At 47.7% G+C, this 221,592-nt stretch overlaps 66 protein-coding genes across 66 annotated transcripts; 29 read left to right on the forward strand and 37 right to left on the reverse strand.

Annotated features, from left to right (window-relative positions):
* Positions 1-308: 308 nt before the first annotated feature.
* On the reverse strand, positions 309-890 carry LHYA1_G003004 (uncharacterized protein; the record flags this gene model as incomplete). The annotated part of the gene is made up of 2 exons (XM_031147978.1): positions 309-770; positions 882-890. 2 exons carry the CDS (start codon positions 888-890, stop codon positions 309-311), a joined length of 471 nt encoding a protein of 156 aa, XP_031006676.1.
* A 399-nt stretch (positions 891-1,289) lies between these two features.
* LHYA1_G003005 (uncharacterized protein) lies at positions 1,290-2,625 on the forward strand (the record flags this gene model as incomplete). Its single annotated transcript, XM_031147979.1, has 6 exons — positions 1,290-1,323; positions 1,410-1,480; positions 1,549-1,760; positions 1,852-1,933; positions 2,003-2,288; positions 2,363-2,625. The coding sequence occupies 6 exons, from the start codon at positions 1,290-1,292 to the stop codon at positions 2,623-2,625; spliced, it is 948 nt and encodes a 315-aa protein (XP_031006675.1).
* Positions 2,626-2,777: 152 nt separating this feature from the next.
* LHYA1_G003006 (uncharacterized protein) lies at positions 2,778-4,031 on the reverse strand (the record flags this gene model as incomplete). The annotated part of the gene is made up of 4 exons (XM_031147980.1): positions 2,778-3,330; positions 3,383-3,393; positions 3,455-3,851; positions 3,904-4,031. The coding sequence occupies 4 exons, from the start codon at positions 4,029-4,031 to the stop codon at positions 2,778-2,780; spliced, it is 1,089 nt and encodes a 362-aa protein (XP_031006678.1).
* Positions 4,032-6,779: 2,748 nt separating this feature from the next.
* LHYA1_G003007 (uncharacterized protein) lies at positions 6,780-7,886 on the forward strand (the record flags this gene model as incomplete). Its single annotated transcript, XM_031147981.1, has 3 exons — positions 6,780-6,874; positions 6,924-7,445; positions 7,496-7,886. The coding sequence occupies 3 exons, from the start codon at positions 6,780-6,782 to the stop codon at positions 7,884-7,886; spliced, it is 1,008 nt and encodes a 335-aa protein (XP_031006677.1).
* Positions 7,887-12,219: 4,333 nt separating this feature from the next.
* ANKRD50_1 (Ankyrin repeat domain-containing protein) lies at positions 12,220-13,641 on the reverse strand (the record flags this gene model as incomplete). Its single annotated transcript, XM_031147982.1, has 2 exons — positions 12,220-12,378; positions 12,502-13,641. The coding sequence occupies 2 exons, from the start codon at positions 13,639-13,641 to the stop codon at positions 12,220-12,222; spliced, it is 1,299 nt and encodes a 432-aa protein (XP_031006680.1).
* A 1,962-nt stretch (positions 13,642-15,603) lies between these two features.
* Positions 15,604-16,827, forward strand: LHYA1_G003009 (uncharacterized protein; the record flags this gene model as incomplete). Its single annotated transcript, XM_031147983.1, has 1 exon — positions 15,604-16,827. The coding sequence occupies one exon, from the start codon at positions 15,604-15,606 to the stop codon at positions 16,825-16,827; it is 1,224 nt and encodes a 407-aa protein (XP_031006679.1).
* A 3,018-nt stretch (positions 16,828-19,845) lies between these two features.
* On the forward strand, positions 19,846-20,770 carry PGPEP1 (Pyroglutamyl-peptidase; the record flags this gene model as incomplete). The annotated part of the gene is made up of 3 exons (XM_031147984.1): positions 19,846-19,914; positions 20,049-20,486; positions 20,540-20,770. The coding sequence occupies 3 exons, from the start codon at positions 19,846-19,848 to the stop codon at positions 20,768-20,770; spliced, it is 738 nt and encodes a 245-aa protein (XP_031006703.1).
* A 1,480-nt stretch (positions 20,771-22,250) lies between these two features.
* LHYA1_G003011 (putative NADPH dehydrogenase) lies at positions 22,251-23,632 on the forward strand (the record flags this gene model as incomplete). Its single annotated transcript, XM_031147985.1, has 2 exons — positions 22,251-22,395; positions 22,503-23,632. The coding sequence occupies 2 exons, from the start codon at positions 22,251-22,253 to the stop codon at positions 23,630-23,632; spliced, it is 1,275 nt and encodes a 424-aa protein (XP_031006704.1).
* Positions 23,633-23,896: 264 nt separating this feature from the next.
* LHYA1_G003012 (uncharacterized protein) lies at positions 23,897-24,312 on the reverse strand (the record flags this gene model as incomplete). Its single annotated transcript, XM_031147986.1, has 3 exons — positions 23,897-23,950; positions 24,115-24,191; positions 24,282-24,312. Coding segments are annotated over 3 exons (162 nt in total), but the record flags the coding sequence as incomplete, so codon positions are not given.
* A 567-nt stretch (positions 24,313-24,879) lies between these two features.
* LHYA1_G003013 (uncharacterized protein) lies at positions 24,880-26,375 on the reverse strand (the record flags this gene model as incomplete). Its single annotated transcript, XM_031147987.1, has 2 exons — positions 24,880-26,003; positions 26,042-26,375. The coding sequence occupies 2 exons, from the start codon at positions 26,373-26,375 to the stop codon at positions 24,880-24,882; spliced, it is 1,458 nt and encodes a 485-aa protein (XP_031006702.1).
* A 6,202-nt stretch (positions 26,376-32,577) lies between these two features.
* Positions 32,578-35,076, reverse strand: cog4 (Conserved oligomeric Golgi complex subunit; the record flags this gene model as incomplete). The annotated part of the gene is made up of 2 exons (XM_031147988.1): positions 32,578-33,762; positions 33,814-35,076. The coding sequence occupies 2 exons, from the start codon at positions 35,074-35,076 to the stop codon at positions 32,578-32,580; spliced, it is 2,448 nt and encodes an 815-aa protein (XP_031006707.1).
* Positions 35,077-35,274: 198 nt separating this feature from the next.
* On the reverse strand, positions 35,275-38,674 carry PMR1 (Calcium-transporting ATPase; the record flags this gene model as incomplete). The annotated part of the gene is made up of 4 exons (XM_031147989.1): positions 35,275-35,816; positions 35,866-37,206; positions 37,251-38,448; positions 38,501-38,674. The coding sequence occupies 4 exons, from the start codon at positions 38,672-38,674 to the stop codon at positions 35,275-35,277; spliced, it is 3,255 nt and encodes a 1,084-aa protein (XP_031006708.1).
* Positions 38,675-39,750: 1,076 nt separating this feature from the next.
* On the forward strand, positions 39,751-41,778 carry rad21 (Cohesin subunit; the record flags this gene model as incomplete). The annotated part of the gene is made up of 2 exons (XM_031147990.1): positions 39,751-40,014; positions 40,066-41,778. The coding sequence occupies 2 exons, from the start codon at positions 39,751-39,753 to the stop codon at positions 41,776-41,778; spliced, it is 1,977 nt and encodes a 658-aa protein (XP_031006705.1).
* Positions 41,779-43,325: 1,547 nt separating this feature from the next.
* YPL264C_1 (putative transport protein) lies at positions 43,326-44,528 on the reverse strand (the record flags this gene model as incomplete). The annotated part of the gene is made up of 3 exons (XM_031147991.1): positions 43,326-44,029; positions 44,098-44,251; positions 44,316-44,528. 3 exons carry the CDS (start codon positions 44,526-44,528, stop codon positions 43,326-43,328), a joined length of 1,071 nt encoding a protein of 356 aa, XP_031006706.1.
* A 639-nt stretch (positions 44,529-45,167) lies between these two features.
* On the reverse strand, positions 45,168-47,506 carry SPAC521.02 (DNA-dependent metalloprotease WSS1-like protein; the record flags this gene model as incomplete). The annotated part of the gene is made up of 4 exons (XM_031147992.1): positions 45,168-46,240; positions 46,293-46,430; positions 46,478-46,709; positions 47,051-47,506. 4 exons carry the CDS (start codon positions 47,504-47,506, stop codon positions 45,168-45,170), a joined length of 1,899 nt encoding a protein of 632 aa, XP_031006709.1.
* Positions 47,507-48,453: 947 nt separating this feature from the next.
* atA_0 (6-methylsalicylic acid decarboxylase) lies at positions 48,454-49,906 on the forward strand (the record flags this gene model as incomplete). Its single annotated transcript, XM_031147993.1, has 3 exons — positions 48,454-48,505; positions 48,590-49,428; positions 49,481-49,906. The coding sequence occupies 3 exons, from the start codon at positions 48,454-48,456 to the stop codon at positions 49,904-49,906; spliced, it is 1,317 nt and encodes a 438-aa protein (XP_031006710.1).
* An 11-nt stretch (positions 49,907-49,917) lies between these two features.
* Positions 49,918-51,624, reverse strand: pip_3 (Proline iminopeptidase; the record flags this gene model as incomplete). Its single annotated transcript, XM_031147994.1, has 3 exons — positions 49,918-50,649; positions 50,736-51,352; positions 51,552-51,624. Coding segments are annotated over 3 exons (1,422 nt in total), but the record flags the coding sequence as incomplete, so codon positions are not given.
* A 542-nt stretch (positions 51,625-52,166) lies between these two features.
* KEL3 (Kelch repeat-containing protein) lies at positions 52,167-54,275 on the forward strand (the record flags this gene model as incomplete). Its single annotated transcript, XM_031147995.1, has 2 exons — positions 52,167-52,664; positions 52,719-54,275. 2 exons carry the CDS (start codon positions 52,167-52,169, stop codon positions 54,273-54,275), a joined length of 2,055 nt encoding a protein of 684 aa, XP_031006689.1.
* Positions 54,276-54,483: 208 nt separating this feature from the next.
* LHYA1_G003022 (uncharacterized protein) lies at positions 54,484-55,393 on the reverse strand (the record flags this gene model as incomplete). Its single annotated transcript, XM_031147996.1, has 3 exons — positions 54,484-54,491; positions 54,523-55,041; positions 55,129-55,393. The coding sequence occupies 3 exons, from the start codon at positions 55,391-55,393 to the stop codon at positions 54,484-54,486; spliced, it is 792 nt and encodes a 263-aa protein (XP_031006688.1).
* A 411-nt stretch (positions 55,394-55,804) lies between these two features.
* LHYA1_G003023 (uncharacterized protein) lies at positions 55,805-56,370 on the reverse strand (the record flags this gene model as incomplete). The annotated part of the gene is made up of 3 exons (XM_031147997.1): positions 55,805-55,891; positions 56,037-56,142; positions 56,210-56,370. 3 exons carry the CDS (start codon positions 56,368-56,370, stop codon positions 55,805-55,807), a joined length of 354 nt encoding a protein of 117 aa, XP_031006687.1.
* Positions 56,371-56,803: 433 nt separating this feature from the next.
* On the reverse strand, positions 56,804-58,625 carry PDI (Protein disulfide-isomerase; the record flags this gene model as incomplete). Its single annotated transcript, XM_031147998.1, has 3 exons — positions 56,804-58,040; positions 58,098-58,359; positions 58,496-58,625. 3 exons carry the CDS (start codon positions 58,623-58,625, stop codon positions 56,804-56,806), a joined length of 1,629 nt encoding a protein of 542 aa, XP_031006686.1.
* A 7,128-nt stretch (positions 58,626-65,753) lies between these two features.
* Positions 65,754-67,913, reverse strand: MON1 (Vacuolar fusion protein; the record flags this gene model as incomplete). The annotated part of the gene is made up of 3 exons (XM_031147999.1): positions 65,754-65,997; positions 66,081-67,140; positions 67,190-67,913. 3 exons carry the CDS (start codon positions 67,911-67,913, stop codon positions 65,754-65,756), a joined length of 2,028 nt encoding a protein of 675 aa, XP_031006685.1.
* Positions 67,914-68,144: 231 nt separating this feature from the next.
* dop1 (Protein dopey) lies at positions 68,145-74,065 on the forward strand (the record flags this gene model as incomplete). The annotated part of the gene is made up of 6 exons (XM_031148000.1): positions 68,145-68,241; positions 68,301-68,428; positions 68,482-70,904; positions 70,954-71,198; positions 71,250-72,730; positions 72,779-74,065. 6 exons carry the CDS (start codon positions 68,145-68,147, stop codon positions 74,063-74,065), a joined length of 5,661 nt encoding a protein of 1,886 aa, XP_031006684.1.
* Positions 74,066-74,663: 598 nt separating this feature from the next.
* On the reverse strand, positions 74,664-75,525 carry TGS1 (Trimethylguanosine synthase; the record flags this gene model as incomplete). The annotated part of the gene is made up of 3 exons (XM_031148001.1): positions 74,664-75,192; positions 75,244-75,342; positions 75,389-75,525. The coding sequence occupies 3 exons, from the start codon at positions 75,523-75,525 to the stop codon at positions 74,664-74,666; spliced, it is 765 nt and encodes a 254-aa protein (XP_031006683.1).
* A 1,268-nt stretch (positions 75,526-76,793) lies between these two features.
* On the forward strand, positions 76,794-77,951 carry LHYA1_G003028 (Uncharacterized protein; the record flags this gene model as incomplete). The annotated part of the gene is made up of 3 exons (XM_031148002.1): positions 76,794-76,958; positions 77,006-77,062; positions 77,148-77,951. 3 exons carry the CDS (start codon positions 76,794-76,796, stop codon positions 77,949-77,951), a joined length of 1,026 nt encoding a protein of 341 aa, XP_031006682.1.
* A 152-nt stretch (positions 77,952-78,103) lies between these two features.
* On the reverse strand, positions 78,104-78,816 carry DAD1_1 (Dolichyl-diphosphooligosaccharide--protein glycosyltransferase subunit; the record flags this gene model as incomplete). Its single annotated transcript, XM_031148003.1, has 4 exons — positions 78,104-78,170; positions 78,225-78,288; positions 78,344-78,401; positions 78,493-78,816. Coding segments are annotated over 4 exons (513 nt in total), but the record flags the coding sequence as incomplete, so codon positions are not given.
* Positions 78,817-79,121: 305 nt separating this feature from the next.
* Positions 79,122-79,497, forward strand: YJR085C (TMEM14-like protein; the record flags this gene model as incomplete). Its single annotated transcript, XM_031148004.1, has 2 exons — positions 79,122-79,238; positions 79,303-79,497. Coding segments are annotated over 2 exons (312 nt in total), but the record flags the coding sequence as incomplete, so codon positions are not given.
* A 404-nt stretch (positions 79,498-79,901) lies between these two features.
* CMC2 (COX assembly mitochondrial protein) lies at positions 79,902-80,196 on the reverse strand (the record flags this gene model as incomplete). Its single annotated transcript, XM_031148005.1, has 2 exons — positions 79,902-80,110; positions 80,163-80,196. 2 exons carry the CDS (start codon positions 80,194-80,196, stop codon positions 79,902-79,904), a joined length of 243 nt encoding a protein of 80 aa, XP_031006714.1.
* A 194-nt stretch (positions 80,197-80,390) lies between these two features.
* On the forward strand, positions 80,391-81,056 carry SPAC227.10 (putative prefoldin subunit; the record flags this gene model as incomplete). The annotated part of the gene is made up of 3 exons (XM_031148006.1): positions 80,391-80,424; positions 80,474-80,564; positions 80,594-81,056. 3 exons carry the CDS (start codon positions 80,391-80,393, stop codon positions 81,054-81,056), a joined length of 588 nt encoding a protein of 195 aa, XP_031006715.1.
* A 1,731-nt stretch (positions 81,057-82,787) lies between these two features.
* Positions 82,788-83,185, forward strand: LHYA1_G003033 (uncharacterized protein; the record flags this gene model as incomplete). Its single annotated transcript, XM_031148007.1, has 4 exons — positions 82,788-82,879; positions 82,938-82,975; positions 83,023-83,059; positions 83,110-83,185. The coding sequence occupies 4 exons, from the start codon at positions 82,788-82,790 to the stop codon at positions 83,183-83,185; spliced, it is 243 nt and encodes an 80-aa protein (XP_031006716.1).
* A 56-nt stretch (positions 83,186-83,241) lies between these two features.
* On the forward strand, positions 83,242-83,973 carry NFYB (Nuclear transcription factor Y subunit beta; the record flags this gene model as incomplete). The annotated part of the gene is made up of 3 exons (XM_031148008.1): positions 83,242-83,452; positions 83,513-83,640; positions 83,725-83,973. 3 exons carry the CDS (start codon positions 83,242-83,244, stop codon positions 83,971-83,973), a joined length of 588 nt encoding a protein of 195 aa, XP_031006717.1.
* A 1,713-nt stretch (positions 83,974-85,686) lies between these two features.
* rrn3 (RNA polymerase I-specific transcription initiation factor rrn3) lies at positions 85,687-87,764 on the forward strand (the record flags this gene model as incomplete). The annotated part of the gene is made up of 2 exons (XM_031148009.1): positions 85,687-86,275; positions 86,326-87,764. 2 exons carry the CDS (start codon positions 85,687-85,689, stop codon positions 87,762-87,764), a joined length of 2,028 nt encoding a protein of 675 aa, XP_031006718.1.
* A 1,093-nt stretch (positions 87,765-88,857) lies between these two features.
* LHYA1_G003036 (putative ankyrin repeat protein) lies at positions 88,858-89,718 on the reverse strand (the record flags this gene model as incomplete). The annotated part of the gene is given in 3 exon segments (XM_031148010.1): positions 88,858-88,902; positions 88,920-89,437; positions 89,616-89,718. The coding sequence occupies 3 exon segments, from the start codon at positions 89,716-89,718 to the stop codon at positions 88,858-88,860; spliced, it is 666 nt and encodes a 221-aa protein (XP_031006719.1).
* Positions 89,719-90,242: 524 nt separating this feature from the next.
* Positions 90,243-92,742, reverse strand: HET-E1_2 (Vegetative incompatibility protein HET-E-1; the record flags this gene model as incomplete). The annotated part of the gene is made up of 7 exons (XM_031148011.1): positions 90,243-90,282; positions 90,328-90,873; positions 91,016-91,465; positions 91,760-91,804; positions 91,859-92,131; positions 92,265-92,360; positions 92,435-92,742. 7 exons carry the CDS (start codon positions 92,740-92,742, stop codon positions 90,243-90,245), a joined length of 1,758 nt encoding a protein of 585 aa, XP_031006720.1.
* A 634-nt stretch (positions 92,743-93,376) lies between these two features.
* On the reverse strand, positions 93,377-96,260 carry BGL1_1 (Beta-glucosidase; the record flags this gene model as incomplete). The annotated part of the gene is made up of 7 exons (XM_031148012.1): positions 93,377-93,601; positions 93,657-94,952; positions 95,061-95,248; positions 95,296-95,432; positions 95,485-95,677; positions 95,731-95,910; positions 95,963-96,260. 7 exons carry the CDS (start codon positions 96,258-96,260, stop codon positions 93,377-93,379), a joined length of 2,517 nt encoding a protein of 838 aa, XP_031006711.1.
* Positions 96,261-98,619: 2,359 nt separating this feature from the next.
* On the reverse strand, positions 98,620-99,977 carry TYS1 (Tyrosine--tRNA ligase, cytoplasmic; the record flags this gene model as incomplete). The annotated part of the gene is made up of 2 exons (XM_031148013.1): positions 98,620-98,931; positions 98,982-99,977. The coding sequence occupies 2 exons, from the start codon at positions 99,975-99,977 to the stop codon at positions 98,620-98,622; spliced, it is 1,308 nt and encodes a 435-aa protein (XP_031006712.1).
* Positions 99,978-100,447: 470 nt separating this feature from the next.
* Positions 100,448-101,752, reverse strand: aco (1-aminocyclopropane-1-carboxylate oxidase; the record flags this gene model as incomplete). Its single annotated transcript, XM_031148014.1, has 5 exons — positions 100,448-101,050; positions 101,113-101,149; positions 101,223-101,269; positions 101,329-101,490; positions 101,591-101,752. 5 exons carry the CDS (start codon positions 101,750-101,752, stop codon positions 100,448-100,450), a joined length of 1,011 nt encoding a protein of 336 aa, XP_031006662.1.
* Positions 101,753-106,117: 4,365 nt separating this feature from the next.
* On the reverse strand, positions 106,118-113,205 carry tropA (3-methylorcinaldehyde synthase tropA; the record flags this gene model as incomplete). Its single annotated transcript, XM_031148015.1, has 3 exons — positions 106,118-109,668; positions 109,807-112,519; positions 112,582-113,205. The coding sequence occupies 3 exons, from the start codon at positions 113,203-113,205 to the stop codon at positions 106,118-106,120; spliced, it is 6,888 nt and encodes a 2,295-aa protein (XP_031006661.1).
* Positions 113,206-114,685: 1,480 nt separating this feature from the next.
* radP (Cytochrome P450 monooxygenase) lies at positions 114,686-116,358 on the forward strand (the record flags this gene model as incomplete). The annotated part of the gene is made up of 3 exons (XM_031148016.1): positions 114,686-114,778; positions 114,847-115,956; positions 116,011-116,358. 3 exons carry the CDS (start codon positions 114,686-114,688, stop codon positions 116,356-116,358), a joined length of 1,551 nt encoding a protein of 516 aa, XP_031006664.1.
* A 5,146-nt stretch (positions 116,359-121,504) lies between these two features.
* Positions 121,505-122,461, forward strand: LHYA1_G003043 (uncharacterized protein; the record flags this gene model as incomplete). Its single annotated transcript, XM_031148017.1, has 1 exon — positions 121,505-122,461. One exon carries the CDS (start codon positions 121,505-121,507, stop codon positions 122,459-122,461), a length of 957 nt encoding a protein of 318 aa, XP_031006663.1.
* Positions 122,462-125,524: 3,063 nt separating this feature from the next.
* Positions 125,525-126,684, reverse strand: LHYA1_G003044 (uncharacterized protein; the record flags this gene model as incomplete). Its single annotated transcript, XM_031148018.1, has 4 exons — positions 125,525-125,614; positions 125,747-125,944; positions 126,059-126,263; positions 126,449-126,684. Coding segments are annotated over 4 exons (729 nt in total), but the record flags the coding sequence as incomplete, so codon positions are not given.
* Positions 126,685-127,601: 917 nt separating this feature from the next.
* On the reverse strand, positions 127,602-129,262 carry Ache (Acetylcholinesterase; the record flags this gene model as incomplete). The annotated part of the gene is made up of 2 exons (XM_031148019.1): positions 127,602-129,209; positions 129,230-129,262. The coding sequence occupies 2 exons, from the start codon at positions 129,260-129,262 to the stop codon at positions 127,602-127,604; spliced, it is 1,641 nt and encodes a 546-aa protein (XP_031006657.1).
* Positions 129,263-131,209: 1,947 nt separating this feature from the next.
* On the reverse strand, positions 131,210-131,939 carry LHYA1_G003046 (uncharacterized protein; the record flags this gene model as incomplete). Its single annotated transcript, XM_031148020.1, has 2 exons — positions 131,210-131,631; positions 131,801-131,939. 2 exons carry the CDS (start codon positions 131,937-131,939, stop codon positions 131,210-131,212), a joined length of 561 nt encoding a protein of 186 aa, XP_031006660.1.
* A 3,628-nt stretch (positions 131,940-135,567) lies between these two features.
* Positions 135,568-136,660, forward strand: LHYA1_G003047 (uncharacterized protein; the record flags this gene model as incomplete). The annotated part of the gene is made up of 2 exons (XM_031148021.1): positions 135,568-135,641; positions 135,754-136,660. 2 exons carry the CDS (start codon positions 135,568-135,570, stop codon positions 136,658-136,660), a joined length of 981 nt encoding a protein of 326 aa, XP_031006659.1.
* A 303-nt stretch (positions 136,661-136,963) lies between these two features.
* Positions 136,964-139,339, reverse strand: oct1 (Mitochondrial intermediate peptidase; the record flags this gene model as incomplete). The annotated part of the gene is made up of 1 exon (XM_031148022.1): positions 136,964-139,339. The coding sequence occupies one exon, from the start codon at positions 139,337-139,339 to the stop codon at positions 136,964-136,966; it is 2,376 nt and encodes a 791-aa protein (XP_031006656.1).
* A 194-nt stretch (positions 139,340-139,533) lies between these two features.
* Positions 139,534-140,378, forward strand: MIC26 (MICOS subunit; the record flags this gene model as incomplete). The annotated part of the gene is made up of 3 exons (XM_031148023.1): positions 139,534-139,560; positions 139,613-139,705; positions 139,761-140,378. 3 exons carry the CDS (start codon positions 139,534-139,536, stop codon positions 140,376-140,378), a joined length of 738 nt encoding a protein of 245 aa, XP_031006655.1.
* Positions 140,379-142,292: 1,914 nt separating this feature from the next.
* LHYA1_G003050 (putative TLC domain-containing protein) lies at positions 142,293-143,254 on the forward strand (the record flags this gene model as incomplete). Its single annotated transcript, XM_031148024.1, has 2 exons — positions 142,293-142,772; positions 142,832-143,254. 2 exons carry the CDS (start codon positions 142,293-142,295, stop codon positions 143,252-143,254), a joined length of 903 nt encoding a protein of 300 aa, XP_031006699.1.
* Positions 143,255-150,027: 6,773 nt separating this feature from the next.
* patO (FAD-linked oxidoreductase) lies at positions 150,028-151,925 on the reverse strand (the record flags this gene model as incomplete). Its single annotated transcript, XM_031148025.1, has 3 exons — positions 150,028-150,313; positions 150,378-150,666; positions 150,731-151,925. Coding segments are annotated over 3 exons (1,770 nt in total), but the record flags the coding sequence as incomplete, so codon positions are not given.
* Positions 151,926-153,840: 1,915 nt separating this feature from the next.
* LHYA1_G003052 (Tryprostatin B 6-hydroxylase) lies at positions 153,841-155,841 on the forward strand (the record flags this gene model as incomplete). Its single annotated transcript, XM_031148026.1, has 6 exons — positions 153,841-154,267; positions 154,334-154,516; positions 154,573-155,038; positions 155,096-155,379; positions 155,448-155,549; positions 155,654-155,841. The coding sequence occupies 6 exons, from the start codon at positions 153,841-153,843 to the stop codon at positions 155,839-155,841; spliced, it is 1,650 nt and encodes a 549-aa protein (XP_031006697.1).
* Positions 155,842-160,446: 4,605 nt separating this feature from the next.
* sol5_0 (Bifunctional solanapyrone synthase) lies at positions 160,447-162,292 on the forward strand (the record flags this gene model as incomplete). Its single annotated transcript, XM_031148027.1, has 3 exons — positions 160,447-160,803; positions 161,151-161,728; positions 161,791-162,292. The coding sequence occupies 3 exons, from the start codon at positions 160,447-160,449 to the stop codon at positions 162,290-162,292; spliced, it is 1,437 nt and encodes a 478-aa protein (XP_031006698.1).
* Positions 162,293-163,780: 1,488 nt separating this feature from the next.
* Positions 163,781-165,548, reverse strand: mug161 (CWF19-like protein; the record flags this gene model as incomplete). The annotated part of the gene is made up of 3 exons (XM_031148028.1): positions 163,781-165,160; positions 165,221-165,458; positions 165,535-165,548. 3 exons carry the CDS (start codon positions 165,546-165,548, stop codon positions 163,781-163,783), a joined length of 1,632 nt encoding a protein of 543 aa, XP_031006695.1.
* A 280-nt stretch (positions 165,549-165,828) lies between these two features.
* Positions 165,829-173,792, forward strand: utp20 (U3 small nucleolar RNA-associated protein; the record flags this gene model as incomplete). Its single annotated transcript, XM_031148029.1, has 2 exons — positions 165,829-167,222; positions 167,273-173,792. The coding sequence occupies 2 exons, from the start codon at positions 165,829-165,831 to the stop codon at positions 173,790-173,792; spliced, it is 7,914 nt and encodes a 2,637-aa protein (XP_031006696.1).
* Positions 173,793-174,138: 346 nt separating this feature from the next.
* Positions 174,139-174,780, reverse strand: LHYA1_G003056 (Uncharacterized protein; the record flags this gene model as incomplete). Its single annotated transcript, XM_031148030.1, has 2 exons — positions 174,139-174,327; positions 174,421-174,780. The coding sequence occupies 2 exons, from the start codon at positions 174,778-174,780 to the stop codon at positions 174,139-174,141; spliced, it is 549 nt and encodes a 182-aa protein (XP_031006693.1).
* A 477-nt stretch (positions 174,781-175,257) lies between these two features.
* Positions 175,258-178,100, forward strand: cul3b (Cullin-3-B; the record flags this gene model as incomplete). Its single annotated transcript, XM_031148031.1, has 3 exons — positions 175,258-175,302; positions 175,573-177,869; positions 177,926-178,100. 3 exons carry the CDS (start codon positions 175,258-175,260, stop codon positions 178,098-178,100), a joined length of 2,517 nt encoding a protein of 838 aa, XP_031006694.1.
* Positions 178,101-180,794: 2,694 nt separating this feature from the next.
* On the reverse strand, positions 180,795-185,083 carry RAD5_1 (DNA repair protein RAD5; the record flags this gene model as incomplete). The annotated part of the gene is made up of 2 exons (XM_031148032.1): positions 180,795-184,964; positions 185,015-185,083. 2 exons carry the CDS (start codon positions 185,081-185,083, stop codon positions 180,795-180,797), a joined length of 4,239 nt encoding a protein of 1,412 aa, XP_031006691.1.
* A 3,224-nt stretch (positions 185,084-188,307) lies between these two features.
* On the reverse strand, positions 188,308-189,846 carry css1 (Inositol phosphosphingolipids phospholipase C; the record flags this gene model as incomplete). Its single annotated transcript, XM_031148033.1, has 2 exons — positions 188,308-189,372; positions 189,418-189,846. The coding sequence occupies 2 exons, from the start codon at positions 189,844-189,846 to the stop codon at positions 188,308-188,310; spliced, it is 1,494 nt and encodes a 497-aa protein (XP_031006692.1).
* Positions 189,847-190,353: 507 nt separating this feature from the next.
* Positions 190,354-191,857, forward strand: Wdr5 (WD repeat-containing protein; the record flags this gene model as incomplete). The annotated part of the gene is made up of 2 exons (XM_031148034.1): positions 190,354-191,180; positions 191,233-191,857. 2 exons carry the CDS (start codon positions 190,354-190,356, stop codon positions 191,855-191,857), a joined length of 1,452 nt encoding a protein of 483 aa, XP_031006670.1.
* Positions 191,858-192,770: 913 nt separating this feature from the next.
* Positions 192,771-194,179, forward strand: DFG5_1 (Mannan endo-1,6-alpha-mannosidase; the record flags this gene model as incomplete). The annotated part of the gene is made up of 2 exons (XM_031148035.1): positions 192,771-193,110; positions 193,233-194,179. The coding sequence occupies 2 exons, from the start codon at positions 192,771-192,773 to the stop codon at positions 194,177-194,179; spliced, it is 1,287 nt and encodes a 428-aa protein (XP_031006669.1).
* Positions 194,180-199,976: 5,797 nt separating this feature from the next.
* Positions 199,977-201,667, reverse strand: LHYA1_G003062 (uncharacterized protein; the record flags this gene model as incomplete). The annotated part of the gene is made up of 2 exons (XM_031148036.1): positions 199,977-201,450; positions 201,513-201,667. The coding sequence occupies 2 exons, from the start codon at positions 201,665-201,667 to the stop codon at positions 199,977-199,979; spliced, it is 1,629 nt and encodes a 542-aa protein (XP_031006668.1).
* A 475-nt stretch (positions 201,668-202,142) lies between these two features.
* Positions 202,143-203,872, reverse strand: URH1 (Uridine nucleosidase; the record flags this gene model as incomplete). The annotated part of the gene is given in 5 exon segments (XM_031148037.1): positions 202,143-202,421; positions 202,481-202,588; positions 202,605-203,591; positions 203,762-203,769; positions 203,827-203,872. The coding sequence occupies 5 exon segments, from the start codon at positions 203,870-203,872 to the stop codon at positions 202,143-202,145; spliced, it is 1,428 nt and encodes a 475-aa protein (XP_031006667.1).
* A 604-nt stretch (positions 203,873-204,476) lies between these two features.
* pym1 (Partner of Y14 and mago) lies at positions 204,477-205,052 on the reverse strand (the record flags this gene model as incomplete). Its single annotated transcript, XM_031148038.1, has 1 exon — positions 204,477-205,052. One exon carries the CDS (start codon positions 205,050-205,052, stop codon positions 204,477-204,479), a length of 576 nt encoding a protein of 191 aa, XP_031006674.1.
* A 577-nt stretch (positions 205,053-205,629) lies between these two features.
* LHYA1_G003065 (uncharacterized protein) lies at positions 205,630-205,843 on the forward strand (the record flags this gene model as incomplete). Its single annotated transcript, XM_031148039.1, has 2 exons — positions 205,630-205,734; positions 205,787-205,843. 2 exons carry the CDS (start codon positions 205,630-205,632, stop codon positions 205,841-205,843), a joined length of 162 nt encoding a protein of 53 aa, XP_031006673.1.
* A 597-nt stretch (positions 205,844-206,440) lies between these two features.
* On the forward strand, positions 206,441-212,981 carry ubr11 (E3 ubiquitin-protein ligase; the record flags this gene model as incomplete). Its single annotated transcript, XM_031148040.1, has 2 exons — positions 206,441-212,661; positions 212,714-212,981. 2 exons carry the CDS (start codon positions 206,441-206,443, stop codon positions 212,979-212,981), a joined length of 6,489 nt encoding a protein of 2,162 aa, XP_031006672.1.
* A 958-nt stretch (positions 212,982-213,939) lies between these two features.
* LHYA1_G003067 (Thiamine thiazole synthase) lies at positions 213,940-215,080 on the reverse strand (the record flags this gene model as incomplete). The annotated part of the gene is made up of 3 exons (XM_031148041.1): positions 213,940-214,035; positions 214,133-214,549; positions 214,604-215,080. 3 exons carry the CDS (start codon positions 215,078-215,080, stop codon positions 213,940-213,942), a joined length of 990 nt encoding a protein of 329 aa, XP_031006671.1.
* Positions 215,081-216,439: 1,359 nt separating this feature from the next.
* Positions 216,440-218,010, forward strand: APN1 (DNA-(apurinic or apyrimidinic site) lyase; the record flags this gene model as incomplete). Its single annotated transcript, XM_031148042.1, has 2 exons — positions 216,440-216,908; positions 216,962-218,010. The coding sequence occupies 2 exons, from the start codon at positions 216,440-216,442 to the stop codon at positions 218,008-218,010; spliced, it is 1,518 nt and encodes a 505-aa protein (XP_031006666.1).
* A 2,812-nt stretch (positions 218,011-220,822) lies between these two features.
* Positions 220,823-221,532, reverse strand: LHYA1_G003069 (uncharacterized protein; the record flags this gene model as incomplete). The annotated part of the gene is made up of 2 exons (XM_031148043.1): positions 220,823-220,933; positions 220,999-221,532. 2 exons carry the CDS (start codon positions 221,530-221,532, stop codon positions 220,823-220,825), a joined length of 645 nt encoding a protein of 214 aa, XP_031006665.1.
* Positions 221,533-221,592: the final 60 nt, after the last annotated feature.

Raw genomic sequence — 221,592 nt, forward strand, 5'->3', positions numbered from 1 at the left:
AGATGGGAGGTTTACTGGGAGGTGAGACGGGAGGAGAGGTGAGTGATGGATATGAGAAAGGATAAAATGTATAGTTGCAGAGGGGTGGAAGGGGAGGTAAGATCTTCTAACTAAGTGGTGTTGGTTTTCCTGTTTACAGCAAACCAGAGCTTTAATAGTTTATATTTCGTAACACGCTCCTTGGCCAAATGAATTTGAAGTCCAACGAGCTGAAACTCCAGTGGCAAATCATCAAATTTAGATATATAATTAGTCACGTGTCATTATTAGGAAGAAGATATAAGAATACACAGTTCGTGATACAAACTTCATTTCAAGCGCTTCTGATATGCTTCCACCGGCCAATTCTTCGGAAGTTTATCACCAAACCCCGCCCCAAAGAAACCCCAAACACAATGGGGCCCATCATCCACCAGCTCCTCCAAACCCACCTCAACTCTCCAATACACAGCTCTCCTACCCCCAAGCCAAGACTGCGCTTGTATCTCATCATAGTTTCCCGCAGCCGAGAGATCGTGTTCTTTATTGATGTGTTTCCGCACATCAGTGATATCCTGACGTATGAAAAGACACTTCTTGCATTGGAATGCTTCTACGATCCGCAACGCTTCCAGGGGAGCCGAGCCGTCGGGTCGGCGGGGTAAGTCCGAGGCGTCTAGTTGCGGTAATATTGATACTAGAGATCGGACGGCTGGCCGGAGCTCAACGGGCAACTGATGTTGTTTTCGAAGATGGTCCATGACGCTCCTAGGTAGGAGAGCGTTTTGGCACTGAAGACATATTGGGAGGCCTGCAGGGGTTCTGTCGAGTAAAGCGAGATATGGTTTTAATTGGCATGGGAGAAAATCAGATGCTACCTCAGCAGAACTAGTGTTGCTTACACTGGACATTTGGACTTGAATCTCATATGCTTTGCAATACAGTTGATGGAGTAAAGAGAGCGGAATTGTTTCTCGGAGATGGTTGAAGTCCTCGCTGGGTGGGATCCGCATGGTTTTAGTCCAAAAGAAGACAAAGCATGTTCCTTCGGCTATCTAGCCAATGACAAACCTGCTACAGCCCCTTGATCATGGACTAGAACCATGTTTGAGAACTATCAGGACGGAATTTACACCGAAGGGGAACTTTCTTACCAAGCTGTTAAATAAGCAAGTGGGTTATGAAATCTATTTACTTTGCTGGATGTTTGTATATAAAAAGGGCAAACTACTTTAGAGTTTGATACATTGATCAAGCTTTTCTAAAGATCTTATTCTATCACCCTACCACATAAAACAAATTTGCAAACAATGGTCAAAATCGCAATAGCTGGTGGTACAGGGAGTGAGTCATTCGATTCATACATAACTATAAATATATATCTGCCTCTCTCTCTATCCAAGATTCCAAGCTGACCTCAGAATCCATAGGTTTCGCCCGGACGATTATCGACGTGCTAGTAGCAACCAAAAAGCATGATATCCTCATCCTTTCCCGCAAGGTACTATTTCTGAAGATGACCTATCTGAATCACACCAAGACTTTGGTTGCTGATGAATTCAAATGCAGGATCCTGCTACCGTGGAAGATCGACCTAGAGTGACCTGGGCAAAGACTGATTACACCGACAAAGCCCAGCTCTCCAGCATTCTTCATGGTGTACACACCGTCTTCGCATTCAACAGTCCAGTTGGAGATCCAGATAGCATGGCCCAGAGAAATGTGATTGACGCATCAATCGCAGCAGGGGTAAAGCGTTTTGCTCCGAATGAGTGGTCGGGGTGAGCATTGAAACTTATCTAATAAAATACAGCGGTGCATAGCGCCGTCGCGAGAGATGAATTTTAAGCTTATAATTTTGAATTTTGATAGTTCGAAATTCGATGAGCTTCCCTGGTATGGAGAGAAGGCGAAAGTTAGGGCCTACCTCGAAGAGATCAATAAAGAAAATAAGGTACGTCACTGCATAATATGTCTCCCTTATAAAACTTGTTCCACCCTTCTTATCAAAACATTCATATAGGTCCTCGAGTACACGCTCTTCCAACCAGGATTGATAATTGACTATTTGGTACCGGAGGGAAATTTAAAATACCTCAAAGTCATGCCGCTATGGATCGACTTCCAAGGCCGCCGAGGCATAACCCTCGCCGATAAAGAATGCATATACACGTTTACGACTATTTCTGACATGGCTAACATTGTAGCACGAGCAATTGAGTACGAAGGCGAGTGGCCGGTCGTGGGTGGGATTCGCGGAACCACGATGTCGGATGCCAAGCTATTGGAAATCGGGGCCAAAGTTCGAGGTATGAATTCATTGAACAAGCTCAATCTTGTGAAGAAAAATCACGATAGCTAATCAACTATCGTCATATAATAGGTAGAAAGTTCGACATTAGTTCTCTGCGGGAGGGGGACGTCCGAGCCGACGATATTCGTTCCTCGTGGCTTCCACAGTTCAGAGATCCTAATATTCCAGCAGAGCAGGCCGAGCAATTCGCCAAGCTTGTTACGAAGGGTAGTCTTCTCAGTGGTGTTTCTGAATCCTGGGTTGTGTCGGATGTGTGGAATCGTCTGTTCCCCGACTATAAATTCAAAGATGCAGAGAAGTTTCTTGCGGAACAGTGGGCTGGACAAGCTTAAGAAGAAGACCGTCGGTTTTCAGTTGGGAAATAAAGCATTGTGGTAGCTAAATTAGTCTTGATCATTATTTCCCTTCACGTCCATGCTACATTTCGTGTGAAAAAAGCTTTTCCTGCTAGTCCTGTAAATACATATAATAAAGAATTCGAAGGCTACCAAGGAGTCAATCCTGCTGGTAGTAAAGGATATTCTACCCCATTGATGATCTCCGTTGCCACACCCAGTTCATCCGTTCCTTCTCCCTCGTCCCCTGTATTCCATCGTTTCCATTGATTGTTACAGTTCCCGGGAACATATTTTGCCGCATCCATTACCAACGTCATTTTCATCTCCGGGCAATACTTCCAAATGTGTTGTCTCTGAGCTGGAGTCCCCCAAATACCACTGTGGAGTGTATTCCCTGAGTCTCCTGTATGATATCCCATGGGTTCATAAAACCCATCCCTCCAATCATCAAGTCCCTTCATCAATTTTCCTGCTTTGGTGGAATCCGCATTGTCGGCCTCGCCATCCTCGTCCGCGGGTACTTGTTCAGGTTTTCCACGGTGCATTTCACCGGAAAATGTCAAAGATGCTGTTCCATTTGCTAATTTGGCCCCGGGTCGATGGCCAAGTCTCTCTGCGAGCCACACATCCTCAGGTTCGGAGTGAGGAGCACGGACTTGATTGCGGAGGACGTCGACGATAGCGCTGACACGACGCAGACTTAGCCCTCCGTTTCCCCAAATCGCCCATTAGGATTCCATGGTGCTCCTACCCAATCGTATTCTAGCCAGTCGTTTATAGATTGTCTGCTATTCGCACATAGCATACTATCAGTTTGAAAGACCAATAGCCATTCCGCGGGCTGCAAAACCGTTTCGTAAAGCCAGAGTGTGGTTAAGAATGTTGAAATCTCTTCTTGGCTTCCAGTTGTCATATTTTCTGGAATATAGGTAAGGTCTAGCTTCCCAGACTCGACGTGACCGCGTATTGAACTACTTTGCTTCAAGTAGTCGACGCTTTCATTACTGCCCATAAAGCGAAATCGCCAGTCCGGTGGGACTACAGACATGAAGTGGATAAGTAATGGCGTGAGGATCGGGTTCACTCTGTTCTCGATGAGGAGCGCGACTTTAGAGACGTTATAAGGCGAGTGGGAATCGACACCGTAATGGAGTGACACTTTGGGCATCGTGGGCATCAGAAAGGACCTCGAGTAACATAAAAGCGTTATTGATAGGACCCTGATACATATTAGTTAAGTATAATAAGATGGTGATGGCGGATTATAAGTACGAAAATAATATGAGGCCACCAGCTACACGAACTCGTTTTGTTGTATTAGACCAAAATGACATTGCAGTTTTCCTGGTAAAACCTAATGAATGCTCGATCGTATTCCCGTGCAATGATAAGTGATCCATGATGTTGGAAGTATACAACGCTGTCCGTCTAAACGTGTCGAGAGATGGTGTTGAAATGTCGCTTTGGTGAAAACAATACAAGAAAATGGTTTTTATCATAGCAAGAGTAATCTAGGCACATATCTGAGATCTGTACTATTTTTATCTTCTTACCGTCCTAAATCCAGCCCCTTCTGCGCCACTACACTCATTTCATTAGGAATCATGGATTTAGAACCATATGGGCTTAGAAATTAGCGTTGAAATCCTACGGAATGAGAGTGTTATATTACACGTTAGCTCGTAGGTAAATACCCCCGGCCATTTTACAGACTTGATAAGCAAAAGGGGTCTTTCAAAACTAGGATTCTCGTTAGTACCCCGCCATAGAAAAGATTGACAGCATCGTTTTAGTACGAAACTAGACCGGTGTGTTAACATATCAAACCCTTGCTTACTACCTATTCCCCAAACTCCCTTGTTATATTCAGAATGAAGTTATTCTAATCACCGCCTGGTTTTGTCAGGGCTTCTTATATCAATCTTTCGTCACCAATTTAGTTTATTCGGGGCAAATGCGGCTATATAAACTCGTTTATGTGTAGCTTATAAACCGGCAGTCTTTAGGTGTCTACTATATTAGATACTCATTTGTACTACATCCATGACTGCGAAACGGAGCTACTAGTAGGTAGATACTAATAAAGAAGGTTAAACAAACAAGGTATCTGTACAGCTTCATTCAAGCTTCTAGAGCAGCTGATTGAATTTACAATTTTAACATCTTTTATTGAATCCTAATAGCGTAGAAGTTAGGTGATTCGTAACGCCTCCAACATATGCGGGGCATACGGTGTCCCGTTGTGCGAGTCGAACTTTAGGGGGGTGAATACCATCCGTGCACCTATGGAGAACTTGGGCCTCCTTGAAGCTTAGTCTCTATAGTTTATCCGAAAGCAAAAATAGAACGTGCGGCATACCTTATCAAGCAATACGGTCCGTAAGAAGAAAACGGTAAAGTGGAGAGAAAAGTGGAGATTACGAAATCGATAGGTGTAGCTCGTACGATATTACTATATTTAATAGGGCTGGCTACCTTGAAAGTTTGGTACTAGGAACATCAGGGGAACTTTTTTGATTAGCAAGCAGATCCTAATAATAATTCCATTCTGTCTGCATATCTTACGAAGTACAACGAGCACACCTCGTGGCTTGTGTGAGACCTCCGAGACTAGGGGGGCGTGGTGTGTACTCATATACAGGGATTATTTTAAAGTTATGGAATCAATTGGCTTACGGAGGTAATCACGATCGCACACCTACCCTGTACGTCGTTCCTTCTACCAATCATCTTATGCTCCGCAGTAGCGTAAAGCTTTGATCCTCCTTTATTTTAGATGCGGCATAGAAACATCGTCACCTTTGCCCCGGTGCATACTAGCTTTAAGTAGGAATTACTCGTACCGCAATGCAATTGCAGCGAGAAAATTAGGCAACACTATTATCAACGACTTCAATTTTATTTACGATTGTTTTTAATTAGATCGAGTTACTCTTTTGGCGATCTAAATAAAACATGTTTTATCAATACCTATTGTCCTAATGTTTTAATTTGTAATAATTATACACTTGATGACTTTTGCTAGAGACAGAGGAAATGGCTGCAATTTAGTTCTAATTTATTAAGAAGTAAATATGCTTCATAGTATCAATTGATATAAGAATGATTATAAGGAAGAAAGGACGAAGGCAAAAGGTAGGGAGCGAAGTCGGAAGATACCAGGAACTCATAATCTAAGCCCTACTTTGACGCAGGTAATAGTACTAGTACTACTAATTACTCCACCTCCTCTATCTTAGTGTGCCTGTCGTTCAAGCGGCCAATCAAACAGAGCTGTATCGTACCCCTAGGGACGACATTTAGTGTAACACCTCCGTCCTTTCCTATCACTCGACATGAAACTATGAATATGAGATCTATAAGCTTTCATTTTGCTAATATTTTCTTTTTTACACATTGTAATATTCACTCGTAATACCTGCTTGTAGTTCTTTGAAATATGACACTAGAAATAATCTTCACTCTCAGCGCTGTTCACTCTAAAGTATTTGTTCTGGAGTATGCAAACAGCTCGAAATTAATAGAATTAAGCGTTACAATTAGTAGTACCGGAAGAACATCTTGGATATGATATTTCTCGCGGTTGTAAGAATTTATACAAGGGTAAACTACTAGTCGTATATGCTGATTCTATCTTTCTGTGGGAGATGGTCTCCACTATCAGACTTAAAACGCGAATGGAAATCAATCAATCTCGTCTTCAGGGCAATTGGATACACTGCTGCCTAATAATAGATCTAGGCTTTACATCCCATATCCCCCCCCCCCCCTGACGAATTTGAGCATTGCATCCTCTATCCTCCACTACCTGGTCAGTTGCATAGGCTGTGTTCTTCTATTTTTATGATTCGGACTAGCTAGTAAAGTGATAGGCTAGTCTAGCTGAGCTCTTGGCAAACATTCATACTGTATGCTTACTTTATGTTGAGCCAAATGGCTGTGTTTTATTCAAATCCTCCGTCTCGAAATCTAGCTAATATCAACTGTACCCCGTGAGCTCTGAACAGCCCTTTCTTTAAACATTCTTTCTGCTCTCGAACTTGGTCTCGGCTTGGTCTAGTCACGCTCACTACACACTCTGAAATTAGTGAAAGTTCGGCACACTTGTTTAGGAGTTACACAAGAACTCTCCTCGCTCTTTATTCAAAATGACATTCTCACATGCTGGGCCCGGCTCTAAGGGTAGTGGTTTCTTTGCCATAGACAGAACGAAGATACTTGTCCTCATATCTCTCCTCACAACGTAAGTCACCTCGGTAAGGGATAAAGGCACAAGCTAAATGGTACCACAGATGGTCGATCGCATATCTTCTACCGGTATACAGACCCGTGATAAAAGGACACATCAGAGGAGGATATAATGCGGCAATTCAAAGAGTACCTAGAATAAAGGTGGACTGGTTTCCCGATCGTGACCCTCGAGGCCAGTTCGACACGTCAAAGGTCGCTCTTATGATTGAAGGAAGACCGATTCCTCATCTCGTTCCACAACTACTACATATGATTACAGTTGTGCCGAATGATTGGCGATTCGTTTTTATTGGCACAAACGAAAGTGTTACGGAGGTTTCTCGGAGTTTTGCGACTCAATATCATATGGTCAATGGAAAGCTAGATTTGCTTGTATTGCCCGACCCTTGGAAGATCGATAGCAAGGAGGATGTGCATAGAGTGCTTACAGATATCCGTTTCTACGAGGAGTTTCTGCCAGGCGCAGAGTTTCTGTTCAAGTTTGAGTCCGACAGCATTTTATGCGCGAACTCGGCTGATAGTTTGAATGACTGGATATCTTACGATTGGGCTGGCGCGTCAAGGTAAGAACTTCCTACTAGTCCTCCATGTGCATTCTAATAAAAGTGTATAGATCTGAATATGACGGCTTTGCGGGAAATGGTGGTCTCTCGTTGAGAAGAGTTTCAACTGTGAAGAGAATCCTCAAGTTCCAAAAGCGGCTCAACGATACCGAGGCCGAAGACGAATGGTTTGGGAAACGAGTAACCTTAATACCCGAGACGAAAGTTGCCCAGGGCGGACAGGAAAGCCATTTCGCTGTCGAAGACTATTACTATGACAATCCATTGGGATTTCATGTGCGCAATGGCGGCCAAGATCTCGCAGATGGCGTCTGGAAAGATCCTACGCAGAGGAAGAAAATCTTCGATTACTGTCGCGAACTCAACATAATTATGCCGATGAAATTGGAGAGAGAGAGATGTGCTGGAGATAACTTGGAGGGAAAGATTGGTACTGTATGACCAACAGTAACAAAGAAGGAGAGCAGATGATAAGGCTTGAACATGGCTGAATACATATTTCTTATATTATCTTGGGGTTGCACTTAGAACGGGATAGGAGTTAGAGGTCGAGGAAAACCAAGACCAATGGTTGGCGTTCTAGGAATTGTGTCTGAGCGAGTCCACTGTATTAGAACAATGTAACATCAGGCATGCAAGAAAATTACCATATGAAGACGAGCTTCGGAAATAGAAAGAAGTTATATCCAAAAGAGAATACCCAAAGCCATGAATGAATTTATGTTGTGAAGCAAAAGCCCAGTAGGAGAAAGGAGCAGTTACATTGCTATACCCAGCAATAAAAATACCTCCTCGTTTGCTCCTACTCGGATTCATACCTATCTTCAACCCAACACTGCACTACACCTCACCACACCTAGTCCACGCCATTGCAATACCCCCAAAACGGCCCAATACAGACTCTAGTCCTTTAGAATCATCTAGCAAGCGTCGCGCCAATGGACAGTCGACAGAGAAGAAACCCGTTGGAGGAGAGCAGCTGAGCTCTTCGGTCTGCCACCAGGCAGACTTTTGCCCCTAGGGGTCACGGTCGATACGTCTAACAACAAGATGATCACCGACCAGTCCCTGTCTGGTCTCAGTACCAATTGCCGTGCGAGATTCTGTGCCAACTTCATCACAGTCATGCTATGCCTAATCTTCCTTGGCAGACCAGACTATCTCGGGGAAGTCATCAGAGCAGCAATGTGGTATCGGCTCGGTGTTGTCGTTCCCAAGCCACGGTTCAGATCAGAATCAGACCCGAATTTGCAGTTCCCGGAGCACAAGGGCTTTGTCAAGTAAGTAACCCGACCAAATGACGGCAATACTAACGTTTCAGGTTCCTTCCCAGTACAGCCAAGATGTTTGGATCCGATGATAGACGAGGTCTGGTCACCAGGGATCTCGTTGCGATGATCGATGCATGGAACGAGTATGCCGAAAAGGAGGATTTGAAAACCATGAAGGGGTACCAGAAGGAAACACGAAATAGTAGAATTAAACTGATTGAATAGCATTTCAATTTGTTTAGATACAGCCGTCACTGCTTAGATAGCAAAATTGACTTAACCAAATTCACCGCCGGCATTTTTAACCGAGTCAATTTATTCACCTTGACCATTTTATTCCTCCTCTTTGAATCCTCTTTGGGCTCTCAAACATCAAATCTATCTCTGGCTTCGCAGCCATCCGAATCAATACCCAATACCTCTCGACTCATACTACGTCCGAGCAACACGTCTCTTTCATCAACATGCACGATGTGAGACAAGTCACGGCCTCGAATACGAAGGCTTGACCTGGCGCTGTCGTGGTGGCCAGCATGCGGCTACCACTGTTGCTAGAATTTCCAAACGGCCTGCATACTAATGCCCACAATAAGCCTTACCCGATGCTGAAGAAGGCTTTCTGCGTCATGCTACTTGAAGTGGTGGGTTTGTCGAATGCGTACAGGTTAAGAAATTAGGAAAGCAACGCGAAGAGTGCCCCTATTTTAGGAGCGGTAGGTACGTGATGGTATATTTCTGTCTTTTTGAAGAAATTGATTCGAAAATCTGCTTACTGTTCTCTTCTCTCCAGTTCATTGTCCCGCATCCCAGGCCCCACGGCTTTTGCAGTAACACGCTGGCGTTTGGCCTACGAAGATTGGAAAGGTACTCGGACAAGACCAAAAGTTTGCAAGGCTCTAGACTGGCATAGCCTCTCTGCCTCGTCAATGAATTCGTTACCGCCATAATACCGTTTACAGTCTTACACCATTCCAGAGCAAGATGCGTCGGCGGCTTTAGGCGGTCATTTATCGTTCCCAAATGATGGGCGAAGGCGTTGAGATATCGACGCCACGCTTGCGTTTCTGACCTGCTTTACCACCGGCCTTTGATTTTGACAAATAGGGTAGAAGTCGGCGAAAGTACGTATCTTTGGGCTCTCCATCGTTCCATAAGACTCGTTAACTAATGTCTCGCCGTCCAAGTCCATAGCTCCAAGCCATTGTAAAAGGCAGGAATGAAATTTTTGAAGTTTCGGCGGGGTAGGATCTTCGAATCTGACTTGCTGCGCGATGAGGACGGCTTTCCTGTCGCGGAGAGGGCCATTCGTGAACACGAGTGGATAGACAATTTGGACTCGGATGATGACTGCCCGATTACAGGCGATGCTCAATCTACAGTGAGAAGCAATCTGCATGGATGGCTGTGGAAGACAATGACCAGATGGTCCAATTCGCTCTAATGGGTGATGGAGGAGTGCGAGGTGATAGTGGAGGACAGCACATGATGGTGGGGAGCGATGAAAGGGGCTGTTACAAAATGATTGAAGAGGGGCATTGTAGTATGAATAAGTGTATGGGTCAAGCAAGAACTCCGACCCCGTGAACCCCTCTGCAACTGGGTTGTTGTAGTTCTCGATGGTGTGCGAATTGAACAACTTGCCTGTATAGTAGGTGATATAACCTCGCTTCACAAACTTGGGATATCCACCTGGGGTTTCTAGCTGGCGCATAAAATGTTCTCATTGCAGGTCACTAACCATAGGGAGGCACGACGTCTGTAACATGAGTTGTGAGCCTGCATTCAAGAAGACCTACATTAGGCACAAACTCATAAGAAAAGGCGAAATTACCACAGAGGTAATTAACAACCTGGTCTCTACCGAGAAGTTCTAGCTGAAGTCGTATGTGCTGCCTCTCCTAGCCTTACTTGCTATCTCAGCAAAATTATCATCCTTTTCTTCTGGGGAAGCATCAGTTCAACCTAAAAGCCGAGTATAACGTACGCTCCTTAGGCAGGTCCTTGACCGTCATCTGCTCCGGAATTAATTGGTGAATGAAAGTGTTCCGAGATCGATAGCAGTTTGGACATAAGATTATACGTTACATCATCCTCAATCATGGTGCTTTTAAGGAAGCCTGAAAGGGGCTATTACTGATACTTAGCACTTCGTAGCTTCAGCCTGAGCATTGGCTTCGGAGATGAGGTCGTGAGTTGCTTTAGACTCAAGAAAGCTGGCCTGAATTTGTTTGAGATCGAGAAGACGGTTGGGCTGCTCAGAATTAGTATGCTTGAAGACCATGGCTAGTGTAGAAATTAAGAGTGAAATACCGCCATGTAGACATTCTCAGCGTAGTTCTCTAGTTTGTTGAGTCTATCGATGTAGAAATTAACTGTGGTAAGTGGTGTTTCTTGTTCCTGAATTTCTTCTGCTGGCTCATTGTTCATAGATGGGTTTGAACTGTCTGGAAGAAGTTGGATATAGTTGGGGTCCATTTTTGCCATAATCCCTAGAACCCTTTTCTGCGCTTGATAGACGAAGGACATGATGCTGAGTTCTTCTCTTATGTCTCTGATTTCAAGTGGAAGTTTTATTTCCTCTGTAATGAGCGAATCCTTTATAACAAGTTTCTCCAAAGACATTTTAAAAGCTTCAAAGCGTCTGATTTCTTTATCAGCCTATATTGTATTAGTTATCAGAGCAATTTCTCGAAAAATATTATACCGACATACGATAACGGTGATTGAAGAATGGTAGATTTCATAGAACTAAGTGGTGGGGGGCGATGACTGGCAGCCCTGAAGTAGATCCTGCTACACTCTCTAGATATAATCTCTGCCAAGTCGTAGCCGGTTGTAATAGGAGTTTTGCGACTCCGACAATTCCGAATAACATTCAGCACTAGTGCTGTGATGTTGAGTGACTTCCTTCTATTAGCTCGCTGTGGAAAACTTGTAACAACCAGAGGTGGCAAATCTCCAACTTGCGGAAGCACCCATAACCATAGTTGATCAACCATTGTTATGACTTCTTTGAAATCTTCGAATCCTTTGTCTTTCTCGTGTTTCTTATGGTATCTGCTTCCTGTTTGGAATCCATCTCTTTCTGTAGTGTCACAAAGAGTGTGATAGCGATACTGGTCCAGTGTCCGCCGAAGATGCAGGGGATGTGGTGTATGCAGGTATGCCCATACGAGGTTTGGGAGAGCGCTCCAGGCATTTTTGCATGGCGGATCTTCTGTGTGGGCCTCTTTTTTTCCCACGATGAATCTCATCTCCTCGAGTTCCGCCTTAAGTTCCCAGTGAAGATACGGCATCTTGTCTTGAATTTCAGAATAGCAAAAGTTAATTGGAGAGTAAATTACGTACAAATAAGACAAATCCTTTCTGAGGTGGTCCACTGCAATGAGCCATTGCAGCGTCTGATGTATTTTGGTTTGACTGAGGACCTGGCGATTCCCTGTCCAAGCTGGTGATAATCTTTGTATCTAGAAACCGTGAGTACAGTAAGCATCATTGGCTTTCTATCGCAGTGGAAGAATCTTGCAGGTTGGATTCATATATCTTGCGTGCGGCATCCCTTCTGGAGCATGATGCTGCAACAGTGTCCAATTGTCACTCTCAAGAATCACGTTGTCCTCTTCCGAATTGTTGTTGCCCTCATAAAGTTTTGCCATAAGAGTCTACCGTATAATGACACTTAGCAACCACTCGTACCGAAGAAGTTAGACAGAGACCCTACCTCAACCCAGGTCATCTTCAGCAATTAGTAATGTCTTCCATATGAGAAGGATACGATAACATACGTTATTTGCTGGGAGGTGAAACCATATGCACGAAGACCCCTTGCTAGATTTTGCTTTCCGAATTGGTCCCCCTTCCAGCATTGTCGTAATATGATACCTTTCAAGGGGTTTTATCCTCATCTTATCTTTAAGGCAGTGCATAATAATTGCTGAATATCCCCTATCGGCATAGTCAGTTTCCTTCTGCAACTCTTTTTGCAGTTTCGGATGCAGTTCATTGAAAAACAGTTTGATCTCCAGCAGTGCGCTAATCTTGTCTTCCCCTTCTTCCTCAATTTTTTGTTGTGCCGTATCTATGGCCTCATCTACGAAGTCCAATATCTTCGAGCCATCGTCGGTTTTGGCATTGTAATTGGCTCCTTTGTATACCAGAAGATGTACAACACTCAAACGGCCATTTCCTGCAGCCCATAAAAGAGAGCTTCTACCAGTATTATCCCTAGAGTCAACAAATACGGCCCGACCTGCTGATACCTTTGTACGCGGATCATCAGAAAGTAGAAACTCAGCCACACTTTCGTGCCCATTCCCCGCAGCCAAAGAAAGTGGAGTTCGACCCTGCTCGTTCTTGGTGTCCGGATCTAAGTCTTGACTTGTCAACAGAAAGCTCAATATGCTCCTTTGACCCGCTTCTGCTGCAACAAAGAGTGGCGTTTGGCCATTTGCATCCATCAAATTCGCGTTGGCAGTTTTGTCGATTAAAAGCTTGACCGCGTTTTTGTGTCCGTTCTTTGCTGCAAAAAAGAGTGGTGTTTGACGAGAAGAATCCATAGAATCAATTTCAGAATGATAGTCGAATAAAAGCTTCATGATGTCGCAATGGCCCTCCTGTGCAGCCAAAGAGAGTGGCGTTCTGTTGGTCTGATCTTTTGGCTCAGGTGCGTTGGCGCCTTTTTCAAGCAACCTTTTCACGATGACGGTGTGTCCATTTCTCGCAGCCCATGACAATGGAGTTCCGTCATAATTGTCCCGAATACGAATATCTGCAGAATGTTGAAGCAAAAGATCAAAAGTTTCGTCATATCCATACTCTGCAGCCCATGATACAGCCGTTTCGCCGTGCTCATCGTCCTTTTCGTTGACATCAGCATCCGGCAATAGAAGAAGCTTTTTCAACCCCTCAACATCCCCAATAGGCATAACCGACAATGGATTCGCTCATTCTGGTGTATTCGGATGTTTCTGAAATAATTTGAAGCCGCTTCGTCCTGGGTTTTGGAAACTATAAGATTACCGGACTATGGACGAGAAGTTCAACGCATCCCAAATACCAAGCTGACATGCAGTGAGATTAAATCCTGCCAATGTAGTATTTTGAATGCAACTGCAAACACTCAGCTGGCCGGTCGCACGCCATGCATATGAGCACCTCGCCTACATATGCCTGAAGTGGGTGCAGACCCTTCTCCTATTAGCTGAGCTGTCGATGAGAAGAGCTGATAAGTCGGGAATAAGATAAAATGCACGTCCATCAGATAAACCTTGCCATCGTTGGGTCATTTCACTGGCTTTCCTCCAGACCATTGATTATGCAGAGCGAAATTGTTAATTTATGAGACAGTTCATCCGAAGTATGGGACCTGGACGGGCCGAAATGATAAATTGAGGCTGATTCTGTCACTGGCTAAGAATACTGTCATATTGTGTTACAATATTGTTTTAGTTTGCCTATTGGAGGATATTATTTTGTCCAGATGTCCGAGAACTACCATCGTAGATCAATAGCTGTGTTTGGGTGGGCTTGTTATGCATTATCGTAATATTCTGAGAGGCTCAATCGATGGATCCGACATTTGATTAGCTTCGTGACAAGAGATAATTGATAGGTTCCACTGTAACTAGTCCTTGCAACTGGCTTGGAGCTTATTGACTAAGATAGAAGAAAGGGTAAAAGCAGGGAGTAAGGGCACCTGGTGGTGCGCTATAGCGATTTATGTGCATATAAAAGTTCAAATTTTATAAGCGCACTTCGAGCTTAGAGAATTAGAGTATAGCAGTTAAATAATAATAGGATACAGGGAACTTGATTAATTTTAGGGGGTAGAGGATATATATACACTTATCCTAATTTCTACTATTACAAACTTCTTAAATTTCTGGGGGCCATGACTAAATAAGGCAAGAAAGGCCTGAGAGGGAAATATCTAGAGGTCTCAGCGCCAAGCTGACTATGAGGAAGGTGTGGAGGGGGGGCAGGGAGTGGTAGTAAGGGAGGGGACCCATCAGACGAACCCTCTAATCGTGTCCCTCTGTCCTATAGGAGAGTGGTGGTTCAAGTACTCCCCGCACTCCCTCCGGGAGTGTCACTGTTCAAAAGAGAGAACACATAGCAGAACGGAACAGCTAACTAAGCACAAATCTGATGTCTAAGTAGTCAATTCCGCTCTAGAAAGTAGATTTCTTTGACCATGAGGGTAGGGGGGACACCCTTACAGGCAAATCATTCGTTGCTATAGGACGTTTTACAAGTACTCGTAAACCAGAAATCCATAAAGATCCACCTTTTACACTTGTAAGAGGTTCGTCCGATGCGTCAGCCGCCTCTACTTCTAGCGCCGCACTAAGTTCCCCGCATGTAACGGGTAGCTTTGTGGGATGAAACATACCTAGGTATGACATAGCGGGGTAAAAGGTGGGGGAGGCTGGATTCTAAACGCCTGAAAGAAGTTTTAACATAGACATGGATTTTGGACTTGCATTGTTCGTTTATACTAATGTATATAGATTTATACTACTTTGGAAAAGACTTGGCAGCGGGATGTTCGGAATGCGTAAGTCCCCGAGTATCCCTCTAGGAATCAATATACAACTTTCATTTTGAAAAAAAAAAAACGACAATTAGAACACGTAGTAAGTAGCAAGAAGGTTATAATAATGAAATATAAGATTGTAAGATGTAGGGTTTAACCCTCTACTTGTTCAATGATATATCTATAAACTTTTAAAGTGCAGGTATTCTACTCGATCAGTTAGTAGTGAAAACCCCTGCAGAGCGGGGTTGGGATGACGGTGAGGTGCATTTACACGTGGAAGTGAGGTTACAGTACAAGTACCTCGGACTAGACCCAGAAATTCCAAGATCAAACCTCAACAAACAAAATCATGCGCAAGGCATTTGCAAAATTCGCAGATAAAATTGACGGTCCCAAGAATGGGAACGGTGGTTCTCCCAGCAGCAGCTCCCAACCACCGCTCATCAATCACAGCACAAAACCAAGCCGCAAAGCCATATACCCCCAACCCGGGCACCGGGACCCAGGATCCGGCCAACTGCCTCCAAAAGTAGCATCCGCAAAACATCATGGCATTATGCACTTTTTCCTCCCCAATGGCCGGGAGCATATCGTCAGCAGAGATGTCGGCAATTCCGGTGTCCTGAATGGCAAAATTGTCTGGGGCTGGGGCGACACTTTGATGGGGGCTGGAGGACGAGGGTCGAAAGCCAATATCTGTGCCACGGATAGCACATCTATTGGAAACATGTCAAACCCCATGTATGCTACTGATACCGCACTGTGGGACAACAATGAATTCGTCGCCAATTTCATTCCGTGCCTGCCCAGCGAAGAAAAAGACGGCGGGCTCGTCTCCTATGCCTTTGGCGGCTCGAATGTCATCGAGTACGCTCCGAATGAAGGCCTCTTGTTCTTTCTGAAAATCCATCGCCCGGATGGGAAGAATCATATTAAAGGTGCTGGGGTAGCCAAGGTCACTATGGAAGGTAATGTGCCAAAATGCCACCGGGATATGGACACTCTGTGGACCAAAGAAGAGCCATGCTACGGCGACGTTGGGATTTCTTACGACTGCCGAGATGGTTTTCTGTATGCCTTTGGCAAAGGACCACAGCAAGATGATGAGCAGCTTATTCGGCGCACTTACTTGTGCAGAGCTCCCATCAAGCAGGCGTTTGACATCAACGCATACCAGTACTGGGATAACAGCAGCAAGACCTGGACACCGCGGCGTCTGACCACGCATGGCAATATGGGGACCTTGAAACTGACATATGAACAATCCATCTTCGATTACTTGCAAATGGACCGATCAGCGCCGTTCTGGAGCAACTACTTCAACAAGTGGATGTTTTTGTATGGGAATAGTTGGGGTTATTCGGATGTATATGTTATGACGGCGGATAGGTTGGAGGGGCCGTGGGATAATCATAATGGTATGATTGTGGCTAGCACGGGTGGGGAGCCGGTTGCGGGGGAGTTTAGGTATGCGATTAATGGACATCCTGAGTGGGATGAGAGTGGGAAGACGGTGTTTGTGACATGGACGAAATTGAATGAGATATATGGCACGACGATTACTTGGGAGTAGCAAGGCACTTGATATTTTATGAAGACGTGTAGCTGCATTGTTGGGTTTTCTTTGACTGAGAGATTGTTGAATCGAAGTCTAGTCCGATGTCTCAACATTTACGAGAGTACCCTCATGATCCATAGCATCCCCTGAGACTGATAGATTCCGGACCGCCATTTTGAAATCCCTCACTAACAGCGTATACTCAAGAAGAATCCGCCGTGCTGGATCGTAACCTGAATGGTGAACTACACTATTAAATAAATATTTTCTCCATGCCGCATGAAATCCACCGCATCGTTCTCAACAAGCTAATGGTAGCCTGCTCGCATTTGGCGACATCCAACTGACCATCATTTTTGAATTCGAGTCATGGACTGGGAAGCGTTGACCCTTTATCCTCGGAGCACTCTTGAACACATAAATTCCGAATACCAAAGCGGTCGTCAAAAAGCCCATTCGTGACATGAAGAGGATCCCATCAAAAGTGCAGCAATCGGACATCAACTTGAAGCTCTAAGCAGCATGATGCAAGTTTTTTGTGCGCCGGCTTCTTCGCCCCTACCGCGCTCTCACTCAAAGCATTTCGACCCGCGTCAGAGCCCACGTGCTATGGAAAATTCCTCGAGCAAAGTTAGTCCAAAGCTTCACGAACTGTTCAAAATATTCACTCCTCTCGCTCGATGCTAAATCCAAACGGTATGTCCTATGCATCATGTTCACCACTGATCTCCAGTTGTCGGGGATGTTCGCAACTCGGGATGCGGATGATTGATGCATTGCCTTTCTTGATGCGCGGAAAGAGCTTGATTTAAATTATCTGGTATCCTTAGTCGGATGATACACAAAATGGCGTCCATTGCGTGAACATGTAAATAAAGTCTTGCTAAGTTTTGCAGAACCAGCCGATCCAAGGACAGTAAACTGTGGGCATACTGATGCGGCTTTGTTGGACAATCAATTAATGTGATTTTGTGGCTGATCTTGCTTAGAAGAGGATGGTGTCTGTAGGTAAGCGCTGACGGCATGGAGCTCTTCATGCTGAGAGGAGGAATCTGGCCCCCAACCATGAAAATCATTAGCTGGTGCTATATGAGCACTGTCAGGTTCAGTCATTGCGGTATCAACAACAGTGCCATCTCCCCAGGGTCGTTTTGAAGCCAACAAGGCAAGATGGTCCAGGCCCGGAGACGCTGTATGAGCGCTGCTTTGGTCCACATAGTCTCCAAGCAAAGCCGGGTCGATTTTTGAGGGAGATGTAGGACTGGCTTGAATTTCCGGGTTGTCAGAAATGCTTGGGTCCATCATTTGCGTAGCATTTAGGGCGCTCGCCATGATACTTGTGCTGGGTTGTCTTCTGTGGGCATTGGTCTGCCCAGGGTCTCTATCTGATGGAGTAGGCTCAGCATCTCCGCCAACGATTTGGGGATGATTCTTTAAGTGCCTGACAAGGACGTCACTTTGATATTGTTAGCTGCAATTCGATAACAGACAATTCTGCACCGAGCTATGACATAATTGCTAGCAGCTGACCTTCGAGAAAAGCACTTTTGGCAACGTGGACATTTATATGGCCGCTCACCAGTATCTGAAAATAAGTAAGCTGTTTAGTCGTATCCAAGAGAGCATGGCGCGAGCGCGTTACATACGTGAGCGTTGATGGCGCTTTTGATGGTCTGCTTTGGAGAACCTGCGCTCGCAATACAGGCATTTTTTAGGCAAAACAGGCCTATGCTTACGGTCTTGCATTGAATCTGCGCTGGTAGACATTGTTTAGGAATTGTATGTGGGGCACATGGTGTCAAGACTGATGTATAAGAGTACCTAGGTACTAACAAGAGGTAGCGAGCGGTTGAGCATGGAGTGGAGTGTAGATGGACTTGAGAGGAGAGGAGGGAGGGGGAGGTTGAGGTCCCCGGTTATTGCAGGTGCGAAGAAGCGAAAAGCGGGGGTAGAGCGCTTACTAATCAGACATAGCGCTACCAACGGCTGCTGTGCTAGTTCTAGCGAGTTCGGTTAGATTCAGGGGTTAATGATTGACCAATCCGTGTTATTTAGCAGTATAACACGAATAAGGCAAGATAGGGAAACGTAATGGTTGCTGCCCAATAAAGTGTAAATCACTTTTTTTTGGATTCAAGGCAATTCAAGGCAATTCAAACCTTCTAACAAACTCCATTCCTTACCCAGCCTTTAATTTTGTCATCGTTTCCTCCCTCCAAACTCAATTTCCTATTAATCATCGCGTGATGAACACGCGCTGGAATGCACTCTTGTGCAACGGGTATGTCATCACTCATGCCACTTGGAACTTAGATAAGCTTAAAGATTGCTCCTTCACAACGGGCTTTATATCCGCTTTGTATCATGATTGCATTTTAATCATATCATATGGTATATTAAGTATACTTTTACCTCGCGGAGCCAGCAGTGGTGCACTGGTGTTAATCTCTAACACAGTTGCTTTGAGCCGCACATGGCTTTTATTTACGAAAGGAATACACTATGACAGGAAAATACTATACTAGCTTGTATGTAACGTATTATAATCCTCCGTTTCAAGTGAAGATCTTGAAAGAGCTTGGTGCCTCGTAAACGTAAGTTTTCAAGCAAGTTGGAACTTCTCTTCCACAATAAAAACCCACCTTACCCAGAAGACCTTTAACCCTGAGGAAATGGAAGTTGAAAAGTATTTTTTAGTACGCTAAAACATCTAGATTGGGATTACAGTAATGTATGAAAAGTATATGACATTGGCCGCCGGATTTTAGAAATAATTAATATAATAGAAGAAAAGCAGACGAGGAAGTAATTGTTATTTGTGCTCTGCCGGATTGGTGGAACTAATCCGAGTCTTGGCATTTCAACCCCTGACTTGCCTTAGCCTCGCTACCCCACGGTCACTCCATTTTTACCCGTCTGATATCGATAACGTCAATATCAACACCGACATATACAAACTGCCACACTACCACTGCATCTGCATCTGCCTCTAAATCTCACGCCTTGCTCTGTGTTCTCAGAACGATACTAGTCATGGGCTCACATGCGGCCGAGCTTCCCCCTCGAGAAGATGAAATAACAGTTCTTGTCACCGGCTTTGGGGTACGTATACCCCCACTTACCTCATGTTTCTGTGGTACCAACCACGACACAATACCCCAGCTACCCTAGGACCTTGTCTGTATAACCTTGCGAAACGGCTAGAGAACCAACTGCTAACACGATTGCTACTGTAGCCTTTCAGAGCACAATATCCTATCAATCCTTCATGGGAGATTGCAAAGTCTCTTCCACCCTTCCTACCTGCCGCAAAGCCGGCCTCGACACAATTATCTACACTTGCAGAGTTACCGCCTGTTCGAATACTTGTATACCCGGAACCCGTCAGGGTCTCATATAAGGTCGTTAGAGAGTTGGTCCCTACTCTATGGCAAGGTCGGAAAATAGACTACGCAATCCACATTGGCATGGCCTCGGGGCGTAAGTTTTACAGCGTAGAGAGGCGCGGACACCGAACTGGCTACATGATGAGAGATGTTGATAATGAATTTCTTGGTGACGCCGAAAGACGGAAAGAAGAACAGGAAAAATGGATCTGGCATGGACTACCAGAAGAGCTGCTGAGTTCTGTAGATGTCGATGATGTTTGGAGGAGGTGGAGAACTGCACTACCAGTATGTTCGGCTTCGTCCTATCGAATTCTAAGGGGTCTCTTAACATTTTATAGGACGTCGATGTTCGAGTGAGCGAAGACGCAGGCCGATATCTTTGCGACTTTATATATTACTCAAGTCTGGCGTATTTAACGAAAGAGGAAGAGGAAGAGCGGCGTGTGGTATTCTTGCACGTACCAGTCAACAGTGACGAAACGGCTGTTAATACCGGTACTGAAGTGGCGCTCGAGTTGATACGAGCATTGGTGCAGAGTGGGAGAATGAAGAAGTTGGTACAATCTTGAAAATATATAGCGCCAGCGCGATCAACTCTAAATGTTGAGAGAAATCCCGCCATTGGGACTCTCCCAAACCTTGGGATCATACTATGGTGGCTATCGAGGTTTCCTTGAAGATCGACATGTCTCCTCTTGGATCAAACCTTTTATCAGTGATAATCAGGCTACGAACAATTGATTCCGACAGTCCAAGTTGCAGATTTATTTCAAATTTCTGGATATTTTCTTATGCACAACATCTACACGGATATCATACTGTTCCTAACTTCTACCCCGCTCTTGGTCGTTCTCAATTCCGTCTCCTGGCCATAGACCAGTCAAATTCAGCTGGCGGCCCCAATCATTTTGACATGGCATGCTTTTTCTTCCAGTAACATACGCGACACCCCCTTCCGATGCCCCCACAGCCAGATTCTCATACCCCAAAACATACGGCAAAGCAGTCGACATCAAAGCATTAGGAATGGGTGGCTGTGCCGTACCTACCGCTGCACCTGCTGGTAACTGTAGATACCAAGGCAGGTAGACTTCGACTCTACCTATTTCTATGACAACCGCCCGAAGCATCCCAGCAGAAATATTCAGGCGGAAGAGGAAGCACAAATGTGATAACATCTGTTCGGCTATTATCAGATCAGTGCAGCTTTTGGGTTCTGAAGTTTACAAATCTGGCGCGAATGTCTATCACTGCGTGCTACATATTGTAGCTCTACACCAAGTGCTTCAAATTGAAGCGCTGAATGCAACCACCACACGATTTGCCATCTATCCTAGCTTACTACTATAAGAAATTAATGAGGATCAAACCGAAGTGTGAGCATGAAAGCATGCTTCGCAACTTAAGACTCGAGTGCTTCAAAACGAGCTCGAGCACTTCCATGAATCATCCATAAGAGGCAGGTGCCGTCAGCAAGGAATAAAATTATGTCAATAAGGCACCTGGGCCACTCCATAGAATGCTTGGAGATTACTCTCAAAATACCGCAATGTACGAGTCTTTACGAATATGGCTAAAATTAAATACGCCAAACAGAAGAGAGGAAATCGCAACGCGAACGCATCTTAGAACGTTAACGTTGGATCAAGCATTGCTTTTGGTTAGTTTTGCGAGCTTATTTTTGCACTAGACACAATGAAGCTCTTAAAGTTGCTGATAAATGCACTTGCTTGGTAATAACAGGCTGCGAGCAAGAGAGAATTAGCAGCAAACAAGATAAAGGAGAGAACAATAATACGTCGTCAGCTTAGCTTAGGCTCGGCATAGTGTTGACCGCCTTATGTTGCTTTGTAATCCGATAACACCATCGCGACAGATCGCTGGCAGAATAAATTATATCCGAACATAAATATCAACAATTCCCCTCCTTCGAGTTTTTATGTTGCTAAGCTCCCTTTGATAAGCTATTAACTTACAAGAGTCTCTCTCTTAAACAGCTAGTCTCTCTCTAAAGCTATTTAAAGCTTCTTCGCAGTTTTGGTTGCTACTATGGCGCCTAGAAATACCCCCGCGCTGAACGCGCCATTCTTTACACCAAAACAATCCCCCCCAGCTGGATCTGCTCTCTCTACCAACCCCCCAACGCTCTTTACTCCTTTGAAGATCCGTGATGTCGAGTTTCAAAACCGTATATGTTCGTATCCACTACTTCCGTTGTCCCTTCCCTTCAGAATCTAGCTCAATTCCCTTCTTCCCTTGACAGCGCATTGAACCAACCCCCCACTAAAAACCCAAATCCAGGGGTCGCCCCAATGTGCACATACTCGGCCTCCAAAGGCCACCTCACCGACTTCCACCTAGTCCACCTCTCCGCCTTCGCCTACCGCGGCGCCTCCCTCACCATCATCGAAGCGACCTCCGTGCTGCCCAACGGCCGCATATCGCCCGAAGACAGCGGTCTCTGGAGCGACTCGCAGATCGCTCCTATCCGGCGCATCGCCGACTTCCTGCATTCCCAGAACCAGAAGCTAGGCATACAGCTTGCGCACGCTGGGCGGAAAGCCAGTATGGTTGCGCCGTGGTTGGTGGAGCGGGGGACAGCGCAGACTGCGACGGCGGATGTGGGGGGCTGGCTAGGGGATGTTATGGGCGCGAGTGCGATTTCCTGGGGTGAGGGGTATCCGATGCCGAGGGAGATGAGCGCACGGGATGTGAGGGATGTTGTGGAGGGGTTTCGGGATAGTGCGAGGAGGGCTGTGGAGGCCGGTGTGGATGTTATTGAGATCCATGCTGCGCATGGCTATCTGCTGTGCTCGTTTCTGAGCCCGATCAGTAACCGCAGGACGGATACATATGGAGGGAGTTTTGAGAATAGGATACGGATCTTGGTGGAGGTCATTGAGGCTATCAGGGCTGTAATCCCGAGTGGGATGCCGTTGCTTGTCAGGATCAGTGCGACGGAGTGGATGGAGCAGCATGCGTCTGAGAGCTGGGACTTCGAGTCGACGATCAAGTTAGCGAAGCTGCTTCCTGGACTGGGAGTTGATCTTTTGGACGTAAGTTCCGGGGGCAACAACGAGGCCCAGGCTATTCAGCTGCACAACGGCTTCCAGGTCGGTATTGCGGGACGTATCAGGTCTGCTCTGTTCGAAGCTGGTATCAAAGACTTGCTAGTGGGAGCAGTGGGTCTGATCACCGAGGCCGAGGCAGCCAAGGAGATCGTGCAGAATGGCAAGCCAGGAAGCAAAGATCCTACTGTTGAGATCGAAGACGAGCACGGAGCGACTGCCAAGGCAGACATTGTACTGGTTGCAAGGCAGTTTTTGAGAGAGCCCGAGTGGGTACTTAGAGTTGCACATAGACTCGGTGTTGAGGTGAAATGGCCGCAACAATATCATCGAGGGCAGTTCCTAAAGGATAGTAAGATTTAGACATAATTTAGACATGTAGAGAGAAGTAAATAAACGTCAAAAGCTATTTCCCAGCAATTGCATTTCATTGGTCCAATTGCCTCATCATAAGATACGCTTTTAGGACTCAGCAGCCAGCCCAAACAACTCCAGCATTCACAACTCCATCTCTCATGAAGCCGTGAATCGACACCCCCACTCATCTCCCCCCTCCCAACCACCCACACCACTCCCCCCAACAACAGTCCCCACCGCCAAAACAGGAATCGCTTCGGCCAGTCACCCCTGCGTAGCCTTAGGCGGGTACGTCTTCCCATCCTTCTCAACTTTCGGCTCGCACTATACACCACATACTCATCAGCAGGCATTCATCCATTCACTCATCAATCACATGCCCAAAAACCACCTATCTCTCCTTCGAACTTTCACATAAGGGAGGGATAGGCAGGCAGGGTGGTCAATAGATGAGCAAAGGTGGGATGGAATGGAACGGGGAGGCGTACAATGCAGCGTTCATCCTCGGAAATGCTATCCATAACAGACGGCACGTGGCTGCCACAGCCAAACCATGTTGATTTTTCTACATAGGTGTTAGTCATCACTCTTAAGACCTAGTTACTTCTCTCTCCCCTTGACCACAAGTTTCCGAGAGAAAGAAGAGAGAACTTACGGCAGGTAGCACAGGTAGCTTTGCGACACATTTTTGCTTTTCTTTTTTTCAAGTGCGAGCTAGGGTGGGATATTGGCGTCTGTCTTTCGTATAAGGCCGTATAGGTACTTGGAGTTAAGGAGTCTTATGGTAGGTATTTTATGTTCATGAGATGTGCACAGAGGTAGTAGAGCAAAGGGGTAGAAGTTATAAAAATGTATGGGATTAGTCACTACGCTGATGACACTGATGAAGTGGGGCAAGCGATCTCGGGATCTTCTTGAGGCAGGCTAGAGCGCAGCCCGAGGGGCGGGGTGAGATAAGCGAGACGCCCCTGTTTCTTCTGTTGTTAAGTTCTTTACTTTTTACTTTCGGCGAGCGTTCGGGATCTAATACACTCTTTGGATTTGCTCTTCTACAAATATCATCATATTCTGGAGAAGGAAGTGCCTTTCATCCAAATTCTCAACCCAACTCTCTAAATTCGGCATGCAAATAGCCGTACTGCAAGCCCAAAAGGATACACGTTATTCTATTACAACGGCAATATATCCCAAAGTCCCCACAGAACTTGTAAAAATAGACTCCAAGCACGTTCTACTCTTACACATCAATAATCTCAGGGCCACATTCTCAACTCAAACATCTCCCCTTCTCCCGGAGGACCAAAAATGGTACTAAGATCTTCCTGGAAGCTCTGCCAGCTTCCGTGATCCTCATTTACCCTGGGTACCTCTTCCTCATCTCTCGCCCTAAGCCTCTTCTTCTCGTGTCCCTCTTCTTCATCCTGTTTATGAGACTCGGGTTCCTCAACAAACCCTCCAATCTGTGCCCACCTACCATTACCTACGACAACATGCCTTCTCATTGCAACACTCCAGTCAAAACTACTCTCATACGTACCTCCAAAGACACTACTCCGCAACAACACCTCATAGTCAATCAATCCCCTCTGGTCCCACGTCAGCAACTTCATCTCCTCCAACTCCCTTTCAAACTTCTTTCCACCTAGCAGTTCCTCCTTCGTCGTCACATCAATGCTTAAAGTTGCAGCCGTCTCAATAAATACTTTGGCATCTTCTTCGTTCCCAGTACTCAGATAAATAGTCGACAGTTGCTTGGCACGAGCATGATTGAGGTAGTTCTCAGCCTGCTGCGCAAACGGAGTCCAACCCGCCGCTTTCGCATCCGCAGCTGTCCTCAAATGCGCCCCATAAAACAGTCCCGGCTGCACACCCGCCAAGTTCGAATCAACACCCATCCCGAATTTCTTATCCATCGCATATAAAACCGTAGCTGCAAGCCGGCGCACGTCTTCTCGAACCCGCAGCATTCGCCCAAAGTTACCTACGAGGAGCGCGTCGTCGTAGGAGAGGGGAAATTGCAGGAGGAGTGACCTGAGGGAGACGAGGACAGGTATGCTTGCGGAGAAGGGGGCTGGGTGGATGGTGTTTAGGTACTTTTTGAAGGCGCCGGACCAGTCGCCGGGGGTTGCTAGCACGTCGCAGAGGTCATTTGGGGTTAGTAGGATGGCTTTGGCAGTAGAGGGTTGGTCCCAGAGGTCGTTGCGGTTGGGTACGATATGTATCTGGGGGCAGGCCTCGCTCAGGGAGGATGTGAAATGCTCGAGATCGAAGAAGTAGGTAAACGGAACGTTTGTATCTGTGTTGATGGTAGAGAGAGTTGTACCGCGAGATACCATTTCTGGTATTACGAATGATGTTGCTGTGGTAGTGAGCCAGACTGTCCAGATAATAGTAGGGAGCAGCAAGGAAACTTACCTCCGGCTTCAATGGCATATCGTACGCAGTTCAAAAATACGTTCCGCACGTTCGCAACCCCGCCCTTGGGTGACTCGCAATTGAAGATCAGGCCCGGTATCCATTCTTTGCTTTTGCACAGCTCAACCAAGGCACTATTGTCTATCGCACCACCAATCTCTGTCTCGAGAACCTTCTCGACAAATGCTACTTTCTTTCCCGAGACAGCGGCACGATAAATCTCGTGGTAGTCGGCTGGGGTGATCACTTGTCTTGAGAATAGCAGATATGCGACGGACAGAACTGCAAATACAATAACTGCAAGCTTGGAAGCATGAAATACGTGCGGCAACATTTTTACAATTGCACCAGAGATGTTGATTTTCTTGGTTTTAGAGGGAGAAGATGATAACTTTTACATTCCAGCAATATTAAGAGACAAAAGGGATGTCTCAGAGAACATCCCTTACTTGAGAAGCGATACGACAAGAGATAATACTGAATTCAAGCTGTCGTAAATAGTCGAAAATGCATTGGTCAAAATGGGAGACGCCGTACTACTTTGAAGTATAGATGTGACATTCTACCCCGAAAATTGAGGGGACAGATATAAACTTAATTAGGACCTAGTGAAAATGATATTTATTGAGAGAAGTTGAGGTTAAAGATGGAAACGTGATGTCAGTTACACAAAGCCTCGCATCCCTGTCGTATAACGAAAGCTTTAAAATAGACGCCGGCAATTGAATCCACCTTATGCTCGGTACGATTCAACATGAGTCTGAACAGGGGGCAAATACGTGAAGTTAGGCAGAAAACCATAAAAAAAGGCTTGATGTTGGGATAAGGGCAGTATCCCGATCTTTCCAGTCATGTGATTTAGCGTAGCTTAGTCAGCTAGAGGCCTTTACCTCTTCGCGTCTCCTCCCACTTCCACTTCTAGATGGACAACGCAACACAAACCGATTATGACCACCTTATACTAGCTAGTACTAGCTAGTACGAAGTGATTTACCCGGGTATTCTGTGATACCAACACTTGAAGAATATAAAGTTTTACTTTCTATACACTGTATGAAGAGATAAAACTTAGCATATTACTACTAGGTATATCCTTACATTACCTATTTTACTAGGGGGTTTAGAGGTAAGTTGCCTAGCTTTACAGTTTATTAGAGAAAACTGTATATTTTACGTTTTAAATTCGCTTCAATCGGACTTATGAGAAATCGCACCGAATATGACTGAGCGCATGTCAGCGTAACGGGCGCCGATTTCTCCGATATAATTTATATCCTAGGGAGTTCGCTCTTCGGAGGGTAGGGAGATTCCGCTCTACGTAAAATTGAAAGCGAAATCCTCTAAATACTACTCTGCGGTAGTTAGTGAGTCTTCCCGGCATACAACAGGAACTCATTCGCTTGTAAGCCTTCAGGATGAGTGCTTTCTAACGTTTTTCACTGTATATTGTGGAGGAAACAATATAACCGCGAGCTCTAGGCTAGGATCCGATTAAGTAATTATTATTATTTCGTTTTCTTCGCATCTTCGCATTCAACTCAGAAGTCGACACAGATGTCTCCCTTTAGCACAAAATGCCTTGCCGCCCTCTTGATATCGATTAGGGTTGTGCTGGTTCATTCATGTGGAGGACACCCATTGGTAGTGCGTCAAGAACCAGCACCAAATATCACAACGTACACCACCCCTCCGGGCAAGGTTGCCATCGTCAATGTCAGAGTATTTGACGGCACAACGCTACTTCCGCCTTCAGTTGTTGTGATTGAAAATGGTCTTATCGGTACGGACCCATTTGGAGCTGAAGAGATCGATGCCCATGGCGGTGTCCTGCTCCCTGGACTCATCGACTCACACCTCCATACTGGGTTTTTGGATAATGTGCTAGTGATGAGGAATTATGGTATTACCAGTGCTATGGATATGGCTTGCACGGGTGGTGCGGAGGCTTGCAATGCTTTGAACGTTGGTGTGGGATACCCAGAAATCAAGTTTTCATACGACGCGGGAATCTCTGCATATGGCCAGGTGGCATCTTTGGGATTAGCACCTGCCTCATCGCTCATACACAATCAGTCACAGGCCGTCCAGTTCGTCTCTGCTCGCCTGGCTGAGGATTCCTCATACATCAAAGTGATCACGGAGAGTCCCGGAATGGACGCAGCAACCCTGGCTGCGATTGTGAACGGCTCTCATGCTGGAGGTATAAAAGTTATGAGCCACGCACCACGCCATGACGCTATTTCCAATGCTCTAGCAGCCGGCATTGACTTCATTCACCATATTGCTGCGGATACGGCTATCGACTCCTCTCAGGTTGCCCAATTTGTCAAGCAAAGGGTCATCGCCGTTCCTACGCTCATCCAGATGCTCACGATCGCAAACACTCGTCTGTACAACTACTCTTACCCAATTGCCAATCTCGGCGCCAACGAGTTATTCAATGCGGGAGTTCCTATCCTGGCTGGGTCGGATGCTACTGGCTTGCACACCCCGCCAAATCTCTTGGTCCCGATGGGAATCAGCCTGCACCAAGAACTTGAATTGTTGGTTGGAGCTGGCTTGTCTTCAGTTCGTGCTTTACAGGCAGCGACAAGCCTCCCAGCTAAATATTTCAATCTGCAAGATCGTGGTGTGATTAAGCCAGGTTTCCGTGCCGACTTGGTGTTAGTCCGCGGGGATCCTATTGCCAACATTTCAGTAACACGGGAGATTGAACGTGTGTGGATTGGAGGGGTTGAATTTAACCCGTGGGATAGAACAATCGGTTGTTAATAAGGCATTGCGGACCAGTAGATCTTGATAATATTTTCACAAATGATTTTAAGTCGCTCGCAACTGTTTAAGTGGTGAATATTGCAAGAATTTGATCCCGGGATCCATTTAAGGAACTTAATCATGCCACAAATGTAGATACTTAGGCCCTGGTACCGTCCATATTCAATAGTTAAACAAAACGAGGTTAACTATTCGAGAGCTTCCCTGTAGACTTTCAGTACAATCCCGAGTTTCTACTCGCCTTTTCTTTAAGTCTGACAGCCCCTCTATAAACCCACTACTTAGCGTAAATTGCTAGAATCCTATAGATCTGACTGGCTCTTTTGCCCTAGTATAGATCCTTAGAACCACATAATGAACCAATCTTAAAGTGAGTTTGGACCTCTTAGAAGCCTGTGATCATTAGATCTAAGCTCTCTAATGGCGCGGAGGATATATTTATGGGCACAATTCAGGTGGGGCTGTCAGACTTAAAAAAGGGTGAGCAGACGCAGTTGAATTCACATAGTTGGAAAACTTCAAAATGTATTGTTAAGGAACCCCTTGCAGTGGTGAAGTCCAAAGACAATTCTGCTTGATTCCTCATTTTCCAAGCATTTTTAATTAGCTAACTAAGTCTCACAATGCTACGTTGAAGAGAAATGTTCTGCAACTATGAACGGATAATCGCTAACACCTGAATTGAAGAACTAGTAAGAGTTGTTGCAGTATACGTTGAATGAAAATACAGCCCTCGCTTTTGAAATAGGAACCACAATTCAATCGTCAGCCAGAGACACTGAGCTTAAAGATCCATCACTGTCATATTCATCGTCATTTTCTTCCTCGAGTTTGATGGCTTTTAACACTGCCCCACGATCTTCAATTCTGACTCCGTCGTATAGGGTCGAAAAGGAAGCCAGGAAGTCATTGATGACTTTCTCTGTCTCCTCTTGAGTGAGCTTGATTTGCGCTCCTGGTGTCGTATTTTTGTTACGGTAAGTGGAGCCACGGTTTTTGGACATGATCTGCAAGTGATGAGAAGGTTAGTATGAGTACTATCTAGATTTAAACACGCAGGATCGACGCTCAGAAAAGCTGAAAGCTGCAACACTAAGATGTCTGTAAGGGTTCTTGAATAAAAAGCTCTGGAGAACTCACAATAATTGGAGGTCCCCTGGGCGGTCCTCTAGGTCTTCCAATCCAGTTTTCAGGGGGTGGAGGTGGTGGTCCTGGTCGTCCTCCTCGGAAGATAATTTCACCTTTCAAGACGACAATGTATCCTGGGTTTTTCTTTGCCTTCCGATTCCAGAATTGACGGATTGGAGTCTTCTGTTCATCAATTGAAGTCATGTGCTCGAGCGACCATGTGTGAGCGTCGTATCTTTTGGGTTCGTTCTTGTTATTCACAAGGGTGTAAATGGCAGGGCTTATGTCTGGAGAGGCATTCATCAACGTTTCGAGATGAGACGATTGGGCAGATGTTTTGAGCTTTTTGCTTTCTGCAAGAAAGCTTCTTATCTCTTCCTGTGTTGCTGGAACTCTCTCCACCCAGTGCATCAGTTCCTTCTCGCGGCGACCAACTTTAAATGTTATTCCAAACAGTCGGAATAAAGTCTGCCTGGTAACTGAGCGGACATTGTAGCTTGCTCGATGCATTTCGAAGGTGTCGGTGTCTTTGTAGGGAGAGATGGGCTCTACCTCCATGACTGGAGATATTTCAATCGGAACAGCTTGTCTATCCGCTTGTCAACATCCAAATATCTTGTGCGGCGAAATTTATCATTCTTACTCTTTGTTGGGTGAGGCCGAAACTTCCTCAGAGGAATTACGTACTGTAATTGAGGCGGTTGTAGTTGATGCGGTATCTGCAGAACATTCGTCTTGGATACAAAATTTGGCTTCCTCAAGCATTTGTAAAGTGTTAGCGGCCTTTGATGTCTCGTTCAAGCTAAACGCCATGATAGAAGCGACTTTAGCGTCTCTGAGAGCCTCAAGTAATGACCCCATAGACTGTTTGAATTCCCGAAGACTTCTTTCCTCGCATGTTGTCAGAGTTCGCCTAGATAGGTTCATCAGTCACGAAGCAAACAGTAATATTTCAAGGGGCCGAAGAAACAAGATACTCACTTCTTTCCATAAATTTGAAGAATCAACAGCTTGACAATACATTGCAACAATACTGCTTGTTCCATCGATTCATCAAGGGAATTTTCCAAATCATCGAACTCTCTCTCATTCATGCCCAAGGCCCAAAGCAATTTCTTCCACGGCTTCTTAGGCGGCTTCTCAGAATCATCCCGAGCCTCATCTTTTGTCCACGAGTTGATCTTCTCAGCTGCCGCTCGGACTATTCGGTAGTCTTTCTCGCATCGCGAGGTGATACTCATAAACTTTGCTTGAAATGCCTCCGTGAAGTCATCTGCATTGCGATTGACTTCCCTTCCGACTTGGGTCAGAAGAGTAGCAGATAGAGAAATTTTTGAAGGAAGATCTTTGATTCTCTGGCGAGATTCGAAATGGATAAGAGAAGATGCAGCAAGTAAGCCTGAATCTGCGACTTCCAGTATGAAATCACCGGGTGCACGTCGTTCACCCATTATCTCCAATTCTGGGGTGATAATCATAATATAAAGTGAGCTGATATGTATCTCATCAAGGACTAGAAGTTGGATGTTAGTTACAGGTTCAAACGAAATTCATTTATAGTTTACCTATTAATTATCTTGATCTCTCAACAAGTTCACCGAGTAACTGCAAACAGTCCGGATTGTACTTTAGGATATTGGGAACTTGAGGTGAGGCGAAGTATAAGTAAAAGTTGCCTGACTCCCTAATAGTGCTCAAGTCGGTAGTACGTGGGGAATTTACCCTGAAAACAGTCGCATATGCGGGCCAACGTGTCAAGGCTGTTTGGCTGCCGGTTGTCTGCCAGCCAACATGATAAATGCAGTTTCTCGGCCTTGGAATCTGACCAGAAGAATCAATTGGTCCTTAACTTTGTTTCCTCGCCAATCGGATTTCAAACTCTATATTCAATTCCAATACTTACTTTGTTTTAGATTAACGTTCGTTGAACAGAATCGTACAACAAATGATGAGATTTACAGCAACACCCTACGGTGCATCACGGTATCTTTACTTCAAACTAAAAAGGGTTTTCCGCATATGGCGCCTTGCTTTCGATATTAAGATGTCAGCCACTGTGCAAAACTGCGAAGTGATGAGATAGGGGAGAGTAGTTGGTCACATGACTTTCGTTCGAGAGTTTCCCTAAGAGACCAGTGATCTATGGTCGTTGTCTATAAGATACTTCTTTCCCGATTAGATTTACATCTGAAGTATTTGAGGTTCCTATATTAACATCTTTAAGCATATTTCTACCTTACCCCTTTTGCACCTACACCAAATGCGCGCGAAGCGAAAGATCATTTGTAGCTATAGCGTTCTTAAAACCGTACTTGAAAGCTTTCAGGGGTTCTTTGTTCACCTTATATTCAAGGAAGGTATTCATGAACTGATTGCGTCTTTGCTTGTCTTTTGCCGCATTTGACTGCTAAAGACATTCTTTTGTGGGTATTGCGTTGACTTTATTATTGCTTAATCACTCGATCACCTGTTTCGCCATACTCTAGAAGCTCACAAATAGAACCACCACCAAAACCAGAATCACGTCTTACCAATGCATACTTATCTAGTAAGAAGTGATCACCCCTGTGATACCAACACATATGCATTCCAGCCAACTATGCTTAAAGATTCATGCACTTTTTCCGCGCTTTTTATCTGACAAGAGCCCTGGCCCTCTTCCGTTCATCTTCAGTTAGGACCCAAGCCATCTCCTCTTCTCCTTCCTCCTCAACCTCATTAATAGCCTCCCATTCCTCTTCTTCCATATTGACAAGCATACAGACTTGTGAGACTCTCGCAAACAGATCTCGAACGCCGTAGCGTCCGCCTCTCGCTACGACGCCGATGATACCAGAGAAGTCACGCTCCATGCGACTAGCGCCGTGTACGCTCATCTTACCAGCATAGCCCCAAATTCTTTTATCTAGTACCTTCGCGAGATCCTTCGCGGTCGAGTCTAAGAGGAGGGTGAAGCATTTAGGTGTTATGATCCGTTGTATAGGCTTCATGATTGAATCCCAGCCATGCTCAAAGCGTCGCGCTACTAAGTCATGCTGAATGTCCGCTTCGTCTTCATCGTCTTGCCTTGCTTGATCATCGAGCTCTTCTTCCGTGAGGGTGTAGTCCACGTCGCGGAACACGTCCCTGACGACAGGTCGTAGGCGTTGTTTCACAACTCTCTCGAACAGCACGGTCAGGCCGTCTGTAATGAGTTCTCCTGTTTTTGATGAGAAGGTGGCGTTTAATGATTCAAGAGAATTTTTGACGAATGTGGCGTCGTGTGCAAAGGGGTAGAGGTCTGCGAGTGAGGCGGCTGATGGATCATTTGGTGAGATCCGCGAAGTGACGATGCGGGCTATGTAATCGTTTGCGATATCAAGGGAGTTGATGAGGATTATGAAAGATAAAATTTTGTCTTCTGGAGGAAAACCGCCTTGTATCGCAGCTTTGGGATAGGACTCATCGCGCATTTTCCGTTGGATCATGCCGACGAAGTCAGAGCCTAGGACTCGGCCGATGGTGGGGATGACGGAAGCAATCACGTCTCTTTGGGAAGTCGATAGTGAGCGTTGGAGGACGGTATTGACGATGTACATTACATCGTCGACTGGTGATATAATAAATGGTGGATTTCCGTCTATTGGCTTTGATAGGTTGAGAGATAGTCCAGCTGGTGATTCGTCCAATTGAAAAGCTTTTTCCACGGATCTTCTGAAGAAGAATGTGGTCATGATATTAAAAGGTGTGGTGAGCCTTGCAGATATTTTCCGACTCAACGCTGATTTGATCAGCAGTTCTGGCATAACCAGAGGCTCGTCTGGATCAATTTCCGGATCCTGAGAAATCTTAGAAATGGCTTGCAAGAGAACTCCTTTTGGCGGACTTACCCTGCACTTGCTGGCTAAGAACCGGGAATACAATGACCATCTACCCAACATCATAGCCGTCTCATTCAGAAGCCCATCAACCTCCTTCATATCAACACCTTCGTCTTCACTAATACGGCCATTCGTGCCACCGCCAATCGCAGGTGAGTTCGTTCTCGATATTCCTGGACCTCTTTGGGCGGGCAAAAAGCTCGACACCAAGAACGAAAATGGGTAGCTCTTGACATCCGTCAACCTCCGATCAACACTCCTCTCATCCCCCCACGTATCCAAAATAATACCTCCCTGGACATCCGCCTCAATCTGCAGGCGCTCAATAACCTTCACCATACGTCCCTGCCCATAATGTCTCTCCACCAGCGTGCCATGATTCTCCACGATCTGCGCAATGTGCTCAAACAGCTTCGTAATAGCATTTGCGAAAAAGAACCCCTCCTTCCCATCCCTGCCCTTGGTCCCCTCCTTCAGATTGCCCCTCGCCCGCTGCGCAACACCTTGACAGACGTATCGTCCATAAACCTCCAGCCCTGTTTCCTCCCTCCCGATTAGTGGAAACAGCTTAAAGAACCTCGTAATCTTAGCATTATCCCCCTCCTCGGCAGCTTTCTCAAACTCTCTGAGGAAAAGCCCACAAAGACTCTCTTTCGCGCTCTCGATCGTCACTCCCGGCGCATCAGGCACTTCCACACTGGGAACAATCCGTGCTGCGAATTTGCCCTCTATGATATGTTTCGGGACCTTGGAAGCCCGCGCAATGTATCCAGCAGCAGCCTCCCAGTCCTGCGGTGCGCCCATGGAGCCCACAACACCTTGCACACATGCTTTTAGCTCCGCGACTTGTTCTACCACCCCCAGCGTCTCTTCCACACGCTTCTTCTCCAGATCTAATTGTTTCACTTTAGAAGACAGATGTGAAGCCGTCGAGGACGCGGAATCCAGCATGCCATTGCTGATATTGCGTGTATTGACGACCTGGGTCCCCAGGTGCGCGCGCAGGAGGTCGAGCCGTCCGAGTTCGCGAGAAAGGTCAGCTTGGGAGGTGATAAGGGTCTGCAGGCGCGAGGTGATGGCTGCGTCGCGGGAGTGAAGTGCGGAGAGGGAGGCGCGGATGGAGGCTAGGGAGGCTGATTCGGTGATGTTTGCGAGGGTGGAGGAGGGGGCCGCTGGCTGGGAGGAGAGGGCGCCATTTGGAGGGCCGGTGGGAGGCATTGGTTTGGGTTCGGCATGGGTATGGTGGGTTGGTGGATTGAGATGAGGTGTCATCACAGTATTTCGAGGTTCGTGTCGTTAAGCGAGGATTTATATCTCGGTCAATCACTTGTAAGATTTAAGCATTGAAGAGAATGAAAATTTAATTATGTAATTGCCGTTAATGTTTTCGCTGGCTATTTTTTCGCTGGGGAATCTATGCCGAATTCGACCTATGTATACAATGTGTTGCTCCCAAGCTCCTTTTTGTGCTTAAACAAGCTGACTATATCCACTTCCCAACCGCCTTCTTCCTCTCGATCTCCAGTATTTCCTTGCCTCATCCGCCCAAAACACGCTGCTTGTCAAAACTGTCAAGCCCACCAGGTCAAAGAATCCCAATGCTTCTGTTTGAAACACCTCTTGCAGCCATGGGAAATAGATAACCAATATCTGACCCACCAAGCTCAACGACACCGCCCAATTGAACAGGGTATTGCTAAACAATCCAACCTCCCCTCTCAAAACCGACTTTGATTCCGAACGGCAATTCAAGGCATTAAACATGTCAAAGAGAACGAAGCAAGTAAAAGTCATGGTAGTGTCTCGCTTTGTCACTTCTCCATCGGTGAGCATCTCGTGTGTATATACAGCCATCGTACCAATCATGATAATTGCTGCTGAAGTAAGGACTCGCGTGATGAGTGGCCAAGTCAAGACTGGAGCATTGCGCTTTCGTGGAGGTCTTGTCATGACATCTGGGTCAACAGGCTCAACACCTAGCGACTGAGCGGGTGGACCATCCATGATGATATCTGTGACTTGTTAATATAGTTAGAAAAGACGAAGGAGGTTGATACTTACTGATCCAAAGAATCTGCATCGCATTTAGAGGATTCTTAAATCCCAAACACGTGCAGAAAAATACCAAGCTCAATGCTGCAGCACTGGTACTCAATTGGAAAGTAAGGAAATTTTGGATGTTGTTAAAGATACCCTTGCCCTCTTCAATGGCATGGAGAATGGTTGAGAAGTCGTCGTCCGTCAAAATCATATCAGCAGCCTCCTTTGCCACGTCTGTCCCTTGCATTCCCATAGAAATACCGATATCAGCTTTCTTCAAAGCTGGCGCATCGTTGACGCCATCGCCAGTCATGGCGACAATATCTCCTCGAGCTTGGAGAGCTTTGATGATCTTTAACTTGTGATCAGGGCTTGTTCTAGCAAAGATTGACGTGTTGGCAATCGCGGCCTCCAATTCCTCATCAGTCATCTCCTCGATCTCCTCGCCTCGGAGTACTGGTCTGACTGCAACTGAACTTTGCGTATGTTCTCGTGGGCTGGCAATAGACATGCCTAGTTTCCGTCCAATCGCTACAGCTGTCGTCTCAGCATCACCAGTAATCATAATGACCTTGACACCTCCTCGCATGAGTCGCCTAATGGACTTCTCGACCCCAGTTCGAGGGGGATCACTCATACCGACAATCCCCGCAAATGTCAGTCCTTTGTACACATCTTCATTGTGAGAGATTGGAGCTTCATTTGTCGGGTATGTGGCAGTGACAGGGGTGCCATTTCGGCTCACGGCAGTAAGAGATCTGGTATGTCTCGCAGCAGCACCACTTGCGAAGCCAAGAACACGAAGTCCTTCCTCAGCGAGTTTCTCTGCAGCATCCAAAACTTCTTGTCTCCTAGCTGCATCCAAAACGACCTCGCGACCATCTCTAGTCAAATAGGTGTCACATCGTTTGAGGATACGGTCAACAGCGCCTTTAATGTACGCGACTTCTCTCGTATTAGAGCTCCCGTCAATGCTGACATCTCCTACCGTGACACCCATCCATTTTCTTTCCGAACTAAATGGAGTTTCCCCAATGCGGTGCCCCAGGCTATCTCGAACATCGTGTTCCTTGAATCGATCGAGCATATCAAGCATGGCAACATCCGTAGGCTGTCCGACCCACCTACTCATCCCAGCCTTTGGGCCTGTAGAAGATAAAACAGCCGTGGATGAACTGGATTGATGGGTATTTCGGCGACTCAGTCGCGCATTGTTTGCAATGTTACCAATGCGAAGAATGCGTAATGTGACTGCATCAGGCTTCATCTCCGCGCCCTCGTCGTCAGAATCGACTTCTACGGGGGATTTTGCATCTATGTACCACATTTTTGTCGTTGACATGTGGTTCATCGTTAATGTCCCTATACTTCTTAGCAATGATTCAGCCACGTGATGGTCAACCTACCAGTTTTGTCACTGCACACAACATTCACGGACCCAAGAGTCTCAACACTTGGCATCTTTCTTACAATAGCATTATGTCGCGCCATCCGGTGTACACCTAATGCTAGGGTCACCGTAACAATGATTGGAAGACCTTCGGGAATTGCTGCAACCGCAAGGGAGACGGAAATGGTGAAGATCTCCAAATACCCTTTGCCTTGAAGCCAACCAACAACAGAGATCACCCCAATGATGAAAAACGAAGCTTGACTTAGTTGTGATCCGAGGGAGTCCATTGACAGTTGAAGAGGGGTTCGAGGACTCTCTGTTTCTGTAACACTTGCTGCGATTGTTCCAAAGTGTGTTTTTCCTCCAGTCGCATATACAATTCCTTGGCCATGCCCAGATCTCACCAATGTTCCCATAAATGCAATATTCGTCGCGCTGTTCAATTGAGTGTCTACACCAACAGAACCACTTCCAGCAGAAGCATAATCGGGCGAGCCAGGAGGTTCCAGAGTACTTGAGACAGCCCTCCTAGCGAATACATTTCGGAGTTTCGCTTCCGCAGTAATTCTCACAGGCTCGTTCTCCCCTGTGAGGTTGGATTCGTCAATCGTCAAGTCCGATGCTTTCGTAACGCGAATATCGGCAGGTATGCGATCTCCCGTTGTGAACAGAACCAGATCTCCTGGAACCAATTGAGCAGCCATGACCTTGCTAGATGCAGACTCCAATTTTGCCTCCACATCGTCTCCAGAGGCAGAGTCCATCAGTGCTTCCGCCTCTGGAAGCGCGCCTTCAGTTGGTGGCCATGTCGGTGTGCGCTGGCCAGTCGTCCTCACCTCACCCCTAATCAAATGCGCATGGTTGGGGACCAAATGGCTGAGAGCCTCAATTGACTTTTCGGATCGATACTCCTGGATGAATCCTACTAGAACGACAATTGTAACCGCAACTGCAATGCTAAAAGCATCATCTCTGTTTCCCACCGCTATTGATGCTATGGCAGAACCAAGCAAAAGTAGAATTAGGGGCTCCTTGAACTGCTTCAGGAATCGAAGCCATAAGGGCTCAGGCTCTTCATGGGGGAGTTCGTTTGGACCTTGGGAATGTAATCGCGCGAGTGCTTCTGCGGGGGAGAGGCCGGTTACGAGTGAAGTTTGTAGTCTTTCGGCGGTTTCTGTGGGGGTGAGGCTGGAGTATTCATCTGCAACTGACTGGTAAAAGTTAGCTTAGATGTAAACAAGCAGCGAGAACTGTTCTGCCAACCTTGGCAATAGATGAAATTGATCGGGTATGTCCCCCTCTCGATAGTGAGCTATCCCTGGATCTGGTCCGCGACGAAGGTTCTGAATTTGCAGCTTCAATGGTTGGAAGATGTGACATTGGCAGGTAATTGCTTCCAGGACTTGCGGACCGGGAGATTCGAGGCCAGGAAGGCATCACGATGATGCCTCCTCCGAAATCTACACGGTACGAGCAGCAGTCTCAGCTGTCGCAAGCTCCTTCCTACCGCTGAGGCATGCGAGGTGAGAATTGGGGAGCAGAGAAGTAATCAACACGTTGGAAGTGGTAGGGCTTGGAACAAATAGAGCAGTGTCAGTCTCAAACTATGCAATTATTCTGAGCGGCTTGCATGGGGGCAAATATGCATATTGTTACAAAAGAATTTCTTTGGATGAATAATGAGTTACGTGTCTGTCGACGACTTCTTGGGCGTTTCAAGGTGGGTACAGTACAAGTTCGAACTCGTGCACCCCTGTACCTGCATCAGAACTCTAATCTGGATGTGGCCTTGCCTTGGGCTTGGACAGACTAAAGTTGGGACAAAGCTTCTCTAGTCATAGCCGGAAGCACTCTACGGGGTTTATGAAGAGGTGTTCAAATCCATGATACAAATACGCAAATGGAAATGGAAATCAAACAAACGACTAAAACTTCTTTGTTGTCCCCTTCCCCTTTTCTGCATTCCACGTGATGTAAGATATATTTGAACCTGAGGGGAAGGGAAGTTCTGGGTGACCAGTGAAAGCGGCACCACTTTCTATTGCGCCCAGCGGAGAGAAACATGATCATGAGTGCCGCTTTCCAGATCCTGCAGAAGCTATTCCATGTTAGGCCACTAGCGCGTGTACCCGCCCAGCCCAGCACCAGCACCAGCCCCAGCCATCTTTTCCTGTGACAGCTGCTCCCCACCACGATTCTGGTTCAATATCGCATCCACCGCCCTCCCCATTTGCTCTCCGTATTCACGACTCTTGCTTGCTTCACCTGGGAATCTCGCGACGCGATCATTCCAATCGCTCTCACCGCCTTGTACCGAGTAGCGTGTCCTTGAAAGCCACGACTGACTTTGCGACAAGCTGCTGGACGCGGGTGCAGTACACATCATAACAAACGCGCTCTCGGACTTCCATCAACAACCAACCACAAATTTGCTTTGAAACAACAAATTGCTCCCGCCATTAGGCGCAAACTTCGCATAACTCAACTATTCTTGCTTTCTCTTCGCCTTCACTATGTTCTACTCGGAGACTCTCCTCTCCAAGACCGGCCCTTTGGCCAGGGTCTGGCTGTCTGCCAATATTGAGCGCAAGCTCTCCAAGAACCATATCCTGCAAACCAATGTAAAGGATAGTGTCGAAGCTATTGTTACCCCCAATCAAGCGCCAATGGCTCTGCGACTCAGTGGGCAACTTCTGTTGGGGGTGGTCAGGATATATAGCCGGAAAGCGCGTTATTTACTCGATGATTGCAATGAGGCACTCATGAAAATCAAGATGGTACGCGCTACTTTCATTATTTGTTTGATCTATGCTGATTAGTCTAACCAGGCCTTCCGTCTCTCTGGCAATAACGATATTCCTGCTGGCCTCCACATGCCCTCTCGCGATGCTCTCATGCTCCCAGATGTTCTCACTGAGGGTGATAACCTCGAAATGCCACCAATGCCAGACGCGTCCTTCCTTCTCTCGCAGGTCGGTGATGAGTCGCACGTTGGACGCAAACGTCGAGCTGGAAGTCGCGACATCAATCTACAAGAAGACTTCAATGGTAGCCAATTTCTACAAAACAGCATTGAAAACCAGGACGAGGACCTTGTGATGGAACCGTTAGATGATATGGACTTGGGATTGGATTTCGGTCTCGATATTGATGATTTCAATCCCAAAGCTAACCAGAGTATTGAAATTGAAGTCAACCAAAGTATTGAAATTGGACGAGATGCTCCAGCTGCTCGTGCTACAGAGGATGATATATTTAGTGAACATGATGCTACAATACTCGCAAAGGACAACCTTGATGCAGGGGCAGAGAGAGACACGTCTTTGAACCTTGGTTTTGCGGACGATGACGGTGGCGCCATCCATATTGATGATGACGGTAACGTTGACATGTTCGATATTGGAGACCAACCCGACTTGACTGGTCTTCCTCCAGCCCCCCTTATCCGCCCGGAAAGAATCTCCGAGTCGCCGCTTTCAGATATCGATGACAACGTCGCCGCAGAGCTTGAGGCTGGCCACCATCAGGCCAATCGAAGCCTGTACGAGCCTGAAGATGTTGAAGAGGAGACAATTATTCGCAACCCCGCACAGCGTTCAAGAAAGCAAAAGCTACTTCACCCAGATTCCGAGACTACACAGCCAACCCGACAAATCAAAGAGCAGCAACAACATCACGACAAAATCCTGCGACCACAATCATTCCTCCCCCGTGATCCTGAGCTCCTTGCTTTAATGGAGATGCAAAAGAATGGTGGATTTGTCTCAAGTATTATGGGCGATGTTCGAAGTATGGGATGGGCACCAGAACTCAGAGGTATGCTTTCTCTCGACGCTGTCCGTAGCTCTGGTGAACTTAAGCGAAAGCGCGACAGCGGCATCGCCGATATGGAAAGTGGCGATGAAAACCGAAATAAGTCCCCACGTCTTGACCTAGGCGAGGAAGAGGAAGACATCGGTGCAGGACTAAATGATGCTGGTCTGGGCCGCCAAAGCATCTCGCTCGCTCCAGACGCTACAGTTATTGAGATGGCTGCCGACGAAGAGGGGTTCATGCAAAATATTGAGGATGACGAGCAGAACGCTGGCGCCGGCCTTGAAGCTGAATCACCTGGTCCAAACTTCGATGAGACTACCGCACCACTTGTTCACCCTGCTGATAGCGGACCTGTCTCGCTAGGTACCAAGCATGCAGTTCATCTATTACGGGACCGCTTCGGCGCTGAAGCTGCAAATAGCCCAGACAAGCGGAAGAAGGCCAGCATACTCTTCCAAGACCTTGTACCTGAAAAGACAACCAGCAGAGCCGAAGCCACAAAGATGTTTTTCGAGGTATTGGTCTTAGCTACAAAAGATGCCGTCAAGGTCGAGCAATCAGAATCGTTACTTGGTGGCCCGATCAGGGTACGCGGCAAGAGGGGTCTATGGGGTGATTGGGCAGAGACAGGAGCAGGTGGTGAAATTGCTGCTGAAGAAGAAGAGGTTATTGCTGGTCCTTCTCATGGTCTTGAGCGCTCTATGGCCGTTTCCGTTGCTGCATGAAAATATTAATTGGGGGTGGGGGTTTAGATGGTTGTATAAGTACGGCATTACATTGGATATGTTCAGGATACTTCAGATGCTGGTGCTGAAACTGGCGTTATATGAGGCGCCCTGGCTTCCTCGGGGTATCTGGATTCAAGGCGTTCTCGGCGTTCTCGATATCCTGCATCCCTGGTTTATTTTTAGATGTTATGACGCTTTAGTCGGTAACCAGTTACTTTATTTTGATGGGAAGGAAAATAGGATGAAATTATATGTCTACACCTCACCCCCCTCTGCCTAATATTCGCATCATTGCCTAAAGGTAATTATTTATTCCTCGGGGATACGCCATCTTTCTTCTCCCACCTCCAAATCCCGTTACCCCCAACCCAGACCTACTCCGTCCCTCTACCCACTTGCCCGCACTCACCACGTGCACCACCGTCCCATACCCCCTATAGTACAGTTCCGCTCACGAAATCCGCTCGAGGGACATGCTTCGATATCAATGGCACGGGCTTCTGCTGCATGCCTCCTTGACAGATGGGATGTTTTGGATTTGGATTTGCGGAGGGGAGATCGGAGGCGTTTGGGAGGCTGGCGCAGGGGAGGTGGGTGAAGTATGACATTTGGGTATTCGAGAAGGAAAGAAAATATGGATATGTTAAGGTGGTTGAATTATGTCATGCAGATAGATGGATGGATGGTGGGTTTATGGGGTTGAGTGCAGAAGAAGGTGAAGTTGAGGTTAAAATGGAAGGAGGGTGAGTTGAGAATTTGCTGGTTCGCTGGGTTCTAGAAAAGGGGGTTAAGGGGTTCTTGTGAAATGTATTTATGTACCTATGTGTGAGTCTTAAACATGACCGAGTTCCACATGTTTGCTATTGTGAGAAGATTGATCGTCACAAGATGTACTTTGATGCTGTGCATATATGTATGTGCATATGCGCTGTACTATCTTGCGAGAGCTGTTAAACTGTTATGTTGTTTGTTAAACGGGTAACGAGTCTCGGTAGTGACTGAGGCGTCATGATCACGGGGTATATTCACTGTTCGTTCTTCATGCCCGGTCGAGTGCGGGAAAATAGCTGGATGCTCTGTCTAGCTAAAGTACCTCGATGAGTATTTCTCAATCCATTTAGATGACTTTGTGGTTCGTCAATTTTCTTTCTCTTCTTCTAAATTCGAGCACGCTGTCTGCCATATAAACAGTATTGCAATGAGCGTTAGTTTTCATGCAGCATGCATATGTTTGACATTTCATAGACCAAGACAGTATGTGCAACTTCCGTGGATTTGCAGACTTGATGACCGCTATAGAATAATTGGGTGGAATGTTCGATCCATGTCTTCTGAAAGTCGTCATCCAGAATGTCTGCCCTTAACGTTGTAGTAACATAACAATCGCTCGATAATAACTCCAGTCCCATGCAAATGCTTCTTGCCTATTCCTCATGTATGTATTAATACTTGTCTCCCTTCTCTCCCCTCAAGCGCTCCCCCTCCTCACAACATCCACTTCCTCTACCCCCCCAGCCTGCGCTCCCAACAACGCACTCTCCTCATCACCACCCTCGCCCTTCCCCTCCACCTCCACCTCCTTCTTCTGCACCGCCGCCCAAAGCGTACTCCCCCACCACAATCGCACCTCCAAACCAACTCCAAGCACTAGGCAACACGCCCCAAATCGCCCAATCAAAGCCCAGCGCAAAGATAACCTGCGTATACATCATACTAGTCGCCTTACTACTCTTATCCATCTGCAGCCCCGCCGTCAGCAAAAACTGCAACACAAAGCCCAGCACTCCCAGCAAGAGCAGTAAAACCCATTCCCGCGCCCCGCGCGGCATGCTGAAGCCGATTCCAGGGATAACGAGCAGTGCGATGGTGGAGCCGATTGTCCCGAGAATAGCAAAATAGTTCACGGACATGAGAGCGTGTGCTCTGTTGCCGATGATTCGTATCGTCGTGTAAGCACCGGACGCACCGATGACTCCAAGCAGAGAGACTACGATGGCGATGAGGCGTTGCGTGGACGTTACATCGTCGACGTCACCTGCTTTATCAGCATCGATGGCATCGGTCACGCGGCCGAAGATAAACTCTGGGTGGGCGATGAAAATCACACCGATCAGAGCGATGATGCCGGCGAGGAATTCGGCGCGCCGGAAACGCTGGCCGAGGAAGAGGGAGCAGGCCCATGCTGTGACGACGGGGACGAGGAAGCGGAAGACTGTTGCTTCTGCTAATGGCAGATAATGGACGGAATCTGAAGAGGTGTTAATATAGTTCTTGGGCGGTGGAGGGGGGATGGAGAAGTAGAATCTTGAATCTTACAATATAAACAGAACAGTCCTCCGAATCCAAAACAAGCTCGGAGTATAAGCCAGCCTCTGACTTTAGCGTTCCCGAAAGGGTAATCCGGCACAGATGTATACCACATATAGAGGTTACTGAGGATGAATGTCATACTCATGCGTGCTACTATTACCTATATATGAATCTGGTTAACAAAGTGCCTACAAAGAAGGGGTGAAAAAAAAGGGGGAACGAACTTGGAATGGATGCATGCCATGCCCGCCTTGCTGCAGAAACCGCACCATGGCATCCATAGAAGACCCAACCCATTCCGCAAGAATCACTAGGAACATGCCTTTATTGTCATTCCATACCGATCTCCAACCGCTCTGACTAGACTCCGTTGAAAGACTCTCATTTTCCTCATGGGGTATCTCGCTCTCATTCTCGTGCTCGTTATTGAGGGACATTTTTCATAAGATACAAGTTTTTAGGACTCCAAAGCGACAGTTGTGGTAATATATTTAACCAGATATTGGTGATTGGTAGAAGGTAAGATGGGTCAATAACGGTACATGAAACTTTTGCCAGATTTTATACTAAGCTAAACCCCACTTTCGCGGGGTGAATAAGCCCAGTCCACCTTCTATAATTAGCGGAAGTCAGCTGTAAACTTCGCTGCACATGTTAGCTTAGTGGCATTCATATAAAAGAAGTCATGGTCTTTTCCAAAGCCACTTGCTCAAATACAGGAATGGGATTTTAGAGCAATCGATGCACGTGACTCAACGCCCTTTTCCATAATCCTGTTTTTGAGGCGATCTGGGGACTGGACTCTGGTTGTAATATATATTTATTCATATGTATATAGTGAAAACTACGCTCTATTAGTCGCAACACTAGCCTTGGAATTTTGTACATATTGTAACAATTTCATTCCAACCCTTAAATCAGATACGAGATCAAATCAGCAAGGCTAACGACATCTCGTGCCTCACTATTATATGTCCAAACTGCAAATGTATAGCACAGATCAGAAGAACACTTGACTAAAGCAAATTCCCACACGCCGTTTCCCCCGGTACCATTAGGAGCACTTCCTGGTACAATTAAGACTTTCTGTTTCCACAAACGCCACATAAACCCACATCGCCAGCGTTGATATATTCTCCACCCTTACACGTTGCGCTATTACACTTCCAGGCATTGGGTACAAAATCTGGCTTGAGAACATTTGAGCAGACGGTACAGGTCAAAGACATGGGGTTGTTGATAACAGAGCAGACAGGACATGAAGCCTCGACGGGCGAGACTGATATTTTTGACATTATAGTTGGAGGGACGTTCTCTGTCAATTTGGGCTTTGATGAACTGCTGCCGCTACCCTGTCCGGTGTCCTGTAAGATGCGTTTTCCTATGGTCTTTGATGGTTTAGATCCTCGAGAGTTTGTCGACAGATCCGATGACTTGGTTGGTTTCGATGACTGGGGTATAGATGAGACAGCGGCTTTTGGCTGGGAATCCACCTTCGTAGACTGAGAAAGCTGTGCTTGACTATGCATGCTCTGCAGCTCCCTCAACTCATTCTTCACATTATCATCGTCCTTATCTTCATCATCGCAGACCCTGACCATGCCATGACCCTTGCTATCAACCAGACGCGAGCCATCAATATCAACAGCGTCATCCGGCTCAGCTTTAATGTGCACCTCGTCCTCGCTCTCCGTTTCGCTATCGGTGACAAGCTCCTCATCCTTGATTTGAGGCTCCTCTTTCTTCACCTCAAATCTAGCCAATGCAGCAGCAGCTCGAAGCTCTCTTCCCCGAGCACTGCCAGCTATCCTCGGCTTTCCAACTGGTTTCTTGCCGTTCTCGAGCTTGACCTTTACCTTATCATCTGCACCTAGCGTCGTGCCATTGACGCCAAACTTCTTCCTGATTCTGCGCTCCTTTTGCTCTTTGTATGTTATCTTCGGCTTGGCCTTCCGTTTCTTCCTACCGCGTGATTTAAAGGTACCGCCGCACATATGTTCCGGCAGGATCTCGCCCTCGTCGAGAGTATCTCTGGTGAACATGCCGTTTTCCAGTAGGACTCCTTTGCCCCAGAGTCCATCCCCAGTATAGTCCTTCGCCCATAGTTCTTTCATCTCGCTCGCATATCCGTTTCGGACTTTCCAGAATCCTGCCACAGGTGTCAGTGGCAATTAGCAAATAGGGAGTAACTCCTGTGGTACCAGGCCCATGATTCATCTCTTTACAATGTGCCAATTCATGCATCATAACCATCTGTACAAACTTGAAAGGGAGCCATCGTCCAGTCGAGGGGGACTTCAGTACAAGCTGAATGATCTCGCCATTGTTGAAATTCCGCCCTGGCACTAATCAGCAACAAAATCGCGATCTGATTGAGGTCATGTACCCCAGAACTCCAGGTTAGGCTCGTATTCTTCCAGAGATGCCACCGCCAGGTAATTTCTGTTCATGATTGGAAGACATTGTGCTGCAATGCGCTCCAGGTAGTCTTTCGATATAGCTTCGTCCGGGCCTGCGCGGGGTTTGATGAAGACGATGTTTTTGTTCGGCGTCGACTTCTTGTTATTGATTCTTTCCCAGCCTAGAGGCATCTTGACGTTCGCATACGTGGCATGAGTCTAGAAACTTCTGCGCAGAGTGTTGTGTGGGATAGAATGCCCTGGGTAGTTGGATGAATGACGAGGGAAAGGTCCGAGAGAAGAACACGCTAAGAGACTGTGTCGCGAAACCACGTGCTGGTTTTAATCTTGTAAAAATCCTCCATTAGCTTTTTCTGTTCTATATCATCTTATTGTTCGCAGAAACTTAATTCTCAGTTCTATCTGTATCTTGATGGTTATAAGTCCGGCAAAGCAACGCTCAAAGAAACTTCACTTCCATCCATCTGCCCACTCACTCCCAAGTCTCCCATGATTCACCCTCATCTGAGACTAGGAACAACACCAGGACGCTGTCGTACCAGATTCAGAAGCGGTAGAAACAGCTTCCTCTCCAAAACCTCGTCCTCTTCAGCCTCGCTCTCGACCTTTACCCAATCCATCAATTCCTCCCAGCTCACCCAATCCCAGCCCTCGCACTTCTCAGGCTCCAGAACTTGCGGCTCATCACTATCCTTCTCTCGCACACAAATCGTGAACATTGTGATATAATGCTTATTCTCCGCCGGCATATAATCGTTTGTCGCAGTTAGGAATTGGGCCGGAGAGATTTTAAGACCTGTCTCTTCCAGCGTTTCACGCGCAGCGCACTCCTCGGGCGTCTCGCCGAATTCTAGATGGCCGCCTGGTAGGGCATATGTCCCAGCGCCGTGGGAATTCATGCGCTTGCCCACCAAGAAGCGTGGGTTGTTGGCGAGTTCATTTGAGGATGCGAGGATGAAGACTCCTACGCCTACTCTGACCTGTGGATTTGCCATGAGTTGAGGCTCGAACGAGGGCTGGGCTGGATAGCGAAGGGGTTGGATAGGTAGGAGCGCCAAGGAAAGTCGTGGACGGTGTATAAGAAGTAATCTCGACCAATCAGAGAGCTGGAAAACAGCTATACTGGTGACTTTCGAAAAGTCGTGCAGATAAAGGCAGAGTCGGTAACCTGAATTTCTCTTTCTTCTGCTAATTTAACCTTGGAACTCCAACTCCAGACTGAGTTGTGTAGAAGGCGAAAGTGGCTAAAACGTGTCTCAGATATGCAAACGTTGCAGAAAAGACAGGCTCATTAGTAATGACCGAATCTCACCTCCCAGGTCGGGCATGCTTGGTGTAGGTCGCAACTGATTGTGTGATGCAGATGGAATTCTCGCCTCAAGGTAGAGAGTCCTCGCATCAAATCTTCAAGGTCGAATTCAGTTGTTCCTGAAGAAGTCTTCCTGGAACTTCTTCGGAGAAAGCTAGCTAGCTACTTCCATGCCTTTCTTCAACTCTTTGGCGGTAACGATAAGCGAGAGCCACACCTGGGTTGGTTCTCACATGAGACTCCTGGTAAGAAACTATTGACATGTTTTGTGAAGTTGAGCGGCAGAATGTAGAAGAGGAATTCGGTTGAGGACAATGCCGAAATATTACTCTTAAATACAGAGACTTTGAAACCCCAGGAAAGTTCCCTTAGAAAACCTCTATAGCTTCATTCAAAGATCCTAAAACGGTATTTCATGAAGTGTTATATAAATGTCAAAGTCATATCAATACGCATTCCACCCCGCGATAGCTTCGAGCTATGTAACCCGTCCCCACATAGTAACGCTACCTATCAACCCCCCACCCATGACCTATTACCCCATGCTCGACTTCCTCAAATAAAGTAAATACACATTCCCCCTTCAAAACAATCACTTTCTCCTCCTTTCCTCCCCTCTCATTATCCCCAAAAATGCCACCACCATTAAACACCCCCAAAAAGCCCTTCCACATCGCCGTCTGCGGTACGTCCCTCTTCACCCCTCCCCACCCCACTTTACCCCACCATCCCCACAAACTACCCCGCAAATCAACTAACATCTCAACAGGCGGAGGCATCGGCGGGCTCTGCACGACAATCGGCCTCCTACACCAAGGAATCTCATGCACACTCTATGAATCGGCGCCGGCATTCGCAGAAATCGGCGCCGGCGTCTCCATCGGCCCCAACGCACTGCGCGCCCTGACGCTGCTGGACCCGGGGCTTAGCGCGGGGTACGAGGCGATTGCGACAGGTAATGCTGATGAGAGCAAGCGGAGGTTTTGGTTTGAGTTTAATCTGGGGATGAAAGAGGGAGCGTGGGCGGAAAGCGGAAGGGGGTTAAAGGCGCCGGGAAAAGAGGGAGAGAGGATAGCGGGTGTGGAGTGCGGGGATAGGGGGCAGGAGAGTGTGCACCGGGCGCATTTTCTGGATGTTCTTGTGAAGAGGGTGCCGGAGGGGCTGGCGCGGTTTGGGAAGAGGGTGGAGAGGGTGGAGAGGGTTGGGGGGAAGATGGTGCTGGGGTTTGAGGATGGGAGCAGCGAGGAGGCGGACGCGGTTATTGGGTGTGATGGGGTGAAGAGCGTGACGAGGAGGATTTTGTTGGGGGAGGATAGCGAGGTGTTGAACCCGACGTTTTCGCATAAGTATGCGTATAGAGGTTTGGTGCCTATGGAGAAAGCTGTGGAGGCAGTAGGAGATGCGTTGGCTAGGAATGCGCAGCAGTACTTGGGCCATCACGGACATGTTCTAACGTTTCCGATAGAGAAGGGGAAAACAATGAATGTAGTTGCGTTTCAAAATAAAGACGGTGATTGGGAGGACGAACGATGGGTATTGCCAATGAAGAGGGAAGACATGATTAATGATTTTGCAGGTTGGGGAGAATCCGTGCAGAAAATACTTTCAGTGCGTTCTTAATCCGTCAGCTTCCACCGCATAATCATGCTGACAACTCTAGCTTATGGAAAACCCTGATATCTGGGCGTTGTTCGATCATCCCCCTGCCCCCACTTACTATAAAGGTCGTCTTGCGATACTAGGAGATGCAGCACATGCTTCAACACCACATCAAGGCGCTGGCGCCGGTCAAGCTATCGAAGACGCTTATATTCTCACTCATCTGCTCGGAAAGATAAACTGCGTAGAAGATATCGAGGATGCTTTTAGAGCATATGACCACGTCCGTCGACTTAGAACCCAAAAAGTTGTGGTCACAAGCCGAGAAGCTGCAAGACTTTATGAGTTCGAAGATGAAACCATTGGGACTGATCTGGATCTTTTGAAGAAGAATTTGGAGACGCGATATAGTTGGATATGGGACGAGGACCTCTTGCAGCAGTTGAAAACGGCGCAAGATATGATGGGACTAAAGTCCAATCTGTAGCATAGACAGATTTAATCGATCGAGTCATCTCTGAGGGCGAAAAGCTCCTTCAAGACTAGGTCTGTCTTGCTTCTAATGGCGTCGTGATACATGGAATTTGTAATGAATTGTTTGCAGTTCTTCACGAGCTTCGCAGTATCTTGAGCCAGGTCGTAGTCAACATACATATCGTCAATATACGTTGCTGAATAGAGGGGGACTTCATTCCTAGCGAGTTGTGACTCATCGTACAAGTCCGGCCATCCTGCATAGTTGGCGATGATATCTGCTACTTGGGCCAGTTTCTCAAGTTCCGGGAAGATGTCGAATAAAAAGGGGTAGATCATCTCGCCCGAGAAGTACAGTGGCCCATCACGGACAACTGATGCAGACTGAGGCGACCCCGCAAGCCATTGGAAGTTGGCCAGCCTTTTCCCCACTCGTTCGGCGGACCACTTGGAAGCTATTCCTTGGCAGTAGCAAGCTTCGTGCAAGATGGCGTAGATGACATTGTCGTCAAAGGTAAGTGCACTTTCGAGGGCTGAAAGCGTTGGGCGGGTTATGAATTGAAATTGCGAAAGGTCTGTGTTGCAACGAAGTATCAAATCATGCACTACGTCTAGTCCTCCATGAGCTCCAAATGCTCTTCCGAGAGTCAAAAGCCCACGAACTGTCAAGAAACCTCCAGAAGGAAGAGCTAGTCCACCCTTGCTTTTGATGTGAAAACAAAGGTTTTGAACAATCTCAACATCCTCGGGATATTTCTACAATCTCGGAGTCAGCACTTATTCGCCAAACCATAAGTAACGGTTCCCATAGAGCGAGAACCCCTAGACAAGCTTCAACATACCGTATAATAAGCCTTGTTGCGTTCAATAACCTTCTGAAAGGTAGCTTTATAGATTTGATCAATAGGCTTTCCAACAGGTGCCAATCCACCAGATGTAAAGGCTTCACGGAGGCCCTGAGGATAGAAACTCAGATAGGTTAATACACAGAAGCCACCGAAGCTTTGACCAAACACCGACCATTTCTTTAGCTCAATCGGGTATTCAGCAGTCAGTGTCTTTCTAACAGCTTCACAGTCTCTGACGATGCTGTCTGCTCGAAATAGCTTCAAGTAGTCGGCTTGTCTGTGTTTGTCGCCTTGGAGCGCTAGGGTTGCTGCGGAAATCGGCGTACTGAGGCCAGTACCTCGTTGATCAAGATAGAGCATTTGGTATCCTCGGTCTAGAATGGCGTTCGTGATCCATGAGTTTTGGGGAGGCGGACAGCCGAAACCAGGCCCTCCTTGCAAATAGACAAAGTACGGCTTTTGGGATTTCTTTCGAATGTCTTCTTCCGAGGGAACGGTGGCTGGTTTTTCCTGTCTGATGACTGATCGAGCAAATAATTGGATGGTGCCTCTTTCAGGATTTGCGTGGTCTTTTGGAACCTCAAAAATAAGTTCAGAGACCTTGAGTTTACCTAGATGGGGAGTCAGCAAGGTCCTTCGTAATAGAGTGGGATGAGATGAGATGAGATGAGGAGCCGAAATGAGTAACCAGCATATCTACTCATCACATTGCGATATGAAGCAACCTGATAAGTGTTTCCTTCTGTAGCTTGCTTTAACCCAAGTAAAGTATAAAAAATGCATGTTTGCAAGAGACTGTGAAAGCCTTACCCGGGATCAGATGGGACTTTGAGTTAAGCAGCCTTGCCGACGCCATATTATCGATTGCTCTACCTGACCCGTACCTTGAAGATGAATTCTAAGAGTGGATGAGTAGGAAATGTTTGCCGTAGACTCTGCCTTGAATCTTGTTGCAAGACATGGAAGTGGAATGAGGAAGTCGTGACAGCGTGACAACCGAGAAAGTTTTAAGTTGTCTGGAGATTTGCTGCTGTGCGCACACTCTTCCAACCATACTGTTACATCAGCCTTGACGCCCGACTCTACACAAACCGTGGCCGGATCTGCAAGATCAGGGATAGCGAGTACGTGTGAATTATTATTTGAGCCTCTCGGGTTCACTGAAATGATCAATAGCCAGTGCAAATTCATTATTTCATAGATCGCAACTCGCGAAACTCACAAGCAGAAGAACCAGCAACCACGACTTTGCTTGAGTCAATACCTTCACTTGAGATCACAGCCCAAGCAGGGCTTAGAAGCTCATTCTTTCAACTCACTATCCCTCTCATTGCTTCTTTCACCAATATCCTCACAATCAAAACACGTGACTGACCTGTGAAAGTCTCTCAGGGTCATCATCACGCATTACCCTCATTCCTCACCATGGCAAAAGACAAGAAAGGAAAAAGCGACGGCAAGAAAGCCAAGCTAGCAGAAAAGAAAGCCAAGCAAGAGAAGAAAGGCGAGAAGAAGGAGAAAGTCAGAGCCTCCAAGTCAGCCGACAGCGATGCTGAAGACGTGGATCTCGATGCCGTTCTAGCTGAATACGCCAAGAAGCAAGAGCAGTTCCTCAAAGTTACGGAAGCTCCGTGTGATCCGCCGAGGGCTAGGGCTTCTGCGACTCTGATAGCTTCACCTGCGAATGAGAATGAGCTTTTCCTGTTCGGAGGAGAGTATTTTAATGGGGCTCTGGCTACTTTCTTTAACGATCTGTATGTTTATATGATCAATCGGGATGAGTGGCGTTTGGTTACTTCGCCGAACACGCCGTTGCCTAGATCGGGACATGCGTGGTGTAGAGGTGGGAATGCGGGTGGGATTTACTTGTTTGGAGGAGAGTTTTCCAGTCCCAAGCAAGGCACGTTTTATCATTACAATGATGTAAGTCTCATCTCAAGATTCTGTATATTGTAAAAAGGTCTAATATTCCTGCAGTTCTGGCGCTTGGAGCCCTCGAATCGAGAATGGACACGCATAGAATGCAAAGGCAAAACACCGCCAGCCCGTAGCGGCCACCGCATGACCTACTACAAGAACTACATAATCCTCTTCGGCGGTTTCCAAGATACATCTCAACAGACCAAATACCTAGCTGATCTCTGGATCTACGACACGCAAAGCTTCCTCTGGCACCAACCAACCCTACCGCTCGCAAACCAGAAGCCAGACGCGAGGTCATCATTCTCGTTCCTGCCGCACGAAGCAGGAGCTGTGTTGTATGGAGGCTACTCGCGAGTCAAAACGACAGTCACGGGAAAGCAAATGAAAGGAGGCGGACAGGCGCAACGAAATATCCTGAAGCCCATGGTCCATCAAGACTGTTTCTTCCTCCGCATCACCCAGCCCACCACCGATGCACCTCCCACCGTCCGCTGGGAACGCCGCAAAAGACCTGCCAACATTCCCAATCCCCCACGAGCAGGAGCTACCATGGCTTACCATAAAGGCCGCGGCATCATGTTCGGCGGTGTGCACGATGTAGAGGAAAGCGAGGAGGGTATTGATAGCGAGTTCTTTAATGCATTGTTTGCATGGAATATTGAACGGAATAGGTATTTCCCGCTTGCGTTGCGCAAAGCGAGAGCGAAGAAACAGGTTGACACGAGGGGTGGCCGCAGGGGACGTGGACAGGCGAACGAGGAGGAGCTTCTAAGGAATCTGGCTGCGTTGCAGACGGGAAAGTCGCTAGCGGATGCGGAGGATATGGAGATCGATAAGCCAAAGGGGGAGGATGCCAATGCAAGCGAGTTGCCGGCTAAGGAGGTGTTGATGGAGTTTCCGCATCCGAGGTTCAATGCGCAGCTTACGGTGCAGGATGATGTGCTGTATGTGTACGGTGGCACGTACGAGAAAGGTGATGTGGAGTTTACGTTTGACGAGATGTATGCTGTGGATCTGGGGAAGTTGGATGGCGTGAAGCAGATCTTCCGCCGGGAGCCGGAGAACTGGCTTGGCAGTGACGACGAGGATGATAGTGAGGATGACGAAGATGAGGAGGATAGCGAGGAAGATGAGGATGAAGAGGGAGATGTCAAGATGGTTGATGAGAAACCGTTGTATACTGAGAGTACGAGGAAGTCGAAGAGGAAGGATAAAGCTGCCGCCGTCGACGATGCTGCTTCTGAAGCTACTAGTACACCGGATTTGTCTATTTTCGATGATACGCCCGATGATGCTACGGACGCTACAGCCCCAGATGACAATCTTCCTCATCCTCGCCCGTTCGAGTCAAGACGGGACTTCTTCCAGAGGACAGGCAATGAGTGGCAAGAAGTGCTCATGCAGGCTTTGAGGTGGAAGAGCATCCAGCCTGAGACGCTGTCTGTGAAGGAGATCAAGACAAGGGCATTCGAAATGTCCGAGGAGAAATGGTGGGATTGCAGGGAGGAGATCACAGCGTTGGAAGAGGAACAAGAAGCTTCTGGTATCGGAGAAGTTGTTACGCTTGCTGATCGGGGTGAAGCAGCTGGTGGTGTAGGGAGAAGACGTTAAATGTCTCCTATCAATCAAAAGTATTATTTTACAGCATAAGTAAGGCCATTTTGCCTGCCTTGACGGTTTCCATACCACATAAACCGGTCCCAAACCCCATTTCCATAACGCCCCTGTAATCGTCGCGAGCATCAAGCACCATACCTAGTAAAACATTCCTCCTGATGCGTATTCAAACACTCCAACGCACACACCTTCCCTCCACACCTCATACACCTAACCCTCCCCCAGTACCCACAAACCTCACAGAAAACCCTCACCGGCTTCCTTCTATCCTCCGCCGTCCAGGATCCCCTCGCCTCCTCATAACTCAGCGGCGGAGCACTCAACAGCTTCTCCAGCTCTGCTTGAGACGGCAAGCGGGGCATCCGGGAGACCAAAAGCGGGGAGTCGTCTTCGGAGTGCGGGACAGGGGGTTTCGAGGAGCCTTGTGAGAGGACGACGGAGGGCGCGTCGGGCATAGGTGTATCGGGCTCTATTTTTATAGGCTGTGGTGCAGCTGCTGAGACGCGGCGTAAGGGCGTAGGTGTTGAGACCGCAGACGGGTCTTTCTTCTTGTGGGAGCGCGTGCCTTTCGATGTGAGATTCGTAGATGCTGTTCGAGGCGTGGCTGCTGCTCGAGGGGTTGCGACGGCGGGGGTGGGTGGAGGAGCACTGGGGAGGGGCGTTGGGCCTAGGGCTTGGAAGTCGGTGAGGTGGTTGGAGAATGTCTTTTGGGACTGCAGGATCTTGCGGACGGCGGGGGTGGTGCCTTTGCCATGGCTTGCTATTCACGTATATATATCAGCAAAGGTTCTTTCTTTCTTCATCTTGAGTCGTGTAGATAGCTTGAGGAGATGAGAAGAGAGCCTACCTCGTCCAGCATTATCTCGATGCCGCACCGGTATCGGAATCGAGACATCTTTGTGGTTCTCTCGGTCTAGAACGGCCAGCTCTCGTAGGATCTTCGTCTCTTGTCTCGCGGTCGTCTCGTGCAGACTCGAGGCTGCTTGGTTGCGCGCGCGTTTGCGGGGTTGTAAGGCTGTGGTTGAGCCTTTGGCTCCTGTGTCTGCTACATAGGCCCAGCCTGGAGCTGGTGCAACTGTCGAGTTTGCGACTTCTAGGACGCCGAAGTTCATTTTGGTGTCATAAAATCATAAAGTCGTTGTGAGGGAAAGTTGGTTGTAGGAGAGTCGCGGGTGGTTGGAAGAGGCGAGGCTACAAAATTTATGCGGTTCGGCAAGAAGGCTCTATGAGGCTTTTGATTTGGACATGGGAGTTGTGCAGTATCAAATAACAAGGGATTTGAAATATATTTTCAATACTACAGCGCGAATGAAGCGATTTGATATATTTTGTACAGCGTAACATCCTTCCTTCAACTGGAGATTTGCATTAACATGCCACCAAAACCAAAGCTGCCCTCCCCGAATTCCAGCCAATGTTTTCGAACAGATGCCATCATCCCATAGAAGCCCCATCCATATCCGTAATAGCATTATGTCCTGCCCGGTCAAGATCCTACTAAGACATATTCCTCATCCATCCCTTCATTTCTTCTTCCTCTCCAACTCAGCGAGCTTCTCCTCCAAGCTCTGCACGTACGAATGCACGCGCTGAACGGACGATTGTAGGGTCTGTAAACACATTGATTAGCCCTCTGTCCATAAGAACCCGTACATATCATCGCAGAGCCTAAGATCTCCGGGATCTCAGAATCCATCTCCAACCTTCCCCGCAGTAAGAGCACAGCGAGAAGGGCAAATAAACGTAGCAACGCACATAGATATCCTCTGTCAAGAGCTCATTCGACACCTTATACTCCTCCAAGACATAATAGTAGACACCCGCGCCTGCGAGCGTGCTTCCTAGAAGGAAGCCCATTAAGCTGTATTCACGTACAGTTAGTCTCTATCCATCAAATTACACAGAGAATAGTCGAGGGGGAAGCGCACCCTCCACGGAAAGCACCGTATGGTTTCCGGACAGGTAGTGGTGTTGCGACATCTGCCAGTCTTGCGGGGGAGCTGTGGAAGCTGCGGAGGGCCAGGGAAGGGGTGGATGTAGAGATGGCGCGGGTACTGCGGAGAGTTGGGGTAAGGATTCGTGATGCCATTGTTGAGGTTGATATATGGCGATTGGTTAAATTGAGTGCAATGGGAATATGGAAGCTGCGTGGTTCGAGGCGTGATCTGGGTTGCTCGGGTTTTGGTTTGTTGTTGCTCGGCACTTTATTGGAGGGATAGCTTCCCCGGATATTTCGAGGAGGCGAAATTTACTCAGACATGACAGGGGTTCGAAAATGGCTGCATCAATCGGAACATTCAATTACATATCAGTCAAAAGTGATACGATGGTTTTATTTAGGGACTGGTATCAATTTCAATTCCTCATGTTAGAAAGACGCCCAGAAAAACAGTAGCATTCATTATCCGTGGCAAATTCATGAACCTAGAATAACCTTTTGCAATATTGACATGCCCCAATGACCGTCAATTGCACGCATAGTAGATAGTACAGATGGAAAGGAAATATGCCAAAACGACTATCTAAAGCTCGTCATGAGTCTCCTCACCAGCAGCTGCCGAAGAAGCTTCACTGGCCGCGCTCTTGACAGCCTCCGTAGCCTCTTCACCAGCACTCTTCGCAGCCTCGGTAGCAGCCGCAGCTTGCTCAGCCATTGACTCGACAATTGGCTTCTGGGCCTCGGCGCTCTCATCGTAGGTAACCTCAGCCGCATGCTTGCCGTCCTCCTTGATGAACTTGATCAGATCCTCAATGCTACGGCTTCCGCTGTATGTCACTGGGTTCTTCTTGTCACCAGCCTTGTAGAGCTTGAGGGTTGGGAATCCTTGGATCTCATCTGGAACATCGTTGGCGGTGGCGTCAACTTTGGCAATGGTAACCTTATCGGCGAGACCAGCATCAACATATAGGCCAGCGAGGATATCATACTTGGGAGCAAGAGCCTTGCAATGTCCACACCATGGTGCATAAAACTCAACCAATACATCCTTGGTGTTATCCAAGACAATGTCATCGTAGTTCTTGGCAACAATGATTTGGACAGGGCCTTCCTGCTTCTCTGGGATTGGCTCAGACTTGATGCTTGGCTCGATCTTGCCGGCAGCATATTGGTCTACGAACTTAGCAATTGCTGCCTCGGTGATCTCAGCCTCCTGATCGTACGGGTACTTCTTGTTGCTAACGGTGTCTTGGATGGCGAAGGCGGGGAATTTATCGGCCTTGAGGTTCAAGTTGCCAGCGTGAGCACCGAACGACTTAGCATCGATGGTAGCAAAGCTGATGGCTCCACGGTGCTTCTCAGCAACGGTCTTCAGGAGAGCAGAGAGGGTACTACGCTCCTCCTCGGTTTCGGCGAAAATATAAGCCAATGGGATGCCAGTGGCCATGTATCCAGCGTAAGTCTCAGGGCCAACCTCGCCAATCAAGGGGATGGAGGCAGTCTTGGCGAATTGCTCGATAGCTTCTGCGTCGAAAGTCTTGGTGAAAATGCTCTTGCCCTCATCAAATGACTTGTAGAGAACGACTGATGGGAAGGTGACTTCCTCGGACTTGGCCAACGCAGCGTCGCTGCTAGCACCGAAGAGATAATTGTCACGGAGCTTCTCGGCAACCTCAGAAAATGTCTTATTTGACTCCTTGTCGGTAGGCTCGAAGTATGCAACCAAAACAACCTTATCTTGTGTCTTGAAGTCTTCCAGGGTGTCCTTGGATAGGACAGAAACGGCAGGGAGGGATTGCTTAGTCATGTACGAGACAATCCTGCAGATTACTGATTAACGCATGTTTCAATTGAAGTATGGAGAGCTTGGTGCTTACGCTGGTGCTTTTCTTTGACCTGCGTATGGGGTTATGTTCTCTGGGCCACGGAAGACCTTCAAGGTTGGGTAACCTTCAACACCATAGCTCTGGCAGAGGTCGGCCTCTTCTGTGCAATCAATCTTCGCGAGCTTGATGTTTTTCTCCTTTAATGTGGTGGCGGCTTCCTCGTACTCGGGGGCAAGAGCTTTGCAGTGTCCGCTATTGAATATTAGTAATCTGTAACTGAACAGGTGGCTTGGGGGCAAACTCACCACCATGGCTATAATGAAGAATCCGACATTAGTAAAGTGAAAAATATTTGCGGAATCAATAGAAACATACTGCGTAGACTAGAAACATAGTGTGTTAGCAGTAAGCTCTAGATTGAATTTGCGCTGAACTGGGGGGCGACTTACATTCTGCTAGAACCAAGTCATTGTCTGCGACAAAATCGGGGAAGGAATTCTTGGTGAGGATTTCGACGTCTGAAGCTGAGGCGACGGCAGCAAGGGCAGCGCCAAAGGCGAGAGTCTTGAATGTCCGCATTATACCGATGTTAGAATAAAGGGCCTGTATATCAAAGGGTTAGAGAGCTTTATTTTGCAAGAGCGCTGGTGTTTGTTTTTGACAGAATGTGGAAATAGAAGAAGCTGGAGGACATGCGAGAGATGTATATAATATAACGTACCTTGGGAATTGTTGGTGGAGGAAGAGGTGGGCTATGAAAGAAGGCGGATGTGGAAGAGGAGATGTGGTGTCTTTGTTGTATGGCGGCTTGGAGAGAATCCCTGTCGTCCGCCGCTAAATTTATCACTGATGCCCCCTGCAGGTGGCGCTGATTACCAGACCAGATTAGCCGTTTCGGGCATACGATAAGAGAGAACAGAGTGTCTTCAAAAGCTGGCGCTACCTTAAAGAGATGCGCCTTGTCGAGGCTCAGCTCATGGAATTATCGAATGTGTCACGTTTGCTTTGTAAACATAGATTATTTCCTCTTATAATTTTGCAAAACTATCGAGTACAACTTGCGCACCTTGGATTCTCAAACTCTTCCCCTAAATTCACATCCAAAAGGACAACATGCTCTTTTACAGCTCCCTTGTACGAAGTATCACAAGACCGTCGCCCAAAACGATCTTACCACCACCGGTAGAGGAATGTCCGATATCAATGTAGCACGCGGCTGATGTGATGCATGGGCATTTTATATCAAAACCCTCTATTCCTCACAGAGGCAATCGTGTCAACGCCAAGGCTCCGAGTCTCAATGACTGCTCCTGGCATCTGGATGAACTGGAAGGTTTTGGTAACACATAATCTGACAATCGCAGCCACCCTATAACCTTTTTCGTGTTCTGTACTTTTGCTCTCATAGTAATCAAGAAATCAAATTAACTGTCGGCGCTTATACTTGGGCCCTCTCTCATAATCCTTCAAGATGATGGATTACCCAGTGGCAATATCAAGTTGCTAAGCCACTGTGATCTATGTCTCAATACGTACAGTAAGAGAAATGGAAGCATGATGCTTCATATGTACCGCAGACCGTCTTTATACCATGGGAACATACAGCGTAAGGATTCGAGATGATGATTGAATCCAAGTGAGAAGGAGCACTGTTTTAGCTTCCTTCGTCCGGTTGTAAAGTTTCGAGGTTCATCCCCAGGTTTACAACTGAGTTCTCAGCTCTCATGGAAGTTTGTTCTAACAAGCTTAGTCCGGCCTCATTCAGGAGATGATTCTTTTGCCCAAATAATAAACAGCGAGAAACAGGTTCTCCACATTACAAATCAGAGTAGAAATCAGCGAAGAAAAGACACGAGCCAAAGCTTGCAGTTGAATAACGAAGCACTTGAAGTCATTCTGCTTCATTTCAAGTACTCTGAGGAATCTCAAGAGCAATGTATGGGGTATTTGCGCCCAAAGCAGAGAAGCAGACGAAAGCACGTGTAAGATGGTATTGTCTGGTGATATGCAGCAAAATCACAAAAGCAGTGAGACAAACGCTTCTCTATGCAAATCCAAATTCATCATTCACCTAGTTTCACAAAGACGAGTGTTAGAGCTATGTCGAAAATGAAGGGGTTTGGCGACGCGCCGAAGCGAGAGGTCGCGACTTCCCCATGGATATATACCTAGCCCAGGTAGGTACTTCTAAAGTGCGCCTGCCACCTTCACCTCAAAGGCTGCGACGTGCAGTCGTTCCTTCTTTCTCTGTTCTTCTCAGTCTCCAGATGACTTCCCAACATCTGACTGACTGACCGCACCCGCAACTACAACCGCATGGGACGAGTTGCTTCATTCTACCCCTTCAGACGGTCCTCATTTTCTATCCAAAATCTCTTGGCCTTGTCCAAGAGTCATAGCATGGATAATGGACGCTCTTGCGGGTCCTAACGCTTTGAGGAACCGCGATCGAGTGCCCAGCAGCAGCAATACTACCTCGACAGGCTCCACGGTCATTCGTCGACCCGCCAGTCAGCGAGATGTGCGTGATGGTGCTTCCATTGGACAGGCAGAGACTCAGTCTCCTGCCAATATTCCAAGGGCATTTGAGGGCATGCTGAGGAATTCAACCGAGACTGGAGATATCGGGATATTCTCCATCAAACCCTCACGCCTACCGCCATCTCTTAACACTTCACGTCGCGTCACGAGCTGCAACAAACCTGGAATGCCGCGTCAGAGCTTCCAGCCTTATGGAGTACCAGCTGGCATGGACGACAGGAGACGTCTGCCATCCTACAACCGAGATACCACATCAGAGTTGATCTCCATGTATGAAGGCCCCAGCCGAAATTCAAGTCGGCTCTTCGAGGAGCCCGACTATAGATCATATTCCATGACCCAAGCATCCTCACAGACTCTCTCCAATCACCGGTCATACACAAGCCTTCGGAGTCAGCCTGAGGGCAATGCCCTTCTGCAGCGGCCCAGATCCCCCTTTGCGTATCCAACGCGTCTTCGCAGGCCCGGATTTCGACCATCTTCCCCAGCATTAACAGACGGAGGCGGGGTTGATTACAAACGCCGTGCTGAGATCGATCGAACGCCATATGTAAGTGTTTCATAGACCAAGGTCATCTCTCACGTCTTGGTTGCCCTACCATAATATAGTCTGTCATATTTACAACCCCGATGAGTACGTGCTGCTAGCTTATGGTTGCTGACCTTCAATGTTAAGGGAAGCCACAATACATCTTCGCCATCGTCTCTATATGCCCACAAGCGAGTTCCTCCTCCTTTATCCACGCGCCCTGAATTTAACAGGTCGACACCTTCACTCTTGAACCAGGCATCGCCAACAAGACGTTCCTGCAGTCCACTTGTCCATCCAACCAATATAAATTCAAGTATTGATTACCCTCGGAGGAATGGCCCAGCATCTATTAATACATCTCCTGCGCGAAGCACCTTCAGTCTCACATCTACTGTAAATCTTCGCCCGGGAAATCAGCCCGCATCAACCACTACAACCCCAGGGAAAGTCTCGACTCCCCTGTACTATGATTATACCGAAGAATTCGATATTCAAGATTACAGTCCACCAAGGACAAGAGAGCCACCACCTCAATTTCAAATCGAGACAACAATTGACGAGGGCCGGCCCACGGCTATGGAACATCTAATATCTGCCAATTCTAATTCTAGCAAAGAAATACGAAGCTGCGGCGATGGCCATCGAACATCATCATCAGCAGAATCGAACCAGCAAAGACCTACTGAAGCTATTCCGGGGTTGGAACCAGGCTTTGTGAATAGCCAAAGTCAATGGCCGGTCAGAAAGGCGAGCCTTCCTTCGCCAAGCCCAAACAAGCAAGCCTCTGTCAAACAAGGTCAGTTTCAAGATGATAAGCTGATGAAGGAAAGTTTCCGGATTTCAAAGATGGGTTCTGGGGCCCAGGAACTAAACAGTCACGTTGCGGAAGTATTTGGCCTTCCACTATCCGAATCATTTGTGCTGATGGGCCCCAAGAAGACTGAACCCACTGAGTCAGGCGGTCAAGTTGATGGAGCTTCTACTACACGGCTGGATATAGGACGCTATATCCAGCAATCTTCGCAGAGCTCACATCTAGAGCCATCGATGTCCAGGGATTCTCATGAAGCCCAAGAGATTTCACCCTTCGATGATGTTGCTCATAGCAAAAGAGAAAGGGACATAGAACATAATAGCATGAACCAAGACAGCTCCGATAATCCAGCGAGGCTATCTACATCTCAGCCCTCCATAATTGACTCTGGACGACGTCGGCGGAATGACAAGGAAAAGAGGGCTTCGTCTCTTGATTTCACTTCTGCCCGTACAAAACGTCCAAGATCGAGTGGCTTTAACTCAGTCGATACAGGTCTCACTGAGCTTGCGGAACTCATATCGAATTTGGAAAACGCGGTTAGAACAGAAAGTCCCGAAAACAAAGTCGACGTTGCAGCTGGACCATCCTGGCAGAACACTGGGCCTTTACCAACTATTCCGGGCCCACGTATGTTGTTAAGAGCATCTTCTGGCCGTGATTCAGCATCTTCAACGTCAGCCCTCGATGAACAGCGACACGATAATTCTAGGGCGAATACTGAGCGTCAAGGATTAAAGCAAATTCCTCTAGAACGCGGGCGAAGACCAAACGTAGAGCAAGATTGCGAAATGGGAGATATGCCAAACTTCAGCCATCAGATCTCAAGGAGAGTTTCCCCCCGTACTAGATCTCCCATACTGGCACCAAAGCCTATTTCACCTGCGAGGCAAATGAAATTAAAGAACAGTGTTCCGCAGCTCATGAAAGCCCTTCCCCCGCTTCCACCATATCCGTCAATTCAAGCTGTCTCTCCATCTGAACGCATGACACCTGAGCACGGTCTACCTTTCCACCTCTGCACACCTCACACAGGACACGAAGGTGCACAGACTGGTGATCTTCCTTCTGTCCCAGAGCCAAATATGTCTTCAGAGTCTACACCTCAACAACGCGATTGGATGACGACTCTTGGAAGTGCGAAATCTCTCCCGACCATACCTTGCGAGAAGAAAAGGTCTGAGGAAAATTCGGCATTACCTCCATCGCCACCTAGAATGAAGCTTAAGGTTCGTAGCACTGCTTTAGGATCAGAGTCTGCGAGCTCAGAAGAGAATCCCCTCAAGCTAGACCAGAGCCACCGAGCGGATCAAGACGGGAAGCCAAGAGGCATCAATCTGCCAAAATTCAAGCTGAGAATCACCAGAGCTTCAAACTCATCGCAGGGGACAGTAAGAATCAATAGAGAATCCAGGGACTTGAAACGTCTCGCTGGCCTCCGGAACCCAAAAGACTTTTTCACTCCTCCTGCTGGAATCGACAACATTCTTCGTCAAGTTAGTCGGCAGATTCATACCCGGAAATCAAGTGGGAATAGTAGTCATGGCACAACAGGAAGTGATTCAGCAGCAATCTCAAACCAGAGTTCTGCAAATGAAGACGGGCCTGAAAGTGTCACATCGGCTCAGCTTCCAAAGACCAACCAATTAAATCCATCAGATGTGCGTAGCTTCTTCTCGGATGCAAGCTCAAATATGCAAGGTCGTCACTCTTTGCGGAAAAGGCTATCCAACTTCAGGGCTCGTATTGGAGTTCCATACTCATCAAGAGCTGTTGCTCAATCCCTTGAGGACATTTCTTTAAGGGGTCAAATCAGTCCAGAGGTCCCCAGATCCCCCGTTTCTCGTTCTGTCCCAGATTTGCGAGGCAGGCAGTCCAGCAGCGCGGAGGATCCACCTCTGCGAAACTCGACAGGTCGGCAAATGCGGCGGAATTTGAGGGAGAAGCTATTACGATGGCTCAAAGAGACACGATCGGCAATCGCCGCTCGTGTGAGACCACGAACATTCGCTGCGGAGGAAAGATGATGATAAAGTGTAGTTCAGTGAAGAATAAGGATGGCCCAGATGAGCAGATTGTGTTGCTGCACTATGTTGGCTTTGAGGTCATTGGTATTGCGATGAAGTGTTCTCTGATTTTTAATTCGCTATTTTGGTCATGTTAATAGAGCCTTAGCTTTGTGGGGTACATGGTGCTAGGAATTGATGGGTGGTAGATACAGTACCAGAGCTAACTTAGCGGGCGATGCGGTCCCAGGGTTCTAGATGGCTAGAACATAACAATCAAAATTTCTTTACATCATCGTCAGCTTTTGAATTGAGAAGCTTGGGGTTTGCTCATTTGAGCAGACGGTAAAGTTGAGTGCTAGCAAGCTGGAGGACCCCGAGCACATTGTGATTGCAGAAAACGGTAGGCATGCTTCACTTCTTCAAACGACTTCCGAGGCATTGTATCGACTCGAAAAAAATAGAATCTAACATTATTATCTGGATCTTGGAACTAATAGGTCCCAACATCCCTAGACCTCAGAGAAGCTACCACTATGTAAGCGTTTAGACCAATTGACAGCGGCATGAGCATGTACCCAAAGAGGTACTCGCTGTACGGAGTTTGCCAGCAAATAGTAGTGTATATGTAAATAATAATGGGGCTTATGATGGGGAAACACGGGTCCCCACATTCTGGAAGATGCCTGGAAGGACGGCGCTGGATCGATTTTCTGAAGTTAGGTAGGTGTTCAAGGAGATGGTGATGAATGATGGACGGATAGATGGATGGATGACGGGGTACATATAGTTTGATGGTATAGTGAGTAGTCATGGAACTAGGGGCGTGGAGGATTGTATGAGATGTAGAAGACCCATAGTGATCAATAAACTCTTATACAAAATACTGAAATTCGAATTGAAACTTCTTGTTACGCTCCAGACACTTACGTCCATTTGCATCGAACCTAGTGTTCCACCTGCAAAGTGTATTCTTCATTGAGTTCTCAGAATCTTGACATATTACCACCATACCAAGCTCGCCTTATACCGCAACCATGCGTACATCGACGTTGAAATGTTCTAAATCACCAAGACGCGACATCTTGGAAAAAGCAGTTGAAAATATCTCATGTGTAGATTTCGCCGATGCACCAGTAGCTTCGTCTGCTTATACAACAATGGTAGACGGGTACCCAAGACCAGCTGTGACCGTCAACGAGCTGTCACAGCTATCGATAACGGGCACGCCATCGAGAAGACCGTCAGTATTGAGATTCAGTCCGTCCAGGAATCGTTCTAGAGGGACTTCGTCTGGAAGCGATACGCAGGAACCGAGCACCGGTGAGGCTGCCGCCAGTCCCAAGACTATATTCCATGCTACGTCTTGGGGCACGAAGAGGATATCTGTGCAGGTTCCTGAAGATGCTATCGACGACGAGAACCAAGACAGTCCTCCTCCTTCGCCTGCTAGTGATGGCCCAGAGCGTCGAGCATCGCTGCTGAGACGGTGTTCGGATTGGTTTTTGAAGAGGGATACCTGTCAGGTCATGGAAGGTGTCGAAGGACTAGAGTGGACTTGTGAACGCAACGACCGGCCCGTTACAGATGTGAGTGCTCCTAACCTATAGAAGGTGTATAATTAAACAACAACCATACAAAGATGATACTAAAATCGCCATAGCAGTGCCAGAACACGAAAGCTCTCTACGAGGAGCAAGAATAAATCCGCGCAGACCACCTTCGAAGCATTGGTTTCACAAAGCCACTGAACTATTCGCAATAGTCGCAGAAAGTTCAACGAACTTGGCTTGGCTATTCGTTTTTCGTAGACTCTAGAATACAGCTCCCCCGATTATGAAGACTCTTTCTTCCTCGCGCTTTACCCATTGAATGACTTTGTTTGCGCCATGGGTGAGGCCTGCCCGCGATGTATTCGGGCCGGCTATGCAGTAGAATTCGAACAGGGGGGTTGTCCACACTAGAGAGTTACTGTCGCGGGCGACGCAGTGGAGGACTTTGACGTGAGAATGCTTTGCGTGTGTTGAGGCATGAAGGTTATGATATAAGCTCATCAGTCTGGTATCAATTGTTAGTGGATGGAGTTGTGTTATTTTATAGTATAATTGGACGATTTAAACGAAAAGATGATATGAACTTACTTCCGCCGCGCAAGAGGACTGCTGAAATCGGGGGAGAGCGATGGCATCATGAACTGAACATTTGCACGTGACTTGTAGAGGAAATGCCGTAACTGCGTCCCTGGCACAATGTCTGCTGTACTCGGTCGTCCCTGCCGCACAGCAGCTTTGATGATACCCATACTCCCATTGCTTTCCAATTGTGCGACTACGTCGTCTCGCATCTGCTTGAGCTCGTAAAAACTTTCCTTGTCGGTGCTGATCAGAAGGATTGCTATTTCATCTTCTGGGCTGCTTCCTGCGGTTGAAGGCCTTTGGTCGGATGACGATTCCTCGCCATCGTGAGCATTTATAAAGCTCACGTACATGTACAAATATCCTGTTTTGTTGAAACCAGGAAGGCATACGGGGATCCAATTTTCGCCTCCACCAGCCTTTACACTTCCAGCTTCAAACAACATGTTGAAGATCAGCGACAAATCACTGGGATGGAGTGAATGGCGCTTTGGTCTGATGACGCTGACGAGTCTCCCGCCAGCGACGACCAGGCCATAGAGAAGCTTCTCGGTTCGTGCTTTTAGAAGTGTATTGTTGATGGTGTGACGCTGTGATTTCCGGATCTTCAAGCATTCCAAAGCGGACAGGAGGGCTGATGGAGATCCTTTCGTGAAAGTATCTGCAAGAGATGATAGTAAAGTCTCGGTGCCTTCCAGAGGTCTGCGAAGATCAGTATTTGGCCGATTCGTGAACAGCTGGGTTAGAGTCGGTAAGGTCAATGTAGATAGAATTTGCATATACAAAGCCTCCAACTGAGCCCGAAGCTGGGAATCGCTTTCTCCAAGCTTGCTTATAGCTACGAAATAGAGAGGTCCTTCTATCAGTACCACAAATCTTGTACCGCCGGCAGTAAATCCCATCAAGGGATCCTTCGCGTCTTGGAAGAAAGAAATGATGGTCTGAATGATTCCAATATAGCCGTTGATGAGATTCTGGTCACCATGTCTGCTGTAAATAGGCTTGCCCGCTGATGACAGGATCAGATAATGCTTGAGCTTTGCTTTCCATAGTAGCAAGACTTGCTCTGAGATGAAATATCAGCATGCTAGTCTACGTATTAGGAAATAACCCACCTTCATTACCACCTTTACTATCCACAGCCTCTACTTCGTCGAATTCTTGGTCAAAATTAAGCAATGCATTATCTTCGTAGTCGATTGTCTCAAATAGGTTAACATTATCTGCTTGAGAACTGAGTAGCTTCCATGCTGGGCTTTGCGAATTGAGACCCTCATCTAACAGACTCGCAAGATCACCATTTGCCCTGAGTGTCGGCGTATAACTCATCAAACTTGTACTATCGTCGAATTCGCTCCCATTTTGGCTGACTTTCCTGCTTGATGGGGTGCTTGTTCCGCCAGATATCCCATGCCCCGCCTCTGATACCGATCGACTCCCTGGCGTTGGGAATGTCCCTCTCGATCCATCTGGGAAGGAGAGAGTCTGTATATCTACAGAGGAGACCGCAGTGGTAGGTTTCGATTGGAGAGCAGGTCGTTTTCTTGGAGATAGTGGGGTAGTTGGGCGGTCCCCGAGGAGTGAGGGTCTTGGAGGAAGAGCAGGCCGTTGTTCGTGCCCTTCAAGAGTTGTTCCATCGTCTTCCTGGGGTGTGATGGTTGCCATGGATTCGTCCGAGTCTGCATGTGTTCTATGCTTGGGAGCTTCGTTCTCGCCATCATATGTCATTGTTGCAGTAATTCCATCCTCCTTCGCAGCCGTCGCCGTTGGCGCTGTATCAATTGGCGCGTATAGTCGGTCATGAGAATGAGATTTGCGTTGATCCGAAGAGTGTCTCATGAAGTCCCAGCAGGGAGAGGAGAAGAATTCGGGGGCTGAAGATATTCTGCCCTTCTATATATTGTCGTCGACAGGGGGTGCTAGAGCTTGGCTTAGCGAACCTCAAAAGAAGTCCTACGCAAAGAGGCCACGCCATGCAAGACACCAACTACTTTCCTACAATTCTACAGAAATAAAAGTAGAGACTCGACATGCTTTGGATTTCTGCATCTGCGACGCCCTGCAAAAACCATGGCCCCCCTTGAGGCGAGCTCCAGGCGGCAATCTGTGTCCCCTACCAGCTCCGGGAGGGCATCCCCAATACCAACATCTAGAAAATGGACGACAGGTAGAGCTCTAAGCATTGCTTTGTAAGGTTCCTTTTAGAATACTAATGTCCAGTATTAGATGAACCTCTACATAAAGACAAAGCCTACCGCAGATATGCGTCTGGGGTCGACCGTTCCCTGTCGTTGTTCGACACGGCCCTTCAGGAATGGGCGGATTACATTTCATTTCTGGGCCGCTTATTGAAGGTTTGTCGCTTTAATATGTTTCTTGGAATGAAGTTATTGATTTTCCCTAATAGTCTCTCCAAGCACATCCTACAACCACTGTTGCAGTTCCGTCCAAAGCAATAGTCGCAAAGCGTCTGGCTCAGTGCTTGAATCCCTCCCTCCCCTCCGGCGTACACCAGAAGGCTCTCGAAGTTTACGCATACATATTCTCAATGATTGGAAATGATGCTCTTTCTAGAGATTTGCCCCTCTATCTTCCTGGGCTTTCATCTACGCTCTCGTTCGCATCCCTTTCCGTCCGAACCCCATTCCTGGACCTCCTCGAGAAATACCTCCTCAAACTCGATGGACGAGCGCTTCGTCCTGCCTTGAAAGCTATCATTCTTTCCTTGCTACCAGGACTAGAAGAAGAAACAAGTGAGGACTTTGAGCGGACCTTGAAGCTCCTAGACGGATTCAAGCACGCTGTCAGACCTGCAAACGGAGAGGAGCTCGAGGAAAACCATAACAGTGGTGATGGATACTTTTGGCAGTGCTTCTTTCTGGCAGCTATAACTAGCAATGGACGCCGTCTTGGTGCACTGGCATATATGGTTCGCAGTCTGCCGAAACTTGGTCAGCCTACCCCCTACAACGCATCAACCAATACTGCCAATGGATCGCATAACGGGGAAGGGGCTTCAAGTTCTGCACGCTTGTCTGAATTGGTAACGTCTCCTGAGCCAGGACTGCTTTTGAGATGTTTTGCTGCAGGCCTAGCCGACGAACAATTGTTGATTCAGCGAGGGTTTCTTGACCTGCTTGTAACGCATTTACCGCTACACGCTCACGTTCTACAAAATCGCGTCAAGACGGAAGATCTGGAACTTCTGATAATGGCTGCTGCTGGAGTAGTCGCCCGGAGAGAGATGAGCCTCAACAGACGACTGTGGACATGGCTTCTAGGCCCTGAGCCTGTTGGTAACGAGAACGAAGGTGGGCCAGACTCTCCGACATCTGTGACCGGAGATCCTTTGGAAGCACAGTCAGCATTGAGAACACGCTACTTTGAAGAATATGGATTGCGGCACTTGACAAAAGCCTTGCTAAAAATGATTGAACGAGAGGCTACAAATCCGGTCGACAGAGCGCGGCCTTTCCGAATCTGCCTTTCTCTCATGGATAGGTGGGAAATTGGGGGCCTTGTGGTCCCTACAATATTTTTGCCTATTGTGAATAGCGTTCGGACGTACAAAGCCCAGGCGCCTACAAAAAATGATTTTTCCGAAGTCCTTCGGAGTGCGAGCGTCTTCTTTGATGGGGTTGAGAGTGGTCTGATTTGGGGGGAGATTGTGGGATTAATCGCCCAAGCCATTGGGACCGGGAAAATTGCAGTCTCGGAGAGGATTGACAAGCTGACATTGGTCAATTTCACCATTGCCCATTTTAATGTGCGGGAAGAGGAAATGCTCGTGATACACGCCCCTTTAACAACTCTAACTATATTGGCTATGCTAGGGGACGCAAAGGCAAAGGCAGGGACCCAGCCAGGTGACGCCAATACCTCTGAGGACGTGTCGAGACTAGCTTTGAATACTGCGATGGATCTCATCGAACTGATTCCAGAGCGAGCTTTTCAAACACGGCCGTCGACGAGCCAGTCTGTCGCTACCACCCACGATGAGGAGGCGACGCGAAATTCAACTGATGTTGAGATGCTTCACACCATCAAGAACTTTTACACTCAAGATCAAGGAAACCTCGATGCTGTCTCGCCCCCTTTTTCTTCACGCGATGTTTGTGAGCTTCTCTTGAGGGAAGCCGGCAGCATTACAAGTCATAGCTTGTCTAGTCCAGTGTCAAGTGCTGATGCTGGAATGAAAACCAAGCTTTTAGTTTTGATGCTCGCAAAAGTCCCTAAAGTTGAAAGTCTAGATGTTGCACATATGCTTTCAGCCATGCACAGTAAATTAGCTGTGCCTTCTCAGCTCCAGTTCGTAGACTTCACTTCCATCACCTCTCTTGCAACTACCCTTTATTCAGCAGCATACATTTCGGCGGCAGACCTATCGAGCCTTGTAGGTCCTCTAGTGCGGTTAGCTTGGTCATACTTGTCGGCTTCGCAGCCAAAATATCATGTGGAGACAGTTCGAGGCCTTTGGCAACTACAAACCAGTCTGTCCCTCTCAAATCGAGAGGTTGAAGCTGCGATCTGCTCTCTAATGGTGGAAAATGATATCAATGGTACATTCGCAAATCGCAATGCAGACTCCGGCCGGATCTTTAGTATTCTTTGGACTCATACACTTCAAGATAACTCTGGCAATCTGGATCGCAGAGCATCAAAGCCGTCTAATGGCGAAACTAAGCGTCCAGCCCGTGTGTCTGGGATCGGAAATTATGAATTGATGCTCACCAGGCCTTTATTCATACTGTTGGACGCACTCCTTGACGAGCAGACGCAGCTCTTTATGACGGTAAGAACATGGCTCCAAAGCCTTGTTGGTATTGACAAGTGAGTCACCTTTTGAAATATTGAGATTCAATATGCTAACTAATCTGAGGCTGTTCCATATCTTCGTCTCAAAATTCTCTGGCTTTGACTTCCTTCAGACGATATCGGTACATGGTTCTCATTCCTTGGGGGAAGACGCACGCAGATACACCGACGACGACGATTTAGACCAGTGCCTGTACTACCTTCAAACTTTATCGAATATTTTGCGGTGGTCATCCGAGAATATGTGGGCGGCTCTGGCTGAAAACACAATTTCTACTGACCCAAGTGATGCTTCATTGCATCGTATAAGTGTGTTATCCCAATATTATTACTTATAAGCGTTTCTAATGACATATTTAGCTGGCAACGACGGGGAAATAACACTTCTCGAATTCTTTTTGCATGTCTGTCTCCGAGCAATATCTGGAACCTATGATCTAGAAAACGCCGAATTAAAACCTCGCGTTAGTCAACTCTATCGGACAGCCTTGACGACCCTCAATCGGATTCTCCTGAGCCCATATTCTCTGCAACTTGCCGAACTGCAATTGGAGCATGTTTTGATTGAGCGTTTGACTCAATCACTGGATTGGCCAGACCCTTACATTCAGGTTTTACTACTGGATGTGGTTTATGGTACTCTTAAAATTAGGAATGCATCGACACCCGTCGCGGCGCCGTTGTCCCCATCCACGGAGCACAAGCGATCCCTCACTCAAGATAGACCTCAAAGCTCCCGACTTTCATTGACTATGGATCGTGGGGAACAGATCCCTTCTTCGAGACTTCCTCCTCCTCCAGCGTCGCTGATAAATTGTCTCCTAGCAGGCTTTGCTGCTCCCAGTAGTCGGCCAGTCCTCGACAGCTGGGTCAGCTTCCTTACGGAATGTTTGCCCTTCTACTCCGAGACTATTTTCCAAATTATCATTCCTCTTGTGGAAACGCTTTGTTCCCAGATTGGGCACACGTTTGAGAATTTGCAGGTAACATTTAAAGAACCTGGTCTGCATGCCCAAGGCACTACTGCTCCTGAGACAACCCTTATTTCTCTATTGAACGGACTTGAACACGTTCTAGCCAGAGGCCATGACCGTTTGCTTCGGGATGAGCTCAGGGCTCCTGTGTTCAAGAGCCCAGAACAAGGTCAGGGCTTTTTCGGTAACATGGTGTCCAATGTATTCACATCCGAAGCTCCTCAAACGAGGAGCGCTACTGCCAACAACCGTCTCACAGTATTGCTCTCATTTCAGGATGCAGTGCGCATATGTTTTCTCATATGGACATGGGGAGGACATGATGGGACTCTTCAAGACGCAGACTCTTCCGCTTCTTTCACCTATACATCTTTACGGATGAGAAACCGTGCTCGAAGGTTGCTTGAGCATCTCTTTGCAGCCGAAGCTCTCGAATGTTTAGAGACTGTTGTGGAAGTGTGGCAGAAGTCGTCCAATAATGATGCTGATTCGCGATCGCCGGTCGTCTTCAATCTCCTCCATGTACTTGATGGTTCAAGACCCAAGCACACAATTCCCGCTATCTTCAACGCTATATACAGTCGTACGAATCCATCTGCTCTGGACCCAGCTCGAAAATCAACGTTGACTTCGTCCCTCAATGATACAGATCTGGTAATATTCTTAGTTGAATATGCTCGTTCCTTGGAGGACGATGCTATGGATGAAATCTGGACCGACTGTATGACATTTCTGAAGGATCTATTAACAAACCCGTTCCCTCATAGACAAACTTTACCTAGTCTGCTTGAATTTGCAGCCATACTTGGTGAAAAGGTTGACAATACCAACTTCGGTGAGCAGCGAAAGATGCGAAGAGATCTAGGTGTAAGTTGAAAGATGTCTGATCGGGACACACCAAGCTAATATTACTAGGACCTTTTTCTCCGACTGCTCACTGCAATATTCACAACAAGACCGATGGGATTCTTAGAGAGCGGCGCGGAAAACGATGATCCTGCTTCACCCCGACCAAGATCATTAGCAAGATCTAACGATGTTGTTGGTATCCTAGCATCCATAGCCCCCAACCTCCCTAAAATCCTTGTGGAGCCCGATCGTATTCTCTCGGCAGCAAACACAATCTCCAACAGTGTTATCGGTCCAACTTTCAAATCCAAATCGTTCCCTGATAACGTCTCGAAAAGCACGTTAGAATTATTGTATCAATTGACTAGACTTACAAATACCCAGAAGGCTTGGAGGAAAGACTTAGGCGATGCCTTCAACGATACGAGGTTCTTTGGCAACTCAGTCTCCCTCGTTGAGAGTGATTGGCTTCCATTACTGAAGCAATGGACCCTGAGTGACAAAGAAAGAATGCCGGAAATATTGTCGCGCATTGTGCCTCCTAGCACAGCGGGGATAGTTTTCGGTGTTGGTGCCACATCAGCCAGGCTTGAAGCCGATCGAAAGACGCAACTAAACCTGCGCCGGGTCGCAACCCTTGTTCTAGCCACTATGGACGATAATTTTGTGACGGATCTATCAACCATGCAAGAGAAAATCGTCGAACTTCTGGCCGCAACTACAACCACATCTCCATCTTCAAATACTCGAGCAGATATATATCTCCTGCTTCGTGCATTATGTCTCAAGACATCGGCTGTGCATCTGGCCACTCTATGGCCCATAGTCAATGCTGAGCTCCACGCAGCCATTGCTTCGGTCGTATCGCCAGATCACAGCGCCGCCTCCGAGACCTTCAACAACACCTGTGTTTTGCAGGCATGCAAGCTTTTGGATACATTAATATGCATCGCACCCGACGACTTCCAGCTTCACGAATGGCTCTTCATAACCGATACAATCGACGCTGTCTACCGACCAGCAAACTTTCACCCTGTCTCTCTCGTCGACGAACTATCTGAAGAACTAGGCTCCACAGCCTTAGCTTCCGCAATACAGACAGAAACCTCAGCTATGCAAGCATCGAAGAGCTCTACCCGACGACCACTGATAGGGCCAGGCGGTATCAGTGATGAGGGGCCTTGGGAGAGGAAAGATGAGCTGGTAGGGAAGGTGTTGAGGCCATTCTTTTCGCAGTTGAGCATTTTTGCGTTTGAGAGTACGTACTCAATGGGGGCACCGGATTTGGGGGCTTGTAAGTCGGCACTTTTGGCGGATTTGTTTGATGAGAGGAGCATTGTTAAGGCATTGTAGGTGGGGGATCAGGGATGGGGGATGGGGTTGGTAGGTAATGATTTGATATCCCATGTTTTGAGTGTACGATATGACGTGATTGCGTGTAAGACAAGGTAGAAGCGTGCGAGTGTAGAACGCGAAGCTTGTTCTCTGATATTTAGACCTATCATATGTATGGCATTCGAATTTATGCTTCTCACAGCTCATTAGAGTGAAGGTTACTTTGAAGAGAGCTGAAAATTCCGAATGCATTGGACTGCTTTGGAAAATGGTAACTTTACAGCTAAGCCTTTGCAATCGGCTCAAATCTAATCTGATCTGACTGAAAATACTTCATAGTCTCTTGTCCTTCAGTCCCAAACATGAAGACGTGGCAATGTGAATTTGCTTGTTAGGCTTTGTATTTCCCCGCTTATCATCGAAGCTCCTCAATTATGGTGTTCTGCCAATTTTGCAGCTAATGCTGGCCTGCCTCAGGACAAACAGACGATGTGCAACAAAAATGTTTCCCCTCGACTTTGTTTCCTCCTGAGGCTTCAAGGCATGATATATACCCACTTCCCGTCCACCTTTGCTAAAAGCCAATGTACTGTACCGCATTCGAATTGGGTCGTGCTCAAGCAACAGCGGGAACGTAAGCTACAAGAGCTTTACTAGCTCCCTCCATGCAGTACTGCACAACCTCGACTTTCTTTCCCTTAGGTGCTAATCGCGCGATCTGCTTCAGATTACTTGTCCTTGGTAGGAAGAGCGCAGAATCCATCCCCTCGCAAGCTGTGTGGATGTCTTTGATGGAATATGGCAACATTGTCTTCAGGTTGAAGACTCCATCTAATGAGTAATTTGGGCCGCCCCAGGGAGGCGAGGCGAAGATGACGGTTTTCGAGCGGTCGATTGAGGTTTGGTTTTGCTTGAGATATGAGAATGAGTCGTCGTTGATCCAGGTGATTTGGTCTGCAACGCCGTAGATGCGTGCATTATTTTGTGCGCAGGCTATTACCGAGGCCTCTTTCTCGATGGCTATGATAGCAGACCATCGGTTTGAGAGCGCGAATGCGATTGCATTTCCGCCTGCGCCAGCGAATATGTCTATTATCACGGTCTTTGACGAGGGTGTACTGGCCACGAGATCACTGGCTATCTGTCTAATGAAATGTTAGAAATAATTGACAGTCATTCCCAATGCCGGAACTTACCTCGCAACAGGCTCAGGAGTGACACCGAACCAGGCATCGTCTGTCATGTGTATTCCTTCATCATACAAAGAGAATATGCTGTACCGCTGCTCCCAATATCTAAATCGAGGTTAGCTTAGCTCGTTCATTTTAGACTTGTACGTACTTCTGAATGTCCCAGGGAACATCAGCTCGGCGCTGGTAATGATGGCAGTCGTCTGTCAGAGAAAAGCTCTTTGACTCTAGAGTGGGGCTAGAATCTACGCCGTTCATGTTGAAATCCTCTTCTGGCTGTCTCGCCATATTTGGATCTTCCGTTGGAGGCTGAATAGCCTCTCTAGGGGGTATATTGAGTTTTGGTATTGTACTCGTTTCTCCTCCGGCAGGAATCGAATCTTTGGGCAAACGCTCCGAGAAAGAGGGATGTATTTGTTGGTGGTGCTCTGGAGATGCTTCTGCTACTCTGGAAAGATTGCGATCTGATGAAAGGAGAGCTCCTGCACTGCTTCGGTGCGAGTTCTTAGAAAGCGCTTGAATCACACGCCGTGTGCTTTTCCCGCCCCTTGATCTTGTTTTAATCTTGCTTTGGTGACCTAAGAGCACGCCTTTCAACTTGGCTTGTCTTCTAAAGGCCTTGGGGGTAATCGCTTCTCCGGTGTATCTTAGCTGCCTTTCCTTTTGCCAATTTATAGGCAAGCTCCAATGAAGTACTTTCTTGGGTTTCTTTGATTTGGATCTTGGACTTGCGGTTGTTTCGCGTTTGGTCAAATTACTGTCCGTTAGCTCCGGGGCTTCGGTGCTGTCACAAGTCACGGGTATCTACGAGTGATCTTGTTTCGATATATCAACGTTCCCTCGCTTGCGAATTTCGATATCGGATACGACTTGAGTATCTTCTGGTCTTCTTATACGTGGTTCACTTGATCTGATGATGACTTGTACTTTCGAAGACTCAGATCGTAACGCTGAATTTTGACTAGCAGTCCGTGTTCTCTTGGCGACGGAGTCTTCAACGTTTCTGAATTCCGGTCGATCGATTCCAGCTGTTTCCAACGAAAGCTCTATTTCCCGTTCCTGATGGCTAATTTTTGGTTTGCGAGGCTGTTCCAAAAAGTTTGCATGTGATGATGACTGCGCTGTCATGAAACTATATGCTGGACAACTAAAATAAATAATCTGTCACAGACGGAAAGACTTGGGAAAGAAAGAGAAACACTCTTCTGTGACGGCGATGGACCAAACGCAGCTCCAGCCCGATCTTACACGGGTCGATCAGACTTGAAGATACTCTGCGTAGAAAAGTTAACAGGGACTCATGACTAGACCAAGAACGTTGAAAGAGATAAATTACATACCACACCCATTAAACAACTGTAGATCCCATCATCCCGCTTGCTTGTTAGATAGTAGAGGAAAAGGCTGAAGGGAAGATGGTTTAGTCCACTCGCTTGAAATTTGAAGCTTGGACCAACAAGGCTGACTTGCCAGATCGCTGCTCCAACAACAACAAACACTCCTACCCTTTAGAAAGCCAATCACGCATTTGATGATCTTGCGGATTTGCTGGAACTATGTTCAACGCACTCAACCGGTTTATTTCCCGCCTGGACTCGGATTCTCCAACCCAGAATTCCACCCATGGAGCTTTTGGTTTCCAAGTGCTACGCAACAAGTCTCCAGAGCTCGGAATTGAGCCTTGGTTTGACTTCATAGTTGGGATCAATGGGAGAATGATCGTATTTATGCCTATTCTATGTGCTGATTCAAGTTCTAACATGGTTAGGATGACTCGGACCCGACTTTGTTTGGTCAGGAAGTTCGCAACTGTGCTGGTAGTACAGTAACCCTTGGGATCTGGAGCGCGAAGGCAAGATGGAACTGATCTAAAGCTCTGAAATACACGCTAATCGTGTATGTGTATACAGGGCCAAAAGACAAGAACCCTTCACATTCCCATTTCTGCCAACCAACCATCACTTGGTCTCGCCCTGCAATGGACTTCGCTTTCCGCAGTAACCAACATTTGGCATATTCTCGACGTACCAGCCAACTCACCAGCCGATCTCGCAGGTCTTCTACCATATAGCGACTACATTCTAGGCACACCTGAAGGAGTCTTGCACGGCGAGAGTGGTCTTGGGGAGCTAGTCGAGGACCATATCGGACGACCTCTACGCCTATACGTGTACAATAACGAATACAATGTCACCCGAGAAGTTACAATCCATCCCAGCAGAGATTGGGGCGGAGAGGGGGCTTTGGGATGTGTATTGGGATATGGAGCTCTTCACAGACTACCTGCACCGCTCAGTGAGCCCCTTGCTGGGCCCGGAGAGACGCTGTTCGAGACAGAGAATGCACGATTCTCAAATGAAGAGCCTAGAACACTTTCTGGAATCGGGGGCGGTGACATTTTTGTCCCAGCAGCCACTTCTGATCCTTCAGAACTGCTAATTCCAGCACAGTTGGCCGCGGGTCCTCCAAGAGCTACGACTCCGGCTAAGAAAAAGGAGAGGAAGTATGGGCATAGTCCTAATAATGGGTTGGATGATTATTTCATGGAGGGGGAGAAGAAGAGTAGAGAGCTGGATCATGCGCCGGGCGCAAAGAGCACGCCTCCACCACCACCTCCCAAAGCTGGTGGTCCGCCCAAGGCTGGGGGACCCCCTAAGGCGGCAGTCGTGGAGGAGACAGCAACAGCAGATGCAAATGATAGTGGTGTAGATTAGGACATCCGATGTTTGAATACCTGGGGTTATTTGATTGGCTTGAATTACAGTTCCCAAAATGCTTGATTCCATTTGCGAACGCCATTTGTGACTTTTGTTATTTATACATTCTCTCGGTGGCCCAGATGCCACGCCCGTGATGTTATACATATCTAGTTGATGAAGTTGACACAGAAGAAATGTAGAATCAAACTGCCAAAAACGTAGTCTGCAAACGCCCTATTGAAAATCTGTCAGCGTAACATGCTCTCATCATTGGTATCATTTCCTTACCTCTCAGGAGAAACCTCCCCAAACTCCGCCTTATTCTCAGCATTTGTCTGTATCCGCAACGAGGCTATGACGGTTAGTCTCACTCCTTCCATCCTATCTCAAAACACAACCACACTCACCTGTCAAAACAAACTGTCCCACCGTCGCCGAGAAGCCAGAGAGGAAAGCATTGAACGGCTAAAAGGAAACATAGTCAGCACAACTACTTAATACCACATGTCTAATCCAAGACTAGAGTTTCGGACTAAGCAGAAGGAAGGGGACATACGTAATTCCCAGCAATAACACAATACACAAATTGCAGCACGCCGACTACAACCAAAAAGCTCATGAACACATCAATCAGCTTCGTCCGCTGCGGTGTCTTGTCCAGATAGTTCTCCCATATGCCTAGTGCGATTTCCTGCGGGCTCTGGTTGCCTGCTTTCTTGCTGGGGATGGGGACGGAGGGGCTGCTGAATTGTGTGGTTGTTGTGGTGGAGGAGGAAGGAGTGGACTCGCGGGCTGAGCGTTTCGGTGCCATTGTTGATTGTATAGAGGACTGACTTGGTTTGGAGTTTGGAATTGGAATTTGGTTTGGTATAGTACTTGGAGCTGTGAGGCCACGAAGCTTGATGCAGGGTATAGCGCCAAGGATTTCTAGGGCGGAGACAGCCCTTCCGCGCCGCCCGCCGAGGTTGAGGGGAGGGGGTGGTACAAGGCTAAGGAGCTTGCTTTAATCGAGGGAAGTACGGGGGCCATTCTGTCTTCAATTACCTAGGTACATTTACAGGTTCAACACTAAACTGAAATTTACCCGTGAAGCTTCTTCTCAATTGCAAAGATGGCAAGTCACTCTATGCACGCAGAACTATATTCGTGCTCTTATGGGATACTGAGCTAATGTCATCATTATAGGGCATCGAAACTTCAGCATATATCATCGGCGCTCTCACGGCAGGAGGTGGAACATTTGGATATGTCAAGACGGGTTCACTTCCCTCAGTTATCGCCGGCGTGACTGTTGGCACATTGGTATACCCATCCACCGCTCCTACTCAAGCTTCTAGGTACCGGTATGCTGACGATCAATTACCAGTATTTGCTTGGCGGTTACCGCATTCAAAATAAGCAGTCCTATGGTGTTGAGCTCGCGCTTCTTGCTTCGATTGTCCTGGCTGGTTCTTCGATCCCGAGAGCGCTTCGGAGCCGTAAACAATTGCCGACTGGATTGAGTGTTTTGGCGTTGTATGGACTTTATACGTATGGCAGGGCTTGGTATGCTAAGCTGTGAGGTTGTGGGGATTAGGAGGGGTGCGGTTTCTAGTAATGGATGGATTGGATGTTCGTATGGGACTGGAAGAAATAATGTAGGTGCGGTTGCTCTGACATAGCTTCTTGAGCTTCTGGGTGCTATAGCTTCTGGTCTTCCACATAAAAGCACAGGCGGGAATTACTATTTGATCGATTCGACCTTGCCTTGCAATTGCACTCCTTATTTAAGGTGATTTTCTCTTCGACGCAGGTGTGATAGCCATCAACTCCCTATTGTACATTCCAGGTACTCTCCCGGCTTTGTGGCGTGAGGTCTTGGTGAAATTCTGCCCAGTATCCCAACACCAGTATAACACCCTCCTATAACTCCTCAAAACATCGTCCACAGCTCTTCGTATACCACACACCAATGTCCTCCCTCACTCATGAGTTAGCGTCAATCTCAGCCCACTTCGCCCTCATCTCCTGGTTCTTGACCTTCGCAGCCTCCCGATTCTTCCTCGTTCGCTCGAGTCGTTGGGCTCGCAGACACAGGTTGACTTGTGTCTTTGCATCGTTGCACATTCCCACTGATTTCCAGAGGAAGCCTCGTGCGTGGCACTCGTCGAGGATTGTCATGACTTCCTCGCATGCTGTGGCGTGTTAGCTGCGGCTTTTGTAATCTATATTCGAGCAATTACTGACCCGTATTGTCTTTTGTATGCAAGTGGGGATGCATGTTGAAGAATTGAAGGTGTCTTCACTCTACAGCTTGATTGAGGTCGGTGGATGTTGTCTGAAGTTTTCTGATGTTTGGTGGAGTTGATCGATTTAGAGCGCGCACCATTATTCGGCAAGCGGAACTACCCGCTACATTTTCCAAAGCTCTACCAGCTCTCAAGACAACTTCACAACATCTTCCAGAACCCAACCATGACGCAACAAGTCTCCCAGAAGAAGCAACAAGGTCAGATCCTCTCTGAATGTACGATTGCATGCGCTAACTTCCTTGACAGAGCTGCAGCAGCAGTACGAGATCTACAAAAATGGCCTTCAACAGATAGCCTCGAAAATCGGCGACGTCGAGACGGAAGCAGAGGAACATAGGTTCGTCTCAGATCTCCCTCCTACTACAGTCTAAAAACCGTTGGCTCTGTTTTCAACGGCACAGATGTTAAGGTTTCCACTACGAAGAAAAAAGCTATAATAAGCTCCAAACTCACCGCCGGCAACGCCATGCTGACCGCTCTTGTACATAGACTTGTGCTGGATACTCTCGAACCCCTTCCTGTCGATAGAAAATGCTTCCGCATGATCAATGGAGTCTTGGTGGAGCGGACGGTGAAGGATGTTGTGCCGGCGCTGAAGACGAATTCGGAGGGGCTGAAGAAGGTGTTGGAGGAGCTGATGAAGCAATACCGGTCCAAGCAGAGTGAGATGGACACTTGGAAGAAGAAGCACAATATTCAGGGCAAGTTCTATCTTTTTCTTGAACATGTTTTGAGACTTGTCATGAGATCTGTCTTGAGAATTCCGCTCTCAGCTGCTCCACCATATCCTAGAACCCACACTAACCTGCGTATAGTTGTCTCTCAATAGAAGTTTTGATCACGGGGTTTGGGAAGCTATGGTTCCCATGCCATAGTGGGTTTATGACAAGCTGCATGGAAATCAACGGAGTCTTGGTGTTACGTCAATGGCATGTAGAAAAATGCGGAGTTTGGAGTGCAAGGCAGGTCAAATCAAACGTCATCTATCGTGTCGTGTTCTACTCTACTGCCGGGGAAGTGAAACTCAATATCCGGGAGGTAGTTGCAAGTACAGTTATCTTCCCTTCTAAAATAGATGGCAAGGCGAGGCAAGACAAGGCCATACTTCCGAATATTCTGGAATTGATGAGGTGTCACGTCCAGGAAGTGAGGCGGCTTTGACATGATTCGAGGGCGCTTCTTTGCGTCTGCAAAGCCCTATCAGCCTCGCTGCTGCCCAACATGACGTTGAAGGCCACCAGCTCCCGAAATCCGCAAACGCGGCAGTCTTCGCTGGCATAAATAGGGATAGGTAGGTACCAGGCTTGAACTTGCATGCAGGACACTAATTTCTGGAGGGGTTGCACGCCTTGGATTTCCTCGTGGGGGGAAGTTCGCCAACATCAGCCACCATGTATAAGTTCTCTGTTGTACAAGTAGATTGCACCTGGCCTTTCAGGGGGAGTGAAACGCCATTCGAGAACAGTATATCCAAATGCATGCATTGCCGTTAAACCTGTCCGCCAAGGACAGGGTCAAGAAGAAAAGAAAAGAAAACGAAGCGCGAATAATCCTTCGGACCATGTCATGGGATAGGGTGATCAAGATGCCATTATTTGAGCCGGAAAGGGTTTAGCGGGTGCTCTCGAGGCCATGTCGTGAGTTCATTGGCTGCCTAAAGCCATTTACCCGCCAGTGACAGCTTGCGACTTCTACTATTATTCCCTTCGCAGACTGCCAACCAGCCAGTCAACTCCCCACCTGACTTTGACGATTTCTCATTCGTTTGCCGTTGATAATAATCCAAACCAAAGCAAACCTTCCAAGCCAAGGTACGTACCTGGATTGGACTGACTGGCTGGACAGAGATACCTACCTACTCAGGGCATCGGCATCTATTCCCATCCCATTCCATCCCCATCCCATCACCCATTCCTCCACTCACACACCGCTGCTGCTCACCTTGCGCCGCGTGCCTGTCGCACGAGCCCGTTCAGCTGCAGACCGCCCGCCTAGCCTTACCTACTGCTCCGATTCTATTTGTTTTGACAAACACCGTCAAACCAATTACTGGCCGCCCGCAGTCGCAGTATTTGCATCCTCGGAACCTGTCGCGCAACTCAACAACGCGACCCCCAAAGCCTCGCCATCATAAACCCCACACGCAGCGTGTGCAGCCTCAGCCTCTCCTGCAGACTACGCCATCCAGATCCAGATATCCCAATTCCAGGGCTTCGTTGTGCTGCTTCAGCCCTGAAAATCTTCCGGTAGGTCGACAATCAAGCAATCAATGTACTCTTGATGGTTGTTTGGAATTGACCCGCATATGCAGGCCCGCGCCGCATCGCATCTACGGTCCCCCTCCCTCGAACACCACCCCCTCCCTTCACCCACCCCTACCCCCCCAGCGCAAACTCATCACCAGAGCTGCATTAGTTCGGCGTCATACTCTACCTCGAGGGATCTTCCACCGCCCGCAGCATTAACTCGTAAATCCGCCTTACTACTGCTGCGACGTGGCAAGTTGACCAAGCATTTTCCGCAAATCTGCCCCTCCTAGGTGCAAGAATCCGGACTTATAATGAGTTCGAGCCCGAAAGAAAATCAGGATGTTGTCCCACAAGGCGACGGGGCTCAATCGCCAGCCGACGAAAACATGGACATTCCTGGCGGGTTAGTGACGGCTACTTGCTGCAAAAGTACTTGAAGCTAATGTTTGTGTTCTCTCCAGATACGAATTCGAGGCGAGTACATCTCAAATCATCGCGGGTACTTGCTGTTCGTGTACAGCAAGCTAATTCTTCCTTCCCATACAGGTCAAAGAGCAGGACCGATGGCTTCCAATTGCGAATGGTTAGTCTTAAACCCCCTCCCCGAATTGCACGCAAATATATTCTCCGTAGGTTGAAGGTTGCCGTGAGTGGCATCGCTTCAACTTTCGTGCCCATTGCAAGCGCGTGTTCTACAGCCAGTCGTTGAGCTCGGAGCGCAAACGATTGATATCTTGTTGTACTACTATTGTCACACATTCTATCATGTCCCACGCTTCCTCGTCATCTTCTCCGGAGGCACCTCGCGCTTCTAAAGCTGGGAAACATGAGTACTCAGATGCTAACATAAGGAACTTCGCACCAGTTGCTAGAATTATGAAAACAGCCCTCCCAGAGAATGCGAAGATTGCAAAGGAAGCAAAAGAATGCATGCAAGAATGCGTCAGCGAGTTTATATCATTCATCACAAGCGAAGGTTCGTCCCGTCCCGAATTATAAGACAGCTGGTTTGCAATTGCTGATTGTCCAATCACAGCCTCCGAGAAATGCCACCAAGAAAAGCGGAAGACGGTCAACGGCGAGGACATTTTGTTTGCAATGACCTCCCTTGGATTTGAGAATTACGCCGAAGCACTAAAGATATACTTATCGAAGTACCGTGAAGTAAGTGCTATACATGCCATATCAGCTACTACCGAGCGTTCGGTCCCATGACGATAGCGAATCAGAGCTGACCTACTGAAACAGACCCAATCCACAAGAGGCGAGAATCGACCCGGCAGTCAAGGGTATGGATCAACAGCACCTGGTGCTCCTGGCGGGGCCCCCAATGCAACCCCATCGACAACGTTTCAAGGCGGCGCAGAGGGTACCAACAACATCCTCGGTGGTCCGACAGCCGAAGGTAGTGAACACGACACCGGCTTTCACGGAAGCCTGTATGGAGGCCCAGTCCCCAGCGGGCACAACGGCGCGACGGGTGGCGATGGCTATTGAGGATCTGGGAGTTGATTTGAGCAAAGGCATGGGCGTATGACGGTGTTACGGCGAAGGTAACGATGATTGGATGGGTATGATCACGGGGTATTGATATTTGGATTTATCTTCTTTGGGTGTATTGACTACCGGGTATGTTTCCAGGACTGGGCTTGGTCTTGGACGGGGAAAGCAGGCAGGGGCTGGCTCTGTACCTGGGGCCGTGCATGATTCATACACACAGGTTTAAAAGTATGGCGGAGCTTGTTGCTTTTAGATTTCTTTGCTCCTTTGTGCAGTATTCAGTCGCCTGAGACTCGCTCTCAAGATCTAAATGATCACATGATCAGCAGCAACAGATGTAGGAAGGATACAGTCCACAAAATACTTGTTAATAATAGGATTATACGTCGTAATTATATCCTATTGGGGCGTACGGAATGTGAGTTTTCAGCAATAAGAATCATTTCGGCATTGCAGGTGCATCATTTGTTGTCTTCGATGGCAATTAAATAATCATCGGTCTATAGAAAGGGCTTGGCGGTGTCTTTCTCGGTATTCAACATTTCAGCTAATTCGTCACTTCTTCACTCACTCGGACAAAAGTACTATGGGCATTTAACAGCAGGCAACTAGTTTTCACCCGGAGCATATAGTCTTCAAGAATTGGATGATATGTCAAGATTGTCAAAACTATTCATGTTTCTATCTATCAGAATCGCCTTTTATCAATTTCCATGACACTATCAACCTCCTTTCCCCGACTCTAAGTCTCTCTTATCCAGAGCTATACCTATTCCTATACCGCATATTTCTACGCCCATGTTAGCAGATGAAACGCTTATTCGAATCGCACTATTGAAAAAAAAGAGAAAAGAAGAAAAAGACTTACGGCTCAATACACTGGCATCCTACCAACCCAAAATATAAGCCCAATTGTTTATACAGAAAGACTTTCGATAAAACTTACCGGGTACCCGACACAGGTAGTGCAGCTTTTCTGTTCACAGCATTTGTAGACTGTAGCAATGGCAGAGGGGGGAAGGGGCCGATGAAGAGGACGGTGAGGGTTTGTAAACGCATTTTGAAGTTTTGTTGGAAGTTTTGTTAGGTTGCGAAGGGTGGTATGGGTTGAAGTCCTTGCTGGATGATACGAGTAGAAGACTTGGCGATTCACTCTTTATATATATGTGAATATTTCTTCGCTACAGACTCGTATCTAGGTCAATAACTATATAATCCTCCTAAATGAAAAGTCCCGTACAAGTAAAATCACAGTCTATTTTTGATACTGTTCTTGCGGGGGTATAGGATGCGCTATGAAGTAGAGGATATACTTCGTGGGAAGCGCTACCATATGATGTAGAATCCATATGTTTGAGGCTAAGTAATAGATTATAAGAAATAAGGTATAATATATTACAAAAAGATTATATCGTTAAATTGACTAGTTAAGAGAGTAATTAGGTAACTAGATGTTGAATACATAGTTAGGTAGTGCAGACCCACTTAAAACTTTCAAGGTTAGTGTTGGTGGGGGTAGGCACGTGCAGATATCCCCCAAAAATTTACTTTTATGATATGTTTCAAATCTTCGATAGCATCGCACACCACGGTGACGATCACTCGCATTTGTACCACTCTACACCACTCTTAGGAAGCTCCGACCTCAAGATCCATGATATATACACTTTTTGCCTAAGCTAGCGACATCTCGCCATCGCGGTCGCGTCCATGGTATCCCTCGTTCCCCTGGTTCAGGCCCAGCGCTCAGCGCCTACACCAACCTCGAAACCCAGCAAACCCCTCCTCCGCCGCACAACACTAGCGGGAACTATACGCAAACGCGATGATGCAGGTCTAGACGATGACTTTTTATTAGCACCTCCGAGTCCGAATAAGAGAGCTCGCGTCACCTTCAATCCGACAGTCGAGGAGAAGATCATGGATGAATACAGCGTGAAAGGGCGGAGTTTAGAGCTGATACGCTCGGAGACTAGGAGGGCGATAGAAGCACATAAGAGGGGCGATAGTGAGGCGTATGACACTATCAAGGAGGTGTTTGCGCCGAGGAAAGGGGGCGATGACGAGGAACCTGAGATGAGGGTCGAAATGAGGACGTACTTGCTGGCACTTAGCAGCTACGCTTCGGAGTTAGACAGAAGATGCTCGGGTTTGGTGAAAGGAGTCATCGCTTGTGAGTGGATGGGCAGAGATAAGGGGTTCGTCGAGGCTTATGTGCGGTTTCTGGGAAGTCTAGCCAGTGCGCAGGGTGCATATGTGGGGATGGTGCTTGGAATGCTGGTCGGGCATTTCCATGGAGGTAAGAAATCCCTCGGTATACCGCATCGTCAGTTTCTAACTCAAAATTAGTGAGGTTATCGAGTGGCCGTATAGAAGGCTGTCCTGACGTGAACCGAGATCAGTTGGCCTTGAGGATACACAAGGCGCTTGAATATCTTCTTAAACTTATCCCGTCTGCGAGCAACACTCTATCTGCGATTCTGAATGCCAAATTCCCCTTCCAAGACGAAACCAAGACGGTACATATCACATATATCAAGAATCTAACACAACTGATCGAATACGCGCCTGAGTTGAAGTCTGATATTTTCGCGCTCATCACGGATAGACTTGTCAAAGTCGATGTCCAGATGCAATTGGACCTTGACGATCTTGATGACGACGTTACAGCCGCCGTAGCTAAAACTGTCTTGACCCAAAGTTCCGAGGAAAATGATGGCGAGGATTCAGACAGCGATGTGGACTCAGTCACCAGCGATGAAGATATTCACAGCGATTCGAGACGAGTCAAAGAGATCTCAGGCAATATTGAGAAGATGGACGCCATCCTTGATCTGCTTTTTACTATATACAGTCCATATTTCACGGATCCAAATAGCGTCGAAGCCACTTCGATGTTCGAAACTCTACTTGCGCATTTTACAAATATCATACTTCCGATCCGCCACGCTCGACATACACAATTCCTACTATTTCACTTCGCCCAAACAGCCGACCATTTCGTGGATCGATTCGCTGGAACCTGTGTCGATCTAGCTTTCCGGCCCGGTCAGCCTGCCGTACTAAAGCAATCGGCAGCATCCTATTTGGCCAGCTTTGTCGCGCGAGGTGCCCACGTGGAACCCGAAGTCATCCGGACCGTCTTCGAACTCATCGGGAGTCATCTGGATAACATCCGCGTTGAGAATGAGCTCACCTGCCGAGGCCCAGACTTGAAGCGATACGGCACATTCTACGCCATGACACAGGCTCTCCTCTACATCTTTTGCTTCCGCTGGCGTGACCTCATCATCTCCACCGACGTACTAGAAGACGACGACCCCACGGGCTTCCTGGATCAAGACCTAGACTGGGCGCCAGGAATCAAAGAAACACTCTCCAGAGCCATCTACTCCAAGCTCAACCCCCTCAAAATCTGCACTCCACTCATTGTGTCCGAATTCGCAAAGATCGCTCACCACCTCCGCTTCTTGTACGTGTACCCGCGTCTAGAAAGCAATAAGCGGATACGACTCAGTCAATTCTCTTCCTCGCAAGCAAATGGTGCATTGAGGGAGACTGGGAATGGTGGTAATGATGAGAGTTGGCATCAGCTGGAATCGTATTTCCCGTTTGACCCGTACCAGTTACCCATGAGCAAGCGATGGGTCGAGGACGATTACGTGCAGTGGAAAGGCGTCCCTGGTCTCAATCAAGACGAGGAGTCTGATGATGATAGTGCATCGGAGGACGATGAAGAAGAGGTGGAAATCGAGGAAAATACCGCGACCGAGGACGATAACGAATGAGCGCCTGAATAGTTTTCACATTTGCATTTGAGCTGGAGTTTTATTTAGTTGTTTAACTTAGGTTTGCTTGGGTTGGAGTTTTGGGCATAGCGTGCATGCATGGCAAAGAGAAGGATTTACTTTGATTTGATAGGTGGCAAAAGTTTAGCGCTGAGGGTCAACGTGATCTCAGGACGGCATTGGAGGCGTTTGAATATTCTGGTCTTCATGATATATTCACAGGTTTGTGAAGACTGGCTGTTAAAGTTGAGAGGAGGATATGTGTCTGAATCCGCAATTGCTTCTTGCTCAAAGAGAGCTTTAGCTGCTAGCTTAGATATATATATGAAAGAAGACAATTCCCGAATCCTCTTTCCTTTGGTTTCCTTGAGGTTGAGTCCTAAGTATACTGCCGTTTTAGTGTCCTCAATTCTTCCACCTTCTCGTTTTGCATCGCACGAAATATACCTGCCGCCTATTGCCATTCATCTCTTAATTGACTCAGTCTCTTGGAACACACTTATCAGGGCAGCAAAAGCCGGCACATTTCTATTTGTAGAGCTTTCCATGAGCTATATTGTTCATTCCCGAATTTCGATGACTGGCTTCTATAGCTAGCTGGTCTTTCAGACCTCGTTCTGCACGGTTTTTTACTTTCGAAATGCCGAAGGTTCGGAAACATAGGTATGTTTTCTTGGTACATACGAGTGCCTTTTATAATATCTGAATTCGTATAGTGTTTTACGGCCTTCCCCCAGAAAGTCTCTGCTATTTGAAGGCAGGCATCGCGCTGGATAGGAGCAAACGGCACATATTTACAATGTGCCAGGTGGCGTGGGATATTAGAAGTCAATGGGAATAAGAGCTGCTTTCTATTCAAGTAACTTATGAAGTCGGGTCGGAAACGATCCCTCGAACAGTGAGTGCCATCGCCTCGGAATCTTCGGCCCCGTGTTCTGATTTCTCCTCCTCCTCCTCCTCCACTTCCACTTCCACTTTATTCTTGCTCTCTTGCTTCGCAAGCCACTGGTCCAACATCTTCGAGATTCTCCTTGTTCGTTCTAATCCATCGGAGCGGTCATTGCTTTCCAGCCACCAAATATGCTCCTTCATGTCATTGCACATGGTGTCCCATATATCTTGGTATCGATTTTCGACGCTAGCATTGAGAAGAACCTCGACAACATCGCCCTTCGCCTGATTGACAGCTACTTGCAGTGCGGGTTTCCCAGAGCTTCCTCGGGCATAGATATCAGCACCCTCTTGGAGCAATAGTCGAACAATCTCTATCTTCCCAGACGCAGCAGCTCCACCTAATGCAGTCCCGTAATCTCCTTGAGCGTTAATATCAGCACCCTCTTGGAGAAATAGTCGAACCATCTCTATACCCCCACGCGCAGCAGCTGCACATAATGCAGTCCCGTAATGTCGTCTTTGAGCGTTAATATCAGCACCGTTTTGAAGCAGCAATCGAACAATGTGTATATTCCTTCCCCTTGACGCTTGCATTAATGCGGTTTCCCCGTCTTCACTTTGTCCATTGACCTCAGCTCCGTGCCGCAAGAGCAAGATTACCATATCCAAGTCTTCGTTTCTGGCTGCTGCCTGCAGAGCGTACGCGCATGTGCCACACCTTTCATTTACATCTGCACCTCTAGCACAGAGAATTTCTGCAGCTTTTTTATTCCCAGTGCCTATAAATAAAACATGTATTAGCACATATCCCTTGAGATCCTAAACCTTAACGACGGTGGTTCTTGTCATTTGCCCCCAAGTTTGATGTGTCAAAACAGCGTCGTAGAGTTGTCTTGAGCTCTGTAATAATGGGTTTCAAGTGCAAATGGAAACCATATCATTTCAAACGGAACTTACAAACTGCAGCATAAAGCGGGCTCCCAAGCTGTCTTGTCTGAGGTATTGAAGCTAAGTCTGGCTTTTGGTCAAGTAACTTTTGCAACAAGAAATTCAGTCCCATGGCAGAGAGCCAAGTGATTGGATGTATCTGAGTTGTTTCTTTCTTACAGCAAATTCGAGGTCGGGAAGATGGAAGTCTCTTAACTTCACTTTTAAAGCTGTTCGCTTCATTGTTAAATGCGTTAAAAGAGGCCCATATATGCCAGGCACGAGAACCATATTTGAGAAACTCGAGGGCTGTTTTTTCGACTGGTGGCCTCCAACGATGCCCCTCCAGCTTCAACAAGTGGTACTGCCAGGAATTGGCGGTATAGTGAAGAAGTGGGAACTCCAGAAATATACGCTTTGTGATTGTTGGATGCTGGCTTGCCAGATACATGAGATATGAAATGCAAGATTGTCCAACAGATTCGTGAATAGAAAGTTCGTCGAGGTTGAACCTTGACACAGTACCATTTCCTAAGATTCGCGATGACATCAGATACTCCTTGACCGAGAAGTGGGCGAATTGAACCTAGCAAGGAGCGCCGCATTAGCAGATTTTTTCTTGATGTCTCAAGAATCTTTTGTAGCAGGTGCTTCAAATTATGCAACAAGCATGATGCAAATTGTATTTGGAATGGTCCTTCCAAAATGACTTACTATCAAATTAGTTCCACGGTCTGCATACCCCGCTGAGGTGAACGAATCATGAGACCTGGAATCATCCTCGGACTCTATACCACTACCACCCACGGACTCTGCATCATTACCATTCACGGATTCTACAACACTGCCATCTACAGACCCTACATGACCTCCGTCACTAGACTCGTTAGAATATCCTTCGCTTGTATCCTCTGATGGACCGTTGAAAAACTCCTCAATGGTGTTATCGACTTCGATTTCCACATGCACTGCACGGATGAGACCAGATGGTATAATATCGAGTAAACCCTTAGAATCCATAATTCTATCTTCATCGCGCAAGCACGGTTCGTTCTCGGGTGATATGATGACCGCCTCGGCCAATTCTTTCAAGGAAAGTGGCCTTGCCGCAAACGCGATCCATTGCAGTGCGCGGTTTGCATAATCTTGATCCTCCTCTGGAATTTCGAGGATGATTCTATCGTAGAATGCATCTAATGTCTGTGGGAGGTTTTCCATGGCTGATCGGATCTTTGACTCTGCTCGTAGTCTACTAAGTGCTTCGAGTTGTAACGCGACGAGGCGAAACCTAGTAATGTTAATAGGTATAAGAAGATACTGGGAAATAAGATAGAACGTTATAATGACTGGAATTGGACTAGTAGCTCCATAATACAGTGTCTCTGTCTTATCATCTCAAATTCGTCCTTGGAATTGAAATATTTACTTACATTCCATCCGCTTTTGAGGCAAGTGCTATTTCAACGTCCCTTCTTAAAGATTTCTTCCACTTCCTGAAAACGCTTGACTGAAGTTGTTGTTGAAGATACTTTTTAACGTCTTCTTCAACTTGAGGGCCAGCCGCAATAATGTTCGTAAAATGGTCTAGCTCATCAGCAAAGTTGGTAAAGGAATCAGCGATGTCAGTCTCCCTCCTGCTAGTTACCAGAACGTGTAATGATGATAAGTTCCAATTGCAGATATCACGTAACAAGTCCAAAAGCCTACGCCTTTTGTCTTCGATCTTTGGACATTCATCTAGAGCATCCAAGACAATGTAAACATTGTCAAATCCGGCCATGACTTCTTTTAGCATGGTAATGCAACTTTTCATGGTTGGCTTCTGTTGGCCAACATTGGCTCGTTCATATTCGTTCTGTAGGGACTGGGGTGTGTCCCGTCTATTGCTACAGATACTAGCAATTAGTGAGCGGAGGCAATTTGAAACATCCTGTTTTTCCACGTCTCTGAACGTGAAGTACCACTACAACGGATTAGTACTCTATTTCCTGTGAAGAGCAAGGGCTGAGAAGATGGCACGCGCTTCAGAAGCCCCAACATAGCAAATGCACAGAGGTTGCACAAAGAAAGGGGTCGGTTACGTAGACTACGGCTGAGGACGGCTCATCTCTGCAGCGGTTCTGGAGGTCATCAATGATGGTTGAGCCTGAAGATTTGAACTGTTAGTATCTCACGATGACAAAATTGCGGAGATTATCTTGAGAGCTGGAAGGTATTTACTAGAAAATGATTAGGGCTTCTTTGATCGTATACTAATGGGTGTGAAAACGAACCATAAGATAGATTTCCCCACCCCAGCACCTCCATTCAGCCACAAGAAGGAGTTCGGGGCTGTTAGCCAGCCCGAATAATCGTTGTTATCATGAATGAGCCAAGATCCAGTGGTTTCCTCATGCTTGTCTCTTGCAATGTTATGCTCCTGCGAAGGATTTGGGATGCCCCCGGAAAGCCAATCGATAATGCGTCGGCGCTCTTCCTGGATCTGGGCCTTGTTGATATCAGCTCTGATATCGGCAGTAATTTCGAATTGTTCAAATCCGAGGTGCCTTATAAGCAGTCAGTTAGTTAGACATATCGAAAGTATGCGAGAGATATACGACAGCCGGCATCGGCTGGATATCTAAAGTTCGCTAGATGTCGAGGTAGATAATTTCTCAGGGTCCCCACACGAGTACTTACAAACTTTCAACTCCAACCAGAAGACTCAAACTGGATTTATGTTTCTCGATCGCAACAACTAACTTCTCAGCGTCCTTCTTCTTGAAAGGCCACGTCCTAGAAACTCAAGTTAGTTTCATTCGGATTATCCATTGCAACATGGAACAGATCATGAACACTATAGTACTTACAACGACTGAAGAGCTCTTCGAGCACGAGTCTCACTCGCTTCCGAACCTTGAAGTTTCTTCATCAGGTCCTCCAAATCAGCTCTAACCCCCTCCAAAGGTTGGGTCAAAAGCGTCTCATCACTCATTCCTTTAGCTACATCCTTTAAACGTCCCAGTATCCCCTCAAGCCCTTTAATGGAGCCATATAGCTTCCGTATATCCTCCCTAGCATCGCGAACACCTTCGTAATAATCTTTGAGCGCTGAACCGACTGCAGTCGCCAGTTGCAACACAGCGATCACGCTCGCGGCACCGGAGAGGCCGTCCATCTTGATACTGCCAAGGTAGGAGATAACAACTCGGTGGGTTTAGATGGCGCTTGCTGTTGGATTTTCAGAGAAGGCTTTGCTGGCAAAAATGAACATGCAGAATGAGGCTGTGGCACAGATAGGACCAGCGTGTAGACTTGGAGCGTAGTAGTAGGATGGCGATCAGACTCGATGAACAGACGAGTTTCAACAGCGCACGGCTTTTCCCGGGTGTGAGGATCTTTGAACAGTGATGTTTGTAGAGAAATGGGACATCATTGCGACATTCTGAGGTTGCAGAGGAATATGCAGCCTCCATTGGCCCCCAGCTTGAATTACAGGAGCAGCTGACGACATCACGTGTCGCTAAATTGCTGCTCAGATTGAGGCTACACTTCTTGGGATCTTTGATGTAAATTGAAATGGTCAAAGGCACCTGTAAGTCTTTCACTCAACAGATATGTTGTGATATTATGACTACAATGCTCACCCCGTGGTTGGCCCCCTTCCAGACGCCCGGTCTGTTTCGATAGGCCTAGTCGGCAAGGAAAGAGCTCACCAAGAGAGGCTGGGACAGACAAAGTTTTTGTGCTTTTCAAAATTTAAATTAATCCATATATTTGAGTATTCTCCATTCATCCCCTCTTTCCAGGCTCTATTGCAAACCACCCTGCAATGGCAGATTCCTCGAACTACTGCCCACGTACACCGTCTTCGGAGAGTCACTAACAACCCAATTCTGAGTTGTTGTATCCCAGTTCGAAATATCTCTCCTTGTAACCTGGTACGTGAAGGTTTCTGATTCATATGGATCGAGGATCAGATCATCGAAACCTCGGAGCACGATTTTGGGGTCTGAGGGGCCACCAAGAGATATGTACTGTTGTTTATATCAGTTTCTAATTCTTCGAGTGAGGGAGACCGAGTGGACTTACAAGCTGTGGGATCTCCGTCCCTTTCACAAGGCCAGTATTTGTGACAGTGGCTGAGACAATGTACATAACATCCCAAAGTTGACGGTTACCACCTCCTGATCCTCCAGCAGGTAGTTTCGGTTGGGGCGAGCTATCTGATACGCCAGCAGGTAAGTCCAAGGTTTGGTTCCTGGGGATCGTGAAGTTGATGTAAGGGTATATGTATAGAGGGACCGCGTGGAACCCTGGTGGAAATGACGCATCGGTAGCATTGAGATTGATTGTTCCGAAAGTAGGAGCAGAACTTGTTTGGCCAGTTGTAGGCTCATATGGACCTGGGTTCTGCTTCTCAATTTTCAGGCCGGAGTAAGAGAAATTGGTATAGGAGAGACCAAAGCCGAATTCGTAGGAAGGCTCGATATTTTCAGCATCAAAGTGGCGATAGTCGATGAATACACCTTCGTTGTATGGCTGTTGGGGTGTATTTGACTCGGGTGTGTAGACAACATCTGTGCCCCAATCCTCGCGCTGCTTTCCCCAAGTAAACACGCTCTTGGCCGAAGGCACACGATCACCATAGAGGATGTCGGTGATAGCATTTCCGGATTCTTGACCTGGAATACCTGCCCACAGAAGGGCAGTGATATTGGGGTGGTTCTTAAACTCTTCTACGATGACTGCACCAACTGTGTGAAGGACAACAATTGTGTTGGGGTGGATCGATGCGACGTGGGCGATAAGTGCATCAGCATTTCCCCACAGTGTCAAATTGTTCCTGTCACCTGCGTTGCCGTCTACCGTGATGTAAGCCTCTCCAGAGTCAGCGTTTCCGAAGACTATTGCTGCATCAGTGCCAGTAACAGCCTTTGTTACCGCATCAAAGTCGTAGTTATCGCTAACGTTGGTAAATGTCGTCTGATCTCTGGCAGCTCTTGCTGAAAGTGCGGTGACCGGTGCAATCAAGTATGGGAAGTTTGCCGTCCCAGAACCCCATCCCATTGCTAAAGTTCCTTGATCACAGCCGCGATCCGAGCATGAGTTAATACCTCCGGGGTTATCATGAGCATCTTCTCCAATAACCGCAATGCTACTTGGTCTCTTGAGTGGAAGAGCGTTGTTCGTGTTCTTTAGAAGAACCGTCGACGCGCCACCAATTTCTCGAATGAGGTTTGCATGGTCGCCTTGAACATTGACGTGTTCATTGATTATTTGAAACCCCTCACTCGCCAGTGGGTGAATGTATCCTGTGGTGTTCAAAGACCACGAATTGAAATTGATGGGCACTCTTGCAGTGTCCCGGCCAACTTTGTAGTATGCCTAAGTTATCTTAGCGGATTTTCTGTAGAAAACTTTGCTCCCAAGATGATCATTCAAAAAATGAAATATCCAGACTGGGAAGAAAAATTCTGCGTCATCTTTACTTACGGACATAATTCTGACGACCATGTCATCAAGCCTCCATTGAGGAATTGTGCCATTTAGGACTGCAGCTGTAAGATTCGACCCCCAATAAGCATTTCCAGATGCAAGACCCTGATCTCCTGCCATGGTCATATCTAAGCCCGCGAAAACAGAAGATACGCCGGAATGTTGTGCCCACCAATCACTCACAACTAGATAATTTCAGTGTGCATTCAAAGTCCGATGGGAAAATCCATACCGAACCCTTGAAAGTCTAATTCATTCTTGAGCAGGTAGTTGAGAGTATATGAGTTCTGTGAACCGAAGCTGTTGTTGATGTTGTTGTAGGAGCACATCACAGAACCTACACCTGCGCGAACCGAATCCGCAAATGGCCTGTGTACCATTTAGAATATTGTAAGGAGGTTACTGGAAGGTGTGTATTTACCATAAGTACAGCTCATGCATTGTCTTGTCATCCACATTGGATGAGTACGCCAGGATGTCGCCTGAGTTTTCCCGATTATGCTCTTGCTCATTCATAATGTAATGTTTCGCCGTGGCTATCACACCCGCATCTTGAATTCCTTTGATGGTCTCTGCCATGGCCACTCCAGTCAAGACTGGATCAGGGCTGAAGCCTAGCCCAATATGTCAGCTCTATTATTTTGAACTTTGGTTATGCCAAATTTACCTTCCCAGTTCCTCCCTCCCGCGGGAGATCGCCCCAGCGGCCCAGCAACAGGCCCCAATTGTGCGTCGATGCCCTTGTCGCGGTGTTCTGATCCCATTGCATTGCCTCGGCTTTTAAAGAGTCGAGTGGTCCATGTCGCCGCTGTGTTCATTCCCGAAGGAAAGGCAGAATTGAAATCCGCTATTTAGGTTATCATCAATGAAAATGACCATTGACACGCTGTAGGACCTACTATCACGGATGCCAAGAGGGCTGTCTTGGAGGCAAAGTCCAGTAAAATTGAGGCGAGGAATTGATCCAGTGTTTCCTACGCACTGTTGACCTTCCCATCCCACACCAGTTGTAAGATTGACCTTTTCGAGCAGGGTAAGCTGAGAAACGAAGATCTGGGCTTTGGCATAGGCATCTTGCCAACCATTGCCTCCGCGCATCCATGGTGACGGATAGTGTGGAGGGGAGAGAGCATGCTCAAGTTGGGCATTGACAACAGCTGCCAATGCCGTAACAGTTGCTATCGAAGAAATCCACATCTTAAGGTACAAGATATCTCAATTGCTGAGGGAGAAAAAGAAATAAGAGACACGAGCAGAAAATGAGAAAAGTCTAGAGAGTTCGGCTCGGAACTTTATACTCCGCATTCCCAGACACCAATATAAATTACGTTTAATTGCATATGCACCTAGACGTCTTGTAATACCTGTAGCTCTGACAGGACACAGACCTGTAAGCAAACCACCCAGTCTTACTCAATGGGGAAGGTATGAAGCTTCCCCAGAGTTTATATAAAAAGGGCGGACACATCGGAGCGACCCCCTGCACGCAAATCATTTATTGCTCAGTGGTTGCTGGGTACATTTCACCATATAAAATCGACGTTTTTGAGTACGCACGGACCAGAAATCCATGAGAAAAATACACCTTTTACCCTTGTAGGGGGTTCGTCGGGAATGATTCCGGGGTAGGGGTCTGGGGTACAGTAGCTACTATACTCCGTATTGGAGATACTTCCCAGGGACCAACCAAAACTCAAAGCTCCACGATAATCGGTCCGAGCAATTTCCGGAAGATCATCATCAAAACATGAGATGAACAGAACATCCATGGTCATCCGATGTATAATAAGCTCCTGCTCCACGGTATGAGTTCTGCGGCGCCCTGCCTAGAGCTTCCCCTCACTTTAGAGGGAGGGGTTTGTGCAGCTGCTTAACATACCTGGCAGGACAAATTAATATATGCAGAGCTAGGGGTTTTGCGTTTACTGGTGGAACAGCCAATCGTGTAGGTTTCTTTTCAGACAAGACCCAGTCACGCACGCTCCATCGTACCTGAGTATCTTCTAGGATAAGGGTAACGTGGTATGGAAAATGGATGTGATGTCTAACCTGACATGTCGTCTGAGATGTGGCGTCAACGTAAAAGGCCCGAGGCTTTCAAGCCACACACGTGATGCGGGGTAAATAAAAAGGGGGAGGGGCTCATGATGATCGTGGTTCCAATTATTCGTTCGCAAACTAAACGTGGTGTCCTCGTGCGTAAGGAATAGGATAGTAGCTTCAGGAGACCAACAAGCATTCCAGATCCTTGGCTATAGACATATCATATTCCCAAGTACAAACTAAGGATTTGCAGACCGTGTTAGCACATAGTACCAGCAGTCATGTTATTCTGTTATGGCACTGAGCCACTAGAGTGCTGTGCCTCTGCATCCAGTGTACCTCAACACTAGCTTCATATGAGGAGAAATGGTCCACAAACGAAATTTCCCTCGGCGAACGGCGATTGAAATATTGCCGCTCAGCAACAGGCCCACTGATTTGAAGAATACTTGCGAAGCCATATTTTGTCTTTTCGAACCTAACCTCATGTTAGCAACAGGCTATCTCCAATTCATCATAGGGGGTTCGAAAGGATGGGGAAACCATCGTCTCGAAAGAGTGTTTCAGATTTACCAATTTTGGACCAGTTCTCCAATCATTTTTTTAAGGACATGTTTTTGCTCGACTCCCTATTCTCAGCCTCGTAATATGGTTAACAGAAAGTGTATTGCACATGTCTGGCCTACCTATTTGTGCTGCCGTCTCGCGTCTTATAAAGACCTCCTGTGCCCATGAGCTAAGGCTCTATCATGTCCTCCAAAACTATCTTACCACTCACCGCGGTGGTTCTGGAAGATGGGCTTATATATAGCTCCTCTATACACGCGTTTTCTAAGGACAAGGTTCACCATAGCTGAGTGAAGACGAAATATAACCATTTCAGCAGTCACTACTAGTCCACGACCTGTTCTCGCACAACGCCCATAAATAGTTCCGAAAATGAAAATTATAAAGAAAGTAAAAAGAGCACATTAATGAGACTAATGAAATTATTCTTTTCGCCTGAAGAGAAAGAGAAATCCAGCTTTGGATCTTCTTTACTAGAATTTGAAGGACATAGTGTTGATTTAGGAATCGCGAAACATTCTCAGAGTCAAAAACTCTTCTAGGGACATGACTTTAAACATCCGAAATATGCTGGAATGAGGAATACAATAATTGCGGAAGGTCTTACCAAGGTTTGAAATTTTTGTATTCCTGCCGAGCTTGAATATGAGCAGTCCCATCAGATCAACCTGAATGTGGTCAAGTGTAAATAGTCCATCACCTCGCACCTAGGCAAGCTATGTGTGGTAAGAGGATAGAAGGGGAGACAGAGTGGTTTCAATTAGAGGGCAGTTGAGAAGCTGTTGATAGATCCCCCCCCCCCCCCCCAAAAAAACATGCATGTGACAATGCCAATTTCTTGCAAGACGAATAGAGCTTTGTTGCATGGTGAGTACATTCTCTAGACTCACTACTGGGTATTTCATAACTTTTCTTCTAGTCTTTCATTCATGGAGCATCAATAACATCATTCGTCAACCTTTAGCTTCTGTAGTGTCTCCGCCACACTACCTCCCACATTGACCTTATCTGCGTCAGGGCCTTCAACATGCCCATCCGGCTGCGCCACAACTTTTTGTCTTGCCGCTGCTGCTGCCGCACGCTTCGCTGGATCGCCCTTGTCTTTTACTTTCTTGACTTTTACGGTGGCTTTTTCGGGTGGATAGGCTTGGACTTCGATTGCTTTCCACTCTTCGTCGGCGTCAAATTCAGCACGAATAGGGGCGAGGAGTTCGTTGAGGTGGTGGGCGAGAGCGGATTTGAGAAGTTGGGGAGTGAGCTGAACCAAAATGTTAGTATAGCTATGATGTGGGAAGAGACAGGACGTACAATGTCTGCAGCGTAGTCTTCCTTCAGCTTGTCTGCTGATTCGTAGATGAGAGGTTCTTGGTCCTTCCGTTGTACCACAAAGTTTGAGCCACCCTTCAGCGCAAGCGCTCTCATGATAACGTGCTCCACGAATGCAATGACACCGTTACCCTCCACTTGCTTCGGTACACACACTGCTTTCCGTAGTTTCTTCTCCACAGCCTCTGGCGCGTCAAGAAGATCTATCTTCGAATCAGCCTCGCTGGAGCTCATCTTCACTGCCTCTCCAAGCCCCGGTACCATTGCGTTCATCAGATGTGCCCTGCCCTTGTAGTTCAGCTTAGGAAGGTTCTCCATCGCAAACGTGAAGATCTTCCGTTGATCAATGCCTCCGAATTGGCAATCGACATCCAAGTACTGCTCATCCAGCGCCTGCATGAGAGGGTAGACCAGACCTCCCAGGAAGGGGTCATCACTTTGTTTCACGACCTCCGCCCCCGCCTTCTGCGCAACATTGATCCTCGTCATGCCCTCCAGCTTGAATCGATCCATAGTGTACTCCTTACTCAACTGGTAAGAGCTGCCTTGCACAAACTCCAGCCGCGTTATATCCACGCCCACAGCCTTCAACAGTGACCTTATTATCTTTCCGTAGTACTTGGCGCGGAACTCCACAAGCTCGAAAGGTGCCTTCATGTTGTCTAGATAGCCGTGTATGTCTGCTAGCAGGATTTTGATGTGGCATCCGGCTGCCAGTAGCTCTGCGACCTTCATCATCGGTACGAAGTAGCCGCAATGCGGTTTGCCTGTGGTTGCGGTGCCCCAGTAGACTTTGAGGGGTCGCTTTTCTTTGAGGATTACATCGTCGATGATTTCGGGGTTGAGGACTTCGGCAAGGTTCGCTTTTATGAGGGCAATTGAGTCCTCGGGGCTCAGTGGGGAGGCCATTTCAATTTGTCGTTGCGAGAGTGAGGAAGTAGTTGCGTTTGTATTACGCAAACGCACTGTTTGACTCATCGCGGGAAAATAAATTTGGCGGGGCAATAAATCCACGTGACTCGCTTCCTTGTTCGTCAACCCCCCTTTATTAGGGCGTTTGGCACTGAACCCATTTTGTGACCTACAACGCTATTTTTCTTGTTTCTTGAACCAAAGAATAAGAGAATTGCGTAGAAGCTCTTCCGATTTTCAAGAATAAAGTGTCTTCAAAAGAAAAAAAAAAAAGAAAGAAAGTGTAAAGGAGTAGCTGGGGGAAGTAATAAGTATATTAAGCCTAAAAATTCAAAGGCTATCAATTAGCAGACAATACCTTTCAAATGTCTTAATGAGCTAATTGTGTTGTATTTAAGAACAAATATTGGTTAATCAATATTCAAATATCACTTACCACGAAGGAATCCGCTATTCTAGTTCACAATAAAACAAACATTGTAGTCGAAATTCATGCGTATTTCTCTTCCTAAAGAATACACTGTTGCAGAAGAAGCTTATTGCCCTGCTAGTTGGGCATTAGAATAAACTTGATGCTGTCTCCTCAACTGAAAATCCAATGCCGTAATGCTATCATAAGCACTAGGTACTTGCGGCGTTACAAATTCCGGCAACGCCCCGACAAGGGCATCTCGTCTTGCTTTAAACAGGTACGGAACAGACCAGCGCTCTTGGATCAACGTCTTCTCTCCCAAATGTGTGCTCACAGGCTGCATCACCCGATGCATACCAGCCTTCAGTGTTCCATTTGTCCACCGTTCCAACGTATCAGCAACGTTGATTATCAACTCGTTCTTGGCTCCTTGAGGAATTGGTAAGAACTTTCCAGATTTATGACTTTCCTCAAATTCGAGCCCTCCAACATCGTCGGTCAAGAGCAAAGTGATGATGCCGAAGTCAGTGTGAGGCCAGATGCGGGCAGTAGATCCATCAGAAATCTCACTGGCGTGAATCGCCGGGTAGTGGTTGAGACGAACTTCACTTGCGGCCGGGTGGCAGAGATCCTGTATGGTTCCTTGAGGAACGTTGAGACCCATCTCAATGACAGAGATGACAGATAATGCCACATCTTGACACTTGTACCAGTAATCTTCCATGAACTATGTAATTTGGCTGTCAGTCTCTGCCAACAGGGTTATATAGTCAGTCGAGTGGGAGTTACCGATTGCCATCCTGGTAAAACATCATTGTTCAGCCATCTGCAAACTCTGAGGTCAGTACTTGTTGTGGGCGTGATTCTAAAGGTCTGGAAGTTATGACTGATGTGCGTACTGGTTCTGGAACTGGGTATCATCAGGTGGTCCAATGTCATAATGTTCCTAGATTCGGAGTGTATCAGTCACGCTCGGAAAACATAACCCTCCCAGTCGCAGCTTACCTTTGCATCTTTCAATTCATCCACCGGTCTTCCGGTTTCTCGACTGTAGAGGCCAGAGGTTTGTTCGACTCCAACTGCACTCCATCCTCGTTGAGGATTGTCAGACGCTAAGTGCTCTACTTCTTGCTGACGGTGACGAGGGAGAGCAAAGAACTGTTGCATCTGTATACAGTTAGCCCATGAACAAGAGATAGGTCAGGGTGGTTTCAGCATCACTTGACAAAAAATGGAGAAGAGGTGTGAGACTCCAAAGGACACATACCCGTGTGAAAAGCGCCTCGATAGTCGGATCATCAAGACCATGATTGACTATCTTCACAAAACTATGAGCTTTCAAAGCTTGAATAAGCTCTGCGGCGTATGCTTGTTGCTCTTTAGGAGTACCCCGCGTAAAGCGATAGTGATCTAATGCTGGAGCGTGCATGGTAAGAGGTAGTAATAAAGTTTTCAGGTGGTATTTAGAGTAGAGGAAAGAAGTTAGACTTTTTGGTTGGGAGAGATGGATATTTAGGGGTGGTGTATAAGCTTGAGAGTGGCTATACCGTGGTATACTTATAGATCTCTTTTGATGAGTTAAATCGAAACCATGATTCAACTAGATCCGAGTTTGTAATTCGTCGCCCCTAAATATATAATTCATAGCTAGACCGTCAAGTTTATCACATATTACTAACTATTTCATAGCGTTTTATTAGTAAAATAATATTAGCTTCACCTATATAGCTATCTCTTCTATTCGAATCAAAGAAAACGTCATACCGGGGGACCCTAGCAAGAAGAGAAACAAGAAGCCTCGGGTTATAGCGACAAGTACATAGGTAAATCCTATTAGTTGCGCAAATGCCTGCCGAATCGGGCTTTGTTCTAGGGATTGCTATATAGCCACTTTTCTGAGGATTATATGCTCTTCAAACCTTAGTGAAACCTCATATTTAGCGTAATACTCTACCTATAGGCATCAAGTTTTACAACTAATAGCAGAAACTATATCCACTGTTTATAGTCAAGTTAGACCAAAGTCTCAATCTAGTGATTAAGAGCGCCTTAGCGGGCGGCTCAGACCCACTATTATTTACAACGGTGGCGCCACCCAGCCGATCTTCAATAGAGGTTCCATATACGTTACGATGGGGAACATATGATTAGCATTTTATTATAGAAATAAGGATCGGGGCGTCGTACCTTAAAAAGAGGCTCCATTTTATTTACTGGATTCAACGTGAATGATTTTATGGAGTAGTATTCCTTCACAACCCTTCCTTCCTCTAGCCTTCTTTAGCGACTATTTTTCGCGTAATCATTCCCCTGATAATTCGCCTTCATTCTGCTAGAGCTTTTGCTTTGTCAATAAAACATCCCGAGATCATTATACTAAAAACAGTCTAAAGTTTAATAACTTCCGATTAAACTATAAAGCAGGGATATTAACTTAATAGGTAGTCATATCACTCTACTAATAAATGTTTACACCTTTTACGAATTATTGTTGCAAATAAGTTTATTATAATTACGTCAAGTAAAAACCTTCGAATGGTATTTTATACCATAAACAATAACGAATGTTTATATCTCAACTTTTTGATTTTCTTCTTATACTCTTCTCCTTTAAACGCATGGATTTCGCGGGGATTAGAGACTCTCCCCTTACAAGCTCGAGTCAAACCTTGCAAAACATTTAAATACCGCGATCCTTCCCGAGAAGCCTCAGATCCTCGGAGGTACCGAGATCCTGCCCAAGGATAAATGATAGGCGGTTCCGACTAAGATTTATTCTTACTTATGTTAACCTCGTACTCGAACGAGTTGAATTGCAGAAACCCTATTCAGTGGAAATCTACGAATAAGTAAAAGGTGGGTGCTCAAGTACGACTATGACTTCGACCTGCTTAATCGAGCAAGACTAGAGATATTTTATATTTATAATAGGAATGCTATTTTGAAGTCATACTTCTTTTCAGTATAAGATATTTTGGTCATTGTCATTTAGTATTTCTGTCAAGCCTCTTTTACGAAAGTAGAATTCAGCCCCCAAAAGTGTTCACTTTATGTGCAAATATGTCTCCTTCAATAGAGCTCCAAAGCTGGCATCAAGTCACAACAGAATCACAAACGGAACTAGTCTCCGAGCCGTCATATATCCAGCACGAAAGAAACTCAACACAGGCGCGAGAAGAAACACCAACAACTCCACATCTCAAACGCACCGATGGAGGCCCCGCAGCTTGGGGCCTCCTTGCCGCAGCTTTTGTATTTGAAGCTTGTTTCTGGGGTTTGAAAGACTCCTACCTCTTTCCCTTTACCCTCAAACTAATCAACACATCTAGGTTTTCCCATATCCTACGGCGTGTTTCAAAACTACTATTCCACGCTGCCCGCCTTTGCCGGCAGTTCCAAGATCGCGTTGATCGGTACGATAGCGCAAGGATTCTGCTATCTCGGAGCTCCTCTATCCACCGCGATTGCCAAGCGGTTCCCCAAGTTCCAACGCCTGCAGATCTGGATCGGATGGCCGCTGTGCATCCTGAGTCTGGTGGCTGGTTCGTTTGCAGAGACGTTGGACGGATTAATCGCTACTCAAGGGGTTACGTACGGATTGGGCTTCGTCATGTTGACGTATCCGATCTACAGCTTTGTGGACGAGTGGTTCGTGGTGCGCAAGGGCATGGCGTTTGGGATTGTCAGTGCTGCGTCTGGGTTCGCCGGCATATTCGTTCCCTTTATTGTCGAGGTCTTGTTGCATAAATATGGATACAAGACGACGTTGAGGGCCATCGCTATAGCAATGGCTGTACTTACTGCGCCCCTTATTCCGTTCCTTAAGGGTAGACTACCGCCGCCTGACCAAAGCACAAGGACGAAGACAAACTAGGGGTTTGTGAGAAAACCGCTGTTCTGGATATATGGCGCCTCCACCCTGATTCAAAACTTCGGGTTCTTCTTCCCCGCATTGTATCTTCCTTTATATGCTACTGCGATCGGGTTGAGTGCAACAAAGGGTGCTTTGATCCTGGCAGTCATGGCCGGAGCCCAAGTCCTTGGACAATTCTCCTTCGGCTACCTGTCTGACAAACGCGTGTCGGTGAATGCCCTAGCAATAACTTCATCTGTCATCTCGACCTTTACGACCTTTGTGCTATGGGGGATGGCGAAATCGCTGGGCATGCTCGTGGCATTCGCTATAATGTACGGCTTCTTTGGGTACGGCTTTAGTACAATGCGTGTGGCGATGGCTAGGAAAGTGAGTGATGATCCTTCAGCGATTGTGGCCATTTTTGCCATTCTGGTGTTCCTACAAGGCATTGGCAATATCCTAGCGGGGCCTATCTCGACAGCGTTGTTGTCACAGAGAACCAGGCTTGGAGCTTATGGAATCTTGAAGTACCAGTTTCTGGTCGTTTTTACAGGGGTTTGTATGGCTATAAGTGCGCTGACCATTGTATCATGGTATCTTCGGCCAAGAAAAACGAAACTGTTGGACGAGACAAAAGTTTAAAGTATTATTTGGTTCAAGAATGTACATATATAGATTCAATTTCAAGATATTTTACCCATTTGTACTACTCGAGCGCCCCTCTGGAGAGACCAATCACATCGTAGAATTTAATTGTTGGCGCGGATAAATCACGAGGATATATGAGCAATGATATATGGAACAAGCAAATCTAGCAGCTTAAATTCAACGCCTAATATACATATCTTTCCTAGCAGAAATTCTGTGGTCAAGCGTGGCCCCTCACGACATCAAATAAGAACTGATATCCCGGCCCTACTTGTGTATTCCACTTTTCACTCTCAGGTCTCAATCTCAAGTCATGGATATGATCCAAGCCCTCTAGAGGCAAAAAGCCATGCCGAACCCCCCGCTCCCGCAACTCGACCACAAAACTTTCAGCGCCAGCGAATGGTGCTATCTGGTCACCAGTTCCGTGAATGATGAAAGTAGGTGTGTCATAGGCGCCTTGGCGGATTTGGGCAAGTGGGCTGATGGAAGCGGCTTGTGCAGGTGAGGGTCGCGAGAACCATTCGGATGGTGGCGTTGTGGTGTCTGGCAACCCATTCAGAAGGAGCGGGAGCCCAATCCCCTCTTTGAAAAGGGCCATAACAAGCTCAGAGCGTGGGTCACCCGGACGTACCCAACCGAGACCAGTACTGTCAGCTTTCGCAGAGCTGTAGTTTGTGATCTGTGAGATTGCATGTTAGAATTATTTTCTCTAACTCTGGCGTCGACGATGAAAGAGAATGGAATGGGTGTGACAAAACGCCAAATGAAACCTACAGGTGTGGTTGGTAGAGTAGCCATAATGCGCTCCATGCTCATGCTACGATCCGGTAGCTCCGATAGGCGATTTGCATCAAGGTCTATGAAACGGCATTAGAAGGACTTCCGATTTTTCGTCACGAGCAACATACCTCCAGATTCAAAGTCTACAGGAGCGTAAAAGCTCAGCACTGCCATTGGAGGTTGCAAACCAGCCATCTTTGCTGTCCAGCCAAGTGACATAGCCAAATGACCTCCTGTCGACCATCCGACGACAACAACTTTGGTTTGATCTACTGTGATTCCATGCTGAGAAGCTATCTCCGGCAGCGAGGTTTGAGCCCACTTGAAAGCATCGCATACATCGGCCATAGGCCCATCAATGATATTGATTTCCGGGCAGAGGCGGTAGTCAATACTGACTGGGAGGAACCCATTGGCAAGAAGGTGTTGCGTTTGAATTGGACGGATGGCTTTCCGGGAGAGTGTCATGAAGCCTCCACCGTGGATCATAAGAGCTTGAGCAAAGCGTCAGCCAGCGAACTTCATGATATAAGTGGGGTAGTTAAACGTACCAATAGGCATAGGGGATGGCGGAGTCCTCAAAGGGAAGTAAACGTCTGCGTGAATTTGGACACCACTAACCTCTTTATACGTCATTGTTTCCATGCTATGAGCTCCATTTTGTCCATGGGGAGTGTCTGGTATGATTTCCATGATCGCCGAAGTGTTCCAAGGTTTCTTGGAAGCCACGAGAAGTTGTTGACTATTAGCCTCGAGAGTTGGACCATGCGAGTAGCCGGTAGAGACAAACCCTGCAGCTTCAAAGGTTGACATCCAAGCCTCTGCTGGCTGTAGGGGATAAGCATTACGACCCTCTGCCAACCACCAACCGTCGAGGAGACCGAAACAAATGTCATACCAATCCATAACTCTAGTAACTTCAGAAAGTACTATGAACCCATCTTCGTTCAGCACCTCTCTGAGTCTGCGGCAAGACGAGGTACGATTTGTCGTTGCGTGGACGCAGTTGGCGCTTACGACAACATCAAACCGATTTTGAAAAGCTGCAGGAACTTCCTTCTCTAGATTGAAGGTAGCAAATTCGATCCACGGGTATTGCTTGAACTTATTCTTCGCCTTGGCCACGAGACTCGGAGAGATATCAGTAAATGTATATTGAGCTTTGATGCCAGCGGCATCTAATGCCTCTGCAAGTCTCTTCGTGGTACCCCCAGTACCTGCACCTACTTCGAGAATCCTTACGGGTTGGTTGGAATGTTGATTTTGTAGCAAGGTCGTCATGAAGATGACTAGTTGTTCCGTCAACGTTGACATCATCGGAGATTGGCCATAGAAGTTCTCCATAATCTTCAAAGACGACGGGCTTCCAAACATAATCGACACGGGATCCGCTTTGCCACACAGGCAATCTGCGAGTCTAGGGCCAGTCAGACTGATGAGATTGGTTTCATGTTCATAGCCCGGAAACTGAGCCTGAAATGATTCAGCTAGCTGAGAAGATGACCTTGAATCGATTGGACAGCTGCCGCGTATTACGTCTCCTTCCTCATCGATAAAGACAATATGATGCTTCTGCAGAATTTCCCAAAGCCTTTTCATCAACTTGTCATATTTCTGTACCATGTGTGGCACTTGAGGGACGTAGTTGCCAGGTAGAATACGTGAGAAGTCTACCCCTAAAGTGCAAAATCCTTCCACTATGTAAGCAAGCAGTAACTCGTCCTGGAGAGGAGCGACATCTGACCAATATCGAAGGAAACCTTGTTGGTTGGCTGAGGCATTGAAGTATGTATCGGATTGCTTCAAAGCGTCGAAAGGATTTGGCAAGACGGCACTCTCTTTCTGCTGCGGAGCAGAACTTGGAACGGCCGCATCTGTCCTAGGAAGGTTCAAACTTGAATCTAGGGCTCGCAGTTTTGACTCATTGATTTTCAGCCGTGTCGAGAGTTCGCTCACTGTGCAGTCCAGATCAAAGTCGTCGAGGCGTACAGAGAATGCATCTTCGAGCTCTTGCTTCAAGTCAACCGAAGATAGCGAATCGATACCAAGATCAGCCAATGCATTAGGGGGTTCAATGTCCTCAAGCTTGGCACCAGATATTTCGGCCAGAATTTGCAAAAGCTGTTGGCGTCGTCCATCAGACTCTTGCTTCGGCAAGTCGTACGATGGACTAGCGATGCTGTTAGGACTTACATAATCCCCTGTCCTAGGCTTGTTCGACTCGATATTGACTGGGCGAGAGCCTGAAATACCGAGAGCCTGGTTGAGACTATGCAAAGTACTTGTGACTAGATCGTCCGAAGTGATTACCAACCCAAACTTGGACAGGAGCTCCGAAACAAGTTCAACAGATGCCAAAGAATCCAACCCTAAATCTGCGAAGATGGTATCTTGAGAAATATCCAGTTTATTGACCCCGGTATACTCGGCGATCAAGTCACGCAATACAGAATCATTGCTATCTTGGGCTGGCGTACTTGTGGCTGGCGTAATGAAACCGTCAGACGTTGTGATCGATCCAGCAGAGAGCTCATTCCTGGGGGTCTCCTTCCTGGGCGTCACCTCTAAGGGCACTTTTGAATTCGCCGAATCTAAAGCTTTTTCGAGCTTCGAGATCAGAATTTTGGTGAAGCGACAACCGCAAAGCATCGCTACTAGCTCACCCTCAGGAGAGGACACGAAAACGTCACCGATTGGTTGCCCCTGGTTGAACGAAAACTTTGCGTATACTTGCCAACCCTTTTTCTCATTCATCTTACACGCCGGTGAGATGACAGCACGTTCGATGCCAACCATCACCATGACTTCTCCTCGCGACACAGCATCACTACTATTCATGAGGAGCCCAACGACCTGAATAAATGAATCAATCGTGACGGTATCACAGATTTCCCAAGATGTACTCTCTTCCCGGTTGGGTTGATTCTCGGGGAGCCTGATCGTGGCGATTGCTTCCCAATCGTCCAGAGTTATAGCATGAATGCCCTGGAAAAATGGGGCATAATCCACCACCAGTGCAAATAGCCCGTATGCGCGTTTTGACATCAACTTTTCCGCGTCTTCTTTCTTCTCTAATCGCTCGGTGGGTCCAGAAACAAGCCGCTGGAACATACTGGGTATACCATTTGGGTCACGAGAGATGATTCCATTACCATGGGATGTCTGCCTCGGCTTTGGGTTGGTCGGCATCGAACTCCGAATATTAAATTTCCAAGACTGCCCATTAGAAACCTCTTCAAGTCGTATCACGACCTCATTTCTAGAATCAAGACCCAATCCAGAATGAAATTCAACCTTTTCGAAAACCAGACTGGCATCTTTGGTATCTCCTGTAAGCAGTTGGATGGCCATTGTGGCACATTCCATATAAAGGGATGCGGGACATAGTGGTCTTTCACGCACGGCGTGTCCCCCAACGATCTTCCTAAAGCGTTCGCTCCGAGTGTTCACCAAAAATTCAGCAACGCCTGGAGCCTCCCCTGTGGCTGCTCTACGTGTAATTAGTTGAGGCAGACCTTGCAATAGATCGACTGATGCAGTTGCAGAATCGCTTGTTGAGAGCTTTTGCTGCATTTCAATGACCCTGTCAACATTTTCTCGCCAATGGGGAGTCTTCTTGAATTGATATGGTGGCAGCCATATTTGCTTGTATTGTCGAGTATGCATCGGCAAAAAGCCCCAGTAGGTCGCGGAGACGCCACTCTTCCATAGAGCTGACAAGATACCGCCCACTGCATCGACGTATTTACGTTCACCCTGCATCTTCATGGCATGGAAGTTGTGAATGTCCGGCTGTTTGGACGCTCTTCTTACCATTGGAATAATTGGTGTGTCTACACCTGCTTCCAGCCAGATACAGGCTCCTAGAGAGTTCTCAAGCCTACGTACGGCGTTGGAGAAGAACACGGGCTCTCGAGCATGGCTGGAAACACTGTAGTTTTGCATGGATGGGATTTTTTCCGCCGTACAGACTTCCAATGGAATCTTTGGCTCGTTCCAAGTAAGTGAGCCGGATATGGTGGCCAAATCAGCAAGGATTGGTTCCACAAGTGTCGAATCTAAGTGTTGGGCATTTGAATTAGTAATACTTCTTCGACAGTACATCAAGAGTCCACTAGGAATGGATAGGGAGGAGATGTATTGAATGGATTAATCCTTTAATCAAAAGATACCCGAAAATAGAATTGTTTACTTACGAAAGCCATGGCTGGTCTCAAGTCGCTGAGTTCTGATTTTCTGGAGGTTTGGCTCGGTCCTTAGCAAATCTTCGACGGCATCAATCGTCGCCGAAGTGCCAACGGCAACCAAGGAGGCAGGTGCGTTATGACATGCAATTTCCAAACCACCATTTTGTGAGCTGCGCTTCAGGCGGACAGATATTTCTTCAAAGCTTGGAATATCGCACTGAAGAGCCAACATGGCTCCTTTTTCAGGGCCCCATTGACTTTCGATCAAGCGGCCACGAGATGCAACCAATTTGATGCTGTCGGACAGGGACAAGACACCAGATACCGCCAAAGCAGTGAGCTCACCCAGGCTGTGCCCAATAATAGCACTTATTTTCAAACCAGACTCAACCCAACATTGAGCGCAAGCATATTGCATGGCAAAGATACTGCATTGCAGAATCACCACATCAACGATCGGCTCCTTTTGGAAGATGGCGGGGAAAATAGAACCAAATCCTAAAGCCTGGATCTCCGTATCACAAGCATCAATAAAATATCGGAAGCCTGGGAAGCTCTCATATAGCGTCTTATCCAACGCAACTTTGTTGCTACTTTGTCCGCTGAAGCACAGCACTATAGGCTTGGAGCTTTGGCAAAATTCGAAACAGGCGGAAGGCTCTAAGGAAAATAGCTGCTTGGCCAAGTCGTCCAAACTTGTAGACGTTGTGCTCATGCAGTACTTGTGCTGTTTTCTTTTTTCGTTTAGGGTAAATGAAATATCTCCAATATTCAGATTGGTCGAGTTTTCCCGCAAATGCGCACCTAGTACTCGTGCACTATCCAAAAGGGTTTCCTGGGAGGCAGCGCTGAGCATAATGGGAAATGACATCTCGCTGTCTGTAGCATGACTTTTGTTTGCTTCCTGCTGGGGTATTTCACAGCACAGAAGAGCGCAATTTGACCCTGCTGCACCGTAACTGTTAACAAGTGCTGCACGGAAAGGCGCGTCCCAAGGCCGCAGGCTCTGAGTAATATCCAGACCATCTTCTCTCAAAGGAGGTATCTTTGGGTTTAGTCTCTGGTGATTGGCTTGTGGTGGAAGCTGGCCATGTTTTAACATGGCTAGAACTGTAAGCAAGCTTGCGACACCGGCCGCAGTCTCACAGTGACCGATGTTCCCTTTGACAGAACCGACATAGGCAGTATCGGATCTGGAGGGGCTTCCAAATACAGAGCGTATACTATCCATCTCCAGGGGATCCCCTGCCTGCGTTCCAGTGCCATGGCTTTCGATATATGTGACCTGGTCAGGCTGAAGACCAGATTGCTGGATCACTCTTTGATACAGCGCTTGTTGTGCCCCAGAATCTGGCACAGTGATCGAAGCAGACAACCCACCCTGATTTGTCGCAATGCCAGGAATGACTCCCATGATATGGTCACCATCAATAATGGCTTGCTTGAGCTTCTTCAACACTACGAGCCCCGCGCCATCAGAGCGGCAGTAGCCATCTGCGGACTGGTCAAATGGCTTACACTGTCCAGTAGGGCTCAGAAACCCGGCTTTGCCCAGATCGAGATAATTATTGATGCCAGTTATTATATTGATCCCACCAGCCAGGGCCAAGTTACATTCTCCAGTCTGGATTGCTTTGCAAGCTCGGTTGATTGCTACTCCTGATGACGAACAAGCAGTGTCAATCACCTCGGATGGACCACGCCATCCATAGTAATGACTCAACCTGCCACAAAGAAAAGCTCGGATCGTGCCGGTGGCAGTATATGCCGTTGGGCCGTGTGCATTCGTATTATCCAGATATTCCACGAGGCTGGCGCCAATGAAACAGCCCACGTTATCCCCCGCTTCCCGACGATGCTTTGAGAGGTAGCCCGAAGCGTCCAAGGCCTCGAAAGAGAGTTCTAGAAGAATGCGTTGTTGAGGATCTAGATTTGCAGCCTCTCTGGGATTCATTCCGAAGAAGGAATTGTCGAACCTTTGCACATCATCAATGAAGTTTCCGTAGAATTTCCGTCCGGCGGTAAAACCACCACTCTGTGATGCTCGAAAGCTTCCGTGCAGATCAAATCTATCTGCCGGAACCTCTTGGTGGCGATCACCTCCACTGGCTAACAGGTCCCACAGCTCCTCGAGGTTGTCAGCTCCTGGAAGACGACAAGAAGCCCCAACCACGGCAATTGCGCTTTCTTGGAAGAAAGAAGAGTCCAGAGGAACATTGTCGTGGTTTTTTGGCTTGCGCACCTTTTCGATAAGGCTGTGGGCTTGGAACTTGGTGGACTGTAGACGTTGTCTATGAAATGGTGACATGGGAATACAATCGTTCAAGCCAAATATCACAAAAGTATGTGCTGGCTGCTTCGATGCTGCCAAATCCTCTGCGACGTTATTAAGAAGGACATACCAGTCACATCTCGATGCTAGAATGGTAGTAACAATTTCTTCGGTCAGTGAGCCGTGAAGGAGCTTCTCCCCAGACCTGTTTGATCTGACGGGAACTTGCAGGGCAGAAGCCTCTGGCAGCTGTAAGCACGGCGTTTCATTGCAAAGCTGGCAAAGCTCTATCGCAAGATCTTTATTTTCAGGATTATGCACCTTTCCCCTAATGTCCATTTTCTGAACCTGAAGCCCTTGTCCACGGGCATAGTTGCACACTTCTTCGAGCTTCTGAGCCGCGCCGACCATGCTGACAGATTTTGGGTCTGTAATAGCTGAAACGTGAGTCTAGAAACACATGCGAAGTTAATATTATCATTCTTTTCATTACTATTTTTGTTTGTACATACTCCTGGAAAAAGACGCGCAAATTCATCTCCTTGACCTTCATACTTGAGGCGAAGTGCCAGGGTTGTCGTTCCCGTCCCGTTTCCTTCATCGGCAGCTTCACCATATGCACCAATACCAAGCAAGATCCTCATAGCAATGCCGGCATTCTTCACCACCTCTGTCTCATCCCGCGCGCAAGCCAAAGCAATCGCTGGCGGTAACCCGCCGCAGTATCCTTGCGCTCCTCCAGCATGCTGAATCTCGGCTAAAAACTCTTGGTGAGCGAGGCCTTGGAATTCCAGATACCGCAAATACTGTCCAATCTGGAGTATGATCAGGAGAGGCAGCGCAACGATTCCCGATCGCACCTCGGAAAGACGATGAGACTCGCCGTTCGCAGCCCAACCGCGAAGTATGTCGATATACACGGGGCCCTGAGAGAGCGCCCGGACATCATCCCTCGCATTCTCGAATATTGTCCAAATGCTTTCTAGATCTAAGATTTCCTGTAGAAGTATCTGGCCGTACTGGTTTTGCCGGAGAAATGAGTGAAGACCAGCGAGGTACTCTTCGTCTGGAGCCCTGCTTTGGGGGCAAAAGAAGGCCGCTGATAGCAGGTGCCGTTCTTCACGGTCCATAGCCATGGCGCGGTAGTATCACGAGTAGTTGAGAAGTGGGGATTGAAGGTCACGAATACATTGTATTCTTTCAGGGAAGTTAGTTCAGCTCGGTGTCGTAGCTGCGGCTGATATAAGCCTCGAGGTTGTGGCCGTGGCCGTGTGAGCAAGCATCCCCGGACGACAGTGAATACCGAGCTCCAGTGAATACCATCGTGAGGCCTAGCTAAACAGGCCGGATTATTCCGGGGTCAGATCTGTATATTCGGATTATTCACAGCAATAAGTGAATAATATATGGAGTCTTTACGGAGATAAGGTACACTGTAGTATATCCCTTGATGGTGTAATACACGCAATGCCAAGGGCTATCGTAGGGTTTTTTTATGGTAGTACCTCCGTAGACTAAGCCGTTACTTAACCTTCTCCGACAGGGGCTACAGTTGGCGTTAACAGGTAGTGGGGAAAGCTAGTAGTAAACCGAGATCGACAAGACCAGGGACCGAGATTAAATAACATGGCATTTTTCACATTAGAGAAGTCATACTACTATTAAATCATTAATCCTATTAAGAAGACAGGTAACGTACACATATTGTTTCACGTGGCAATTACCAGAGTTGCAACTAGGTCTATACTCTCTATATCAAAGAGTTAGGCCTTCACTTAATAATTAAAAACATTTCTAGAGATTTCCTTAGCTATTAGACCTCTGAATCAGATATAAATAATAATAATAATAATAACCCATCTACCTACAGTAAGTTAATATAGCAAGAAAGGTATATCTCTATCTTAGTCTCAAGCTGTTTCGCCAGAATACGGAGGTATTCTCTACCTATGCCTTAGTAATACGCTGCACCTGCAGTCTGCAGCTTATTTCCCGGCCCTGTACCCCACCCCACTGGTACTGTAACATCAGCCGGCCCCGCTGTCTGGGTCACTGCAGTACCCAAGTAATGCAAAACCCACTAGAGCTTATTACTTCTTTGGGCCTTCTCATGCTGTGCAGTATCACCGTCGCATTTCAGCGGATACCTCTGTAAGCATACCTAAATTACAAGGCCAAGTGCCTAGAAACTTTTACAGTACTGTAGTGACCTCCCTTGTAGATAGGGATAGGGGCGTTTTTGTGCAGTGGGACCACTATTCATAATCCCTCACGTAAAACCTCGGGTCGGTAGTTCGTGTTTCCCGCAATCGCGTACAGTATGGAGTTCTTGTAGGTATAAAAGTGGAGATTGTCCGCTTTACTACAGTAGATTTGTAGACGGCAAGTTTGTACCTGGAAATTTACTACAGTACTCCGTAGATAAGTATCATGCAGCGATACCCAGGTAATACAGTAGCTTCAAGTGTCCCTCGAGGAACGTGGCGGGTGGGGGAGACTGCATATGCCAACCAGCCATAATATCTAGGTAGGTAAGGTACAAGTAGATCAACCATAACTCCCAACCTTTCTTCGTCTATCCCCACCTCCCTCACTATCGGTGAAGTCTCCCGCACCATGACGACATCCCCGGTATTGACAGACATATCAGCATTTCTGAACCGGCCAAAGATTGAGATTGCTGGTTTCTGTGCGGCAGCTTATGCATTGGTAAGAAGAAGATCGTGAAGCTGAATGTTAGAGAATCAGAAGCGCTTACTATATGTCTGTAAAACCAGTACTATGCCACCACAGCCATCTACCTCGTCTTCTTCCACCCGCTCTCCAAATTCCCCGGCCCAAAAACATGGGCCGCATCACGCATTCCATGGGCGCGCCATGTCGTGAAAGGCGATCTATGGGAGGTCTTGAGCAAACTACATGAGCAATATGGCCCAGTGGTGCGCATCGGGCCGGATGAGATAACGACCATTTCGCCCACGGCATGGAAAGACATCTATGTTTCGAATCCCGTTCTCCCCAAAGACCCAAACAGTCAGACGCCGCCCCTCAACGGCGCACACTCGCTCTTCACAGCGGCCGGGGACACGCACAAGCGGATCCGGAATACGCTGGTCAACGGCTTCTCCGACAAAGCGCTACGAGAGCAAGCTCCTATCATCGAGGACTATGCCGTGCAACTGGTATCGCGGCTCCAGCGCGAGGCGGCAAAGAGTACTGATGGCGCGGTCGATATACAGAAGTTCTATGGCTACGCGACTTTTGACATGGTGACAGATTTGAGCCTGGGCGAGAGTTTCCACGGGCTCGAGGGCGATAATGAACATTCGTGGATTCTGGGCTTCTTCTTCCACGCCAAGTTCGGCACTATCCGCAATTGTCTCAGCCGCTTCTCACCGTTGGATATCCTGCTCGGTCTCATCCTGCTTAGCGTTACGCGCAAGAACCGCCTGAAGAACTGGGCGACTGTGACGGAGAAGATTGACCGACGACTCGCCAAGGGCGACACATCCGGTGTGCGTTCTGACTTCCTGACGCCGGTTATCGGGAAGCTTGACGAGGGGGGCGTGAAAGGCATTACGAGAAAGGAATTAACAACCAACGGGCTCGCATTTGTCATTGCAGATTGCCAGCTGACTACGGTAGCGTTGTCCGCGAGCACATATCTGCTTCTTCGCGACCCAGCGAAGATGAAGCAGCTGGTAGAGGAACTACGGGGGGCGTTTCAGAGCGATGACCAGATTACAGTGCAGTCGACACAAGGACTCGTCTACCTCGAAGCAGTCATCAACGAGAGTCTGCGTCTCCACCATCCCACACCCATCAGCCTCCCACGATTACTACCTCCAGCAGGCCGAGTAATCGACGGTGACTTTATCCCCGGAAATGTAAGCACTCCCTACTCAACCCCTTATTCACAACCCCGACTTAACTCCCCATAGTCCGTAGTAGGTATCAACCTGCAAAACATCCAAAACAGCCCCTCCCTCTGGCACGAACCGCGCGTCTTCCACCCCGAGCGCTTCCTCGCCGCCTCGGACCCGCGCTACAACGCCGTCTTCGAAAAAGACGTCAAAGCCGCCTTCGTGCCCTTCTCCACCGGCCCGAGGAACTGTCTGGGGTGGAAGGTGTTCATGGCGCAGGCGAGGGTTATCCTGGCCAAGGTGCTGTGGAATTTCGAGGTGGAGATGGTGGGCGCGCAGGAGGATTGGTTGGAGCAGAAGGCGTATTTGGTGTTTGAGCCGAAGCCGTTGCCGGTTCGACTTGAGAAGTACCGTGGGGGGAAGTGAGAAGAGTTTTTTTCTTCTTCGATTTTGGTTTATCTTGGAGCGAGCTGTAGTTGGAAAATGAATTGTTAGGACCAGATAGACAGACAGTGAAACTTATAAAGGGGGATGTGAAAGAATGAATGTAAGCGAGAAATGCCACATTAAAAGGGACACCATCTACCTTAAGGTACCTTATCTTCCATAAGTCATAAACTCACAAGACAAATAAACAATATCAAAAACATCTATTAAAATCCCATCTAATCTATTCTATTCAACGTGTAAAATTACCAGAATTTCTCCCAACAGCAACAGCATTATAGTACGAAAACAGCGAATGCGGGTCATAATGCGCCTTCAGCGTCTTCAGCAGACTAAGTTTCCCCTGCGTATACCACGCGGCCTCGCACTCATCTCCATTCGCGAAATGGACATATGTCTGCAGCTCTGTCTTTCCGCTGCCCTTGTGCAGTAGATCGCGTACCGAGGCGCCGAATTTCGTCAGTGCTGGGACGGGGGAGGTGCTGAAGGCGAAGCCGTCTATTTGTCTATGGGGGGTACGTGTTAGTGGGAAATATCTGGGTTGGTAGGTAGATGGGTTTATAGGGAACAGATGGATGGGAGAGGAGGGGGAATAGGCTTACGCGAAGATAACAGCATCCCGATAGGGGAACGCAGATGAGGAATCAGCGTGCAGCTGAAACCCACTCGGCGCGTACTGCGCCAGAGCCACAACCGCAGTCTGCACATCTGGAGTAGCGGCCATAGTAACGTTCATGAAATTCACAACGGCGACCATGCTAGGGACGTCGATCTGGTAGAGGTTGACGGCATACGGAACGTATTCGACGCCCGTGCCCGCGCAGCCTTGGTTCGTGGCGCCGTAGAGCGCGGATGAGGCGACGTCTTTCCAGGGGACGGAGGAGATGTTTAGGAGGGTGGGTTGAAGGTCTAGGAAGGGTTGGATGAGGGCTGTGAGGGCTTTGAGAGGGCCGGCGTAGATGAAGTTGCCTACTATAGCCATCTGTGGTGTGGGAATGGCTGATTAGCTATTATGCTCTCTTCATCCCATTGCGAACTGGCTACATACCTCTCCTAGAGTCGCATCATAGCCGATGGAAAAAGTGATGGCGAGCTCTTTCGGATGCTTTCCCACGAACGACCGTGCAAGTTCCCATACAGAGCCGTTCTGACTCCCCGCAAACGTCATGTCGGCATTTATAGCCTGGCCGCCATTCGTGGCGTTGTAAACATTGTACGTGATAGCAGTAACAACACCATAATTGAAGCCCGCACCTTTCATGCCCCAGAAAAGATCAGGATGTTGAGATTGCGATACCGTAAGGATCTCTCCCGTACCCGTCACCATCTCAATTTCAGCCACCGAGTCTGATGCCGTGCCATAGAGTCCAGAATATGGACCGATACCGCCCCCGAGGGTAAAACCCGTCATCCCAATACATGTGCATTGGCCCACCGCTGAAGGATTCTGGTCAGCACTTTATCTGACTTGTTAGACGCGGCGAGGTCTGTAGATGATCATACGCATTTCTTTGCCAGCTTTTTGCAATGCTGCAATGACACTTGTACCGCGTACCGCACCGCCGATTTTCATGGTATTGGCTCTTGAGTCTATTTCAATGGTGCTGAATTTCCCCATGTCCAGATCCAAGCCATTCTGCAGCGCGCTGAGCGTGTTTGTGTACCCATGCCCACCACCCGTTGCCAGGAACGGCACATTATTCTTCGAAGCATAATTTACCTTCAATAGCGCATTGCATTAGCAAAAATGTGTCTCTCCAAAGTCCCAGCCAGTGGACCAGCAGTCGGGAAAGAGTAAAATTTACACCAGAGCCCACTTACGACTTTCTGTACATCTACTATAGAACCAGGCTTAACCGCCACCACATAAGTAGGCGGAGCGGTGATTTCCCAGCGAGAAGTCGTCTGGTTCGCATATGCAGGATCGGACGGGAGGAAGACGTGAGATCCTGCAGACAAGCGCGCCGTCAAATCCTGAGCGATTTTGGATCCTGAGAGGGCCAATACCGGTACATTTGCACACAAAACCGAGAAGGCGACCAGAAAAGCTGTGAGGCTTGCCATTGTGTTTCAAACGAATGTGAGAGAGGGATAAGAAAACTGGGACAACAGAGAGAAGGATTCAATCTCGCGATAGCATGTTCTATGCTGTTTGCGCGCGCGATGGCAATGAGATGGAATTCAAGAAATACAGGTACTGGTATGCTATCACCAGGGACCAGGCTGAGCTGCTACCAGGTACCGGTTCGGCCCAGATCAGCCCCGCGCCTCATCTCCCATCTCACATCTCTCACTGTTTTCTCGCCACAATAATACAGTAATACGGAATGACACGGCTTGTAATCGTTGATTATCCCCCTTGGATTAAATGGAAGCGAAGCCCGCTTGTGAACTGGGGACTGGGAACGTGCCAGAGCTCTCCTAGTAGTACTGTACCTAGTGCAGTATTTGAAAGCTACGGAAAAAAAGTAAGATGAAGAGAGGAGGGGAAGTGGGGTGGCTGGCATGCTGATTTCCTGCGAACGGTGAAGCTGCCAAGTACAGTACCGGACTCTCTTACGGAGTCTGTAAGACTGTATCTGAGTTTGCGTATGCGTACTCTACCTCACCTAAGTAAATTCAACCGAGTATTCAAAAGGCGTAGAAGTGACCTCCAGAGTCTATCGCCGGGGTTTATGATAGGTCCCCGCCCGAAACAAAGCTCAGCTCGCCGTACGAGGTATCTGTCGTGCTTCGGACGCTGACGTTACAAGTGCAGCTAGCTGTACTTTACAAGTAGCTATTAAAGCAGCACTGTGACCCCTCCCGGCAGCCATGAAAGGCAAGGGCCGCTCCCTGTCTAGTAGGACGCTACTTATGCGGCAAGCATTACTAGGTGCAGTAGCTTTAAGGTTAAAGCAACATCGGTAAGAAACGCTAAGGACGTGCGTCACCCAATCTTCTTTATTTAACAGAAATCCTGATCCAGTATAATGGACGGTGTATATATGTGGAGAAGTCTCCAATACTGAAACACACCTCGGCTTACTGTACTTGTACCGAGAGTCTGGGCCCCAGTGCTACCACTCTAGTATTATGCTGGGCGGGGGGAAATGTTCGTCCTCACTCCCAAATACTTCGTACTCGTAACACTCCTTTGGCATCAGGTACCCTAGCCTAAGGTAGGCCCGTAAGCGTATAACGTGGCACGTTCACGTTACTAAATCACGGTACCGAGTATCCTACTACTCAAAGGAGATTTGCTTTACGGAGTACGCATCACGTTCCTACGCCACACCTGGTAGATAGCATCGCTGAAAGTGACCATGTCAATTCCAAAGATCGATGTCCATCATCACATCCTGCCGCCGGCTTTCAAGAAGGGTGAGTGGATTAGTCAGAGAGGCTGAATCTGCTGTTCTGACGTATTCACAGCATGGGACGAAAATCCAGCTGAAAGCCAAGGCATGAGGCTTCCTCCATGGAGCCCGGAGCAGAGCCTGGCCTTCATGGAAAAGTATAACATCAAGTCCTCAATCTTGTCGCTGGGCGCTCCCGCCACCAGCATGGGCAGCGACAGTGCCGCGCGCGCAGCCTTCTGCCGGGAAATGAACGAGTATTCTTCTGGGCTATGTAAGCAGTACCCGAAGAAGTTCGGGTTCTTCGCGACGGTGCCGTCCTTGCACGACACGCAAGAGTGCATCGGAGAAATCAGGTATGCACTGGAAGAGCTGAAGGCAGACGGCGTCAACATGCTCACCAGCTACGGCGGTAAGTATCTGGGACATCCGGATTTCACTCCTGTGTGGGACGAACTTGACAAGCACGCTGCTGTATGCTTCCTCCATCCGGGCTTGGAAACTGCTGGGGCTCCCATCATGGAGCCAGGGCCGTTGCCGAAGCCTATCTTTGACTGGACCCATGAGACGACGAGGACAGCTGCGCATCTCATCACGACGGATACGCTGAAGAAGCATCCGGCGTGCCGAGTGATTTTACCGCATGGGGGAGGAACGTTTCCGTATATCGTCAATCGGATCGCGCATCTGAGTGAGGGGTTCAATCTCATGAATAAGACGGCTGAGGAGTTCATTGAGGAGGCAAAGGGGTTTTATTATGATCTTGCTTTTGCTGGATATGAAGAGCCGCTGGGACTGCTGCTTGACTTTGCGAAGCCAGGACATGTTTTGTATGGAACGGATTATCCATTTGGGAGGGATAATATGGTGGCTACTCAGGTTGAGCAGATTGAGAAGGTGTTGAAAAATCGAAGTGATGCTGCACTGATATCTCAGGATGCGGCTTTACAGCTTTGGCCAAGATTTGCAGACTGAATCAAGGTGTGGTCAAGATAGAGAAACATGGATTATGACTTGCATGCTCAGATTTGAAATTGAGAGTAGGCAAGAATTATTAAATTCAAGAATCTAATTCGTAAATCAAGGGGGCCGATGCTTAATTGGGAGTTTAGATGAGATAAGGTTAAAACCTATATCAAACATTAATCCTTCAAGCTGTCTAGAAGTATTGTTTGGTATATAACGGTGCCGTTGGTTCAGCCCATAAAATAATAGCCCAAAAATAATATTGCTTCATCCTATCATACTAGACTAATTTCCAAATTACCCCACTATATCTTCAGGTGGGACTTGAAGCTGTTCAAATAAAGGACTTGGCAAGACGTCACACAATGCATATCTTTTTATGCTTCTCACTTCTAGCTTAGCCACAAATACTACAATCTGAAACTCATCTTGACTATTCCATTATCAAAATTTAAATAGATTGACGTTAATGACCGTTATAGCTCAATGATGTATTAATCTAAAATTTCAGACTGCAGCATATAGTCACGAAAATCCTGCTATTATTAGATATAGTACGTATTTCCACGGCATGGCGTCCCGCCTCTATTTTCGGATCCTCCCCTCGTGGATTGGTCGCGCACGGGACATGGTTGTGCATTCACTTACGGAGTACTTGCAAAGTAGAACAAATATAAGAAACATCCAGACCTTGAAAAAAGTACCATGCTATCGTGCTCTGGTTCCATTGCGTCGTGCTTCCTGCATCCCTCTGCTTACTTCCGGACACGATCATCGTAACCATGCATCTCCCCACGCTCCTCGCCTGGTGCATGCTCGCCATGTCCACTACCCAGACAGCAGCATCTCCTGCTAAAGGTCGTCAAGCATCAGGATCTGGATCTAGCTCCGTCACCCAGATCTACGAATTCCCCAACGACACGCCTGTCGAGAATATCCACGTATGCGACAATGGGAAGCTCCTCCTCACTTCCACCGGCACCAACACAGTCTTCAGCCTCGACCCCTCTGCCCCATCCCCCTCGCCCAATGTGCTCGCCACGCTCAACGGCACCACAGGCCTCACGGGCATAGTAGCCATAGCACCCGATACCTACGCCGTCAGCGGCGGCGCGCACTCGTCCTACAGCTTCGCCAACAACAGCATGTCCGTGTCCGTCATCTTCGCCCCGGGAGCCTGCAACGTCGGCACAGTGCTCTACAGCATCCCCGTGCCCAACACGCAGATGCTCAACGGCATGGTCGCGCTCCCGGGAACGCCGCACGTCGTGCTGTCTTCTGACTCGATCGGGGCGCGGATATTCCGCATCGACACGCTGACGCGCACAGTAGATGTCGCGTTCGCGGACCCTTTGCTCGGACCGGGCGCCATCGTGACACTTGGTGCGAACGGGCTGAAGATCCGAGATGGCTATTTGTACTTTGCGAATTCTGGACAGGGGTTTTTCGCGAGGGTCGCGATTGATGGGCAGGGGAATAAGGTGGGGGATATCGAGACGCTTGCCTCGCTGGAGGATGTTGGATTTAGCAATGCGTATGATGACTTTGCGTTTGATGGGAGCGGGAATGCGTATGTGGCGTTGCACTCCTTTTCGGTGGTCAAGATCACGCCGGAGGGGGAGCAGACGGTGTTTGCGGGGGGTGGGAATAGCACGTTTTTCAAGGAGCCTACTTCTGTTGCGTTGGCGGGGGATGGGAAGGCGATTTTCGTGACGACGGGGGGTGCTACGGTGGATGGGACCGTGTATGGGGGTCAGGTGATTAAAGTTGATCTCTGAGAATAGCTGCGAGGTGTTACGATTTTGAATCTTGTGTTCAAGAGTCGATAATTCAGGCTACTCGAGTATATCAAATGACACGAGGTTTTCCCAAAATTGAGATCTCAAGTATGAGTGAGTATGTGCAATTACGGAGTATATTCAACTATAACTAACTTCTGATGTGAAAAGTCTAGACCTTGGCTGCCGCACTTACACTTACCTACCTAGGTATATACTTCAAATCAGGTATTTCTTCATACACCAGCTTAATACGACTAGTATTCAATAAACACGTCTAAACTTTTACTAGCAGCTCAAGTACCACCTTCCAAAGTCATAAAAAAGTACTGGTGGTAGGCTTCTTAGTAGAAGGTACAAAGCTCTCTAGTACACTTTAGCACGTTCCTTACAAGGACCCCCTAGCACAACTAGAATTTCCCTTCCCCACAAGACACGACCAACGAATTTCCAATTGGCCTGCCCGGTTCTTTCGAAACCACCATTAGCTAATGCATCCCTTATCTGAAAGAAGATTGTACCTCCGTAACTACTGTATACTGTACAACCTGACCTGGCTGCATACACTAGAACTATGGATCGGGAATTCGATGGCTTTTCCGTGCGGTGGCCTTTTCCGGCCAAGTGGTTTTCTATGCCATACAGTACGGTAACGTTGTACAGTATGGTAAGCATAAGCACAGGCACATCACATGACATGACATACAGTCAGAACCAGAACCAGAACCAGAACAAGAATAAGAATATACGCCGCAGACGCACAGAAGTTAATGAGATTACATACCGAGTAATCAGTCGATAAGGTTACGGCACTTACAGTACAGTACGAAGTACCTACAGTACTTCCTTCGTAACTGTACAACCCCGTCACACCGCACCGCACGAAGCTTACCCTCACCTATGGAGAACTGTACAGCACCTACAGTAGGGTACGGAGGTACTTTGCAGATGCCGATATCTTCTCATCCTGCGCTGATCTTCCAGCCATCGGACATCCAGCCCCCATTCAGCCCCCATCTCACCAGGTATGACCACTAAAAGTCGACTAGGTATATCGTCGCACAGATCCCACAGATCACAGACCAGACCAGCCCAGCGTACAATCCCGACAAAACGCATACCCCTCTCTCATCCCATCCTCCTGCTGTATCATTATGCGCTTTCCCAGAAATTCCAAGCAACCGTCTTTTCTGTCCAAATCCCGTTTCCATTCTGCATCTCATCGTACTCCATAAACCTTTACGCATCGCATCCCGAGTAACTGGTACTGGTACTGGCACGGTCCTTTCCAAGCCGTCCCAAGCCACTGCCACTCCCACTCCCACTCCCGCCCGAGACCATGGACCAATTGCCGCCCAATTATGACTCGCAGTCGGGCGGCATCGTGGCTGTTGCCGTCGTGATGATGGTGGTGTCCACGATAGCCGTGATGTTGCGCTTCTGGTCGAGAGCAATCGCAGCGTCAATGAGGTTCTGGTGGGATGATTGGGCTATGCTTGCAACTCTTGTAAAGCTCTCCAAATCCCCTTTATATGTTACTTGCGTACATACTGACATATACTTCAACAACTTCAGATCTCATCCTACATCTTCCTCGCCCTGAACATCTACTGGACAACCATCGGCCTGGGCAAACACTCCTGGATGATCCCCCTCTCGGAAATCGCCCCCAACGCGCGCATCAACCTCATCGCGCTCGTCTTCTACGCCACGACCATCTACCTCATCAAGCTCAGCGCGCTGCTCCTCTACACGCGCATCTTCAACACCAACCGCACCTTCATCACCTCGCTCTGGGCCACCGGCTTCATCATCACCGCATGGTGGGTCGTGACCGCCATCGTGCCCTGGTCCTTCTGTCGCCCGTACCGCAAGATCATCGAGCCCATGCTCGACGGCGTATGCCATAATTCCGAACCCTGGTTCACGGCCTCGGCGTTCATAAACGCCTTTCTCGACTTGGTCGTGCTGGTCTTGCCCCTGCCGGTTATATGGCGCCTGCAGATGACGTTGAGACGCAAGCTCGTCGTTACGTGTTTGTTCTTTGTGGGTTACTGCTCGGCGTTTTTGAGCTTTGCGAGGTTTATTATTATTGAGGTTGATCCTGAGAGGTTGAGTGCTAGTCCGACGGCTGATCCTTCTTGTATGTTCCCTCCTGCTTTGCCTTTCCAGAAAGTGTTTTCCTCTCGCCCACTCCTTTTTGGGGGGGAGGGGAAGAAAGGGGGTTTTGGAAACAACCAAACTAACAATCCTAACCAGGGAATCTTGTCCCCCTCCTCTACCTCTCCATGCTTGAAGCGCCCGTCGCCATAATCGCCCTCTGCGGCCCAGCCATAAACCAACTCGTAGCACGTGGCATCAAATACCGCAGTCTAAGCTCCCTCTTCACCTCGCGCAATCTCTCAGACCCCAGCCGTCCGCGTACAGGTACAGGAAAAAGCAGCGGTATTTCAGGTTCTACTTCTACTTCCGGTGGTGCTGGGTTTAGTAAGACTGGCACTGCGACAACGACGACGACGACGGGTAGTACGGAGCTGTTCCGCCATGATGGGGGGTTTGACCATGGTGATGCGGATGAGGAGATGGAGCGGGAGCAGGATATCCCGATGGGGAGGATTGGCGTGCAGAGGGATATTGAGGTTGCGAGGTATAAGGCGGACTATCAGGTTTCGCCGGTATGATTAGAGGGATGGATGGTTATGAAGGTTATGATATGAATTAATATATTGGATGGGACGGACGGGGGTGTTGGGGCGTACATTTTGGGTTGATGGGGGTTTATGATTTATGTTATGGTTATATCTATCTAGCGCTTAAATATCCATGTCCACTCAGGCAAGGAGAAAATATAAAAGAAGTTATCAGTCTCAGATAAGTGGAGCACTCACTTTCCCAGGTGAAGTTGTGAATGAAGCATAGGAATTCAAGCTACTGAACTCTAATTGCAAGCAAGTGTCTGACACAGAATAACACGCAACAAAACTACCTGAATCCTTTAAACCATTTCCGAACTCCCATTTGTTACACTTCCGTCATAGCAGACCCATTCACACCCCCTTACTCCCCAGTCTTTCCGCTACCTGCCAGAGCCTTACCCCCAATCCTGACCAGATCCTCATTAAGCAGCGTCTCCTTCTCAATCCCATTAACAGCCTACACGCAGTGTCACAATAATTAGCATTCATTCATTCATTGCCTGAACATTGAAGCCAGTCTGGAGGTAATAACAAATCATCCCACTCTCTCACTCTCACTTCCACTTCTCGAAAGTAAGTTACAACATACCTGATGCAAAAGCGTCGCCGCAATCTCACTCCTCTGCACCTTGGGCAACCCAATAATAGTCCGTCCAATCATCTGCACAACACTCATCAACGGCCCCGTCTTGCCAGGCGCGTCGATGAGCCCGGGTTTGGCGATGCAGGGCTGGACTTTCCCTTGGGATTTCGCGGCGAAGTCTAGGACTGCGGTTTCGCATTCGCCCTATTGATACATCCAAGTGAGTGAGTGAGTAGTCCGTATCCATTGTTGAATAAAAAGAAGTAGTTTGTTGGGATTGGGGCTGGGGTTGGAGTGAAAGGGGGGAAGAGAGCATACACGCATAAGGCAAAAGTCTCCCAAGACCCAAGGTTTCTTCGTAGCATCACGCTCGCTGTTCGCGCCGCTGGTGTACAGGAAGCGGAAGGGTGTCGATGCGACAGGGGTTATGGTCTCGAGGCCCGTGACGGTGTAGTCGAGGCAGATCTTGCGGGCTTCTGGGAAGGTCATTTTGGACATTTGGGAGGGTGTTACTGCGATGAGCCTGTGATGTATTAGTTAGCTAACCAATACATAAACAGAAACAAACAAACAAAGCGATCGATAAATACGGTGAATGAATGAATAAATGGATCAGGAAGAAAGAGCTCTCTGCACGTGATATTCTACGTACAACAATGAAGAGAAGGGAAGGCAGAAGATGGGGCCCAGGGTGAGAGGAGGACATACCAGATACAAGCATCAGCACCAGCAAGTTCCTGCTTCACGCTCTCAGGGTATTTCTCAAAGTTGTCGCAGACGACGCTCTTCAGCTTCGAGACATCAGCGCCGGGCCCTGCATTTTGCGGGACGGCTGTTGGGCGGCGGGCGAGCGCTTTGATGGATGTGATGGCCGGGTTGGAGAGGGCTTGTCTGATGACTTCAGTAGCGACGAAGCCGGTGGATCCGGCGACGATAAGCTTCATTCTTACTTTTGTGTTATATTATCTCTTTGTTTCTTGGTGGGGAATTGTGGTGGTGGTTGTTGTTGTTAGTGTTGTTTAGGGGAGGTTGGAAGTGACGGCCGATCCGATATGACTGCCGAGATGAGATGGGTTATATGTAAGTCGTCAGCTGACTTTACTTTTGTTACACATTATACTTTTTTGCTATGTTAGATCAATAGAAGATACTTTTCCTGCATACTTTATGCCAATCTTTTACATAGACTTTCTGAATTGGGGTCTCTTTTCGAAACCGAGTCCGAAGTTCATGGAGTTCGGACACAGAGTAAAATTAAAACCCGAAGGCTTAAATATATTTCTAAATAGATATATAGTAGCTTTAACTCCATTTTATACTAGTGGTTCTTACTTTTTAGTAAACTTCAAGTAAGATAAAGAAGGGTTGATACTAGACAAGCTAAGAAGAAGAAAATTCGTAGATTTAGGAGGCTTTTCTTCTATTGCCGCTTCTCAGCTCATAAGCTATATAGAGATGAGTATAATGATCTTACAGCTGAAAAACCTATATACATTAATTCTTAACTGAATTTGGTTACATTTTTGCCTGATAATAAGGTTGTGGGCTATAATCTAGTAGTACTATGAGCATTTTAACTCATGTAAACATAATACTAGTTACAAGCCTTAGTTCAACGCACTGAAACAGCAGGTTTAGGGGGGTTGGAGATTGAAAGGAAGGAAGGGTAGGGGTATGTAAGACCTTCGCTGCTCTCTCTCTAGCTACCATCACTTTTGCATCCCACAACCCAATCACTTTTGATACACCAAGATTCTCACAAGTACATAGACAGTTTAGTACCTTTTGAGAGGAGCTAGTCTTTAGTTCTAGCCTCCTTTCCTAGATTGAGACAAAGGTTAACCTTATAATCTAACCCTCCTCACGGGAATGGATTATATTCTCCTAATCCCAGACACGCTCCATCCACATCGACACCATCGACATGCTGCGATACTTTCCCGTCAGCGCCGAAGCGGATGAGATCACCACCATGCGGATCACTAGCAACCAGCGGCTCCCAGCCCATCGTCTTCTGCGGGCCATTGAACGGATCCTTGACGAACGCGAGAATATGGTCCTGCATGGACTGACTGACCTCAACTTCGAAGCTGGTGGTATTTGCTATGCCATCCAGAAGCCCATACGTCCCAAAGACCATCGGCAGGTCGCTAGCATGGTACGCGCCGAGCCACTTGAAGTAATTCAAATTGGGGAACGTGCCCGCATGCTGGAACCGGAAGACGGGCACCCCCTCGCCCATCCGGTTCCGGTATACGGTAGCATTTAATGTTGGACATACCCCCAACGCAATGTCTCTGGCAGTGACTGCTGGCTGGTACGGGCCCGCAGTGAGGTTATTCACTGGATACGGGACCAGCGATGAAAACTCATTGGCCGCAGTCGAGATAATGAATGGCACACGTGCGATCTGGCCTGCCTCGGACCGCCCCTTGTAGTCATGGAAGACGATGCGATCATCCGCAATCACGCCAAAGGACAGCGCGGGCGTTGAACCCTGATCTCCGTACTGTCCAATAAAGTTCACAATCTGCGCGAATGGTACCCTACGCATGCAGTCCAGCTCCGCCGTGCCGTCTTCGTCGCCGCCGCATGGGGCCTCGCACCCAACATGGCGCGCTACGAAGCTGAAGTTAGAATGCATCAGATCCTCAGATGGTGAGCTAATCAAGGCCGACCCCGATTGCAGGAAGTAGGCTTGGGCGATAGGATCCTGGTAGAAAGCATAGGCATGGAAATCCGCGGCAATGGACCCAGCAGACTGCCCCCAATGAGTGATGCGGTTCGGGTCACCGCCAAAGGCGGCAATGTTGTCGCGGACCCATTCAAGTGCCACCCGCTGGTCGAGGATGCCGATGTTCTGGTCGCCGTCCGCCAACCCGCGTGCGTTGGGGAAGCCGAATATGCTAAGGCGGTAGTTGATAGTCACGACTATGTGAGACTGCGAACGCTCGACCCACGACGTTGGCAACTGCCACGGAATATCAACACCTCCAATCTCGAAGCCACCCCCTGTCATGAAGAAGAGGACGGGGAGCGTGGCATTAGGCGCGGCCGTTGGCGTCCATATGGCCAGGTACAAGCAGTCCTCGGACGTGGCCTCGCCCACCAGCCCTGACGAGTCGTTCTGATGGCCATTATAGATTAGGTTGCCCTTGGTCAGGTTCTGATTCCACAGCGAAGTAACCGCCGTCACGAACTGCGGGCACGATGGCGGGAACCGCGTTGCATAGTGATACTCGCTCGGAGGCGACGAGAGTTTCTGCGGCGGGAGCCAGCGGCGCGATAGCACGGGGGGCTTCGCAAACGGAATGGCGCGGAATTGGCGTGTCTTTGGAAACTTGGGATCGATGAGCCCCGTGTATGTGCCCGTGGAGGTTTGGACGGTGAGATGGTCTGAGCCCGAGCAATTGGCTTCCCGGGCGAGGACAGAATCAGTCGCCAGCGCAAGGAGGGATAGGATCGCGAACTTCATGTCAGGCAACCTACCAGTGTTAAAGCATAACTGACACTCCTAGGCATACAGAGCTGATGTTCTACACTTTATATGCCAGCTGGAGTATTTAGAGGTCTGCATAAGTCATTTCCGCCCTGGTACGGACGGTACGTTCCTTCCTAATCACTCAATCAGAGTCCTTCGTTCGTAACGAAAAATCGGAAAAGTCCGACGTCAATCTACTTTGATCCTATGTGGTAGGGAGCACCAGCTTTCCCGGTCCAATAGAGAAGCGGTATTGCCATCGTACATTCTTATCAAGGTGATTCCGAGTATAAGTACAGCATTTGCGATTCAGCCCCATTGGTTTCGCTCGGGGTGTCGAAGTTTTAATATTGCGACTGATGTCGCTGATGCGCATAGACCACCACCCTACTAAGAGGTCTATGCTTACATAAAACTGTCGCATCATAATAAATACTAGACCTATAAAGCCGTTCCTGGTAGAATTTAGAGCGCTAGTATAGCTTTAATATATCAAATGTTTTAGAGACAGATTTAGCTTAAGGTCCATTGTTCTTTCCTGCTATTGAATTTTCAAACAATACTTCTTTAGTTTTCTAAGCGAGGAAGCTACAACCCCTTTTCCTTCCTTCCCTCTTCTTTCTCAGACCCAATAACTCTTTTCGGCAAGTCTTTCCATACACTCAAGGATTGAATCCAAGTAGGGATGATTATGAGAAGTCGAAGGCGTGTTTCGACAAAGTGATAGAAGCTCTTCAGCGCCAGAATATCGCACACCCAGCTCGTCAAAGCCGCTACCAATAAATGGTTGATAAAAAAACAATCCATAAGCCAAAGCGACGCGGACCGGCGGACCTGATTATCAATATCGTGAATTTGCTCGCCAGATATCAAACATAACCCCACTCTTCCGAAAAGAGCTCGGCGAAGAAGTTTTCCGCTGTATTGAATTACGCACGTCGACACCTCGTCACGGATTAGGACATCTTTTGTCTTTTCTAGCAGACATACCTGCAATACACTCTAGCATCAAATCCCCATTCTTTTCTATGAGTCTTATTGAGATGCCTTTCGTTAAAGAAGAGGCTGTAATTTTTGAAGAGTGGTGCAAACTCGTGTCGAGACATCTGGAGCTTGAGGTTTGCGAGGTTAAACTCGACTTCTATGCAGACGATACAGAGGAAGTTCTTCAAGGCAAAGCACAATATACCCCTCTCCTCGCCATAAGAGAATTCCGCATCACTGAAAGCTTTGAGATCGAGGTCAAATTTGTTGAGTGCGGTTACACTTCCAAAGACGGCCTCGAAGATAATGTTGGAGACAACAATGACCCGGATCCTGACCCGGACGATGATTCATCCCCGAACTATAACTCGGACGGACAACTTTGGTTCATACAGAATGAAAATGCCGTGCGAGACCTGCTGCTACCTAATGCATACGACCTAGCTACTCCGAGCCAGAGCCAGCATCTGAAGAACAGAAGTATTTGAGCTCTCGACTTCAGAAGCTCAACCTCAAGTAACAGAATGACCCACAGCGATAAAAGATTATGTTTTTCTTTATATGATTAACGGGCTAGCTAAATGCATTAATGTTTCTAACTTTGATCATAACAATGAGAATCGTGAACTAAGTATATATATGGAAACACTTTTTAATCAAGCTCGGCCTAGAAGCCTAATATTGCAAACAAAAGACATTGTATATCGAGTATGCTGCCGCCGAAAAGAATCTGCTAGGAGGTACCTATGCTAAAAGTACGGCAGAGATTTGTGTATAGTAGACGTATAATCTTGGGATTGTTGAGAATCTTGTTTGAGGAGTTGCGACGTGTCGCAAATCTCTCGATCCAAGGGGTCCCTTTTTCCCTTCTTCGTTTTAACAATTGAAAACAAGAAACACCGCAAAACACGCAGTAGTATTACCAGAACCAGAAATTTTAACAAGCAAACCTAACCATAAACCCACCAACCATTTATCCATCTATCCCAGACTCGATTAAAACCTCATACTTCTTCTCCCCCAAAACCCACCTTCTCACCAAGCCCACAGCAATACACCGTCGTACTACATTTCCGCACTCGATCAGAAAACGAGCGCAGAAACCAATGCAGCCCTGTACTTGCAGCCATCGCTGCGCACACGGCCCACGGAATAAGACCCAGCATGATAATATCGCTATTAACATCTAGCGCTAGTCCGGAAAACGTCGCTGCCGTGATGGCGAGGATGAAGAGCGGGGCCTGGTACCTGTCGTGGTCCTGTCTGCGGTATGCGAAGGAGGAGATGGCGCAGCCGAGAGCGAGACATGCTACTAGCATTACGGGGGGAGTTGGGTCCAGGATGAACGTGATGTGGCCTGGATCGAATGCTAGGAGTGGGTTCTCAGAGGAGCTCGGAATTGGGCTGATGCGCTGCTTGCTCACATCTGTTAGTCTGAGAGAAAGAGCGAAAGGAAGAAAGCTACTTGAAATTTCAATGTAATGTGATGGAGATACGAACTCTTAACTCATTGTGCAAGGTATATGAAGTAGTTATCAACGAGCAAAAAGAGCTTATGAGTATTTCCCAATATGTCGCAAGCGTAGCGGGCGTACAGGTTCTGCGAAGAAACGCATCTGTTCGGTTAGAGGGTTCCCGTTCTTGTTCTGGTCCGACTATCCTGCTGCTGCAATATCTTGGATCGCTGGAAGATAAATACGACTGCTCAATTGTGAGGTAGATGATGCTTGCCATGGTAAATTTGACCTGGTCTTCGCCAAAACATAGATGCGTTGCGCGCTTTCGAGCTTTAATAGCAAAATCATGGGTGGCTACAACCGGAGAAGGCTGAGGCAGTAAACATACCATATTAAGAACTCAAAATCACCTTAGAATCATAAGGATATTTGCAACATAGTGCTGCCTTCATGGGCAAGACTTCGCCCAGCCAAGGCTATCAATTTCGCAGCCATCGGGCGTCGACCGCTGGTGGTTCTGACCACCCCCACTTAGAAACAATACACAAAGTGTTTTATATCCGTCCTTCACCGAGATTTCAAATCCGGTTAGCGGCGGCTGCAGCTCGTTGGCTGAATTCTGGCGTTTTGATTTGGCAAGGCAGACTCGTTGGGTGGAAAGAGGCTGCAGGCTGACCGGCAAGGCTGCCCTTGGGCAGGAATCCGCATTTGTTCACCGAAATCAAATGGATCGGATTGGCTGTAAACGCAGTTTGGCAGGAAGGCATCCAAGGCAAATCAACGAGGCTGAACGATTGAAAGCCATGATTATGATAATGATAGGGTATGTCCAGAACAGGATTGTTGCATCTTGCGAAGTTGTGGTCGTAGAAAGATAGAGATTGGCTTCAACCACAGAATCCTTGTACACCACAATGCCTGTAAATCAGATGTGTAGCGAACAAGCCCAGGGCATCGATATAATGACGGGAAATATGCACCGTTTTCTCTTCTAGGCTTCATAATCCTCATGCATCACTGCCCAACAAGCATGCCTAAATCGATTCTAAATCAGGATCTAAGGAACTATCTCCCCTGGTGGACTACACTCTGAGAGCTGTACATGGGATATGGGAGGTTAAGACAGTAACATATATAAATCGCAGATCGCGCCAAACAGAAATTACCACCTCTTGATCGCAAGGATTTACCCTGAACAAAGGAATCTCAATTGCCCTCAAGACAGAGAATATCAAACCTGATATTATTACTACACACAAGCTACCTCTTTAAACCTTCGATTTTGAAAATTCACACCATTGACTTATAGTATCCAGTCCGGTTGCTAAAATGTCTCAAGCCGTCGTTCACGGACTCCAAAGAATGTTCTATCTTGTCGGAGTCGTATTGGATGCTATTCAGCGATTCACTGACAACCATCGCAAGAGAATAGAATCCATCTCATGTGGTCTCATGATTGCATCCGCAGCGGTTATACCCTCTTTATTTACTGAATCGCTTGGTCTCCGAGGGTTATACGTAGCGTATTTACTCCTTCCACATTTTCGGTTTGTTTATGCTGATAATAGGTAGCATGCTGGCCGTCTGGGCCTTTGCGTTGATGCCATTCATATGGTTCAATATAATTGAACTACTGTAACATCCGACTATCCAGGAGTTCCGAGTCCACGAATGCTAATGAATGGTTACAGGAATTTGGCTTGGGCTTTTGCAGGACTTTCAATCGTCTCGGTTCTCGCCATTCTTTTCTCCCGGATATCGCTCGAGGAATTCAAGCCATACCTGCCACTTTTCATTGCCACCGAATTGCTACTCACAATACACATGGTTCCGAAAGTGATCAGATTCGTTGCGCCAGAGGATATAATGTTTCCCGAGGAAATCAGACTGGCACACAGCCAGTGGAGAGGATCCGACAGAGCGTCCAATAGCTCAAGCGTTTCCGGTGGAAACCTCCACCAGGCGTTAGGACATTTCCCTCCCTGGGACTTGGTGTTCTCCCACATGGACCATTCAGACGGAGAAAATCATGCCCGTAGGATTTCAAGTTCCGCCGGAAGTGTCAGCAGTATTGATCCAGAACTGGGAATTGGCCGAGAAGATGCTTCAAGTACCGCGTCCGAGGATCCCAGAGCTCAGTTGCTTTAGTACAAAGCAAGGCTTTCAAGAAGAACTTGTGCTGTTGAAAGACTTCCAGCATGTTTGTCTCCGCACTTTGCACTGCCGCAATATATTTCTATATTTTTGTCCCCTTTGGACAACCCGGCACCATGTCGCTTTCAAATGGTGTGCCAATACGTTAATCGGGTTTGACCAATCCGACATCCTTTCATGTGCCCTAGCACAAAGCCAGCCGCAGAAGAAAACAGGATTCTTGGAATATTGTATTTTATTAGACCATAAACCGTTTTATGGGGCAAGAGAATCCCCACAGTTTGTTGTTTTTTACCAGAGCTGCCCAGGCAGCCACCCAGCTATGATGGCCGTGTTCCCCTCATCGTGTTGGACCAACACCAAGGAGTACAGGAAAGCAATTACCAAACAGAAGAGGAACCACAGGACCTGCGAGATGATACCACAATGTAAACCAAATGCCATGGACCTAGGAGACTTCCATCGCTCTCCAACACTCTGAATTACGACCCCTTTGCTAGCAATTCGAGGGGTAAGGTCCACAGAACTCTCTCCACACCCAATACCAACAGAATAACAGACACAATATAAGACTCGAAAACTGGATAGGGCTACAAGGCAGATATCATTGTCAAAATCCACCCCGTTGAATCTTTGGATCAGGCCACTGCCGTCAGAAACAGATAAGGATGGTTCTCGTCTTGTCATAACTTTGAGATTTCTCATCTGAGTTCTTACTTCATATGTTGGGGTTGCAAACAGTTGAAAGAGAATGCCAACCAGCACTTACAAGGCTCTCACCGTCTCACCGTCATCCTTCCAACAGCGCCCTCACTACTCAGCACACCTAGAATGCAAACTTCTAGCCACCATATCACCGCCGTCATGCGCATCGAGACCCTTCCTGATGATACTAGTCGCCGAAGCCGTTCAGCTAGGCCGCGAACTTGGCCCCATCAACCGACGCATCGATCGGTATGTGTTGCATCTTGAAGACGAAAGCCTTTCGAGAATATCCCGGAATCAGTTTGGTTGGAAAGTCGGGAGCAGACGATGGAGGAACCTTTGTTAGAGCTTGAGATTCAAGATCCGGAAAGCGCAAACGCGGGCAGATTCCAAAGAAGGACGATGCTCAAATGTGTACCACCAACAACATCCAGAGAGAGACCGTTCACGCGGAGGAGGCCTTTTGAATTTGGCGCGATTAGGGAAAGATTATTGTATGGTATTCTGTGCTGGTGATGTTGCAAACCCAGCTGATATGGCGAGAGCAACTGTAATGTACTGTACAGGAGGGAGCCATTAAGGCTTTGGAATCCCGAGGTGAAGCAGGACCTATTTCACCCGTGGTACTGTTTTCATGAACATACCTTTTGTTTGTTAAAGGAAGATTGAAGGGGGTCTGTATTGTATTGTGCTGGACTGAGGAAGGAAGGAACAATGTTGTAGTTCTACATTACGCTAATGTAGCGCGTACTGTATGGACAACGCGAACGCGTCTCTCTCCTGGACAGGATTCTAGATAATCCCTTTAATAACGTGACGAGGAAAGGAAAAATCTAAAGATTCTGAAGTTTACTATTCTTTATATTGTAAATACTGTACTGAATACTAATTCGGTACTTAAATCGGCGTAGTTGCGTTTATTCTTGTTTTGTTTAGTTTCGTTACGAGTAAGTACTTGCTGACTGACACTCTTTGCGGGGAAATCTTTTGGACCCCTTACTTTACCACGACATCTTGATGTCTTCAACTTCCTCAGCATCCTCACAATGCGTCTGCGTCTCCCCGGCCTGCCGCATGGGAAGATAGCAATATGTGCGCTTCTCGCGCCCTCCCTGCTAATGTACATATATAAAACCCGCCTCACAATCCAAAACCACAACACCACCCCCTCCCCCCCACACCATCCTCGAATCGCTCAAATCCCTCGAACCGCCCGTCTACACAACCTCAAGCACGAACCTAACCGTCAACCTGGTCCTCGCCACCCTCCAATCCGACGACATATCCTGGACCGAAGCCCTGCACCTCCACATCCCAAACCTGCAAATAATCCGCTACATCTCCGACTCCCCCTCCTCCGAATACCACCCTCCAGTCCCTAACAAAGGCCGCGAAGCACTCATGTACCACACATACTTCAGCGCCTTCTACACGCGCCTGCCCGACATCTCCATCCTAATCCACGCCCACGAAGCGCCCTGGCACTCGGACCTGGCCCTCTTCACCAGCATGTTCTTCACGCTCTCGCACCTCTCGCTCCCCCACGTCCTCGAACGCGGCTACGCCAATCTGCGCGTGAGCTGGAAAGACGCCTGTCCGGCTTGGATCAACACGACGAAGACGCCAGAGGAGTCGTGGAAACAGGAAGAGCCATTTATGGCGCAAGCGTTCGCCGAGAATTTCGCGCCATGGGGCGTGCGGTATGTGCCGGAGATTTTGGCGGGACCATGTTGTAGCCAGTTCGCTGTCTCTAGGGATGCTGTGCTGGCGCATCCGAGGGAGCAGTATGAACATCATGCTAGGTGGCTGGTGGAGAGTGATTGGAGTGATTATATTGTGGGGCGGACGTGGGAGCATATGTTTCCGTTCTTGTTCAAGGGGGAGGGTGTGGATTGTCCGGTGGAGTGGAAGGTGCTGTGTCGCATGTATGGGGTTTGTTTTGAGGGCGCGGGGGAGTTTGATATGTGGCAGGAGTTGGGGAGGGAGAGGGAGGGGTTGTGGGGGAGTATGGGGTTTTGGGCCGAGCTGAGGGATCCGGGGAAGGTGCAGAGGATGAGAGGGAGGGTGCAGGAAATTGAGGGGGATATGGCGAAAATAATGGGGGGAGGCGTTGGAGAGGGGGAGGGAAGAGAAGGTTAGAGCGGAAGGGGTGGGAGATTTGTTTACTTGGTAAGAAGGCCATTGATACTATAAGGCTAGCTCCTGGTTGGATTTTAGGAGTGATCATGGCGTTTTATGGTGACTTGATTAGCGATTTACTTGGAAGAGATACCCAGACTTTGTATTCTGTACTTCTATATGTACAATCAATTGTACATCATAATGACCATTATCGCATATATGTATCAACACTTATACACTTATTGTACATCCTGCTAGAGGAACAGAAACTGGAGTCCAAGCACGCCGGCCCCTTTAACAGATACAAGCAAGCGTTGCATGCTACTTCTGTTCCTTCCCCTTGATACCCCATTGTCCAACAAGCTTCATTCCATTCCTCGTTCCATCACTGCCCGTGAGTAGTCTTTCATCCTCAAGAAGTGTCGACAAGCAAAGCCAAGGATCTCTAGAACCACCCCACTTCAGTAAATTCTCTTTAAGACGCTCCCCTCTATCTCGGCTTATCGAGCCCTCTTGACGTCCTGCCATAAACACCATCTGCCAGACTCGTCGAGCGAGGACGCTGTCAAAGATGTAGCTGTAGTAATTACCTCCATAGCCAAAGAGATGCCCGAAGAAGCCTTGCCAACTCGTGCCTGCTGGGTCTGTGGGCTGTCTGGAGTACTGTGCTTGTAAGTCGTGGTAGAGTTTCGTCGTGTCGAAAGAAGCATTCGCGGCAGCCGCAGAGTGACATTCCTGATCCAGAAGTGAGAGGATGATTTGGTTGTCTGTATCTATTGCATCGAACTTTTTATCCATAGCTAACTTCTCAGCCACCATCTCATATGGCAGCGGCTCATCTGTCTCGTAGTGTCGTGCAAATAGAGAAAGAACGGTAGGATCGGAAGCAAAGTGTTCCATGAGAATAGAAGGCAGTTCTGACATATCTGTGGCACATCGAGTCCCTGAGACCTCTTGGAAATCCGTTCTGCCCAAGATGGAGTGGATGGCATGGCCCATTTCGTGGAATAGAGTTGAAACCTCGCTGAAGCTGAGGAGAGATGGCTTGTTAAGATCCTTGGGTGTCATGAAATCGCAAATTAGCGCAATGGTAGGTAATTGCATCACGCCTCCTACTGGCAAAGTCTTTGAAGTAGACATGCCATCATTTGCTGCTTCTTCAGCAGAAGAGAATAGAGGATTTTGGTCAAGGTGAGCTTCCTGGAGCTCTTCGTCACGGATCAATCGAGAGCAACGCAAGGTAAAATGTGCTGGATTTGGTGATTTCCCTGGACGGGAAAATAGGTCGCAATATAATACAGCGACATGGCCATCAGTGTCTGATATAACATCAAGACGGCGGACATCCGAATTCCATGTTTCTCCAGGCCGAGTCTCATGGGGCACAAATCGAATGCCGTAGAGGCGCGAGAATAATCTTGATAGACCTTGCATCACTGTTCCTAGTGAGAAGTAGGCGGATAGAAAATCAGGGGTTCGCTGATTAGAGCGTGATTTGGCAAGGACTTTTGCCATGTAATATTCTTTGTCCCATGGCTCAAGACCTGCTATGTCCCCTGGATAATGACTTGTCTTTTTCTTTTCCTGCCTTAAAATTTCCAGCTGCGACTCTAAATTCTCGGAGTTTTGATCATTCAATCCGCAAAGAAATGCGCGAGTCATCTCTGGACCTCCTGCCATTTTATCTTGGAGTGTCATTTCAGCATAATCACTGTGGCCTGTGAGTTTGGCGAGCTCAGCCCGCTTTTGCAAGAGAGTCTGGAGCTTCTGTATAGTTGAATGGGATGATGTACGACTGGCCATAAAAATGTCCTTTCTTACATTCGAGTCCTGGACAGAACGCAAGGCCAGAGTGGCAGGATCTCCCACTGTGGGTAGTGATACCTGGCCCCATTGCGTAAATTGCCGAACGAACATAGGGTCCATCCCCTTTAGCTGACTGCTTCGAAACGTCAAGTACTGTTTGCTCGGTGCCATGGAGTCCACGAAACTCGTCCCAACGTGGCTAATCTCCTGTGACAGAGATATAAACCGCTCTCTTTGGGCTTTGGGGAGGTCGTGGGCCGACTTTGCAAAATCATTCCTTAGAATCTCCGCCACCATTCTCTCCTGCTCTCCCCACGGAGCATCTTTATGCGACATGGCTATATTCAGTTGCTTTTCCAATTCGGTCGTGGTATTAAGCACATTCATGTATTCGAACATAACTGAGTATGCATGTGTAGCAGCGGCTTGTATAGCGGGATTGGGATGTGTAGATCGAACAAAATCCGAGACATCGATGACTCTACATAGCAAGTCGCTCAGCCTGTCTAGGTTCCGTACGATATCGTGGTATTCTGCAACGGAGTTTGCATGTAGGACCTTGTCTACCAGTCTCTTTGCCTTCCTTAGACTTGCATTTGCGAATTCCACGAACCCTTGGGGATTCGTCAGGTATCTATTTTGAAAGAGGCCGATATTTCCGCCATTTTGCCCGGTCTTCGAAGACTGAGAGAAATCTTTCCAGAATTTCGCCGAGTCGAAGATCTTTCGTAACGTCTTGTCATCGTGGACAGCTCCAGGAGCATCACCTCCTGCTGTCAAAGACCCTCCAGACTCTCGTAGAGCCGGTGCTGTATGATTCCATCGAATGGGTGTTTGGCGTCGGATGCATCTCGAGCAAATCCATGGTCGAGTAATGGCAGTCCTGAACATATCTTTCCCCAGATGAAATAAGATATTTACGGAGGGGAGAAGAGGCGGACGCGATTAAAGATTTATGAGCCACTTATGCACTCTACAAGATTTTATGCAGCTCCTCGCATAAAAACACGACAGCCGCAAGCTAGGATTACCTCGGAAATCCCAGACAACCTCTTGACAGACACCACATCGTCGTCAATTGAGCTATGGCTTCACGATTGTTCCCGCGGCAGGTGTGTACAGTGTATTGCTCAATTGGCTTGCTACATTATTGACAAGATGCAGCGCTTTGCACCCGTGGCTACTGGTGCCGTCGTGGCCGGGATAGCTCTTTTCCCAAAGACAACTCTACATGCGGAGTCCCCCAGTGAGCCAGAGGTATGTCTTCCACTATATCAGAACCCTCAATTTCAATTTCTAATGGACTACATAGTCAAAAAAGTCAATATACGATGACTATGAAGCTCCCGCCGCTCCTCCAGCAAAATCCGGCCCGCCTCAGACCACACCCGAAACCCCTACAAGAACCAAATCCCCAACTCCCACCGACCGCCTAGCTGCTCAAATAGGAAAGACGCGCATGTTTCTCTACACTCGTGTTGCGGCTGCCGAGGACAAAGTCAACTCGTTCATGGACTCGGCGCTGGATCTCGAATCAAGCTTCACCAGTACAATCGCCTCCCTAGCACCATCGCCGCAATCTGGTGAGAAGCTCATGCCCGGCGCTTTATACGTGCTCGTCGCGACCATGACCGGTAGCATTATCTCGCGGAACCGCAGCATACTTCTCAGGGGTGCCTTACCACTAGCCGTCGGAATCGGCGCGGGCTGGATCGTGTTGCCGATTACGATGAGGAATGTCTCAGATCTGGTGTGGAAGTACGAGCAGAGGTTCCCAGTGATTGCGGATGGACATATCAGGACGAGAGAGGGTGTGGAGAAGGCTTGGAGGATGGCGAGGGTTCATACTCAGCAGGCTGTCAATATTGTGGATGATACGGTAGCTAGTGGGAGGGAGACTGTGGAGGAATGGGTGAAGAAGGGCAAATGAGTGTAACATAGAAGGCATCAAAGGGAGACATATTCTCCGTACCAACAATATACTTTCCTTCATCCTATATATACCTTTGGGTATAACTCCAAAGAGCATGAGTTGTTTGGGCTTCCGCTTGAAAACTTGCCAGATTGATGCATCCAGTCTATTTTGCGTGAACCCAAAAGCCAAATGATGTGTAATATTCGGTCATCCTTCTTAGGCATTGCAACCTCCGGGTTTTTTCTCCCGCAGCTTGAATGACTAATTAAGTTCCCCACCTTACGACTGCGTTCCTCAAAATCCTTTATCCATCATCATTTCCATCCTTTCAAACGAATCTATCAGCCTCATGCCATGATAACAGGGAGCAAAATGAATCATCGAAAGTTTAGCGCTTCAAAGTTTAACAAGTCAAATATTTCCGCACGAGCCAAGTAGCTCGTAGGTTATACGAGTGGTTGGAAAGATATCTATCATTGTCCATTCATTGCATGCTCAATTTTAATACATGGTCCAATCATCCTTTTCTTATATCACGAGTTTTCTAGCAGTTTCAGTATATGTAGAAAAGGAGGGCAAATCTCAAGGTGATGGTGGTTCTGTTGGAAGTCCAATAGAAGGGGTCTGAGCCTGAGCAAGAAGTCATTCTTACTCTTGCAAAAGAATCACTACCTGCGTTAGTGCGGATTTCTTGTTTGTTTCATGAAATATGAAGTATCAAGTCTGAAAGGCGAATCAATGTTTTGGTTTTGTGGTTCTTTTTTCCCCAACAGTTTTTTATAGTGTTCTTGGCCTGATCGTGAGCTGTTGCTTGAAAGCTGGAGGAACCTCACCTCAAGAAGGCCATAGCTCCCACGACCGAGGCTGTTTTTAACTACGTAGCCGCATATGATAGACAATGATAATTTCAAATTCCAGTATCCCTACTCCTTGTTCTACTTATTCCGGTGCTTCCGTCCGCGTGGACGAGGTATGCGTTTCAGTTTTTTCGGTTGTCCGCAATGCTGTGATTCAAGAGATTCTTGATGAAGAATCCGAGGGACCCTTCTTTGGAGCACAGTTATATGATCGATTTCACCTACCTCTATTTTCCAACGGAGTTATATCATGGTATGTCACGTGCAGTCAAGGCTGTTTCACTTGTCTACTAGGTGCACCAGTGCTTCTTTCGGATCCGGCCGCCCTAGAAAACGCCATGACATGTGTCTATTACTACCGTATTGCCAAAAAGTCTATGATCCGCTACTCAATAAGTTTTGAATGCCAAGCCCAGTTCGATTAATATGAATGTAAAGTTGCAGTGAAGTTCCCAGAGAAATGTTCGACTCGACCCCACCCCTTCAATGGCGACTCTGGGGTTTGCCGATCAATCTGCACGATGGACCCCTGAAAGATGACTGGGGATTCGAGACGAACACCTGGGAGTTGCATCCGACTGGACGGGACGCACCGGTTCGTTACCAGTACGTGCAACCCCCGCGGCTTTGACTATGTAGCAAGTTCTGGCCAATGTGATACAAAACACGGCAAAGCTTAGTGAAGAGTACACGTACGAGCACACGACAGGCTGACAAGCTGCATCCCGATCTACAATTAGACTCTTTAGAGTCAGATCGGACATTCAACCTCCCCGTGTCCGCCGTGTCCGGTTGCGTTCAACTCAAAATCAAGGTAGTCCCTTCTTCCCCTTTTTACACGGGATTTGTCAAAGTATTCCAAATTCAAGATAGGTCAAGGTTTTTCATCTTTGTTTCCTACTTCGACTGTACCGTCTACAACGGAACAAGAACTTTGAACCCTTTCATCGTAGGTTTTCTGTTGTTTCCATATACTCCTCTACCCTCTGCAAATAGTCCGAGGCTGACAACAACCATTGCAGACCTACTTCTCTCCAACCCACGATCATTTCCATGCACCAACACCAGCATCATGCTCGACCCCTTCTTCGCACCATTCCCACTTTTCAAAGAACTCGCCCAACCACTATGTGACACTCTGCACCTCTACTCACTCCCCCTCCACATCCACGAAATCCTCTCCGCATTCGCCATTTACCACATCATCTTCGAATACATCGCCGCCCCGCTCTCAACCGCGCTGCTCCCAACACGTTATACCGGCCTTTCGTGGGAGAGCAAGCTGAGATGGAATATGCACTGTGTGTCTCTAGTGCAGAGTATCAGTATTAGCGTGCTTGCGCTGTGGGTCATGTGTGTGGATCAGGAGCGCAAGACGATGAATCTGGAGGAACGGTTGTGGGGTTATACGGGGGCTGCGGGGATGGTGCAAGCGCTATCTACGGGGTACTTTTTATTTGATCTCTCGGTTATGATTCGACATTTGGATGTCTTTGGGGTTGGCATGTTGACGCATGCTTCGAGTTGTCTTCTGACTTATACCCTTGGATTCGTAAGTTTCCCCGAAATAAGAAACCGGGTACAATGAATGCACACTAATCAGATTCTCAGCGTCCGGTTTTCAATTACTACGGCTGTGTATTCATGCTCTATGAGTTGTCAACACCTTTTTTGAATATCCACTGGTTCTTCGATAAACTCGGCATGACTGGCTCGAAAGCCCAACTTTACAACGGCCTCGCCCTTATTTCCGTCTTTTTTAGTTGTCGCTTGGTCTGGGGAGCATATTCCTCTTTCAACATCTACAAAGATGTTTGGGACGCTCTCCACATCACCAACGATACGAAGTTCGATTCTCGTCCAGAGATGATGATATATGGTCAGGATAGATCGCTTCCGTGGTGGCTGGTGGTTTTGTACCTTGGCGGTCATGTTACCTTGCAGGTGTTGAATGTTTTTTGGTTGGGCAGGATGATTGCGGCGATTAGGAGGAGGTTTTCGTCCAAGGTAAAGGTTAATGGGAAAGCTAGATGATTTCCAGAGTACCATAGAGGCAACGCTACTAAAGAATTACCTAGATAGAGAGGAAAAATCACTAAAATATACACAGATAAATTTACAAGGGTGACAGAAAAAAGCAGTCATTTTGCAATCTCTCTAAATAAAGAAGACAGAGACGTTGGACAAGGAGGCTTCCTACTTGTAAACGCTTCCGAAACACGTTGACCTGCTCTTTTTACAGTAGCGATGACGCAAGCTGAAAGTAACATCGACAAGTTGTTAATGTATCAGGTGCCCTGCCAGCCAGCAATTTTCGGGATCCCAGCCGGTTTTAGCGTGTCCGAGTAAATCTCCCTCTCCCTCGTCTCTTTCCTTTCCTGCCAGATTTTTAATATTATTTCAACTTCTTCCGCCTTCACTAATACACAGTATTGTATACTGTTGCTGTCGTTATTCGTTTAGATGCTTTCATGATCTGGCTAGGCACAGGTTGAAGTCTTCCATGTGTGAGCGAGAAGGCATTGCAGAGTCTCCAGCGATATACATGTCGCCTCAACGCGGCCAGAGCATATTAGGGAAGTCTCTTGATACTCTGGTCTCAATCGAGTGCATATGAAGTATTGTTTATCATGCGGATCCTAGAAGTTTTACTGGTTACGAGTCCTGGTGGGTTTGTAGCCTTGTTTTCTTTGCAGAGTCTGCCTGCCTGCAATGGCCTCTCGGATAATCTGCACAGCTCAGCCCAGAGCGTTGAGCATACTGCGAGGCTGTTGTGAACCACACATGATTGGAGGCCTCTACTAGAGGATTTCCTTCAGGACCTTGCGAAATGATTGGTGGCCTCTGAACGTCATCAACAAGGTCGCACAAAGCCTTACCTTGCTATCTGGAGTATAAGTCAACGCTAAACCTCCCACTTGTTGCAACTTGCACCTCATCGACGAACCTTCCTAGCTCATTGACACCACAACCACCTCGCCGCCGTGCGGCTTTGCGCGCCCAGATAGGCGCACACTCGATTAAACCGCAGGTGTAACCACTGCCACGGTGGTGTGCACCTGCGCCCAAGTACCAAATCCACAGCTACTTGTTTTGTCTCGATTGTTATCTACATTCAGACATCTCACCCACCTTGGATCCTCGATCCACTCTTTATAATCCTCCAAATGTTTTAAGTCAACCCTCTCTGATAGACGTTTCCGAGTGCTCATCCCCTGATGGTACTCGGGGAGAAGCTGCCGTGGAACTTCACGATGACAGCCCCAACGCGGTTCAGCACGATCGCACCGAGTTGGTCTCCGATGCAAGCCAACACGTCGCAGAAGAAGGTATAGTGCGCGACCCCTCCCTTTCCGCCGAATCTTCCAATCCCGTTCTCCCTAGTCCTTCAGTGGATGATGAGAGCGGGAACCACACCTCAATCTCCCCCGCCTCACAAACGGAGATATCTTCCGAGTCAATGAATGGACTAGTGCCAAGCCCGTGTCAATCTATGAGTTCGGCGTCCCGAGTCTCCTGGACAGTCACCGAAAACATTGCCTACATATCACTGCCGGATGGCACATTCAAATGTCCCAAGTGCCCAAGAATATTTCACGAAGAAAGAAAAGCAAGGTATATTGCTCTGGAAATGTTTATGGCTCGCAAACGAACACAGCTAAGCGTTTGAAATAGTCGACATCTTCAAGACTACAAGCATGCACATGCTTGCACGGTACCTGGGTGTACCTGGAGTTACAATCTGCCGAAGGATCTTCGAAGACACTCAGTTACACATAATCCTCAAGCAAGAAGATATAATTGTCCGCATCCAGACTGCGTCGCTGGCCCCGGTACGCTTGCAATGTCTTTCGCTCGACCTGATTTGCTTAATCGACATATGAGGAATGCTCATCAATGACTTGGCCTGGCATAAAGTCCTCTCAAGACATAATTTACTCGGAAATTTTGCAAGTAAGTTGATCCTTCAAAAAATAATTCTGCCTATCAACAATTCTAACCAATAAGAGACTTTTCACAACTTTTCACAGCACCGTCCATCTCACGATGGGTACAGCGGCACACAGATCCAGTCTTCCCGCGATCGTCATTACACAGATGTGAAATCTCAAGGAAAGTCGGTCATCCTTCAAGCTAAGAGCTTGAAGGATGACCGACTATTAGTTGAGACCTTAGTGTAATGGGTGAGACTGACTAATCGGGGGTCCACCCTAGCTTCGCAACTCAACCTCCAGCTGAAGGTTGAAGGTTGCGGGAAGCTAGGGTGGGACCCCCGAGGGCCCGAACACATACGGTGTCCCGGATATGTATTGTGGGTTTGTCACAACTGTCCTTCCTAGTGTCATATGGCTGGTACTAAGACGCTACTGCATCCCTTCCTATATATAAGCAGGGGTTTACTCCCTTCCTCTCCTTTGCTCTTAAGATAGATTCATTAATACACTTTATAAGTTTTACAAATTTTACATCTTTACTCTTTAGATCACCTGCTTTATGTAGATATTACCATATATAATAATTATAAGCCTTAAAGCTATTAAGCTTCCCTATATAGTTGAAGCTAAAATAAATAGCCTTTCTATTTTTATTCCCAAAACACTTTTTTGTCTCAAATTACACATTAAGTAACCATTTCTATCTATTAATATAAATGCTAATAACACTACTTTATAGAGCTTCCTCTAGGAGCATACTTTTTAAACCAAACAAGACTAGCCTAACTTGAAACGTTTTAAAAGCCACGTAACACCAACAACAATGCATAACAGTCAAACAGGGCCAAGACTTGGATATCCTGTTCATTGCTGTACTATGAGTCCTCAATACACATAGTTGGACACAAAGACATTTCTGGACCATCAACTTCATTCGACTTCACATTGTCCTATCTCATCTCATCACCACGGAACCACTTGGCAGGACCGAAGTTATAATAGGCGATGCTAGAGCACAGCTAGATAACTTGGCATGGGACAAAATTAATAAAGCATAGGAAATATCATAGAAACGGCTTTGAAGGAGAGACACCTATGAACTTGCAGCTTCCCTTGCGGGGCAGAAATTCGGGAGAAGAGTAATATTCAGGCCACCTATAATTATCAGTGGATATAACATCTTATATAAGGTCCAAGTTAAGGGAATAGCTTCTAATGTCTATATTCGGCTACCTTGCCCTGATTGGGCTTAATTTCCAATTGAGAAGACTCTATAAGAAGGTGCCACAGCAAGGTATATCAAATAATACACCCAAATCCTAGTTCCTAAGGTATTCTACTATAGCGAAAAGTCTAATCCTGGTCCTTTTATAATCCTTTAACACGTGGAAAATTATGGATTAATAGTTAATCGAATCAAAATGCCTAACCCTAACCCTAACATAACTTCTATCCTGGACCTAAACATCTTAGAGACTATGCTCTCAAAATTCTACAGGAAAGCAGCATAATGCTTATTGCAGCTCTCTTAGCTATTATTCGATCGCATTGGATCGTTGTCTGAGAACGATGATACTTTCTCTGTAACGGGACGCCCTCTCTCTAAGAATATGAACGATAAGTCCCCACCCCCCCCTTCCGGCCACCTCGCTTAGCTACTACCTTCCTACTTTGCAACCTTATAACTTTTTTATTCCTCTACTTCTATAAAATCGCCTGTACTAGCAGATTCTATAGATAAATCAGAGTCTTCCTCTTTAATTTCCCGGTCTCCTGCTCTAATTTGGGCCTCTTTTATAGCCTGAATATCCACAAACTTCGAATTTGGACTAGTCCTCACTTTCTATCTTTTCCGCGGCTCTAACTGCTCTAGTCTAGCTTCTAATTAAGTAGCCTGAAGCCTTATCTATGCTAGTGCATAGTCCCTTTTATCAAATCCTTTTAGAACCTTCCTAAAAAGCAGCCGCTGGGTTAGAAGATTACTATTACCTAATCAGGAAATCGTCTCTACCTGCAACCTTACTTCCTTAGCTGCCTTAGGGGTTTCCCAGGTAACTAGGGATAATGCATAACCTGTAAGTGCCTCTGCATCCCTAATAATCTTATTTGCAGCCTCTTACGGACCATTATTACTGTTTTCTAGCAATAAACGGCTTATTAGAGGCTTAGCTATATTAGGGGGCCATAGACCTATAGCCTGCCATCCCGCCCTAATATTCCTTAATATAAGGCTTATCTCCCGTGCCCTAGCATAGCACTATAAGAAGTTACGCTTCCTAATTAGGGTAGAATCTATAAGGAGGCTTAAGTTACTAAGCTCCTTTTAGTAGGCGCTCTTTAGAGGGGAGAATATTAATAAATCTAGTAGTTATAATATATGTGATATATGTGGAGGCAGAAATAAGAGGTGTATCTTATGCTAGAAGCAAAGCCATATAAAATTAGTGGTTTCATAACTGCTATAACCGTCTAATATAAGTAACCGTAGCTCCTATAGGTCCTGTGGTGCTATGGAGGGGATAAAGACTTTTTCTAGCCATTCTAGGGCTATAGCATCTAAAGTCTAGCTGTTTTTAGTTGCAGTGAAGTGCTAATGCTTATATAACTCAAGGCTAGTAGGAAACCACTACTATTAGACTGTCTTTCCCTTAAATATGACTAGTGGAGGAAGCGCTAGTCCCTCTATACTAATACACTTAATAAAAGAGGTCCAGGCCTTAGATCCTAGCTATTTCCGCTGAATAAAATATTAATTTACACTCCCTATAACCAATCCATTAATCCCCTGGCCTTCTATAATCCCTGCTTTATCCATATTCCAGAGATTTGCAGGCTTAATAGCCTTGATTTCCGGAACCTCTAATTTTTGAAACCACGGCTAAATTATACTAGTTATAGCCCTATTCACACGTGTAGAATTAATCTATAGTTGCTTCTTAGTCTTAAGAATAGGATTGCGTTTAAGAAAGGCTTATATCTAGCGCTTTCCTAATGCATTTCTATCTCCCCGTATAGCTAGTAATCGCCAGGCAAAATCCCTAATCTGTGTATGCGTAGGGCTAAGTCCTAGGCTTTCCTAGGTTAAAATCCAATCTGTTAAATGCTTCTCTTAAACCATAGAAAGCCTTTATAAATGTGCTGCTCTAATTTGATGCGATTCGTGGCCTGTAAATCAGTCCTGGAGAGTTGTCTGTGGGATGCCCTAATCTAAGCTAGCTTTCCGAATAGATTAACCATTTGCGATCGCATGAAGCGCATCTATAATATCAGCTTTAGTATATGTAGGCTTTATAGTGCAAAGATTATTGTATTAAATTTTTAAAGTATTCTATAAGAGCGTTGGAAAGTTATTAAGATATAAAGTGGGAGGTTAGGTAGTAGCGGTGAGCTAAGCGAGGTGGCCGGAAGGGGGGGGGTGGGGACTTATTGGCTCTGAAACGTTGCCATTCTCCTTGTCTACGCACATGCGTGAAAGTTGGGAGACTGGCCGCTTCTGGCTCAATTATGCTGCGAAGAACAGCTAGGCGTTTGACACGGTATTTTGGAAGTATTTGGATAAGAAGTTTTTTGGAACCCGAGAGGAGGATGTTCCTAAGGATGACCTATGGAGGACAAGGGTTAAGTTGTTAAGTGAGAAGGAAAGAGCGGCCATGGAGGCTTTCGTGCAGTGGAAAATGGAGGACAAGAAGGAAAGGAAATTAGTTGATTGGGATCCGGAAGAGGCAAAACAACGCCTATCTGAGGCGTTGTTTGATTGATTCTGAGAAGTTGGAGACCCGCAAATGAGCATGTCTCTTCCATGATGCTGTCTGAATATCTGCATGGCAGAATCCACAGCAGATCTATCGCTCCCATGGGAGAACCGCTCGTCGGTGGTTGGGGGTGTCAATGGAAGCTGGATCTGCTTCTCCGGTGGTGTTGCTTTGTTCAAAGCAAAGCTAGCAGGCTTCTGGGGATAGGTTCATCCGTAGATCTGCAATGAAGCAGTCATTTCCCACGACTGATGAGAGGTTCCAACTCCGGACGTGATATGGAGGTTCGTCAAGCACGTCTGACTCGCCTCTTGAGTCAAGACAAACACCGACTGGGAGCGTAACTCATCTGATGATAAGCTGGAGGACGGGATGGATGGCAGGTTTTCTTGGGAATGGCAACGATCACAGAATTGACCATGGATCGAAGCTGCGAACAAGCATCTCGTAGGTCCCTGCTAGTAGTCTAGTTAGCTTCCAGTCTGAAACAAGAAGTAAATCGGTTTATCATTTTCACATGGAATGGAAGGCAGAGAGAAAAAAGCTCAATTGATGAACAAAAAAAAACTATGTACGGAGTATGTCACAAAAACACCCGAACTAGTCCCAAACCACTTCACAACCGGTCGGAGACCAAACCACCATGCCATGCACCCCTCAGTGGGCCTCCTCCTCCCCCTTACTGTCACCAGTCAGATCAATGACGACAGACTGATCAGCAACTGGTTAGTCAAAGCAATAAGCATTGATTGACTTACTTGGTGATGATGGGCTCGGGCGCCTCCCCCCTATGCTCCTCGATGTGCTCCTTTTTGCTATAACTGGTCAGTGACTCTCAATCTCCAAGCACATGATCTGCGCTAGTTGCAGATCAATTGCAGTATGCATAATGGAATATTGCTAATACTTACTGCAAAGTAGATTTCATCTAAAGATCGTATCATAAAACGTCACATGTTGCTTCGTATGATTGGGAAGAACTTAATATTAATTTTGATTGATATAGTCAAGTACGAATGGCATTGGGTTCTGGTTTCTGTATTTATAATTAGACCCTCGTGTAGTAGATTAGACCAGGCAAAGTAAGTACTTCTTCGTCTTTTGACACCCCCTTTAAATCCTAGACTTTGCAAAGGCGCCCATCGTTTTGCACTTCCCAACGGTCGCTCCCAACAGCGGTCAAACCATAGAAGATGCTGTTCGGATCATACTTGTCCTTGATTTCCAAGAGTGGATTGTAAGTGTCGCCGTAAAAGACTCGTTTCCAATCTGGATCAAAAGGGTTTGCCTCATTCAGATAGCTCGACATTCCGCCTGGCACTAGCGCATCAAGACGAGGGCCGTAGTTGTTGGTGATCAAGTTCCAATCATCTACATTGGCTGAGAGGCTGGTTCGGTTGTAGGGGCTGATCAAGCACACGGCATCAGTCTTGAGTTTTCGATCAAAGGTTGTTATGAAGAGGCACTTACAGTCCAAATGCGAGATAGTGAATGGTAGTTCTCCAAACTGGGTTGACCGAGTTGGCAACTGGGTGAGTGATGTCTTGACCTCGAGCAACATTAAGAGACACACCACCCGTGACAACGCCTTCAGTGACCAATGTTTCGAGTACATTAGTAAGCGCCGAGGCATTAGCCTCAGATGTAACAAGATCGCGAGGGAGGAGGTATGCCCCCATGTTGCCATCTGTAACAGGCTGGGGAGGATTCATGGCATTGTACGCATCGAGGAAAGTGGAATATCCAGCAGAATACGATGCTGTTTAGCAGATTAGCGTTTGATGGCAAATTTACAGTAGGAGATGATCAAATCATATACGTACAGTATGGTATGCCATTCTGGTTTAGGGCTGCCAGTGTTGGGCTGAGCAGGTCTTGCAGCTTGGACAGTGTCAGGTTCGGCCCGAAGACGGGTGACAGCGAAAAGAATCCGTCCGCTAGGGTCCAAAGGGCGACTGCTCCAGCATCGACAATGGCGGGAAGGCTCTGCAGCCAGGTCTGAATGACAGCGAAAAAGCTCTCACTTGAGACACCCTCAGCTATCGTGAATGTCAAATTAGCTGCGGATACCTCGACATCTGGATAGGCCTTCACCGTCACCGAAAGCACCGCTGCATATGCACCGCCGCCCCCACCCGATAAGGCCCAGTACAAGTCCGAGTTGTTAAGGGGAGTGGCCACGAGACACTCGCCAGTGGCTGTGACGACCTCCCATTCGAGCACCTGGTCAGCGCTGAGGCCGATTACCGATGCCATCAATGAATGACCGCCACCTTGAGTATAACCGCCTGCGACCGCAAGGCTCTGACATTGCCCGCCTGCCACCACGAGGCCCTGCGCGTGGGCAGCAACTAACGCGTCTATGACTTGCACACCAGCGCCCGTCTTCAGTGCCTTCCCGGTGTAGTTGCGCGAGTGGTAGTCAAGGATTTCCATATCCTTCATATTGTGCGTCCAAAGAGCAAGCGCTCCAGCGCCAGTAGACTTCCCAAAATAATCGTGGCCCGTACTTCGGATAACAAACCGAATGTTTTTATCGGTAGCAAAAGCCATTGCCTTCTGGAAATCATCCGGTCCTGTGGCATTCACGGCATACTGAACGTAAGTTCCCAGGACGCACTGGGCAGAAGGTTGGGTAAAAGGGTCGCAGCTCATATTGGCGAAGAATTGGGCCATAATCGACGACGACGAGGAGTAGTGTGTCTCGGGTAGAAGCCAGACATTCTGAAGTTGCTCGCACTTTTCTGCGTCGTAAGGAGCAAATGAATCGTGGTGGCATATGCTTGCAATGGGAACGGTCGCAATAAGTCTCCCATGGATGGTTTCGTTAAAAGCAGCCCATTCAGCTGCACTAGGCCAACATTTATCCCCGGGAAAACATCGACAGCCCAAAGTACGAGCGAGAGTCGAGCTCAAGATGGTGATACACACGAAAGCCTGCAGAGAAGACACTTTGAACATGGCGATTGCCTGAATACTGGATGTCAAAGGGTAGAGATGGGAAAGCAACGGGGCATCTACTGTTGTTTATTCATAGTCCCTTCGCTGCTTGGTGGCTGCCCATTTCCCGTGTCTGCGGAGTATATACCTAAGTAGGTACGGAATGTACGTAAGTATATAAGGTATATAAGGTATATAAGGTATATAAGGTATATACCAACCAAAGGTACCTACCTAGGTAGGTATGTTATGTCTGATAGCAGGGAAGCGAGGCACGCTTTTCACCAACTCGGCCGGCCCTACGGTACGAGTATAACTTACCGTGCCAATGCCAAGGCTTTTGGGAGCGAGGTGTCTCGGGTGTTTATCCCCTGCAGGTTACACAAAGCTTATCGTTACAGTAATACAAGGTAAAGGTACCTTGGGTATCCAAGCTACTTAGGTGTCCGTATCTTCATGATATGATAAGTATTAGCATTGGCACGGTATAAAAGCCTCAAGCATGCCTTCTAAGCCCATAGTGTGGTGGGGCTCAAAAGGGCGCGTCGCGTGAAGTGGAGCTATGCAGCTAAGCTGCATCACACTCTATAAGTACGAGCGCTTCCACATTCTTAGATCAGCATCCATTCTACAACACACTCTTTTGCATAAGCTTATTATATATATATTTATACAACGATGAAACTATAAGTCAGATCCTAGCCTAGAGTTCGCGGTTATGATGTCCCTCTATAATAGCCAATATAAATCCACCTATAAGAAGTAATAATCGATTCATCTTTTCGCTCGCCTCGCTTGCAGATAGAGGAAGCGAAAGTCGTTAAGTCTTGTACGAAAAATATAACTACTAATATACTATCTCTATACTTATTTTGCAACGCTTTCTCACTACAATAGTATTCCAGAACAATGCTTTTTATAGATTATTAGCTATATAAAGCTTCTAAATTTTATTATAATCTAGTATAAAGTCTTATCTATGTATGTAACTATATGCCAGCTATGAGATCTTATGCTACGCATTTAAAGTGTAGTAGAATTATACAATTCTAAAAAATCACGTTTCCTACGCTTAAAACGTCGCGATTTTTAGTAGGAAGATCGCTTCCCTAGGATACGTATTTGCTTCCCCTGACTATGCGAGGCAAGATAAGGAGGGGAAAAAGGACCGATTATCAATACACCTGTAACTCGATTTAACAAGAGTGTTTTCAGCTCTAGAAAAGCTACAGTACCCTAAGGCGCCCTATGAGGACATTACCCCATGGGGTGTTGGGATTTATGGCGCACCCTAGCTTCAGGCCTTTTTAACAACCGTTACTATTTCCACTAGGGCTCGGATTGTGGAGCCCCATCATGTTACATAGTATTATCCTGTAAGACAAGGTTTGAACTATTGGCTAGCCTATCAATTCTACCAACGTTCTGAAGCGACGGTCGCGCTGTCTGTAGGACCACATGTTATCATCTAGGTATTTTTGCTATTGCCCCTCCAATAGATCAACTCCGTCTTACTACGTACTTATCTAGGATATGCCGTGAGAGCATACTTCTACATTCAGCGGTTCAGGGCTCCGGGTAAGTTCTTGCGCGGCTTTCCTGTTAGAACTCGAATGTGGCTTGTCTGGTACTACTATCAAGCATCTACTAGGAGGTATCTGTAGGTTTCATCATACCATGAGTGGACCTTGCTGGGTCGTACAACTCAGCCGTGTTGGGCTTGACGCAACTTCGTATGGTTAGGAGAGAGTGCATTAGCAGCTGCCCATATTTCGGGTCTTCAACCAAACACACACATCTGCAGTCTCCTTCTTCCGTGCGTTGACAAGAGTCTCACGACTCCGTAAAGACACTGCCATTTTACATCGATAGCAAGCACCAACAGCTCGCTCCTCAGTTTCTTCCTCTTAGTATCACCGCCGTACACTTCCTCCGTGTCACCATTACGGTCTACTCTATAATCATTGCATCTTTCAAGTTGATGTCAGCAATTATGAGATATAGTAATTTGGTCAGCATTGAGGAGGGCTTATTTTCTCTGGGTGGGTTCCTTTCAGGTGTTGCTATTCACCATGGATTTTTCATCCACGGCGAGTGGCATAATCAAGCGCCAATCATCCTGCGTTGTTATGCAGGTATCTTCGGCTGTGTAGCAATTGCTCAACTATTCTATTACAAGTCAGATCTTACTAAGAGACTGACTTCTGATCTTGTTGTGTCAAGCTTCTTTCATGTCCTCGGCTTGATAGCAAGCATTTTGGTCTACCGTGGCTATTTCCATCGCCTCAACAACGCCGAGTTTCCTGGTCCATGGTGGGCACGATACACGAAGATTTGGCAAATATGGGAGAATAGACACTCAAAAAACCATGTGTATCTGCACGAGCTATACCAAAAGTATGGTGACGTGGTGAGGACAGGTGAGTTCTGACCCAAGACAAGCAGGGCATCTTACCCAAAACACTTGACTAATAGACTCCTATCAGGTCCAGCCGAGGTCACTGTGTTTCTAGCCGAAGCTCATGAGGCAGTCGGCGGCCGTCACTCTGATTGTATCAAGTCCGAGTTCTATGATCTCTTATGGCCTGAACAAGCCCTCTTTGCTGCTCGGAACAAAGCAGTCCATGCAAGGCGACGGAAGGACTGGCAATATGGATTTTCACCCTCAGGTTTATACTTATAGATCCCAATCAATTGAGAATATATAATAATATTACCATCACAGCTATTGAATATCATGGAACAAAGGCACTCAAATGGATCGATGAGCTTGACAGACAGCTGGAGAGAAAAGCCAAAGAAGGCTCGGTGGTGGATACCACTGAATTCTTCCTATGGTTCACATTTGATATCATGGGCGATTTTACATTTAGTAAGTCTTTTGGGATGCTTGAGGGTCAGAAATGGCACAACATCATTGTCAAGACTCAGAACGCCCGAACCCTACTGGGTCCACTTACTGCAACTCCTTGGCTTCTGCATATTGGAGTGAAACTACTGCCACGGATTCTATGGGTAAAAGATTGGTACGAGTCGGTCGAGTGGTGTCAGGCGCAGATGGAGGAGAGGCTTTCCAAGGGAGCTCAGTCTGAAGTCCCGGACCTGACATCCTTTTTCATGGAAAACAACAAGGGCGACCAAGCGGATCCATGGCTCCGAGGCGATAGTTTACTAGCGATTCTAGCAGGCAGGTGAGCCTTCCACCAGTTGATATTGCTCATTGTACATTTTGGGCTGATAAGCTACAGTGAGCCCACTGCGCAGATCTTGACAGCAATCTTCCATGAGCTCTCGATACACCCTGAGCATATAGACAAGATCCGCCAAGAATTGGAGGACGTATGTATTACCGACATTAAGGTCCTGACAAACCTGCCACATCTCAACGCCATCATTCAGGAGGCAATGCGCCTCCATCCAAATCTTTTGACCGGAGGGAGCCGGAAGACAACAGCAAAAGGAGTCACGATTGGCGATGTATACATTCCTCCACACATCACGGTCATCACACCACACTACACTATTGCTAGACGTAGGTTCTCCCGCTGACACTGATCCCCTGGAATGCGTTATGCTAATGAGTTTCATCCAACCGATCAGGCGACGATTGCTTTGAACAGGGCACCCAATTCATCCCAGAACGCTGGACCACAAGGCCCGAAATGGTGCGCAATTCCAAGGCACATATCCCGTTCAGCATAGGTAAGATAAAAGCATTTAATTTTGATATTCTAATATTAGGAACCGTGAATGGCACTGCACTTGTATACAATGACCTGCTTGCTGACATTCACGACCATTCTCAGGTCAATACAACTGCATTGGGCAGCCACTGGCGTGGCGTATTATGAGATACACCATCGCTCGGGTTGTGAGGAAGTATAATTTCCACCTGGCGCCAGGGTATGATGGACGCAGCATGGTGGATGACAAGGTCGATAGATTTACTGCCTTTCCTGGAAGTGTGCCGCTTTGTTTCGAGCTCAGAGATTGATATACGAAGGACATAGGTAGTTACATAGTAGTTGGGCTGTAGAATGAGCGTCTACTTCTTTCAAGAGTACGCGCAACTATCATCATATGGCCCCCAGGCCTTAACGCGTCTTGTTCTCAATATACACGTCTATTTTCATGTACTCGTATTAGAGCTGGCCTAAACAAATAAGATCTACCATTGGTGCAGTATAGTTCAGCTCAGCGATGGTCTTGAGGCAATAGATAGATGTGTGCAACTTTAACAGAGAGCTTTTTGCTTGACACGGAAGGGCTACTTGGGGAAATGCAGCATGCTGCTCACGAGCCTACAAGCACCGTACGTCTACGAGAAGTTTTCCAACACGCCCATAGACGGAGATTGCCATCCTATGGAGTCGGCCGATAAACGAGCAGTCAATAGGTCGACCAGGGGGCGATTATCTGCACAAGATATATTGCACCAACATATATAACACGACACATAAAGAGGCGAGTCTAGCTCGTACTCTCGGGCCTATCAGTATAGTTCCTATTAGCCGCAGCTAGGGGTGAGGCTACCTACGGCAAGGCACCAGGACGGCTCAGCGATGGGGCGTTCTGCACGTCAGTAGCAGCTGGGGATGTGGTCGGTGAGTTCGTACTGTAGGGTGGCATCCAGTGATATCTGCCCGTGGTTGGTGAGTTTGTATGGACACCCTCTTATGCCGATCATTAGATTTTGGCAAGTGGGCCTGTGTAACCACGGTACCACACAATACCTACCTACCTACTGTACCTACCTACATTCTGATGGCCCCCACCCCATACCAAGACTGTCCAAGCTGTCCAGCTGTCCTCCCACATGTTGCATTCCTGGATATGCAGTAAGCAACCAACCAACACAGCCCTGGTTGCCTGCCTGGTTGTTGGTAGCACATAACGTGTTACTTCCTGTTCATGCAGTCTTGATAGTAGTGTGGAGAGCAATACGGCAATATAATATAGTAGATCCTGTATTACACTAATATGTTATCATATATTATAATATTATAATATATTATAGACCTTGATACTCCCAGCCTAGTAGACCGCACAACGAGACCCTCTTACTTTACCCACCAACCCGAATTTCACAGGAAGACAAGACGCTCCTCAGAAACTGTTGCCCGGTTGAACATGTTAATTGTTGCTTATTTAAGCTCAGACCTCCCACTCGGTTCATCCCTCAATTCCAGTTCTCGAGCCCTCTTCTATTTGAAGCTCATCAAGTCTTGACCTCTTTCCGAGATACTTCCCAAATCCTACTATTTCCTTCCAGCGAGACATCACCAGAATGTCTTCGGAAACCTACGATATTGTCATCATTGGTGGCGGTACTTCCGGCCTTGTTCTGGCCAATCGCCTCTCCGAAGATGCGAACTTGCAGGTTCTCGTTCTCGAGAGTGGCGAAGACCGTAGTGCAGATCCGAATACCCTCACTCCGGGCGCTTGGCCGTTGCTGTCAGATTCTCCAGCTAACTGGACCTTCCATACGGTCCCCCAGAAAGACCTCGAAAGGCAGATCACAGTCCCGCAGGGAAAGGCCCTTGGAGGTTCGAGTGCGATCAATAGCTTCCTCTTCACCTCCACGTCCAAGGCGACGGTGGAAGGATGGAAAAGTCTGGGCAATGCCGGCTGGGACTATAGCGCGTACGAGAAGGCTCTGAAGAAGTCTTTTACTCTACATAAGCCCTCCGGTGTGACTGAAGGCAAAGGGCCACTCCAGCTTACACTTGCTACACCCGAGAGTGCTTGGCAGAAAGCCTGGATTGACGGCCTGGAGTCCGTGGGATTCCCGCAAACGGATCCCCTCTCTGGCCATCTTGGCGGGCCAAACATCGCTCCAGAGAGCATTGATCCTAAAACGAAGCAGAGGAGCTATGCTGCCAATGCATATCTGGATCCAGTTCGAAGCAGACCACACCTGACAATTCGAACCGAGACGACGGTAACTAAAGTGTTACTCGAAAGACCTTCATCGGCTGGCGATGCTGTCGTTAAAGGCGTTCAGTTTACCTCCAAAGACGGATCTTCCCAGATTATTGGAGTGCGCAAAGAGGTCATCATTTCTGCCGGGGCCATCAACTCGCCCCGACTCTCGAGCTCTCGGGAATAGGCGGGGCTGATTTACTTCAGCGCTTGGGAATCAATGTCGTCGTTGACAATCCACATGTCGGCGAGAACCTCCAAAACCACCTCTTCACAGGATTGACTTTTGAAGCGCACGATGATGTGGAAACTATCGATGCCTTTTTTCGCCAGGAACCAGCTGCTGTTGCCGCTGCTATGCAAGACTACGGCACCAAGGGAACGGGCCCTCTGAGTACCAGTAATATGATAACCATGGCCCAGCTTCCGCTGCCCGAGTTCCACACCGAAGCTGGACGCAAAGAACTCGATCAACTGTTGGGCGCCCTAAATCCCGACTTGGATGCACGTCGCTCTCCGCCGACTACACCAGCCTTCGCTGCCGCACACGAGACTTTCGTACGCTCCATTCTCACAGATCCCTCGGGAGCCCTAGGCAACTACGTCTTCGGCTCAGCATATGCGCCTTTTGATGCTCCCAGCCCGACCTATCGTGCTCCTGGCAAACATGTCTCGGTTGCAATCGAGCTATCGCACCCGCTCTCCCGCGGCTCCGTACATATCACCAGCGCCGCGCCAGAGCTCGCCAGCACTAATGAAGGCCTGAGTATTGACTCACGTTACCTCTCTCACCCGCTCGACCTCGAGGTGCTTGCACGCCAGGTCCGCTTCACGGAGGACGTGATCAGCCGCGCAGAGCCACTCGCCCGCTACCTGAAACCGTACACTAAGCGGTTCACAGATCTGGAGGTAACCAAGGATTATGTTCGTCGGACAGTGGATGGTGCTTACCACTATACTGGCACATGCTCTATGATGCCACGTGCCATGGGGGGCGTGGTGGACAACAGACTGCGCGTCTATGGTTGCTCTAACCTCCGCGTCTGTGATGCGAGTATCGTGCCCCTGGAGCCAACGGCGAACCCCCAAGCAGTCGTCTATGGGGTTGCCGAGCTAGGCGCTAGCCTAATCAAAGAAGACATACTGTGAGTCGATGCAGTACTCGGGGTGTTACGTGCAAAGACGCCAATTTTGGAAGACTGATATAATTTATTGTTATTATCAAACACTCTCTGGAGCCTGCTTGACGACTGAGTACACAAAAGAAGAAAAGCCCTATGGTGAACTGCGACACCGTCACTACTGACTTTCATGTTCACTCCCACTTTCCAATTTAGAAATCCCTGCTATCAGAACAAGTTTCCCGAAAGTGTCTTGTTCCAAGTCATGTTGGCCGGTTGTGTAAGAAGACCTAACTAAAGTGCATCATCTTACTTCACTGCGGGGCTTTCACATGAATCTGCCGTGGCCAGGGATAGAAACCTTCACAAAGGTTGAATTGCTTTCTCTTTATGTCGTTGCAGCTAAGTTTCCTGAAATAGTGTGGCCTAGTTGTGTATATAAGCAAATATACCGTATTTGCTTTTTACCATCACAAGAATATATTGACAAGGTACTTAGCACCAGCTGAGTAGTTTTACTAGTAAAGCGGGCGATGGCTGGTTTTCCACTTCACGCTGGTCATTATTAGACTCGCTATTGTAGAGTGACTTCTGTATGCAGCAGGTCTATATAAACTACGTTCGTTCCAGGTGGAGGAAAATATGAAGTCACATAGGTATGCTCAATTCTCACGGCAGTTATCATACCTATTCTACTTCATTTCAACAGATATGATATTGCCTGATCATTGTATAAGTGATTGAGCAGCTGCAACGTACTTTCCTTGTTATAATTGATCGTCCGTCAAAAACGGCACTCCATTAAAAATCGCACCTAAAAGCTGGTTCGGTTTTTGACTTATCTATGCTATTTTAGAACCATAAAAAACTCTATGAAACCTAATCATATTTTTACGGCGATTGTTACATTCAAAGGAACATGATATTCTAAACATTACTGTAAAGTCAGAAAGAAAATTATACAAATTTTGTGTATGCTCTCGCCGAAATACATACCCCCCGCTCCACACCACGCTTGATCGGTAAAAAATAACATGTACTGCCTCGCTCATATTTCGGACGCCACTGGTCTGCGTTGGCACACGGCTAAAGCCAATGGCATTACGTGGCCTAGAAATGGTTAGGTGTGGCCGCGATGCCTCCGAAGTGGCCAATTAGTTAAGGCAGCCGTATCATATAGATGATTGGAATAGAGCGCCCTTTTGCGGCACCCCTTGTTGCGGCACATGTGGGTGGCTAAAGGGTTCCATGGCCTGCATTTCCACCATCCATTTGAGCAAGGGAGGGAGGTTGGAGTGGTACAGGAAAAACAAGGGGCTTACAAAGTTAGCATCTGGGGTGAAAGAGGGGGTGGAAAGTGTAGAGTGTAGGGAGCAGAGGCGAATCACGGGAAGTGTATCTATTGTTCCCCTCCGCCCTCAGCCTCTCCGCTTCTCTCTCTCTCCTCCCACCCTCTGTCTCCCATATCCAACTCACTTGTCTCCGTGCTACTTGAAATACAAGTATCGAACATAGTGATTCCGTGCCAGACATCAGAACAGGTTAGGAGACGTATCATGGAAGACATATCTTCCAAACAGGTGGACTGTCTGGTGAAAGTCGGGCTCCGGGACCGGGTTGTCCTCCCCGCCAGCGATGAATTCGTCGCACGGATTGATTCGTACTTCAACAACAGTGCGAAGCTAAAGCCGGCGTGTATCCTGATGCCACAAACGACAGCCGAGATTGCGATTGCCATCAAGGCGCTGGTCCATGGGGATCAAAAGTTCGCCATACGCTCGGGAGGGAGCAACTTCTGGCCCAGCAACAATATCGATGGCGGCGTCACCATCGACCTCGGATGCATGCAAGCTACCGAGTATGATCCCGAGAGTGAGACAGTCGTGATCGGTGCGGGGGTCCTCGCCGGCCAGGTATGTCTGTCAACTGTGTATCCTAGCCCTCCAATATTTTCAAGCACATGATCCAGTGTGTGAAATGAGTTGAGCTGGGTTGGATTGAGTTGAGTATAACACTCAACTCAACTCAAGCTCTAAAAATGCGTATTGAACTCCTTTATATATTAGAATATATACTTAGATATGCTTCCGTGTTCTTTTTCTGTTTCCCCCCTTTTACCCGATTTAAAGTCAAATATATGAAAGTCGACTCAAGTCCGTTTGAGCTGTCAGAGTGTTTTTGCATACGCTATCAGAATCGAAAATCAAAACTCCAGTCGAGAGGAAAGGCCTGTCAACTGACAAGCCACATGCATCTACAGATTTATGAAAGGCTCGCCAAGCACGAACGGGCTGTAGGAGCAGCGCGAGAGGCCACCGTTGGCATTGCTGGGCTCGCTTTGACCGGCGGTATCACACTCTTCACGGGCCGTCATGGCTTCGCATGTGACCAGGTTGTTTCTTACGAGGTAGTGCTAGCCGACGGTCGTATCGTGGTTGCCAATGCCGCGGGGGAGCACGCGGATCTATTCAAGGCTCTCAAGGGGGGCGGCAATAATTTTGGAATCGTCACGCACTTCACCATGCATGCTTGGCCGTGCAGCACAGTTTGGGGCGGCGGGGTCATCCTCCCAAAGGAAATCTTTCCTAAAGCAGCAGATGCCATAGTCGACTTCGTCAAGGGGGTCCCAGATGATCCAGATACTAATCTGGTCTGTATGTTGTGCAAACTTACACCAGAGCCCGTGACCATCATTGCCTCCTTGTACGCTAACGTGGCTGGCGTGGAAAAGCCACCGATCTTAGACAAGTGGCTAGCGTTTCCGGAGGTCTGGAAATCATATAAGAAGGATAACCTTCTTGGGCTCTTGGAGACCACTGAACAGGCAAAGAATTACTAGTGAGTCGCGCACCTGTCCGCGGGGGCTTAACGCGCAGCACATATCTGACAATTATTTCCAGTGGTAATTGGTTCACCATGTGTTTCAAGAACGATGCTTCTATCATAATGAAAGCGGCTGAGCTACATGATGCTCTGGTGGAGGAGTTACAGGATCATATTGAAGACGGTGACTTCAAGACGCAGTGTGTATTCCAGCCGCTTCCGCTTGCGTTTATCCAGAGATCTGTTGAAGCGGGTGGAAACATCATGGGCCTTGAACAACACGACAGTGATGGGATTATTTGGGGCTTTCATGTCATGGTACGCACGCCGGAGCTAGAGCTTTGGGCTTTGCCTCGCGCGCGACGGGTTTACGAGCGCTTGCGGGAGTTTGCTATGTCGGCCGATGGTCTCCTGAGCTGGGTTACCGCCAATTATGCGCACCCCACGCAAGAGGTCTTTCAGAACTACGGCAAGGGTAATGTTGAGAAAATCAGAGAGGTGGCTGCCAAGTACGATCCTGATGGTGTTTTTCAGTACTTGTGTCCTGGTGGTTTCAAGATCTCGTCTGTCCTAGATTGAGTGAGTTTAGAAGTTACAACTTACTAAGGCATCTACCGTATCCTTGAAAGCCCAATACATGATTGATTTGCTATATTATATTAATATAATATGCAATATGGTATTTTATTGCCGTATTATTCTCTACACTGCGAATTATCTAATCCCTACCGATTATTATATTATATTACGAATTATCTAATCCAACATTCATTAAAGGGTACCTAATCCGTTGGGTCTTGCATTTTGATTATAAACTGTATATGTATCATATTCAGAACGCTGCTAGCACTATCTCCACCTTTTCATATGCTTGTTTCTCTTCGCATCATCTAAGAAATACTATCTTTTCCCTAGCAATAGCATATAGGTCCTACTCAAAGTCCAACTAGGAGTCAGTCTCTTAAACCTCTTACTATCTGCGACTATACTTATATGACCTAAACTATAAGCGTAAAGGTTATATGCATTAATAAGTTCCGGATATAAACGCATAGGTATCGCCTGGACAGGGTAGGTAGGGAGTCGCGTTGCACCGAATAGTCTTCCGCTAAATTAGATTCGGCTCGCTAAAGCCCCTTTTTCGACAAACTGCACCATAATATCGCCTCCTACTTGGCAGTTTAAGTGGGAGAAAGAGCATTAGAGGCTTTAGATACTTGAATCTGGTTGATAGAGAATTCAAGTTTGTAAAGCAGATGTTCAGCAGTGGACTTCGGCTCGCGTGTACTGGTATAAGTGAATGTGGTGTGATGAAATGAAGTCTAAGAGAAATATATGTATGGATGTATGTATGTAGGTATAGATATAAGCATAAAGATCATTGTTAAGTAAGATGCAAATTGGATATTCGGGTACTCAGTGTAGTGAGGTGGGGATATTATCAAGAAATGAATGAGTGATTGTTGTGCCGTTTGTTCCTAAGAGGTTTCTCAACTGTGTGGGGATCTGTCTTTCGCCCCTGCTTTTGTTCTTTTGTTGGCTTGGCTTGGCTGGGAGAATGGGGACAGATAGGGAAGGAAAGAGATGCGATGACGCGGAAGGATGGTGGAGTATGTGGGAGGTGGGTTGGAAATGAATGACGAAGAGGTGAGGGGGAACGTGAAAGGATATATAATTAGTGAGTTTTTATTGGAGAAGATGATAATAATGCTGGACACGTGCAGAAAATTACGCTTGTGTGTATAGGGGGGTGGGTCTAAGGATAGACAATCTTGATATTGAGATCGATATAATAAAGGAGCTGAGATTCAAGCAGGTGTTCTGGTGTTGTCATCGGGATGAAGATCCAAACATTGCTTCTATAATATCTCCTTTGTTCTAGGCGGAGGCGTACTGAACGGCCGATTATGTAAAGAGTAAGTACTTAGGTATGTAAGTAGTCCGCCGTATAAATATCGTAAATGCATCAACTTTTCCCACCAACTTTTCGTCCTCAATGCCTTTCCCATCCCACCCCACTAACGCCATGTAAATGCATATTCAGATTTTGGGGTATACATCCACTGCTTAAAGAGTAAAATCAAATTCCTTGAATACCGCTTTGAAAGCTTCAATATCCCTTTTCTCCTCGTCCGCCGTCTGCGCACAATCCCGCCACTGCAGTCTCTTCTCCAATCCCAGCAACTTCGCCAACACACTTCTACCGAATTGCAGTGAGAACTTGTTACTATAATCGAATGGCATGGTAATGCACTTCGTACTACCTTCCGCCTCGTCCTCCGTTGGTGGTGTCCAGATCCAGACCCGGAAGAAGTCTCCCTCGTTCTGACCTATGCCTGGATCACGAACCTCGAAAGGGGGGTAGGATAGATTCTCGGCTTCGACGCGGAATGCCGCTTCAACCAACCCTTTGCGAATCGTCTCTGCAGGCATTGGCACGAATTGCCAGTGCGTGTGAACTCCATTACCTTTACTGATCTCGTAAGTAACCGCACCTAGCTGATTGTTACTTCGGTCGGCGATCATTGATTGCAATTTCTCCTTGAACTTGTTCATCTCGGCAAACGTCTTCTCCTTGGACTTTTCTTCTTCGGTTTCAGGAATGGCGGCAATAGTTGCAGAGTGTGTAAGTGGAATGATTAGTGCATGAGCAGGGAAATCTATGCCAGAGGTAGCATACGTATCCGATAAGGTTAGAGGGCCTTTGGCAAGCGTGAGGTAGGCATCATCACCAATCGAGGAAATGAGATGAGTGTCAAGATTTGGGTTGGAAAGACAGAAGAAACATTGATCTGGTCCTGGTGGGGGTTGTCTCTGGCCTCTATGCCTCTTATTCTCATGGCCATTGCGGTCATGATTGGCGTATCTGGAGTACGGGTTCGATTCGAGAGCTGGCCGCTTGTTGCGATTTGGCCTCGTGATGAACGGTGAAGCTGTAGCACCGGGTGGTAATGGAGCAGTTGAATCGATGGAATTCGGAAGAGAGAATGCGTATAGAGCCTTCTGTTTGAATGGGTTTCCGTGTGCGGCAAGGGAGATAAACCGAGTCAGTGGACGCATATCAGGTGCGTCTTGAGTTGGTGTATGGAAGAAAGGTTCTCTTTCAAAGAAGAATTCTGGAGAAACCGAGAAATGGTAACGAGGCTTGAGAACAGCACAAAGATCCGCAATGTGGTCCTGACCTGTGATATCCGTGACCCCATCAGGAAGCGGAATTTTAGAACCAGTTCTGATCAGAGCAGGCCATGTGGTTGTAAGAAGGATATCAGCCGTATTTGCACCATGCAAAGCTTTTGCATCGCTAATGGTATGGAATGGTAGATATTGCTCTTTGGAAGTTCCCCCAACTATACTTTCATCGAGTTGTCCTCCAAGTGTGACTATTTTGATGCCCTCTGAGGTCTTAGTCGTACTTCGTTTTCCTAGGTAGTGGAGGTTGGGACAGATCTACCAAATGAATTAGCATCAACATGAAAGTGACAATGGCCGTATTCAATTGAACCACACCTCTTCGTCTTTCTCAATTTTCTCAATGATGCGCTGGGGAAGAGGCGTTGTGCCAACGGTAAAGTATGTAGGAAGAGGTATGGTTATTTTGTTTGTAAGAAGCTCCGTGACAGCATCGTTGTCTTCTGAGAACAAGTTACCGGTGACAATGGCAAAGGTGAAGCTATTCTTTGCGTGAAGAGTCGATAATTTGGTAAATACTGGCTGTAATTGACCGTTGATGTCCCCGAGGACAATTCTGTTTTTAGTTTGTCAGTTTACAGTTCCAGGTAATGGGGGGATATATGCTTCGCAGAGTTGAACATGGTACTTACATCTTGGATGCCATCTTCACGCAATTGGAAAGCTAGAAGGATAGACGTCGTGGTTAAAGTTGCGACAATTGTACCTTTGACCTAGTTTCGAGTGAAGTCGCGTCGCGATATTTTTGAGCAGCTCCTTATCTTATCGGTTCATCCCGCGCTAACCCACTTCAAGGATTCTGCCGTTCTCCACCGACGACTGTCCCGCAGAAATATTTTGAACCGCAAAACCCTCCAGTACTTTTACATGTACACCCTACAAACAACTACAACTACAACTCGTGGGATGCTCCCGACATATCCAATATGCCGGCTACGAATTCAGGGAGGATTGTCAAGACCCGAAAGGTCAAGAAGGGCACTCTTCACCAGAAGAACCACCGGTGGGAATCCTTTACTACGAAAGTCTCCAAACTGAATTCTCTCGACCCTATCCGAAGAGTTCGCCGTCATGATCTCGATGCCGAAGACCTATCTACCACCACCTCCTATTTCAAATCTGGGCTAGAAAAATGGCAGGATCTCAACATGTCCGAGGGCTTTGTAGCCTTCTCGCAAGAAGTGCTGAAGATGTGCGACAGTCTGCCTCAAATTCTACATTTCGAGGACCAGATTATGGAAAATTTGGTTACATATATGGAGAAGAGGGAAAGAGAGTCCATGGAACCTCTGCTCGAATTGGTGACGGATTTTGCGCATGATTTGGGAGGCCGTTTTATGAGACACTTCCCCAAGGTATTGGAAGTTGTCACATCTATCGCAGGGACTCCTCAAGATGTCGAGGTTATTGAGTGGAGTTTTACGTGCTTAACATTTATGTTCAAGTACTTGTCCAGACATTTGGTACTGGATCTCAAGCCAACATACGACCTGATGGCCCCTCTTTTGGGGAAACATCGCCAACCGCCACATATAGCCCGATTTGCAGCGGAAGCTATGAGCTTCTTGATCACGAAGGCTGGGGCTCCAGCCCGTAGGGAGGAATGTCTTCCTCTCATTGTGCTTCACGCCAAATCGGATCTCGCTAGCATCTCTGGATCTAAGGAATTCGGACTGTACTATCATGGAATTATGACAATGTTTGCTCAGGCAATGAAAGGAAATGGCTGGACTGTACATACTTCGGGGGCTGCCATCTTTCAATGCTTAATCTCAGTTCTAGACGACGAAGATTTCGCGGCCAAGGAGCCATCTCCGTGGATGAACGTTATTTTTGGTGTATTGACCAGTATCATACATCAAACTAACTCAGGAACATTCAAGGATATTATGGATATAGTCATTGGGGGGACGAATGAAGCAGCCGAGGCATTTCAAACATCGAAAACAAAGGCCGACCTCGGGCGCCTGCTTCTTTTCGCTCGGACAATCGGCATTGTATCTGGGGTAAGGAAAGCGAGCCGCGTCAATGACTGGCCCGCGCTTCTTGAAGCAATGTCTGGTGTTCTTCGCGCAATATCCAAGAACGTCAGTGTTGTCTCCAACTTTGAGCCCGAAGTGGACATTTGGAGTTCTCTAGTACTGAGTGTATCGATCATTCTTCAATATGTCCCTATGGATGCTATGATACGTTTCATCTCTCCTTTCATGGATTCTTTGACCAAGGACCCACTAGCGACCTGGTTCTTACCTTTCTGCTCATATCTATCTGACGCTGAGCCAGAACGGTTTCGCGCCATTGTGCTACCCTACTTCCAGAGGTAAATCATTCCTGAGCTCGTTCTCATACTCATTCTAAAGTTCACTCTAGGTTCGTTATTGCGCATTGGTCAGATGCACGTAATGGGGACACCTTGTCTGTTTTACTGCCTAAAATGGTATCTTCAGGAGTCCTGCCAACTCCTCGCGGCAAGGAAGGATTCACTCTACCCCAGTCTTGGCAGGACCAGATAGTAAGCAAATTCGAGAAGTTGGAAGTATCACCATTTCCAGAGCAAGCGTCACCAGCCATACATGATAGAAGCCCGACGACTTGGCACGATCGATGCCTACCTAAATACAACGCTCTTCTAGAAGTTCTAGCATCCACTGTAGTTCACCCCTCGACAAATGCTAGAATTTCTGAAATTCTACTCCGGAAGCTGAAACTTGCGTTGCGACCATCATCATCCCTCGCCCCAGAGGAGGCGAATTTTATCGTTGGCCGAGGTTTCAGTGCATTTTCGAGGATGAGCAAGGGAGCTGGGGAACTTGACAGAGCACTAGAACCGCTACTACGAGCTGCTGCTCCTAGATATGCTCGTCTACCCGATTTCCTCGAGGCCTTACTTGATTATCAGAGTAGTCTCAAGGCGTCACCAAACCCGAAGCCCGGACTAGACTCGAAGGAGCCGAGTATTGATGGTGACGAAGATCTACTAATTACTTCGTTGGTTGCCAATCTCTCGACAGACTCTCATGAGCTAAGGCTCCTCTCTTTACGTCTACTAGATCACATCTATACGACCGATCAAAACTCGACTTCCGAAGCGTTGTCTATCATGCTTATGGTAGAACAAACACCCCTAGATTTACAGACTGCTCGCTCAGCTTCTATGCATATTCGCAAAGTAGCGAGCTTGTATTCCCATCAGTCACCATCTTCATGGCTGAAGCAAGCGATCCCATTATTCTGTTTTGGTATGCTGACTGTGAAATTTTCCCAGCTTTGGGAAGATGCATGCGCAGCGCTCAAGCAGATAGCGGAAACGAAGTCAGGGGAGGAGGCCGTAGGTCAACTTGCTTTTGAATGGTTGGAAACCCCTTCTGCAATTTGGGATGGCTCTGCTCGAACCGTGGAGCAATCACACAACAATGGCCTCACCGATTTCGAGTGCTCCAACCTTATGAAGCTAGATCAGCTTGCGAAGGAGGCGGATGCTGAGGTCGCGAATTGTCGTGACACAATGCTACAAAAGTTCGAAGACGCCCAAAAGTTGGTCGCGGATCGACCAACCTCTGCCAGAGCACAAGCCCTTCGAATACTTGCTGGCGCGCCAGCTATTGCCGAGAAGCGCTCCCGTCAGCTCGTACCAATGTTCCTCTCCTGGGCCAGTAAGCAAATCGATGAGATCGAGCCCAGTGACGGTGAAGCCGTCTCTAGTGGCTGGACAAGAAAAGACCAGAAATCGCAACTCGATTTATTTGGTCTTTTCGTGAATTCGGTATCATTATTTAGAGCTGCAGATGTGCACAGCGCTCTTTTAAAACTTCTTGCAAACGGTGACATCGAAATTCAAAAATCCGCTCTCAAGGCAATTTTCACCTGGAAGAATGGTAGCATCAAACCTTACGAAGAAAATCTCCTTAATTTACTGGACGAAGCACGTTTCAAGGACGAAATCACCATCCTGTTGCAAGGTCAGACATTGGTTCAAGCAGAGCATCGTGAGGCTCTCATGCCGGTACTCCTCCGAATTTTATATGGCCGTTCAATTTCCCGAAAGGGATCCGCCAGCGGTCGACAAGGAATGGAAGCCCGGAGATTAACAGTTCTACGAAGTCTGAATGCCAGAGACGTCGAAGGTTTCTTGGACATCGCTCTTGGTGAGCTCCAGGATATTCATCTGGTTGAGAACGGCATCGTGCAAGACTCTATGTTTGACACTGAACTCCTCGGTGTTAGAAAACAAGTCGGTCTGACCAATATGATGGAAGGCTTTATAAAAGAGCTTGGCACAAAAGTCACTCCTTTTGCCGGCAAATTGGTACAAGCAGTGCTGTATTGCACCATCTTCAGCTCTCGTCAATTGCAGGGCGACACTGAAGACATCGACGAAGGAGCCAACCAGGTGACCCAGACCTCCTTGTTAAAAGTTGTCCGCCAGACAGGCTTGAAATCTTTGATACTTTTGTTTTCGAATGCCACGAGCTTTGATTGGTCTCCATATCTCAGCAGCATCATCAATGATGTTGTCGGTCCAAGACTTGAAAACCTCCCCATCGAGACTGGTCAGAGTATTTCTGCTATACTCAGGCTTCTTTCGACTTGGTCAAGCACCCCTCAAACTGTGCTTTTCCTGGGCAGTCATAAGAAGATTTTATCCAAAGTGGCAGAATGCCTTGCGCCCCAGAAGTCCAAGGACGAAGTCAAACTCATCGCCCTAAACATTCTCAGGAACGTGGTTAAGCTAGGTCGGGAAGACGAAAGCAATGGGGTCCACGACCAAGTGAAATCCGAGCTCCTTACGCCCAACATGGATCATTTTTTGACACAGATTGGTGGGGTTCTCCGAGGGCAACATGACCTCAGCAAGGATTTGCTCGAGTCTTGTGTTACGACTGTCTCTGAGCTCGCGCCATTTGTCTCTACGTCGACCCAAGCTCACAATTTGGTGGACGTTTCGATCTTCCTACTCGACCAACCCTCACGACGAGTCAATCCCAAGACAAAAGGAGGTCTCCTCTTAGTTCTAGAGCACTTCGTTCCACTTTACGATCTTCAGAATGATGCTGAACTGAAAGACAAAGTCTATCATACCGTGACTTCGCTTTTTGGATTTTTCAAGGACAAGGCTAGTCGAGAAGTCCTTTCTCGGGTCTTGCTGGTATATGCACAAAGAGATCCAGTGATCGAAGAAGTTGCATCGATATGCGTAGACCTTAACTCCTTTGCTGTGGGTCGCCTTGATGAGCCCGATTATGATCGCAGACTCAAGGCCTTCAATGTTATTAATTCCCCAAGAGATGTGGCTTTCACTGCGCGCCAATGGACACCCTTGCTTTACAACATGCTTTACTATATACGACACGATGAGGAGTTTGGAATACTGTCCTCGAACTCGTCCGATGGTATATGTCAATTTATCAACACCGCAGGAAAGGCGGAAGAAGAATCCGAGCAAGCCGCCTTCAAGGGCATGCTTTCATCTATCCTTCTTCCAGCACTCTTTTCAGGCGCACGAGAGCCATCCGAGGTCATCAGGCGAGAATATTTGAAAGTAATGGCCCACCTAGTTCGAACATTTTCAACTTGGTCAGAAGTCAGCGACATGCATAGCCTTCTCGCTGGCGACGATGAGTTAGAGTCTTCATTCTTCAACAATATTTTGACCGCTGGCAAAGGTAGGCAGTCCAGTGCTCTTGGACAAGTCGCTGCGGCTGCAGAGCGAGGAGAGCTTAGTGGCAAGAGTGTTAGCCATTTCTTCGTTCCTATTATTGAGCACTTTATCTTCGACCGAGCAGAGGGAAACGAAGCACATAATCTGGCAGCCGAAGCTACGACTACTATTGGGATCTTATCCGGTTCTTTGGAGTGGCCCCAATATCGAGCAATGCTCCGGCGGTTCATAGGATACGTTGAAGGGAAACCAGATTTGGAGAAGCAAATTATCCGATTGCTTGGAAAGGTCATAGATGCCCTCGCTTTGGTCGCACAAGCCCCCGATGCCACGAGCGATGCCGTTGAAGATCTCCCCAGAAAACGATCCACATTGGCAGTGACAATACCGAAGGGACTCAAACTCGCGGATGATCTCACGTCAAACATCTTACCCCCTCTTACAAAATATCTTCACCACAAAGACGAGTCTACTGTCAGTCTCCGTGTGCCAGTTGCAGTAATCATTGTTCGCCTCCTGAAGCTTCTGCCTGAAGATCAATTGACCGAACGGCTGCCACCTGTCCTAACCGATATCTGTCACATTCTCCGAAGTAAAGCACAAGAATCAAGAGATATGACTCGAGATACATTAACCAAGATATGCGTCTTACTCGGCCCCTCTTGCTTCGGATTCGTCTTGAAGGAACTACGCGGAGCATTGGCGAGAGGCTCCCAACTTCACGTGTTATCTTATACCATGCACTCACTACTCGTGGCTACAACTCCCGAGTACGCACCTGGCGATCTGGATTACTGTCTACCATCCATCGTTGCAATTATCATGGATGATATCTTCGGAGCAACGGGTCAGGAAAAGGATGCTGAGGAGTATGTTAGCAAGATGAAGGAAGTCAAGAGCAGCAAGAGCCAAGACTCAATGGAATTAATTGCCAAAACCGCCACTCTGAGCAGATTAACAGACTTGGTTAAACCAATACAGGTGCTACTAAAGGAAAAGCTGAACTTGAAGATGGTCCGCAAAATTGATGAGCTGCTCAACAGAATTAGCAGTGGTCTGCTAAAGAATTCCGCTGCGCAAAGTCGAGACAGCCTAATATTCTGCTACGAGGTCATTCAGGATGTGTATAATGCTGGCAAGCCAGAGCAAAAAGTCAAAAGCGATTACAGACTCAAGCGGTACCTTGTACAGAAGGGTGCCAAGAAGAGTGGCCAAAGGGGAAGCACGACTATTTACACGTATAAACTGGTGAGGTTTGCCTTCGATGTCCTTCGATCCGTGCTCAAAAAATACGATAATCTCAGAACATCCAGCAACCTCGCCGATTTTATCGAAATCCTTGGAGATGCGGTTGTCGAAGCCGAAGAAGAAGTCAAAGTATCGGCTTTCCGACTACTTGCTACCATTGTCAAGGTACCACTGAAGATTAAAAGAGATGAAACAATCGCGAAGAAGTTTGCGAGCGGGACAGATCTATATAGAATTGCCGCAGCGGAAGCGACGAGGAGCATCTCTGCTTCTTCCACCACCACTTCTGACATTGCTCAAGCTTCGCTGAAGCTTCTGTCAGTCATACTGCGTGATCGTCAAGATGTAACTGTCAAGGATACAGCCGTGGATGAGTTACTCACAAGGCTGAAGGATGATATGACCGAACCAGAGCGTCGACACGTGACCTTCAACTTCTTGCGGGCTGTCATGGATGCTAAGGTCCAGACTGCCGTTGTGTACGATACACTTGACTATGTTGGAACAGTCATGGTCACGAATGATGATAAGGACACCAGAGATCTAGCAAGAGGCGCATACTTCCAATTCCTTCGAGACTACCCGCAACAGAAGAATCGATGGACCAAACAACTCGGGTTCATTGTCGCAAACTTGAAATACGAGCGCGAAGGTGGACGACTCTCGATTCTCGAAGTCATCCATCTCCTCCTTGCCAAGTCGTCTGACGAATTCGTCCAAGAGGTATCAGCAACTTGCTTCGTGCCCCTGATCTTTGTATTGGCCAACGACGATAGCGAAAAGTGCCGCATGGCTGCCGGAGAAGTCCTCAAGGAGATCTTCAAGAAAGCCGACCATGAACGAATGACTACTTTCCTCACTCTCCTTCGATCATGGATCAAGCAAGGCGAGAACACGTCCGTGGTCCGACTAGCACTTCAAACGTACGGCTTTTATTACGAGTCCCATGGAAAAGACGATGGGGATGTCTCTATGCTCCAGGAAAGTATTCTAGTCACTGTCAAGACGGCTGAAGATTCCGAATCTGATTGGGAGCAAATCTACGCTGCTCTCCAACTGGCCACTATCCTCGTTCAAAAATTCCCAGATACTCTATTATCCTCGAAAGCCAAATCTCTCTGGTCCGCAATCCGGAATTGCCTATCGTTCCCCCATGCCTGGGTCAAGCTTTCTGCCGTCAAGCTCATCAGCATTTACTTCGCGCATTTTGCCCGAAACAACATCGAGTCCAAACTAGAAGGTCTTCCACTTAAAGGCTCAGGGGGCCTAAAGCTTAGCGGAGACGATATCTCAGAGCTAATCCGTCGCATTGCGCATATGTTCAAGACGCCCGGTCTCACAGCCCTGCTCGCGGATGAGGTAGTCAAGAATCTAGTCTTCCTGGGACGCTGTGCAGCAGCGAATGATCTGATGTGGCGGTCTGCTCAAAAAGAAGGTGATTCTGACGATGAGGATGAGGAGGTAGAGAAAGGCGAGAAGCAGACTGCCTTGGGGTATTTGTTTGGACGCTTGAGTTTCATTCTGAGGAAGGAGACTTCGCCACCGCGTGCTTCGGCTTTGGTGCCTAAGACTTCAGCACTGCAACTCTTGCAACACCTCACCAACCACCTCTCGCCCGCACAACTCGCGCCCTCGCTACAAAGCATTATTTTGCCGCTACATAATTTGACCGACTCCTCTATCGCCGCCCCTTATTCAACAGATGAGACGTTCCGCACATCTTACGAAGAACTCAAGACGAACAGTGAAGAAATCATGGAGTCTTTGAAGAAGAAATGTGGAACGAAGGAGTACAGCGAGGCTCTGTTACGGGTTCGGGAGGGTGTCAGGAGGAGAAGGGAAATGAGAAGGGGGAAGAGGCGGATTGAGGCTGTTAGTATGCCTGAGAGGTTTGGGGAGCAGAAGAGGAAGAAGGTTGAGCGGAAGAAGGAGCGAAGAAAGGAGAGGGGGAGGGAGCACCAGGGGAGGAGGAATGAGTGGTGATCTTGTGGTCAGAAGCATTGCTTGGGGCGTTTGTGGTTGGGAAATTGCATTGTGTTGGCGTTGGCTGTGACAGCTTTGTGAAAGAATTAAAGAGGAGAAATCTTGATTCATTGCCAGATTTGAGTTGGCCCTATACTTTTGTACATCCCATATGTGAACTCGACACGCCTAGTCTGTACATATATTGTAATGTACAATATATCCCATCATAACGCCTCGTGATGCCGCTAATTTCAAGTCCTTCGCCCATCCTGCAAAAATTATTTTCGTTGTCGTTCATTATACATCGTCTCCCGCATTCCATATAGCACAGTACTCTTTCGTTGAATCAACGCCCTTCCCATCCTTAAACCTTCGGCCCATCCCCTATCTCACCCTGCTTTTTCTCCTTCCCTCCAACGTCCTTCTTATGTTCCGTCTGCGTCCCATCCTCCCAAAACTCCAGATCCCCATCCTCACTCAAGGTCCCCTTCTTAACCAATTGTCCACGCTCTTTCATCAAATCCTCTATTGTGAGGTTTCCTTTTCCAAAGATCTATAATATATCACCGCATTAGCCCTTGCTCGCCCATCCATCTTTGCTCTCCCCTTCAACTTCCTCAGCCTTCGCCCAGGGGGAAAAGCTTACATTCAGATGATCACTAATAATATGCCTATTCCTGCATTCTGGACACGTAATCAACACACTCCCATGGTGATACCCTTGTTTCGAGACGCGGTGCGCGGAGCGAGTACCGCAGGGTTTGCAGGTGAAGGTTAATTCGTATTCCGGTTTTGGTTGGGAGGGCGGAGAGGGGACTTTTGTTGGGTTCTTTGGTTGCAGTGGTGCGTCTGTGAGGGGTTTGGAGGGCTCTTGGAAACGGAAAGGGGTGGTGTGGAAGAGTCGTGGGCGTTGTGGTAGTAGAGGTTGTCGTCGAAGAGGGACGTTTCTTGGTGATTTCGAGAGGGATCGAAAAGCGGAGAGAAAGGTTGTGGGTTTGGGCGGCATGTTGGATATTCGTGGGTTTTATGATGATTGTTCCAAGTTTAGAGCAGTTGAGTGAGGTTGGATGAAGATATTGATGGCGATTTAATGATGAAGGCGGTGTATAAAATTTATATTTCCGAAATGGCAGAAATGTCATAGCCTAACTATGACGGGTTAGTACAGGGCTGCTTCACGATTGCCTAGGCCGATAGCCATTCACTCCCTCCTTTCCATAACAATATTGACGCCCCTATTCACAACCTCATTCTGCCTCCCAACACAGAAATTCATTCCCGCAGGTATTTATACTATCGAGGCATAACTGGGAGCACAAAACATCCAGGTCTCAACGCGAATATGGCACAAAGTCGAGTCTTGTAGTCACCCCCACCTCAGTTATCTGTGCACTTGCAGAATCAACACGTTTATTTCAGTTTTGCATTTACTCGAGTACATGGATTTTTATGCTGGGTAACATTGCGAGCAAACACCTACAAAATGATTACCGGTAAAGGAAGACAAAAGATCAGGCCTCCACGGAGGGTAAGTTGCCAGTTCATTCTCAGATTCACCCCTCATTCTTTACGCCGCTTCATCTTTCTATTCCACACGATCACCCACCCTCAAATTCCACAAGTCCGTGAAAATCTCACCTACGAGCAAGCATGGCAACCCAAGAGTCTCACGATGCAGCCCTTGCTTATACCCTATACGAGAGTCAATTTACCAATAGGAATCAACGTGTAGTTCACCTATTCACCTCCCCCTTTTGCCATATCTTTCAGACACACCTTACTGACAATGACTTTGCAGCCCCTCATAGGTAGTGGCGATGGCGAGTTCGATGCGATGTGGGCTATCTTGCGGGAAGCTCTAAAAGAAATCCACGAAAAGAACGCCTCCAAACTCTCCTTCGAGCAGCTCTACCGCGCCTCCTACAAGATTGTCCTGAAGAAACAAGGCGACAAGTTGTACGACAAGGTCAAGGAATTCGAGGAGCAGTGGTTCGGCCAAGAGGTCATGACTGCTATCGGCAGCCTTATTACGCCAAACTTGGTTAAAATCACACTTGGTGTCGTGGCGGGAACAACTGCGAACGAGAGACGCCTTCTCGGAGAGATTTTCCTTACAGGTCTGAGGTCGAGCTGGCAGGATCATATTACGGTTATGAATATGACGACGGATGTCCTGATGTACATGGACCGTGTCTATTGCGCCGACAACCGGAAGGCATCGATATTTACTACGTCAATGGGGCTTTTCCGCGAGCACATTCTACGGTCTACTTTTGGCAAGGCGACAGAGAACTCGGGTCTTACTACTTTCGATATTCTAAACTCTGTGATTTTGGACCAGATTGGAATGGAGCGCGAGGGAGATGTCATCAACAGAAACCTCATTCGATCTAACATATACATGCTTGAGGGTCTATATGAATCGGATGACGAAACCGAGAATGAGAAGCTCTATCTCACAGTTTTTGAGATTGAGTTCCTCAAGGCAAGCAGGAATTTCTACCAGAAGGAATGCCAAACACTACTGCGAGAATCAGATGCCAGCTCTTGGCTACGGCAAACTAAGAAGCGATTACTGGAAGAAGAAGACCGGTGCCAGACAACAATTTCGAATTTGACCGCGCCGAAGATTGCGAAAGTGGTGGAGGAAGAGATGGTCAGCAGCCATTTGACGGAATTCCTTGCTATGGAAGGAAGTGGGATTACAGCCATGATTGAAAATGATCGTTACGAAGATCTCACCCTGCTCTATCAACTAATATCCCGCGTCGACCCTACGAAGGAGCCTTTGAAGATTGCTTTGCAGGCTCGTGTTTTGGAGTTGGGTGGGGACATCAATAAAAACATTTCTAATACCGACTTATTGACCGTTCCCGCGGCGGAAGAAGGCGAGGCCGCGGAAGGTGAAAAGTCAAAGGCGCCAAAGCAAACCCAGCAAGGAAAGCAAACTACGGCGGCTATCAAGTGGGTAGATGAGGTCCTGCAACTCAAGGACAAGTTCGACACTATGTGGATGAACTGCTTGGACGAGGATCTGATCTTACAAACGGCGCTGACCAGGAGTTTCTCGGATTTCATTAACCTTTTCCAACGGTGCTCGGAATATGTCTCGCTGTTTATTGACGACAATCTCAAGCGCGGTATCAAGGGCAAGACGGAAGCCGAAGTTGATGTTGTTCTTGATAAAGCCACTACACTTATTCGATACATCCAAGACAAGGATATGTTCGAGCGATACTACAAGAAGCATCTTGCCCGGCGATTACTACACGGCAAGTCTGAGAGTGCGGATGTCGAGAAGCAAATGATTACCCGAATGAAGCAGGAAATCGGCAATGCTTTCACGACAAAACTAGAAGGCATGTTCAAGGACATGTCGATGTCTGAGGAGCTCACTTCCGGCTACCGGTCCCACATTCGTAATCTTGGCGATATGGATAGGAAAGTCGTTGATTTATCCATCAACGTGCTTACCACGAATCATTGGCCGATGGAGTCGATGGGTGGTGCCAATGCGAGAGAGGAGGGCGGACGACACAATTGTACTTGGCCTTCGGAAATCAATACTCTGCAAGAGTCATTCAAGGCTTTTTACCTCAAGGAGAGAAATGGCAGGATGTTGACTTGGCTGGGCTTTCTCGGTAACGCAGACATTCGCTGCGTATTCCCAAAGATTCCCGGAAAAGAAGGCGTTCTTGGCCGCGAAAGAAGACACGAAATCAGTGTTCCTACATACGGCATGATCATCCTACTTCTTTTCAACGACCTAGCAAAAGGCGAGTCTCTTTCATTTGAGGAGATCCAGGAGCGCACCAATATCCCAACTCAAGATCTGTCGCGACAACTTCACTCTCTTGCTGTTCACCCCAAATGTAAAGTCTTAACCAAAGACCCCGCGAGTAAGGACTCACCAAAGGCGGGCGACAAGTTCTCTTTCAACGAGAAGTTCACCAGCAAAGCAGTTAAAATCAAAGCTCCTGTGATATCTGGTTCCATCAACAAGGTAGAAGGGGAAGAGGAGCGCAAGGACACCGAGGAGAGAAATGATGAACATCGTGGCAATGTTATTGATACTGTTATTGTCCGCATTATGAAGTCAGTCTCATCCCCTATCCTGGCTGCCATTCCGTAATACTAACGTAACGAAACAGAGCACGCAAAGAACTCACCCACCAACTCCTCTTCTCGGAAGTCATCACCCAGCTTTCACAACGCTTCAAGCCTGACCTCGGTATGATGAAGCGCCGTACCGAGTCGCTCATCGAGCGAGAGTATCTCGAGCGTGTTGAGGAGGCCAGTGCGCCTACCTACCGCTACCTTGCCTGATTTAGAAAAGCAATTTGTCGCAATCATTGATGTTATCGTTCTTTTCAGGGTGCATGGCTTGCGGGCTGGCGAAAATAGGCTGGGATGGGGAGTGGATGGCGTACTATGAGCGTGCTGCTCTATTGAAGAGTGGCTTAAGTGAGATAAATGAAGACATAGATAGGCAGCCTCTATAAATGAAACCTACCATTGCAGATTAGGGGTGGCGTTTGATTGATAATTTGTATGTTTAGAGTACAAAGAATCTCATAAGAGTAAGAGAAAAGATGGGGCGCGAGGGGTTCCAATCAACTGCATGAATCGCAAGGATGAAGTTTTGTCAGTCTCTGCTTATTATCAATTACATTTTGTGTATCAGGGCTGAAAGTTCAGCTCATACTGTGTATGTACCCATTATACTGCAGTGTACTGGGTAAGGATTAGCGATCTTCAAATGCCGAGACCCCTCCTTGCTCTAGAGACATCATACATGAGCTAGTCATTAGTAACATCAATGCCGTCACCATAAACAATTTTGATATACCTCTCTTCTTCACATGTTTCTTTCTGTTCTCTTTCACTTAATATCCGTTTTCCTAATCTTTATAAGTTCGGGTTCTTTGCATAGCATGCCGAAAGTTGGACTCGCTCAAAACTTCAGATTCCGTGCTTTCCAATCCTCAGCCTCGTCTGCAAGGCTGACATCTCTCACGCACTGCTCAGCTCAAAATTCCACAACTCATAGCAATCCAATCCCCTTAAGATCTCATTCCTACATCAAAACTCCAGCCCGATCTTTCCAATCAACACTCCCAATGATGGCGCCCAAATCAGGTAGTCTAGATACCCCCACCAGCTCATCTTCGAATGCAACACCACTCCACACCCTCCCCGACAAGAACAAACCAACCCTCGCTATCCTCGGTACTGGCTGGGCAGGCTGGACCCTCTCCCAAGAACTAGGCTCCCAAAAGTCCCCGCTCTCCCGCACGCATAACATCCTCATCCTCTCCCCTTCCCGCACCATGGCGCTTACCCCCCTCCTAGCCAGCGCCGCCTGCTCCATCTTCGATTTCCGCATCGCTGAGGAGCCAGTGCGGCGCCAATCGCTGTCCGCGGCCGTGCACAAGTACCAGGTACACGTGCTGGGCGTGGATTTCAAGGACAGGAGAATTAAGTGCGTGCCGGCTGTGGGTAGTAACGGCGATGATCGCGCGCCGGACGGTGGGAGAGCAGGGGAAGGGGAGTTTGAGGTATCGTACGATATCTTGCTCATGGCTCCCGGCAGCGATACGAATACGTTCAACACGCCCGGCGTGGCCGAACACTGCTACTTTATGAAGAACATGAAAGACGCCATGAAACTCCGGGAGCGGATGCTCGATTGTCTCGAGCTCGCCTCCCTGCCCATCTACACGGAAGCCCAGAAGCGGGACCTGCTGCATTTCGCGATTGTGGGCGGCGGGCCGACGGGTGTCGAGTTAGCGGCGGAGATTGACGAGCTTGTGCATGGGCATCTGGCGCATGTGTATAGGGCCCTGGCGGGCTTGGTTACGATCAGCGTGTATGATGTCGCGGATCGCATGTTGGGATCCTTCGGGGAGAAGCTCTCCGAGTACGCGATGGAGAGGTTTCGGAAGCGGCATGTGCAGGTCAGGATGGGGAGGCATATTGAGGGTGTGGAGAGCGGCGTGTTGAAGATTAAAGAGGATGGGAGGGTGGGCTTTGGGCTTTGTGTTTGGGCGGCGGGGAATAAGGCGTCGGGCCTGGTGCAGGGTATGGATGTAAGGAAGAGTGAGGGGGGGATGGAGAGGGTGCTTACGGATCGATGGCTAAGGGTCTTGAAACCCAAAAAAGAGGGCGATGAGGAGGATGGGGGGCTTGTAGAGGGTGTTTATGCGCTAGGAGACGCGGCTGATATCGACGGGCATGAACTCCCTACTACAGCGGAAGTGGCAGTCCAGAAGGCGGAATGGTTAGCGCGACACCTGAATGCCGGCGAACAGCCCGATAGCAAGCCCTTTGCCTATCAGCAGAAATCAATGGTGGCGTATATTGGACGTCAGGATGGAATTGTCGAGGGGAAGCAGGACTGGACGGGTGCGAGTGCCTGGCTTGCTTGGCGCTCCGGCAGTCTGCAGTGGACGAGGAGTTGGAGACGGAGGGCAATGATTTGCATATATTGGTTTATGAACAAACTGGATGGGAGGGAAATCGCAAGGAAGTGATAGAAAAGAAGATATATGAGGATCTTGCAGTCAGCGTGCCAAGGAGGAAATCATGCAAGCATTGGCTCAAGCGTCAATCGCGTGAAAAGAGCAGACCGTGAGTTCATATTTTGTACGAAGTATTTATTGACGACTACAAATCATCCAGACCAAAATTCAAGCCTCTCAGCTCGATTGAAAAGTGCTAGCTAAATACCGTCGTGCCAGTGTCATAAATGCATAGTAGTGGCGTATCAACGAGGACTTTCTTGTATTCGATCTAGCTATCTTACACTCATTCCACCCCGTGGCTCATAATGCAACCTATCCTATTCCTCATACAATGCAGAAACCAATCCGCCAACGCCCGAAATCAGTACGCTTCGTAACGTTCGTTAGTGGTCCTTCCTTGCTGAAGAGACCGTCCCAGGTTTTATTCAGGTGCATCCAAAGCCAACATCAGCCAGCCACCTCGATCCCCATCCACGAGAATGCATAACATAACATCTCATTCTCGACCCTTTCCCTTCCCAGAATGAGCAGAGAAGAAGCTCGACGGAATGTCGCTTCTAGACACAGGCGAAGCCTCGAAACGAACCTGCTGCTTGACTGGCCTGTTGGTGAATTCATAAGGTTCATTGTCATCGAAAGCAATTGCCTTACGCTTAGTGGATGACGTTGAGTCGGATGACGTTGAATCGTCTGAGCTATCCTTTTCAGGGAAGGCTTCGTCGGAATCCCTTTTCAAGCGAGCGGACCGAAGAACATCTCTCAGTTCTTTTTCCTCCTCCAATGTAGCGTCAAATGGAGGATCGTATAGGGGAGTATATACGATGGATTCGGCGGGCTTAGTACTATCAAATACCACCGCTTTCGAGGGACCTGGGTTGCGACGTTTGTATACAGCGTGTATTGGGTTACTTCTGACGTATTCGTATCCTTCAATTTCTCGGATTGATGGATGGACAGACTCTTCGAAAACCTTCCATTTACCACCTGGGAGTGTCTCACCTTCAACACTAGTCTTACTACCGCCATCCAGAGTCGAGTCCCCCATAAGTAGATCAGCATCTGGATGAAGGATTGCACCAGAACCTCTGCCAAATACAGACTGCGGTGTCCTAAGCTTCGCCATATGCTCAGGACCCGGCATATCTTCAACTGCGACAGGCAAGAATTGTACATCTCGGATCCAGTCATAGATAGCCTGGTCGTCTAGGATGTTCTTCATCTTGTTGTGCTCCTCGTTAGTGATATTTTTACGACGCTCAAGGATGAGCTCTTCAATGCTGCCCTTCAAAACCAAAGTCTCGACATAAACGGGTTTGGTCTGTCCAATACGATGCGCACGTTTCACTGCTTGTGCTTCCACCTGTCGGGAGAACACAGGGTTGACAAAGTAGACTCTGGACGCGGAACTCATATCAAGTCCAAAAGCAGCCTGGGAAACATCCATCAACAGAACTCGAAAGGTTTCTGTTTGATTAAACGTTACGATGTACTGAGAAAGACGAGCCTTACTCAGGGTCTTGGCGTAGATGAGGTACTTTATTCCTAGACATTCGAGGGCTTGGGCAATGTAGTAGGCGACGTTGTTTTCTTCGTAGAAAACCAATATTTTCTCATCTTCATGGTGAACCTGGATACGATCCATGAGGTAAGAAAGCTTTGCCGAGGCCGTAGAAATAATGGCTGCAGAGGCCAGAGAAGATGATGGGTCGAGGGTACCAGTGTTCTCGGCCTTCTTTGACTTCTTTAGCGATGGCTTTGGTTTAGTGGGCGAATCCCCTGCTTCGTGTTTATTCGAGCCTGCTGCATCCTGCTCAAGCCCCCCTTCTTCAAAAGCTTCCCCAAATGATGATTCGGCCGTATGAAGCATGTCCCTTATTGATTCAGCACTTATTGGTTTCAACAATGGTCGTTTCTTCAAACTCGAGCCATCTCCAATTGCAACGCCGCCAGCTAACGCAGGTGCTGAATCAAGCGCTGCCCCAGTGCTATTTCTGCCATTTTTCTTGCTCTTTCTTGGAGAGGTATCATCAGGAGGAGATTCCTGTGCCAAGAGTGTGGCTCTCATAGCCTTTTCCCCAGCCGCAATCATACCCTCAGACGGATCATGCTTCCAAAGTTGAGATTCAACAAACTTTTGCGCCTCGTGAATCATGGTCGCGCCCATTAAGGTTGGATTTCTCGAATCCTCGTCGAGGGCCCAGGCAAGTCGGACCTCTTCCGGCATTTCGTTTTGAACATACATAGGCATTTCGTGGAATTTGCGGATCGCCCCAGAAGTTCGATTCTTGAGGATCACATTGCCAACTTCAATTGCCATCTTTAATAAATTCTCATCCTCTTGACTCACAACAACTTCACGTTTCTCCAAGAAGTCTTTAGCAATATCAATCGTAGCATTGATGGCTTCTTTCGTGAAACCAGACCAAAAGAAAGATGCTTGCCGAAGCTTGGATACCAGAGACTGAAGATGTAAACGCTGGCGAGGGTGGAAAAAGTAATCGGCATCCTTTCTCTCGGATGTAACTGCATTGCAAATAATCATCATTGAAAAGGTGTTCAAGGATAATGTATCTGGCAACGATCCATCAAGATAAACGACGTCTTGGTACAGTGGAGGAAGCTGGACCTCACGCTCTACATCTCCAGGTCTATGGCGAATCATCATACTTTCCAAAGTATTCCTGAGACATTCCATATTGCCTTGACTCTTCGCTCCATGTCGTGGCTGCATTACGTGCTGTGCCCAGGACGCAGTATCGTGGGACGAAGGGGCCCACGGTCGAGCTTTCAAGTAAACACTCGCAATGTTGCCTAGCTTCTCTAAATCCTTGCGCTCTTGCAAATGAAAGAGCATCTCCCGTTCCTTTGACGAATTCGACGCGATATCATCTTCTAAATGTTCTAGTTCCTCCATTATAGCTGAGTTATTGTCATCGGCATCAAGAAGGGGTGTCCCAATTGTAGAAGAGCTATTAGATGATATTGTTACTTCCGCTCCGTAAAGTCCCTGGGTGGGCGTGCCAGACACTATCCAACGTGCATCTAGTTGCAAAAGATCAACAACTCCAACAGCTATAGTTCTAGAGTTTGCAGAAGCATTGCCGAATGTGTGCCCTTCATCGGTGATCAATCGCTTGAAATGTAGCGACTTCAGCGGCGAGTGATAAACAGCTTCTTCTTTGAGACAGGTGCAGTCTCTCTCTCTCGTGCCTCTAATGTATGGGCATCTGCAAATTATTCGGGTAGCTGTCATACGTCGTCCACTGTTATCACTGCCATCTTTTGCTTCCAGCTCGAAGCGTGATTTGCTAAACAGAATGATATCAAAATCAGCTAGCTCTTCCGGTGGAGGGAGTGATTTCTTTTTGTCGTCCATAATAAGACATTTGAGGCCTGTTGTATGCTTCTTGATCTCGTGGCACCATTGTTTGACAAGATTTGCTGGGACGATCACGAGTGTAGCAGCAGTCAGCCAGATTTTCCTCGGTGGAATAATCACAGGATTTCTGGATTGTCGTCGTGGCGCAGGACTAGGGAGGTAGTAGTGCCCGGCATTTCTTTTGATCAAGTCTACGCATGTCTCATGCGTGTATCCTCCCTGCATATCTGACAAGTATGTTTTCCAAGGCGTTGCGGTTCGTCCGACGGCAGCGGCAGCCATATTTCCCAACGATCCGGTAGACTTTCGCACTGGAATTGTTCCGACGGAATATTCTACGGGGATTTGCGAAGGTACATCTCTTGTCGCCAAGATGAGAGCTAAGCATATCAGAGTTTTCCCCAGCCCCATGGTCTCCGCACATATGCCACCTCTCGCAGCTTCATATATTCTAGCTTCGGTGCGGCATGAGCCAGCATCGAGTTCGCAGTACCATGTCGCTCCCCGTTGATCCTCCAGGCACTTCAAGCGCGGGTCGAGGGTTTGTCCGGGTTGGACTTCGCGTTGAAGCATCATCGCTGCGGAACGGCGTTGGTAATTATACATGGTAGTCTTCAATCCTTCAATATCGCTACCTAATATTTTGCACATAGCGTGCTTGGCATATCCATCCGCGATGGCTTTTGGATCTGGATTCGGAGATGGCAGTGTGTTAAACAGATGAAAAAGTGAAATGTTTTCCTCAACCTTGTCTTCATCCAAAGTAGAATCAATATGCGTGACTGGGATATCATCGGACCATTCGCCTCTCCAGGTAGCCCTGGAAACGTCCAATATTGATAACAGCTGTTGCATTGACCGGCGCAGGACAAGACTCTCGCGGGAAATAGAGACACGCCCAACATCATCGGGCAGAATGAACACTCTTGCTTGCCCAAAACAGCTGCCTTGGCTCTTGAATTCCATTTTGATCCATCCTGCGTAATGAAGACCGCGAAAATGTGATAAAACTGGCGAATTGAGCAAGGCCCCTTGTATAGTGCCCGACAAATATTGTCCTGTAGGTTTAAACAGGTCTTGTGGGTGAGCAAATGTTGCCCAAGTACTGCATGACTCCCAATGTTCCGCAGATATTGAGCATTTCGACCTATGGATTCGTAAACATCCCACCGGAATATATTTCGTTATATCGAGGGCCATGGAGGGGTTGGAGGGGTTGGAAATAGCGGGAGGCATGTCGAAAGAGAAGCTTGAGTCCCAATTCGCAACAGAGGGACGTCCCAGAAGCTGGTGCAAATTGTTAGCATTTACAGGAGCTGCTTGGGGCGCGGCCATACCTGTCCAATCCGCCCCTCGCCGCTGTCGTTGAGACGCTGTCGTTTGCCCGCAGGCTCTCCAATACCCATACTTTTGTCAGGTCCCTTTCTCAGCACACAGATGTGAAGTTGGTGCGTCCCGCGCAGCAATGAAAGGGCGATGGCGGAGTTCTAGGCATCCATGCGCAGCGACGGTGTTTGCGTTGATATTTCGGAGATATGAAATTGAAATCTAGTGTGATCGTCGGCGAATCATAGCTACCAGAGTTTTAAAGGATGTAGAAGCTGTTGTAATGGGAATGAGATCATACAGGGCTCCTCTGAATAGGAATCATATATTGATACGCTGAGGAAGAGCGATATGAAGTTGGTGTTGGTGTTGGAGGGATGGACGGTTTGTCAGGCGGGGCATACGAGCACCGATGGATTCAATTAAGGTTTAGCGTAACTCTGGGGTATGCATGGAGCTAAGGTAAGGGATGAATAAATCACATGCCTCCGTATTCCTCAACGTCCTCTTTCCCCGTGAAAGGTACGTTCTCCAGAAGGGGATTTAATAATGTTCCTGGAGTTTGTCAGCCAAACGCCCTATACACGATTGACATTCTACCAAGCTTTGCATTACAGCGCCGGAGTAGAGAGGCGAAGCTTTCCAAAAGTGGAAATTTCCACGTAAAACTTCAGTCTCTCCAATACTCGTATACCTCGCAAGCATATTCCATGATTGCGCTCTTATCCCCTCAAGTAGAGCTCCAGTTATGTCTAAACGATCAAACATAAACTACCACCGAATAAATCTTTACCAAAATCTCATAGCTTGACCATACGGGTATTCTCCTTTTTGTTTGCTTTTGCCTTTTCCTTTTCCTTTTTCCTTTTTCTTGCTTGCGACCGCGAGCCAATACCTTCCAGGTACCTTATATCTGTATATCTGTATATATATATGTGTGTGTGTGTGGGTCTGTAATCGAGTATACCTTCAAGAAGTACCGCGCGGTAGCAAGATAGGTAGACTAACGCACTTCAATATCAAGGATAAACAAAAGAGTTGTTTATACAAAAAGAAATCTGTCGACTGCAGCACTTCACTTTTAAAAACATAAAATGTGATTATTTGTCCGATGGCGAAGCTGCAACGTTCGTGTATATTATATTATGCTAAAATCCAGAGAAAAGCATAAATGGCATATCTTCGTATCAACATATCTCCATATACGAAAGATGTGTTCCTATCATTCGAAAATTCATATCGTCATATCGCGTAAATTCCTTTTGAAGCATGAGATCGTTTGGTCTTTTATCCGGACAGCACAGTAGTAGCCTCTACAAGCGGGTAAGCTCCCAAAACTTTCAGACATGCTAGAGAACGTTGGACAATCCCACTATCCTCTTTGCCCAACATGTAAAATGTTGTCGCCACTTCCGAGTAGATTGCAAACATCTCATCATCTCATCACCGTTCCTCCCCAACACCTCAATCATGGAAGGACATCCTGAAACTAGGCACAGTATTCGACCTCATGAGTCTCTGCGCCGGCACGAACTCTTCCTCCCTCTCCTCCCTCTCCAAAACCATAAATTCAACTGTATGCTCCGCCGGCACCACGACCCTCTTCCTCCCCTCCTTCCCCCTTCTCACATCCCCAAATGTCAATCTATCTGTCTCCCCATCCTTCTCTCTCACATTCACATCCACACCTCCAAACTCCCACCACGGAATCTCCGCACCAGGAAAAAGCAAAATATACGTCTCGCCTACCACAAGATGCCTCAAATACGGCAAGGGTAGCGGAGATTGCGTCTCCGTAGGATCATAGGATGAAATCTCCGTAATCTCTTCCTTTGGAACAGCATCTTCATCTCTAGGCGCCGCATCTTGCAACGCTTCAATATCCACTTTTTCAAAACCCCCATCTCGAGTCTGATGCAAGAGTAACAGGGGCTGGCTTGATGACCATAGGATAGTCACGGGACGGTCTTCGATCTCGCATTCGGGCGGGTCATAGCGGAGCGTTGACCAGACGCTGAAGGGGGCGCCTAGATAGAGTTCGGGGCGCACTGTGAGTTCTAGGGAGATTTGCGGGGCTTCTGGGCTGAGGATCATTAGTGGGGGGTTGATGGGATAGGGAGAATATGGTAAGGAGAAGCTTACTCGGCGTCGCTTTCAGAGAACGTGATGAACTCTTTGATTTCCTTACCGAGAACTGGAAAGGAAGCATTCGTTGAAGGATCCAGGGACAGTTGTCCCACGCTCTTCTCGACGAATGTTTCTGGTTCCGCTACGACTGGGGTGGTGAAATAAGGCTGGCTTTCTGGATCAAGCTTCTCAACCTCCGAGATGGTCGCCATGGTGTTCGTACCTTCGGTCATGATGGTTCAGTCGTAAGGTCGTTAAGGATCCAGATGAAGAGCGAGCCGTCTATCTATCTATTTTCCTTAGGATGCCAGCACTAGCCTGTGATCGCGATGGCTGTGTGATGCTCTGAATCCTGAACTGCGGGAATCCTCACTGGCGCGATGGTGGCGGTTGCATCACCAGTCTCAGCGTATCGCAATACTGTGGGGTCCGAAAGCAAGATCTCGTCAAAGTCTCATCTGAGCGTAATTGGGTAGCGTATCGAGTCGTCTAGATGTCGTTTGTTTAAGAAGTTCCACTGACTTGTGCGACCGCGTTCACACACGGTTTTATCACCAGATCCCTCCATGAATCCTTCCGGAAACATAATCCGGAAGAAGCTGGCGAGTGTATTTCGTATCCATCTCGCTCCTTCAGCTGCTGTGCGCTGCCTGTGCCGCGGGAAAGGCTCGGCAGCAGAGGGTAGGGGGTCAGCTCCTTCGGTTTGCCATTGCGAGTGAAATATCCAGATTCGTGATCCACCAGATCCTTCAGATTGGCGAGGCGAGTGGAACCTCCAATCTGGAAAGAGGCGCCAAGATAACTCGACGGTTAGCAAAGCTTGAGTGAGGATCATAAGGGTCCGGGACCTAGAGGATTATATAGCAAAACTCTTTGGGGATCGTCTCCTTTTCTAAACAATTCTTGTCACATCTAGCCAGTCAGCCATCTAGCAGTCAAAATTAAACCCATATATTACATTTCATCTTAGACAAGCCTTTCTCCCACATTACAACTCCACGTTTTATGTCTATCTCTACACAGACTTTAGCACCTATATGATTTGAAGTCTTGAATATTAACATTTTTGGGGGATGCAGCCCCTGAATCCCAGCTCCTCCAAGATGTATAAAACTTGGAGTTTGAACCATTACTCATAATATATTTCCCATTCACAATTAATTCCTCCCTTGCCCATCTACCAATCTTTGATCCCCTCCTCCTGTAAAACATGACTCTCCCCACAAGCCGCCGCCCTCGCATTACTAATCTCCCACTCGAACTCCTTCAACGCCCTAATCTCACTCCCCACAAACAGCCCCCCTATCAACCCATCAATTACACCAGCACTAAGTCCCAGCGTGCTCACCAACATCAAGATAAACGCCACAAAATTCCTAGGGCTGAACCAGACTGCTACTAGACAGCCTATACTTACAAAGACCCAAGCAACGAAATGACCTAATCGCAACCGTCTTTGACGCTTTTCGCGAAGTCGGTATTTGGCGATCATGGCCAGGATCTCGTCGTATGTTTGTAGAGGTAGGTAAGGAGGGGTTGTGTAGCGGAATTGGGAGTGTAAGGTTTGTAGTTCGCTTGGGGTGGGGGAGGATGAGAGGTATGCGCCTGCTTTCAACGCGGATTCTTCTTGTTGTCTTGATTTTTCACCTTCTACGCTTTCAGAATGCATAAGTGTTGTCTCAACGGAGAAATGGTCGCTGAGCGAGCATTGCAACTCCGGGTGTCGGGATAGGAAGCCTACTTTGGCGGTTTTGACGAGCCAGCCTCCTCGCTCTGGATTCGCAAAGTCGAAGGCTGTATTGGCGAAGATGTAGTCTAGGCGTTTCGCTTTGGGGTCAATCGTATCGCCTGGTACTTCGATGGCTGGTCTGTTGCGTCCTAGGAGCTTTTGCTGGCCTTTATTCCACCGCCATGTGTTGAGGACACTATCACATGTAGCTCCATTCTCGACTGTATTGTAGTCCGCTGTCGGTATGGGACGTCTCCTTGCCTTTTCAACAGCGTCATGGGAAGCACCTATTGAAGAATCGGGGTGTAAGAGGAGCCAGACATCTCGAACAGGAGAATGGGTGCTGATGAGACGGTGAGCGAGGGAAAGCGGAATCATGTTGAAATCTCCAAGAGCCAGGACCAGATGCCCTCGTTCTGTAGCTCCCCGTATAAGCTTTGCAATTTCCCATGCTTGTGCAGTTCGATGGCAAATATAGGAATCGTTCGGTTCGCTTTCGTAAGGTGCGTGGAGCTGGAATGGTTAGCATGAGCTCTCGCGCATAGACGGTGAACTTACATGAGTAGTGAAGACCTCCACAATATCCTTCAAGGCCGGTCCGAATCGTATTCTTGCAGAAGCAACACCCTTTCCCACGAACCAATCACCTCGGAAGAAAGCAGTCGGCCTTCCATTGAGGGGATACCTGAACATGGAACTCTCCTCTATGGGCCATTTCGACAGTATAGCCAGCCCTCCACCAAATATGCCGCTGTGGTAGAATTTCCCATACGGCAGAATATGTTTCGTTTGCTTCCGGATGCTCTTATAATCCTCTTGTGTCCAGCATTCCTGCAGTCCAACAATGTGTGGTTGGGGGTCTGCAGCTGCTATGCGTTTCCCGATTTCTGCCAAACGTTCATTACGGAATTTGGCCAGGTACTTGAGACCCCAGCAGTTGAGTGTAATGACATTGATCTCTGCCGGAGCTACAACTGGTAAATCCATCCTTATGCGGGCTGTACCTAGATATTTTTTTGTTCGTATAAGGGGTAATCTGGAGAATAAAAAAGGTAGGTAGTTTGCGCCACTATAGTAGAAATGGGGCTAGCTGGTATTATAGCTCTAGGCTATGCCTATGAGATGCTTTTCGTGATAACAAAACCCATGTTTTATTGTTTCGTCTAGATTCGTAGAGGTGAGAGTTTTATCTCGAGGTGTTGGCGGCGAGGGTTGGTTTGAAATGAATGGCAGGAGATCAGGATCTGGTCAGGCAGGTCCTCTTCAACAACCCCTCGATGTTGCATGATCTCATCTCCAGAATACCAGGGGGTGCCACACGCTGCACAGTTCATCCTTTTAGTGTCCGAGCCGCCCGAAAGTTAAGCTCTTCTAGGCGCATATGCGCGCGCGGCTACAGTAGTCATTAAATCTTTCCGCCGATCAGGAGGACAAACGCGTCTCCAGAATTGCAGCCGCGATCAACTCAAATCCTCGACACCAGAACATCTCAAGATGTCAGACTTCGACTCTACAGATGACGTGCCTGCCGCGAAAGGACACCGGCCACAAAAACGACGAAGAGTCTACGACGACAGCGACGCATCAACACCGCGATACAGCTCTCCAGACGAGCTGGCAGAAGACCGCCCTTACCGTTCTTCCAAGACTACCCGTCAAGATTCTGGCGCACGACGGAGATCGCATACCTCAGATGTTAGTGCCGATGAATTAGATCACACCTATAATCGTAGCAGAAGTAGAACGCGTTCTACCAGTCCAGAGTCACCAGCTTTGCGCCCACATTCCCCAACCGATGCGCCCTCTCCACCAACACGCAAACCCTTACGACTAAATTATAAACAGAAATTCATACTCAGAGGGCACCGCAAAGGCGTGGCTCAAGTACGTTTCTCACCAGATGGTCGTTGGCTTGCAAGCTGCTCTGCAGATGGAACTATCAAGATATGGGATGCTTCAAATGGAAAACATATGCGGACCCTGGAGGGACATTTGGCCGGTGTATCGACAATAGCATGGAGCCCCGACTCGAATACTATTGCTTCCGGATCGGATGACAAGGCGATCAGGTTATGGCATAGGGCAACTGGAAAACCATACCCCGCACCTTTACTAGGTCACCACAACTACGTCTACTCACTAGGATTTTCTCCGAAGGGAAACATGCTAGTCAGCGGAAGTTATGATGAGGCTGTGTTTCTCTGGGATTTACGAGCGAGAAGGCAGATGAGGAGTTTACCTGCGCATTCGGATCCAGTGGGCGGCGTGGACTTCATCCGAGATGGCACGCTGGTGTGCAGTTGCTCTACGGATGGACTAATGTAAGATACCTAGCCGGCTTTCTGTATTACTCAAGCTAATGTACCTGAACAGTCGAGTCTGGGACACAGCAACAGGACAATGCCTCCGAACTCTCGTTCATGAAGATATGCCACCTGTGACAACAGTTCGATTCTCTCCCAATGGTCTCTACATTTTAGCTTTCACACTTGATTCATGCATACGACTTTGGGACTATGTTTCCGGCCACTGCAAAAAGACCTATCAGGGACACGTTAATACGAAATACTCCCTGGGTGGCGCTTTTGGCGTTGGAGGAACCGATGGTTTTATAGTGTCGGGCAGTGAGGATGGAGACATAGTCTTCTGGGACGTACAGGACAAGAATGTGGTACAAAGAGTCAGCGGACACGAAGGAGTGGTGTGTTGGGTTGATACGTGTCCCGGGCGTGGTGGGAAGATAGCCAGTGGTGGTCTTGATGGCACAGTGAGAATCTGGGTCGATGCTGATAACGATCTCGGAGTCGATGGTCTTAACCTAGATGATGAAGGAGGAGAGAATGGGAATGGGTTTGCACGCAGGGACAGCGTTGGCGTTAAGATTGAGGGCGAAGATGGTTACAATGATACCCCGATGGATGATATGAGTCTAAATGGTGGGCAACTCCTGGAACCAAGCGTTGAGGCACCACCTCCAGATGAGATGGAAGAGGATTGAAGCACGAGGCCCAAAATGTCGATGGTCAGCGAATATACTTCCGTCATCGTTACATTTATCGTGTTTCACAAGAGTGAGGACATGCCCATCTCAATATAGGTCAATATAAACCTTTCTTTTTCCAATGACTCTATTGGGCCACAAGATATCTCTTCCATCCCCGGTATCTATCTGGCCAAGTGGCTGCATGGGTCTGGGAACTGGCGATCCCTGCCAAAGTAAGAGGCACGTGTCACCCTCTCAGCGAAATGGCGCTATTTGGAAGGAACGTCCAACGCAGACCCATAGATCTACAACTTTACATGGGTTTTCCTGGGTTTTCCTACCTCCGTAAGTCGACTTGAAGAATTAATAAGTCGACTCACGCTAATCAAATCGGGAAGGCATAATAACTCATGCACAGAATAGACATCCGGACTTGCTAGGTACTTCCATCTCCATACAAATATGGAGGCAATTAAGGTATCTAACGAAATTTAACCTAAACGCATCGTTGCATTTATACATAGAGATAATAATATCCTTTTCTAACCCTTCTATTTGTTAATTTGCAATGCTAAAAGCTTATCATTCAACACCTATATTATCTTCTGCTCTGATAAGAAAAGGATAAATGCTACGCATATTAAAAGTTAGGAATAGTTACAAAAACGTGATGAGTGGTGCGTGCGCTTACTTATGCATTTTATACATTGCCGAATCGGTTAGCGCGTAAGTCGACTTTTTAATTTTTCAAGTCGACTTGTGATAACCCCTTTACGTGTACAACATCGACATTTCGTGCATACTGCCCCACTCCACTCATGTATATCTTTCCAGCGAACAGACTTAGCTGCGAAACTCTCAATCCCTAGCCGATAGGCCACTTCCCCGCAGTGTGACTATATAAGTCAGGTCTCTGCCGGTATGAAGTATGGCCTCCAGGATATCGTATCCCCAACTCTTGGGCAACAGCACCGAAGTTGGCCCCGTTCTCTCTACGCTCGCGATGACGGTGTCGATTTTTTTCTTTCGGCTTCTGTCCCTCTTGGGGTATGCAAGATTGACGATTTCAGCTCCTAGTGGTCACACCAAGGCGGAAGTTGCATTCAATACTCTGCAAACATGGTACAACACCAGCAGCGGGATATACGATACAACAGGCTGGTGGAACAGTGCAAATTGTTTGACTGCAGTCGGTGATTTGGCCGCCATCGACGCTGCTGTTCTCCCAGAGGCAATAGTACTTTTTCTTAATACGGCGGTGCAAGCACGTAAGCTGATCGAATTTCTAAAGACCTGTTCCAAGCAACTTCCGTGTAGTTACGTACCCCAAAAGTCACTTAAATTCATTGATAAGTAATCTGGTTGGGATATGCAATGCTGACTTGCACAGCAAAATACAACCTGCAAATGCAAAAGGTAGTCACTGATGATTATAGCATAATCTCATACTACGGGCCATCCTTCCCACCAGGCTTCCCCATTCCACCAATTCTGAACCCCATAGGTTTCTTGAATGGCTATTATGACGATGAGGGCTGGTGGGCTCTTGCCTGGATCCAAGCTTTTGATGTGACCCAGAACCCGTTATTCCTCCAAACGTCAATAGAAATCTTCCATGATATGAAAAATGGTTCTAACACTCCTTGTGGAGCTGGCGGAGGCATCTGGTGGGATAAAAATCAAACCTACGTAAACGCCATCGCCAACGAGCTCTACCTATCCGTCGGCGCACACCTCGCCAACCGAGTTCTACTCAACAAGAACTTCTACCTCGAAAACGCAAAAAGCCAATGGGCATGGTTCCAAAAGAGTGGAATGATCAATTCCAGAAACCTCATCAATGACGGCTTACAAAACTGCAGCAACAACAACGGCACAGTATGGTCGTACAACCAAGGCGTCATTCTGGGGGCTCTCACAGAGCTCTTCTACGCCACAGGAGACCAATCCTACCTCACCACAGCGACCTCTATCGCCAATGCAGCCATCACCGCTCTCCAAGACAAGAACAAAGTTCTGCACGACAGTTGCGAACCCAACTGCGGTGCCGATGGCTCGCAGTTCAAGGGGGTCTTCATGCGAAACTTACAAATATTGCAAAAAGCCGCGCCGAGCCAAACGTATGTGGACTTTGCTGCTGCGAACGCGGCGAGTATTTGGGCGTACGACCGCAATGCTAGTGATGGGGTATTAAGTGAGGTTTGGAGTGGCCCTTTTGTTAAAACAGGCAATGCGAGTACCCAGAGTTCGGCGCTGGATGCGTTGATTGCGGATCAAGCGTTTGGGGATAGCAGTGCAGGGGTTATTGCCTCTAGAGAGAGGGAGCTGCGATCATGAGGGGAGAATATGGAGTCTTAACATGACTAGAATGGATTTGAAACAGTAGTTGAGGCTTTGATAATCAGGAAGGCATGCATTTTCTCGGTTGGCTCTTTCCTTCTCCCAATATGTCAAATAAGAGCTTTGTCCAATGCTTGATCAAAGACCTCCAAGTAGCATTTTGGTCGTTCGAGATCAGCTTAGTTGTCCATAAGAGTAAGTGCCGCCTTTTATATATAATATAGGGAAGCACAGTAAGATTCAAATGACTTATAATCAGAGGGCTTTCTATTAAGAAAAAACCGTAAAACACTATAGATGTAATCCTCTTACTATACCTTCCGTTTAGTCTAATGTTATTCATATAACGGGGAAAGTCTATTACATTTCTTATATCCGCCGACCTTTATTGGACATTACAAATCAGCTGCTTCTATCTCTCCGGTACATCTAACGAAAGGGTATAGCGGAGTAATATGATTTGCACGTTAGCTTAGTGCCACGCTAGTTTAAGCGGAGATCGGCCAGCCTACCCAGGAACCTCATCCTTCTGCACATCGACAATTACTCTAGCCTAGGGCTCCTGTTATCATATATTATTATTGCACTGCCTATCGCCTCCATAGTTTTTCACGCATAATACCAACCATTCATCGTTCACTCTTATCATCATGGACTGGAATAACTACACTCAATATACGAATAATCACAACTCCCCCGATACGACGGATGCGGAGTTTCGCTGCGGTCTCTGCAATAAAGCCTACAGTCGCCGTACGTTGTCTATCTGAGTACATGTGATTGATATGTTTTGTGACTAAAGTATTAACGTATCTAATAGGGGATCTACGGGACCGGCATCGACGTCGCTGTGCCAAAACTTTCGGACAGGAACGCACATCCAAGCGCAGGTCTTGTGAAACTTGCGCTCAAATGAAGTTGCACTGTTCATTAGCCCGCCCAGCATGTAGGCGATGTGTTCAGATGGGCACCGCCTGTCACTATCCCAATCCTAACACGTCTTTGACGTCTTCAACACGGGTAGATCAAGACACAGGCCCGGAGCATGTGTCGCCCTTGGAAGTAGCTCTGGAACCGACATCCACAGGTCTTACCCACGTTACCCCTCTCTCGGCTATTACCTTGCCTGGGGATGGCAGCAATAGCGCGCCCGGTTTGGACGGCATCGCCTGGAGCCCAGCACTCAATGATATCGATTTTACCCTTGATGGAACTGGCTTTCTTGGCTCACCATCAGGCTTCATGGACCATCTGGATGGCCAAACGTCCTTCTTTCTTACGCCGCAGGAAAAGTCCAAGGCGCCGCATCCGCTAGATGTCTCCCTACTACCCCTATCCTCGTCGGCGGGCAGTAGTCACCGAAAACCGTCCGTGGGACGCGACGACGTAGAGACCAATATTACAAATATGTTTGCTAGCTCCTTTGTCCCGGACTTGTCCCATCTAGAACTGCGAGAGACAGCCAGTCTATTTCAGGAGCTTTTCGGGATCCTGCGCGAGTATCTGCGAATGATGTTGCAGCCCAACTTCTGGTCCCCCTTCATCCACCACCGTCTCTACCGGTGCTCTAAGGACGGCATGGCTGAACCCCTTGGCATTGCCCTGGCCTGTGTCGCGGCCTATTCGAGCTCTGTCGAGTCCAGCTTTGAGTTCGTTGATAACATGGTCAAGTCGCAACGGGAGCGGCTAGTCCGCGGATTTCACCTTTACAGCGACCGTCCGGAAACCTGCCTCGCCGCTCTACATGCTGTTTGCATGTATCAGATATTGGGACTCTTTGGGGCGCTGTCTGTAGATAGCCCCAGATCGGGTCAGGGCACGCTCTTTAAAGATGAAAGTGAGCGACGTCGCGAAAACCTGGGCAAGGCCGCAGAACTCTACAGTTCCTTTCTACTGAAGGTGAGTATGGTATATTACCTTTCCTCCCCATTGCCTTAAATCCACACCACTCATTTGTCGATCGCCGCATAGATGACCCGGCGTCTCTGCAAGCTGCACCAAAAAACCCTCGGGCAAGACGAAGTAGGCTGGTCCGAGTGGAAATTTGCTGAATCTGTCCGCCGCAACGTCTTCTTCGTCCACATCGTTAATATACTCGCCGCCGAAGCCCGGAAGCTGCACCATGACTACTTTGAGCCGTTGAATGATGCCATGATTCTACAGATGCCCCTTCCAGCACCGGAGCCCATGTGGCGTGCCTGCAGCGATGCGGAATGGCGAGTCGCCCGCGAATATGCTCGCCCGACATCACCTACTCCGTGTACCCTCCAAGGTTTACTTGACCTGGGCCATGCGGGAAGTTTGGACGTCCCGTCACTGCAGCCTTTAACAAGGATGATTTTGGCGTGCCATATGATTCGGCTTAAGTTTAACGACGAGGAAGAATAAATAGGCGATACTAGAAGTATATGATTCATCTATTCTTTTCTTTTCTTTTCTTTTCTTCTGGTATGTCTCCAACCCATTAATTGTATCCTCCTAATCTATGGTAGTAGTATTCCAAGTAGCCCTCTCACTACCTCCAGTAGTGTCACTGTTCAAAACGAGACAGCTGACTAAGTATACTAGCGTAATTTAGAGAATGGTAGGCATAATTGTCAGAGCACACCCCTAACTTCGCCTAAGTTACAAAGCGCTTCACTTTCCACTTGAGTTGAAGACTTGAACTCAAGTCAAGACGCTCCACTTTCTAGGGGAAAATCTAGCCATTCAGGCATTATAGCCTAGCTTAGTCAGCTGTCTCGTTTTGCTATATGTCTCGTTTTGACCAGTAACACTACTAGAGGTAGTATGGGGGGAATGCCTGGACTACTACACTAGGGAGGTCAGGGGGGCACGATTATGAGTCTGGCTTTCTAGTATCCTATTAGTACATGATCGGCCACAACGAAGCATTATTAATGACATGGACTCACTCATCTTCTGCGCACCGTGTGAGTGGCTCGGAGGAAAGTGGACATCACTTGATCTATATATCGGAAGGATATGGACGACGTCGTATCACGTGTGTTGGTAATTACTGGGGCTGGAGCTATTAACAGAGCCTGAAATAACAAAAGTCCTTTGACTTTGAGCTATAGGGGTATAAGGCTTCCAACAGAATCATATCAATTTGGAAGCCTCGGGACAGACGGTACTTTGACATTCGACTTGAAAATTGCATAATGGAAGTGGGTAGCAACCAACTGGCTTAAACAACTATGTGTGACGTACACGGTCTGACAAATGAGCAGCTAGTTTGATAAGAGTAAAAGGCAAGAACAAAGTCTATTCGTTATAGCCGGAATGCACTTGTGATAGAAGCTACGACCCATTGCAGCAGAAAAGGAACACCAATGCAATACATAATAACTAGAATGAACATGTCCAAATCAGAATTGTCCCTTAAAGCCACCATGTTTCACACCGCCCCAGATAATGAATTTAGGTTCAAATCCCTTACCAACCTTCTCAGTCTGGCTGAGACCACCATTTTCCGGCAGGAGCACAACGTTCTCCGGATACAGCTTACCTAGAGTTGCGAGAGCAACGATGGGCTCCACGGTCGGGATGACATGAACACCACCCTGCTTTGCGGTGATGAGACCACAGTCGGGGTTCAAGAGAGCGTCTAGGGCCGAGTGGACGGTAGCAGCTTGAGCAGGGAGGTCTGTCTCCTTGCCCGGGAGGGCCTGGTACGCATAGCGGTGGCCGCGGGCAATCTGACCAATGTCGACGCCGACGCATTTGCCGTTGTTTAACTCGAGGCGGAGCTCCAGTTGACGGACGGGACTGGACTCGGTCGAGTGCACCAGGTCCAGACTGGCATTCTGGACCACAGGAGTTGCGAACTCGGAAGGAAACTTCAGCAGATCTTTAGCCTGTACCTGGGAGCCAGCGGGAATCTCAGTACGCGGGGCAATATAGTAATCTGAGAATTGGTAGTCGAACAGAATGTTCTTCTGTGATGGATTGAGCTTGGTGGGGACGTACTCCAGCAAGTGGAAATGGGTATCTCCGCCGCTCAGGATCGCTGGCAGGATTGAGCCATGCTCGTACTGGAAACCATAACCACCGGTATCAGTCCGGGGCAGATCTGGCGCCAGAAGCGCTTTGGCGTATGACAGCACCGACCCCTGAGTGACGCTCTTGGTGACGAGGGTCGTCAGGAATTGCGCGCGGCTGGGCTCCAGATGACGGATGCCCCGGACAGCCTTGCTGTCGATAGGAATCAGGACCTCATCGAAGTTCCGGAACGGGAGGAGAGCATCGCGAAGAAGCACCATCTGGTGCATGTATTCATTGAATAGTTGCATCAGGTGCGGCTGACTGCGACGTCCGAACATGAGCTCGACATTTGCCGGTGTAAGCAGATGATTCTCGCATGGGCTGCGGATGTTGAGGTCGGGTTCGAAGGGGCCACTGGAGGCCTCACGCGCCCATTTGACGAGCGTCTTTCCGATTCGATCGGCCTGCTCCTTCATCTCCCTGCGCGAGAGATCGGGCACATCCTTTTGGAAGGGCAGGGTGGCTTCGCGAGTGTCGGTGGCCAAGTTGGAAAAAACATTGTCGAGAAGCGATGCCCTGGCGGGCCTCGTATTTGGGGCATCGTCGCCCAGACGGTAGACGACCGTGTCTAGAAGGGGAGCAAAGCCCTCAACCACTTGACGCGGAGTATACACCCCAGAGCGCAGGCTCCATGCATGAGGCTGGGGCTTATCGCGAGCACTCCAGCTGCCCTCCGGATGTGGGGTTATGGTCTGCCCAGCCAGTATGCCCCCCAGGCCAGCGAGGCGATAGATGGCGCTTTCAGCGACAGGTTTGATCATAGTTGCGTTGAGCATTCCGAGAATGAGGAAATTGAGAAGCAGGATCTTCATAAGGTAGCTCGGTGAAGGGGTCTTTCTGTTCATATTCCCTGATTTCCTAGGAATGATTAATAATTGCGTCCTGGTCTGTTTCGGGGGATCGTGGTCACTTCGCAGATGCTTAATCAATCATGACCACCCATCTCCGGCCAGCTACCACCCATGTCCAGATGTTCCAGTCGCAGGAGCAGAGACGAGGCAGTCATGAATCATGATAAGGCCGTTGTACTGAAGGTCGCAAAATCGACATGTCCGACAATTTTAGCCCGCGGAGCATAACTTCAAGTGTTCACGCCACCCGTGGAGGAATTTGTATATCCCCAGCTCTCCCCCAAATACCTTCTTCCCGTGACCGTGATCTATCTAACCGCTTATTCCCTATTGGTAGATCTAGAACAAAGAGAATAATGGCTGCAGTAGAAACATCAACGTCCACACCAGAGGTGTTCGGGGGAACAGAGGGTTAGTACCTCTTGCCCCACCACGTCCCGAAATCGACCACTTAAACAGGCAACATGGATATATGCCAAAGTCTGCTGTGATGGCAACCTGCTAGGAGTTCCCTACCAGAGCCCAACAAGTATCTTGAGATACTTGACAGCGGCTGGTTGTTTCCTGGAATATTAATATGTCTGTCGTTGTTGCATCATTTGCATGGCGGTAGATTAGGTTAAGCTTTGCCGCCTATCTAGGATATACGAGTAATTTGCATTCTGATAAGCCTGATGCAGAATAATTGGTGGAGAAGTACTCTTGGTAATTCGTAGAGAGGTAGTCGTCGAGTTGTGAAAGATTAAAGTGACTAACATGAACCGGATTGAATATCTGAATATCTCAGTATTAAAAGACATCCATAATCGTTTTCCGATTCGCCTACCTTATTTAAAGTGAGGATAGTAGATCTTTGAACTGATTGGATTGAAATGATTTCGTGGAAGCTTCTGGTCCTACGACTCGCCCTTCCTCCTCTCAAGCACCTTCATAACATCGGCGGCACTATTGCTATCACCTTTCCTCTTTTTCGGACCTCGTTTCCGTTTATTCTTCCCCTCTCCTTTCCCGCCCTCTTCATCATCATCCCCTTTACTACCCCATTCCGACAGCTTAACTTTCTTCTCCTCAAAATCCTCCTCGTCCCCGAACCTCGAGCTTCCGAAGCCCATATCCATATCCTGTGCATCTCGGTCATCAGCCTGCAGCATCTTCTTGCGTCGAGCTTCTTTGGCTGCTTCTTCGGCATTCTCGGCTTCTTTGGAGATAGGATTGAGTGTGGAGGCTTTCTTGAGGACAGCCAGAAGGGTGGGATCGCTGAGGCCTCTGGAGGCTGTTGAGTCTTCTGTTTTGGTGGTTTCGGACGTCCCAAAGTAATTTCGTGGTTGATTTGGTCGGGGTGGTGGGGCCATGCTTCCTGGAACTGGATTTGGTGCCTCATTTGACTCGGCTTTCTTCTCCGCGGAGTCTGAGAGCTCGCCATCCTCTTGTTCTTCCTCAGAATCGCTCCCTTCTAACCCTGCTAGAGGATCATAATCATCTCCCGCATCGTCAAATATGTTGATATCTTCTTCGTCTTCCTCTGGCGCTTGCGGTATATCCGGCACTTCCATGCCCAAAGGCGCGACATCTTTGTCTGGCATCAAGAGTCCGTGTCCTTTCTCAAGCTCTGCTTCTGATTTAGGCTGAACCTTCCTGACCTTCCGCTTCTCATTTCCGTCCTCATCAACCGTGATCAGAACTTCTCGCCCCTTACTGTCCGTCTCAATTCTAGATTCCGTCCTTGGACCACCAACTTTCTTAAACCTCGATCCTAATGAAGGTTGAGCTGCTTCTTTCGCCGCCAAACGTGCAGCTTTCAGATCCGCGAGTATTTGATTCCTATTCCTCTTCTTCCCCGTAAGCGAAGGGGGCGCCATCTCCCCTTTCTTAGCCGTCTTCTCCTTGGTAACAGCCTCCACCTCCTGATCTTCCAATCTCTCAAACTCATCATCGATATCCACCTCCGGCTCATCCTCCTCTGCCTCGTCTTCTTCGGGAGCCTTCCCCTCCAATACGTCCATCACCCCAATCTCCCCACTCCTCGCCTTCTCAAGTAATTTCCAATCCAACCCTTTGACCAACCCCGCCCTTTGCCCCACATCATTCCCCAATATTTCTTCCCGCAGCTTCACAAAAGTCGGCTCATCAATCTGCTGCAACTTCATCATCTCTTCCAACGCTTTGACCCGCTTCACTTTGTCATCTTCTTCAACTTCCTCCTCCCCTTCTCTCGCTCTCGCGCGGTCTACATAGCCGGTTGGCAGTTTTGCGCCTTTAGGCGCGGCGGATGACTTGAATTTCTTGGGAGCGGGCTGGCCTTGACCTTGGGCGCGTTCTGCGAGTTGGCGGGCGAACTCGTTAGTGCTGCTGTAGCCTGATATTGTTCGTCTTCATAGAACTTTGGTTAGTGAACGTTTAAAGCAAAAATGTAGGCTGCAGTAGGAACCTACGGTGTCATGGGAATATTGCTTCGCATGCGCGAGCCCAACGCTGATGGCGTTGCGCCATTCCGTGCTGGAGTTGACTTGATATCTGAGGGCGAGGAATAGGATGCTTGGCGGGCGGGCGTATCAAGCACGAGCTTGCGGAATTGGTTGTTGTTCATCTTGGTGATACTGCTGTCTAACAGGTGGTGTTGAGGTTGGAGTTTTAGAGTTCACAGCCTCGCGTTGAAGTTTAGCGCGCCTTGTTTTCGCCCCCAAACTCACTTTTTGGGACAGTGAAATTGAAATTGAAATTGAGTGAAGTGAGAAATTATTTCTTCAATAGAAGAAAGAAAATTGGCAAATATTCTTTTGATTTCCTAATAAAAGTCACGTTTAGTTAGTTAAAGAGTAAAGTGTAGTGAAAGACCAGACACCACTTAAGTTATATAGCCTAAAGGTCTTTAGGTCAAAGTTCTTTGGCCTAAACCTCTTTGGGTTATAGATATTGGGACCAAAAAGTGAACCAGACAGAGCCTAAGAGAATTGAGCAGCAATAGGATGTAAAGAGTGATAGAATTTAAATTTAGACTACTAGATACATATACGACGAATAGTTGCAAGCACGGCGCGATTTCCCTTCCAGACACTTAACCACTAATTCACGGCAGTCACCCAGGCCGTAGTGCTTCTCCATAGCGGTCCTAGATCCAGCTGTGGATGTTTACACTCTGAAAGATAGGCAGCTGGGGATAGCATGACTCCAATACTCCTTATGCCCCAATTGTATTCGAGTTTGTGATACGAAAGGCCAATCGCCTTCATTTCATGTTTGATCACTGCCTTCAAAACATTATCGACTACTAGAAAGCCTGGAACATTCTCCTCTATCGGAACGAGCAGGGCGGTCAATGATGTGCCTTCAGTGTAAGAGGTCTGGTTAGTAAAATCAGGAATCTATTGTGGCATTGCATGCCTCCTCTAATCTAAAGTACTCTATTCGCAGCATTTACTTCGTCCGCCCTCTCCAGGCATTCCTCCAGCACTTGCCAAAACCGACCAATATCCAACCCCCTAGGAATCTTCAGACCATCCTCCCCCCTCTGGCAACAAGCGAACAATCGACCTCCCAGTCTGCGCTCCCTTTAACGCATCATCATGACTCCCCTCCGTCACAATTTTCACCTCATATCTTTCCCTTCTTCTTTTCTCCCCTCCCACACCACTTCCCAATCCATCCTCTACTCCAGTCCCCGTAGACTTAAAATCATAAAACGGTATCTCCACCCCAACAATCCCATCAAAGACAGCTGCAACAGCAAGCGGATCATGCAACGGCGGCCCCGCTGTAATTCCAAAGACCTCCGCATAGGTATTAGCGAAGAAAATCAACAAATCACTCAACATCCTCCTCAAAGTCGTCTTTCCTTCATTCCCATTCTTTACACCATCTTTCCCCCACAACAGCAAGTTTTGCACGTCTGGTGTAGCAAGACACAGATGCGTGACATCGAGCGGAATCAACGTCGTCTTTTTCGAAAGAACAGGATTGGAGAAGAGCTGAGAAGCAGCTTCCGGATCAACAAGAATGTTGAACTCAGCCCACGCGCTCCAATTCCCTATCCGCGCCGTCTCTTCACCGCCCACGCGTCCCATTGGTGCGGATGTAAAACCGTCACCGATTGCACCACCCATTATACTTAGGCCTTTGATGTGAGATGCTAGCTCTGGGTGGGAGGAGAAGAGGAGAGCAATGTTGGTTAGGGCGCCTGTTGCTACGAGCCAGGCTGTTTGAGGGGGGGTGGAGAGGAGTGCTTTGGCCATTGCCTGGACTGCTGGCTCGTTGATGGGCTGTGCTAATGGGGCAGGGAGGAGGGATGTCCCGTCCAAGCCGGATTCTCCGTGGATTGCTGGGGCATGGACGGCGGAGCGAGTGAGAGATTCTGACGCGCCAGAGTAGACGGGGATGTTGGGGGTTCCGATAGCGGCTAGGAGAGAGAGGGCATTGTGGGTTGTGTGGGGAAGGGAGGAGTTGCCGTGGACTGTTGAGAGGCCCAGGAGCTTGAGGTGTGGGTGGTGAGCTGAGAGGAGTATGGCGAAAGCATCCTGTTCAAAATCAGATATGCTAACTTTGGAAAAAGGGGCAGGGAGCGAGGTTAGTCATGTGACTATTATGATAAATGAAAGCAGAGTGTCGTGATTCTGGAGCAAAGAGCTCTATTCAGAAGAAAGGAGACTGCGATGCCTCCTATATGATTCATGAGTCGGGAACTTACATCGTGGCCTGGTTGAGGCATTAGCTCAGTTCAGTTTGCATTACGAACCGCGAACGGAGACTTACCAGGATCACAGTCCAACCAAATAGGAATTTTGAAATTTGATTCCATTCCAGAATAGTGCTAGTTGGTCACTCTGATTTGGATTGTGCCTCTGAAGACAAAGTGGTGGTGTTTACCGATCCGACCTGGTTTGGTAGAGTTGAAGTTTAATGTTGAAGAGTGGGAGAAGGCGTGTTGGCGATGCAGTACTATATAATAAAATAGGCGAGGTTTCGCTTTGTATGTTTCAGGGGCTCATTTCTAGATGGAGAGGGAGCGAACAAACCAACTCGTAGAAGTTTCTACACTTACTTTCCCGAAGTTTGGTTTATTGCATTGCTGAAATTTTCTGTGCATCCTTCAGAGAACCATCGGAGGCAAGTTAACATACTTCATTTTTTATTAACGGGCCCGTTGCAAATTGTAGATTACAAATGACAGCTAGACTTCCGAATTTTGGCCATATGTTTGATCTTCTTGAGATTATATATCCAAGAAGGACAACTCTATCTATCCCAAACGCCCCGCCCCCACTCCCCCCTCCTTCCCCCTGGTATTCCACATGCAACACTCCCTGAATCAAGGCTCCAAGTTGCCATATTCAACGCCATGCAAAGACCGCCCTTTATACAACGCATAACCAAAACTCCATGGCCCCAATACCTCCAGTGTCCTACTCTCCTTTAGACTTCGGTTCTCCTTCCGCATCAAAGCCCAATGCATCCAGTCCCCGAATCAATTCGTTGATCTTGATGACTTTGGCAAACTGCTCAGGCAATAGCGCACCTCCCCCCTCTTTCTTCTCTTTCAAGTCCCTGGCCTGCTTCAGCTTCTTCTTGAGATTCCTCGCCTTTTTCTCCTTCTCCACCTCCGGATCCGCTACCTCCTCTTCCTTCGCAGGCTCTTTCGCAGATCCATTGGTAGCTAGCTTCCCGTCGCCTCCTTCTTCCGCAGCCTTGGCTTTCTTCCTTGCTTCTCTCCTCTTTGCATTCTTATTACTTGCAGCAGATCCATCGTCTGTATTTTCCTTCAATCCTTCAGCGCCAGGGACTCCACCGGTGCCCCGCTTCTTCCACCCATCTGCTATACGGTTCTTATAGACTTCGACATCCTCTGGGGGCTTGTAACCCGGCTTGATTTTTATTTCCTTGCGTTGGGATCCGTCGGGTCGTGTGGAGGATGGGATATGACGCTCGCCGGATGTAGTTTCGATTATGCCGGCTTTGGAGGGTGTAGGTACTGAAGGCATCGTGAAAAAGGCTATCGCTGGGACGACAGCCTTTACTTGTGATGAGATAGTATGGGACAGCTCAAAATGATTGCAAATGCTGCAATTGGCGCAGGGCCGCGCACCTCGTAAGGATAATAAATATAACTTTGTTGGTGGGATTTTACCTGAACTATAAATTTGGACGAGGCTGCGTAAAGTAGATATTTCGGAGAAAGCTTAGATTATGTAAGCGGCTCCAGAAGCCGAAAATCGCTTTGAACCTCGACAAGCTTCAAATCGTAAAGACTTCAAACCACCCTCAGCAGTTCTTCTCAAGATCCACCACCTTGCGCTCCCCGCTGAACATTTCACGATGGTATTTGAAGCTTCCTCGATTCCTCCCCTTCATTTTGCACCCAGCTAACGTGTGCAATGACAGGCTGCCCCCGCTCGATCTATCTACAAGCAAGTCACCCCATCCATTCCACAATCGAATCGCGAACGAAGAGCCGGACATGCCGGAATCAATAGCTAATACTGCTCCTATTATAGCGCCCTGTTTCGAAAGAATTATGTCTTCCTCGGTGTTGTCTTTGCCAGTGCATTCGCGTTCGAGATGTATATTAAACCCCCGGGCCACCGATGCGGAGCTGGGTCTAATGGGCATTATAGGTCATTCGACAACGTGATGGACAAGGTCTGGGATGGTTTCAACAAGGGCGTAGGTCTTCTGGTGCAGCATATGAGATTGACGTTGGGCTAATGATGTACAGCGGCAATGGAAGGATATCCGGGCGAGATACGTTGAGGCTGGGGGAGATGACGAATAAACTTTAGGAGAAGACATGAGGACATGTGCGAAATGGAATTGAAGGGTTGGTTCAGATGGGTGGAGAAGGGTTGCATGGAAACTAAAGGATTCGTTGCGGTGTATAAAAGACAAGCATTGTATCAAAATATGCCTTTACAAGATCTCGTGCCAACAATTAATATCCAATAGTGGATGTGATCATTTAGAATTGATGTGATTTCTATATGAAAGCTGCTATGTAGAAGTCACTATTATTGGCCAACGTAGCTCCAAACATTCTCGCAGCCTTTTGATAGAGCCGAATCAGGACAAAACAGCACACCAAGCTTGCCCCTCCAACCTTCAACACATTGCTAGACCAGCAAAGCAACCTATGATTCTGTGGAACCACAACCGGCGGTGCAGGATCTACTAAAGAGCCTGAGGCTTGGACGAAATTATCCAAACGATTCTACAAACCAGGCTTGCTTCTTGAAGCTGCAAGTAGCTTGATGCTCTGCGTCAACGATAAGGCTTCCAAACAACTGCGATTCGATACCCCCAGTGCAACGTGCAACTTTCTCTCGGTTTTTTGATTCTTGGCGGAAGAAATGCAGAGTACTTCCTATCATAAATGATGGAAAGAATGTCAACCCAAGAGCAACAGCTCTGCCAGTTCCTCAAGGAGCAACCCCGCGTCCACAATTACCGCTACGACTCTAAAGCAGAGAACGACCTGCTTCAGTCTCTATTTTGGTCCCTTGCCGGCGGACGATCAGATTATCTACAACTCTTCTTCCCAGACAACACGAAACCTCCACCTAATGCAACATGGAAGTTAAGGAAAGCCCAAGGCGGGGCAGATGGGGACGAATTCACCGAAGCCGCTCGAGGCAAGGCGTGCGGGCATATCTTCAAGGCCGGTGAAGCTACATACAGGTGTAAGACTTGCAGTGCGGATGACACCTGTGTTCTTTGCAGCCGGTGCTACGATTCCTCAGACCACACAGGACATATGGTGTATGTTACAGTGTCCTTGGGCAACAGCGGCTGTTGCGATTGTGGAGACCCTGAGGCCTGGCGGCTTCCTGTACACTGTTCCATCCATACTGCGCACGAGGGAGGATCGCAGCCGCAAGATAAGGGGAAGGCACCAGTCCTCCCTCCAGATCTTGTTGAATCTGTTCGCATGACTATCGGGAGAGTGTTTGACTACATATGTGATGTTATATCTTGCTCCCCTGAGCAGTTGCGACTACCGAAGTCCAAAGAGACGATTTTGCTGGATGAGAAGATGTCAAGACTTGGCTCTCAGTTTTACAAGGGAGATATTGCGGAGGAGCAATGCGAGTTCGCTTTATTGCTCTGGAATGACGAAAAACATACCGTCTATGAGGTCAGGGACCAAGTTGCTAGAGCTTGCAAGACGACCAAGGACGAGGGACTTAGGAGGGCCCATGAGACTGATGATATTGGCCGGAGTATCGTCAAGTATAGCACCGATGTCGACGAACTGCTCAAAGTCTCTAGAATCATAGAGCAGATCAAAGTTACTGTTACAATTAGGTCTTCTAGGGATACCTTCAGAGAGCAAATGTGCGGCACTATCATTGAATGGCTAGGAGATATTGCTGGATGTAGTGTGGGACCTGATCACAACATTCTGCGCCAGGTCATATGTGAAGAAATGCTCAAGGAATGGAGATTTGGCAGCGAGGCAAGCAACAGAGATGTTGGAATGCATGGCCTCGATGACCACGAGATAGATGACGCCGACGAAGACCGGAGACAGTTTACGGTTATACGTCAACGGGAGATCTTCAGACGAGCCCAAGCTGCAGCTCTTGCAGCAGAAGCTGGCAATGATGAGGATTCGGATAACTCGGAGGATAACTCCCTTGGTGATAGTCCTGCGCCTGGTGATCAGTCCGATTTGGACGACAACCTGAATGAGATAAGTGACGATGATGAGGAGGACGACGATGTATCGGATTTTGCCACCGCTGTTCAACATTATCTCTTCCAGCCAGGACAAGCAGAGACTGATCCCGATGGCGATGTGGATATGGAAGATGATGATTCACCAATGGAAAACGGAGAGGCCACGACTGCAGGCTATCCCCCGCCCCCGCCTCCGCCCCCTATTCCTCAAAGACCGAACAGAGATAGAGATCTTACTCCTTCCGATTCAGATACTGCGGAAATGCAACCTTTGATCTCTCCTAATGTCTACGCTAAGGCTAATATGGAGATTCCGAAGACGCCTAGGAACAAACACGCTAGTGAAGCGCAGCCCAAGCCAGCTAGATATTGGTTGGAAACATCACAACCTTACAATGAGACAAGCTCAGTACCGCTGCATGAGAATCTGTGGGAGCGGCTACGATTAGATTGGATTATCCTGTTCGACCTGCGAATGTGGAAAAAGGTTCGCATTGACCTTCGAGACCTCTACATATCAACTGTAGTTTCTGTTCCCGAATTCAAGCGAGTGCTTGGACTGCGCTTTGCTGGTCTCTACACCACGCTGGCTCAGCTATATCTCATTGCTGACCGAGAACCCGATCACTCGATCATCAATATCTCATTACAAATGCTGACGACACCGACTATTACCGCTGAAATCGTTGAGAGAGGGAATTTCTTGACCAATCTTATGGCCATACTCTACACCTTTCTCACCACGCGCCAAGTTGGACATCCCCATGAGATATCCCCAAACGCTACGCTTGCCTTTGACTCGGGCACGGTTACTAATCGTCGCATGTATCACTTCTTCTTAGACTTGAAATACTTATTCAGCTCAGAGCATGTTCAGGAAAAGTTGCGCACCGAAGACAGATACATGCTGCAGTTCCTGGATCTTGTACGATTGCATCAAGGAATTTGTCCAAATACTCGAGCCGTTGGAGAGCACGTGGAGTATGAGACCGATGCCTGGATTAGCGCATCGCTTATCACCCGTGAAATCAATCGTTTGTGCAGACAATTCTCGGAGGCTTTTAAATGGAATGTTGGAGAAGACCACACTTACATCTCCAAAGCTATCAGGCTGTCTGCTAAGGCAGTCATCCTCAATTCGCTGGGAACCGAGAGAAAACACTTTGAGCAAGCAGAAATCAAGGATGAGATCAAATTCAAGAAAGTCGGCGACTTCGAATTCGATAACACAGATATGGCGCAGAGTGTACTTCAGCACACTGTTGTGAAATTTGTTGTTGAAGCCCAACCTATCAGTTTTCATCATGCACTGCATTATACTCTCTCTTGGCTAATCGAGAGTGGCAAGAACATGTCCCGCGAGCATCTTGTCCAGTTGTTGAGCTTCACGACTGCTGAACTTCTTGAAAAGCCTAAAGCTATGGGTCAGCGAGTCATGCCGAGTCAGGAGTATTCCGCCGAGGATCATTTGATGGCTGCTTTTGACTATCCTCTGCGTGTCTGCGCTTGGCTGGCACAGATGAAAGCGAGCATGTGGGTCCGTAACGGCATGAGTCTTCGACATCAGCATAGCACCTACCGCGGCGTCAACCAACGAGACGTGTCCCATCACCGTGATCTCTTCCTTCTACAAACAGCCATGGTCGTATGTCCCCCATCTCGTGTGCTGGCTTCTATGATCGATCGATATGGTCTGGTGGTTTGGATGAAGGGTATCTACGAACAACCGAAATCTGAAGGCGTCGACGATGGACAAATGTTGGACGTGGCAGAAGACCTAATCCACCTGTTGATTGTCTTAATCAGCGATCGAACAGCGCTCGTGTCGGACGAAGAGGAACCAAATCCACACGTGCTTGCCATGCGTCGGGATATCACTCATACGTTGTGCTTCAAGCCATTGTCGTTCACGGAAATTTGTGGCAAGCTCCCCGACAAATTCCAGGACCAAGAAGAATGCCAAGATATTCTCGACGAAATGACCACCTTCAAGCCACCGGAGGGCCTCTCGGATACAGGCACTTTTGAGCTGAAAGAGCAGTTCCTCGAGGACATCGACCCCTACATATCTCATTATAACAAGAATCAGAGGGAAGAATCGGAGAACGCATACAAAGCCTGGATGGCGAAGAAGACAGGACGACCCGCTTCCGATATTGTTTACGAGCCAAAGCTTCGACCCATCGAAACGGGTGCATTCTCTGACCTCTCTGCCTTTACCCGAACTGGAATGTTTGCACAAATTATTTACTATGCACTTTTGTATCCACTGAAGGCACAGAAATTTGTCCCGAGTGTTCCGGTCACTCGTCTTGAGGCCTTCCTTCAAGTAGTATTACACCTGGTGCTTATTGCAATTTCCGAGGATAAGACCGACGAGGATGAAATGTCAGAGGAGTCTCTTCAATCCTTTGTTTACATTGCCCTTACGAGCACTGCGCGAAGCAACTTCATGGAAAATGCCCAGGCATTCAGGACCATCGTTGCTCTTTTGGAGCTATTGTCGCGAAAAGAGGAGTTCAAGGCTTGCCACTCCAAGATTACGCTTGTTCTCAAGAGAATGAAGCAGAAGCGACCACGAAACTTTGAAACTGCTTTTGCACGTCTAGGAGTCTCGGTCGACAGAATATCTACTGCATCACCAGCGAATAATACTATACTTGAAGACCGAGAGAAGAAGAAGCAAGCCGCCCTGGAACGCCAAGCCAAGGTCATGGCACAATTCCAACAGCAGCAGAAAAACTTCCTCGAGAATCAAGGTGACATAGATTGGGGTGAAGATGATATTAGTGATGATAATATGGAGGTTGAAGGGGAGGATCATACGACACATTGGCAGTACCCTACTGGGACCTGCATTTTGTGTCAAGAAGAGACCAAGGATGGCCGACTATACGGAACCTTCGCACTGATGACGAATAGTAGCATATTGCGTCAGACGGACTTCCAAGATGAGGATTTTGTTCGTGAAGTCGTCAACACACCGACGTCTCTAGATCGATCAGCTGAAAGCCTTCGACCATTCGGTGTAGCGGGAGAGAACCGCGAACAAGTTCACAAAGTCACTGCCAGTGGAGTCGATATTGTGACTGAACGTCAGTCCATTGGGAAAGGATATCCATCTGGCTTAACGCGAGCTGGTCCTGTATCTGTAGGATGCGGGCATATAATGCATTACAAGTGCTTCGAGGTCTACTACGATGCATCACACCGACGGCATCAACAACAAATCGCCAGACATCATCCCGAGATGTTGGGTCTGAAAGAATTTGTCTGTCCGCTGTGCAAAGCCTTAGGGAATGCCTTCTTACCTATTATATGGTCCCCGAAAGAGGATTTACCCCTGAATTCTCTCCAAGGGCAGACATCCTTCGATAATTGGATCAATGGGGTCGCCGGGCCCAACGCCAACCCTAGGGTAGGGAAAATTGAACACAAGACTGGCAGAAGCAGCCGAGCTGTCGAGCTATTCATGGAAAACAACAAGGCTGTGCTAGCACCTCCATTAGCTGCCAAAATGTCAGAACTACTTATGGATGCTTGGAGTCCCAGTTCTCCAGGGCCTCCCATTCCATTTGCCGCTCCATTGGCCGCGGTAGTAGTGCCCGCTATCTGGAACGACTCTGGACCTTCTAATGCAGGGCAAGCATCTGCAGCTGTGTCACCGATGACGGAATTGGTAGATATCTATCGTCGATTGAGAGATACAATGAGCAAGAATGAGCTTCCGACGCATCATTCTGGCAGCCTGACTTCTCCGGCAGGCGATAGCGCGAACGATTTCTGCGCAAGCGACACTCTGGCCCAAGCACTTGGGTGCTCTATCTCCGCCGTGGAAATTCAGCAGCGTGGTGTTGCATCGCCATCTGGTATGACTTTTCTGGATAACATTCCTCAGCAAGCCATCGCTCACTTGAGAATTTTGGCCGAGACTGCCTCCTCTTATGTTTCCGTTGGTGGCATCAGATTCGCGGGTGAAAACCGAGTTACTCAAGAATTCAGCCGAGACTACGAGAGTCAGCATGGAGCATTGTTCCTGAGGAATCCGTACACGCATGGTAGCGAACGCTTTGCGGGCCGTCCCCAATCTAGTTCACCCTTGCCTTTACTCCAGAGAGACACTTTCATTTTTTTGACGGAATGCTCTCTGTGCCTAGTACCTATTGACAACCTCGACGTCATGCACGTTGTCAGACTCTGCTATCTTGCGGAATTGGTCAAAGTGGTGGTGAAAATGGGTCGCAACCAGGATGCATCAGACTGGGATAATACTCACACGCCTCCGGCATCTGGCACTTTTGCCGAATTCTGCCTCCATATCCGCCAAGCAGACCGTGGACAGTTAGACGATGAAGATGGCATCCTCAGCTCGGCTTTCAGTCAGCCTTCCTTGGAGAGCATAGACTCCTGCCGTGAATTTGTTCGAAGATATGCATTAGTCTTCGTCCGAAAAGTTGCTTTGCTACTCCAAGTACGGTACGGGGTCGTGTTTACGAATTATGTTCCCTCAAATCCCGATGCCGACGAGCTGGACCGTTTGACCGAAGCATTGCACCTTCCAGGCTTCGACGAAATGTGTGCATCCGCGATTCCATCATACCAGAACCCTCCAGCTATCCCAACCCTCGTTAACAATTGGATCATGAACGCCTACCCAGCCGGAATGGGCAAGACATCAGGCATGAACGTCGGCCACCCTGGAATCTTCGAACTCATTGGCCTCCCTAAGAACTACGACACCCTAATGGAAGAAACGATGAAGAGACGCTGTCCCACAACCGGGAAAGACGTCACGGACCCCATGCTCTGCTTGTTCTGCGGCGAGATATTCTGTGGTCAAAGTATATGTTGTCTTAAGAAGGCACCTGGGAGCGGATCCCAGCCTTCTATCGGCGGCGCGCAGCAGCACATGATGAAGTCAGTCACCTCCCTAAATCTCTTGTTTCCTTTACTAATATGCTACAATTAGATGCCAAAAGAACATTGGCCTCTACATCAACATCCGAAAATGCTGCGTCTTCTACCTATACCACCAATCTGGCTCCTGGATGGTAGCGCCCTACATTGATAAATACGGCGAGGTGGATCCAGGTCTCCGACATTCGCGCCAGTTGTTCCTGAATCAGAAGAGGTATGATGCATTGCTTAGGACTGTTTGGTTGAGTCATGGTATTCCGAGTGTGATTAGTAGGAAGCTGGAGATGGATATCAATAACGGGGGGTGGGAGACTATCTAAGGGGAGAAGCGGACTGTTTGTAGTTTTTTAGGGGCAATGCGTTCGGGCGTTTGAGAGCCGGGGGAAATTGGAGTGTTTAGGAAGCGAGTGATGAATATTCATGGTTTTGACGGTGGTTTTGAGGTGTGCTTGCTGCGGATACTGCTAGAGCTCTTCGTAGATTAGATAGATGAACTTGTCAGCTTCTTATTTTGAGTGTTCCCATACGTTGTTTGCAAATTAACTGGACCGTTTGTACAATATGTCGTTCTTTTCCCGGCGTAGTGCGCCAATATGCGGTATTTTTGATGGCATCGTGTTATTGTTTCTGCTGCAAATTATTCATGTCGATTACTCGGAAAACGTTCCAGAAATGTCTCCTATCGCTAACCCGCCAGTGCTTGTGCCACAGATCATATCAAAGTAGCCCGCAGGCAGAGGATCATATTTTAGGATAATACTCCGCACTACTGGACGAGATCAGCAATCGAATGTGATGGAACAAGATGTTAAAAAACGCCTAGTGCTTTAAGAAGCAAAGGCAGCTGAACAGAAGCGGCCACAGACCAAAAATCCTCGGAGAATAAGGAGACCAAAAGTCCAGCTGCCGGTAAGAGAACCAGTCGTTGACCTGAGGGGGTATGAATTTGGATTGAGGGGACTCGGAAGGGGTTGTCTAGTTGCTTAACGGATTGAAAACTGGGAAGTGGGCATGATGAATGGCTCTATTGTAGATATATATCTCGGTGGGTTTGGTATGTATTTCTGTTCTTTGAAAATGGCGTTCTCCACATTGCGTTGTAATGAGAGACCCGCATAACGCATTTCACAACGGAGATGTGCAAGATTTGATACAATATAATCGGCGTCATGTACTTGAATTTATACGCCTACTGATCTGTGCTTGTCTGATTTCCCGTTGCAAATGAAGGTGTGAGAGTAAGTTGTCCTTGATCATCATAAAGTACTCAGTAGAGACCTAGTAAGCATTCTGGCGCTTCCTCTCCTCGAAGACCTTCAAAGCCTCCTCGGCAGCTTTCACGCCGGATAGCGCCATTGCGCCAAAGGTAGGGCCCTGTGCCAGAAATTAGTATCGGATTTATCGAAATTTCTCTGGGTGCTGAGTTCAAGCTCTCTAGACACATCAATATCTGTGAGCAATAATGACTTACCATACGGTTGGCACCATCCACTTCAGACAGCTCCATGCCTCCCACGACCAAGCCGGGCACGACTTCACGAGTACGCTTCACAATGGCATCCTCAGCCGTATTCATATCCAAACCCCTCATACCACCCAGCTTCTCGATCTGCTGCATAGACACAAGGCGCTTGACGCAGAAGGCGCCAAAGGGACCATCATGGCCGGTTGTGGAGATGATGACGGGTGCGTTGATAGTGTTCGGGTCCATGCAGGACTGGTCGTCGTGGTGCATGGTGACCAAGGTCCAGTTTGTGACGACGCCGGCGATGCGGAGGGTTCCGTCCGGGTTGGAGCGGGTGATAAGGTCTTCGACTGCGGTGGCGTTGAAGAGCTTGATGTTGGGGAATTGGAGGACTTTGGAGAGGAGGGTAGATGTGAAGAGTGCCTATAATACTGAATCAGTTTCTGTTTGTGAGATTGGAGCGAGAAGACTACATACAGCATGCTTCACAACCACAAAGTCTCCTTCATCCTCGAAGGGCACACCGAGGTCGACCAAGAATGCATCAGCAGGCTTGCGCATGACCATGGCGCTGAAGAGCTGGCCACCGAGCCAAGCTCCACCTCCTGGAGAGACGGAAGCTTCAATGATGGCAATCTTGAGATCAGGACGAGCCTTCCCCAGCATATAGGCAGCGCTGAGACCGCAGGATCCAGCTCCAACGATGACAATGTCAGACTCGGCGTAGGTGTCCAAGTCATTGAAGTAGCGGCGGGTCATGGCACGAGACACCTGGGACTCGCGGATAGGAGCAAATGTGAAGCCTTGCTCCCACTTGTCGGCCATTTCTGCAAGAGTCTTGGTCTTGTTGCCATTGCTATTGATGGCAACTGGCTTAACATCAAACCCGGCCTTAACGGGTGCGCTATCAAGAGTAGTGCTGGGCTCATTGTACATTGCAGATGGTGGAGACATTCTCGTTGTTGGTTGAGATCAAGGTTATGAACCTGAGCTGGGTTAGTGGTGTCTTTCGACCGGGGAAAGGAAGGCATGAATCCTTAACGCAGGCATTATCCTGATCAAGTTCGAAACCGTATCATCTCAGAACGAACCCAGCATATGCCACCAGGCTTCTCATCTCATCTGTGAGGATGGTGGATAGGAAGCTGTGATGACGCTGAGAACGAACACCGGTTCATGCAAGATGTTTTACAATCGATTAAATACCTTGATCCCTTAGGGATAATTCCATTGTCTGGACGTCATGACTCCTTCAAATATTTCTGGAAGTTGTACGTGTGACTGAGAAACTGCAGCTCGCAACAACAGTCAGTTGGACATTCTAAGAGAGAAGGGGCTATACAAACGGCGGTATGCTTTGGATTCTGTATAGAAATTTGAGGTTTTAGAGGGTTGAAAAAGGAAAAGGAGGGAATATTGGTGGGTGGGATGATATATAGCAAACTTTGAAGCGCCCAAATGAGGGGTAGCTTTTAGTGCTCTCCACTCCTCGATGTACAGTAAGAAACCCTGCAAACTAGCGGATTTGCCCCATATCAGACCAATATAATTGAAGCTTTCGACTAAGGTAGGACTGACTACAGAGCACGAACGGCTTGTGATCGTCCTATGGAAAAGCTGCATTACCACACTGATAATAGAAATCGTGGAGCTTGATAGGAAATAATTGGATGAGACCACAGCGAGATCGGCAGCTGAGGAAGAGCTTTCTTAACGATTTCAACCGGCGTCAGTTTCCTTCGGAACGAAGCGGTTCGATCGTGTATTTTATCACTGTGATTGGAAGAGGAAATAGACTTTAAATGGACGAACATTAAAGAGCAACTAAGCCCAAATATGAGATAATTGGTTGAAGAAGTTGGGTGCAGAGAACGATCTCTAGATATCAATTGAAAAAAAGAAAAAAAAATTGGCAGACATCTCAAGTAGACAATACTGCTTCGATTGGCATATGAAATTACGTAGCTTCCTACCTCTAACAAGCTCTTAAGAATATATCAGGGGTTTGAAAAGTAGAAACACCGCCAGTCTTGTACATCTTGTGCACGTGCAGTAGGAGAAGATTTGGAAGTTTTAAGACTTCGGGATGGAATAATCTGTCGTCTGAAAAGCAAATGTTTACACAAGAAAAGATGAACAACAGAAGAAAGAGCGAAGACGGCTAGCATGAACATAAGGGGGTAAGGAAGTTAAAGTGCTTGTGCTCCAGCACGTGACTACTTCGGCCACGACGCGTCAACCTTTTCTGGTCAAAGCCGCGTTCAACTACCGCATCGACTTTGGAATCAACCTCGCAGCAATCGGTGCATCAAAATGCCTCGCAGATCGAGTCGGAAGTCGGAAAAAGAGATAATCGAGACGGTCATCAGCGAAGGAACTTCTACCACGCCCAAAGAGGGCCGCAAGTCCCTCAAGGTCGAAGCCAATGAAGCTGTTACGAAGGTCTCGCCCACAAAATCGGCAAAGAAGAAGATAAAGAAAGAGGTCGAAATTGATGAGGAAGAAGATGATACACAAGAGACACCTGTGGTTCCAAAAATCAATCGAGTCAAATCCAAAACTGTTGTAAAAGAGGAAACCGAGCAAAAGCCCAAGAAGACACCTGCTAAGCGGAAGGCAAAGACGGAGGAAGACGAGGACGACGCGAATGATACCAAAGTGAAAAAGAAACGGAAGACAAAGGAAGAGAAGGAAGCAGAAGCTATGCCGTTGGCTACACGAACCGTGGTTAGCACCTTGAAGCAGGCTATGCATATTGGAGCACATGTTAGTGCTGCTGGAGGTATGTGTCTTAAACATCTTAAAGGACGCTTACTGACTCACCTTCTTTTGCAGGAGTACAAAACTCTTTAAACAACTCACTCCACATTGGAGGCAACTCCTTTGCCTTGTTCTTAAAGTCGCAGCGAAAGTGGACCAGTCCACCTCTTGCTACGGAAGCTCGCGATCAGTTCAAGGCCTTTTGCTTGGAACACAAATACGATGCGGCTAAGCACATACTTCCTCATGGCTCATACCTCGTCAATCTTGCTCAAATTGAGCCTGACAAGGCCGACCAAGCATATGCATGTTTCCTGGATGATTTACAACGCTGTGAAGCTCTTGGAATCAAGCTGTACAACTTCCACCCAGGAAGTACGGGCAAACATCCGCGGCCTGAGGCAATTGGACGTATTGCAGCACAGTTGAACAAGGCACATAAGGCAACCAGCACTGTGATCACAGTCCTTGAAAACATGGCCGGTGCTGGGAATGTTATTGGTTCCACCTTTGAGGATCTTCGAGACATAATTGCCCTTGTTGATGACAAGTCCCGGGTTGGTGTGTGTTTGGATACATGCCATACCTTCGCTGCCGGGTATGATTTGAGATCACCAGAGGCTTTCAAGAAGACGATGGATGACTTCGAATCTATTGTCGGCATGTCATATCTTAGAGCGCTGCATTTGAATGACAGCAAAGCACCACTTTCCGCCAATCGAGATCGGCACGCTAACATTGGCACTGGATTCCTAGGCCTAAGAGCATTTCACAATGTCGTTAATTTTCCACCGTTTCAAGGCCTGCCTATGGTTCTTGAGACACCTATTGACAAGAAAGGCGATGATGGCAAGATGGTGGAGGATAAGGGAGTCTGGGCTACAGAGATCAAACTTCTAGAGGGTCTTATTGGGACTGACCCGGAGACGGAAGATTTCGAGGTGGAGGAACAGCGCTTACAAGACCTCGGAGCGGACGAAAGGGAAAAGTTCCAAGGTCAGGTGGATAAGAAGAAACAGAAGACTCTAGACTCGATGTTCAAGAAAGCCTCACCTAAGAAGAAAGCTAAGAAGGATATCGATGAGGATGAAGACGAAGACAGTGATGGCGGCTGTAACCATTAAGACTACATCTAGTTCTTGAGAACTCAACAATCTCCAGGACACGGATCGGAGATGTTTGTTGTTGTGTCATGAAGAGCTTGGACTTAACACCTTTACATGACCTCAACAACTTTCAGATGTTGCCACGGTTATAGTATACAACACATTTTGATCATCATTTTGTATAATATACCGTGAAGCTTGGAGCTCACTTTCAGTGTCATGGTGTTCAAATGGAGTTATGGGCGTAATCATCCTTTGGAGGCGGGTGATCTTTTTAGTCAGTGACCTTCTTAGTTGAACTGCTACCATCAGCTAGATCTGAATGAATCAAGCTGTTAGTCAAGCCGTCCGACTCTTACCGGTACTGGAGATATACTACCGTCGAAACATAATGGAACATTCCATTGGAATATATCAGAAGGTCATTCCATGTTCGTATCTCTCATTCGTCTTTTCGACGCCCAAGCTCTCCTCAAATATATCACATTTGAACCTCTGGGCAAGCCTTCCGAGCCAAAGATGAGGCGAAGTCAAGTGGTCCGATTTTGCCTACCTACAATGCCAACTCACCAGAGCAACTTTGGAAGTTCCAGAGGCCGGGACACAGCCTACCATTGTGAAATCGCGGGTAATTTGTGCCGAAAGCCTCTACTTTGTCCCACGCTGCCGGCTTGTTGCTCAGCGTCAGCGTCCCACACGACAAGGCAAATACTTGAAACGACTTCACATCAAATCAACACACCGCTAGCATTGTTTGCGCCGTGTACTCGAAGCAAAAGTTCCAAATAATACACATTCATACTGCTGCAGCTTCCCGGTTGTCAGTCACACAACTACTGTTCCTTGCTTGCCTTGGTTTGTGATTTTCTCTATGGTTACAGGTGACCTAACATGTTTGTTTGCTCTCTGCTTCCTTTTCCTCACCCTCGTCCTCAAGCCCGGCCTTCAAATGTATTTCGCATCGTACAACCCCAAATCCTTTATAAATCCCCCCACCTCACTCCATCCCCTGTCTTTCCTCCCTCCCTTCCCCCCTTCAATAATGTTCAACTGCTGCGCTACACCCCGCAAGCCCCCTCGCCACAGACACAGCGCCTCATCCCTCACCTCCTACTACCACCACCCACATCCATATCCACATCCACGTCCCCACGCACGCGCATACCCGCACCGCCCCCTTCAACTCCCTCTCCAACTCCCCGAACCCGCTCTCCTACCCCTCTCCCTACCCCTCCCCCCCAATCCAGGACCCAGATCCCCCTACCTCTCATCCCCCTACGCCCAACCACCACTCCCACACCAATTCCCACACCCACACCCACACCCACATCAGCATCAACATCAACACAACTTCCCACACCCCCATCTCCGATTCCCGCAACATATACATCACAACCACCGGCCCCGCCCACAAGAACCCCACATCCCGCCCCAGCTAAACATCCGGATCCCTCCTTCGCAGCAACTCATAGCCTTCGCACCACCACAGCCTCAGCCTCAGTCGAAGCCAAAACACAGGCATAATATTATCATGCCCCATCACCATGACCAGCATCTCATGCGGTCCCCGGAAGCGGAGGCCGTGATCCGGGATCTGGCGCAGAGGCTGCTGGGGACGGATTATTGGAGTCGGGATGAGGGGGTTAGGGAGAGGAGTTTGAATGGAGGAGGGGGGGGAAGGTTGAGTGAGGAGAGGTTGAGGGTTGATGATGTTAGACGGTATGTCTTCGCTTTCGCTTTCGCCTCTTTTCCTTTTTTGGTTCGAGTGTTTATTTGCATGCATATACATATATGGATTTGCCGTAACGTGTTATGTGATGTTGTATTGTGTTGTGGTGTCGTTAGGGCTATGGGTAGAGAAGATGGTGGAGTGGAACATGGGAGTGAGATAAAAGGTGGAGAGAGAAAAAGAGAGAGAGAGGGCTAATAAATGGTATGAATAGCATCAACGCGATAGCGCAAATCGCAAACGCGACGATAACTACACGTATGCTATATGCAGAAGTACATCCCAAGCTCTCGGTTATCGATGGTCGGTATTCTCCTGATTTCGATATTCCGAGACGGGTCTCGGAGTTGCTGGGTATGGATCGTAGGTTCTTCTTCTCCTTTCTCCTTTCTACATACATCCATACAATATTTATGTACACCATTTTTTTATATATCTCGCGATGATCGATTGGTTGGTTATACATTGGTCGGTTCATTGGTTCATTGATAAATGTATGTATAGGTGATACACTTCTCCGCATCTCCGACGCATACGGTCTTCCCGAGCCCACATCCCCCAAAGACCGCGAGTTCTGGAACCAGAAGCTAGCGGCGCTGCTCGAGTACTTGGGGATTACTGTCGCTGTTGATGAGCCGAGAGGTAGGAATGGGAGTCATGACCCCATTTCTTGTCCCATGGGTAGTCATCATCCGTTTGCTGGGTATACGAGAAGTAGCTTATCTAATGTAGATCTCGCTGCTAGTATGCGTAGCAATGGTAATGATAATAAAAACTGGTTGTCGTCAAAGCGTTCCCTGGCTAAACGTTGGCGGGCTAGTGCGGGTGGTATGGGTCAGAATGTTGATGAGGATGGGAATGTGGCCTTCTTTCCGCCAAGGGCCGGCGGTATGAAAGATAATGTTGATGCCCAGGGGAATTTGATGCGTTAAAAAACCTATGGTGGTTTTGTTTTCTCTGGCTGGCTTGTAAGTCGGCCGGGCGCTTTCGTTCTTTCTTCTAGAGCTGGCTGTATAGAACGGCGCGGGGATGGAGGCGAGGAAGATTGTATACCCAGATCTGCTAGCATATAGTATAGCATAGCTTGAAGGAGAAGTGTAGTTAACGAGGAATTCCATCCGGTTTATCATTGTCTAGTTTCATGCCTAGAATCATCTTGACTTCGGGGCAGTACTCCATAACATGATTCACTTGACCCTGATCATCCCAAATCTACCATTCATTCAAAATTAGCAACCTTCAATTCCACTTCAGCTGAAAATGCGAAAAAGACATACCTGTTCATGATGCACTCCCAACCACCCGATGTGATAACCCAGCGGCGCATCATCCCACACACTCTCCACACTGAAAGTCTTACTCGTATTCGCATTGGGCATCTGCGCCCCCTCCAATGCATTAAGCCGGCTACTCAACCACAAATCCTCCAACGCCCCATCACCAGCCGGTCTCTTCTGCTTCTGCAGCACCTTTAATATCTGCGACACCTTGCGTAACGAGAGTCCGCCATTGCCGCCATACGTAGCGGTCTTCGACCACGGCGCGCCAATCCAATCCCAATGGAGGAAATCATTCAGCGTGTGCGGCGCATTGGCGCAGAAGATGCTGTCAGGCTGGAAGACCAGCAGGTGTTCGGCGGGCGCGAGGATGTCGCGGTAAAGATGCGGGTCCGTGAACATCTGGCTGATGGTCTCGCGGTTCTTGAGCGTGTAGTTGGCGGGGAGGTCAAGGAATTGGAGTTTTCCGCTGGCTTCGAGGCGCGATATCAGAGGTGAGAGGCGCATGAAGGCTAGGAGGGCCTCGGAGCCCATTATTTTGAAGGTCCATTCTGGGGGGATGGTGGTTGGTCATGTGGGTGAAGAGCGCGGGGA

Source organism: Lachnellula hyalina (genome assembly GCF_007821495.1).
Source record: "Lachnellula hyalina strain CBS 185.66 chromosome Unknown contig00040, whole genome shotgun sequence".
Classification (NCBI taxonomy): domain Eukaryota; kingdom Fungi; phylum Ascomycota; class Leotiomycetes; order Helotiales; family Lachnaceae; genus Lachnellula; species Lachnellula hyalina.